The sequence below is a fragment of the Syngnathus typhle genome, linkage group LG13 (assembly GCF_033458585.1).
Source record: "Syngnathus typhle isolate RoL2023-S1 ecotype Sweden linkage group LG13, RoL_Styp_1.0, whole genome shotgun sequence".
Lineage (NCBI taxonomy): Eukaryota > Metazoa > Chordata > Actinopteri > Syngnathiformes > Syngnathidae > Syngnathus > Syngnathus typhle.
Window position 1 is genome coordinate 12595906 of NC_083750.1, and position 211810 is coordinate 12807715.

A 211810-nucleotide genomic window follows, 5' to 3' on the forward strand; every position below is an offset into this window, starting at 1 on the left:
CTATGGAAGCCAGCATGTCGATTGACGATTTCCCAAGGAAAGAAAGAACCATTCAGTGAAACAGCACTTTTATGCACGTTTTCTCCAAGCTTAACAGCTAACTTTATTGCATGAAGGGATGCGCCCTCCGTTATGCAACAACGGGGAGATGATATGACAATATGTATATGTGTTTGTGTCCCTCAAAATAAAGAGCAAGTAGTCAAATACGCATTCTTGACACGTACAAAAAATGCATCAAGTTATTAGGTACACTTGAAACTGGTGGTGTACCTAAACGAGTGTCCGTGTGACGTCACAGATCAACCAGCCAATCAGGAGGTGAGGGCGGGTGTGGCACTTTTCACCTAAAAATGGCGGTGTACCTAATGGAGTGTCCAAGTGACGTCACAAATCAAACAGCCAATCAGAAATAGGAAAATATCATGGTCAAAGGTCACAGGGCCGCGTTCCAACATGTTTTCCAAGATTCCCTCGTTAAGCGCACCTGCGTGAAAACTTTTAGCCACTTTCACGTTCTGCAGGAGCTAAAAGTTTTCACGCAGGTGCGCTTAACGAGGGTCACTTGGAAAACATGTTGGAACGCGGCCCCGAGGACTAGAGCTTGACACCTGTGACCTTTGACCATATTTCCCTAATAAAGTGGCCTGTTATTAGGTACACTTGAAAATGGCGGTGTACCTAATGGAGTGTCCGTGTGATTCCCTCGTTAAGCGCACCTGCGGGAAAAGTTTTAGCCACTTTCACGTTCTGCAGGAGCTAAAAGTTTTCACGCAGGTGCGCTTAACGAGGGTCACTTGGAAAACATGTTGGAACGCGGCCCTGAGGACTAGAGCTTGACACCTGTGACCTTTGACCATGATATTTCCCTAATAAAGTGGCCTGTTATTAGGTCCACTTGAAATTGGCGGTGTACCTAATGGAGTGTCTGTGTGACGTCACAGATCCAACAGCCAATCAGAAAGTGGGGGTGAGGGCGGGTGTGGCACTTTTCACTTTCAGTTAAGCTTTGGCCATGATTTTTCCCTAATAAAGTGGCCTGTTATTAGGTACACTTGAAACTGGTGGTGTACCTAATGGAGTGTCTGTGTGACGTCACAGATCCAACAGCCAATCAGAAAGTGGGGGTGAGGGCGGGTGTGGCACTTTTCACTTTCAGTTAAGCTTTGGCCATGATTTTTCCCTAATGAACTGGCCTGTGATTAGGTACACCTAAAAATGGCGGTGTACCTAATGGAGTGTCCAAGTGACGTCACAAACCAAACAGCCAATCAGAAATAGGAAAATATCATGGTCAAAGGTCACAGGGCCGCGTTCCAACATGTTTTCCAAGATCCCCTCGTTAAGCGCACCTGCGTGAAAAGTTTTAGCCACTTTCACGTTCTGCAGGAGCTAAAAGTTTTCACGCAGGTGCGCTTAACGAGGGTCACTTGGAAAACATGTTGGAACGCGGCCCTGAGGACTAGAGCTTGACACCTGTGACCTTTGACCATGATATTTCCCTAATAAAGTGGCCTGTTATTAGGTACACTTGAAAATGGCGGTGTACCTAATGGAGTGCCCGTGTGATTCCCTCGTTAAGCGCACCTGCGGGAAAACTTTTAGCTCCTGCAGAACGTGAAAGAGGCTAAAAGTTTTCACGCAGGTGCGCTTAACGAGGGTCACTTGGGAAACATGTTGGAACGCGGCCCCGAGGACTAGAGCTTGACACCTGTGACCTTTGACCATGATATTTCCCTAATAAAGTGGCCTGTTATTAGGTACACTTGAAAATGGTGGTGTACCTAATGGAGTGTCTGTGTGATTCCCTCGTTAAGCGCACCTGCGGGAAAAGTTTTAGCCCCTGCAGAACGTGAAAGTGGCTAAAAGTTTTCACGCAGGTGCGCTTAACGAGGGTCACTTGGGAAACATATTGGAACGCGGCCCCTCAAGGACTGGAGGTCGACACCTGTGACCTTTGACCATGATATTTTCCTATTTCTGATTGGCTGTTTGATTTGTGACGTCATTTGGACACTCCATTAGGTACACCGCCATTTTTAGGTGTACTTAATCACAGGCCAGTTCATTAGGGAAAAATCATGGCCAAAGCTTAACTGAAAGTGAAAAGTGCCACACCCGCCCTCACCCCCACCTTCTGATTGGCTGGTTGATCTGTGACGTCACACAGACACTCCATTAGGTACACCATCATTTTCAAGTGGACCTAATAACAGGCCACTTTATTAGGGAAAAATCATGGCCAAAGCTTAACTGAAAGTGAAAAGTGCCACACCCGCCCTCACCCCCACCTTCTGATTGGCTGGTTGATCTGTGACGTCACACAGACACTCCATTAGGTATACCGCCACCTTCAGGTTCGTTCGCGAAGATTCATGAGTGATTGACAGACAGCCAGCGTTGCCGCTATGCCAGCCGACACACGGAATGCAGACAATGAAAGGTATGTATTTAATGAATTTACACTCTTCAAACTCATACAAGAGAAAATGTGTTACAATAGTTTATAAACCTCATCTACACATTGAATATAATTTAAAAGAGGAGAAAGTTTTTTACAACAGTTTAAAAACCTCTACACGTTAAAAAGACATCTGTGTCAATTTTGACACATCAAATAATTTATTTGTTCAGTAAGAAAACCAACACCAGTGAACTATACATTCAATTATTAAAATGTCAGTGACAAATTTAGTATGCTAAAACAATATAGTGTAACTATCCCAAAAAGATGAAAACAAATTGTGTTCACAACATTGGCTAAAGCACCGGGGCCTTCTTGCTCTGGTTTTAGAGCCCAAAATCTCAGTTTGGCTCCTCAAACCACTGGCTAGAATATGAGGAGCAAAAGACCAAGACCGTGCTTTAAACCTGGACCTATGTATGTCAAAAATCCAAATTTGATCACAAAGGTTGACGACTTGCTCCAGTCTAGCATTGGACTTTGTCCTTGAAAAAAAGATGAGCAAAACATCAAGGTCTGGCTCTAAATTCAGTCAGGACTTCATGACCACAAATACCTAGAGTAGATCTACAGTAGATACAACAGACCTAAATGACCTGGACAAGAGCTTCAGACGTTTGCTGTAATATACAGAATTATTTTCCACTGACTCCAAAAGGGAGGTGGACTCGGACTACTACTGAAACACCAAAGTCTTGCCTAGGGCTATGCTTTAAGGTCATGTGAGAGATTCTGCAAAAGAAGAGCGACCGATCTAAATATCTAAAGAGCCATCATCGGCCAGGACACTGGGATGCCGAGAACCTCGATGACTGTGTTTCTGCTCTCTGTCACTTGCTCTCCTCTTGTGATCACTTGCTCTCCTCTCGTGGTCAGTAGTCCCTGTCTTGTCACTTGCTCTTCTGTGACTCTCTGAGCTACTAGCTCCATGCTCTTCGTGGCCTGTCTGGAACTTCTTGCGGGCGCTCTCTATTCGGCTCATTTGGTTTTTGTCTTCCTCCGCCCTCCTCTGGCTGGCAGACGTCCTCTCGTCCATCCGGCTGGATTCTTGACTCCGGTGCGAGCCCCTTCGTTCATTGCTTCTACCGTGAGTGTCCCATCCATCACGACTTGCTGTGGTTTCTGTCCTCAAATCCTTTGCTTGAATGCCATCAGTCATTTTGCTTTGTCCACTGCTTCCTCTCTCCACTCTTCCTTCTGGATTCCCACTGTGACTTTGCTGATGTTGTGGCTTCCTTTTGGAGCACTCCATTTTGCCCAGCGATTCTTTCCCCTCATCTTCTCCGCCCTTGGTGTCCGTTCTTCCCGGCACGTCTTTCTCCTCAACTCGGTGGCTTCTCTCCCGTTGTTCTGTCTTTTTGCTGTCCTTCATTTTGGGCTTCTCCTCTAGTTTTTCTTTCTCCTGCTTCTCCTTCCAAGCTGCCATTCTGTTCTCTGTCTCCTTGTCGACTTTGTCCTTTTTTGTCATTTCTTCCTTGCTCTTCTTAGAATCCCCTTCCTTTGCTGTGATTTTGCCCTCTTCAATCTTTTTGTCCAGTTTTTCCTCCATGAGGTCCAGCTCTTGCTCCAGTTCTGCCAGCTTCTTTGGATCCGACTCCAAGTCGTCGTCGTCGTCGTCGTCCTCCACCTCCTCCTCCACCTCCTGGATCTCCTCGTACTCCTCCACTTCGATGCCGTCCATGGTCTTCTGCAGCTGCGTCTTGACCTTGTTGAGCTCCAGGAGACCGTCCTGTAGCTCCTTGCACACGTCCCTGATCTTGGATGCGAACTTGGTCTTGGCCCCTTTGCGCAGCTCATGGGAGTCCTTGGCGAGGAAGAAGACGTCAAGGGCCAGGAAGAGTGCCGACATGACCCCTGTGGTGACGCTAATGGCTTGGGCAGCCTTGGCCGCTCCGGCCCCTGCACCCAGCACCTGAACAGTGCTAATGAGCTTGTCGGTGTTTATCATGAGGGCCTTGCCAGCCCGGCCGCCTTCCTTCACCACATGTTTGATGTTGTGGTTCAAGGCCTTCTTAGCGGTGCTCTGCGTGTACTTCTCAAAGTCCCACTCCTGCAGAGTATCGATGCCCTCCTGCACAAATTCCATGCACTCGCGAATGTCTTTAATCTGCGCCTGGTAGTCCTGGATCATCTTCTCCACCTTCTTGCGGTCCATGTTGGAGTGGACCGCGTCTGTGATGTTGGCCGTGGCCGAGGTGATGCTGCCCGCCGTGGCCACGCCGATGCCCACCGCCGTGACGATGATGGAGGCGCCAAAGGTGAACGGCGCCAGGATGAGCCCCGTGATGGTGGTCAGGCTGCCGGCCACGCTGGCCACGCCTCCGCCGACGGCGGCCGATATGGTCTTTTTGTGGAAGTAGTCGGCGGCGTCGGCCAGTGCCAGCAGCTCAAGGATGCAGTGTTGCAAGGATGCCCCCCGCTGATTGAAAAGGCGCACAAAGAGTCGAGCTGCCATGTAGACACGGTCGGCCGCCTCCTCCATTGCCCTGCACGCACGCACGCACGGACCGACGTAAAGGAATGTTTCAATCATTAGGTACGCCGACATTACAAAGCGTGTGCATACATTTCCTCCTCATCTTCTTGGAAATTGTTCCACTCGGCCCAACCTGTAGAGACAGGAAGTCAAGACCAACCACGTGAGACTGGGAAAAGCTTTCAGATCAAACGTGTCAGTCGTTGCACTTGCCTTCAACATTTTTCCACCAGTCCATCAGGCCGTCATTCTCCTGCAAGAAAAAAAGCAACAACGTGACACTCAACTTTGACCTCATGTGATGAGGTTAAAAGGTTGAATTCAACTCATGAGAACAATCACATTCAAATAAAGCTTATCAATGTCTAAGGTTGAATTCAACTCATGAGAATAATCACATTCAAATAAAGCTTATAAATGAAAACATGCAATTCAACCGACACACCTCCTCAGAGTCCAGAGGGTTTCCTTCGGTTGGGTACGCTGCCATTTCCACTGGCTGGACCTCCACTGTGCTCTGCTGAAAGATTTACGTACACTATGCTTATTAGCTGCACACAGCCTACCAAGCTTACCAAAGATCTCGCTCGGTTCATAGCATTAAGGAGGAGGAAAGAAGCAACTAACCTGTGCTGGGACCATCTCCTCCATCTCCATGCTCTCCTCAATGATGGGTATCTTTTCCTGGGCCGCAAGAAGAAAAGTCAAAAGTCCATCAGTTTGGGCTGTATGGCCCCCTGGCAAATGCATCATCCCACAATTCATTTTGGAGACTTCTTGGTGGCATTGCTATGACATTTGGTGTTACCTGCGATGATGTGTTGCGTTTTGTCATCCTGGGAAGAGTCGTCTTGACTCTGAAAGATACAACCTGGAGGATGGACCAGAGTGACATGACGCTCAAGTGAGAGAAGACATTTTGTGCTTTGCTATTTGGCAAAACAAAAGGCTCACTCGTCGTTTCTTCTTGATGGTCCTCCTTCGTCTCAGTCCGCCACCCGAGGGTGGCGCCGAGTCCTCCTTGTTGTCTTCGTTGTCCTGCTAGCATTACCAGCATATTAGTGCTAGTTAACCCCATGGGACTTTGAAAAGAGCCTAACCTGTTTGTCAGCAGTTTTGGGCGTTCTCTTGAAGATGCCGGCAAAGCCTCCTTTTTTCTCCTGCTCGACATAAACACACAGTCGTCGTATCTAATGTACACAAGTGCCAATCATCCCTCAAGGCATACAGTGTATTGAATACTCACCTTAGCAGTTGCGGTGCCTGATAGTTCGTCTCCTGACAAGTCATCCATCTATTTAAAAAAAACATCACATTTATTTATTTATTATTTCATTTGTATTGAGTTTGTTACAAGTTTCATTTATTAGTGGCCTGGAGGGAGGGACCGATTTTTGTTCTGTCATCTCACCTTGGCACTTTCATCCAGATTGTCATCACTAAGAGGATCCTGGAAGCAGAAGAGGATTTTGGTCATTTTCTGGTAAATAAACCAACATCATCTGACAACGTTACCTTGATAGCGATGGAGCGTGGCGCCGGTTTGGGTGACTTTCTGAACATTCCTGCCAAAACTCCCGTCTTTTCCTGTAAAGCAAATATTGGGTCAGGTAGGAAAAAACACACAGAGTCTGACATCCGTCAACCTTTGGTCCCGTTTCTTCTGTCAAGTTTTCATTGCTGTCGGATAAGAGCTTCTTCTTGTCATCACCGTTTGACTCCTGCGTAGCAAAAATAATAGCCACAACATATAAAAATAACAACAGCAAAAATAATCATCATCTGGAGTGTCACCTCGTCAGCTGCTTTTGGAGCTTTCTTGAACATACCACTGAAAATACTTTTTTCCTGAAATAAAAAAAGACAAAAAATACTTATTTTGAATCCAAATCTTATAACAACAATGGAAATATAAATACAGAAATAGCCTGTGTGTTAAAATTCTTTAAAAGAAAAGAAATCTACATACAATTAAATAATCATTAAACACTTGAAAAAATGATGGCAAATTCAATAGTTTAACTTAATGTGATTTGATGTCATTTCAAATGTTAAAATAAAAACCAAGAGGCGAAGGTTAAAAGAAGGACATTCACTTTTAAATGAATACAACCCTAATTAAAAAAAAAAAAAGTAGTTGCAAAAAATGATGTCCAGTAATAAACACAATCAACATCAATCTTGAAAAACTTTCCAATAAGTAAATGAAACAAAAATGAAGGGTCAAAAACGTACAAATACGTTTGTACAGTAAAACATAACTGTTGTGTGTCAATAAAATGAAGATATTACCTTGACAGTGGTGCTTTCTGCTAAATTGTCATTACTTGATGACTTCTCCTTGTCCTGGAATCAAAAGTGCGTGTTCGTAAGAGGAAAAAAAAAACCTAGACCCTTTGTTGAGTGTCCTTATGGTTGTGAGTGTTGGTAACCTCATCCAGCAGGTTGTCGTTGCTATAGGATCTTTTGAAGATGCCCGCCAGGCCTCCTCCTTTTTTCCCCTAAAGGCATGTTTTGTTTTTTGTTTTTGGGTCAAACAACGAGAGATCAAAAATAACAAGTAGACTTTTTGAAACCTTGCGGATATTCTCGCTCAAGTTCTCAGTGCTTCCGGATGGCGTCACTTCACTCTTGACCTCCGCTTCCTGAGATAGTTCAGATCGTATTTTTGATCAAAGGCTTACAAACAAGAATTGTTGAGATGGAGGGGGGGGGGGGAGGCACCTTATCGCCCTCTGCAGGCTTCTGAGGCTTCCTGAACATGTTGCTGAAAAGGTTTTTATCCTGAAAGAACATGAATAAACACAATCAAATATTTATACACAACAAAAAAAATTAGACTAAATCCAACAAACTGACATTTAAATTAAGCACAACGTACATACCTGTACAATATATACAACAAAAATGAGTTGAGGTTAAAATGAGTCAAATAAACAAAATCAAATTAAAAACATACATGCACAGTAGAGTAAAACAAAAAAGTGCATTCTTCATACACAACAACTATTGCAGTAATCTTCTTGAATGATTAAAATTTGTCAAATAAATAATTTTAAATGACAATAAAGATGAAATAGATTTTTCTTTTTAAATCATTCAAATGAGCAACAATTCATCATGCACATACAAAAAGTAGGCTTTCAAAGTAGGGTTAGGGTTTTCACGCATAGAGGCACAAGGCCATCAATTGTTCAAAGTAAAATATTTGGTTTCTTACCTTGGCAACGCTCTTCTCGGCCGCATTGTCCCCACCCACTGCCGTTGTGGTCGCCTGTCCCTTGTCCTCCTTTTCATTGTCCTCCTCACCGTCCTGAAAGCAGGACATGAAATTGACTCAAGTATGAAAATCGAATTTGTTAAAAAAAAAAAAAAAACACTCACCGGTGAGGCGTCTCTCTCTCTCCTTTGGGGGTCTTTTTTTGGAAGACGCCAAAGAGCCCTCGATCTTTGTCCTGACCCTGCGACCCGCCCCCAAAAAAACACACCGTCTTGACAATAGCCGCAAACACACACACACACACACGATATGGAAATGTTCCATTGCGTACTGGTTTGCCCTCAGCTAAATCGTCGTCGCTGGCTGTCAACTTTTTATCCACGCTCTCACCCTGCAAGTGACAAGAACAGAGCCTGGTTCAGTGACACAGAAACGCAATAAAAAGTTCAATAACACTTCTTGAATTGAGTACAGTCAATCATAATAATAGCTCAAATTGTTCAACCAGAATAACGTCTTCATTCGAGTCTTCATGATCATCGAAGCAATTTTTCACTATGAGGAGTTCAAATTAAAGGATGAAAACATTGCATCCAAAATGTCATTGAATTGTTTACCTGGTCAGGCTGAGCCGCTTTGGTAGCCTTCTTAAAAAATCCACCAAATCGTCCTGCTTTTTCCTGAAAGACATTTGTCAGCATCACCTATACATGAAACAACCTTAATATTATATTAATAAAATAGAAGTAACACAAGAGAGAATTTGTATTATGTTATAAACAGGGGGGGATCACCTTATTGTCTGACAGACTGTCTGTGCTGCCCGACAGATCATCGCGGGGCTCTTTGGAATCCTATGAGCAAAAATACAATTGACTCAATTGGAATGAACCCTGAGCAACCAAACTAATGTCATTAGTACAGGATCCGTGGACTGGAGATCTTTCAAGAGAATATTTTGAAGTGGCTGACCTGCTTGGGTGCCACCTCTTTGGGGGTCTTTCGGAGGATTGCGCTGAAAAATCCTCCTTTTTCCTGCCACGCAATTTTACACACTTGTTGGTGACATCTTCAATGATGGTGACGCTCTTGCAAGAGCACCTTACCTCGGAGGCCTTCTGGGACAGATCGTCGCTGCTGTCTGACAGGTCGTCACGGGGACCAGGCTGCTCCTCCTGAACGGAAAAGAAAAGGCATTGACAGCACTTCACATTTTCCACATTTTGTTACGTTACAGTCGTTAGTCCTTTGGTGTTTATGCCAGTCGCCGGCTTGAATCACAAAGAACTCGCTCGTTAGCTAGCGTCACTCGTACGTCAAGACACCACGGTATTCGGAAGAAGTTTGACCTCATCCATCTGAGTCTCTTCTGGAGGTTTCTTCTTGAACACCCCGTTGAAAATTCCAGCGTAAGATTGTTTCTCGTCTTCTTCACTCTCCTCTGAATCGCCGTCCATTTTGCCCACCTACGTAGCTCACCCAAAAAATAGAAAGGAAATGGAAGGGATGACGATGATCAATACAACAATACTGAGAAACGCAGCAAAAGACGATCGACAGGAGTTACCGTCACCAAAGGAGCTTTCCGGAACATTCCAGCAAATCGCCCCCCAAAGTCCTGAAAAAGAAAATGGATCATATTTTATTTAACACACTTTTTTAAATAATGAAATTATAATTAAATACTTTTTATAAAAATATGAATTGAATACAAAATAATTTAATGAAAAATATATGTATTATTATTACAAGAATGCATTGTAAGTAATAACAGACAAAATAAAAGATACAAAAAAAAAAAAATCGATAAACATACATAAATTCAGTGAATCATGTTATCCCGGTAAAAATAGGAAAACTTTATGAAAGAAAATAGAAAGAATAGGTCTTGTCTTACAATGATGACAAGCAGATTTTATCATCCTCATCCTCATGTCTTACTTGTTTGGATTCGGCACTTTTGTCCTGTTTGACTTTGTCACTGGCCATCCGTTCTTTTTCCTGAGACGCTTCCTCCTTGTTGGAATCGAGAAGTGCCTCGCCGCCGCCACTGCCACCGCTGCCGCCGCCACTGCCGCCGCCGCCGCCGCCAACCTTCAAGGAAGACAAATGTCAACATTTGCGCACATTATGATTATGATGAAAACCATCATCGCCCGGGCTGCATCTCCTACTTTGGGTGTGGACTTGAGGTGCTTCATCATGCCCTTCAGGACGCCCTGCCGAGCCAAGATTCACATGCTGTCATGTTTCACACGCTCAAGTACATATTTTATTATTTACAATAAGAGTGAAGGTAATTCTGAAAACTAGATAGTACCTACACGCACGCACACAAGGACGGACAGTGCTAAATACCGGTTTGGCGGATGCGCCGTGTTTTTCCGGAGTGTCGTCACCTCTGTCCTGGTCGTCAGTCAAATGACTCTGAAGCAAACACAACGGTGTGAGTCACAAAAACTGGTTTTGTCGTTGTGTGTTGAAGACGTGAGCACGCTCCTATAAACCCGTTTAGCCAGAGAACCCATCCAACCTTGTCCATCCTTTGTCTCCGCTTCTTACACAATCTTACACGTAGTGTTAGTATAGCAAGTGTTGTGAGATGTTGATTTGACAAATCCTCAAATGAATTTCAGTTGCCCATCCCCGATAAAAGGTGAACCTGTGAGCGCTATTAGTACGTATTAGAAGCATTGTTAGCATTAGCACCCACATTGCTTACAATGAATGACGCTTTTTTGTCTTTCAGGCTTTTTCGCAACTTGGTTGTCTGCATTTGAGGAAAATGAATGATGTTTAAAATCAATCAATCGATCAAAATGTAATCTAACCAGGGAGTGACAAACCTTTTTGATGTCAGAGGCCGCATCTGATTGCACGCTTTTGACAGAAATCTGAAGAAAGAAGCGGATCAAGTATTCATGTTGCCCGCCAACAGCGAGATGGCGTCACGAGAGGCCTACTTGCTTGTCGTCACTGTTGCCTTGACTGTGTCTTGTTGTCTGGTTCCTCTCCTGAGTGGTGCAAAAAAAAACAACAACCTAAATTCATATTTTAAATTCACTTTTGGTTTATTTTGACAGTACTGCACTTCACCTGCTTTGCTTGTCTAGGTAGGGGCACAGGAGTTTCTGTTTTGTTCTCCTTCGTCTCCCTTTGTGTCACGTTTCTCTGGCCCTGAAAATCACGTCCAAATCATGAAACGACTTGTCACTGAAACGATCATGTTTTTTGTGTTTTCAATCTCCAAAGTAATACCTAATGGTTTGAAATATATTATATGAATTTCTAAAATGACACAGTGTAAATAACTTTAAAAAATATTGACTTTTTTATTGATGACAAAAAAAGTTCTTTTTAATCAATTTCCCAGAGAATAAACATATATAAATTCCTTCTAAGATTTAAACAAAATAACAATCACCTTACCTCAAAAATGACACAGTGTAAATAACTTTAAAAAATATTGACCTTTTTATTGAAGATGACAAAAAAAGTTCTTTTTAATCAATTTCCCAGAGAATAAACATATATAAATTCCTTCTAAGATTTAAACAAAATAACAATCACCTTACCTCACCATCCACGGCTAATCTTTTCGAATGATACTGCGTTTGGCTCAGTTCCTGCACACACACAAAAAAATATAAAAAACGATTGAATCACAGTCCAGTCATGCACAATCTGCATTTTCTCACTTGTTACAAGAACCAGGTGCCCCCTTTGAAAAAGAAAGAAAAGACTCAATGCACATTTTGAAACATATTTGACAGAAAAAAATATTAATTTGTACACACGCTGTGCTTTGGTCGCGGAGGCACCACAGGGATGGGCTTGTCCGACTTCTCTGCATCCTTTGGAGGCTGTAAACAAAAAGTCGGGTTTTTTACACCTCAGCAAACAATCGGTTACTGGGCAGGCGGGCGGATGAAGTACCTCGGGAGGCCAGGGAGGCAGTTTGCTCTGTGAAGGCAACAAAGAATATTGTATTATTAGAAATATTACTCAGGAGTGCGATTTTTTCTTTTTAATACGGTTATTATTTCTTAATGTTTCTATGTATCTCACGGGCTTGGTTTTCTTTTTTGCTTCAGGCTTCATCACGCACGGCTCCATCTGAGTTCCATAAAGTGACAAAAGACAGAAGATTCATCACCATGGTACCAAGACAGCTTCCACGTGTGTGAAATGATTATTGATGAGCACATTTGGACTTTTTCATTTGAAATGACCTCAATTATAAATGTAGGCCATAGTGTTAAGGCCAGTCAAGAATGCACGCTACTGAGAAAAAGGTACAGTACTAATCCGTCAAACGGAAAGAATTGGAATTGTTTAAAAAGTTTGCTCATTAACCACTAGGAGGCAGTAAAACACAGTTACACTACCCACCAACACAGAGGAAGAGTATCACATCTAGGCTACAATAACGTTTGTTTTTCGAGACAACAAATGCAACAAAAACGAGACGTTGCTATTTATTTTGTTATCCCTTAGCCTACATTGTAATCATTCCAAATGTACGTTTCAGACTTTGGAGACACCCGGAAGTGCTTTTAATGACAATTTAATTGTGAAAATACACACTTCCTGTCTAGTTGACTATGAAAACACACATTTCCCTAATTATCACCTGCTGAAAGTGAGGCTCCTACAAGAGAGGAAAAAGAAAAGGGACATGTTTCATGATTGAAATGAAAGATAGACACACCGCTCACATTGGAAGACAGCAGCTGGACAAACAAAATCACAAACTATCATTTCCAAGCAGCTGATATGTTATTTGTGTGCAGTTCATGTCGTTACTTTGTCTCACCTCGTTGCTGCTGTTCCTCCCTCCGTCCGTCGATGGCACCTACATAGGGGCAAGTGAATGCCTCCGAAGTTTCCCAAAGTGTTCACCACACCCCGCCCGCAACGCATCTCCAGCTGCGGAGGCGTTCACGAGCTCCGAAATTTCGAACTTCACCACAGCCATCCGCGTCGTGAGACAATCATAGATTCTTTTTGTGGGTTGATTTCCCAAAATGTGAGGAGTAGTGAAGAATAAATAAATGACCAATAACACATTTTAATGAAACATTTCACAATTATCAAAACAAATTGGTTTTATGATTTTGGACATAGAAAACTAAATATTTGATTCCAGTGCTCCTCAAACTTTTTACACCAAGTATGACTGTAAAGAAATGTCATGTGTGTTTAATGGTACGTCTTTTCAAATAAAATAAAAAAAATTATAATAATAGATCTAAAAAGATCTTAGCATTTGTTGTCCAACATTACATGAATTAAATGTATTTCATATACATTTACAATTAATTGTATCCGTTTTGTTTTGTTTCTCCAACTGGGCAAAACAGATTTGTTTTCCTTTACATGTCTTAATGCTCCTCTCAATGTTTGACTTTCTAAATCTAATCTTTTGTGCATGTTCCTGCTTGTTAGCGTCTCTCATGCCTCCCCAAAGATCTTGTATTGCATTAAGATGCCACTGTTCATGTGTGCTACACTCAAGTTCTTTATACACTCCATTCATAACAATCCTACCAATCATCCATCCACTCCCAAAAGGGTCAAGGGTGAGCTGCGATATCATCTCAGCTCACTTGGGCAAAGAGGCAAGATACACCTTGTACTTGCCAATCACAGGGGACAAAAACATTCTCGATCAGACCACATGACAAAGTGGAAGAAAAGCACAAGCAGCGGAGATCATGAAAAGCCCACGCAGGAAGGCCTGAGCCCGTATTCAAACTTGGACGAGGTCATTGTGCCGACAAGAACAATAGTCATATAATGATATAACTGCCAGTGATGACAATTAGCAACCTAAAGCACACACGCCCCACCTCGCCTTGCTTTGTTTACATCCATGCAGATGAAGCAAGGCATGCACAACTGCAATCCACATCATATGTCAGTCAGCATGATCAAAGTCACCATTTTACCTGCCGACCATGTCTCGAAACCTTTTGTTTTGTTTCCTTTGTGCGTGACTCACCTGGGAGGAGATGGAGGAGAAGGAGGGAGGGGCAAGGCCTAACTCACCTGTGTTTGGGTCCCAGCAGGTTTGACTCAGCAGTTTCAACCTCACATCTGACACACACAAAAAAGAAAAAGGGTTGGCAATCTTGGCTAAATCAAAGAAGGGTTAACAAATTTTTATGCTTAAACACCAGCTCAGTGGCCTTGTGGTATGAGTGTCCGCCCTGAGGTCGTGGGTTCGATCCCCGTCCGAGTCATAACAAAAGAAATTATCATTACAGATCCTTTGTGTGTTTAGGGTTATTTTCATCCTTTTAACCACTGTTGTTTTAATGTTTAATGTTTCTTTATGACCCCAACAAAAATGAATAAGATTATAGTCAATTTAATTTGATTACATTGATTAAAAAAATACATCCATAATCATATTTGTCTAATAAAAACTAATATAATTTGTGTTATTAATAAATGCACATTTATGTGTTGACTTAAAAAACACTCAACTGATTTTTTCTTTTGATGAGTTCATGTTTTTTTTTTTTTTTAAAGATAAATGTTATATTGCCCATACCTCAGATATCCTTTTAACCTGTTTGCCGTATGCATAGCATACAAAACAATCAGGCCTTCATGGGAATCTTTTTTTTTTTTTTTTATTGCACAGATTACCGACCGGTACAGCCACTTTTCCTTCTATCACCTCCTACACAAAACATACATTGCACATCCTACATCCACCCACAATAAATACAAAAGTTAAATAAAAAAAAAAAAAAAAGCATGAATTTATCCAGTGAACAGGTTAGCGTTAAAAGCATTCGCATTGTTGCAAGAGGCACTCTGGTGTCCAAATATGACAACATTGTTGCAAAACTATATATTAAAACATTTTTATATATTTCATTCCGAGACGGTTGACTAACGTTAGCTAGCTAGTATCGTGGAATTTAGTACAATAAAAGGCACAAGAGTTAAAAAAAAATGACTAAAACATGTTTTGTTCATTGGAAAATCCTCCCGCTGCATGAGGAGTAAAATCCAGAGGCATCAATTCCCTAAAGTGATTTGTTCAACAATTTTGAAGTCTGCTTTTGCTAGCCAAAAAACAAATTTCACCTCAAAAATATCAGAATGCTCATCAATCTGGTTTGTATTTCAGACTAGATTTTGGTTATCATTTTTGCACTTGGCATCGTTTTTCCAATGTCACACGTACTCCCTGTTGTCGAGGTCTTTCTTGATGGCTTTCTTAATGCGGTCGATCTCGTCTTCTTCCGAGCTGTCGTCGTCGTAAGCCCCTTTCGTCTTCTCAGCCGAAGCGTCGTCCTCTCGCTGGTTTTGGTCCTGGGGCGCGGTGGTGCACTGCAGCTCCTCTCGGATGCTGTTGAGCTCCACCAGGCCTTCGTGCAACTGCGTAGCCACCTCGCGTATTTTGCCGGCAAACTCAGACTTGGCCCCCTTCTTGAGCTCCTTGGAGTCCTTGGCCACAAAGTAGATGTCCATCCCCACAAAGAGACCCGTGAGGACACCGGTGGCCATGCTGGCAATCTGAACAGCGCGGGCCGCTGTGCTGCCCGCCACGTTGGCGATCTGCACCACACGCATGATCTCGTTGGCGTTAACAAGGATGGCTTTGCCCGCCATGGCGCCGTCCTCGTAGAAGCTGCTGCTGAGCACGGGGAATTCGCGGTTGTAGGCGTTGTTCTTCATCTTGATGAGGTCGAAGCGCCGCAGGTTCTCGATTCCCTGCTTGATGAACTTGAGGCACTTGTTGAGGTCCGCCATCTTCTCTTGGTAGTCCTGCACAATCTTCTCGACTTTCCTGCGGTCCATGGAGTTGTTGACCTGGTTGGAGATGCTGGCGCCGGCCGAAGTGAGGCCGCCCGCCGTGGCCACGCCCAGCCCCACGGCCGTCACGATCAGAGAGGTGCCGAAGGTGACGGGCGCCAGGGCCAGGCCGGCGATGGTGGCCACGCCGCCGATGGCGCTGGTGGAGCCGCCGGTAATCTGGGCAATCTTGGTGTTCTTGTTGAATTTATCCAGGCCGTCGGCCATGTCGTTCAGGTTGATGACGTGCTGCCACAGGCTCTCGGCGCGATCCGAGAACAGCTTGTTGAACACCCGGATGCCCTTCTGAACCTTCTCCGCCGTCACCGCAAACGCCCTGACCGTAGTAGTTGCAAGTTTACACAGAGCAATAGGAAAAGAAATATCTATGAAGAGACTTGGAATGTCTATCCCCGACACTTACTTAGCTTCTTCTTTATCGGTCATGTCGTCCTCCTGAGGCGTGTCCTCCCAAGCTGAGGAAGATGATCATATTTGAACAACAGCGTCCTTTTCAATGCTGTCGTGCAGGCACAATTTTTGACCAACTTACACTCCACATTGTTCCACCACTCCATAAGACCATCCATGTCCTGGAAGATGAACCCAGAAAAAAAGGTTGTCTTGATTATGGCCAGTTCACGCGATCTTGTCATGGAAATGCAAACGGACCTACCTGTCTGTCTTCAGGCGGCGATGGATCAATGCGCAATTCCTCCAGCCGTTCAAACAAACCTCTGTTTCCACCCTCGTTCTGGAACACAAGCAATGCCAAGTAGTTTTTTTTTCTTCCATGATTGTAACATTCATTACTTCAACAATTAGAAAGTGGAAATTTCCCTGCATTTGGTGACAAAAGGACTCCTAAAAAAACCCTGACAATATAGGTATCAAATAAAAACAAAATAAAGACTATGCGTACGAATGAATAAGTCCTCAAACATAAAAATGAAAACTACATTGAGTTCCATTAAAACAAAAACGAATGACATCACAATAAAATAAACTTCAATGAGCACAAAATCAAGGCATCAATTCGATTCAAACAAATAAATCAAACTGAATTTGATAAAAATGTGAAATTGATGAAAGAAAAAAAAGTTAAAGTAAACAGAAATGCAATTAGACAAAATAAAAGTGAATAAATAAAAAAATATATATCCAAATATGTATTGTATATATATAATAAATACATTCCATTTTAACCAAATAAAAAGTGTCAAATGTGTCAAAGCAGTTCCAACCAAACTGAATGTGTTTTACAGTAAAAGAACAATATTTGATCATAGCAGAAGCGCGTCATAGAAGAAGTGGCGTCTCGGTAAAGGGAAGCGGACAAACAAGTCAGGACACATTGTGGCAGCCTCATCTCCCCTTACATGCCTTCATGCAGCGCCTTTTGTCTTGGAATGCAAGGGAGGAGCAAAAAGTGGGGAAAAAAACAAAACAAAGAACAGATGTTGGGAGGGTGTCAGGTGACCTAAACGGCTCTTTCTCGTAACAAAGATGACAGACAACGTGACATGGTGTGGGAAGAAAGCCCTAACAGCGTGAAAAGAATTGCGTGTCCAAAGAAAATTGTGTGGAACAAAAAAAAAACCCTCATTGAAACCAAATTGAAATAAAATGTGTACCTCAGCCTCTTCTTCGCGTCTCTGTGTCATTTTGTTCTGCAACACACGAAAACCAATCTTGTCATTATACGGTCAAAATAAATCTCCAGTCAAACACACGGGCGATAATAAACACTGGAGCTAATAAAAGCGGGACAATTACCTTGACTCGAGGCATGAAGGGATTGTGGCGTTTCGGTTTCTTCACTTTGACCTGAAAAGCAAAAACAAGTGAAACAAGGCAAATGATTCATCATGAGAGTCAGCTACCCCAAAAAAACCTCTTCTGGTTTGTTGGTGCCGTCCTCTTCCTTTGGATTCTCTTTGGACTTTTCTTCTGCTTCTCCCGCTGCTTGGTCTTTCAGCACTTCATCGTAGCTTGGAGGCTGTTGTCACGTGAGAAGTGTCAAAGGTTGCCAACACATTGGTAACATTCACGTACCTTGGCGGCAGCACGTGGAGTGAACGGGTTGTAGCGCTTTGGTTTCTTCTTGGCCTGGGAAAGCCACAGTGAGATACCCTCAAAAACCATCTGCTCATAACATTAACACCTCACCTCCTCCGGGGTCACCTCATTCCCCTGGCCGCCGCCGCCGTCTTCTCCTTTCAGAAACTCCTCATCTGATTGGCTCTGCGGGATAATGACCTCGTTAATAGGCATCTACGTATTCAAGTCGCCTTCAAGCTCCATGATGAGAACCTGATTCTGGTTTTCCACTGTGTTGGTTGCTTTGCTCCTGAGCTCCTGATAGACAAAGAAGAAGCAGGTCAAGCATTGTGTGTTTTAAACAAAACAAAAAAAACGAGCATTTTCATTTTTACTGTACTTCATTACAGAAAATGTTTTCTGAATTTGAGGAATTTTTGAACACCGTGCTAAATGACCTTCAGGTCAATTTCAAAATCCTTCACAAACATAGAGGCTTTTCCTACCTCCACGGAAGGCTTGCGTGGAGGAACTTTGGGAGCTTCCTTATCTGCCCTCCCCTGGGACGCCATGACCTTGTCGTCCTGCGGTAGGCAAAGTACAAGCTATTTGTTGCCCCAAAGCCCAAAGCATAAAAACTTGGCGGTAAGCAAGCCACAGAAAATTCAGTAAGTACCTTAGCGTCTTCAAATGCTTTGGCCTGGGCTTTGACAGGAACCTGTGTCTTCTCCTGTCAATGTGTGACAAAGTCAAGGCGGCCGTGTCGGCAAGAGTGACAAATGGAAACAAACCTCTCGGGGAGGTCCGTGCGGAAGTGGCGGCGTTTCACTTCTCTGCTTTCTCTCCCTGTCGACGGCGCTATTTTGGAGCTAGCCAGGGTGAAACACAGGAAGGATTTAAAGAGAGAGGACGTGCGTGTGTTGTCACTGATCACGCGTAATAATGCCAGTACTTTTTGTTTCCCCTCCACTTGCTGGTCAGTTTCTTCGAGCGTCTCTTCCACGTCTTTCTGTGCAAAGAAGGAAAGTCAAGTATAAGATCAACTTTTGTAGTGAAAACTTGATTGAAAAGTCATAGCGTTTTTAAAGAGTCCTCAAATTGACCTAGAACATAATCGACCTTGTTTCAAAAGTAGACAGAAAGCCAGAGCTGGCCTAGAAACTCAGTAGTCAGTGTTGTGTTAAAGACCAAAACATCTCCAAATGGTCTTAAAACAGTCACCGTTGCGAGAAACCACAGCCCCGCGCCCAGCACCGTCCGTCACCATCAAGCTCGGCAAAAACAAACGACAAGTTACTTTATTGGCAGACTTGAATGGATTCAGTTTCGACACGGCTCCCATCATGGCGTTCTGAGGGAGGCGACGACATGTTAAGATGGATGTCGCGGACGACTATCAACGGCAGGAACATTTCAATACCTGTTTGTGGCCGGCGACGGGTGTGTCATCGTCACTGGAGTCACTTTCCTTGTCCTTTTCAGATCGGAACGGATTCAGTTTGTTCATGGCACCGGCCAGCTTACTCTGATCAAAGACAAACGAATGTTTAAAACAAACATGAATGAGAAGGTTCAGGCAACGAAATCCACAAACACGGAGAACCTGTTTATGGTTAGTCTGGTTCTCGCTGGTGTCTGACGTCTCCTCAGTAACATCAGCATCGGAGTTGTCCTTCTCCTAAACAAACGCAGATTTTCACATGAGTTGAGCTTTTCATTGAAAACGCCGCAAATGGACAAACGCACCGTTTTGTCATAGTTGAAGGCGTTCTTCATCATGGCGCTGAAGCCGTTCTGAAGGCACACACATCAAAGTCGAAGTGTTCACCAAAAATGTTCACCAATTGATTGATTACCTGCTTGACTTTGGGCTTCTCCATCAGGTGTTCTTTGGAACCTAGCGACTTTTCCTTCCACGTCTTCTCGGCGAGACTGTCGCTGCTGGAGGACAGCTTGCCGGGTGCTGTCAAGTCCTCCTAAAACACAAGAGCGGAGGATCACGGCTCATGTGAAGTTCGCAAGCTGGGCCGGGATTGGTCAGTACCTAAGCGATTTTAAAATTGCCTTTTAACACAGTCATGCTAAAACAAATGGAAAGAAAGTTGAAGTTCAACAATATAAGTTAAAAGATGTTCCACCTGAGACTGTGTTCTGGTTGCAGAAGTGTGTTTGGGCTTTTTGAACATGCCGCTAAAGAGTCCTCCTTTCTCCTGCAAAAACAACAGGAAATGAATGCTGGGGTTGTTGTCACGGCAACGCAAAGCCTTGAGGTTGAGCGCCGCTGACCTTAGTCCCACCCTCAAAGAGGTTTTCACTGCTGGCCGACAGCTCGCTGGATTGAGACAAATCATCCTGGACCAGTCCATAAATTGCAAAGTCAAATGATACACTCACCTAAAACGCTTTAAAAAAAAAAATGGCTCAACTGCTGCTCACCTGAGACTTTTCTTTGACCAGTTTTGGTGATTTTTTAAACATGCCGCTAAACATTCCAGCTGACTCCTGAGAAACAGCACGTTAGCTATTGATATGAACATGAGAGGAAAGTAACGCTCACCTTGGAATTGTTGTTGTTGACCACCAGATTATTGCCGCTTTCAGACCGCTCGTTGTTTTCAGACAAATCATCCTGGAAAAGAAGCAGATGGTTGTAGGACGATGACGTCATAGGAGAGGGCTGTGGGAATCACCTGAGATTGTGTTCTTTTTTTAAACATCCCGCTGAACATTCCGCTGCTCTCCTACGGGGAAGGGGGAAAAAAACACATTGTGCTCAAAAAGTCAAATAATACTGTATTTATATATATTTTAGAATTGATTACAGTGTTGACTTCAAAGTCATAGACGGTCCTGAAATTGAAAACATTTTGATGGTGACAACAAATACTCACGCACCTTGGTGTTATCATTCACATTGTTCTGTTTGGCGGACAGGTCAATGTCGAGAAGATCCTAAAAGAACAAAACGTAATTTGACTTGACTTGACTTGCACGTATAGGCGTCGTCTTAGTATGTTGCGTCACCTGTGAGGGTCTGCGTGCATGTCCCCGTTTCGGAGTTTTTTTCAGCATCGCGCCAGATTGGTCCTGCGGAAGACGAGCGGCGTTAGTATCAGAGGCTCACTGGTGTGCGTTAACTGTATAAGTGCGCTCGCTCACCTTGCCCTGCTTGCTTTTATCGAAGATGCCATTGCTGGCTGAATGCTCGGGATTGTGTTGCGAGACCCCTGCCTAAACAAAATACGACACAAAAATGTCTAGGCAAAATTCTAAAACACATTCAGCACTGGACAAAAAGTCAGTCTACAGTCTTACAACAATAATCAAACAATTTCTATATCGTGGAAAGGTGACATTCAATTCTTCACCTTGGCGTTGTCGTTCACATCGTTATTGCTGGCGGACAGGTCGATGTCAAGAAGATCCTAAGCAAACAAAAGATATTTTTCAACTCTTTCCATCCATGCGCAAGTGCCATCTTTGTATCGTGTACCTGCGAGGGCCTGCGTGCGTGTCCTCGTTTGGGAGTTTTTTTCAGTATTCCGCTCATCATGCCAGACTTGTCCTGCGTAGGACAAATGAGTTTAGCATCAGAGGCTAACGATATAGTTTGAGCTAACGATACAAATGTGGGCTCACCTTGGATGGCTTGCTGTCATCTAAGCTGCCGTTGCTGGCAGAAAGCTCCGGAATGTGCTGTGAGAGAGCCACCAAAGCAATATGAAACAGCGCAAACAAAGCAATATGAAGCTTGTCTCACTTAGTCTCGAGGTTTACTTGAAGTTCAGAAAGTAGCAAGTAGGTGGAAGATCTACAACAAACCTCTTGTGGCTCTTTGGACAATTTCGGCTGCTTCTTGAACATGCCCTTAAAAATGCCGCCTTTGTCCTGGAATCATGATTTTAAAAAAAGCCAATTATTTGGGTGTCTTCATTAGCACTGCATACTAATGCAACAATAGAAATCAGGATGTGACCTTGTTGTCGTTCAGACTGTCGTTACTCTTTGACAGTTCGCTGCTGACTGACAGGTTGTCCTGTGTTGTAAACATTCAAATGGTAAGCTTGCAAGGTTGCTTACTACTGGCATTATTGTCATGCGGCACCTGCGCTTCAGACGATTTGGACGATCTCTTGAACATGCCGCCGAACAATGCTGCTTTTTGCTGAAACTCAAGACGACCAAAATGCTGATTGGTTGCAGATGCCCGTTCAAAAGTTGGCAAAGAAAGTGTCATTGTTAATCAGCATGAGGAGTATATTGTGTATGTGTGTATCTTTTTTTTTCAAATGTTTGCAGACTCCACACCCTTGGTAAAAAGAGATTAAGTGCTGCTGTTTTGGTTAACAGCACACAAATGACATAGCAGTTAATTTGAAGGTCCACACGTGACCAATAGCAGCTACAAATGCCATTGTACTTATTGCCCATTTTATTTTTCTTTGGGGGGGGGTTGTCATTTATATATTTTAAATGGACATAATAACCAAATCACTATCTCAGTATGTATATATATATATATATATATATATATAGTGATACCATGAGTAATGTACGGAATGTAAATGTTTCACAAAATGCCTATTTAAAAAAATCAAAAAAAATCATGACAGCACATTTTGAAGATATCCGTGCCCTCAACACAATCTAGAAAATAAAAGTTTGACAACGAAGGAAGCAGATTGTTGTCAATGTTCTACTATGGTCAACATGATCATTGTCATAAAACATAAACTGTTGCCAACTTTTGTACTCACTGTGACGTCTCCTTCATCGCACTCCAAGTCCAGATCAAGGTCGCCGTATCGATTCTGTTCAAACACGTTCAACATATCAAACGATTTGACAACAACATAAATGTGTGTATATATAGCAAAGGTGATCTCTCTCTCTCTGTCGCTCACCATTTTGGGTCTGTATTAGCTTCGGTCTCTCTCCGGAGCAAACTCGTGAAGATTCTCCGCGTCCTTTCCCCCGGTTCTTTCCGTGAAGGACTTTTCCGGGCTTTCGACCTGAACAGTTCCGCCCACCCCTGCTCATTTGGCATTGCCTCTTTCACCCAGTTCCTTGTGACGACTTTCATGCAAAAACAATGTTCCAGAACCCCGACGGACCAGTTCCACGAGTCTTGTGGATGAGGAGGGCGTGGCCTGACTCACCTGGCAACAGGATAACTGCGGTGCGTTGCATTCGCTGCTACTCGGAAATCTCACCTTCAAAATACGTTCAAACGTGACTGTACAGGATTGACAAATGCTTTTTATTATTTTAAATTCACTGTGGATCACATTGGTTTTACAACTTGGTTTTACAAGTTGTCTTGCAAAAAATGATTTTCGACAGTATTGTAATCATGAAAGTCTAATATTGCAGCATATCAAATATTATTTCTTTGACATAATTCGTATTAAAGGACCAACAAGAGCAATTTGAAAGCCTTTATTGTTCCATCCAACCACACATATTCGACCCATCTTATACTCTTTATCTGATGTAAAGAAAAGATACTTGTTTATTTATATTTTCAAACAAGAAACGCAAATGTAGCTCACACAAAAGCTGATACAAGTTGTATTTAAGTATGCGATGCAAGTAAACCAAAGGCACATGTGAGCATGCCAGCATAAAGCTCCCTTCATAACTAAAATGGAGAAAAACGGATATATTGCACACATTGCTAGTCTTTGGAAATACGATTAGGTTTTTGTAAGTGTCTGTTTCTATTCTCTCCGGGAAAGGACGTAACCCTTGGAAATACGATTAGGTTTTTGTAAGTTACCGCCTGTTTCTATTCTCTCCAGGAAAATAAGTAAACCTTTCCCAGTGTGTCACCGCACACCATCTCCGAGGGATTTTCTGGGTTCACCTCCAGCAAGACTACGGGACTGCCGCACACAAACATTCCAACCTGGATAAGAGCGGGCGAAAGACAGAATGATCAATGAACATGATAGGAAAAGAGGGAGAGACAGTCAATGGCAGTGACTGACTTGTTTCTTGGTGCTTCTTTCCCATAGCTTCACGGTGTGGTCCAAGGAGGCTGAGATGATGAGGCTGTGGGTGAGCCTTAGCACACTGATCCTGTCATGGTGGGCCTGAGGGGGGCACACCATTCAATTCAACAAAGGGGCTTTTCACAATAGTTGCATTCCTCCAACAGCAGACAAATGAGTCAGCGCTAGAGGTTCAACGATCCAATGGCAACTCAAAGTCAATCAAATTAAGCCTTACGGGCTTCTTGCTGCTCCACGTGGAGATTTGTGGAGGCGTGTTGAACCACATGTTCCCCGCCACATCCCCACACACCACAAATTCTGAAAACGCACACGCACGTTAGACAACAGACACGTGAGAAGCAGCAGCAGCAGCAGCAGCAGCAGCAGCTTTGTGTCGGCGATAGCACCTTTGTCAATGCTAACGGCCGTTATCAAGTCACTCTTCTCTTCATTAGACGTTATCAAGTCACTCGTCTCTTCATTAGACTTGTCGGTTTCCAGGATCATGGAACTGAAAGATGAACTAATTTGGTTCTGCGGGCCCATAGCAAACTGAAAGAAAAGACAACATGTCAACACTGACTATAGGGTCAATAATAAAGAATACCTTGCCTATTTTAGAGCCAACGCATAGCTCATTGCTTTCACTTCATTCTAACATATAATATATTATTGCTAATGCTAAGCTTAGATAGTATAATCTATTGCCATACACAGTATACATAGCAATTGATACAAACATGTTACAATCACAATGGGAAACTCACAATGAAGCCAACGTGGACCTTTGCGTCAGACTCGCCCACTAGCCAGATGCTTTTCTCGTCGTTTCGGATGAGTCCCAAAACGCTGACTTGGTGGCTCCAGCTGTGTGAATCCACAAACGCACAAAGCAAGCGTCAGAATTGTTCAGGTCAAATTTGACCCCTTTTGTCATTTGATAGCAATAAAAATAATGTTTTCATATTTTAAAAATGCCATTCTTTTTGTACACATTCCACCAAGTTTATATTCAGTGAGGCTGTTCGGAATGAATGAAGAAATAAAACGGCAAAAGAATGACACACTAAACATAACGGAGGTCATGCAGAAGCTTTGACACAGCTATGACGACATCTGCATCTGCAAAAATATACCCTCCTCTTTGAACCATTTATTTCATCATCAATTTATCTTGGGTAGGCTAATAATATATGTTCAAAATATTTGTGATCCCTAACTTAATATAGACAATGAGTATATTTTTGGCTTGAGTCAAAACTGACCTGGAACACCAAGGTAGTGGGAAAAAAACAACAACATCTAATCGACCTGACCCAAAATAGAGGACAACGCTGATTACCTTTGGACCAACATTGACCAGAGCATCTCGCTGTCGTTGCTGCAGGCGACGTCAAAAATCGATCCGCTTTTGGACACGGCAATGAGAATGGAACAGTACGCCAGGTGTGCCACTTGATCCGTCACCTGGTACGATGTCACCTTGACTATGCTGGAACACACCAAAGGTGCATTTCGCCTTTAAATACGCAGTTAAACACAAAACTCCACCATCTTACTCAACATAGTCTTTTTTTTTTTCCTTTTGACCTTGCGGTGCTTTTGTCCTGATTCCACGCTAGCTTCCACACATCCACGCAAGAGCCCACGTAGCCAACGGCAAAGCGGCACTTGGGCATGGCGCAGATGGCTACAACCTTGCCGTCTGAAGCCTGAAAACAAAAGCAAGACGCTACGAGCGTGCCGACGCGCGCTCAACGTGCACTCACCTGCATGCGTCCAACCGCTCGGCCGCACCGCCACACCTCCAGCAGGCCCGAGTCGTAGCCGACGAGCAGCACGCGGCCGTCCGTGTCGGAAAAGCACAAAGCGGTGACGGCACGTCGGAGGCCGGGGGCCCGCTCTGTTGAGCGTAAAGACCACCGAGCGGTCAGCAAAGGTTGAATTGACAAAACTGATTCAATTGAAAATACTTTCCAAGTGAAGTGCTATTTATGTCAAATTATGGTTTTTGTTTTATAGAAATACAGGATTGAATGAAGTAAGATTAAAGATGGTAGACTAAAGACAAGTCATAAAAAAAAAAAATATCAGTGTGAATGAATCCAACTTTACCCGTTTCCCACTTCCAGCTTCTTAGGGAGCGATCTTCGGAAACGGTGAGGACTTGTGGGACGCTCCCCTCCTGAGCGACACTGCGAATGGCGCCGCTGTGACCCTGGAAGGTGCTAAAGTGTTCCACCTGTGCACCGACACATAGGAGGAACCCCGTTGCGTGCGTCAATTGTCTTCCACATTATGATGCAAATAAAAATAAATAAAATTCATTCTGGATTTTTATTTATTGTCATTATGTTATTATTCTTGATAGCACATTGTATGCAAAAACTTCAATGATTATCTATATGGATACAAAATCAAATCCAAAACCTGTAAGGGCTTCCACAGCCGGATGATTCCATCTTGGGCGCCAGTAAGAACCGTGAAGTCCTCGGATTTCTTTATGTTGTCTAGAAATAAAGAATGCAAGGATACATTGAAAAAAATATATAGATGAAAAGGACGCTCACTTGAGGCTTACAGGAATCGGGGACGATGGCGCAAGCACGGATCGGTCCTTTGTGGGCGGAGATGTGGCAAATGTTCACACTGGTCTCCCACTCCCACACGTGCAGGTTGCCATCGGTGGATCCGGCCACCACGTATGGCCCCTGTAGGCGCACGTGCGGCCAATAAGACGCCCGCCGGGACATTTACTGCCTGCCAGGCCGGACGACTCTCACCAGGCAGCAGACAGACGTGAGAGGACTCGCCCAGGTGATCTCTCGCAGGCTTTGACCCGCCTCTAAATCCCATAAGCAAAGTCTGCCGTCATTCGATGAGCTTATCTGCCAATTACAAAAACACAAAGACAACCAGGAAACAGTGCACAAGATTAAAGCGCTTGAAAAGAAATTCGTCGGGGTGATGAAGCAGAATAAAAGCATATTGATAAAGCATTCATCAATAGTCAAATCGTGAATTTTGTGATATTTAAGTATTGAAAAAAAAAAAAAAAAAGAACCCCAAAAAGTCTAACAAATCAAATTTAATACAGGATATGTCCATATATCTAAAAAATATTCGAATTCAATTTTAATATTGATTTTTTTGTGCAAAAGTCTGCATACAATTCACCACCATTATGACAAATTGAGAGAAAAAAGCAAGCAAGCAAGCAAGCAAGCGCTGGCGATGGCTCACCACACAGTCTGGAGTCCAAACACAGCCTGTGATCCAGTCTCTGTGGAAAGCTGGAAGCACTTTGGAAAGACCAGGAGGAGTCAAGGTCATGTTCCACACCCTGAGAGCCTACAAAACACAATATACTTGTATACTTTTCAGTAAATGACAGTATAAACATTTGAACTGGAGACACTTGTTCTTACTTTGTCTTTTGCACCAGAGAGCAGTTGTTCACCATCGGGGCTGAAGGCCAGAGAGGTGACGCAAGCGCTGTGGCCCTTGAGCAGGCCAGCAGGAGGCTGCGAATTGTAATCGCTCAGCTTGCTCAGCAGCCATAGGAATATAGTGCAGTCATCTGTTCCAACAGACAAACGCAGAATACGTAGGGCACCGATTAATCATTTGCGTCGACTTTTGGAATTTACGGCAAGTCTAGCAAGGTAAATAGTCAAAGAAGGGTAGCTTTGGCTTATTTATGGGCCTACACGTGAAGACATGTCAAATGCACTTTGTCCCGTCTTATCATTTGTCACCTAAAGCGGTGGCCAGATAAATGGCGTTGTGCGCCATGGTATGGATGATGCCAAACTGCGTGCCAAACATGTCCGTCATCTCCAGGCCCGTCAGCTCTCCGTCCGCCCCGAGTTTTCGCCGCCACAGCCGCACGCGCTTGTCGTGCCCCGAGGACAACAGTAGTGGCGATGCGTCGGTGGCGTCCGTGCGTACCCACAGCAGGGATGGGACACTCAGGTGGAAAAGGCCAGACTCCCAAATCATCTCACCTGCCAAAAGAAGGGTAAAAGCACATCCAATTCCAAACTCTACACTGAGCATGTCTCGTATTGCCACCTGAGCTGAGGCAGAAGAGCTTGAAGCCGTCGTCACTATAACCCACGGCCACATGGTCCCCGTTGACGGCCGCGCACAGCACGGCGGCCTCGACGCACTTGCTTTTTTTGTGAGGGGGCTCTTGCTCACTCTATAGGAAGCATGGAAGAAAGAAAGGAAGCTGGAAATTGCCAAAGTAGCTTTTCATGAGTGGTTGATGGGACGAGCTCAAAAAATAAAAAAAGGAAATTTTTGCTATAATCACGGTCATTAGTTTTAGAAGCATGAAAGTCTCTAACCCCAAAAAAGCAAAAAATCAGCCGAGCAAAGTCGGGTCACTTGTAAGAAGATGCGCCGCTGCGTAAAAGACATTTACCCCTTTTCTCCTTAAAGTGCCGATTGAGCGTCCGAGTCCACCTGACCACAACTGGAGCTGTTAAGCAAACTGAAAATCATCTTATTGTCTTTACAAGGGCAAACCATTGACACGTTCCGATGTAGCCACCATGTGGTCGGAGCCGGCGCTCAGCAGCAAGCGGCCTCGGTCAAGGAAGGCCAGGGAATCGGTGGCACCGACGTGCGCCTGGAAGCATCCCACGCAGGTGGAGGTGTCCACAGACCAGACACGCACTTGGCCAGACACAGAGCCCGAGCACAGCGTGGTCGGCGACGACGGCGAGAAGGAGAGGCTACGCACGGAGCAATTGTGGCCGCACAGCAACTGTGCGGAGAATAGAACATCAGAAAGACACGGTGATGTGACAAAGCCAGTGGGAGTGAGCGCGCGAACATGGGCTTCTTCAGAATTCGCGGCCAACTGACACGATGGGAACGGAAACTCACCACTCGGAGGTTAGACTGGAGCCACTTCCACACCACAACTTTCCCGTTCCAGCAGCCGGCAGCCAGCAGGCGATCCTCGGGGTCGAAGGTAGCGCAGTTTAGAGGGCTGTCGCTGGGCAGAACTGCCGCAATGTCACCTTCGCTCAAAGACCAAACCTGACAAACAAAGCTCTTTCATCGGCGAGAGTTTAGGGACGGATTATGAAGAAATGAACGGGAGCTAGCTAACTTTAATGGTGTAATCCAGCGATACGGTGGCCAAATGCTTCCTGTCACTCGTGATGTCGCTGGCTGTTATCACATTCGTGTGACCCTTAATAAGAGAGGTTCTGCAAAGAAAATTCAAATTCACCCGTGGTGGCACGTGTTCAGGATGGGCTAGAGGAGAGCCAGCCCACTCACCGACAACCATTGGCGCTATCCCAGATCTCGATTTGCCCATCAAAGGAGGTTGTGGCAATGCGGCCATCTTTAAGGAAGAGGCAGCTGGAAATGCCGTCACAGCTGCTTACCAGCGACTTGACTTGCTGTCACGGCCAGCCAGAAAACATTTCCACTTGGCAATAAGACTTGGAAATCATCATTGAGATTTAGCAATTTGACAAAACCAGCTTCACTATTAGTAGCATAAACCAACTGTCCCTCCATCTATCTATCTGGATCACAGCATTGATACCTAACGATGGACTCGCATATACCAACGTATGGAAACAAGACCTTCCTCGTGGAGTACCTGTCCTGTGTTTGCATTGATGAAATGCAAAGTTCCCTGCCCAGTCCCGACCACCATTTCTCCATCACAGTCTACTGCCAAGCACGTAGGCTCAGATGTGAAGGTAGACACCAGCTGACTGCAGCAGAAATGACACACGGCACATTTTGTAGGCCGCTTGAGTCATATTTAGATGATGGAGGGGGGGGGGGGTCCTTTCTGAGGTCACTTTCTTTTGATGGAATATCAGAGAGCACCGACACACAAGACTTTTGAAGAAGAATCACATGCACAAAAAGAAACATCCACATGAAAGTTGCGGAACAGATTGAGATGACCGGCGCCGTACCTGCTCTCTTCAAAGGTTTGATGGTCATTGTTGAGCCACTCAAGCACCCTTACCCTCTCGCTACCCATCAGGCCTCGGGCCCAGGCGTGAGCGCGGGTTTCAGGTGGTTCGTTGAGGGCCTGTTGAACAAAAAGCGCCGGCCAGCCAGAGAGCGTGGCGCCGTGGCGCCGCAGGAAATCTCGGCAGTCGTCCACGGCGGCCCGCTGGTTGACGTTCGATGGGGACGACTTCTTATCTGTGAGGAACGTAGGCGCTTTTAGAGGCTGACAAGGGGTTGTTGGAAATGGATCTATCATGAGGAAATTGTTGACCCACCGTGCTCATTGTAGGTGTCCAGCAGATGGTGCAGCAGTTTGCCGCGCACATTAGCGTACAGGAAGTTATAGCTGGAAAGCAACGAACGCAGAACCTCCAGCTCATCACTTTGTATCTACAGAGCAAAAAAAAAAAAAAAAAGATCTAGTGCACAAGTAATCACTTAAACTATGTCTGTTTGTTCAGAGGATGACGAACCAGACTAGCACTCAGCTGCTGGACAGCGTCCACCTCCCCGTGAAGAAAAGTATCAGCACCCTGCGCGTCGGCCAGCACCCACAGGTGACCTGCACCGGGACCCCGACAGAAAAAAAAAAAATGGTGACGCTTTTTCATGAAAAAATGTTTTGAGTCTTTTGTGTTTGTTACCCGCTAACACAAGGTGAGCTCTTCTTCGGTGGTCTTCTGAGGGCAGAAGGACGTCTTCAAAGGCCCGCCTTACGTCCGGATTGGACAGAGCCAGCACGTCATCGGCGTCGTGAAGCTGAGATGGACTGACCAGACTGCAAAACACCATCTACCCCACTTAGATCGACTTTGGCCAAATGGAGGACTTTTCAATAGCCATTTTGAGTGACTATATCTGACCCTTTGTATGAAGAAAGGTGCACTTTCTTTCTAAGGCCACTGTGATCAACCTATGGCATAATCACCTTCGCAAGCTATGCACGATGCGGGTAAAGGTCACCATGGGGATGCGTCCTTTGGGGCTCCTGCACAGCGCCAGCACTTGCTGCCATGTGACCTGTCCTTTCAGCGAGCACAGGTGGTTGCAAGCGCATAGTAGGGAGTAGACGTCGTGCTCCCTCAGGCCTGGACAGGAAAAGAAGATAGTTAGCTAATGTAGCAACAGCAACAACAAAAAATGAAGCAGCTCAATATTTGGAGTCTGTGTGAGCTAAAGACAAAATGCTATCTAGCTTCAAAAACTCTAAAATTGCATGGATCACTGCAGAGTTGACATAGAAGTGTTTGTTCTACCAGCGGTGCTGACGGTGAGGGCCCCCAGAGCCCAGCAGAGTCCCGGCATGCCTCTGTGTTCCGAGCAGAGTCTCTTCAAGCGGTACTGGACCAGCAGATTGACGGACTGAGGCAAAGCCTGCAGGCTCTCGTTCAGCTAATACACAAAGACGCCATTTGAAGGTTTTCGATTTCTAATTCCTTTTTGGGATATGACGCTTTAGTTGAAAACAGAATACAGTTGCATTATTACGAGAATAAAGTGTTGGCAATTTCCAAAGATAAATAGTGCATTTCTTGAGAAAGTGAAAGCTATGGAACCTTGTCAAAGGAAGCAAAGTTCCTCAGGTCTTCACAGGCCATGTGCAGGTAGAGAGGACACTCTGCACTTTTCTTCAGGATGAGCGTCTGCAGCTGGAGCAAACACACAAGAACGTCACGGAGAAAGAATCGAAAAAAATGAGGTCGTTGATGAGAGACAGCAACCTGATTGTTGAAAGCGGCGTCGCTGAGTTTCTTCCCAAACACTTCCAGTTCTTTCTGAACGATTTCCTTTCGCTCTGTCACGGTTAGCAGCGGCAGGGTGAAGAGCAGCGTGGACTTCTTTTTGGATAAGGCGTGCAACAACTGCGAGGTGGTCGCAACACTCGTCACCAAACAAACACCCTGGGAACAGGAACGTGACGATTGCGTTTTGTCATTTGGAATCAAATCAGTATCGGGGAAAAAAATGAAAAGCCTTCTTTCTACCTGCTGGGAAAAAGCCAGCCATTATAATATGGGACTAAAGAGAATGAAAGACCTGTGCTAGGTGCTGCGGTATCCAATCGGAGCGCAGCTGATCCCAGTCGTCACACACAAGATCCACGCCGTCCACCAGCAGCACCAGAGGCTTGCTCCTCTTCATGGCTTTCAAAGTGGCGTGAAAGTCTGACAGCAAATCCCTTTCAAGGATTACAATATCCATACATTTACAAAAGACACACGCATTACTGTAAAATGATTTGAACCCACTCGTAAGAGAGAGGGAGAGGCAATTCCTCCTCTTTAAGCCGCCTCAAGCAGCAGACCAGATATCTCAGGAGTTTCTCCACGCCGCGAGACGATTGGCTGGCAGCTGTTGAGTATGAGATGACATCACAGGCCAGGTTTTTCTTGGACTTAGCTCCGCTTCTGAGAGCCTCGGCTAGAGCCGCCTGTGTTCAAGATAAAACAAATTTGAAAAAAAGGATCAATAAGGAAAAAAGCCAGATGACACAAAAGTTCTGATGGTTTTTTTTCCAAGAAACAAGTTACCATGAAGACTGTCTTGCCCTGCCCTGGTGCTCCCTCCACTACCACGGCACCTCCATTGGCCTGCACCTGCTCCACCATTTCCACAGCGGCAGACAGCAGCTTGGCCCGGCTGACAAACTGCCTCCGCAGCGCCTCCTGGTGAACCTCCTGCTCTAACATTTCGGCCGATGTGTCGGCCTCGTCTTCTTCGTCCTCCTGAGGGGGGGAAAAAAAAGAAAAAGGAACGAGACGCTCGTTTCGGTAGCTGTAGCGAGACGCTGCCGTCAAACTGCTCACGTTAATAAACTGCTTGACGACAGTCTCCCAGAGGTCCTCCAGCACCGCTTTGGCAAAGACCTCCAGGTTCTTCAAGTAGGGTTTGCCTTCCACGACACCACCCCACTCACACGGGTAACTGGAACCAAAGGAGAAGTGCAATCATTTCTTGTCATTGGCCAGCAACATTGACTGAAGCATTCCATTGAAATTTAATGGGACAACTCACTTGTCGTTGACCTTCAGCTTGTGGGTGTGGATCCATTGCTTCAGACGCTCCATTTTGAACTCGGTGTCCTTTGATTCAGCGGCAAAGTGGGACCTCCATGCCACGGGCACTGTTCTGGACAACAACAAAAAACACACGGATCAGCTAGCTGTCTGGATAGCTAGAGACTAGATATTTTCTCAACATCAGATTTTGATGGAGGGGGGGAAAGAAAAAAAAAAAACAATTAAATACTTGATGACGTCAGGATTTCTAAAGTAGCACAACATCCTCTGCTTTGCTCCATCGCCATAGAGTGCCTGAAAGTGACGGATCTCCATGTCCGTAACTGACAGGCCTTCGGGCTCCGATTTGAGCTAAGACACAAAAACAAACATTTTATCATCAGGAAAGATACATGGCAACATTTTCAAGGAATCAGCAGCATGGCTTTTCAATGCTGTCTAATGTTCAAAGGTTTTGCAGTCTAATATGCTCACCCATTACAGTCATTGGATTTTTCCTGCTAAAGTGTAAATTACAGGAAGACACCTACTCTTACCCATTTGTACTGCGGCAGATCCGGTAATTCAAGTGCGTCCGGAACCGCGCCGTACCTCTGGCCCAGGATGGCCACCATCATCTGACTGCGAGCCACCTCCGCCAGGCACAGTGCGGCCGCCCTGCCAGACTCCTCCTCCGTCACGCCCCAGCGCAGCTCCACTTCTTGCAGGTGGAGGCAGTACGGCGCAGCGCGCCGGCGGAGCTCCGGGAAGACACTGCGCACCAGGACGTCACGCTCGGCTTGCATGTCGCGGAAAGTGGACGATATGAAGACGCGCACACCACGCCACCTGAGGACAGACCGGCGAGTTTTTTTATACAAAGCAATTCTCCAATCTTAAACTGAGAAAAATATCACTAAATGAGTATGTTTTAGAGATGAACTTGCTCATGCTTTTACCTTAACTTGGGAGTGGTGGGAATGGAGAGCAGGCTACTGGTAATCTCAGGATCTTTGGCTCCTGCTGGTGGTGGTACGTTGTACACTTTGTCCAAATGCTCCACGTGCTCCAGCAGCCTGGATGAGCCTCGCTCAGCCACAAACCTGGTTTCAAAATGTACAGATACATAAATGTATGTATTTTTTTGCTCGCTGCAAAACGTCCAATTCTATTCATTTTTTTGTCTCAAACTTTATTTTCCATTTCATATTGGTTTTCTTCATTTCTATTATTCTGTATCTGATAGTTTTTCATTTTTTGCTGATGTAACAGATTGAATTTTTGATTTATTTTTACCTCAGAATTTGTTCGCTGAAGCCTGGCAGAAAGATATGGTTCCTGTCAAAGGTTGTGAAGCGGGATACGCTATTTCCAAAGAAAACAACATTGACTTCAATTCAGGAAGCGAGTAGAAATTGCGGTAAGGTGATAACGCCTTACGTATCCGACATGACCAGTTCAAAGTAAAGGCATTTGTTATTGGTTTCCTTCCTGTAGGTCTTGATGGCCCACTCCAGCTCATAGTTAGTGTAATCTTCAGTCAGCATGATGATGTTGTCCAACTGAGGGAATTAGAATCAGTTGAAATCAGCTTTTTGGAAAAGTAGGTCAACAGGTACAAAAGTACCTCGGGTATTTCGATTGCTTTTCTATCATTAAAACTAGGGCTAATCAGAAATGTTGTAATGTTATGTCAATAAAGTTGCACGTTTTGGTTTAAAACATCCAAATATCACCAGAATTAAATGTCCCAACTTTTGACAAATTTGAACATTTCAGATTTTTCGGACAATGCAACAAACCTTGTGTTTCTGGAGAACCTGGTGGAAGTAAATACTTAGCGGAGCATCCACTTGCATCTTTTCCATCGCCTGTAAAAGGACAACGGAAAGGTCTGTCGGTCCACGTCATTGCATTGACGTGCCCATCTTTGCTGTCACTGTACCTTGAGTTGCTTGGTCAGGCTCAACACGTTCTCCAAAACCACATCAGACTCCAGCTGCGCCTCTTTGCAAATATGATTATTCAGCAAAAAGATGCGGGCGTCCTCACAGCTGTTGGCGAGCATCAGCGAAAGCAGAAGGGTAACCTCGGGTGCCTGTGAAAAAAATACCAAGCATGACGATCGAGATCGACTGACTTCAAATATTTCGAGTTTTTCTCCCCAAATAAAACTTCTTGTGCAGCATTTTTATTGAAAAACAAAATTAAAATATTTCAAGAACTATGAATTTTCTCAATCCAAATGGCATATCTTACAGAAGGACAGAGCTTATCCTCATTGCTCTTTTTCTTTTTCCTTTCATCCTCCTCCTCCTCCTCGTCATTGGACTCGGGTGGAATACAGAAGTCCAGATTTTTGCACCAGCCCTGTCTGTTGCTCCCGGTGGTGTACACCAAGATGACCGTGCGTCCCGGCAGGGGCGGGATGTTGTAGCGGCATGAGAGTTGCACTGCCTTCTCCAGGGCTTGCCGGTAACGTTCCAGCAGGCCGACTCTCTGCTTTCTCACACTGACCGACAGATCAATAAATACCTAGTGACTTCATATTCTTTCAATTTGCATTTCTTCACTTGTCGTCGTCATACTTGGCCTTCAAGAAGTGATCCTTCTTCATGCGATAAACGCGGTAGACAAAAGGCACGCCGAGCGCCACCCGTAGCCGCTTCCTGCTGGCCGTTTGCCAGTCCAGGCGGCCGAAGCGTTTACTCTTGGGAATCCTCTTGAGGATGTTCTTCAGGATCTCGCTGTTGGAGGATGTTTGCGGCATCGCTGTGGAGGTGTGGGGGGGGGCTTATCAGGGAGGTGATTTATATGGTCATTCTAAATACTGACGATACGGAACAAGCTGGCAGTATTGATCCCGACAGCATTTAGGAGTTCGGAAGTTCCCAGAAAAAAAAAAGTATGATGACTCACAAAGATTGCAAAGCTCCATGATGACTTTGTAGGCAGACAGGAAGCGGAAGGGAAACTGTCGACTCTGAACCACTGCTTTCTGTGAATCAATCACAACATTTTGCTCGGAGGATCGACGTTTTGCGCTAAGACGATGAAGGAAAGCGTCTCACTTTATTGACGAGCCGTCTGAGGATCTTCTCGTGATGAGTCATGCTGATACCCTGCTTGATCATGTTTCTCAGGTTCCTCAGCATGGCCATGAAGGGCAGTGAATTATTGTCTGGAGGGAAAATGAGTCCATGTTAAGGAAGGGGAGAGTGCAGCTTTTCAACACAAAAGATTATTCAAATGAAAGGAAGATTGTTGCATGCTTATCTATTTATTCATCTGGACAAATTGGATCACATCTTAAAAAGCTATACCAATGAGTTTCTCCCAGGTAGCGGCCTTGTTGCCCTCCTGACTAAGTAGCCGCTCCCATGTCTCTGCATTCTTGAGCTTCATCCTTTGACCTGCTCGGTCTCTGTCCCAGTGACCCTTCAGACCGCTGCGGTTAAACGCCTTCTGGTCTGCAGGATACCTGCAAAGAAAGAGAAGATGACGACCTCGGTGACAGTTTGCATCATTGGTCAGCGATCTTACTTTCGGCCCAAGATGGCCATGACGTGCTCGGCCGGTTCTTTGATGTGAAACTTCTGGATCATCTTCTTCATGTTGAACTCATTTTGCTTTTTGTCCACAGCCGTTTTGACGTCCATATTCAGCTACGCACGCAAACAAGTCAGCATGAATCATCCTTCGAATGGATCAACTCAATTACATTCATTTCTTTGAACTTACATATTTCTGCAGAATTGTCGTATCGGATCGGAGCCAGCTGGCCCACTTTGTCAGATCTTTGTCGCTTGGCTTCTGCAGAACAGTCAGTTCGGTTGTACAAATGAAGACATTGACAATGGAATTATCAAATGAAGAAAGAAAATAAATATTGACACTACATCCACATGGGCAAAGAGTCGTTTGATGATGAGACAATTATTTGAGAGAAGGTCGAAGCATTGCTAATGTCATGAGAAGCAAATATTCTACCTTGCTCTTGTTGCGGTTGTGCTTACAGCGATGCTTGCGTGTGTTGTATTTGGCCAGCTGGTACTCACTGAACTCCTTAAACTTGTCAGCCATGGCCTTCTTCAAGCACATGGGCAGCGAGCGACTGAAGCACTGCAAGCAAGTTAAAAGGGCAGAACGGGATTGACGCCTGCTCCGTTACAACACAACGGCGGCGGCGGTGGACTTACCGTGCTGTAGATGCGCACCACCTCCAGCCAGTCGGACGGCAGCTGGACGCTGGCGCAGAAGTAGCGGCGCACGTGACACTTGGTGGCCGGGAGATTGGCGGCGAGGGCCAGCAGGAAGTTGGCAGTGATGCGGATGTTCAACTCTTGTCTTGTGTACAGCGCCACCTACATGAATGGAGGGAGGGAGGGTTGGAAAGAGGGAGGGGAGCACTCAAACATAGTGTACGCATGAATAACACAAAAAACAATCGGTCCCAAGTGTGTTAAGAATGGATTCATCCCAATAATTGAGTCTGAAATTATTCGACACCATCAATTGTAGCCTTGTGGTAAATAAGAAATTGTTTGCTCTTTTCCATAGCATCCCCAAAGGCAGACTTTCTTCATTGGTGACGTGATGCTTTTTGGATCATTTGATCTTTTTTTCCCTGTTGTTCGTGTACCTTCAGAACAAACTGGGGGTCGAATTCAGAAATCTTCTTCACCAGGTTGGTAATTTTGGTCCACACACTTTCCTCAAAGTCCCAGTCCTCCTGACCCGGGTTGGTGCTCTTTTGGACCAGGGAGCAGCACACGGCATTCAGTAGGAAATACTAAGTGGACACAGCAGGGTGAAAAACAACATTATTAACCAAGCCGAGCCCAAATTGGTGAGACAGAACGAGCAACCTATTTGGGATTTCCTCCTTACTTTTTTATCCTTGAGCTCCTCGTCAATCTGCTGCTGGTCACGGACTACCTCGGCAAATTCCTCCCGTCTCTTGACCACCATTTCCACCTTCTCCCGGTGCTCCGGGATGCACACTTCCATAGCTTTAGATACAACCGTTTCCTCCTCACTTTGCTCTTCCTCCTCAGACGGCATTTCGTCATCTTCATCGGAATACAGCTGAAACAGAAGTTAAGAACACGTGAATTCAAATTTACCCGAAAAGGTTATAACCCATTTAAGGTTAATCCTGAAATGTGTCCTGAGAGACAAAATGATCACTGACCACGCTTGTTTCTTCAAAAGAGAAAGGCTGCGCTTCTGATATTTCCTCTCCTCCTTCATCAACCTTCTTCGGCTCTCTGTCCCGTGGGAGGAAAGATGGCGGCTGGGAAAAGCCAGAGAGGAGAGCACCGTCGACTAAAGAGGTAGCAAGGAGAGGGTTGCTGGTGGAAGGAGTGAAAGAGGTGAGACGGGAAGAACTCAGAAGAGTGTTTTGGGTGCTGAGAAGCGGCGAAGCGATGGAGGACGAGGCGGAGAAGAGGAGGCTGGAGGAGGTGGAGGTCAGGCCGGAGGGCTGGAGCGAAAAGCTCGCCAATGATGAGGATGTCTGAGTCAGGAGTTTATTCTCCAGAGAGGGCGGGACGTAATTGGAGGTCAAGCTCCTTCCGCTTGTGGAGGAGGCCATGTTTATTTGCAAATCCAGCCCCCTCATGCCTGAATGGAAAGAAGTAAAGCAAGTTGACACAACATGACAGATGAGATGAATGGTTTCGCATTGCTCACTTGAACAATGTCAACAAAAGGGGCGTGTCGATCGGTGACATAGCCATAAAGTGCGAACAAAGTCCACAAAAGCCTGGCTTGAACAAGATCCATGATGCAAAGATTTTAGATACACACCTGAAAACGTCGTATTAGTGGCAGACAATCATATTATGGACGCCTAAATGGACGACTTTAATCACCGACACACCACACCACTCCCTAGCGCTGATGTCGTGTATGTGTGTCGGCTTTCCAGTGGGCAGCCGCTTCATGTAAACAAACTCAAGTGCAAAAAAAGACCGAAATATTTCCATTTAAGACGCACCTGTATAGTTTGAACGCTTCTACGGCTCTGCTGTGTCATTCGTTCACGAAGCTCGTTCAATGAGGTCAAACAAACTTGTCTATAGTTTCCTGAAATGCCCTCGGATGCGACCCAGCCGCTTCTCTCGAGAGTGCTGATTGGTTGACATCGGCCAGCTGTTTCTTTCGAATGCGCCGATTGGCAGGTCTTGACATGACCGCGCGCGGATTGGTTGACGACGTGATGTTATTTATTAATTAATTAATTTTTTTACTGTAAGCCTGCTCCATCACGCCCCCAGTTCTGAAAATCACTCAAAATGCTGTTAAAACTAAAACGATCATTTAAAATGTGAGAGCCCAAATAACTGTACAAGACGAGGCAATGGCCATACGAGCTGGGTGTTTGTTGGTAAAAAGGAGTTGATCGCGGCGTCGCCGTAACTGTACACTGTTCAAAGCAGGAAACGAGAGCGTTCTATTTCCGCTGCAGCAACGAGAACCAGTACGTCATAAAAGAGAGGAAAATGTGGAGTGGAAGGACAAACTGAGGCCAAGGGAAGAAAGCGCGTCCGTCCAGCTAAGTCGCCGACTCACTACGTTGATCGCCAGCCAGCCGCTGGCGGTGTCGTTTCCAGACGAGAGTGCGTCGTAGCCGAAAGGGACGAGTCGAGGTCGTTGTTAGCGTGTTGTAAAGCGTTCGACTGCTCGGCTAGCCAGGCTCCATTAGCCCGCCCGCCGCCCGCTAGCGATGGGCACGAGAGCGAGTCGCCTCCAGGAAGACCCGGTGCCTTCCACTCTGGGGAAGGACGGCACCACCAAGCGGGATTCGTACCGGCGGCCCCGCTGTGCCAGGCCTACCAGCCTCATGGTGGACTTCTCGGGCAGCTTTGATGACACCGAAGTCAACCGGAGCCGCTCGGAGGAAGGCAGCGACTCCGACCTGGGCCAGCATGGCGCGAGCGCCGACGGCAGCCCTGCCGACCATCACGGAATCCCGGCTAGCATGAGCCAGGCGTCCCCGGCGGATGACAACCGCAGCGAAGGCAAGACGGAGGAGGACGGCACCACAAGCCCACAGGCTCCCGCCAACGTGGAGCACCAGCCCGGGGACGAAACAGGCCACACGCCCCACCGCACTTTCTCCGAGCGGCTGCCCGGAAATCGACACGCCGGGGGCCGCAGCGTCGGAGCCAGGTCTGCCCGCGTTCGAGGCACCCACCAGCGGCCGGTGTCTGAGGCTTGGATCGGCCTCTACCGCGTCAGCAACCGCCATGGCAGTAAGTCGAGACGTCGTGAGCCATTCACCATTCCCATGTCATGTTCAGCTCCATCAACGTGACGTCACTGTTGCATTTGTTTTTAAGACAAGTCGACTCGATCTTTACGCCTTAATATCTATTGCAAGTCTTAAAAAGTGACAGGGTTGCCCTTTCAAACATGTTTTATTTCATATCCAAGCTCACCGGACATACAGGGGGGGGCATTTGTTTTCTTTTAGGCGACGTTCAAAGGCGTCAATCAGTGATCCCTTCAATGGCGCTCGGCAAAATCAACAACGCACAAACTCTAGCAACTCAATCACCATGGCGGTGATTATAAATCCACAGAACACCGCCAAATGAGCTTGACATCATCAGTCAACCAACTGAGAGTCAGTGTAGACTCTCACATATTGATTTGATGTAGGAGTGCGTGTTAAATCAAGTGAATCATGAATCTGTATTTGTCACTCGACGGTGCTGACATTGCTCCCAAGAGGAAGCTTGTAATGGTTTCAAACCACCACATTTCCCAGGTTGCTGCTCATTGATAGTTCAGAGGGGAAATAACAAAACAGTCCAAAGTTTCAACAGCTCATGAATTATCAAGCAGATTAACCATAAATCGTACAGGGGGGCAGAGTAGAGCTTGACACAGGCATGACATCTGCTTCCTCACCAAAAAAGAACTGAGCATGACAAAATGATTACATTTGAAAAGGCAAGCCGCTTTCAATTAGGTTTGTCAAGCAAGTAATAAAACTTATGCAGAATGTCCATCGGCATGTGGAACCAAAAGCGATTGGAAGAACTTGACATTCTTGTGCAGATCTCTTTTCTCATGGTTCTATGATGAGGCCAGTCATCTGGGCCTGTATTGTGTCAACTGAGCCGCTGACGCAAGACTTGATGGAATGACATGCAAGACCCACCACTTTCCCGTCCTGTCACAAGGCCGCCGCGTTGACAGTTGGAAGTGCGCAGGGAGGGAGGCCTGCCTGGCACTTGAAAAGGAAAGGCCTAGTTTCACTTTCAACAGAGCCATGTGGCAAAACACCACGGTGTAGGTTTCGGCTTTTCCCATGCGGGCCCTCCAGCCAATTGAGCTGGCAAATGAATGGGGTCAGGAAATAAGTCAGTGCTGGCTTTGGAGAAAGTAGGCCGGCCGAGAAGGAAGGAACGCACGCATGCACGCACGCTTTGGACCATCTGCGTTGTCCACGGATGCTCAGAAGAATGGAACATTCTATTTGACAGTCTTTAATCCCAGCTCGCTGACATTGCGTCCATGGATGGGAAAAAAACGATGCGCTTTGTTACTGTGCAGTCAGATGTTTGGAAGACGTCAGTGTCTAGAGGGACATCTGAAATAGTTGCCTGACACCCAGAACAGGGTGGAGAAGTGTCGGTTGTTAGCGTCACACCCCTGTCCTGCCTTTCTCACATTCCCACTGCAAACAGGCAACGTCTCGCCTCCTTTACATTTCAAAACGCTTTTCGAGCCAACAATTTTGACTTCCAAATCCATTGGTGTGTGTGTGTGTGTGTGTGTGCAGATATCCGCTGTCCTTTCTGCTCCAAGCCGTTCCCGGGCGGTCGCATCGAGGATCACCTATTGAGCTGCCTCACGTCCCCGCCGCTTCCCTACAACGGTAAGAAGTCTGCGTGTGTTATCGAAAGCCATTTTGCCAAACGGAAATCGTTGGTGACAAGAAGTGTGTGGTGTGTGTGTGTGTGCGCCTCCAGCGGACGTGCTGAGCAAAGACAGCGGCGAGTGCTCCATCTGTCTGGAGGATCTGGTGCAAGGCGAGACCATTGCCAGGCTGGCGTGTCTCTGCGTCTACCACAAGAGGTAACCAAGAAGCTGACAGACATTGCCCACTTTGATGGTACTGCTAGTTTCTAACCATTGGACAAAGCTACAACATGAAAGGCTTCTTCAACGTGATTCCAATCTGAACATTGGGATTTGTTTTTTTACGGCCAGTTTGCACGTTCGTTCGAGTCGCCACCAATTGGCGCACAGGCCGAATATCTTAACGTGTGACCTTTTTGTCATACATTAAAAAGAACACGGAAGAGTTAGTTTCTAAATGTTGTTTTGTTTTCCCCCCCTCCCCTTTTCTGAAAGCACATAGTGCTTTTTCGACCTTATCTGTGTGGCCTTTAAGACTTTTACGCAGATTGTGAAAGCATACTTTTTATCGGATCTTTGTGAGGTTTTAGCTTCCCTGTTATTGGAGCACAGGAAATGTTCATGCGGTTAGGCAATGCACATGTGCACATCATGCATGGTTACATCACATCAGTGCTTGCGAGCGGGCGGAGGCAGCTGTGAGGTTTCACGTCTTGTAAGTTCCTACTTTGACAAAGCATATGTTAAGAGGTGTGGCTCTTTTTTTTTTTTTTTTTTGCTTCTTCCTCTGAAATGCAAATACAACGCAGCAGGCAGGCGGCTGTCATTTGGAACCAACGTCAGTCTCATTTACCTTGACTGTGTCATATACGCCAACTCGCAATCTTTCACTCGTTGAGTAATCCACTCATGATCCAAATCATGAGAACTCACTGATATTCTCATTCTATGACTTAGTGTCAATTTCCAGTAACCCACTCGCTCTTTCACCTCCACTTTGTCACCTGATCTTAAATCCACTCATCTAGAAAGGCCCTTTCACTTTGATTTGCGTCTATGAATATGTTAAACTGGGATGACACAATACTTTTACTATAGTCTGATCTGACTATTTGTTCACAGCAGACCACCATTTAGTGTGGTCAATGTTCTGCAAACGAGTGCTTCCAATGAAGCCCGATTGAAATGTGAGAATCGTATGAGTAACCCAGTCCTATGCGCCCGCAGCTGCATCGACGCTTGGGCTAAGGTGAAGCCCTGCTGCCCAGAGCATCCATCAGATTGACTCCCAGGTCACAGGACTTCCCCCGCGATGACTCAGGTAGGCCCGATGATTCGAAACGTGCCGGCGGGAAGTCGACGAGTGTCCACATTGGATTTGTCATTTAGTATTTCACTTCATTGAGACGTTTTGTAATGCTTCGTGTTAACGAAAAAAAGTTTCCTGACTTTGCACCTTCATCCTTACTTGTTTGCTCCTCACAGGAGACCTCCATGTCCACATTCTCTCCTTATGAAAAGTGAAACATACTCACCAAGAAGCTCCGGGCGGCGCGGACCTCTTCCTGTTCCTCTTGTAGGTCCGGACCATTTCGCAACAAACTGTAAACAAAACAAAAAAACATGGCTGCTTTTGGATTTAACCCCTCGCTCGCCAGGTTGGCATCAGATGATGTCATCTCTGGCCGGGATGAGGAATTTCGGTCACCACCTGTGTATTATTTTTTAGTAAAAGTGTTGCCCGCCAGCTCGTGGGGTGGGGGCGGTCGTTACCTGGTGTTTAGTGTTAACGTTACAAGGGCGGTGCTTGCTTGCTTGCTTGCTTGCTTGCTTGGTTGGTTGGTTTGTGCTGGGTTTAGCTTAGCGCTGGGGTTTGCACCTATTTGAGCACTTTTGGTCCTTTGAGGATTTCTTTCCCCCTTTGTGTCTCGCTTTCTTGATTCCGTTGCTTTCGAGCGCTTGGATGGACCGCAAACGTGAGGGGCTGAGTGTCTAATGTGAATTTCCCAGACTTCCATCGTGTTAAATGTGGCAACGGTACTGCTTTTTGATTCTGAAAAGATCCCCCCCCCATGTTTTCTGGAGTCGTCAGGCTTTTTATCACCGTTTCAACGGCGGATGCATCGATCGGCCTTAAAGGCGCTAGCTACCTTTTTATAACGGCAAGTACGTATTATCCAGTATGATATCATCATGACCATGATTATAGCTTAATGTATGACTTTCTTTTCAAGCCTCCTTATGTTTGCTGCCTTTGCCCGCTCAGGGTTTATTTGGGGAACGGAAATGAAAAAATGATGGCTTCAGAAGGTTTTTTTATGATCATCCCCTCTGGTATGGAAAGCCGTTGGAGCATTTATTCCGTATCTTTCATCCAACTTGCAGTCCTGGTACCAGTACACTCGACTGCTAGTGCCTCATTTGATCAAGGATGCTCTTTCCCCTCACTAGTAAGACGCACTCATAACATATTGACACTGCTAGTACAACTTACTAGTGCACAATACGGCGTCAACAAATCTGAGTTGTATTAGTGAGGGTGAAGAGCATTTGGATCATCAGGATATGGACGAAATGCCCAAAAGGGCTTTTCATACTCGGGTCCCAGCTGAGGTGCTACAACTCGTCCTGCCACTAGGGGACAGCCCTGTGCATGTTTCCAATGAGAAGAATGCCAAATTGTTGCGTGTGCGCGCGCGTGTTGGGAGGCTCTTTCGACGTTACATTTGTTGTGGTGATAATTTATGATGTGTACTCTTGAGGTGTTTGCGTGTATGTTTTCGAAAAGTGGGCGGGCATTTTCCCAAGCCCACTCCATTAATTCCCTCTCAAACCGTGTGGTGCAATACCTCAAATTTATACCAATGCTAATTATAAAACCTTACTCTATGCGTAGAGGGAGGGAGAAGGGGACAAAAGATGGGATTTTGTAGAAATAGACCCCCACCCAGATCTACTCACCTACGCCTGTCAGACACCAGAGCTTGCATCACAGCATATATGGACAATCTTTAAACACACAAGTACGCATACGCGACACACACACACACACACACACACACAGCAGAGGCATCATATTATTTATTGAAATGTAAATATGTAACGCAGTCAAAAAAACGAAAAAAAAACGGCTGGTCTTTGTCTGTTGGATATACTGTTTCTAAAGCTCCAATCTTTTGTATGTCTCAGAAATGGTTTTTATATGTATTTTTTACAATAAATGTGTGAAGAGGAGTGTTTGTCTCTTGCATTTACATTTCACCTTCCCTTTTGTGATGCACGATCATAGACTTACCCTTCCTTTACTGTCACATGAAAAGGAGATGTCGTCATAAAAGCAAGGTGAAGCTGATTTACAGCAGAAGAGAGAAGTGAAGCTGTGTGAAAAGCAAACAAATGAGCAGAGACCTAATGACAAGACGATGAGTGGGACAGACGTGACCTAGCATTCCCTGTTCTTATCGCTCTCATTCCAAAACACATCCAACATGTCATAAATGCTTCATTTCAAATGAATAAAGTATTTTGAGGTGCTCCACGATAGCTCTAACTTTGCTCAAACAACAAATGAATGACATCCAATGACTTTAGCACACTACTATAAATGGCCGGTCTAAAAGTTGAGAAAAAAAAACATCACTTTTTCTGAACTTGCTGTCACGGTGATAAGATTGATTTGTGAGCAAATTGTCTTTGGCGCAGTGTTCCCAGCTCATCAATTCAAATTAAGGCGTGTTGAGGGAGGCTTTAAATTGGGAGCCAAGTGCCTTTTTTCTTCAGCTCCATCAGCTCTTCGGCAGGTGAGCGAGCGTCAAGGTGTGTTGTAAAATCTTCAATGTTTGCTCGCTACCTTGGGCTCCTACAGGCATGACTGTGTCCTATACGCTTGAGGTGGCCAATGTGAGATTTGGCGGATTCTCCAAGCTCTTGTTCAGGTGGAAGGGCAGCATCTACAAACTGCTCTACAAGGAGTTTCTCCTCTTCTGCGGAGTCTACCTATTTTTCAGTGTGCTCTACAGGTGGGTAACGTGACAAGAGAAACGTATGATGATATATATTGGCAGTATTGAGGTACATACAGCGAGTGATACTATATTGCTGATTGTAATGTGTTCCAATGGATCGTTATTGATCCGCGACTGTTTTGAACACGTAGATTAATGCTCACACCCAAGCAGCAGGATGTGTTTGAGCGTATCGCCCTTTACTGTGACCAGTTCACCAACACCAACTTTATCCCGGTTCTCTTTGTGCTCGGTAGGTATTGGATCGTGTATGTTCAAAATGGATCAGGTGTCAGGTATAGGCGCAGAGGGTGTTCAATGTCTCTACCTTTGGCACGGACAGGCTTCTACGTGACGTTGGCGTTCAATCGTTGGTGGGGTCAATACAGCAGCTTCCCGCTGCCCGACAACCTGATGATGGTGGTCTCCGGGAACGTCCACGGAGCGGACGAGAGGGGCCGCATGTTGCGGCGCACTCTCATGCGATACGCCAACCTGGCGTCAGTACTGATCCTGCGCTCCGTCAGCACCAGAGTGCGCAAGCGCTTCCCCACGCTGGAGCACGTGGTGGAGGCCGGTAGGTAACATCCATCCATCGATCAACTCGGATAGATCTGGAAGAAAAAAACATAAACAAAACATTTGTTTCCAGGCTTTATGACATCACACGAGCTGAAGATTTTGGAGTCGCTGCATTCGGACTTCAACAAGTATTGGATGCCGCTCACCTGGTTCGCCAATCTAGCATCCAGAGCCAGAGAGGAGACCCGCGTGAGGGACGACATTGCCTTGAGACTCCTCATGGATGTGACTAACTTTGCCTTCACATCATTGACCAACTTTGGGAACATTGCTATACAATTTGACTGTCCTTCCAGGAGCTGAATAACTACAGGGCCAAATGCAGTCTTTTGTTCCATTATGACTGGATCAGCATCCCTCTGGTCTACACTCAGGTACCGGAGTCAGCCACACCTCCTCCTCCTTCCATCGCCTTCTATTTGCTCAACTGTGTCATGAACACAGGTGGTGACGTTGGCCGTTTACTCCTTCTTCGCTTTGTGCGTCGTCGGCCGTCAGTTCCTGAGCCCGCAAAAAGGCTACAAGGACCACCAGCTGGACCTTTACGTGCCAGTCTTCACGCTGCTGCAGTTCTTCTTCTATGCCGGATGGCTCAAAGTGGGAGAGCTGATCATCAACCCGTTTGGAGAGGACGACGACGACTTTGAGACCAACCAGCTGATTGACAGAAACATTCAGGTGCTCGCTCGTTTTTTTTGTTTTACACCTTACAGCACTGACATTGTGATCGTTCTCAAGGTGTCAATGCTGGCTGTGGATGACATGTACCAGAACCTTGCACCCCTGGAGAAAGACAAGCACTGGGCCCAACAACATTTTTCCATCCCTTACACGGTGTCCACTGCAGCAGATGGCCTCAGAGCAGCTTTTAAAGGCTCCACCTTTGACATGAGGTCTGTCATCCTCATAGCGTCAGTCAAGTCTCACATTCTCTCGGCTGTCCCAATCCGTAGCTATTACAATCTTGGCCAAATCATGTCATTTATAAACATTTGCAGGATGAGCTTGGAGGATCTCGAGCTGGAGCGACCTACTGACGCGTTCCCTCTGCAAGGCTCCTCACTGGACAATCACAAAGACGGCCTCCTGAAGGGCTGCAGCCTTCCGTCGCTACTCAATGTGCCAGCACGTCAGTTTATGGAGGACGTCAACGGGGAGGAGATCCCGCTTGCGGAAGAACTGATGGAAGTTGAAACTAACTAGGACATGATCTGCGTGACAGGCTCCCTCTAAAAAGGCTCAACATGGCGTCCACTTTGTTGTTCATATTTGATTCATTGTGCCAGCATGGTCGGTCGGTCACCTTTTGCCTCTTAAATTGAATCCAATTGGCACCAGTTTGGAGTGAGACGCAATTGACAGGTTAATATAAAGTAACTGCCGACAGGGGGCGCCGTGGTGGGTCAGCTGCTATTTGCAGTAATGAAAGCAGAGTTGATCCAAACACATTTAATTGAATAACATTCAACAGATGACGTCATAGTCACACCATATTTCCACACGTTTCGATTGGAATACTCTCGCCTCCTAATAAAACTGTCCAAATGATGAATCTTTGTCACCTCTGGGGGAGGGAAGGAGAGACGGAGGGAGGGAGGGAGAGTCTTCGCTCATCATCATGAGTCCAAATCACTACAAAGGAGAAGCAAATATTTAAGGAAAGTCAAGCGCAGCTGACATTTGCATTTAAGGAGAACGGGAGCAATGTTCCAGGACTTTAGTCAGGTTCTATAAACTGGATTGTACAGAAACCTGTGCCAGTCCTGATATTTTCTTCCCCAATAATAAAGTCACAGCAGAGAGGGTTATCCCTGGCATGGCAAAGCACATTTGGGGATTTACATGTCCAATTTAAAAGAAAGAACAGACCTGAAAGGGAGCCAGCGGCCATTATCAGCAGCTCAAACCACTGGAAAGAAAAACCTAAGTAAATGTAGGCAGTGAAGCCTGGCTGCAATTCACATTCAAAGACATTGTTAGCAATGTTCCAGGGATTCAGTCAGGTTGTGGTAAACTGGATTTTACAGAAACCTGTGCCTGAATCCTTGTGGTTTTTCTCCCAATACAAAGATTCCACAACAGAGCTGGTGCTCTCTGGCATGGCAGTATACGATTGGGCATTTTTTAGGAAAAGGAAGGAGAAAAAAAAAAAAGCAGATCACACCTGCCATCACGCTGGACACATGGCCTTTCCTGCCCACAGCCAGTAAACGGCTGGATGAAGCACTGGAAACAAAAGAGGAGAGATAGCGTTACATATAAAGTACTATGTCCACATACGATAGATCACTTGCGACTGGAAATGGATGTGCTCAGGGTTTTTAAGCTTCACCACAGTTTGGTCTGTATAATGTGTCAAAAGACATCACGGCACACATGAAAAGTAGACTTTAGTGGCTCACACCTCATGACAGATCATGTACATCTTACCTTTCGTTACCGTGGAGAGTCATTGCTATCACCACGCGGCCATCAGCTGCAAAAGATTGTTGGGAGGAGAGACTCATTCAAAAACCAAACTACTTGCACTTTGTGTTTCACAGTGAGCACATGTATAGCCCAGCACTAGGCCCGTTCAGGTGAGAGTCCAGGACGGGCCACTCTCGTCGGGCTACGCTCTGCAGCCGTTCAGCAACGACAGGTTCTAGAACAGAACCTGCAGAGCCGATGACATATGCGGAGACTTGCTCTTCCAGCACTGTAACACTGAGCCAGACATGTCGCCTGGGCAGCTGACTTAGTGCTGGTGGATAGGATACAATATCATTCATTCATTGCGGATTTCAACTATGTCAGTTACCTTATTCTAAAGACAAAGTAGCCTTTTTCATCCCTGGGGCAAACGGTAGCATTTGTCATCTTGTTTCGCCATCTTTTCCCTTGGGAAGCCTTCATCTCTGGGGGGGAAGAAGAAGAAAAAAAAAAGTTAACTTTCAAAGCAGCTCACGCTAAATACTGCTACTACTAGACTGGCTCGGGCCGCAACATGGTGGAAGGATCCTGATGTTTCAAACATTGAAGATTAGCCGTAGATAACTTTTTCATGATGTGCTTTTGCGGTGAGTATTTGCACACTTTTTTTTAAATTAGCTTAAGCCGTGCATTGTTCGAATCGCTTGCGTGCATCGTGGCGACCTCGTGCAAGGATTTCCGTCAAAAATCAACAGTTTCACGATGTAAACTTTATATGAACCAAATCAAAACTTTTCATCGACTAAAGGTTTCACAAAAGCAGTGTAGTATTAACAAGTTCAGCTGCAGGGACTCACGTGCAATGTAGCACTGGTTGAAGGAAGAGGAGAGAGCGGAAGTGACGTACTGTGTAATATACTGTCTGTCGCTGTGCATTGTGGGAAAAGTGGGACGGCTTTAAAAAATGCCCAATGACAAGTCGTCCTTCAACGCGCACGCGCAGACTGGCCGAGTCAAATGCATTGCTGGAGAAGTTTACATTAGCCAGAAAACTCATTTAGGATATGTAACTATGTAACTATTCCACAAATTCCATAAAGCAACCTTTATTAGAACAAGAAACAGACAGCATCAACACACGCTGATATCATTTGAAGCCAAAACAAGGACATGATTTGGTTTTATTCCAGGATAGCATTTGTACATGAGATTTTCATCCTTTGCCTCCCATTTTGTTGCTGTGTGCCATTTGTTTGAAGGCTTCCGACTGAATTCTATTTAGCAAGGCCATCAAGTGACATCAAGGCATATTCAATTGAAAGAAAAAATGAGTTACATTGTATTTCTTTTACACATAAAAAAAATCCTTCAGGTTTATTTCTTGGCTCTTGCCAGGTGTTCACGGGCAATAATGAGTCTCTGGATCTGAGCGGTGCCTTCGTAGATCTAAAAAAAAAAGAAAGAAAAACTAAAGTGGCTCATGTTCTCTCTCTCATTTGAATAAATGGACGCAAGCAAGAACAAAATATCTGCGAAAGTACTTCAATCCCAAAAAGTACTTGCAAAACATCACCCACCTGGTAGATCTTGGCATCGCGCATCAGCTTCTCCACAGGGTACTCGCTGTTGAAGCCGTTTCCGCCAAACACCTGCACGGCGTCCGAGGCCACCTGGTTGGCAATGTCGCCGGCGAAGGCCTTGGCGATGGAGGCGTAATAGGTGTTGCGGCGGCCGCGATCCACCTCCCAGGCGGAGCGCTGGTACGCCATGCGCGCCAGCTCCACCTTCATGGCCATCTCGGCCAACAGGAAGGAGATGGCCTGGTGCTGGCAAAAAAGATCCCATTCTACTGCTGCTGCCAATGCAATTCATAGACATTTGACCCTTGGGAACCAACCTCAGCAATGACTTTGCCAAACGTTTTCCTCTCCAAAGCGTAGGCGGTGGCTTCGTCCAGTGCCCTCTGAGCCAGGCCGGTGGCTCCGGCTGCCACCTGTGCAACACGTCCCATCTAATCCACGTTCAAATAAGGTAACGCGGGCGTCACGTGACTCACGGGTGGCCGAGTCTTGTCAAAGGCGCCCATGGCGATCTTGAAGCCTGCGCCCTCGCCTATCAGGACGTTCTCCTTTGGAATCCTCACGTCCTCAAAAGTGATGCCTCGTGTGTCGGAACACCTCTGGCCCATGTTCATTTCCTGCCATCCTCAGGAAGACAATTCAATTTGCTCGGGAACGTCTTATGCCGTCGGTGGTTGTCTTAAAGTTGAATCGGTGATTACACCAGCTCAAATGTTTCGAGAGAAAGCGGATGTGTGCTAGCTTACTTTGGACTGCGAATGGTAAATCTCACCTTCCTTCCAATTTGTATTCCGGCCGTGTCTGCATCCAGAATGAAGCCAGTGAAAGCCTTGTTTGTGGGGCATTTGGGATCAGCGTCAGTGCGGGCCAGCAGGAAGTACCTGGGAACACGAGAAGAAATGAAAGCCCATCCACAGAAAAGAAAATGGACGGACGGACGGACGGCCGTGTCATCGCCAATACCAGTTGGCCTTGCCGCCGTTTGTGATCCACATCTTCTGGCCGTTGACCACGTACTCGTCGCCAGTCTTCACCGCCCGCGTCTTGACGCCCGCCACGTCTGAGCCCGCCCCCGGCTCAGTGACACAGTAGGCCTGTGGGGGGGGGGGGGGGCATCAGGTGAGCAATATGTCTTCATTCCTGGGGCTCCAGGATGACATGAAAATGTACTTACACACATAAGAGGCTCCTCAGTCATCCTGCCCAGATATTTCTTCTTCTGTGCCTCATTACCAGCAATAATAACAGGCATTTGCTGTTGGGCGCAAATATGCTTAATCGTCCACTTTACAATTCAAAGGACACATTTGAATGCGAAAGTGTTTGCCAGGCAGGCAAGCTCGGAGCTCTTACTCCGAGAGAATTTGCCTCGATGGCAGTTTGGACTCCCGTGCAACCGTAGGCCAGCTCTTCCGTGATGAGGCAGTTGTCGAAGATGGACAAGCCCATCCCACCTTAGGTTTGAATTTGGCATAGTTCAAAGTTAAATAAAAATGGACATGCTGTAAATGTGTCACACAAACTGACCATACTGCTCTGCTATGTGACCATTCATCAAACCCAGCTCCCATGCTTTCTTGATGATAGGTACTGGGTACTGCAGACACAAAATCCAATCAAGTCAAATTATAATGCGTTCTACACACCGCCTCATCGTGGAAGAGACTCACCTCCCCGGTTTTGTCGTAGTGCGCCGCGTGCGGAAGGATTTCCTCGCGCGCAAACTTGCGAGCAAGCTGTTGGAACTCCCGCTGTTGATCCGTTAACTCTGCGAAACAGAGAAGAAATTCGACCGATGGACGCCATGCATACACGTGTATATATTGTGTTGTGCCGCAGATTTGTCAGGCATGATTGGGGGGAAATCTTTTTGAGTCATGGAAATAAATAAAAGCAAAAACACAAATGGATGCAAACACATTGGGGTCTAAAAAGACTCCGTTGAAAATGTAAACTATTGATTACTGCTTATCTATGTCCAAGCAATTTTACAAGAGTCAACAATGTGAACAATGCAATGGAAAAGAGTAAGAAGGTCGACAAAAAGTCTGAAAAGTGAAGGTGCCGAGACCACCCACCAAACGAGAAGCCGGTAGCCGCTGCAGCGTTCTCGCCGGAGATTTTGGATTCGGCGGCGGCGGTGGCAGCACTGGAGCTCTGGAGCCGAGCAACACCGCAGCGCAGTCCTCCTCTGAGTACCTGGGAGTAAAGGTGGATAGTGCCACTTCAGTCCCATAATAGCTAGGAATGCCATGAAAGCCTTTTGACATGGTTATTAATAGCATTTAAGGCGCACCGGAACATGAAATGCAGTTGAAACAAGCTAACGTATGTTAACGTACTTGGCTATCGAGCGCGTCTGTGTCTTGACGCGTCACACAAGAGAGACAACAAGCACAAGGTACCCAAAAGTACCCCAAGGCACAATGTCCATTATATACAAGTAGACATTGGCTGGAAAAAGAAAGACTCACCTTATTCAAGAGCATCGTTGCTACTTCGACTTACACAACGCCACAACACTCGACAACGACAGACCGAGCGACCGCTCGTCCAATCACAGCGGCGTGTTAAGTCAGGTGACCCACGGTGATCCTAAGCGTGAACTTTCCCCTAGTCGTCATAGTGGGTTACCTAATCTTGTCCACCCTTCAAACGTCTTTTCGAACAAGACTTGAGCGGCCGACCGGGGTGTGGGGGATCACAATCGGCCACATTTGTGGGAAACAAATGTCAGGTTAGTCATGTCAAATTGGACTAACCCACGTACTTGCATAGGACTACAAATCCTTCTCAAGATGCCCCATCATTTTAATTGCACCCAATAGCGGCATTTTGGTATTTGTAGTAGTGTCAAATGCCCTCAAAGTTGTCTTGTTTTAAAGGTTGAAGATCAGATGGGGATCCAAATGAATGCAATTGGGGCACCCTTGGTTCTGTGCTCTGGATTCAGGCAGTGGGTGGGCATGCTTGCTATACTCTATGGCTTTTTAGCAAAACAATCTCAGAATAAGTAAAAGACAAGTGAAAACATTTGGTCGTCTTTGCATTCTTGAGAAAGTTCATATATTGCACAATTTCACGTATCATGGCGACATTTCGGAAGCCCTTGTGTTTAATCTTGGTACATGATTTTGCACAGACTTGAAATCTTCGCATTACATCCAGAGTAAAAGCCAGGACAAAAGTAACATTTGTTATTTTTCATTTATTGGCATATGAAACATTTATTTGCCTTTCTTGGCCTTGATCTTCCTTAAGTAGAACTCAAGTTCTTTGCCCTCTAGGATGTATCCGTCCGCTCGGCCACACTGGCCCGGTCTGGAGGCGATGCAGGCTGCAAATGAACATTTACAAGACTGAGGACTTCACATTGAACTTCTCATAGCAAAAGCCAGCATCTGTAAGCACGCTTTGAAAATTTCTTATGCGACAGAGCCCCGACGGACTCACCAAGTAGTTTTCCCTGAAGGAACTGATCCTCCAAGAGCGAGCTGATCTTGGCCATTTTTTTACGCTCGTCGTACTTCTTCTGGTTCTTCTTGGACCGCTTCTTAGTCAGGACCTCTTCCTCCTCAGGAGTCTACACAACAAGGAATAGCGTCACTTAAGCTGTGAAGCCTCATCAGGTTGAGACGACAGTATTGCCTTTCTTTCTCAGAGTCTTCATTAGCATCACTTTCATTCAGTAGCAGAACTGGACAGTTATCTTCATGGAAAGACAAGAGACTTATCAGGTCATCATATTGGGTCACTCACCAGCTTGGCTCCCTTCTTGCGTCCCAGAGGGGTGGCGTAGTGACCCTCATACCACTGCCTGTAGGGAAGACTGTCGACCAGCACGATGCAGTTCTTCACCAAGGTCTTGGTTCGGACCAGCTCGTTGTTAGAGGCATTGTAGACCACGTCGATGATCCTGGTCTTGCGTGTGCAGCCTAAGTAAGAGAAAACCATGAATTTCTTCCCCTCACCTAATTTATGACTAACAGTCGTCGGTGGTCAGGTTCTCAGGGTCCTAACTATCAGCACTTGCATTCAGTAGCAGAACTGGATCGATATCATCATCACTGAACATCTTGGGAAGATTCAGAACCACCTAATATTGGAAACTTACACTCTGAGCCCCACGAGAAGTTTCCGACGTCCAGTCTCAGGGCGCGATACTTCTTGTTGCCACCACGGACCCTCACGGTGTGGATACGGCGAGCGCCAATCTAAAAAGAGAACAAAAAAAACCTTCTACGATCTGCAACAACCTGACAACGGTTCTCATTTATTTGATGATGTGTCAGTGTAACTATGACAAGGCCTAGCACGGGTAGGTCCCAAGCTTCACACCAAAACAGTGCAAATAAGACCTACCTAAGGTCCAGTTTTCATCACTCACATGACACGAAGGGATCAAAAACAACATGTGGCCATTTACCTTTGTGTTTGCGGGAGGCCGTCCAAGCTCATACTTTCTCTTCTTGTGGTAGGGCTTGCGTTTGCCACCGGTTTTACGGCGTTTATGCCAGTTGTCCCTTGAGATACCTGAAGAAATATTTGGTTTTTAATGCTGCGGAAGTCGTACGAGCACATGCATGCAAGGCAATATCAGACTATGCTTGAGCAATCAGTTCTCCAAGGTAGGTTGTCCACATTGTGTATTTTGGATTCCGCATTAAATGCTTCATCACGTCACTCAAGCATAGTCTCACTACCTGAACAAACAGCAAAGTTATTAGGCTCCAAGAAAAGGCTGCCACTCACAACGGCGCCATCAAAGCAAACTAATAAGTACGACAAGACAGTCAAAAGGAAATACGAACTGCAGGCCTGCTGGTGAAATGGCTCAAATCAATCAACGGCAGTATACAGCAGAATGCAAAAATGACGCCGAGTAGCTAATTAACTCAGACATTTTGCAAACGTAATTTCGATTTATTTGTTTGTCTTGGCATGAAGGAATTAACAATAAAGCTGACTGACAATTGAAAGAAGCACGTTGTACCTTAATGCAACCTGACGAGTGGCAATGCAGACATAGCGCAGTTAGCCTGGTTATATTTCCCGACTTCCTACCACTTTCGACGCGACAACAAAACCTCAGACGTCATGAACACATTATTACAAAATACCTTAAGTTGTCCCCAAAACCAATCCCGCGTGATATGCCGTAATTTCGGAAAGTAAAGTTCGAGACACGGCTAGCTGGGAGCCATCTTGGAGCATTTCACACGTCCACGGAAAACGACCTCCTTAAAACATTGTAACCGGCCCGCACATAATGAAGTTAAAACGTATGGACTACATTTACGTTTAACCTTAATATATTTGTAAGCAAGTTCAAAATTCCTCGGATAAAACAAGAGATGGACAAGGATTCGCCTTCCGACCCAAGGATGAAAGCACGTACCCATCTCAGGCGCCGGCTAGAAAGAGGAATCGCAAGGCATTATGGGACGCCTTCAAGCCATGTCGTCTCGCGACATTTTACGTCAAGCGAGATTTGACGCCACACCATTTTTTTCCATGCTTTGATATTATTTGGATAGAATAAAATATAATGCATGCTATGTTGAATTTACTGGAAGTGTATTGATGAAATGTCGGCAAACATAATTCTTTCATTCACAGAATTTCTCTAACTACAAATTGACGTCATAACAAAATCCAAACAACCTTTTGAAATGACATTGAACAGCAAACTTTAATCAGAGGTGGCTTTGTGTCCCCAAACGTATTTTCTACAATGATACATCTAAAAAAAAAAAAATCCACCTGCTGCTAAACGTAACCCTTCATTCATAAACAATCATCATATCATCTTGAGATAGTCACACAATAATGCACAGGCAGGGTCACGAGATAAATTCAAGTTTTCACTTATACTTCTTTATTATTATTTCCCTCTATTATTTACAGCTGTGATAACTTGGGGCAGTTATTCCATTCCAAAAGTGATGCGTGTGCAGCGGAACTCATCGGGGAGCGGGTCACTCTTCCCAAGGGCTCACATCCGTGTCGATGGCCACGCAGTTGTAGGCGGCGTAGCGCAGCTTCTCTTCACAGACTTTGGCACTGCCATGACAAAAATCCACATATGTTCATATAAAGAAATAAAAACCAACGCAGTCAAAATACAGACAGCTGACCGCCTGCCTGCCTACCTCGGGTAGTTGGGTAAATACAGTGTGCTGGAGCACGTGGAAGACTGCGGAAGCGCGTCGCTCTCAGAGCTAGAGCAGGAAGTCAAAGCAGTTGAAAGGATAAAACGCCTGCTTGCAAGTCCGCTAAAGTTATTATTATACTTGCCAAAATACTTGCTTGTTAGAAAAGACATAGATGGGGGCAGGAAGACGACTTCGACCCGTCACAAACCTCAGAAATCTGCTACGGTCCTCTGAAAAGATGAACAAACCAAAAAAAAAAAAATCATCAGGTTACATGCGTTGAGGATGTACAGAGTAAAGACCCACCATTGGTGAAGTTAGTGAGCGCCTCCCACAAATACTGCACACAAGTGTCATTTTGTTCCAGGTCCTCATAGCAAGCTGGCAAACAAATAAGAATCAAATTTGACACACCTGCATTTGCTTTTATTCTGCAAGCGTTCTGTTTGGAATAAAAAAGGTCATTTGAGCAAAAGCGCCAGGATTATCTGTGGAGTCAACTGACTGAGTCTTTTGAGGGCTTCCACGCTGATTTCCGGGTCCCCGCAAACCTTCTTCTCCACTTCCTGCCAGGTTAGCAGATCCAGAACAGCCTGCGGAACCACCTTCAGCAGTCCGGCCTGCAACGCCATGATCTGCGATGGGCGGAAAGAGACCGATGACACCACAAGGGGAGAGCGTCGGGACAAAGGCTTCAAAACAGACCTGCTGCTTGCTTTCCTCCAGCCGAGCCTTCTGCACTAGGCGGATGAAGTCGCGGCGGTCCTCGTAGCGGACGGCCACGTTACCCCCGCCCGGGACCAGCTCCACCATCTGGCCATCGCTCAGCAACGTGGTGTAGACCAGCTCCTCGCCAAAACGGAATTCAAAGGTCTCCCGGTCCATGTTGTCCATGGCGTCCAGCAGGTTGACCTGACAATGCAGCCAGTATGTGGGACTTGTTTTTCCATGTGCCATTTTGAGTGAAGTTTTTAATGCAATCTGGACTAGGAACCTTTTCAAATGTTTTTACATTGAGTAGAATTTTGCATTTTACAGGATATCCTAATTGCTCATTTCAATGATTATATATTTATTTATTTACAAGCTTTTGGGTGAAGTTGATATTTGTGGAAATTGGTCAATCTAAGATGGAAAAAAAAAATCCACTAATATCCTCACCAGCACAGAGTCTACAGCGTGGAAGTCTTTGCTCCAGCTAACTGCCTCCCCGGTCAGCTGCTTCCACACCAGGCCCGGCAGAGCCAGAACCTTTTGGGTGGAGAGAGAACAACAACAACAGAAATGAAGTAAAGCTGCCAATGAGACAAAACAAAAATGAAAAAGACAAGAATCACTGACGAGAAAATCTTTCCCTCTAAGAGCTGCGCCCATAAGCTGCCCGATCCACTCGTACTTGTGGAATTCTTTGCAAGATGGGTTTGGGACGTAGTAGTCTCTGGCCTCCAAGGCACCCTGAAGAGAAACACAAGCCACAAATCAATGGAAAACCAAACATTTATTTAGGGGCCAATGTACCTGGTTCGAGGTTCGCGTGAAGAAGGGCAGCGGCATGGGACATTCGGCCGAGCTGGGACACAGCTCCTCGGACATGTCGGCCAAGCTGTCCCGGAAGCCCCCGCCCTGGTCGATGATGCCCTCTGCGATGAACTTGCATTCCCACCACTGGTCGTAACGAGCGGGCCACCTGTAATCCAAAGTCTTCTCCATTTTGTCCGACGGCTTCAGGCCTTCGTACACCTGCAGGGTTACAACATTTTGTTAGCGAACGAAAGAAGAACGAAATAAATCAGTACTTTTGGCCACCATCAAAATCAAGCCGACCTGACTGAACACAGCGTTCTTGCAGCTGGGGTCCAACGAGGGGTTGTCCCGATGCTCCATGGCTAGCCGCCTGTTGATGTAGAGGCACGGCAGGAAGTTGGGCTTGCTGGTCTCAGAGTCCTTCAGGCACTGCGTGACCAGGGCCGAGCGGCGTTTGGACTGCAGCAGAAACTGCTTGATGCTCTGGAAGGTGACGTGGAGAAGAAATCTCAGTTTGTAGCTTTGAGTCAGAAACTTGGAAGGTCGATTTCAGCCAACTCACTTTGATGTGGTTGAAAGTGCCCACGCTGTAGTCCCAGGCGGGCACAAAGTGCGGGAGAACGCTGTCTAGTAAAGAAGTGAACCTGTGAGAAGAAACATCAATGGGTTAGGAGAACAATTTGGCCCATTTCACTGGCTCGACTAGAACCATTTGCTACCTCTGGATGATCAGTGCTCGGCGGTAAAGGACATCGGCCGCCGTCCCCTGCAGACGAGGGTAGCGCACCAAGTAGGAGGACTGGAAGATGTCTGCGTTCAGTCCCAGGTCTCGCTCGCACGACAACTTGATCTTCAAGCCTCGGATGCGCACGTCGATACCCTCATCTTTCCCACATAAAGGGCCACATGTACACGAGAAGCAATTTAAAAAAAGAACTCATTCCAACTAATACCTACCCTAATTAGTAACTCACCTCGACATTCCTCAATTCGGACCTCGATGACCGGCAGGTGAGACGACATGTCTTCCAGCACGCAAATCTCCCCGATCAGATTGCTGTCGACAAAATGAGGAAGCGCTTGTCTAATATCGGATGCCAAGTTTGAAGCGCTGCGATTCCAAGAGGCTCACTCGTCAATGGTGACGTCACTCAGCTTCTTCAGCGCCTCTCCCTCGCCTCCGTACACAGTCACCCTCTTTGGCATGTAGTTGTCGTCCGTGGAGTCCACCGTCAAAATCAGCTTACTATGGCACAATGGGGGGGGGAACATTTTGCATTTGGATCACAAGGCAGGTTTCGTTGGTGGCGCCGGCTTCTCACTTGACAACAGTTCCCCTTTTCATGTGAAGTCGTATCCAGTGCTGTCCCTGCATTCCGTCGCTCTCCCAGTAGGTTTTGTTGTCGCCGTCTGTTAAGCTATTCACGCCCCCGCTAGGATCCTCCTGGTAGTGATGACAACAGCATCATTTGCGTGCGACTTCAGATCAGTGCGCCGCATCGAAAGCAGCGATTCTCAAAGTAGAAGTTCGGATCACTTCGAAATGTCGAAATTTTTCAAATCAAATCCGAGTAGTACTTGCGCCTCACCGAACACGACGAAACGTCAATATTGGTCACACACTGCTTCAGGCTGCCCAGGTTCTCATCCTCTTTGCCAATGTGGTCATAGAAGTAGTGCACCAGGTCTTCGTCGCATTCGTACGTCCAGGTCGGCGGTGCATACCTGACAGTTGGTGAGGAGACATTTTATTTGACTAGCTTATTAGCTCGTGAGTGATTTCAGAACACTTGTGCAGCATTCTAATGCTACATGATTATTAGCCCGAACCCACCTCAGCTTCTTGACCGCGGCGGCGTCCGGCTCAGCTATCTTGGGTTTGTTTCCGAGAAACACGGCATTCTCCACGTCCACCACGTGCTCCCACCTGTTGCACGCTTTGTGGTCATAGCCCAAGAGCTGCTGCTGTCTGCTCAACGTTTCGGGCGACTCCACCGGAACTAGCCTGTCGCCGCCCTCGGTGTGTTTGCACACCAGGATCCAACCCTCTTCCAGCTCTTGCCCGGGACGGTGTTCCTCCAGCTGCTCCTGTGGATGCACACACATACAGGTGGACTTTAAGAGGTTGCGGTTCCTTCCTTCCTTGTAATTGATAATCCCTCTCTTCATTGACATGTACAACACTTGCAAAAGTCTCGAAAGCCCCTCGTGTCTCCACAAGGGGGTGATTTTTTTTTTCCCATGAAAACCCTTTTGTTAGACAATTGAATGATGAGCCTGGACACAAAGCTTCTTCTTACCTTATTTATCTTGACCCAGAGACCCTGGGTATTACAGTATTCCTCGCCCGTGGTCCGGATACACGTCCCTTTCTTTAGCTCAATGGTGTACTTGCATAGTTTCTTGTTGATCGGACTCTGGTGCGGACCGTCAAAGACCGGTATCATCGTCGTGCCAGAACCCCCTGTGGAAGCCTCAGAGGCAGCGGCGCAGGAGCCGGAGGATGAATCTTTGCAGATTTTGTAGCACACCTCTTTTGGCACATAACACAGGCTGTCGGGAAGCGGCTCACTCTTCTGGAAACACTCAATGCAGCGGTTCAGAAAACGAATCCGGCCGAGCAGCAGGTGCGGACTGTCCCCCAGAGACATGATGATGGTTGAGATGGATGGGAGCGGCAGTCAGATGTCATGACCACACGCTGTGACCCCCACCTGGCAAATGAAACAAAAAGGAAATTTCTGAGCGTCATAAACCACAAAAGCGGCAGTCACGCGCAGGGTGCTGCTCTTAAATTGTTCCAGTGAGTCTAAAGGTGAATCCGGTGAGCACATCGTAGCAATAAAACGAGCAATTCATCGAGGAAGCTAACGCAGCAAGCTAGCACTGCGCTGTAAAACGAGCAACCCACAAAACTCCAAAATCATAACAACGGAACATTGAGCATATAAAAATGACTCGTTGCCAAATATACTTTTCTATGGGACTCAGTATTCTTCTACATACCGCCAGCGCTTTATGTTGAGTCGGTGTTGAGTGGAGACGTGACGGTACGCTACGGAAGCGCTTTAAATACTTTTGACCCGCTCGACTTCCCGTACCTAAAGTTGCAGGCGATCTTGTTATTTTTCTGTCGTTATTTATGTCAAAAAAATCTAAACAGAAATAACAAAATATATATACATAGTTCCCAAGCAGTGCAATGCGCTAAGATATAAGGTGGATAAAGCGACATTAACATAATAAAGATAAATACTGGCACGTTATTACACTTGCACTTCGCCTTCCGAGCTGTTGGTGGCAGCAAAACGCCTCCTGCCTCCCCATCACGGTTGTTGACATCAATCGAAGAAGATAAGGCCGCTGTCGCTTGATCATGAGTCAAATTTCGGCATGGTAAACAGCATTTATCCGTCCGCGTTGTCAAGTTTTAATCGTAACACGTAGCGTGAATGCACTAGTATTGCTCCGCCGAGTACAATTGAGTCCTCGACGTGAGATTGAGACGCCAAAAGTGTTAGCATTTGGGCTAGCGTGCAGCGATAGCGCATTTCCTTTTAACATGCAGTTTTATAATGCATTATAACGCGAACTTACATTCCAATTTTACAATGAAAACCACGAGCTAGTGTTATGCTTAAGAAGTACTGTTCTTTTTTGCTGTGTGTTGTCAGGGTACTCAAATAAAAGACGTCTTCATTAGCCCTGACGCTCCCCACACGCTCCTGCTGGACAAACATGCAGACTACATCGTTGCTTATGGCTCCAAAAAGGATGACTATGTGAGTGTTAAACGCTTTTGTCGTCATAATGTGTGTCACAAGCGCTATATGATCAACATTTTCAATGGGTTTTTAAGATAGGCTTGAAAGAAATAGTACCAAATACTGTGCGCATGTGCAGGAGTACACACTGTCCGAATACCTGCGCATGAGCGGCATCTACTGGGGTCTGACGGTCATGGACCTGATGCATCAGCTGCCACGCATGAACCGCCAGGAGATCATAGACTTCATCAAGGAGTGTCAGCACCAGTGCGGTGGCGTCGGCGCCAGCATCGGCCACGACCCACACCTGCTCTACACGCTCAGCGCCGTGCAGGTGATGGCGCACGTACGAGCTCTCTGCTTTCCACCGTCCCTTCAGTCCTCAATGTTTTTGTCGTCGTCGTCCTCTGTAGATTCTGTGCTTGTACGACAGCGTGGACTCACTGGACGTGGACAAAATTGTGGAGTATGTCCAAGGGCTGCAGCAGGACGACGGATCATTTGCTGGAGATAAGTGGGGTAAGGAAGGGACCCAAATAGAAACAATATTGGCATGCTCACGAAGAAGCTTTTTCACCCGATCTCTTCCATTTCTCAGGTGAAATTGACACAAGATTCTCCTTCTGCGCAGTGGCCACCCTTTCATTGCTGGTGTGTGTTTTCGTTCCAAGCTTCTCTAGCCAGCGCAAGTCCTCATCCGCCGTCTCTTTCCCCTCACCGCAGGGAAAGATGGATGCCATCAACGTGGAGAAGGCGGTGGAGTTTGTCTTGTCCTGTATGAACTTTGACGGTGGTTTCGGATGCAGGCCCGGGTCCGAGTCGCATGCCGGTCAGGTAATGGACAATCTCTTTACTGCCGCCCTGGAACTATCAACTATCTCCAAACATTCCGAAATGGCGTTTTTGTCAGATTTACTGCTGCACGGGCTTCCTCTCGCTGACGGGCCAGCTGCATCAGCTCAACGCCGACCTATTGGGCTGGTGGCTCTGCGAGAGGCAGCTGCCGTCAGGCGGCCTCAATGGGCGTCCTGAGAAGGTTCTAATTTTGTCTCATCAGCTTTGTCACCATCAACTTGAAAATAATCCAAGAGTTAGAATGAAATCAAATAATCAACGTTTAACTGATCAAATCAATCGATGGTGAAACTTTTCTCACTTTGTTTTAGCTTCCGGACGTCTGCTACTCCTGGTGGGTTCTGGCGTCTCTCCGGATCATCGGCAAGATCCACTGGATCGACAAGGACAAGCTGCGCACTTTCATCCTGGCCTGTCAGGACGAGGAGACGGGAGGCTTCGCCGACCGGCCGGGAGATATGGTGAGTGGAAAGGTCCCGGTCGACCTAATGCGTCATCATTGCCAACTCTTTCTTCTGCTTAGGTGGACCCTTTCCACACTCTGTTTGGTATCGCCGGGCTCTCCCTGCTGGGGGACGAGAAGATCAAGGCGGTCAATCCTGTGCTGTGCATGCCCGAGGACGTCCTGCAGAAGCTCGGCCTGAAGCCGGAGCTCCTCAGCTAACCCTCGTGTGCTAGTGTCTTACACTGGCACGCACGCACAAGTTGTCATCACTGAACATTCCTGTATGCAAAACTTCTAGTAATGTTCAACTCCTAAATAACACAGGGACTCTCGCTCCCATCAATGTAGACAAACATCTTTCTTAAAACGGCTCACTACAGTATGCAGATTAAATGGTTACTTTAATGTTTATCATCTGTCCAAAGGTCATTTAGTGTGAATATGTAACTTATTTGGTTGCTTCGAGCAATAAATGTTTCAATCCGCACAGTGTGTTGCTTGTATTCTGGCATGCACCACCAGATGGCACTGTTACCATTCCAGACATTGTAAAAGACCGCTAATACGTTATTATAATAAAGCAGCCAGTCTGTACTCAAACTTCAAGTCGCAAGTTTTGATTGCATCCGAGTACAAAACATTAAAGTGGCCAGCAAGGTGGCTGAGGGCTTCACATTTTGCTTTTAAATTAGTGGTGAAGTTGACGATTAATGTAAATCTCAAATTAGGATATGAAGTCAACATTACGATGAGAATTTCAGGCAATGACTAAAATTCAGGACATAGTTAGCGTTTCAATCCATCTTTAGTATTTCAAGACAGTGGCTTTCAAAATGATCATCTCAGGCCAAGATTAGGGTTCAAATTTAGGGTTTCATATTCCTGTTAGGGTTCTGAATGTGATCCCAACCCTCACAGACAGGAAGCGGACGCCACCAACCACGTGATTTGCGCTCAGACAAGAGGCGAACAGGAGGATGAGTGGGCGGGTCTTTTTACGCGTGTGGACCAATCAGATCGCAAAGAACTTCTCGCAGCAGCAGCAGCTCCACTAGGGAGGAGGGATGGAAGAAAAAAAGGGCCGCAGAGGAGACGAATAACGGTACCGACCCTCGAGCTGGTTCCGAGCCTTTTTTTTCCTCCTGCACCGAATGTCGCGGGGGACCTTTCATGGCGTCGCGGCGCTGCTGACAAGCGTTCGAAAAGCATCGTGGAAATAAAGATGGCCTGGATTTGGAAGGTGAGCGAGCGATTGAATGGAGGGAGACGGACGGGCAAAAGGGTGGGGGCGGGGATGAGGAGGGAGGGGGGTCGTTGTTTGTGTCTTATTTTTTGCATCGGTAGCAACGCGTGATGAAGTTGTGCATGCCGATGAAGGCGATACACAATGCGGGCAACGGCTGTCCTCATTTTGCGGGGGTCCGCTCGGCGCGACCCCCCTTTTTTGGGGTTGGTCTATTCAATATAGCGTGAAAGTGGGCCTGTTGTCCTGCTGTCTGTCTGTCTGTCAAACATGCGCATGCAGGTGTTTCTGCGTATTATGTGGTGTGCGTGCGTGACATCATCAGCAGCAGCAGCAGCATGAAAAAGTGGTTATCACTTTAATCATAGGCAAATGGCAGCAACATGAAAATGTTTAGAGCTAAATTGACGAATATGAACGTTTACGCTTCTATTTTGGGTTCTGTGGTATCAGAGGCGCGCGTTATGTCCTACTGAAGAATATGACGTGTTTTGGTTTGTCCCTCAAAGGCCAATGTAGTGAGCCATAGCAGTGCATTGTGGGACTTGGAGTATCTGGAGTGAAACGAAGTCATAAACAGGGACCTTGTTAGATATTGTCTTGTGAGCTCAGATAGTGTTTTAATCCAAAAAGTGGCATGTGGTTTTTGTTTCGGTTATAGTGACTCTACGATATGACCTTTGTTTAGTGTTTTCTTCCTGATATCCAAAAGATGTAAAGTTTGCCATTTTGCTTCGAAACAGACATTTTAGGGTCATTTGGGCCTTTTTCAGTGAGGACCGCCTCATCTCGAAGACTTGATCCTCGCCAGATGGCCGACGTGGTGTCATGCCAGAGTGTGGGAAATCTAATTTGCATTGGTGACACGTAGGCGAAGCCTCGGTCGGTCGGTCGGCCCTGACCAATCAACAGGCGACCTTGTGTGAAAAGCTCTGTGCAGACCACTTGAATGACAAAGCGATCCATTGCGAGGCCAAACGTCCGAGTCGGCAAAGCCCGGCCTGATCCCGTCACATCCAGAGTGGGATCGACACCTCCTCGGCTCCAAAGCGCTGTAATCCTCCTTGTACTTTCTCCCTGGCTTCTTCTGGCTTACTTTGAGCGGCAGTGAGCTCTCGGCGCCCTTGAAGCCAGCCAGCAGAAAATCTCGTTATCTGCTTTAGTGTGGTCGCAACTGTTTGCACTACGTGAACATGTTCAACTTAAGCTACTTGAGTGAATTGAATTAACTGCTTCCCTCATCAAAACAAGTACTGCCGTGAATTTGGGCTCTTCTCATGGGACTTGCCACAATGAGCGGAAAACATTAGCGTAATAGACAAGCCCAAAAAACTGTTGTCGTCTCTGGCTTTTTTTTTTTTTTATACACTTGTACGTTGTTGTTGTTGTGAATATTATGATGAACATGTGTGCGTGAGTGTTTTCTAAAGTAAAAGGGGGGGGGGGGGGGGATATAAGTGCTTTATTTTCTGGGGGATTATGTTGCATTAGATGTGAGGTATGCATTAGCCTAATGGCTTCTCTCCCAACAAGGTCACGGGGACACCTCCAGAGCTGGTCACCTTTGTTTTTCAGGGCACATTAAGCTCCCCTTAGCGTCGCTAGCGGATTAGTGCTGGTTTGACCTGAATTGAAGGATTTTTGCGCTTATGTCATCAAATATGCACATTTTGAAAATCTATCCTACAGTGTGAGGCAATTGCGCCCTCTGCTGGGGTTGGAGAGAAGTGCAATTATCCGTTGTCTTTTCATTTGGGTGGGTGGGGGTCTTTTTGGATGGTTTCCAAAGCCTGTTCCGGATCAAGTAAAGCAGCCCTAGAACCGAACCAAGCCTAATCCAAAAATGAGTTTGTGATATTAAAATACAGCGGACAGGAAATGGCCTACAAACAGCCTTCTCTGTGCGCCACCTGAGACCTAAAAGTGCAAAACAGCCTTGAGATAAATATTTCAAAAATATATTTGAATTCCCAACGCAATTAGCTGCTCCCAATGAAGCGCTTGTTTACGGAGCTGGAGAGGGGCTCGCCCACGCAAGCGCCTGTTTGGAAGCCCCTTTCAACCAATCATGTGCCAGTAAACAAGCTGATTCTCACCCTTCCAACCAGGCTGACTGCTAAATGTGGGGAAATAAACACACTTTTGTCGCCCACAGAGAAAGTCGGTGATCGCCACGGGACTGGTGGCGGCCGTGTCGCTCTTCCTGGTGGCCGTCCACCTGGCCGAGAAGCCCTACTTCCCGTGGCAGCCCGCATTAGGCGAGGCATTGGGCAGCCACTGGGCGCCATCCAAGCCACCGTACCAGGCTTTCAAACCTCATCCAGGATACGTCAGCATCCCCAAACAGGAAGTGAGTGCTTTTTCTTTCAACATTAGTCTTATGCTGCCTTCAAATATCAAAGTCACGGCCGTTGAAAATCCCCAGATTGGGGACAAAATCATTTTTAACACTCAAACAACCTTATTTGGGCGTATCGGGTACTCGCAACCGCTGCCAATACCAAATCTTTGAAGAAAGTGCCTTTCGTCTGAATTCATGAAGTCGGAAAATGTCTTGTTTGATGTTTGCTTGTCGCTTTTGTACCACGCTGTGTGATGCCATTCTGCTGCCTTCAAAAAGCTCGCTGCGGGATACTCTCCACGCAATTGATGGAAATTGAAATATCAAAGAGCCTTAATTCCCACACATTACAAAGCAAAGCAAGGCGAGGAGAAGAGAGGAGGAGGCACAGGGGAAAACCGCTGAGGCGCATTATTGTGGAGCTTTGGAAAGCTCTCGCTCTGAACTTCCTTCCTTCCTTCCTTTCTTCCTTTCTTCCTTTCTTCCTCCCTCCCTCCCTTCCTCCCTCCCTCCCTCCCTTCCTCCCTTCCTTCCTTCCTTCCTTCCTTCCTTCCTTCCTTCCTTCCTTCCTTCCTTCCTTCCTTCCTTCCTTCCTTCCTTCCTTCCTTCCCTCCCTCCCTCCCTCCCCGCCTGTCCAGGCGATCCGTGGGGGTGAACGTTTGCCTCCCTCCGCGCCACTTTAACAGGCGCTGGCTCGCTCATATTTCAGCCGGATGGTAATCTCCTAGCATCGGTAGCGCGCGGTGTCACCAGAGGGGTTCTAAACTTGTCACCCGCGCATGTTTAATGCATGCCATCATTTGTTTTTCCACCCATTGTTGCCAGTGTGAAATATCATCGTCCCGCCTATTTGTTTGCAACCGTAAATGTGATCAGTGGAAGGAATCCGCTTTAGCGGACTTTGCTCATGCATCTAAAGACAAGCACCGAGAGCCTGCCTTTCAAGGAGAACGACTCAGCCGAGGCGTCCGCCGGGGACAATTGCGCTAATGTAATAATCATGGCCTGTTAATGAACGCTGCCGCCGCCGCCGCCGCCTTGTGCATTTTAATCAACGGCGATGTGAAGGCTATTGAGCGAAATGAACGCTGCATTTTCCCAAATGTCCACGCTACGCTTTTGTGCAGAATGTGGCAGGATTGTGAGGATTACAAAAGCAGCTCGCAGTGGGATGCTAACGTTGGATTTATTCACAACAGAGGTTGTAAATAAAATGCTTGTGCTCAAGGGCCACCTTTGACTTTTGGAATGGACAAATGGGTCAGGTTCTGACTTTCAAATCTCCAGCTGAAATCACCCTCAAGCTAAATGAACAAGTTACAAATCGTTGAACTTGATCGAAACAAATAACTCAAAGAACAAATACATACTATTTAGGAAGAACAGGCGAAACAATATCAAAACATTTGCTAATCCGTGATGGTTAAGCAATGAACTTTTTTCGGCGACCATAAAGCGGAACGTTCCCCGGCTTCAGGGCTCCTCTCCTCGTAGGCGTGGGAAAGTGTAGCTAGCCGATTCGTAGCTGTTCTACAGCCACTTAACGACGGCTGTGACCACGCTCGCGCACCTCTGCGTCGTAAACTCCCGGTGCCCATCTAATTAACGTAGTCGCTGACGGGGCACCGCTCTTCAAACCTTTACGAGTTATGATGGCATCCATATATTTGATGAAGGCCAAAAACATCCCTACGATTATGTCATTGCCCTCGTAATCAAGGTGGAGCGTCGGTTGGATGACGTCAAAGTGTTTTTGTCCACTAAAGGCCAATCTGGTCCCGTTTCCCACGGCAGCCCTTGAAGCTCAAGTGCGAGCTGTGCAGCGTGGTGTCCAGCTCGGGCCAGATGCTGGGCCAGGCGGCCGGGGGGCTCATCGAGCGCTCGCCGTGCATCTGGCGAATGAACAACGCGCCCACGCGGGGCTTTGAGCGCGACGTGGGCCGGCGCACCACGCTGCGGGTGGTGTCGCACACCAGCGTGCCGCTGCTGCTGCAGAGGCCGCAGCACTTCTTTGGGCAAAACAACCAGACGCTCTACGTGGTGTGGGGCCCGCTGCGCAACATGCGCACCGACGGCAAGGGAGTGGTGTACAACATGTTGCGCAAGGCGGCCGACAACTACCCGCAGGCGCGCATCTACGCCACCACCGATGACAGGATGAATTATTGCGACATGGTCTTCAAGAAGGAGACGGGCAAGGACAGGTGAGTCCAAAATCATTCAGCGGGGTGGGGAGGGCTTTTCAATCATGCAATTAGGAAGTCGATTGGGCACAGCAAAAGGATAGAACAACAACTAAAAGGTCTCTATTAACAACAAAAACCACTGCTACAAAGCACATGCTGGTTGAGGAGACTTCCTGTTCTGTTCTCCATCAAGCAAAACGGGCCATAATCCGCAAGCGGCGCACACGTGGTCTATCGGCGCCACCCGCCGAGCGGAGCCGCTTCCTGTCGGATGCTATCGGTCCATGGCGCCGGCAGATAAGCCACCTCACCTAAATCACGCCCGAGTATTCATGAGATGCTAAGAGCGCATTGACGCCATGTTAGACTGCGTTTGTTACAACACAATCATTAAGATACTGTTTGATTGGATTGTGCAGGGGCCAGCACGGTGCTTCCGCAATTAAATAAAACCAACCCAATGAATTCTTTCATTATTATCGAGGCACAATTAATGATATGCAATAATTGCGCTTACACCAACCACTAGGTGACAGTATCGCTCTCCATATTCTGCGTTTGTCTATTGGCGCTTTCAAACAGGGGGTGTCGTTTAACGGTTGTCATTTTTCACGCTTTTCCGAAGAATACTAAATTGTAGCGGCAATAAGAAGCGGGCCGATCCGAGCGGAAAAAAAGCAATGGGGTGAAGAACATTGAACATGTCCTCAGTTTTAAGACGTCCACACAATTACGAGACGTCGTCGCTTCTGAAAAAGAACAAACACCATCTCTGAGTGCAACACAGCTCAGCTGTGAAACAAATTCTCCTTTTCATTTCAAAGGCCAATGTTTCCGTGCGACTGAGTGCCAACGTAGGCCGCTCGCGGCCGATTATCGAGCCTGATTACGCAGGCGTGACATCGGCGTTAATAAAGCGGGATTGAAAGGATATCAGCCGGCCGGCCAGCCAGCCAGCCATCCATCCAGCGTGCGGCATCTGCCCTTTGCTAACGAGCTCCATTTTGAAACTTTTGGAGTGTCGTCGGTTTGCCGTTCAGTTACACCACATCCAGACATTCACAGTATAACAACCGTGGGAATATTCCGTTCCGCTTTGTCAGTGTGACAGGAAAGTGAGGCTGCTGACAGCTTGCGTCGGAGGCGACATTTTGAGCGTGTGGGCCGCTGCGTTACATTGTGTACCCTCCAGGGTGTTATGTTTCCCAGTACGCAACTCAATACTTGATATTTTCCACAAATATTTGTTTTCATCTTTCAGAGATTTGAACTTCAAGATGTAGGTCGCAGCAAGGTCAAACACAGCAAATGACCTTGTATGATTACGTAACGTTCATGAAGAAAGAATGTGTTACCAATCTCCACAAAACACAATGCGCCATACTTTACATTTTTGTCAAATACCATGACCGTATTTAGGGACCGACTAATAGGGATTATTATTATTTTTTTTTAGGCCGATGCTGATCGAGATAGTCGGCTAAAATTCAGATAGCCGATAAATTTGCCAAGTATTCACAAGTTCTTCAAACGCCTTGCGGCGTCATAAGTAGCTCGTTAGTGGCCTTTGTCAAGAAAGCAATAAAAACGAGCGGCGGCGGCGGCGGCGTTCACTCAGTCTACAATGGTTTCTTATTGCCCTCCGGTCGGAATGAAGAAACGCTTGAGCGAGCTGACGTGGCAGCATTGCTCATTCGCGTCATTAAAAATGAAAAGCGGCGCTGTGTCGTGATAAAAAACAAACAAATGTTGCTAGCCTGCAGCAGCTCTTCTTCGAATTTGCCCGTGCTCGTTTGTGTTAACAGGATCCAGTCGGGGTCGTACCTCAGCACAGGCTGGTTCACGCTCATCCTCGCCATGGACATGTGCAAAGAGATCCACGTCTACGGCATGATCAACGACACCTACTGCAAGTAAGACTCCTCCGCCTGCCTGCGTGACAAAATAGATCCATTACATTGGAGCAATGAGGAGCATCTTTAAGAGACGAGATGCATGCATGAGGAAAGTTCTTTGTCCGTTCCGCAGGAGCGAAGGCTACCGCAAAGTCCCTTACCACTACTACGAGGCCGGCAGCCGGGACGAGTGCGCCGAGTACTTGTTGCACGAGAGTGCCCCGTACGGAGGGCACCGCTTTGTCACAGAGAAAAGTGTGTTCGCCAAGTGGGCCAAAAAGCACGCCATCAAGTTCTTCAATCCACCCTGGCAGCTGTCGTGACGCTCCCAAAGGCTTCTTCTGCACTTCATTGGCTTTTTGCTCCTTTGCCGGACGCTTCCTGTCATTGACGTCATGCGGTGGTCCGGCCGAGACTTTTTTTCAAGGAAACAAACTGTTAGTTGGTGACAGAAAGATGGCGCGGTAAGCCGTGGCAAGTCGTGGTCATGGTAAGGCGGCTGCAGAATTGATGGCGCCCGCCGTCCTATTGGGCCACAGGTAAAGGCAGCGAGCGACATAGGCACTCCAAACCCTCACAAAGCATTGGAGGGTGAGCACTTTTTTTTAGTTTGCAGTGCAAGTTGTGCAGCCATTGTTTTAACAACAGGAAAAAAAAAAAACGGAAGAAAGTCCATTTTGTGGATGTCACAGAAGGCACAGTTCAGAATCCACACTTGTGAAGGTTGAGGCAAAAAGACGTTGCCACTCCAAACCTTCCTCAGCCTTTGAGTGCAGTATTTTGCAAAAAGACGTTGCCACTCCAAACCTTCCGCAGCCTTTGAGTGCAGTATTTTGCTTTTGTTTTTTTGCAGTGCAAATCATGCAGTAGTCCAGCAAATACGATGAACTTTTTAACAAGGACAAAAGCGAAGGAAGAAACAGTTAGCAGCTCTTGCAGAGCGCAAATTGAAGCGAATCCCCATGGCGGAACCGACATGCTCTGTCTGGTCAAAATGGAGTGTTTGCGCTGACTCACAAAGCCTTCCAAGCACTTCTTCTGGAGTCAAACTGTCTGGTGCATGGTTAGTTTGCCTCTTTTCACAAAAATCAAAACTGAAGGCAGAAACAGCCCCTTGAACGGTTAGCTGAGTCAAGGCAGGATTGGGTGGGAGTGGAATGTCTGCAATGACTAAGCCGCGGCCCAAGGCAAATGCGTCGCTGTTTCCTGTACGAATTCTCACAGCGCACGCCTTTCGTTTTATTTATTTATTTTCAGTGCAGGTTAGCTTCGCTACATGTGTTTACTCATCATTGATTCCATGCTGATGGACTTTGATGCGATCCCACTCCTTTATCACGTCGCCCACCTTCTTGTCTTGCCAGTGCTCCCAGCCGGCCGGCAGGTTGTGCTCAGGGCAAAGATTCACGAGGCTTAAATATCCTTCGGGCTTGTCGTCAATCGACTTTATCGTAGCACGCTGATTGATAGTGATGCTTTTATTTCTATATCCTGTTTTGAAAAAGTAGCCATCCCTCATTGGCAGGGTGCATTATTTGCATCAACGCCTTCCTTCCTCAAATGAAAACAAACGCTTAGTTCACCACTGAGTCCACTGTTGCTAACCAAAACAGCAGTCTGATGTGGAAAATGGCCACATATTGCAGGATTGAATGTCATCTTGGAATATGGGGAGACGCCAATTTGCAGTACGATTTGATGATGTGATGTCTTTTTGTCTTGAAACGGCACTTTCACTATATAAATATAAATGATATAAATTGGAATATACCAGCACCGCCTTTCCCAGTCTGAAGTAGAGTCAATAACCAGTCTGAAGTTGAGTCAATAACCTGGCCACTGATTGTTGAAATCTGCCCATCTAGCTTGCCTCTGTTACAGCTGACCCAGATCTCCTTTTCACCCTTCCTTCACACATGTTCTCGGCAAGTAGCGTGTTTCGGTCTCAAAAGGTACAAATGAAACGTTTACCTTTGACACTTGCTTTGGAGCAGAGATCTGGTCAAAGGCTTGATGTTTGTCGGCGTTTCTCTTTGAAGCGGCTATTGCTGTTGTAGCAAAACGGGCAGGGGGCACTGCCCCGGCCGGGTCGGGTCACTGTGAATGGCAACAAGCATTTATTTACACTCCCCCCTTTTTTTTCCTTTCCAATTCTAGCGTGGGAGGAATGGGATGATGTCGTCATGCATGTTTACCTCAAAGGTTGGGGGGGGGGACAGACACACACTGTGATTGTGCAGTCATCTGGCAGCTGTCAGAACCGTTTACATGTGACTGACTTCATTTTAGGAGATGTCGCTGCTACCGTTTTGAGGTTGCTGTTGTTTGCGCCTGGTTGGCTTCACCTGCAACAATCATGAAATATTCTGCCTTTACCATGATACCAATCATTAAAGAGCCCTTTCTGATTTGGTGGATTTTGCACTGCATCAAACAGAAATTTTGCATTATTTTGAGGGTAGAACACAAACGTTTTGGTTTTAATGTGATCCCTTTTTTTCGTTTCGGGTCAAGTGTCCTTGTAACGCGTGTGTGTGTGTGTGCGTTTGAATGTAACACGTTTCATTTTTACCGGTGCTAGATTAGCATGAAAATGCAACATTGTTTTTCATTCATCCGAAAAAAAGCTTCAATTGTGTCATCTGCTTTGTAACTGTTAGTGGCATATCGTAAAGGTTCTTTTCCTAATTGCAGAATGTATTTTGTTGCCATTAAAAGAACCTACAAGCACTCGACTGTGGCGAGAGCGTGTTGATTTGCTCGCAAGGCGTGCCGTGCCATATTGCTGCCGTGCTTTCCCATTCTGGAGAATGGGGGAAACCTGGGAGCTTTTACACTTGACATTTGGTGAAGGCCTTTTTCTACTTTAGGCAAAATTGATGTGGACCTGCGGGAGCTTATTGATGGCTTCCTTAATTGTGCGAGACGGCCTGAGCATTTATTCCAGGGGCCGTCTCGCTCTGTCAACAGTTTTGTTTAGCAGGACAAACGGAAGCAGCTCTTGAGATGGGGATCATTCAAAAGAGTGGCCACAGATATAGAAGATACACGGTAGGGGAAAAAAATAAAAATAAATTGCTCCTTTCACAACCAAATGAAGATGAAAAAAAGCATTTTTTCGACCTTGTGTTTCTTTCAACATAGCCCTGAGAATGCTATGAATGACAAAATAAAGGCTGTCCTTGCAAAACAGCAGAGTAAGTCATGTTAAAAAAATTCGGAAGTAGCATCCTCATTCTTTTTGCCCTCCCTTTCGTCTACTTGAGGCAAGCACAATTCCAGCGGAATATAATCCATTTACCAAGCAGGCCAGTCAATGGCTTCTCTTGTGACGCTTGCTTTTCATTGGATGCGAACTGCAATCTGCTTCTGATAAACCTATTTCCTGGCTGACAGCGGCAGCTAAGGGCTCACATTTTGCTGCTATAAATCACACCTGCAGTTAGCCATGACAACGGCGTCCCGGGCGGAAGCCAGCGAGCCAGCGCGGCTCGTTTCTTTGGCCTCCTGAAAGAAAAAAGAAAAAGGCGACCGACCGCTGTGACCGTTCCCGCTTCCTTCATTCAATTAAAGACAACAGCCCTGGAGAAAAAGGCCTGTAGCGAGCCAGCAACAAATGATAAGAAGCAAATCAAAGACTCACCCTGCGCTGTCGTGTCATCTGCAATTGTTGATGAGGGGGGAAAGAAAAAGTGTTTTCTAATGGACACTTCCTCCAAACAGCCTGGCAGCCTTCGATTGTTCTTATGCAAAGGACACCACGCCACGCCACGCCAATGTGAGTCATAAGCAAAAAGAAAAACATGGATGGCAGCAGGTACACAGGAGGAAGATGCAACAGCGACGGACAGACGCAAGGACGGATGGATGGGGGAAGCTTCAAGATATTGGCTCCCCTTTTTTTCCTTCATCAACTGTGAAGAAAAACAAGAGGACATGAACTTAAAATGTTTTAAGACTTTTTAAAGGTCACATGAATCAAATTGAAAAGATGGCCTTGATTAAATGGAACCAACATTCTTATATTTCCAAGACATTTTTACAATCATTTAGTGTGATGGGTGCGCACCTCAGCAGGCTGCTCACGTTCTCTCTTGTCTGGCTTGAAAAATGTAAATTTGAAACCCAGCGAGAAACATTTATCTTGGCTTGAAGGCCCAAATTGAAATGTTGCGCATTACAGCCTTTGTCTGGAAATGTGCCATTGACACAGGCCTATTCTTGAAATCCTCCAAACTCTATTTTAGAAGACTTACTCTGGCTTGAAACGAGTTCCGTCTCCCATCCAGCCTCGCTATTTAGTCCACCCGAGCAGAAGTGGGGCATCGTCGCCATTTGTCGTGGCGCCCGGGGGTAATCACCGGGGTGAATTGGACGTACGCTCTAATTATGGAAAGGACACACACAGGCTCGCCCGCCTGCACACACACACACAAAGTTCTTGTCAAGGTCTTTCTTGCAGCTGTGAAAAGTCCAATGAATTAGCAGTCAAGCGTACAACGGATGACTGTGCATACATTGCCTATATGCGGCTTACGCAATTTCGAAAGCCACCTATGGCTTCAAGCCTTATTTGAACCAGAACCAGAAAAATGTACTAAACAAATCAACCCAAAAGGATTTCTCTTATTGCCGGAATGCTCAAGAGTATTATTTACTGTACTGTGTGTTTGTTTTGCATACTGATGCAAGTGGTGTCACACAAAAAAATAAAAATAAATAAAAATTCGCAGTAGGTGGCCATCACCCTGCCTTCCCTCCCCTCCCTCCTTCCCTCCCTTTTGGCAGCTTTGGCCTCGTTGCAGTACTCTGCTTGAAGGCCTTTGAACCTTGTTTGGAGAAAAATGATGAAATGTCCATTAATATTGATGCTAAACTCCAAACACACGGTGAATCATTTGCAGGGTGCTCATGTAAAAGCTTTGACCCAGCGACTATTTGCTGTAACATCTCAGGCATTTTTTTTTTTTTGTATGAACATTTTGAATTTACTGAGGCTGGTACCAGTGTGATGTATTGTGTAAACACTGACAGTTAATCAGTACGGAAGTGACAATCACTACAAGCCGAACAAATAAGCATTGGGGGTAGCAGTGGGACAGTCAATATTTTATTTCTTTTTTAAACTAACTTTGGTACGGATATAGAGACCCCGGTTTAAAAAGTGTCAGCGTACCTGAGATATGGTTCCTGTATCTACTTGGTATCGGATCTAAAATATACTTTAAAGTCAATCAGACAATAGATATGTAGACTGTACTGTATATATACATTTAGAAATATTGAAAAGTATCGGTATCTGCAACACGGTCCCTGTATTTAATTTGGGTTAAATTTCGAACAGATCTTACTGTACCGCACACCACTTCTGTAAGACCCTGAATTTGTTTATTTTTTTTAGTTTGTATGAAACTAGTTATAATCCAGCACAGCGCAAGATGAGTTTTATTGATCTCCGCAGGGGAGGAAATGGAAGCATCCCAGCAGCAGACACGCGGCATCAATAAGACATAAACGCTACTTGCATTAGGAATCAATGGCAAGAGAGTTTCATCATAATGTCAAAATGCACGCAAAGTTAGCCAACAGGGTGCTGGCGTTCTCCCACACGAGATCTCCATCCGCCATTAAAGCAAGCCTTCCTTATCTTTGTGCTGCAGGTGCTCTTTGGCTAATGTACTGCACCTTCTATAGCTGCGGTGCTCGGAAATAATCAAGTTCTTCCTTACTGTGCTAAATGTACAATGTTGGTCATTTTTCCTGTCTTAAACTTTAGGGGCGAAAAGGGAACACATTGTTTTGATAGCATGCCTGGTGATTAACACAAAGTTCCGGCAAATTGTATCTATTTTTTTCCCGTTGATGTTTTTCTACATGGATATAAAAAGAAAAACCCTGCATCAGCTAGTGCGCAACTGCAAATAAGCAGGGGTCGAATGGAGTTTGAAGTTGTAACAGCAGCAACAATGACGGACATAGGTATGTTAGTTGTGCCACTCAATTGTGTTTCTACAGTACTGAAGGTGCTATAGGCCCAGTATATGTTGAAAAGGACTTGAAAAAATGTCATTCTTGTACTTGGCTTCTTGTTCAGCAATGTTGTTGAATGGTGTGGCTTTTCTACATGCATTCCAAATATTGAGAGCACATTTTTGCTGATTAGGCCCTCCACTAGCACCGATGGAAGAACGTGCCCGCCGGCCATGCCTGGCGTAATGTGTCGTCAAAACGTGGGCAGGCTTTAGGACCCTGCAGAGGTCCGCTTGAGCACATCTGTCGCCCGGGCTCTTTGGAGGGAGGCAGCCCGAGCCAACCGGAGCGGAGCGCTCCCACCCCCAGACGGGTCTGGGCAGAGCTGGATCCCGGACGCGTGCGGAGGGAGGATGAGCGGCGCCGCTTGCGGGCGCACGGAGCCCGCTTGACAGTATCCCGAGAGCGCCGCAAGATGAAGACACCGCTGGTAAAGGTGGTTTTGTTTTGCATGCTCTTTTCTTTTTTCTCGCAAATGCTTTTGAAAGGCATGTCGTGGACGCTTCGATGGAAGATCTCAGTTGTGTTGAGCAAAGTGCGCTCCGAAAAGCACCACGAGCTGGCTGCGTGTGCTCACTGACTGTCGGATCAAAAGATTAGGTTGAAACAATGCAGCTAACAGATGTGCTCTGCAACTAAGCTGTGACAAAGTGTTGTTTTGGCTTGCTCATTTGACCTTTGACAAGAGGCTGCATTGAATGGGTGCCCAAAACAAGATAAAGACGTTTGAAACTATCGACACTATCCACTGCTGTTTGGTTTCAGGCAAGCAAAAGTCTCCACATTCCTATCTTCAGATACGCTCCTGAACACATCGATAGCCTCTTCGATACACATTTCCAGGATGAAAGGATATTCTTTTTCACATGCTGCTGTTTTGGTTAGCAATGGAATTCAAATGGCAGACTGTATGAACTCAGACAATTACACCTACTAGCCCAGAGAAAAATAAATAAATAGGTGACTATTTGAAGTAAGTGTTTACTTCAAGACGCACCCAACTGATATGGGCATGGACTTTATCGAAGAGCGGGAAACTTACAGAACAGTGAATAAATACGATATCAACTCGGTGGCTTTGCTAAAAAGTTTTTGGGTATGTTTAGATTTTGACATTCCAATCTTTTTATCATTTGGTCGATAAAACATGTACAACAACTTATAGGTATGAGAAATTGATTTGGTCATCAAACCCCTTTTTGCTTTTGGTCATCAACTCGATGATATCATTTTGTCTATTTTTTCTCTTTTTCCTAGCGCCATGCCGCTGCCGTGCTTCTCGTGCTGCTGCTGTGCGCCAGCCTCTTCCTGGTCTACAACGGCAGCTTCCACAGCATCGTCCGGGATGCCAATGACACGCGAACGCCCGAGCGGCCGTTACGGCCCACCGGCGTCTCTTTGGGCCCGGCCCGGCCTCACCGGCCGGCCCTCCAGGGCTACAGCAGCATCGTGGACCACAAGGTAAATACCCTCTGAGGCACTGCAAACCATCCATCCATCCGTCCGTCCATCCATCCATCTCGGCATGGCTCTTAAGAGAGTCATTTATCACAATTGTGCACCCGCCCGTCATTAACGATTACAAGTGAGGCTACAATTACATCCCGTACGCTCTAATTGAAAGCCGACACCACTCATGCTGCCATTTTGACTCTACCCAGAAGCAAAAAGAAAAAAAAACAAAAATCAATATGAGCTGATAAATGATAGTGACACGCGCTATCCAGAGAGGCTGAAGGGCAATGTTTGAAAGCCACGTCAATGCAAGCAGGGAGTGATTTTGGGGTGAAAAACCGCTCGTGTTATTTGTGTCCAACTAGTTACGATCTACCGAAAAACCCGAGCGCTGTTTATAGAGTGGTAAGAAAAAAAGAATAGGAATGGCGAAACACCTGCCTGCAACCTATTTTCCATATATATTGTATTTATGCATCTTGCGTAAATCATTCGTCACAAGCGCTTTTTTCTCTTCTAATGCAACAAATGTGATTGAGGTCAGAAGGAGGTATAATTTATTCGGCGCCGGCTGTGCCGCAGCGCTCGGCTCTGATAAGGCAAAGAAAATTAAAGTTGGGAATGAGGAAGGAGGAAAAAATAACCCGGTAAAAGCAGTGAGGGGCGGGAAAGGCATGGGACAAGATGATCCGCGTGAATGAAAAAGAGCGGACGAGCTCTGAAGATAGATCGTTAAATCTCACAGGAAGTACTTTTCTGCCTGTCTTGACAATCCTCCAATGATATGGTGCAATCATGCAGAGGTGAGACAGCCAGGGTGGATGCTGTTTTGAGTGCTGTTATCTGACATAATTGGCACCCTGGAAGGAACTGTGTGAATGGAAGGGTGCGCACACACACACACACCCGCACACACACACACCCTTGCCGCCGCTCGGGTGCCAGCTGCACGAGATGTTTAATATTTCACAAAGCCGTTGGTTCTCCCGTCTTTTCGAGGACAGCGAGCGCCGCGCCATCAGCCAGCTGGAGAAAGAGCCGCTCCCCAATTACTTTCGGCAAGGGCTGTCCGTCTGCCGTTTACAAAACATCAAACTCAAAGCGACAGACCGTCTTTAGCGCAGACAACTCCTTAAAGGGGAAAAAATGCTTGGCTTGCGGCGGATCTGCTTGGAATTTGAAGGTGCCGGGCGTCAGGGCCTACGGGAAGCAATTACGGAAAAAGATGGCCGGAGCGTCTCGATAAGCGCTCCCTGGACGGGAGTAATCTCACACCCTGTGGTTAAGGAATCACGGGCAAAGTCATCGATTTCTTTTGTACCCAAACACTAGGGAGTGAGGAGAATGCTAATTCCAGGCCTCCTGTGTGGTCATCGCCCAAGTCAGGGCAGAAAAGTGAAGTCGGCCATTTCGCTTTGCTTTCAGACTCAGACCGACATTTAACATCTCACGAGACAACCCACAAAGAAGGTCGGCAAAGTCTGCCATTTTAGTTTGCAGCAGCCGTTTGAGGCGCATTTGTACTCCTTCTCCAAGATGAACTGATCCTCCAGACATCAAACTTGGCCAACTCCAACTTGGCTAACTTCCTCCAAGGTCAGAGCTTGACAAGAAGCCTTGTGTGTGATGAAGCACATCCGTGCTGAAGAGCCATACCGCTGAGATTCCAAAGCGGGTGAGGATTAAGCGGGTCAGTGAAGAGTTCACCATTGTCAGTCGACACAATTGGCTTTTTGTGGACAGAGGCACTACAAGTAGATCAGTCAGTCAGTCAGTCTCTCTCTCTCTCTCCCCGCAAAGTCATGTGACTGAGAATCCCATTTTCAAATGATCGATAGATAGCAGTGGGATTGATAGCCACTAATAAATAGTCAAACGCTGCCAAATCCAAAAGCGCAAGCTGTCTTTCCAGGCAACATACGTACAGTAGTGTCCTCCATTTGTTTTTTAGTCTTTATCGCATCACGTTGATCTGCAAGGACAAAACAGTTAGCCCAAATGAGAACAGCTGGCAGGCAGTTTTATTTATTTTTTGGGCCGGTCGGGCTAGGATGTTTTTTTTTTTTCCCATGAAATGAACATAATGGATTGTTTGGCAGACTCCAATAAGAAAAGAGAAGAAAATAAATGAAATGCCTTTAAAAGCTGGAAGAGCACTTTCACTGTACAATGTTGCCAGCAGGGACACAAGTTGTCGCCTCCAGCAAGCGTTTCATTAATAATGCGGCAAAACATTTATGCGCTGTGACGCCATTAAAACAGTCAGCGGAAATGATAAGAAGTGAGACGATCCATCGAATTGTCCCCATCATGAAAAACGTTTGGGAGTTGGAAGCCAATACTTCATAGCTGATAGATGACAGCGGAGAGACGCTCGCTCGCTGGGTGACGCTAGTTGATTGATGATAGTTGATCAGCCAATTTGACTCTTTGTTCTGCCTCCGCAATTGACCTCACATCTACTCCCACTCCCAAAAGACACTGTACTCGTTCGTGTGCTTGCTCATGGCCATCTCCGAGCCATTCCAATGTGTTGCCGGCGAGGGCTGTAGTCATTGTGGCTGGAGATGACAAATCCTACTGAGTGACGTCCGGAGGGGGGCCGTTAGCAATTTTCGCTCTGCGCCAACCACGACAACGCGCGCATCGATAACAGTAGCGCAACTAACGCCGGAAGCAGCAGACGGGCGTTACCTAGCGTCGATTTGCATGTCGACGCTCAACTAAGAATACATCCAAACAAGCAGACATACTGTGCTTTTAAAAAATCCAAACCAACCAACCTGTCAAGTGAAAAGAAATGTCTTGTAAAATTGACACGCGAAAGCAGGATTCATTCAATGCTGCCAGATTTGAAGGCGCGCACGAGGAAACCGGCGTTCCTCTCGGCTGAAGGACACATAGCAGGCTTAGTCGACTACTGCCTCGCTTTCTTTGCTGTTGTGAAGGTCCAAAGTTAACGGCTTATTAAACACGGCAGCGCGCGGAATTGAGCCCGGGCCTCACGCTAGCCACCGTGCATTCTTCCAAATAGGACTGCAAATGACCAAATACATCAGAACAATCGCTGCCACAGTTTGATATCTTTGCATACGAGGTAGATAGCAAAGTAAGGGACCACCCGAATCCCCTGAGCTTCCTTCGTCCTACTTTTTCAAGGACTTCTTTTTAGACAGGCGCTACATTTTCTTCCCTTGAGGAGGGCCGAAAAATGGGTAGCAAGTCCTTTCTTCAAAGCTCTTGCATTTCATTCCCCTGCCTGGCTCTGTCTGTCTGTCTGTCTGTCTGTCACGCAAGCCCACTTCCTTGTCACGATCCATCTGTTCCCTAACAACAACCGCCCTCCCCCAAAAAAACAGGTGTGAAAGCAGAGAAAGATCTTTTGACCGTGTCTTTTGTATTCCGAGCAACTACCTCTGCATCGCCTGTGTGTGGTAGAAGCTGTCTCTTCTCCCAGCTGCATGGAGGTTACGCTGTGCACCGGAGCCCGGCGGCCTGAAAGGGAGCCAATTATAGCCAAGGTTGGGAGAGAAAAAAAAAAAAACACAGCATGTTGCAACGTCGTGCAACTCCATTGTCTGCCCACTTTGGCTGCGCCAGAATCCAAACGCAATACAATAATTGAAACTCGCGGGCCAGGGGGGGGGGGCAAGCGTCAGCTGCGAGACAAGGAGGAAGTTCTACTAGTTCCAAATATTAAGAAATGACAAACATGCTAGTGAGGTCTGCTGGGGAGAAGAAGGGAAAAGAATCACTTCTCCGTAAGATCCAGGACATTTCAAACGGTCGTTGCAGGAGGAAAGGTCTCCTTCATATTTTACAGGATTGCAGCCATGCGCATAATCTTGCTTAGCTACTTAGCATCGGGCAGGTGCTTCAAGTATTCGAGCTTTTAGAGAGAGTTTTTAGCTTCAGGCAGCCAGAATGGAACACAGAAGGCCTCATTTATTTATTAGCCAAAGTCACGGCATATCTCTGGACTTGGTGACCAAAAATGTCATTTTTGAATCAAGTGAGCCCTTCAAATGAGCTGCCTCCGTTCCGTCCGTCCGTCCGTCCGTCCGTCCCTGCCTCCGCCAACCAAGGCACGTTTGATGGCGGTCTTGAGAGGCTGACGTTTGAGTCGACCGTAATTGGTGCTGCTGCCGCCGCCGCAGCTTCCGCGCTCTCTCTCCGTGCTGCCTTTAGCTCACACTTAGCGCTTTGTACGGAGGACCTCTTCTAACTTAATCGGACACTTTGGCTTACGCTTGAGAATGGAAACCACAACAATTGCAACATGACCATTTTCTAGGGCCTTCTTTCGGCACCACTGCTGAAAAGTTGGACCATTTTGCTGAGTTATTCCGGCTCACTTTGGAAAGAGACAGAATAGCCTTTCGGAAGCGCCGGATGACGATGCCCTGCGGCACGGCACGGCACGGCACGGCACGACTGCCACATAGTAGCATTGGCTAATTCTTCAGCCGCCGCCCGGCAGGCCGGCCTTGGCTCTGTCCCTCAAAGCCGCCGCCCCTCCCCGTCTTGCTCCTCGCCGCCCCGTCAAATAATCAATACCAACACTGCAATGCTATTTCTCAGCTCTGAGGGGGCACGGCATCCATCAGGCGTAATGGCCCGCTCGCGGTCCTCCAGGGACCATTCTGGACGTCGGGAAAGGAGCAATTACCGGCTGTGTTACGCGTGAGCGCCTGCGGCCCTGTGAGCGCCGAGCCGATTGGAAAACAACCTGACCATCGTGTGTGCCACATTCCCGGCCGGGCCTTTTCCCCCGCTGTTTAATTACACGCTCGCTCGATACTATATATTAGACGCCTAGCGCACAAGCCACTGAGCGCACAGCCTGCGTGTGGCGCACCCACGTGAACAACTGCCGCTATCCATGAACGAAAGCTACTGCCAAAAGAAATCCACGCCCCTCCAAACCATTTGGAATAACCTATGAAGTTGGTGGCAAAGCGCTACTTTTGTCTACATCAAGCTCCAAGACTCAACTTTTTGCAAGTGAAGCTGCTAAAATCACTTCAACATACTTCCTTTGCACTGAGCTGGGTCCAAAGAAGGATTTTTTTTAGTGATTTCCATTTTTTCACAGAGGAGCCCCGTCCAACTGCTGCTCGGCACCCGCAGCAGTTTTTTAGAACTCCCATTTATTTATGCAATTCCCTCCAATTACGATACAACACATTCCAATCAAATTACAATACGATCATATGATTCACTCCAATTATGACAGCATAAGGTTCGTGACAATATTTACGATCTATGCTTCTCTGATGCGATACAATTCACCGCAGTTCACTGCATTTTCTCGATATTTGCCTGTCAAATAGTCGGGAATATTTTCTACCTCCAGATTGTGTCGCGAGGCAAAAGCGCCACAGCTGCTCTGTGCAATCAAATGAAATCCTTTTGCAAAACAACCGTTTCATTGGCCGCCATGTCTATTTTCATGCCTCTCTCCAATGAAAATAAAATAGCCGGAAAACAATCGTAACGACGTCCGCCTAATCAACGAGACAGTGAAGGTTGTTGTGCTGGCGGCGCCGGCAAAGTACAAAACGCTCAATTTCAAGCACATCAATGATTCATGAGAGCTGAAAATGTGAATCACTGCTGATTTATTAGCACGGCCCAATCTAGGAAGAACAATAGGTCACATGACTTTAGGTGTCTAGGAAGAAATCAAATAACTGTACATTTTAGAATGTTCTGACGTCACAAAGACTTCCTCTGTTCAGCCCATACACATTAAGGTGACCCTGGATTTGCCGCTCGGAATGACTTCACATGACTCCCCCTGGAATAAGTCCTAAGAGTCCAGGATTTACGACAAGCCATTTGGAATAAATCCGATAAATCTAGTTGTCAGGACGCTCCCTCCGCCTGGAATAAGTCAAATGACTCCAGGTGAGATGGAGAGCCTTGTTTCTCGCTCATAACCTCCCCGAAGAGAGCGATCGCTGGCCAGCGAGCCGCTGCTTCTAGTGACAGAGGAGGTCTGCCAGCCAGGCATTTAGGGGCCCCCGGGTACAAAATACAACTTGCTAGCTACCGGGTGGGAGGGGGCTGGCCGAAATAGAATTTCCTTGATTGGGTGGACCGAGCGAGGGTGCAATAAACAGCAAAAAGTTGTTGATGCAACTCTACCCTTTGCCTATTTCGCATCAGCCGCTGAAGATGCACTGCCGGACGTGCGCCCTGGTCACCAGCTCGGGCCACCTGATCGGCGGCGGGCGCGGTGACGAGATCGACCGGGCCGAGTGCGTGCTCCGCATGAACGACGCGCCGGCGGCGGGGGAGTACGCGTCGGACGTGGGGCGCCGCACGTCCCTGCGCGTCATCGCCCACTCCAGCATGCAACGCGTGCTGAGGGGTCGCAACCATCTGCTTAATGCCAGCCAGGACGCCGTTTTCATCTTCTGGGGACCCAGTAGCTACATGCGGCGAGACGGCAAGGGCCTGGTGTACAACAACTTGCGGCTCATGAGCCAGGTGCTTCCTGCGCTCAAAGTCTACATCATCTCCTGGCAGAAGATGTTGCAGTTTGACGAGCTCTTCAAGAGAGAAACGGGCAAGGACAGGTAAGAGCTTTCTTTCTTTTCAATCATTTCCGTTGGCATTAGCTGACATTCCATCTGGCTGTGTCGAGTTCCATTGAAGGTGGAACTTTGACACTTTTACTCAGTGCCCTTGTTGTTGGAATGCACCCATTCAAGGAGACAGAAGAGCTTGCAGGAAGGACGAGGTTTCTATGACTTCAAAACAAGCCCAGGGTTAACAGTGAATAAAAGGCAACTCAATTGGTTTCAGCCTCCGTCCGTGCCTTAGCTTTTGTTCCACGCGTCAGAAGAGATTGAACGCCACTTGGGTTAAGATAGACGGCGGCGGCGGCAAAGAAATTGCCTCATGGGGGTGTACAGCTCAGGAATTGATCCCACTCCGGCCAAACGTTCTGCTCTTCTCATTTCCCCTTTTACCGCCGCGGCGACATCAGGAATTAACGATTGTGAAGAGTGGGGGTGTTTAACTTGTTGGTCGCCATGCAGTGTTGTTGCTCTTAAGAATAGCCTTAACGGGCAACCTGTTGCGCAATCAACCACCCTGTATCTATGTATTTATTATGACTATTATTCCTGCTGTTCCAGTCAAGGTCGTTAACATAACGTGTGAAGGCTGGAGCTACATCGAAGCCATTTTAATAACAGCCGCCGCAGAGGAGCCAACAGATGAGGTCCTTTTAAAGAAAAACTCATTTCATTTCTTGTTGCCCAGTAACTAATCAAGCAAGGGATGGGCAACCAAAACCACGCTCATTCCTCAAATCACTTGTCCCCCTTCAAATCAGCCATTAAATGGATTTGTTCAAGGCGTCGGTCGGTACATCGGAATTATGATATTTTGTGTAAATGGATTGATATTTAACCTATTCATACTATACTGTCAAATAAAATAATACAGCGTAAAAATGGTCCTAGCCCTAGTTAGTAAGTGAGATAGTTGCCAAATTGCACACTTGAGTATTATTGCAAAAAGGTGGCATCACGATAGCTCTTATCGTTTTATTGCACATCGACATAGTTTGTGCCACTCGTAGTTCAAATGGATCAATCATTAGCAATTCTTTGCCTTTTTTAAAAAAATTTTTTAAAATGTATTCATTAACGTTTCGATTTCTCGCTCAATCGGGACCCGTTAATCATTTTTAGGCTGATTTATTTACCAATAAGAATGTGCGCGGAAAGCGAGTTTCAATTTCAAACACGTGCAGAAAAGAATCAACACAATCAAAAAACTTGTTCAATTCCAGCGCTAAAGTAGCAAGTAAACACAATCGGGTCGAGGGGTAAACATTTGTGTTGGTCCACTCGCGGCTCGGGAACGTTTGCTTCTGGGTTATTCATCGACACGCCCGTAAACACCACAACGATGAGGGCGGGCGGGCGGGCGGTCGGTCGGGTCGCCTCCAAAAGATGAAAGACGGGCAAAAAAAACACATTAATGCGTCGGCACTGCAAGGCTCAGACACCGGCTGACAGCATTCCGCTTGCAAACGCGTATGATCATTTAGTCGGTCGCCGATGAACTTAACGAGGTAGGTGTTTTCGTAAAACATCAAAGAGGTGTTTTTGGTACACTTCAGACGTCCTCGCTAAATATTAGGCTTTCTCCAAGTTTGCTGATGATCAGATTTTTTGGAGGAGGCATACACAAAGCTATTTGGCCCTAACCGAAATCGAGAATGATTCAATAATATGCTATCAATTGAGTCGTTTTATTTCCCTCTCCAATGCGGTTGGGCTGTGTATGAATGCTAAACCCCGAAAACAATCCAAAGCAAATCTGACATCTTATGATCAAGCAGCATCCTTGAAGGTCTGAAGGACTTTTTGCATTTGAAGAGATCTTTTTTTTTTCTCCCCTCGCGCAAAAGAGCGGCGGTGCAAAACGATCTCTCTCGTCATCCGTCGGCGGACAACACGCCGACTTCCTGATGAGGGCTTCCACGATTTGACGGGCTTCATTTGCATCGCTCGATATGGGACGCCTATTTTAACGACGCCGCCGAGGAGCGTGAACGATCGAGCCCCGGATTGAGACGAGTCTTCACTTAATCACGCGGCAAAAAAAAAAAAAAAAGTCAAACTGAATGTCACCCGCTCGCTCCTTCTCTCACAGGAGGATATCCAAGTCGTGGCTGAGCACCGGCTGGTTCACGATGACCATCGCCCTGGAGCTCTGCGATCGGATCAACGTGTACGGCATGGTCTCGCCCGACTTCTGCAGGTGCGAGAGAGATGCATGGCATGCAGAATATGCACGCATAACATCTGTGTTCCTATCATTCATATTTCAACATCTGAGCTATTAGCGCCCGTGCCAACTCGGGGACACTGAAAGGTTAAATAAGCAAGTACGGCAATTGTAAGTGTCCGAATTTGCACTCCAGACATGGCTGAATGTATTTGGACAGCAGGGATCCGGAGCAGCCTTCGGTGCCCTACCACTACTACGAGCCGCGGGGCCCCGACGAGTGCGCCATGTACATATCGCACGAGCGCGGCCGACGGGGCAGTCACCACCGCTTCATCACGGAGAAGCGGGTCTTTGCCGACTGGGCGCGGACGTTCGACATCCGCTTCTACCAGCCCGACTGGAGCCCTCCGCCGGCTAACGGCACCGTGGACGGACGGGGGAGTCGCCAAGGAACGCCAAACGGGAGCGGACGGCAAGAGCCGACCCGCCGCCCAGGGAAGGAACGCGAGCTGACTTTGACGCCAGACGACTTGATCCTGATTGACGCTTGTTGAGGAAAATATTTCAAGGCTTCACAAGCCCACGGGTTCTTAATCTTCTTTCTCTTTTCACCGTGACGGTGAAGTTATACGAGGAGCGAACCGCGTCGTCCGATGCTCACTCGGGAGCAATGTCAATCATATGGTGCGCGCTTGTTTGTTGGCACAATTGAAAGGGACTTCAATATAAAGTGAAACGTTGATTTGGTTTTGGAGGAAGTCAAACTGAATGAGCTTTCTTTTGCCGTGTCCACATTGGCAATTGCTGTTTACTTGCCAGACGTGTCGCCCATTTTTCCACATTGACCAAACGGACGCAATTTGATCACGGTTGACAAAGCGGACATTTCCTTCGATCCAAAGTCAATTTGAGGCTGAATTTCATTCAAATGACAAGAGGAGAAGCCGCTAGCACCGTGGCAGCAATTGTGAAGGCAAGAGGGAGGAAGGAGCCCAACTGCAAAAGCTGCAAAGGTTTTCTACTGTACTTAATTGGATGCCATCAAATGGTAGCTAAGGACTACGTTTGTCGAAATAAAGCGCAACTCATTTCAGCAACTTTTTTTTTTTTTTTTAGTTTGCTCTTTTTTAGACATTCAATGGCTTCTTTTTGAAAACTTGTCTGCTATTTCTTTTTACGGCGGGCGGTCTTGGTACTTGAGGCGCCTACGAATGAGCGCTGTCTCCAGCTAATAGTGTGATTGATGCTGCTACAAGTCACACAAACACCGCCGTGTCACGTCAGACAAGACTCAAAAGACTCGAGGACCGTGAAGATGAAGCGGCGGGCGGCCGTTTTTTTGCTTGGGCGAGGACGTGACACGGCAATGGCCCGGCCAAGTGCGCTTTTATAATGCCGCATATAGAACTGGCCTGATGCTTTGTTGCACTTTCTTCTGACTCCAAGAATCAGGTGTCAGCCGGGGGAGAAACGGTTTTCGAGTGATACATGCTCGTGTCGAGTCCCCATTGATTTGGGTCACGTCTGTGTGATTCATGAAAGGAGTCGCGCTCTCAGATGTAGCAAGAGGAGTACTTTATACTCGTGTAAAAATAAAAGCTCCATTTTGCTCAAAAGGACGACGTGAATAGCAGCGAGTGGATCTCATAGGTTTTTGCCAATTAACGTTTTTTGACTGTGAATGGGTTGGTTTTTTTTTTTTTTTTGGTCAATGTTCGCTTTATTCATATCAGGACTATTCAATTCAATGTCACCGAAATGAATGACAAGGGGGGACAACGGCAAGTACCGTTTTGGTTACCATGACGATAGGAGTGGAGAAACATTAAGGTCACAATCCGGAAAAATTGCAAATCGTTTGCTCAGAAGAAAAAAAAAAGAAGATTTAGGACTTGATTTACAAAATAGCCACAACCTTGTTAGTTCACGCATAAGGCAAGCACTTAAGCGCTACACTGTACGTGTGTTGTAACGATCTCCAATTCAGTATAGCCCGTAGCTACATTCTTCATATCCGCAATTGTCATTTCAGGTATGAATCTTGTCAAATCTACAATTCAAATCTTCAATTTCGGTTCGACATCTTTAAGACGGTGCCTCGGTATCCTCCAACAAAGTGTTGTGGCATGTGACCTTTCAACCTTATGATGCGTGTTCAATTCATGGAAATAGTCAAAATGGGAGTGCAGGACTTACTTACCTCCAAGAAGCAGAGGTGCTGTTGACAGTGTCAATGAGTTTGCCATTTTAAAAAAAAAAGCAGACACTCTTGACTACAGCCAGGCTATGTATGGCACAAGTCCTTCAGCGGCATTAGTCTGCCAAATACAAAACGAGCATGAAACAGGAGTTCAGAACATTCACAGATTGATTCATCAAATAGATTGCGGTATTGCTTGTTACTGGAAAGAGAAAAATAAAACAAATCAACAAATTATTCCTGGAGGGAAAAAGCCGAAAGGAAAAGAAGATTTTAAGTCTCTATGAATAAATTCAGTAAGACGTTTAAGATGACAGACTGTTCATAGAACCACTAAATCCATTTTTAAGATGGATATCATTTCAAGCAATTCATGCTTCAAGTGAGTTTTTTTTTCCCACTTCATTTTTCCACCCAACTTTTTTTGAAAAGTCATCAGTAAAAGTCATTATTGGCATAAGGAAAAAAAAAAAAATCGGTTCTACAAGGAGGGAGATGTTTGCTCAAGTTGACCTTGTCTGCCAAAATCTAATCACCATTCCTGAGCGTTTCTCCCACTGGCAAAAACAGAAGAAAAATCAACAAGGTATTAAATTCGGTGGTGCGTTAGATAAACCGTAATTTGACAGGACTTGGTGTTGACGTCTTCACAACAAGCTTATTGGTGCAACTGTCAAAATGAAATGGTATTTACTTTGATGAGTTGGCGGATTGGCTTTTGGGCAATCGATCAAGAGTCAAACAAGGACAAGTTTCTTTTTCAAATCTGCTTTATTATTAGGAATGAAGATCCTTCACAAATACAAAAGAGCAGACAAAAATCAGTAGTCAAGTCTTTAGTGCCAAAAAGACATCATAATGTTGCTGTCCAATGAAAAGCTCGTATTTCCAAGTCTGCTCACTTTTTTTCCCATTGATTGCAAACAAGTAGCTTCAGAAGTGACTTTTTAGTATTCATAACAAAGTGCAACCACCAGATGCATCTCGAAATTTAAGCATAGCCCAAATCTGTCAGCATATATGCTTATGGCAAATTTGACTTGTTTGTGAAAATCATTTTTATCACTGGATTTTCCTTGGACAGCAATAATAAACATCAGACTATCAAAATCTTTCCAAGCATAAAGACAGGCTCGGTCTCTCATTCCAAGTCAATTGAAGTCATGATGAAGCAAGCCAGAATGGCAATAATCTAGAATACATTTGGAAATAATTGACAGTACAAAGCAAATGTTCCCTGAAATGTTTCAGCTTCATTCACACAGTCAAATCTGTCATTCTTTCAATGGAGCCGGCTGACGAGGTGTGTCGGAAAAGACAGAAGCAAATTTGGAGCATCCACCGAGGCTTCTCAAAGAGCTGCTCTTCACCGTCCGCCGCAGGTTTGAAATCTTTTGGGACACACCTCGTGGCTCGCTTTACAGTCGGTCGACCGGGCAGCCCAAAAGTGGCAGAAGTTCAAACCGTTTCAGAGACAGCCAAAAACCGTACAGCGTCTTATCACCTTCGAGGGAGGGAGGGAGGGAGGGAGGGATGGAGGCAAGCAGCAGTAAGAGGAGCTTCGCCAAGTCATTAGGAAAGCTCAATATTGTCGCCTACCAGCAGTTGGAGACAAATTTGTTCTTTTAATTCAGCCATTCATCCATAATCAGGGCGCCGGCCGGCATCTTGCCAAAATGAGGCAGTAAAACATGTTGAGCTCAACCAAAAAGGGCAAGGAAGGAAGGAAGCCGTGGGAATTGGATGGCAGGAAATAATAAAGAGACAGAAAAGGAAGGCAGCCGTGCGCACGCTATTAATAATGCATAAGAAGAAAGGCACCCGGGCGGCTGATGCGGCAGCTGTCTGCTTTCAGAGAGGGCAGGCGGCCAGGCCGGGCCGGGTCGGGTCGGGTCGGGTCGGCCCGGCCCTTCAAACAACAATCAGTCCTCCCGGCAATCAGGCTGTGATGTAGTGTCAAGCCAGGAATGAAAGGGGGAAAGAGAAATGAAAAGAAAGCCCATTAGATCACAAAGGATCCATTCGGGCTGGCTGGCTGGCTGGCTTATCAGTCACTTATTGGCGGACTGCCGTCGGTCAGAGAGCTGACGGATGTTTCGACGGGGAGGGCAATTTGGTCAAAGTCGCTATTATGTCGGATTGTTATCCACGATAGGACGGGTGTAACGCGCGCCGACAGCGGAGACCTCACGTCGTCGACCCTCAGCAGCGCCAGTCGCCGCCGATCAGACGGGTTCCGTCTCATTCTTTTTCCCCCTCTCTGGCTGGACACAAAAATATGCTGAGCAGAACATCCGCTCAAAGCCATTCAATTCTTATTCAAGGACTGGCTGGAATGGCGCTAGAGAGTCCGAGTCACATCATTCCCATTTTCTCCAGATTTCACTGCCACGCTTCCCAGACCATTCAAAAAGTCAAAGCAAACACCCAGTTGAAATAGTCAAGTCAAGTCAAGTTTATTTGTATAGCCCTAAATCACAAGCAGTCTCAAAGGGCTTCACATAGACAGAAATTGACAATTATTCTCAAAGCATCCCCTGATCTTAAGCTCCCAAAAGGGCAAGGAAAAACTTAAAAACCCCTAGCAGGGGGAAAATGAGAAACCTTGAGAAGGGACCACAGATGGAAGGATCCCCCTTTCAGGATCACCAGGTTGAAATGGATGCAGAGAGGGCACAAATGATACAACATGAAAATCAATTAAATAAAAAGTGGATGTCCATGTCACAGCAGAGGGCTGCCGAAAGGAGCCCTCAATTGTCCTGGCAGTGCTCTTCGAGGAGGTTGAGCTGCAGTTCCCCTATCCTGAATTGGCCACGAGAATCCAGATAGCCGCTGTCAGCATGGGTACCACCTAACCACCTCCCCGGCCGGGGAGGGGGGAGGGAGGGGGTGGAGAGGGAGAGAAAACAAACTCCAGCCGAATCGGCCACTACAGGTTAGTTAAAGGCCATGTCATAGAAATGTGTCTTTAAACGTGTCTTAAATGTTTCTACTGAGGTAGCAGTCCTAATATCCATTGGTAGGGCATTCCAAAGCTCTGGAGCCCGAATAGAAAATGCTCTAGAGCCTGCAGACATTTTCTTAGCCCTCGGTGTCGCTAAAAGGGTAGCGTTTTGCGAACGAAGGTTACGAGACGGAACATAAGGAACAACTAGGTCGACGAGATATGAAGGCGCTAAGCCATGCAGCGATTTATAGGTTAATAGAAGAACCTTGAAGTCACATCTTAAATGGACCGGAAGCCAATGTAAGTTGGCTAGTATTGGGGTAATGTGATCAAATTTTCTTGTCCGAGAGAGCAGCCTTGCAGCGGCATTTTGTACTAACTGTAGACTTTTGATGCGGGACTTAGGAAGACCCGAAAATAGTACATTACAGTAGTCCAGGCGCGACGTGACGAACGCATGTATAATAGTTTCCGCATCACCGGTCGAAAGGATCGGACGAATCTTTGCAATATTACGAAGGTGAAAAAACGCAATTCTGGTTATATTCTTAATGTGCTTTTGAAAGGAGAGAGTTTGGTCAAATATTACCCCGAGATTAGTTACAGTATCGCTTTGAGTGATAGTACGGTTATCTATAGTTATAGCGGTTTCCTTGAATAAGTGTTGATAACGAGCTGGACCAATTATCAACATCTCAGTTTTATCTGGGTTAAGACGAAGGAAGTTGAGAGACATCCATTGCTTGATCTCCGCAAGGCACTTCTCAAGATTACAACAATCCCGCGGATCTGTCATCGATAACGGCATATATAATTGGGTGTCATCCGCATAGCATTGAAAACTAATATTATATTTACGTATTATGTCCCCAAGCGGAATCATATAAATATTAAAAAGAATTGGTCCGAGAACCGATCCCTGTGGGACACCACATGTAACATTATAGAGCTCCGAGGACGCAAATAGAAAAAAAAGGAAAACAGACAAATGTCACAGTGTCAAAACAAAGCGGCGACCGTGGCCTCGCCGTCGCGTTGCCGTACATCCCATTGAATACGGCTTGAGAAAAACAGAAGCTCTTGGTCTCAGAAGATGTGTTTGAGGTGCTTCATGCCGTACGTCTTGAAAAACACAAGCAGGATGAGGGTCCAGAGGCCAAGGATGAAGCCATCGGGGGGGTGCCAGTCTTTCTGTTTGGGCTTCTACAGTTGGTGATGGGAGGTGATAAGGGGGATGGATGGAAGAGCGGGTCGAGAAGAAGGAAGGGGGGGGGGGAATGCAGTTTAGTAGCGTAATAGTGAGCATATGTCCCCTCGTTGGGCCTACCGCTGATTGCGCCGTCATTCACAATGGCCGGACGGCCGGCCTCCCTCGCATCATGTTTGTTCCGTTCAGTAGCGGCCCATCATCATTTTGTGTACCATTATACTTTTAAATTTCCTCTCCGTATTAAAGCGCGCATGGCGAGGCGCACCATTTATATGCTAATGCGACAGCAATATTCCGCACCCCTATGAGTTAACCTCTAGAAATGGTGATGGGGAGAAATGGGAAAAAAAACATACATACACAGCGAGCAAGCACTTAAGGAGATTTTTGTTCTTACTCTCCACAGAAGCTGACATTATGGATCCCCCCCGCCCCCCCATCCACAGACTTGACAGGACAAGCTCTCGGCACGGTGTCCGTTTGGCTCCATGAGGGAGAGACAAGGGGAAGCTTTGCTGAGCTGCGAACATTGACACTGCAAATGGAGATAAAGCCAAGCTGACAGACAGGAGACCAACACGCTGAGGGAGGGACAGGACGACGCAAGGTAACGTGGAAGCTAAAGGAGTCACAATATATACACACAAAGAAATGTGCGCATTTTTTTTGTGATGACTACCAACGTTTAGCTATTTTACTGCTTTGGTTTCAGTGTGAAGGACAGATTAGGAGATGGGTCTACTTTCAAGTCTTTGACTAACAGAGCAAAAGTGTCCATCTTCCCTGAAGGAGACTGCTGATTAGATCGCAGTGATCGTGACACATTCGCTCAGCAAGACATTACGATCTGCTTCGGAAGCTTTTGGGGGGGGAAATTGCTCATATCCATCATTGGCAACATGACAAAAGAAAGGAAATGGTTCCGTTCCAGACATTAAGGAAAAAAAATGGTCATTTTGGGCTGCAACACAACGCCTGATCTTCACAGCAACGATGCTGGCAAATGACCACGGTCATCAGTAAATCTCACCAACGTTGGACAGCAAATATCGTACATTTAATTGCTCAATTGATCAAAGCCAAATCGATGGCGCTTCACTCCCTGCACGGAATGGAAATGACTTCAGGTTTGTAAGGCTGCGTGAACAACCAGATTAGAGCACGGCTGAGCGGCGGCTTGGCACTTTTAAGGTGAAGAAGGAGAGAAAAGAAAAAAAAACGACTTTGCATTGCAGACCCACTGTGGTAGCTTAACATGTCAAGCTGAAAGGAAAAGAAGATGTAGGAGCTACTGTATGATTTAAAGACGGAATTAAATCAAGTGTTCTTCAAAGTTGGAAGCCTAAATCATGAGGGGCCAATCAGCCGTATGCTAAGACCTTGGATGGCTTTAAGGAAGTCCAAATGAACGTCTATGGATGTGAATGATCAAATAATATTGGGCGTACACCACAACTTGGCTTTCGAAATAGATTTCCTTGGCCCATCGCTACGATAAGAATAGTCTAGCGTCGGATGACTTGCTATGTACTGACACGTCAGGTCTTCGCTAATGACGGAGAGCGTGTGATCGTCAGGAGAAGCTGAAGTGGAGGAAATGAGCATATATGGGAGACGGCGGCGCGCCACTGACCCAAAGTCGCATCAGCGGCGCTGCTAGCAAGAAGGCGAGGAACATATGGAGTCAGACGAGCGAAATGAGCAAGTCGTTAGCACCCGCTGAAAAGGACAAGACACTCTGGACTTCCGGGCTTTTGCAGACTGCTGACTTCTGTCAATTAATCAATCGGGCTTGCGCTTAGCACGTTGCTGCCGCTCTGCTCCTTTCTCAGGCTTTTGTGATGGGCGCTGCTGCTGTCATTGCTTATTCACTTCACTGTTTCTCTTTCGGGCTTTTGGGATGCACGCCAGTGTCATTCTTCTCTCCGCTGGCTGTCACTTCTTTGTCAGACTAATGTACATATTACATGATCTTTGATTTAATGGGGCATGAATAAAAGAAGGACAAGCACGTGGAAGAGAGGGAGGGAGGGAGGGAGGGAGGCTGCCTGCTTGGCTGCCTGGCTGCCTGCTTTGGTGACCTTCACTGATTGAAGCGTTCACTGAAGCATCTTATTACGCCGGCCGCCTCTGTGTTGCATATTCAATTGGCCGGTATAAATCAATTAATAGCAAAGCCATCAGATTGATTGGGGACAATTAACATGAGATGCTGACAGTGGTGGGAAACACGAGCGCTGCCAAGGTCGAAAACGGCTGCAAATGAGGTGGCAAAGGACTACGTCCACTTTGGAAGGAGTCTCAGCGTTTGCGACCGACGAAGGCGGCAAGGAATTCATTTCCACCGTGCGCACTCGACACCCTCAATTCTTTGGAGGCGGATTGTCAAGCCGGCGGAAGCGTAAATAACACTTTGGTAGCGGGCCAAATAATGAAAGAAAGCACAAAACGCAAGAGAGGAAGGAGTGAGTGATTTCTTTCCAGCAATGGTCGAATGGACCGAATGGGATGGGAAGAGAAGAGCGGAGTGACAGTGACAGGACATTAATCAATCGACTTTACACACACACACATTTTTTTTTCTTTTACAAAGCACACCCACGCATATTGGTTCGCTGTCAGCCATTCTGATGACTTCCCTATTTACAAGTTGGCGCATGCTCTGCCGGGCGCCGAGAAGACAATCAATGATCGCATTTGCGTTTGTCGCCACAGGCGCCAGACCCTCTTGGGCATATTGGAGACATGGAGTCAGTGCCAAGCTGGCTGACATCGCTCGAGTGCGTCTGAAGTACAAAGATGCGTCGTCGGGGGATTCTGGCCGCACGGCGACAAATCTGAAGGAGGCGGGCAAGGGGGGAGCTGTCAATAAGCTACGGGGGAGCCTGACCCTTAGTGCAGCTGGCCGGCCGGCAGGCCCAATATGAGGACCTACAACTGTAAATAGGAGTGCCAGAATATAATCAAGACTCTGTGGCAGGCAGGGGACCCCTGGGGTGATGCATTCTATAATACAGGCATGGGAAATAAATCAGAGGGAGGGAGGGAGGTAGGGAGTGTAAAATACTAAACTGGCGCTGACCAAAAGTGTCCAACAAGATGTACTATTTTCACACACACACGATTGGGAAATGAAACAAAGTATATTACTGAAAGACAGATGTGAAATTGAAGGGTGGGGCTTGGCGAATGGAGAAACGTACACAAGGCTCTGGGAGTGACGTGAAGAATCTATTGATTCTATTAATCAGACCTCACGACTGTTTTGCCTAGCAACCAACTTCAAACAGGTTTGTCAGGTCTGCTGGGAATTAAAATGAGGCGTCAACAGCTATGGTTCTTAACCGGAATTTCATTGGACCCGAGTGGTTCGGCGGGCGGGCCAGTCTCGGGGGCCAATTGCACAAAGAAAGCCCTTCAGCTCAGGTGAAACAACCAATCTGTGAGCAATACTTTGAAGATGAAGAAAAGGAACAGACTTGGTTGAGGAAGAAACCAGACCAGAGTAGAATTGCCAACGGGATTTACAGTAAATATTCATTGAATTCTGTCTCTTGAGTGAAATGTTTAGTCCTTTGAACCGTGCTTCTACGTACAAATGATGCATGTGCATTTGCCTCTGGAATGCATAGAAAAACACTTTGGCTACTTGAATGCAAAGCATGGCAAAAAAAAAAGAAGAAGCTATAACTGGTAAGAAAACACTTTGTCGCGCAAATGTTTCACAGTTGCCACCGTAGCCATGGAAATAGCACAAAGCCATTTGCCAAGGGTTGTTCTGCACAACTTTCTATGCAACCTCCAAATGAAGCGTGGACGCACTTGAAGGTGAGCTGGAGGTAAGAATGTGTGCGTCTGTCTGTGTGCGTGTCTTACCTGATGAATGATCTCGGACACTGGCAGCTGATCCACGTACGACTGCCACTCCTTTTGCTGCTCTCCGCTTTCAGAACTAAAGGAGGAAAAAAAAGCTTTTTGGGTTCGATTTTTTCGACTGGTAAGCGGCCACCCATTGGTTTGAAACGGTAGACAATTTCCTGACTTTGGAGGTGCTACCAAAAATAACTGAACCAGGACAACTGGAAATAAGACAATCATCAGACAGTAATATCCTGCCTTCGCAGGGTTCCGTGAAAAAGGCAGAAGCAGGAAATCTCTTCGACTCTTCTGTTATAGCGCCAAAGCAGTATTTCTGCGACAGACAATTTGCGCCACAATGGAAAGACTATTGTGAAAGCTAAGGTGAGATCTTTGGTTGTTTTCTTGCAGTTGCCCTTCAAAGGTAATTGCGATCAATTCCTTACAACAATACCAATTAAGTCTTGAAAAAGCAGGTTGATTGGATACTATTGGTTGACAACTTGAATGTGTAGATTTAAAAAAAAAAAAAAAATCAAGACACTATACGAGCTCAAACAATGGAAAGGGCGTCAGATAAGACAATCAATGGGGCGGCAATCAAGGCTGCATTTCATCCGCACGCAGCACTAATTAGGTCAAGTGCAACTCAACCACGAGTGCGAGCTTGTCTGCAATATTGGAGCGCTTCTAGACATTGTTTGATCTTTTCAATTGCAAATTGAGCAAGACTCGAGTCAAAGGATGACAGAGGAAAATCCAAGGTTCTCCCAGACAAAACCAAAAAGCACTTCTCCGAGCAAAAAGTGCTCTTAATAGACAAAAAGGTTGAGGAGGGCAGGGCGGGGCGTTGCGCTTGAGCCCAACGGATGGGTGGATGGATGGATGGGTGGATGGGTGGATGGATGGATGGATGGATGGATGGATGGATGGATGGATGGATGGATGGCTCCATCCACACAAGCACAGCACGGACGTCTCCCTCGGTGCCGCTAGCCGTGTCATTTTTGCTCTGTCCACTATATTCAAATGCGGTAGTCTCTTTGTGCGTACCGTGAAAAACAAGGAGGTCAAAGAGAAGTAAATGGCCGCGAGGCCAGTAGACTATGAGGCAATTCGATCGAGAGCACTTTATTGCGTATCTCTCTCAAACGGGCGGAACCTCGCTGTCTGCGCCTGCCATCTTCGGGTCAAACTAATTCTCCGCTGAGAAACTTTGGCCGACTGGGTCACAAATCAAATAAATTGATCACTTGGAAAATGAACTCGGCAAAAACCTCGTCGGGCCACCTTTCGGTCAACAGGAGATGACTAACGGCGCAAAATGTCATTACATTGTTAGGCCGAAGAAGAAGGGGCTGAACGCTCCATTAATACATCTTCTCAATCAAGTGCAATTCACTTCATGGAAGAGCAGCTTGTTGCGAGGCAAAATGGCCGCTTGGAGAGAGCTTCGATGAGAGAGGAGTGAAAGAAAGCCAGTGGCCAAAAGTGGCCCTTCATGCAGCGCAAGGTTTAATAACAGCCTGCTGACTCCACTCGTTGCCCTCTCCAGCCGACAAAAAAATCCAATCCAAAACATTTCATTGACCCGTCTGAATGGAATTGACCGTTTTGGATCAAGTCATTCCAGATCAAATTCAAAACATGTGAAATACCCTTTCATTGGTCCACCATCCATCGACCCTTCTGGTTTAAATTAGAGATGCTCAAAATATGGTGCGCAAGTTTAACAACATTTGACGTAGCATTTCATTTTGGTTGGGATCTAAAAATGATTCCCAAACTATGAATACATTACATTTCATCCCTGTCGGGCGAAACTTTGCAAGTCCAAATGTGGTCAATTTGATATTTTTTCCACAAATTGATATTATTGCAGCATTGTGCAGCAAAATGGCGCTTTTTTTTTTTTTTGTATCTTTTAGCGATATGAGGACCGCAGTGATATAGTTTCATTGAACTAACACTCCAATCGCAAATGATGGTGCACCACAAAAAAGATGCGTGTGATAAATTATCCAGCTGCACGTATCATTTAATTGGCTTGGACTGACTCGCCCACTGGTTGGAATCACATGGAGCTCTGGTGCTCCCTTCAGGGGGTGCGCCAGACAAATCCCGTGTTTAACTTTGCATTCCCTTTAATTGGCCAGACTGACTTTTCAACCCATCAGTTTAACTCAGAGATTCATAAAGTGAGGGGTGCCCTCGAGGGGGTTGCGGGAGATAAAATACCATTTAATTAGCCAGGATTGACGACCAACACACACACAGACGCAATCACGCAGGCTCACCACTACTGATTAAGATCAGGTAATCCCAAAATGTGGTGCACAAATTAAAATCAAAACATTCATGTTGAAAAGCGCTTCATTAGCCAGGTTGTGTGCGCCTTGGATACGCCATCTCTATGGCAACACATGGAGCTCCCCATTTTCATTATCTGGTTTCCCCAGGTATTGAAAGAGTTGACCTATTTAAGCATGTTTTTCTTGTCCCCAACATAAAAATAAATCTCTATTTCCCACGGGAAGGTGGCATCATTAGCCGAGTGTGCGGCGTTGCCAACATGACTTTCATTATCACTTCAATATGTAGATGAGTTTCTCAGCAGTGATACGTCTAAAAATACTCCAACAACTAACTCAAGAGTTTAAAATAAAGGTGCACCGCCGGATGAGTGCTGGGGCGCAATCATAAGCAGCCACTCAACTAATTAGCGTCCAACGTTTGTGTTTTTAATTAAAAGACTGCAGAAGTCATTTAGTGATTAAATTAATGTGTCGTAAGACTTTGCATGAAAAGCAAATGTCTGCCTCTTCACGTGCTATCCTTTTTTTTTTTTTTGGTGTGTTGATTTCAGAACACTTTGATTCACTCTCACCTTGATGATTTTATTTGGTGTCTTAAGAGGGCTGAACTGCCAATAAAACTTGGTTCTCCACAATAAGAATTGCAACAGCGTGTAGCAGAGTGTTTCTGGTCTGCATTATTGATCTGCCAGCTACTAAGCAATAGTAAAGGAGCCTTGGGAATCAAAACAGCCAAAGACTATAAAAGAGGACAAGCAAGCGCTTCTAATGACTAATTAGCCACACTAAACATTATGACTGCAAGCTTTTAGTGCTCTATTGAGTCCAACATTTGTGTGGCTGAGAGAAGTTTGTAATTTTGTGACGGCCAAAAAGCGCATTTGTGTCAAGTCTAATATTGACAATAAATTCCAATGTGTCAGCAAAGGACCGATTGTCGATAGATTGATGTGATGAGATGTGTAACCGGAGGAGTTACTGCATGGCTACTTCTGAGTTCAACGGTTACGACGCCTTCTAAGTATTTTCTGGCATTCCGCTGCCACCCGCAGGTCAGTCTTGGTACTGCGATTGACATGTGGCTTGGCCTTGAAGTAATAAGGGCTAGATTGCAGAGTCTCTCCGAGCATCGAGTGGCTTCACCCTGCAATTGTGCAACTTTCTACTTTGTGGAAAGCTAGAAAGTCAGCGTTAGAGAGAGTTAGAGTCAGTGAATGCAGAGCTGTGTTCTTCTCATGAACTGAGGGCACCTCTGACTGTCAGAATTTGGAGAGTATGCTCTGCATTGCAACCCGGACAAAACAACCAGTGAATGAAAGCCATCCAATTCAATTTGCCTTACTGCCCTTCCATTAAAAGCCAATGATAACAGCCTCTCATTAAAGTTGAAACCCAGTTTGCACTCTTTTTAATTAAAAATCAAATGGCATCGAATGATAGTATCTATTCTTTGAAGTGTATATTGATTCACAAGCACTTCATTCATTTTAAATCAATCTCGAAAACTAAATAATAACACCTTTGCTGAGGATAAGGATGGCCAGATGTGCTAGATAACAGTAGCCGAGGTACTTTGGTGCTGCTGTTTTAATTAGCAACAGAGTTCAGATGGTGAGCCGTGTGCGTATACTGAATGTGCGGGAAAAGGAAGGATCCATTTTCCAGAGGGATTTGTCATAGAGACTAGAAAGTGTGCTTGGCTTACTTGTCTTCCACCAAAATGATGGGCTGGGTCAAGTTGATGGTTTCCCTGGAGAGCTCCACCTTGCGGACGTTACCAAAGAAATCGGTGATGAGGGCGCTTCCTGGGTCTCGCAGGAACAGGTCTGTACGGTAGCCCGTAGTGGACACGCACTGGCTCTTGGGGCATATTTTGAACTGCGGGAAAACCAAAACAAGTTGGACACACTCTCCAGCACAAGTTATTCAGTACTCCGTCATCCTGTTATTCAGCTGTCAGCCACAACCCCCGAATGCATTGCCGCACGTCCGAAAAATCCGTCGCATCCATCTCAAAAAAGGCACCGGGACAAAAGTAATTAAAGGTGACAAATGGAAGTTGGGGATTATTTCTTCAGGCCATTTGATATTTGCTGGAATTGAGGGAGGGTGAAATGCGGGCGCTGCCTAGTGTGCCAAGCTAGCGCCACGAGTCAGCACAGCGTGGAGCCAATATTCGAAGCATAATGTCAAAAGGTCCACATGCATATTCGGTTCCATGTCCAGCTAGTCAAATCAGATTTGAACATGATAAAACATTAAGGCAACCCGTGTCACTCTTTGAAGAATGTCAATAGAATGAAACGAGTTTGTGCGTCACGACTGCTGCTCTTTCACTTGGCCACCAGGGGGCAGTATAATTACCACTAGTGTAAGTGATGGAGTGGCAGAAGGGAAATGAGCTCACCAGATCATTCATATTAGCTTTGCTGGTAGGGTGGATGTCTTCAAGGAACTCCAGCAGGTAGAAAGTGTAACGATCGGCCAGATGGACTCCGATGGACAAATCGGGTTGGTGCTGCGTCATGGGACAAATTGGCCACCGGTCAATCTTCCTTTGTACTTTCACAATACAGAGGTTAATAATGAGAACGTTTATTAATAGGCTCCTCGTGGGAAACCCACCGACAAGGAGTCCTCTCCAACTTGACTGCTGGCCAGAGCAATGATGTTCGGCGAGTAGAACTTCTCGTACATGGAGGCTCCCTGACAAGTATCGATGATGAAAAGCAGTTCGTTGTACCTGGCGACACACACGTCAAAAGAGAAGGTTTCATGCTCACACCCTTCAAAGCATCTTTCATTGGACCGTTGCTAAGGCAACTAAGTCTGCCACCTTATTTCCCCTCTCCCTTCACAAATAACTTTTTTTTTTTTCTCAAGAGTGGATGCAGCGGTAACCCCATGCGTCATCCAGACAAATGAACGGCTCCCTCAAGTGAGTCGATGTTTCCTTCCTTTCCGCATTAAGGAAGAAAACAACCATGAGAGGAATGCTCCTCAGTTCACTGCCGTCCGTCATTGATCTCACACACGGGACCGTTGAGTTGACTACTGAGCCCCTTTGAACAGCAGCACACTAACAAACGCTGCTCTAATGTACGCTGCATCTCTCCCTGCCATTATGTTGTGTTGAAGGAAGGATGAAGTTAGCAGTTCAGCCTAGCTTGTCCTTGGGAGCATTTCAATAGTCTGCGTGGTGAACATGCGCATTCCAGATAATACTACGTTAAGTCGTGACAATTAGGGTTCCATTATGACAACATTGCACGACATACAATATTGTATCAACAGATACTGATGTTTCATTTCTTGTGTTAAGCCAAAATGCTCTATTGACACGTCATCATTTACCTCCTTTTTTGCCACATCTGCTCAAAGGCATCCCCCAAATCCACATTGGTGATCTCTTCAAAGTCTTGGAACTTCAGGAAGCCATTGCCACCATGTCCTTTAGAAAACACACAATTACTAAACTCAACCAAAGAGTCACACTGCAGACATTCCTTTTTCTCCGTTTTTAAATGACTGCGTAATGACCCGTCAGATAAATGAGAATGTTGCTTCGGTCATCAGACAGGAGACGCTTGGAGCGCGGCGTGCTGGGCGGAAGCCTCCCTGTCAGAACCCGCAGAAAATTCTCCACAGTCACCTGGAAAATGGACCCAGCCAGAAAAGTAAAGGCGATGACGGGGCGGGAAAGGTGGCTTGAACTCGGTTTTCGCCAGACATACCTCATAACCTCGGTAGTCCACCTCCACGTCGTCGCCGTACACGTTCAGCTCCAAGCTCTTGTGGCTGAACACGGTAGCCGGCTTCGGGTTTCTGTGGTTGCAAGCCATGTCGTCTGCCAGCATCAGTACGATGTGACTGAGAGAACAAGCAAAAGGTCAAATCGACTAGAAAAGGCCATTTCGATTGTGCTCAAGCGTCGACAGACGAATCGGAGAGAATTGGAAAATGTAGTGTCGATAATAGTAATAATAATTCATTCAATTTGCATAGCGCTTTTCAAAAACCCAAAGACGCTTAAATCTACGCTTTGATCCAATCATTGCAAAAAAGCAATACGGTTGATGAGGACTTGGTGACCTGAAAATGACGTCATAGAGATGGCAAACCTTGACATGGGAACTATGCCATTTCACAATAAACTCAAGACACGCACCTATCAGGGATGCCGAGACGCTTCACGCTTCGGTACACAGACAGGGTGTTGGCCACATGACGGTAGTTGAACCAGAATCTGGACGTACACGCCTGTTAAAAGCACACGTGTATTAAGATGGCTCAGGAAATTGTCCACAACAAAGTCATCTGCGTGAAACTGACCAGAACTGCCCAATTATTGGTATGACCGCTGCTGAAGAACTGACCGGCGGACTCCTGGTTAAAAAAGAAAATGTAGAAAGACACAAGTTTGAAAATGCTGTCAGTTTCAAAGAAAGGATAAGAGGATGACAGCACGGCAAGCTAACAGGGACGCCATCTAACCGGCTAACCGCCCAAAAGAAGAAAGGGGTCAATGAATCAGGATTTAGCACAGAGCGGTGATGCTTACCGCGACATTTATGCCGTTCGTGGAAGAAAAGGTGCTCAATAAGAGAGCGAGAGTGACAAGTTTCATCATGTAGTAGTGGAGTGGAGTGAAGTGAAACTACGAAACCAGCAAGGCAAAGTGCTAGACACTCGGCGCGGTCCCGCGAGTACTTCCGGTTGAAAAGTGTCAAAATAAAAGCTTAGAACACGGTGCCTTAGCAAGTCACAAGATGATGTTGTGAAAACTCATTCTACAAGAAGCCATTTAACATCACACGCATTCAGTCGATATTGCAGAACGTGAGAATGCAAATCACTTTGTAAGAGTACTTGATATTACATTTAGTTTGTTTTCCCATTTGGAAAAAAAGTCACGTGCAATATTTGTACACTGAATATAGTGGTGAGAGTCAGGCTCGCATTTGCATCAGCAAGGAAGATGAGGGAGGAGGCGGAGAGAAAGGATGGAGACAGGGGCAGGAGAGAGCGAGGAGGAGGAGGAGGAGGAGGATGTCGTGTCGCTGTGGTTTTGCCTGCAGGAATCCGGGAGGAGAGCGAGCGACCGCCCGCACGCACGCACGCACGCACGCACGCACACGGCCGGCCACGATGAGCGCTGAGCTTGAGGCGCTGTGACTTTTCGAGAGTCGCCGAGGAGCAAGAAAAGAAAACTCAAGAAAAAACGAGACCATCGGAAGGCAAACAAGTTGCAGAATCTCGGAGGAGATGAACACCAACGATGCCAAAGAGTATCTGGCACGGCGGGAGATACCTCAACTATTTGAGGTGAGCCATACATGGAGATGACGTTCCCGTTTCTCAGTAATATCTTGCATTTCCAAAAATGGACCAAGACGAGAGATTATTTAGGGAATGCTTCAAGCGGAAGGCGCCGCCGTCTAGACGTCTTCCTGCATCCTTCCATATCATTGTTTTAAGTGACAATCCCAGTAAGTGGAAGATATATGTTGGACACAATGTTCCTCTTAAAAAAGTATGCATCCTGCTCTCATTCAATGTTCATCGTTTGACTTGATTATTTCATGACAAATTAATGAATGTACGGATGGATTCATTTGTTAATTGAACGTAATGTTCTATAGGAATACCCCTATTTTCACTGCTTGTAAAACTGATCAAGTCTTAGAAAATTCAAAGCTCTTGCTTTTTCTTTGTAAAAAAAATATATCCTGGAACCATTATGACTTTTTATGTCATTTTCTTTCCACAGGTGTAGTGCTTTCTTTTCAGTGTTCCTCCTTCATTCTTTGTTTCCTTATGCTACTGTATATCCACGATCATGAGAATGAAATCCATTCATCCTCCTGGATGCTCTTAACGAGGCCTCGCTTATGAGCAATGGTCTACTGCAAGCCAGCGATCACGGGCATTTACTGCCAACTGTTATTGAAGCGCGCCACAAAATCAATGAGTTGGAGGAAGTTGATCACACCTGCAGAGCCTGACTCTCCATATTTACCTTTAGAGCCTGCTGACGGGTCTGATGTACTACCGTCCCGATGACCCAGTGGATTACCTGGAGGGCTGCCTGAAAAAGGTCCGGGAGTTGGGCGGCCCAGAAAAGGTGCGGTGGGACACGTTCGTGGGCCAGGAGAAGAAGCCGCTGCCCCCCCTCAACGGTGGCCAGTCGCGCCGCTCGCTCCTCAGAAACGGTGAGGGAACCGGGCCGTCGTGAAATCTTTGGACTAAAATGACAAAGGAATATGGTTGAACTCGATGAGTCATTCTCAAAGTGGAGTTACTATGACATGACTATTACCACTAGTGGTATGAGGGCCCCCTCTAGTGGTATGCGAAAGAAAATTCCAATTCAGTTGTATTTCACTTTTTGCATCTTTACGAAGAAGTGGCACGGTCTCCCAACATTCACTTAATGAATCACGACACAAAATAAGATTAATTATCTAGAAAAACTGAAATGATCAACCCAATATTATGAGTATTAAGTGAAAAGAATGAAGACATTTGAAGCACCCCGAGTGATCATATGAATAAGAACAAAAACCATATCAGTGTGAATGCCATTCCCAGACAAAAGAAAGAAAACATTTCCAAGCCCATATTTCCTTCTCCAAATGAAGAGAGCATGATCTGTGGTGTTGATGCTATTTGCTGTGCGGAGTCCAAGATTTGCTGAGATTAGAGAGCAAAAGCCACTTTTATTGACTTCCAGTCTGGACCCATCTGTGCTGTGATATAATCCCCCACAGGCTGTAAATCTCAACAGGCACTCAGTCATGACGCTGGCGTGAGTCCTCCAAGGGCCAATGCAACCGTATATGATGAGCATTTGGTGCTGGATTTCATTTTGGTGGACGATACGTAAACTGGTTTCATTATTAACATCAAAAAATGGCACCCCCTGTTCATTAGTCTGCTTTTTCTAGCTATTGCTACAATGCAAAACAGTCAAAAGACATGGTGACGCTAATCCTGTTTGTTTTTATGACACACACACGACCTGGAAGAAGGCAAATGTGTGTTTCTGGCAGGTTTGTGTGACTACTGTGCTTGGAATTAATGAGCAATAATAACTAGAAGATGCATGGGATCTTTGCTCTTTTAATTTGCTCATCACCATAAAACTGTCATCACAGATGTGCTCATTAGGCCAGTCATGTGTTTTTTGTGGGTGAGCTTGACACCAGAGGCCACAGTATATGAAGCGTGATGGACAGCTGAGTCGTGCATGAAGAAGATCTTTCCCCACACAAACTCATGCTAAGTAAGGTGTGTGTGTGTGTGTGTGTGTGTGTGTGTGTGTGTGTGTGTGTGCGTGCGTGGCAGCGATGCCCGACAGTCCCAATTTCCCCTACAGACGTTACGAGCGCCTTCCTCCCATCAGCCAGTTCTCCATCGAGAGCGACTCGGACCTGTCGGAGACGGCCGAGCTCATCGAGGAGTACGAAGTGTTTGATCCGTCCAGACCACGGCCCAAAGTTATCCTGGTCATCGGTAGGTAAACAAGAACCGCGCTCAGCTGATTTTCTATCGGTGATTTTCATTTCCACGTGGTGAAGTAACCATAACGTAGTCAAGTCAAAGCAGGAAACATTACGATGAGGAAAAAGTGGCATCTAATATCCATAATAATGACAACCCAATTCTTGTTTGTCAGCATGGGGAAAGCTGATGTTCAACGAACGTTTGTTTACTTTGCGTAGAAGCTAAAAATAGCTTCTTGCGGCATGCATCGGCCCACTTTGCTAAGGGGCGGTGCCGTAGGCTTTAAGGCGAGTTCAACATCATGGTTCCTATCGTGACCTGTTTCCCACCTTGTCATAGAGCAGCCACACCACATTAACAATAAATTAACTGGAATAGCTGGATGACGTTTGAGGCGTCCTCATCGTTTTGAACTTCCTCCTGGCGTCAAAATGAAGCGAGCGAGCGAGGGAGAAAGAAGACGCTTTTGAAAAATGTGAAACTTCACACCTATACCTGCTTAACCAGCCCCCAAACACACACACACACACAGTCGGCGAATTAGCGGCGGCCTCGTACCCGCGACAGGCTTCACATAATGCCATAATGTCTCACTGCAATACAGCCAGCCAGGCAGGCAGGCAGGCAGGCAGGCAGGCAGCCACCCACGCGCACAATGTTTTCACACTTTCTTTCTCTCTGTCTCTGTTGCTCTCTCCCCACTACCTTGTTATCTTCACTTTCATGTTCAATTCAAAGCCTGGTATCGCATGAATAACGCAAAAGAAAAGCTCTAATGCAAGTTTGGGCTGATGACACATTTTCTTTCCACCACCCTAGGAGGTCCCGGAAGCGGCAAGGGAACACAGTGCCTGAAGATCGCCGAGCGTTACGGCTTTCAGTACGTGTCGGTGGGGGAGCTGCTGCGCAAGAAGATGATCCACAACGCCACTAGCAACAGGAAGTGGAGCCTGATCGCTAAGATCATCACCAACGGCGAGCTGGCGCCGCAGGTAGTCCCAGAAAGACACAGGAACAACATCCATTAGCGGCGTTTGACTCACTAAGCCGGACGCATCTCATTAGCGGCGAGAAAACAAGTCAGACTGGCCACTTGGTTTTGAATGTCGGCGTTGGCACTCTGAGTGAGTTGCAAATCAAACACTATTCAGCTTGCCTTCCCTAGACTTTTGCACAGTCGACTTTTTAGGATGACCCCGAGGTCTAGCGATTTGAAATGATCTCGCTCGCTCTCTCGCTTGCTTTGGGGAGGCAGCTGCTGCTGTCCACACAGATGAAGCGGTGATGCGGCAAAGTGCCAAGCCAAAAAACACTCGGCGCTACCGCCCACGTCGCGACCGGCGGCGCCGAGCGCTCTCGCAAAATCCGCCTCCCTTCTTTCCCATCCTCTCCGCCCGGCCGTTCGCCAGATGGCTCGGCGTGAAGCAGTCAAACAAACAGCAAAGTGGGTCATGCTGGCAGCTTATTCCATGCCATCAAGTCGTTCGTGGCTATCGGACATTGCTTTTGCTAGTAAACGCATGAAGATTTGATCCATTTGGCAATCGTTCTTTTCTCCATCAAGACACAAGCATCAAACGTCAATGGATCCGACCAAATTATCAGTACATTATTGATCCACGCGCATCACCAAATGACCCTGGGTTCGAATATGGAGGATGGTCAAAATAGCAATCTTGTGATTTACGGCTTGAACTCACGCGTGCGACAGTATCGATAAACAAGCATCAAATATGAACCGGAAACGGATGACTCATTTCAAACTGCTTTCCTCTCACAGTAAAGTACTGGTCCACAAACGTCAAATATTCATCTGTTTTTAGCCCCAATATTCATTTTTTTTCTTCCAATTCTCCAAACCCCCCCCCATCAAAATGTCGATTTAATATTTTTCTCTTACATGACACGATGCACAGTGACATACTGTTTGCACGGCTTGCAAATGGGGTCAAGTTATTTGGTCCAATGTGATTGGCATCCAAAAGGTTAGGTGCATGCTATGGAGTCTGGTGAAGCACTTGAAAGGCTTGGAAAGCGTCCATGGATTCTTGATGAGAAAGCGCCCGAGCCTGCCTTGCTCCTGTGTTATTTTTAGAGCAGCGAAGCGCTCGTGTATCTGCTTTTGTTGACCTCCTCCTTCCTGCAGTCAGGAAGAAGTAAGTGACGCTAAAGGATGCTGGCACTCAGTGGCCTCGAGTGAGCTCCACCGACCGACCCATCATGTTGCACCACTCGAATACAGCGTGGGATAGAGAAAGAAAGAAAGAAAGAAAGAAATTGGCCGGCAGTATGCCGCTGTCATCGTTTCTCTTGAGTCCAGGATCGTCACGATTAATATTTGATGCGCTTTCAACTCAGCCAGAAAAGGTTAACTAAAGAAGACTTGACTCATTCGAATCACATGATTCGACCCAGCCAGTTGAAGCCAAAGACATGTCTTCCTGTTTTCTTCTCTTATGGCCTTTATTCCTCCTTTGGAATCATTATATCGCCCAAGAAAAAGCAAAACAAACATACATGCTATATTTGGATGATGACAAGGTGCATGATGGCTATTCAAACTATTCATTTGAACTGTCGAGGGATGCATCCCATCCCGGCCGGCGCTGACAAGGTCTGGCTGGCTAATGGTGGACGGGTCAAACAATAGCGCAGCATCTGTGTTTTGCAGGAGACCACTATCACCGAGATCAAGCAGAAGATCATGAAAATCCCAGACGCCACCGGCATCGTCATCGATGGCTTCCCGAGAGACGTCGGGCAGGCCTTGTCTTTTGAGGACCAAGTGAGTGTCAAACGCTTGGAATATCGTGGGATACCATATGTTTTTTTTCCTCAGGGTACACAATCTATTGGCAATAGACGCTCATATATATGGCGGCCATGCCGACAGCTCAGAAGGAGCACATCTATGGTTGTTGTTTAATTGACAAATACAAGATGCAAGCCTCAATTACCCAGCAGGTCAACTTACAGGCTAAGCTAACATCAAAGCTAACATTAACGACAACATTTCTTTGAGCTGCTGATCCAGAAGTGTGTGCTCGGGCATCTGAACAATTACAGCCATTGAGAAGCGGAGCTTTGTTGCATTTGAAGGCTCTTACCGTTTAGCGGCGGCACCTCAATGACATGTCAGCCACTGGCAGGCCAGCTCTATTTCAGTGTGACATTGACACCTTTCATCATTTAGATTCATACGGCATCCGTCATAATGACCAAACATGAGCGTAGTAAATTGCGTGCTTAGGTAGTTCGTTGCGGTTGTGATTGGCTGACGACCAGACCAGACCAGACGCTCGTCCGAAATCAAGCCCAATTGCCTCACGAGCCACCACCACGAGGACCAGAAGGGAAACAAAAGGAAGGGATGGCGCGAGCAGATCATTCAGGTCTGCAATCAGTTCTCAGATTGCCTTTTCTTTTTTGGACTCTCCCAGCTGAAATAAACAGTTGCTAGGAGACGTCTTTGTGACTCCGACGTTCATTCTCGACATTTACCCCAGCGTGCCGCTCCGTCGCCCCATCCAATCAGCTCCCCCCTTACATCCAATACCCTTCCGTTGTTTCTTCCCTATCGATGCCAGCGACGTATAGTGACAAGCGGCACAATCAAAACTGCCAATCCTTTGTGTAATGTAACGTAATCAACCTGTTGCCGTTCATAGAAACAGAGTGCGGTAACACCGCAGCTCTGCTTACCTCTTTGGCTTTGACACGATGGCGCTTCCATTTACGTAGTTTGACCGACCGCCTGCTGTCAGGTCACGGGTGGCCAAAGTCACTGTTGGGAGAGTATTAGGTAGAAATCAGAAACGGGCAGATGACCAGACATTTAGGTGGTTGTTGAATTTCCTCACTTGATAGGCGCCGAGACGCTCCTGGAACTCGACTCCTTTGGTGCAAGCGTCGTGCAAATTGGCGTCTGGAAACAAAAGCGAGATTTCTATTTTGGATGGAATATTAATCGAGCGCAAACGGCAAGATTGTCATCGACGTTGCCTCTCTGCTGGCAGATCTGCTCTCCCGACGTGGTGGTGTTCCTGGCGTGCACCACCCACCGCTTGAAGGAGCGCCTGCAGCGGCGGGCCGAGCAACAGGGTCGCCCCGACGACAACCCAAAAGCCATCGACCGGCGTTTGACCAACTTTAAGCAAAACACCATCCCCTTGGTCAAGTACTTCCAGGAGCGGGGCCTCATCGTCACGGTAACGCACGCCATACGGAAGGGGACACACGAGATTCGATCCGTTAGGACTAGGCTAGGCTTAGGTGAAGGCAATCCAAAGAATTTGTACAGTCTTGGTGGCTTTTGGCTGCAACTGATCAGTGGGAAAAGATGATTGGAGAAATGTCTTGAGTTATCAGCGTTGTCACGAAACAATTTCATTCATTTTCTGTATCTATAATCTATTAAAGACATCCTTTTGCAAGATATCATATGTCATATTTGTTTGAAATGATTGTATTGTGTAACATTAGCTTGGGGTTCTTGGAAGTGTCCTCATGAATAGTGCCAAGTGCACACACGCTAACGACTAATGGGCAGATCATTAGTAGGGTCCTTGTTAATTGCATCCTTAAACAGGCCAGCTTCGGCGTGACTGTCGGCCACCTCGCTTCTTATCCAATTGCCGATTTAACAATAAGGGGACCAGCCCTTTTTTCTATTTGTACGTATACATACATTGGGTCCATCCTCTGCCAAGAGTGAAAATACACAACCGAGTACATTTAGAATATGCATTTTGGAAATTCTTCCATTATTGTCACACGAAATTTCTCCACCCATGATTTGGGAGCTCGCTGACGTGAAAAGGTCATAGTTGCTCCGTGGAACATTTTGACTAACCAAACTTCTCTCCTCTCAGCTGGACGCGGCTCGTGATGAAGAGGAGGTGTTCTGTGACATCAGCGCAACTTTAGATAACAAGCTCTTCCCGTCAGAGGACGCCGCCGCCGCAGGTAGTCTCACATGCTATTTTCAGCTCAACAACTCCATGCAGCACGCTGGCCTGGGGCTTAGTAACGTTTGCCTCGTTGTCCAAACGTCTCAGCTCCGGTGTTCCAGTGTGCATTTCTGGCCACTACGTTTGAGTGAGTTGGGTCCATCCAGGGAGAGGAGCTGCTTTCGTGACAGGCTAACAGACTGAGAAAATCTTTCGTCCCTCCTTCCCCCATAGCACGCGGCGTTTTGACTCCATTCCGCCAGGGAGGGAAACGCTAGAAGATCACATCAAGTGTCAACTTGCGCGCTCATCAGCATACAGGCTCCCTATTCTGGACCTGCGCTAAAATGATGGCTTTTATGTTTTGACGTGTGGAGACGATGGGTTTCATACGTTTCCCATCTTTACTAGTCATTCAGCACGTGTCATCGGAAGAGTGAATTGGCCTTGAAGTCTCTTCCTACTATATTCTTTCTTGTTACATCTGTAGTGAGTTTATCAGGAACCAAAGATGAGATAAGAGTAAAAAAATAAAAAGAAAACATATCTCCCTCCCACTCCCTGGTTACGGCACTTGTTGTCACGGCAACCGGCATTGCAGCGCTAGCTAAGCTTTGTGAGCAGCGCACAATCATTTAGGTCAGACGGCGGCTACGTGCCGTTGCTTGCGTGAGGCATTCTCATTGATGTATGCCGCATTTCGCAGTTCTGTCCGTCCTTTTGTCGACAAGGTCGTGCAAGGACAACGAGTTGTGTTTTGTCTCAAAAATCGGAACGTCATTTCAATCGAAATTGCAGCGGAGCCCATCTCGTCAGATGACAGAAGCTATCCATTTTTTTCGACCTGTTATCGCATTATGCAAATTCTTCCAGTTGCAAATATCCAACCATATGACTATAATTGCCCCAAAGTGACATTTAAAGCTCATTTCCAGTTCTTTCAAATGGCATGGTCACTTGGTAGCAATTCCAATATACTGCCGGAGAATGATTTGCTTTCAGATGATCCCCAATCAGTCTTTGCATAAGCAGAAAACCAGCTCCAATTATTTTCACTTACTTGTGGAATGGCAGCTGGGTGCCGATGACGACGAATAAGATGAGGGGGATGGCGATGTGTCATCCGAGCGGCGGGCGGGGGGGGGGACGGCTTGAATGTGGTGACGTCGCCATGGGAAATGTCAGCAGGTCCTTGCAGACGGAGGACGAGAAGTTGTCAAGGCATCCCAATTGAATCAAGTCATACATAGTTGTATGTTTTGTCACCCGCAGTTCCAAGTGAGCTGGATCTCAGTATGCTGCCTGAATGCAACATGGGCCACTTTGCTGGAAAGACTGATGAGGTGAGCAGCAAAGTCCATTTGGATGACCATTTGGCACCTTACATAATATCAATGAACATGAATATCAAAGACAATGTAGTCTTGGGTGAACGATGCACCAATAAAGGGAGTGAAGACTTTTTCGAAATGCTAATTGAACCTTACGTGCCAGATTCGGTCTCATTTGCACAGTAGCTTTCCAGTGTGCAGTCAGAAGCAGCGTAAACAACTTGGAGCATCTGTTAAATAAACAATGAATCAACATCAGGAGGACGGGGGGAGGTGCAGAAAATTAGCACAGCAATGTTTTTGCGCTCACTTTTCACACATTTGCTCACTGTTTTTTCTTCATTGGTAGTAGGAGGTGAGATGAAACACGGAGGCGATGTTTATCTTGCAGGCGCTTGTCTAAGAGCCAGAAGAAAAGCAAAACAGAAATCAGAGAATCACTTATTTCAAAATTGTAAAGCTCCAAATGTTCTTCAAGCAAACAACAAAAAGTAAATGTACTTAAGTCCGAAAACAAACTGCTTAAATCATTTTAAAAATTCTCTTCTTCACACGAAATAGATTTAAATATGATTGTGATTATACTGCAAAAAAAACACACAATCATTTTATTCCTCTCTATTCTGACAAGTCAATTTTGTGTGTGCATATATTTAGGATGAAGAGGAAGAAGAGCTCGGATATGCCAAAGAAAGCGAAGAAAGTAAGTATTCACCTCTGTCACCACCTTCAATCACTCAACGTTGATGTTTGTCTAACACGACACTTTGAAGAGTTTTCATTTGATAACTGTAAACAGAACAGTCAATGAAATAATGAATGTACGTACGCTTTGCTAAATTTGGTCTACCGTAATTTTCGGACTATAAGTCGCGTTTTTTTTCATAGTTTGGGTGGGGGGGGGGCGACTTATACTCAGGAGCAACTTATATACATAAGTTTTTTTTCACTTTTTTGGGCATTTTATGGCTGGTGCGACGTATACTCCGGTGCGACTTATAGTCCGAAAATTACGGTAATTATCCTAGTGCGTATTTTGTAAAGCCAAGGATCATCTTTTCATTAACATCTAACACAAGTGACAAAATGTGCATGGTTTTGAAAACATCTAAAACACTTTGGATGGATCTCGTGCACATCATTTTGGAAACATGACACGACACCCCTTGAGCAGATACCTGAGTGTGCGTGCGCATGTGTGTCCATGCTAAAGTGAACCTTGCTCTCATTTTCTCTGACAGGTTTTTGCACACTGCCAAAAAAGCCTAAGGTCATCTTTTTGATGGGTACGCGCACACACAAATGCACACACACACACACACACGCGCGCGCGCGACATGGACCAGCAAAGCTCATTAGTCGGACCTGAATTCCAACCCAAAATGAGAGTCAAGGCTGTTTGTATTAGTCCTCATACATTTTAGCCTCCACATTTAATCAAATTTAATTCTATTAGAATTCAAACTAAATACTTGATATGAAAATGAAATCGAAATGGTAACTAAATTATAGTTGTCATATGTTAAAAATCTAAAATATTTCTTATAAGAAAATATGGAATTTTAATTTTAAAAGTGTAATAAAACTAAACATTATCATAACTAGACATTAATTCAAAAGAAATTTGAATTTAAAAATCTTAAATGGATCCCAAAGGAACCAAAAGAAAAGTGAACTTTGAGATAAATACATAAACATCCTCATAGTAATGTTGCATTAAAACAATAGTGAATCTTCAAAAAGATACATACAAACTAGACAAAAGAAGTATTTGACTATCACATCCAAATGTTTTTTGTTCAGCTGAGTGGGCCAAGTTGCAGTTTGGAAGTCAAAAACAAACTAACAGGAAGAATGCAAGAAGGTTTAAGCTGTGACTTTGCTCCTCTCTGCCAGCACCGTTGTCGTTATGGCAACCCATCAAATCCACACGGAATCGGGGAAAGAAAGAGAAAAAAAAAAAAAGAAAAATCTGCCTGTGGATGGCTTATTGGACGGTGTAGAAACCGTGTAGCCATAATGACAATGTTTATCTACCACTACTACAACTCACATCATCATCATTATTATCGCCATGGTGATAATGATCATACGATAACTGCATCCTGACACGCAGACGTGCAAAGGAAATGATTTGCCATACACACACACACACACACACACACACAATACATTCGATGCACCTGCACAATCTAATGACCTCGTTATTTCATAATCAGTTTTGAGCTGGATTGTGCTTTTAAGTCTACTTTTAATTATGTACAGCACAGTCAGGAAATGCACGATAATTGCTCATTCATGACTAACAAACTAAATGCATTTCATTTTGGATTGTTGATTTCACACTAAAATTATAATACAATATTTATTAATGAACTGCTCAAAGAAGACATCAAATCCACCTATTGCTGAACCTAACCCATAATTCATCAATATGAATGACTATACCTCATTACATAATATCTATCGAAATATATTTATTGCTACTATATTTGGGCCTGTAGGCGCTGCGGGCTCAGGCAAGCGCGCACAATGCGAGCGCATGGAGGACAAACTGGGCCTGCGTCGCGTGGCAATGGCCGACCTGCTTTGCAGCGAAATGCAGACTCCAGGCGACAGGGGGCGCCACCTACGGGACGTCCTGCAGAGAGGAGAGCCCCTGCCGGAGGTCAGTGACCGCAACCCTAGCTAGCCATTGTTACCGGTTTCCCTGCCGGACACCAAAGCGGGAGGACGCTGGTCTACCGCGACAGTTTGCACCGAAAAGCTGATTCATAAAACAGAGTCAAATGATTTGGGACGCATTGAAGGCACAGGTGCTAAATGCATCTATAGGTCAACTCATTCTAAGAAGCATGGCGGTTGTGAACTTTTATGTGTCAAATGACAGCAGTAAGCTCTTTTTGATCCACTTTTGACTGAACACACACACACACACACACACACACACGTACATGCACAAACACACTGTCTCACGTTCAAAGGTGTCGAATGGTGCCTGTGCAAGGCAAGTGACTTTTGAAGTCAAATGTCACAGAGAAGCCAACATGACAGCCCGAGGCGTTTCATCACCTCCACAGTATTTACCAGATTGAAAAAAAAATGTCAAAGATTGGTTAGTCAATGTAAAATGAGCAGGTCGTTCGATTTTGTTTGAAGCTGAATCATAGCAGTGGCGAGAAATGACGCCACCGGCGACCATCTTGCGTGGCCACATGCGCACGTGCAAATTGAAGCGAGAAAAATGCCATCAAAACATTTGTCTTGCGTATATCTCTGACGCCGACCGAGTACTACTCCCAGATTCATTTGCACGGCGTTGTCGGAACCACCGAGGGCCCGTGGCGACAGGCTGTTAACTTCTTCTCCAGCCTGGTATTTGGTGTCTACCTCTCAAACCAGAACGTGATTGCTTGACATACTCATATAGGACATTACCATGGATGTGCTGTGCGAGGCCGTCGGAGCAGCAGCGGCGGCGGCAACTCGACGTCAGACAAGGGGCGTGGTGCTATGCGGCTTCCCCGTAGACCTGAGACAGGCTCAAGCGTACGAGGCCAAGGTGGTTCCGCATCAGCCGTCTTCTTCTATGGTTTGAGGACAAAGGGGAAGTTAACAAATGTATGTGTCAGATGGGCGAGCCCACCGCAGTGCTCCTGCTCAGCTGCTCCACCCAAACTCTCACCAGTCGTCTGCAGAGACGCCGGAGTTCCACTTCGGCCACGGTGTCGCCGACGCTCAAAGACGGTGCCCCGTGCTGGAGGAAGGACAGCTTCTGGGCCGACGCCGAGCCGGTGGTGGAACACTACGAAGAAAAAAAGCTGCTGCACACGGTCAGTGCATCGTGGAAAGTGCAAACATCTCATTTTTTTCTTTTTTATGACCACATATTTTTTACTCCAAGACACCTAATGCACGAATGTTTGAGCACATTTGTAACTTTTGATTTTGCAGATTGATGCCGAGAAGTCACCTGACCAAGTGTTCGCTCAAATCTGCCAGGTGATGGAGTCCTTTCCCGCTATTTGATTTAACGGATGCACAGACGCACATACCTGGTCGTTCTCCCGGTTTGATTGTACAGATGAACAAAGTCCGCTGCACAACACAAATACTGATTCCGTCACGCACAGCCCATCCTTATGTTTTGTATGGTAAACAAAAAGCATGCGTTCACTGTCAAATATAGAGGATCATTTGTGGACAAAAAATAATAATAATAATAAACATTTGTACGTCACTAATTGCTTTTCGCGTTCCTTCTGGTCTCACCTGCAAACCAATGGTGCGCTCACTGGTTCTCCATTCGGTATTTCAGTGCTAAATAATATTTACTAAATATCAATGCTTATCTAAATAAACATCCATTATTGAGTATTCAGTCATTAAATAAATATTAGCCTGATAGAAAGAACTTGAATGACATCACTACCTTATTTCGGTCCCTCAACGCCGAACATTGTCTCACTCACTTTGTTTGACATTCAGCTCTGTGCTTAGAAGTCATTGTTGTCCACAGAGTGGCCAGCTTCAATCAAATGAAAACGCTTTGCCGTTTTATTCCGCCTTTGTGGAATTTTCGAAGCATTTTCAATCTGGAAAAAAACAACAACTTTTCCCTGAACATTTCTCATTCTCGTTAATGCACCCAAAAACCTGGCCGGGCAATTACACCTGGCTGGTAATTAGAGACCGATGACGTCATATTCTTGCGACTGGAGACCAAAATGGCAACTCGGTTAGCGAGTAAATGCTAATGTTTTTTTTTTTTTTTAGAAAAATACTTGGTGGATCAACGTTTGAAAAACACAGAGCCAAGTTTAGATTAGGCAATAAGTTTTGTCTTATTGGGTTGACTTCCGCTTTAATATCGCAGTCTGCTACTTCCGTTTCAATAAAGTTGTGTATTTGACGAATTGGTCTTTTTGCTATGTGACAGTGCCCTCTGCTGGTCAAAAGCGCTCTGCCCAAACGTCATCTCATGTCAAATTAAAACTTCTTCTGAAATAGTTTCTTGTGTGCGATGCTGTTTTTGTCCATTTAAAGCGCAATGACACATTAAAGAAATGACATAAAGTACAAACGAGAACTGGACAAAATTCAGAGTTTTCCCTAGCCAAATTAAATACATTTAAAGGCAATTGCATTGTTTGAATTTCATAAAACGGATTCAACTCGTGTTCATTCATTCATTGAATTGTGCCAAAACAAGTTTCAATTCAATTAACTATGTTTAGAAAGACAGATTATTCTGATAAGTAACATTTAGTACTATTTAAGAGGTTCAACAAGTGGCTGGACTCATCTGTCAATAAGAAACATGGACAGCAAAAGTATTTTCACAAACTTTTTATTTCCACGCGTCTCCTCTAGCATTTTTTGTACATTATTTTATTATTTTCTTAACATAAGAACAGACTTGTTATACACAGATATTTAAGCAGGAGGGGACGGAGGGAGGGAGGGAAGGAGGGAAGGAGGCTTTCCGGGGGGATAGGTGAGAATGGTGTCTAGTCAGCACAAACAAGACCTATGGGCGTGCGTGCGTGCGTGGGCGAGTGAGTGAGTGTGTGTATAAAAACGTGGAGGCACGGAGCACCACCTCAAAATTTTTTTTTCTTTTTTTTTTTTAAATAGCTTAATAAAAATACAATCTTTTTCCATGAGCTTCAACCGAAAGATGACGGACTAAACAATATTTTTTCGTTTTGTATTATTTTCAATGGCACACACACACACACACAACATCTAGCGCCAACTACTGGTCATCATAAACGCTTCACGTGATCCATAGCGGCAAACACTGACGGGTGAGTGTGGTGTGGGAGGGGGGTAAAATAAAAAAACAAAAACCGCTGTGTTGGCATTTGAAATGTGGAAGCGCGACAAAGCGCCACTCTTGACGCGCGGGAATGTGGCCTTCACTTTTTTTTGTTTTGTCTTTTTCTTTAAAATATCCATCGCTGAGGCCCGCCCGGCGGCGACTTGGCCGGCCGGCCACTCGGCGGCAGCGGCGCCGCTCCGCTCCCCCTCCTACGAAGCTGGCGTTCCGGCACGGCTTGAGCGATGGAGCCATGCGCGCTGGAGAGAAAGAAAGAGAACGTGTGCGTGCGGTGGAGCTACTGCCGCTCGTCTGTCATCTGTTGGCCGGGAAGTAGTTGGGATCCAGGTAGTTGTAGCTGGTGCTCTGTGGCAGGCGGTAGTCACGGTCCAGTAAAGTGTCGGGCTGGTACACGGGGTCCAAGTGGTGATTGGGCTTGTGGGTCTCGGTCTTGAACAAGCTGCACCGGGGAACGGAAAAAGGGAGGGCTCAACTCGACTAGTGCTCTGTGAAATACTAAAAGTGACTGTGAGGAGTTCACTTCATGAAGCGCGCATGTCTCGCCACTGACCAGTCTGAGCAGTTGGCGCAGAAATCCACGGTGCTGTCCGGGGGACAATCTTGACAGTGCCAGCGCACACCCTGGATGGGTTCCACGCCGCACACGTCGCACTACACACGCACAGAATGCGGGTGACATACTTTTGAAAGCGCAATGCCGATGGTTGGAAGGCGCGTCACCTTGTATCCCAAGTGTCGCACGCCGGCCTTGTCCTCGCAGAGCTCCTGAACCTTTTGTTTCTTCAGACGCTTCAGCTCCAGCAGCTCTTTGTACTCTGGCAGATGACGCAGGTCCACGGGGATGCCATCGTCGTCCTGGCGACACACCCAAACAAACGATGAAGCGACCACGGTGATCCGGCGCCGCCCGCAGTGTCTACGTATGAAGTCATTGAATCCGATCCGATGAAGAAGAAGAAGAAGAAAGCGCGCAAACCGACCGAGTCGTCGTCGTCTGCGGGGTCGTGCATGGCGCCGTAGAACGCCGCCCGCTCGTCGTCGTCGTCATCGTCATCCATGAAGACGGGAGGCTCGTAGGAGGTGAGGAAGGTGGAGGGCCGGGAGAGGTGTTTGTTGAGGTGGTGCTGCCTCTTGCTGGTCGCCTGGCCAACAAACAACGACAAGCATGCGCTATTTTCCGTGTGTGTGTGTGTGGGGGGGGGGGGGGGGGGGTTGAGGGGGTAGTCTTTCTTTCTTTTTTTAAAGACTAGATGGTGCCAAGGCGTTAGCGTACCTTCTTAGTGTACATGTACAGGTTGGGGGTCCTTCCGGGCACGGGGATTCCAGCTTTTGTCAGTTTAATGAAGTACTTCTGCACCCTGCTAGCAACCTGCAACCATGTCACAGGGAATCAGATCCAACAAATATTCATTGATTCAAATCCATTGGAAGGAATCAATGACTCAAATTTGCAGTCAACTCATTTGACCTGTTTGGCCGTCCGGTTGCCCAACCCGTCTGCGATCTTCTGCCACCTTTTGGACTCCACCTCCTCGGGAGGAAACTTGATAAGCAGCTCTTCCAGTTTCTTCTAACGGGTCCAAAGCCAACACGGAGGACGTGCGACGGTGAGCGACAAGTCTGCCGCACGACTGTGTTCATACGTGTGCTTTTTATTACCTGCTCGTCCGCCGTCCACAGCTGGTTAAAGGTGTCGGGCTTGCTGGAGTGACAAAGCCTACCCCGGATCATCTGTAGACGCAGAGCAACAGCATGTTAAATGGCAGACCCATATAAGAAGGACAGGACTCTTAGGGGATGATGCATTCAGCTGCTTAATTCGGACCTGTGTCTGCCTGCCATTCTCTGGGGCGTCACTAGTGGGGAGTGACGAGTACAAGGTGGAGGCTTCACAGTCTTTCTTGGGCTCGACGGGACTTTTGGGTCGGGCGGGCAAACCTAGGAAGGAAGGAAGGAAGGGGTAAAACCATTTAGAGCATGTGAAAAGGTGTCCATTTTCGACCACTGCCACACCTTTGTCAAAGATGAGCTTGAGCCGCCTGGTTTTCCGTTTCTTGTCGCAGAACTCCCTCTGGAAATCCCCAAGGCCAGAGGTGTACTGCTCCCACGCCAGGTCCGGGAGCTGAACCACACGCTGGGGACACGGCAGTCCCAGAGTCACCTGAAGAAAGCCGCCGAAATGCAACAAGTAGGGCTGGGTGACGTTGAACGAAAATAAACCAGACGTCTTTTCAGATCCCCTCTTGGGTTTGGGAAAAATGACATGAATACGACATTATTCAAAACAAGTTTTCTTTTTTGATCCACGCCTTCGGAGATTTGATGTTACCAAACAAGCTTTGCAAGCGAGTTTTTCGGCGTGATGATTCATTTGCATCTGCCAGACGACACAAAGAGACACATATTGTTTTCAAAGGCTTGACTGCTCCCTCCATGTCTGTTGTCAAAGAATAAAAAGGTGAATACCGAATTGGGACTTTTGTTCAGAAGTAACTTAGCAACAGTGACTGCATTTTGGGAAGTGCACTTCAGTCAGAAGAGGCTTTGAATAACCCACTGCCACTTTGGGAATATTCCAAGCAATAAACACCGATGCAGTAAGTACGCCGGGCCAAAATGGCCAAATTGCTCTCAATCAAACTCCGACCCGTTGATTTGGCTTACCCTCTTCTGCAGCCGCTCCACAAAGGTGATGGGGTCAGCCAGGGCCTCTCTTCGGTGCCGCGCCAACGTCTCCAAGTCCAGGATGGCCTGCGTGCGCTGGGCCTCGAGAACGGCGATGGTCTGCAACAACCTCTGGTAACTGAAAGAACATCATGTGAATGACTCCATTCCAGCTAATGCGTCTCTAGCTAGTAGCAGAACGCTGGCACCGGCTGGCGGCATCAGAGTTTGGCATTTTGCGGGGGTGAGAGAAAGGCGACGCGAGCGGGACTGACTCAAAGGCACGCGTCCGTCTCCGTTAACACGACGTGGCGGGCTCCTCAAACATTCAATATTCAGATAGACGTCCATTTTGGAAGCACAAAAATGGAGGAGATCGGACTACAAAAATGGTACTATAACCCGGGGATCCTCAAACCGTGGGACCAAATAAGAATATCTTGTTAATTCTCACTGTTTCACGAGCAAACAGGGTAGTTACTGGAATGGTGACTTTCCCAGCGCAATTGGACAAAATGAAAACAAGCTCGCACTCCAACCCCAAGTGACACATATGGATGGAGAGTTCCAGTCTCAAAAGGCAGAGTCACGCTTCCTTTAAATGACTCCCAGCTTGTATCGATTGTGGGCTCCATTGAATCTCGTCGCAGAAACTCGATCCGGTTACTTTGCCGCCTGCGCTGAATGTGAAACGAGAGAGAGAGGTTGACGCGGTTGTGTTTTAAAGTCGGCTAGCGTGACCTCCGTAATGTAAACCGAAAGTGAACTTGTTTTTTTAAAATCAACATTCTGCAGGTGCGATGCTTAGTGGGGAGCACTGCTTTTGCCTATTCAATGTGTGAGCCTGAAACCTATTTACACATATTGTCACAAAGCAGACTGCATTGGACGCTAGAGGGTTTCAGGGTATTACGCCGCATTATTTCAATTTTTACCAGCTACAAATCCCATTCAAATCAAGAGCATGGCAGGATTATTTGACAGAGCAGACGAGAAAAAAGGCAACAGTGGAAAGATTAGGCTGAGCGACACGAGCGGGGCGGCAAAGCCAAAGGGAAGGCCAAAGTCCCTTGCACGTACGTACTCTTTGTTATGTTTCAGAGCCAGGTGGTCGGATTCAAAGTAATACACGTCTGGCTCCTCCTCTTCCTCTTCTTCTTCCTCTGCGGCGTGACTGCACACCGCTTCCTTGCCCACGTCTCCGGGCACCACAGGGGCGCCGTCGTCGCGGCCCGTCTCGTCTCCGGGCTCCGCGCGGCCCGTCTCGTGGTGGTCAGGGCGACACAAAGAGTCCGAAGGAGCGAGAAAGTCCTCGTCCATCCCCTCCGACGCCTCCCCGTCCTCCTTCGGGGCGGCGGCGTCTCGAGGTGGAGAGCAGGCCTTGGCCTTGCGGGGCGAAGTCCGCAGGGTGTACCTGTGTTCGTAGAGCTCGGCAAAAGACAGGGCCGTGCGCCCGGGCTCGGCGGGCGGGCTCGTCGCCAGCGGGGGGGTTGTTTCTCCTGAGTTACTGTTGTAGGTGGCGGGGGAAGGCGAAGCGGCGGCGGTGTCCTGCACCGGCGTATGCGGGCGACCATTTCCGTCGCCCTCGCTGTCCATCACCTGCTCCTCGCCGGCCAAACAAAGGGGGTCACCCACCACGTCCACCTCTACGTCCTCCACTTCCTGCTCCCCGGCTACCACCAGCTCAGGCAGCGGATCCTCCGGAGGGGCCGGGGAGAACCAAGCGGGCGGCTCCGCTGAGGCGGCGACCTCCGTGCGCGCCGGACTAGAGTTCGTACAAGGCACCGTGGGGCGGGGAGACGGGGGCGCCTCGGCCCGGCCGCCGTTGAGCAGCGGCGGGTAGCCGACGGCGGAGACCGGGCTCGAAGACTCTTCGGCGAGGTTCTCCGCTGTGTTGTCCCCGAGCCCGTTTGAGGCCTTATGAGCATTGGGGGACTCGGGCGCCCCTTCATGCGCCACCCGGCCATCTTTGGCCAGCTCCCCTTTCTCTTCCTTGAGGACAGGTGAGTCGGGAGCTAAGTCGGAGTTCCGGGCGGGAACGTCTACGCGAGCGTTCCCCTCGCAAGGTTCAGGAAGAGAGACGGGACACTCGGGGCTCCCGGCGTCCTCCTGGCGTTCCCGAGATTCCCCGACTCGGGAACACCGCTTGGCCCTTTTGATTAAAGGAGGAGCATCCGGCACCCCGTTCCCTTGATCGCAATGTTCCGACTTTTGGGGGCTGACGTCGTTTTCCAGACACGAGCCACTCCGTTTGCGAGGACCGGCCAAAAAGTCCTGCTCGCCCGCCGGAGAACTATTACAGTCCTTTAACCGTCCCTCCAACGAGATGTGCCGCTCTGAGTCCTGGACCGACGGGTTGTCAGTGTCCTCTTTCGCATCCTGCTTGGTCTTCTCCTTCTTAGGGTCCGGCTTGGACAGCGGCTTGATGTCCTGTTTGGCCAGCTGCCTGGAGTCCTGGCGGGACTCCTGCCTCTTCTTGGGCGAGCGAGCCCTGGGCAGCGGAGCCACGGCCGACTCTTCCGGCTGGGCGATGCTGCGGTTCCTGAGCGTGCGCCCACAAAAGTTCTCGTCCAATCCATTGAGCCCCACCGATGACCTTGTGACGCGCGAGGAACGGGACGCGGCCATACTACGGCGGCTGCCTACAATCTCCTCATCCTGGTGCGGCGGAACGTGGGCACCTGCAAAGACACACACTACTGTGAATGTAAAATCTGGAGGGTTAGCAATCTATTTGCCTGACTCGACTGCTATGCCGCTAATGACTGCAGCGTGTAATTGGCTGGCCGCTATCGCGCATCTGATGATAGGAATGAAGCAACTCGCAATGGCTGTGTGAAGGAAAGATTTATTTTCGCCCACTTACCCGGCCGGAATGAATACATTCAAGCGAGATGTTAAACGCGTTCAGACAATAAATGAGGTCTGGTGCAGCATTAAAATAAAAGAAATAAGTTGGCGCACAGGGCTGACTGCCTTCAACCAAACATGACGTAAGAAGAGAGTGCCAGGTTAATCCCGCTAATGAATCTAAAAAGCGCCATAAAAAATAAAAGGTGTCGGTCCGGCATTCGAAAGTCACATTGAGTCGTTACAGTGCGGGTCGTAAAAGGAGTTGAAAAGGAGCACATCAATTAGCACCGCGGAGACAGACATGACCATGAAGAGGACACATTCGAGCAGAGAAGACAAAAGCTCGGTGCCATTACTTTTGTACCGCGTTAAATGAACGCCGGCGCTTTGGGATAGCTGGAGATTTTCTTTTATTTTGGAAAGTTTGCATTTCCTCTTTGCGCATCCCTGATAAGACATGCTGTTGACGCCAGTGCTCGTTCGTGGAGAGCATTTTGATTTGGATCTTTCTGCAAGCAGTTTTGTGCATTTGGGCAACTCGCAGCGTCAATCACGGTTTAACGTGCACACATCACTTGCACTCTGCTGATGCCGGTCGGCCAGTCGGCCGGCTGCTGAGACGGCTAACTTGACGCGTCCATGCGTAAAACAGGAAGGAGGCGAAAGGAGCCGACGCTCTACATTCACTTCAACGCAACAAATTAACGAGGCACGCTCGTTAGCTCTTCTCGGGGAGGAAAAGCGATCAGCTCGGTCGAATAAACGCTAACATATCGTTGCAGCCTAGCTCGTAGCAGCAGAGGTAATTAGCTAACAAACGCTGCCTTCCTTCGGTATGTACTCTCCATCCACACTGGAAATAAAGAGCAACATTCTGAGAATCAATTGCTCCCAATGGGAAAACAGTAGGAACCTGTTTCAGGGTCAAATTGACAGCCTTAGAAAACCTTCACAGGATTTCCAAGCATGATAAGGTCAAGCGGGAGGATGCCTTCATTCAGGACTTCCTTTTTAGTTTGAAGTCAGCCTCTTTCACAGAGATCCGGCAACGTTGCATTTACCCAGCCGTGCAGTTTGCACAGAACGCAGCCAAGGGGATGGATACATGGTCGCAGCAGTAGCTCATTAGATTCCTTGAATATTTCAATCGAGTTTTGCTTGATTTCAAAACTAAGGTCTGTATAGACAAATCCCAGATGCTGAACTGAGCTCTATTTTTGCTGGTTGCTTTGCTCAACCTTTTCACTATCGTTCATAAACATTGACAAAGTGGAAACACGATGTTAGTGCCTCATAAACTAACTTTTTGGGGGGAGCTCATTGATTACGTTAGGAATTTGGCACGATTTAAGAGGCTGTATACTGACTGATCATGTCAAACCGCTTTAAAAACATGCATGCCCGGCTTGAAAGTGAAATGCTCGTGTTAGCATTGACAATTTCGTCCAAAAGTCATCAAAGCATGTCATATAAGACAGTGTTAAAGGCAGACAATGTGCACAATTATGCATGAGCACACCTGCCAAACAAGCCAAGAGCGCTGGCTAAAGAAAAACAAGCTAGCAATTTTCGGAGACGTTTGTCCTAAATTTAAAGCCTAGTATGCTTGTTACTTTTGACTCTACTTTCGTCTCCACACTTCCATTGGGGCCTAGCGTCAACGTGACATCCACGGGGTGGCGTGGCGTGCATCCCGAGTACAGGGGCTCGGATCCCCGCGTCCTTGCTTGGCATGTGCAGCAGGAACCGGTTGCTACTCAACCGAGACTGAGGTGTGACCCAAAACTGGAATACAATCCGTTGAGTTAAATAAATAAATAAAAAATCTTAAATATAATACACACAAGTATAGCTTCATATCAAGAGCGCAGCCGGGGGCGGTGGGCGAGCGAGCGAGCTAAATGTTAGCAGTAACTTGACTGCAAAACACCGCTTGGTTAGCGCTTCAATGGGACAAACTCCTCGTTCGAGCCGCGTCTAAATACGGCACGGTGGCGAGCCGTAAACGGCCGAAATGAGTAAAGAGGCTACCTAAGGAGAGTCCGGTGTGGCGGGGCTTCCACGTGAATCCATTCGACTCGAGAAGCGTCTCTGCTAGGCTAGGCGAGTTGATAAAACCGGTAGGGAGAATCGTGGCAGTCTGCCTGTAGCTAAGCGTTAGCCACACTAGCTTAGCCGATTGTTCCGCTCCCAACTTTGCCGTTTAATTTGCAAACGGCGGCGGTCGTTCACAAACAGTCCGGCCGTTTGTGTTGTCCCCCCTCCAGACAATAGAAACGCTCCGTAGTCTGGTTCAACATTTGCGGAGCCTTCAAAAGAATGTAGCACGTACCTCACTTCCGTACGGTGACTGCACGCTCGCTCGCAGCCATGTTTTTTACAGTGCAGCCGAGCGCTCCGGCTCCGGCTCGAGCTCGGGCTCGGGTGTGCGAGTACACTGAGGCGAGGGCGACATTCGCTTGCCGCACTCGGCAACATGTTTGGCTTCTGGTGGCCTTGAAATGCTTTCTAAACTACAGCAAATGTGGATCACAAGCATTATGATGACTTCGTAGGAAAAAGCCTTCATGTTGTGACTGCTTGCTTGCTTTTGGTTGGACTCATCAAGAGTTGCTTTGGAGCAACTTTTTATGAACAAAAGACTTTTGGGATCTTCTACCAATGTGCATTTGAAGCATTGCTTTCCTTTTGAGAGGTTTCTACTTCCCATTGTACTTTCCCTAGCTATGATTCTCAGCTAGAGCCTTGCATGCAATTGAATCTCACTCAGTCAGTGTGTGCTGTTTTTATTTTGGCAGATTTCTACTTCCTGTTCCCGATCCCATCATAGGACTCCATTCTGACCAACCTTTTGTAAACAAAGCTCATTCATCAACACTTGATTCTTTTTTCATCACCAGTGATGTCTCATTTGAAACACCAAGTGCCATTACTGATTGGTATGAATAAAGCACTATGATTTTGATCCGTGTCTGGAGTTGCGCTCGGCTTGTTTTGAAGGTCTCCCTTCGCCAACACACGTTTCAAATGATCATTGTGGCCTGAAGAAGCCTGATCATTTCAATCAATCGTGTTGGAGGAGGGAGACGTGTTGGACAGCGGCCCTCGGTTGAGCTACTCCTTTTTCATCAAGAGGAATGTGGGCAAGATTCATTTATGTTGTGGATTAATCAAGATGAGCACACATTCATCAGGATTTCATCCATGTTTTGTTTTTTCTTTTATTGTGCGAGGCATCAAAAAAGAAAATCCGAATTGGTCTTACTGACTAACGGTCCATCGGTTAACACATACGGCATCCGATATGCAAAACAATGTCCTCGATTAATGCTGCCGATTACTACTTACTATACTGCGGTGTTGTGTCTAGCTAGGATAGCTCGTGCACAGTTAGGAGTTGTGAGATTTCAATGTTAAAAGCATGCATTCGTATTTCACGATGTATATACAAAAGAAAACAACTAACATTCTTGTCCGTGATAAATAAGCAAGTGCTGAATCTTAACCGACATACACCATTATTACATTCAAACATCCGCATGCCCCTTTGTGCGTCAAAACAGCGATTCTCAACCGGTGGAAGCAAAAGGCTACGTAAACGACACGGTTGTCGTTTGGTGCTGCTGTTTTGGTTAGCGACAGTTGTGGTGAGCTCAATTGGCAAGAGATTTTGGATAGATTCTTGGGCTCTCAGGTACGAATGTCTACTCAGTAATTTGCCCAAATCTAAAGACAAGAGGGCGACACGGAATACAGCTTTTTTTTTTGTGACTATTTTGATCCCCATGAAAAGGGGTGCTTTTCTTTTTTTTTTAAATTGAGCCTGCCCAAGCCAGTTTTCCCGCAAGCAGAATTCGCAAGGACACATTCCCGGAATCGGACAGGGGACTCTGCCAATTGGGCTTGTTACCAGGGCAAGTACTTGCCAAAACCTCACTTGTGAATTCATTCAAATCCGAAGCAGGTATCCAAAACAGATGGGCGCAGCTCTTCTGTCTACCTCATGAGAGTGGGGCAAAGTGAGGCATGGAATGCTATCGAATGATGACAATTTCAAGAGAAAAGAAGCCACCAGGCCAGTTGAGAAGCGCTGCTCTGTACCACAAAACACTCGACAATGAATTCCTGAGACTCGTCTGTCCCTTCATAACCTTAAGATGTCCGTCGGTGGAAGTGCTATAGTACAAGTGTCATGAACACTTGCTACATGTGCTCATTTGGTCAAAATAAAATGGCATTCCGTGTCATTTTTTTTTTTTTTTTTGTGGTTGTTATCTAGCCGCACACATTTAAAATAGTGACACGAGACAACTGCAGTGCTAATAGAAACATATACACATTTGTACAATACGACAAAGTTTGGATTCCCTTTTCGGAGCAGACTGTCGCATAAGCAGATAATGTTGGCGTCTTTTTTTTTTTTTTTTTTGCCTGAATGTGTTTCCAATCCAAGTGCAAAAAAAAAAAAAGGCCTTGTTGATTTTATCTTGTTTGCTCATTCTCTGTCTGCTTTTTTTTTTTTTTTTTTTTTTTTTTTTAAAGCGAGCGCGTCTCCACCTCGATCTTTTCCTCTGACTGGTGCGAGGCGTCTGCTTCCTGGTGGCCGGCAACCACACTGGGCCGCACGGTCACCAGCGGTCCGCCGCCGTAGATGGCGTGCAGGAAGTTCCACGTCTCCTCGGAGATCTGGCCCGAGTCGGCGCCTGCCGAGACACGGAGAAGCAATGTTAATGAGTTGCAAATTCTTGTGCTCGAGGGCCATGTCGGATTTTTAAAATGAACACATAGGCCTGGTCATGTAAAACTCATTGAAATGGCTTTAAAAGTGTCACTTGTATCAGAAAGTTCAAATGTGACTTGAAACATTGCCTGATCAGTTAACAAAGGTGTTATGCTGATCAATATTTCCTAAAGGCTAAAACAAAACGAAAAAAGAGTAAGTCAACCACTTTTGTAGAAGTTCCACCATATTGTCACAAGTGAAGAGACATTACATTGAGAAAACATTCCACATGACTTTTTGTACCTGGTTTGAGAGTTAAATGGCCAGTCTTGTTCACTGCTATCTTGGAATTCTCAATGGGTCCTGGTGGATCTGGAAAAAGAGAAAGACCTCAATGAGTGTCAAAGGTTGTTGTCGTGCACGGGAAGCTAAGAACAAGCCGTTTCACGCTTCTGTGTCATTTTTGACACGTCTTCTTTTTGTGGCTGACACATCCAGCGACTGATTGGGACAACTTTGCATCTTCTTTGCGATGACTCATTTGTGTCACACTCCAACATCCACTTACTGTTGTCTTTCCCTTTGACAAAACCCTCCCACTCGCGGAACCACTGCATGCTGATGCAGTATATGACCACCGGAGACTCCTCATCCTGGAAGGCCTTGTTCAGCTGCGGAGAGAGCAAACGTGGAGGTAGGAGTGAGCGAGCGAGCGAGCAGTGGGAAGGAAGAAGAGGCGGTGGCGGGGGATTTCACGCAGAATAAATCAAGTGACCGAGTGAAACTACATCCATCAGCTTCTTTGCCGTCATGACATGACATTCTGAACACACTTCTGTGAAATGAAGCAGGTTGCGTTCTTGATGCCAAGGCAGCTGCAGCCATCCGTCGGGTTGCATTAATAATGAGGCTTTCATCGGCTTTACACCTCTCGTCCCCCTCTTGGGTGATGAAGACAAAACGGAGGCTCCAAATCAACCCCCATACAATGTTAATGGCGCCGACATCATAAAATGAGCCATTCCATTGACAAGGCGGTGGACGGGGAGACAACTTACTCGGACAAACATGTCCAGCTCTGACTTGCGCCGCTTCTCCAGCTTCTCCACCTCAATCTGACACGTGTTGCAGACGTACAGGTGATTGACGGCGGGTCCTCCCCCGTACCTTCGTAGACAACCATAGCCATTAAGTTGCCGGGGGAACGACGAGAGCGGCCGAGACCAGTCGGCGTACCTGCCGTACAGGTGGTCCCACACCTTCTGTGGGACCATTACAGCCAGCTCTTCAATGTAGGCCGCTTTGTTGGGCGGAACACCTGACACGGTGGGAAAGAGACACTCAGGGAAAACAGATCTTGTCGCACAAAATGTCGAATTATAAATGTGTCACGGTACCCCCGTGCGAGCAGAGGAAATCGTCATTGGAAATGGGCCCCGGCTCAGCGAAGGTCTTGAACTTGTTGAGCCATTGGCGGGAAATGTAGAACTGCAGTAGGCTGGGCTCCATCATGTTGAGCAAGCTCGACACCCGATTTCGCTCCTTCACGGCGTCCTCGTTGCTCTTCCTTTGGGGAGCGAGTAGACACAATGTGCTGTTTGTTATCCAGTGCCAGAGTGACATTCAACTACCGGAAGTTTGAAATCTTCTCATAAGACACTTCTCTAACATCTGTGCCTTTATGTCTGACAGTTATGGACAGGTTTGAACCAGATTGGGGGGCCCACTGACTTGGAGATAGATAGATGTCGGTTGCAATGTTATGCATGCAAGGTTTAGTTAGTGTGTTGGCTTACTTGTAGAAGAGCACATAAGCCTCAGCGTTCTGAACGCAAGACTCTGACACCTCAGTCACGCTTTGGTCATCAAACTCATACCAGAGATTGTTGATGTCGTTCCTGCAGTATGCAATGTAGTGGCCACCTGCAGAAGGAAGGGAAGAGGTGGTGAGACCATCACAAGCACGTTTCCAGCAGCGCCCGCCCGCCCGCCCGCCCACTCACTGCTGGCGGTGCCGTGGTGGCAGATGACTGACAGCAGGTCGTAGTTGGCAGTCTGCGTGGAGCTGTCCTTGGCTAAGAAGGGCTGCAAGTCCAGACCCTCCAAAGGAAAGGAGACGTGGGTTCCGATTTTGGTGGAGAACATCAGCTCATGCCTGAAGCGTTTCAGGTGGATACACAGAATCTAGAAGAAAAGACATTCATTTCAATCAAGAGCCTGAGCTTCAAGGCTGAGCTTCTTTGTGATGTCAAGAGGGGGATACCTCTGGCAAACTTTGCATTTTGCAAAACTTGACTCCATTTCGTAACCTTGAGGGGGGATGACAAACATCAATAAAAACCCTTCCAACGTTCATGGAAAAAAAAAAACTTAAAGGAACTTACTTCTTGCATTTTTCGCAGCTGTACATGTTGTCGCCTAGAAAATCACACCACAAATCAAAGACATACCCAATGAGGTCAATCCCGGAAATGATTATCCCCATGCCGAAAATAATCAGCAGCAGCAGCAGCAGCAGCAGCAGCAGCAGCAGCAGCAGCAGCAGCTCGCTTACCTTTCAGCTCATCCCTGGCAAAGAAAGCGGCGAGGCAATCTTGTAGCGTGACCACCGGACCCCAGAACCAGCTGGAAATAGGAGCCCACAAGTTGGATGACACCTGCTCCAGTGTAAATAGCAAATGTGGACGCACCTCTTGATGTATTCCATGACAAATGCAATCCAGCCCTGCGGCGCGTACGCTTCCCCGCAAGAGCCGGCGGCTTTCACCAAGGATGTCTGGTGGGTAGCAGAGTGCAGTTTGGCCAGGTCTTCTTTCCCCGGGATGGGTAAGGAGATGTCCTGGAAGTTCTCCAGCGTGACCGACACCTGATGGTAAGTGAGTGAGTGGTCAATGAGCCTGTGCGCCCATGTAAGTGGAGATGATAACACTGACCCGATCGCAGGTGAGGCACTGCACCGAGCTCACAATAGTCCCGTCAAACACGTCCGAGATGACGCTGCGGTACCTCCTTTGGCACTTGGTCTTGGCCGGGGAGAACGTGCTCATCGCTGCGGACAGGCGGCGAGAGGACACACGCCATAAGAATGAGTGAGCTCCGTCCACAAATGTCCGTTGAAGGAAAAATGAAACAAGCAGAATACTAACAACCAATGAAGAATGACAACTGCTGTCCAGTAGCAGCCAGTCAAAGTGATATTTGTTGCGAGGAAACTTATCATTTACCTTTCTTATGTGCATTGTTGAGACTGGGCCACACAGAGGAAGTTTTGGGCGGGCTGCTGGACATTTTGTGGCCCTCCATAGGGACTGGACTTTGTGGTCTTGTGAGGTTGGACATTTGGATGTCTGGAAAAGACTCTGAAGGAGGAGGAGAGCGAGAGAGGGAGAGAGAGAGGGATGCCAAATGTTAAGCTGCCAGTGCTTTTTGCCCAATGCTGTGTTTTCTAACCACAAGCTGAAGGGCAGGTGTGTGATATCATGACATCAATTTGGATTTTCTCCTTACCCGATGTCCTGCTTTGCGTCTTAATGTGTCCCTGACTGCTGATAATGGGCGTGGTCTCAGTGGTGGTGTCCACCTCTTTGTCCATGTCCGCCACTGCGTTCTCCCCGCTGCGGTAGATGTCGTTAATCATGTTCTTCTCCTTCTGCCACTCCCTGTTGGCCTGAAGGTCGTCCTGCTCGGGAATCAGCATCTCCGCCTCGTTGTCGACGACGACAGCGGGCGCGCCCGCGTGCGCTGCTTCGCCGTCGGCCCGATCGCTGCACCCGCACGACTCGCAGGACTGAAAGTCGCTGTCCGACTGGTTGTGGTTATCTTCCCTGGACGGGCCGCCTTCCACCGTGCCGCCGCCGCCGCCAGACGGCTCGTACGGCTCGGGCAGCATCTCCTTCAGCTCTTCGTGCAGCTGGTCCATCAGGCAGCGCAGAAACTCCTGTGAGTCCTGCGGGACGGAACAGTTTGAAAATCACAACGTATTACTGGGTGATGCATTAAGCCACGAGGAATGTTCCATGACGTCACAACCCAATGTTGACATCAAGGCCACTCCGTTCTCACGCCTATGAAGAAGAAAGAAACATCACACACACCTGTTGAGAGTATCCTCGGAACATTGGGTTGATGGATTTGATTCCCTGGAACAGATTAGTCGGCACCACGTAGGATGGTCTGCAATGACGCCACAGACATGAAGTTTGGGCACCGGGTATTTGTTTTCAACAAGAGGAACAAGTTGCCTACCTGTTCTTATGCCACAGGTCAGACACAAGTTTCTGGTAGCTCTTGCAGAGCGCCGGCTTCTTGTCCGTTCTCACCAAACCGCCACACTCCAAGAAGAACTGTGTCAACGGCGGGCTGTGACAAAAGGACACTTGGTCACGGTCGGACGGACGGACTCTAAGAGAAATACACTGCTCCTCCCCAAAAAATAAATACCGTTATTAAAGGAAAGCACAGAGCATTCCCACTCGCTTGAGGAAAGTGATTTCGTTCACAAATTCACGCCCAGCTTTTCCATGAGCACAAATGCGGCAGAGGAGCTTTGCTGTTTGCTACAAAACTTTGTTGTTATTTTAGTGGCCAATCGTAAAGGGTGGGCCCAATAAACAAATACGAGCCCGCAGGGTGTGACAAATTGGGCTTCTTTTATAACGGCAACATTCTTGCGTGCAGGGAAAGCAAAATCAAGTGGCATTGTCACGTCAAAGATGGCACACCAGTTGGACAGGGCTTGAAGAGCGGCATTCATGTAGCACGAGTTGCCGATGTTCTTCAGTCCGGTCAAGCCTGGGAAGGGAAACGGGAGTGCAGTTAAGCAAACGATCAGAAACACAAGTGGCTGGCCCTAAGTCACTGTCAAGGAATTGATTAAAAAAAAATGATTTCATATCTCAATATTGGCTTTTGCAGACAGAGCAAAAGTGGCTCATGTCTCTTGTCTCAACACAGCGGGGCTTACTTACCACGAGCACGCATGTCATCTTCTTCCTCCGTCTCCATGTCCAGATCTTCGCAAACACTGTTGGGCGTCACGCGGAGAGAGGTGGGGCTCGCAGGAGAAGAGGCTTTATTGTTACCCTTCAGTGAGTTACACGCAAACCAAAATCAATGGTTAGTTATCTGGACAAGAGGGAAAAACATTGTTACGTAAGAGAGAAATGATAAGATAAAGAAAGTCGTGCGAATCGAAATGATAAGAGGACAGCAGGGGTGGCGGGCGCCATGTACCTGCTGGGAGGAGGCCAGAGGCTTGCTGTTAGACTGCGGGGGCTGAGGGACTAGTTTACGCTCCAAGAAGACCTCCTTGCCACAGGCATAACACCACACTCGCAGGGTGGTCAGGTTGACCGTCAGGTTGTGGCTGCTCTCCTGCATTGCAGCCACAAGCACATCAAAAGTTTGATTTATCTGAGACACACCCAAAAAGTGTTGGAGTAAGCCATTTTGGAAGTAGCTGACAACGATAAGAGTCATTTGTATTTTGGAGACGAGAGTGACTTGAGGGGGGGGACATTCGTTTGTATTTTGGCGACGAGTGTGAGTCGGGGGGGGGGGGGGGGTCACCCGCCCGTGTGCATTATTGATGGACGCTGCATTAGCGGTCGGTCACACAGCAGCAGGGAAAGAGGCCCAGACAACAAAGAAAGAGTCCGTCCGTCTAAATGATTCACTATGGCAGACATGTTTAAGCGCTTTGATATGTGGCGTTCTTGGGCCATGTAAGGGGCACCTTTTCAGTCTCACCTGCGAGTGTCCGGTGCTGTGATCCACGTGGGACTCTCCGCAGCCAACGTATGCACAGCCATTCTAGTAACACAGAAATACAACCCATGTCTTTTTCCTTCCTACATTTGACGGGCTTTTCGCTCTCACTCTTTTGTCTTACCTCCAAACAAGCCCACAAATTTGGTCCCCCAACTTTACAGTCTTGACATTGGCCCTGGAGATACGGCATGCATATTAGCATCGATGTTGTGTTCAGACCAGAACACATCAGGTATTGTCATAATAGAAAAAAGAAACAAACGGACGGACTCACATGAGATTTGTGAATGAGCTCCTCCTTGGTGATCTCCCCCACACAGTCCAGGTGGGGGCAGTCGCAGCTGGGGGCCGGTGACATTGCTCACCCAACAGCTGTTAAATGGGGAGGGGGCAGAAAGTCACTTCCTCTTTCACAAGAATACAATCGTTTGGAATATCATCTACATCTCGATGACGGAGCAGTTTTAATGCAACGTACGTTTGACTTCTTGAGCATTTTGGTGAACATGAACACTTTAGTGTTACATTGTCACTAGAGTCTGCTCAAATCCTAATGGGTTTCCAAAGGCACGTTCAGTCGCAAGACTGTTTGACCGATTCAGAAGCAACGTTTTCTCATTAAAGGAGTGTTTCTCATACAGCATGTCTGGTATGTTTGTTGGTATCCCCATTGATTTCATCTGAAGATTATTCAAAGTGTGCAAAATCGGTACATAAGGGGCTGAGATGGCAAACTAGGGCGGGGCACTCATAATTGATCAATACAACCAATAGTGCAGACAACAATCCACAAGCACCACTTGATTATTGCCTTTATTTAGCAAGGCGTTGCGTCGTCGATGGTGCGTGTGTGTGTATGTGTGTGTGTGTGTGTGTGTGTGTGTGTGTGTGTGTGTGTGTGTGTGTGTGTGTGTGTGTGTGTGTGTGTGTGTGTGTGTGTACGTCCACATTCGGGTCTACTGTACGTTACAATTTGACAGATGCTGTAAAAAGATACACGTTAACTGCAGCCCGTTGGCGCACGTTGACATAAAAAAAGGTTGGCTTTGCATGTTTTCTGTATAAATAGGCAATAGAATATTACATGTAGATACATGTACGTAATGTTGGCCTATGGAGATGAGCTGTCAGAAGCAGGCGAGGCTTCTTTTTTTTTGACAGCGCAGTTAGCACTTAGCATTAGCATCAATCTGACACATTTCAGGATGTAATTTGAAGAATAAATGGCAACACACACACGAACACGATGGTGTAAAAATATAAAGTGCGTGAATTTAATTTACGCCAGTGAAACGAGATGATGCTTAGCTCTCCGTTAGCATGAAGCTAACGTTAGCCTGATAGCGTTGCGGAACGAAGCGAAAGCCGACAATCCCCCCACGGGGAATCCAAAACTAAAACCACGCCCGGCGGCGATTTATGTCGGCGCTTACCTTTACGATCAACGTCAGCGGTGCTACCAACGTCGTTATATTCCACGTAAGTCTAAACGTTCGCGTTGGATGTGCTGTTACCGTTTTCGTTTGGAACGTTTAAACGCCCCGTTCTGGGTGGTTGCTAACGTTACAGGCAGTCTTGACCATCAAAGAACACGGAGTGGGTACAAGAGAGAAATCGTCTTTCGTTTCCGCTTTCCACTCGAGGCGTGCGCGCTCTCGCGACACCCGATACAGATTTTCACGGGGGTGGCTAACTCCTTTGGCACAACCCACTGACTCCGTTGTGCTTCCAGTTCCAGCATCATCACCGCTCATCATCACTTCGCTTCTCTTCCGGACCGCTTTGTCACTGGATTGTTTTTACTTGGACGTCAGGTGGTTGGTTATTCCGTTACAGGTTAGTTCCCCCATCGTACATGTCTAGTCGTCTTGCAAACAACTGGGTGCGGTTGTTTTTTTCCGATGCATCCATCTCTCGGGCCCTCTCGGATTAGCATGCTAACGTAGATAGCTAGCTGCTTGGCCAGCCTGTCAGGAAGATTTTTAAAGAGATCAAACCATGTTAAAACATGGACCAAGTGATTAAAATCTCACTCGATTTTTAGATGGCTCGTAAATAACTCTTATTATCTACAGTTGTTATGACAGCGGGAGGGGCGTTGTTGAGCATCTTGGGTGGGTGACAATAATGACGTCATAGATGGCCAAAAGTTGGCTCACATGTTAATAAAGCAATGGCGGGGTAATGACACTGTTATTAGAATGTCGATTTGTTCACGGGCTTCCTGTGTGCTTCAAAACAACGCCCAATATGAGCACATATAAAGAGAACATTGTAATAAGCAGCTGTCCTCATATTAGCAATGTGACGGGCCCCGGGCACAGGCATGACATGAATACTCTTTTTCTTGACTAACATGTTGGCCAAAGCGTATCCCCATGTTCACCTGTCTGTACTGTGTAGCATCTCTTTTCGTAACTTTTATAACTGATGAGCGGCCGCTGGCGTGTCCCCGCAGGCACGCAGGCAGTATGTCCGACAAGAGTGAGCTGAAGGCCGAGCTTGAGAGGAAGAAACAGCGCATCGCCCAGATTCGAGAGGAGAAGAAAAGAAAAGAAGAAGAGAAGAAGAAGAAGGATGTCAGTCACGTGACAATCACCACGGTTAAAATGCGGCAATTCTTTTTGGAGCTTGTCCTTCTCCTCTGCAGGGAGACTCAAAGCGTGCGGTGGATTCCGCCGCGGGTGCCGAAGACTCGGACCTGGAGAAGAAGAGGAAGGAGGCCGAGGCTTTGTTGCAGAGTGTTGGCATTACCCCTGACATACAACATGGTACGTACACAAATGCACATGTGCGGATGCTGCGCCAGCATGCTCATCTTTCTTTTTATGTGCAGACGTACATTGTCGTCATTTATCAATTGTGTACTGTTGATGTCGAAGAACCCTGTTTAAGTCAAAGTACTACTGTATGTATTAGCCAAGATCCGCTCTGACGGACTGCTCGCTTACGCTGAAGCTTTAACAAACCAATTTCTTTTTTCTCCAGTTGGGATAAGTTGTGTTCACCCTTTGTCACTATTGTATGATCTGAGCATTTTGTGCACGACACCTAAGCCTGTCTATGGTGTATGTTCATTCTCTCTTCTCTCCCCCATCTGCCCGTGTGTGCGTCCTTGTCTCGGCCCCCTCGCTGCATGCTTCACTCATCCACTCTCGCCACTTGCTGCTCCTCCTCACCCCCCGCCCCCCCTCACCCCCATCACTCTCCCATTCACTGGTCAAACAGCCACAGCTCAGCCCCTGAGGGTAGTAACAGAGGATACCTGTCTGTTTCACTACCTAGTCCCCGCCCCCATGTCTCCCTCCAACAAATCAGTGGCCAGCGACGCGGGAAGCCAGGATTCTGGGGACGGAAACGCAGGACCAAGGTGTGTGTGCGTGTGTGTGTGTGTGTTTGGGAGAAAGCGGGATAGACCAGACACTTGATTAGGTACACCTCCTGCACAATCCAGCATTTTCTTATATTCCGATTGCTGTTGTGTGGTAGGAGGAATTAAGCAGGTTAAACTGCAGACATTTGATGCAGCAGCGCCCCCTGCTGGCTTTGCTGCAATTCAAGTCGACACGATGCTTATTTGGGAATTTCCGCGACATCATTGAATTCATATTGGAGGAGCAGTCTTGTATAGCGATTGTATATGACCATGGTTGAACTCTTTGCCTTTTTACCAGCACGCAATTAACACGCACTTCTTCTCTCCCTTTCTTCTATGTACTGTCTCCTCCATCTTCTCCATCTCACCCTTGAACCGTCTCTTTGTGCGGTTGGTCGGTGGCACCGCTGTCCCCGTGTGCTCTTTCTCCTTCCCTCCTGTCTCTCTCTCTCTCTCTCTCTCTCTCGCTGTCTGTCTGTCGGTCTGCCTCTCGCTAACTCCGCCTGGTGGTTTGGCCCCTTAAGGACTTTGCATTGGGACCCCGACCCCTCTACTCTGCAACTCCACGCCGACTCTGAGCTGATGGGGTACTGCTGCTCCTCTCACCTCCTGTAGCTAGCAGCTTTGAATGAGCTTCCCTAGTTTCAACTCAGCGTCCAAATATGTTTGAGTGTTAGTAATATGTCCGTTAGCCCTCCTCCTCCTCCTCATCATCACATCTCCCGCCGTCTCAAGTTCTCCACGACACTGCCCGTCTTGCTCACGTGTTGACATGCGCTGTGTTGTTCTATCCAGGCGTGGGGCCGTGAGGCTCGGCATGTCCAAAGTGATTCAAGTGGACATTGTCCCCAAAGAGATGGTGTCCTACTCAAAAGAGACCCAGACTCCCAGTGAAGCTCACACAGAACAAAAAGCAGGTAAAGAAACATCCTTTCAGACTAATCCTACTAACGCACAGCAAAGCACCAAGCCCAAGCGTGAACTGTGGTGCTTCACACTATTCTAATTTGGATGCGTGTATTTTGTTTGCCCTACAGATGAGGATGAGGATGAGGAGATAAGTGCGGCCCCACCAGTAGAGGTTGCTCAAGAGGAGAAAGAAGACCAGGGAGACCAACATGAGGAAGGTTTGGAACGTCACACCACCAGACAAAACCCAAGTGTCGACGTTTGCCCGATCCAAACAAACTCAAACGACGACTGGGTAAAAAGTATGAACAACAAAAGCATGTCCTCGGTGTGCGTAGACATTCCCAAAGAGCTGACGGGAGAAGAGAAGCTGCAGGTCCTGCATTCTCAGGACTTCCTGGCCTTTTTCGAACGCGGCAGCCGCATTGTGGAGCGAGCGCTGTGCGAGCAGGTGGACGTCTGCTTTGACTACAGCGGCCGAGATCTGGAGGACAAGGAGGGGTGAGGCCCGTCCGCTCAAGGGAGAGAGAGAGAGAGAGAGAAAAAAAATGCAGATGAGATGCAGGACCCTCAACATCTTGTTTAGGGACCTGCAGGCGGGCGCCAAGCTGGTTCTGAACCGACAGTTTGCAGACGAACGCTGGAGCAAAAACAGAGTGGTCACCTGTCTCGACTGGTCTCCTCAGGTGGGTTTGTAATACAGGCCTATAGACTTGGAATTGGATTCATGAGGTGACTGCACTGTACCAGTACCCGGAGCTGCTGGTGGCCTCCTACAACAACAACGAGGACTCTCCTCATGAGCCTGACGGAGTAGCCCTGGTCTGGAACCTGAAATACAAGAAGAGCACCCCGGAGTACATCTTCCACTGTCAGGTAAGAGGGACTCGACATTCGGACCGTACCCTATTCTGACGAGTTGCCGTTCTTCAGTCGGAGGTGATGTCGGCTGGCTTTGCAAAGTTTCACCCCAACCTGGTTGTGGGCGGCACCTACTCGGGACAGATTGTCTTATGGGACAACCGCAGCAACAAGCGAACCCCCGTCCAGAGAACGCCGCTGTCGGCCACCGCGCACACGGTAATGCTCCGCCCCCACCCTCACGCACACTTGGTCGTTTCTTCATCGACTGGTTGCGTGCGTCGCAGCATCCCGTCTACTGCGTGAACGTGGTGGGAACGCAGAACGCCAACAACTTGATCAGCATCTCCACAGACGGCAAGATGTGCTCGTGGAGCCTGGACATGTTGTCCCAGCCGCAGGTACCGGCCGGCCGGCCGGCATCGCCCGTTCTTGCGGAGGTCCGCTCGCTGAGGGTCTTTTGCCGTTTGTCTGCGACAGGACAGTTTGGAGCTGGTGTTCAAGCAGAGCAAGGCGGTGGCCGTCACCTCCATGGCCTTCCCGCTGGGTGATGTGAACAACTTTGTGGTGGGCAGCGAGGACGGATCCGTCTATACTGCCTGTCGCCACGGGAGGTGAGTCGTCCGTCACTAACGGTAGCGGGCCGAGGTAGCTAATGCACAGGTTGTGTGCGTCGACAGTAAGGCGGGCATCACCGAGGTGTTTGAGGGCCACCACGGTCCAGTGACGGGATTGAGTTGCCATACAGCGGCGGGACCCGTGGACTTCTCTCATCTCTTCATCTCCTCTTCCTTCGACTGGACCGTCAAACTCTGGAGCACCAAGGTGGCGCCCAGAAGATAGCAAGAGTAGCCGCAGTCTGGCTAATCGGTTTGCTCCCTCCGCGCAGAGCACCCGGCCGCTCTACTCCTTTGAGGATAGTTGTGACTACGTGTACGACGCCGTGTGGTCTCCGACGCACCCTGCGCTCTTCGCTTGCGTGGACCTTGCCGGACGTCTGGACTTGTGGAACCTCAACAACGACACGGAGGTACGTACTAAGGTGGAAGCGTTGACGGCGTTCTGTCGGAAGTGCTCTTGTCACTCGTTGTTGTCCAGGTCCCCACCGCCAGCGTGTACGTGGAAGGGGCTCCGGCGCTGAACCGCGTGCGATGGGCTCACTCGGGAAAAGAGATCGCTACGGGAGACTCGGAAGGACAAGTGCGGGTGTACGACGTGGGCGAGGTGAGATGGCTGAAAATGGCCGGATTGGACTTCTTATTGGGCTGACGCAATCGTCCTCCAAATACTATTGTGGGCTTTGGAAGCACAGCCCCAACCAATTGGTCCACTTTGATCTTTCGCCAGCAAATCTGCGTGCCCAAGGCCGACGAGTGGACGCGCTTCGTCAGGACCCTGGCCGACATTAACGAGAACAGAGACGAAGCCGAGGAGCTCGCCAACGTTTGAAGAGGCAACCCTTTTTCTTTTCTTTTCCTTCCACTTCCTGAAATCACACGAGTTGGCGTCCTGCTTCCGGCCAGCCTGGAGAAACGTGCGGTGTTAGATTGGAATAGAACCATTTGGATGTTTGTTTGTGGATCCCCCACTGACTGCTCAGTCAATATGGCCTCAATCAATATGCAACTATTTGTACTTGCACCTTTCTACGTACTAATGTTGCATTTTTCTAACATTGTTTGATTTGATATTTCCACAACACACCTTTTTGTGTCCAGGTCAGCACAAATTGGAGACATTATTTCACTGTGTCCTGTGCAAGGGAGTGTTACACAGACATATTTAATACTATTTATTCGGGTGCTTGCACGCATATAGTACTTTAAAAGGCTGCTTTGCACTTCAAAGTCTATGCGCCGCACGCACTTAGCACTACAAGCTTTTTTTTAACTTGAAACTATTATTTCATTTCTCATGCATTGCTTAAGAGCAGTCATTTTTAGTATCAAAATGAATTTGGATGATGAAGGTGTAGTTCAAAGGTCATTGTTCTAGCTACTTTACCATCCAACTCCTCATGTTCATGTTACAAACTAGCTGGTGTTTCTCAATGTCTTGGACAATAGTTTGAGAAGAACTTAACTTGTTGCTAATTAAAAAGCAGATGTGGCTACCATGGCTCATTCTTTCCAAGTGTTCACAATGACATGAAAAAAGTCAAATCGTATTCATAAAATACGACCTAATAGTCTTTCTTCAGTTGATGATGGTCTTCAGGAGCAGACTCCTCAACAGGACACATCCATCTTTGGAATATCGGACGAAGCGTATTCAGCGGAAGTGTTTTGCATTCTCCAAATGTTTGTGGTTGCGTCCTTAACAATGACAAAGCAAGCGAGCACATGTTGCTGTGGCTAAAAGAGCGCCACTTCTCCGAATAAAACCACATGGATGATTTATTTCAATGACATGACTGAATTCAAAGCATATGGTCTGATAATAAGTCAAAGGTCTGTACAGCCACCCATCGGTAAGCCTGCCTCTTGCCACGATATTACAATGAAGCACTCCATGCACCAAGGTCGCCTCGTAACAGCAGTTTTATACTTTTGCTATCTATGTACACTTCTACATGATGCATACTGCACGTGACGCCGGCCGTCCATCCGTCCGTCCGTCCGAAACATATCACTTTTACAATATGTACAGAATTCATCCTCATTTTGAAACTGGACATGAGATTTACAACATTTCATGTTGGCTCGAATTTGGGAACTTCAATTTTGGAGGGGGAAAAACCCAAATAACTTACGAGTGCCTTCGAAGTTCCAAATTTGCCGCAACCCTACACACAACAAACACACCGTTACCAAGCTAATCCTTTTCTATGGCCGGCCCTATTCGCAAAAAGTAACCGACGAAAACAAACAAAACAAGAGAAATCAAAGCTACTCATGATAATGCGTAAGGCTGTTTTGATTTCACCAATCAACAGCCGCTGAAGAAAGAGCAAAGTGCTGAAGTCTGCACAGTGAGCAGGTTGCGACGCCACCGTTGGCTAGGTCGGGCGGGCGGGCGTGGGACAACGCCACACTGTGGTCCTTCTTGAATCCATGACGGCCACCACATCTATGCTGCGCACAAACGGAGGCAGCCTTTAGTCGACGCTCTCGTAAAGATGGACGCCATACAAACGCTCACACCTACCTACCCTACGGGGGGGACTGAGCGCGTGCGGCGGGCTCCGGGGGGTGGATGGACACCACGCCAGAGGACTTGAACTTGGGCAGGTGGAGGCCAAATTTGTTCTCCACTCCAGCGAAGGTGGCGGCGGCCAGGCGGTAGCCTCCCACGTGATCGGCGTTGATGGGGGGGAGCTCCGAGATGCGAGACTTGGGCGTGGGCTCGGAGCCTGACGGCCGACTGCAAAAAAGTTAAAATTACAAGCAATTCCGTGCACGTCTGTGGCCATTGCCTGAGGATTAAGAAGTACTAAGAACTTACTGTCCTCCAAAGTCAACATAGAACCACCTCTGCAAGAGTTCATAGGTCACCAAAGTCACACCAAATTGGGGAGAGGACCGGCACATACGAGCTGGGAGAAAGAGAGAGCGACACCACGGTGGGTCCACATTGAAAATAAGCTCCCCCCTCCCTCCCTCATTGGCTCACTCGGACTAACCTCCCGCTCCCTTCCAGAGAGCTCGGAAGCCCTCCTCCTGCATGATCTTCCGGAAGCAATCGGTGACTCCGGAGTAGGTGGTCTGACCCGCCCGGGCGGCCACTTGCAGGCGAGTCTTGATGACGTCGGCCGGCGTCACCAGCGAGGCTGCGGGGATGCCTGCAAAATGGAGCGGGAAGAGACGACTGCAGAGATTGCCTGAACACGCCGCTTCGCCTTCCCAAGATTTCCGTGTGCCTCTTTAGCCACGCTCGCTTGCACGCTCGCTCGCTCGCTCGCTGCATACGACACCGTGCAGCCTCCGCATTCATTACCTGCAATGGCTCCGGCCGTGAGAAGCTGCAAGGGTCCGAGCCTTCCTTGTTCGTCAGCCATGGAAGACTTGAGGTGGGCGTAGGCGGGGAAATAGATGGCAGAGAAGGGGATGTCCCTCAGGAAACAGGCCTTGGCTCCCTACAAACACACATGCAGCAGCAAAGATGGATTGCAGAATGTACCTACCTACCTACCGGCGGTGGCGGCGCACATTTTACCTTGTAGAGGCCAAAGAAGCCCAAGTCTCGCACCACGTTGAGCGCGCTAACTCGAGGCCCGGTGGTGATCTCCCCCGCCACCTGCAAACGGATCTTGACTATCTCCAGAGGGTTGGTAAAGATCACCTGGGAGCCTCCGGCCTTGGTGAAGGAGGAGAACAAAAACTCTTAGTTAGTTTGTGTCATCTCACATTTTCCACAATGTCACTCACGCAGCCGCCGGCCAAGATTTCGGCCAGGAAAGCGATGGAATTGTCTTTGTCCGTGAACTTGTCTCGTACAAAGTCATTCACCTAGGTGGCGCCGATAAAAATAAAGTTAGCGAAGAAGACGCCTCGGAAGTGATACCAAATGCCCATGCCGTGTTAGTATCTCGTGACATGGGACTCACGGTGAGCTTGATGGCCTTCTCCGGCGCCACGCCGATGAGCTGAGGAACCAGACCTGCGGGCCACCATCAGACGTTTGTAGCCGTTTGGCACGCCAACTGCTATTTGAAGCCTTTACCTCGGTAGAAGCCAAAGAAGCCTTCGTAGCGAAGCACCTTCTTGGCGCAGTCAAAGCTGTTTTTGTACATCAGCTCCCCGACAAAAGAGCCCGTGGACCTCTGGTTCTGCATTCGGGTCTTCACCAAGTCGATGGGGTACACGGCCGTGGCGCCCGTGGCTGCGCAAACAAACACCAGCTCGGGCCAAAGGCTTCCTCGGCCGCGCGCGGCGAGAAGAACTCACCTCCGGCGATGGAGCCCAACGTGAACCTGTAAGCAGATTCGGCAACTTGGAGCCACACGGGTCTCGAACCGTCCCCTTGAGCTTGAGTCTGCGGGAATGGCAACATAAGAACGACGACACACTTTGACATTGAGTACTGCTTTTGACTGGAAGGACATGCCTTGAACACAACAGCAGTTACCTGCTTTTGGGTTTCAGCCAGGTTATATGGAAGACTTCCTTCCTCCAGGGGGGCTATTCTCTCAATGTCGGCAAGATTCAGGCGCCTGAAGCACAAGAGCACATCATCACAGCTGAGAATGGGGGAGGGGGGGGGGGGGCGGTTCCGTTTGTCATGCACGACTCACAAAGACATTGAAGCAGCAAGAGCGCATTTAGTGGAGGGGGCAGGGGAGGGGGGAGAAAAAAAAAAAAAAAAAAAGAAAAAAAAAAGGTTGACGGCCTCTAGTCGCCGTGCCCAGAGATGAACCAATGTTGACTGACTCAGTTTGAACTGATAAAAGAAGTGTCGAAGTGAGCGCGGTTGTTAGTTTTACGGCGGCAATACGAGTGTTTACCCTGACGGAGAGTGCAGGCCTGATAACTGGTACAAGATGTCAATTTCCATTGGTGTGATTTGACCAAACTTGTTGGCAGCATGAACAAACTCCTCTGCAGGGCAAGGGGGAGGGGAGGAAGGAAGGAAGGATGAGACAAGATAGCAAATAAGAAAGGTTTGCAAAGAAACAAAGGTGTACCTTTGGTGACCAGCGTGTCACTCCAGGAACCGGCTAGCGTGCTGTAAATTTTGCGGATCAGCTCCATGTTGTTGAGGAGGGAGTTGAAGGCGTTGAAGTAAGAGAAGCTGACCAGGTGAGAGGTGCCGCCTCCTGCTGCCTGGATGGATGGATGGATGGATAGATAGACGGAGCGAGAAAGCCACAGCAAACATGGGAGTCATGGTGTGAGACTACAGCCGCCAGCTGTGGCCCAAAACAGCTCCGGCATGTCTATCATCTTTGTGTAAAGTACTGTACTGCACATCCATCCGTCTGTCCGCTATTCAATCAACAGTCGAAAAGTAAACGGAGATCACAGCGACGCTAACCCACCGAGACAAGGTTCTCCTCCACAAAGGGCGTGAGCATGTGGTGCCTGATGGTGGCCATAATGTCACTGAAGTCCAAGGCGGAGATGACGCCATTCTTCCCTTTGTCCTTCTGGGCAAAGGCCTGCCGGGCATGTTCCAACTGCAGCTCCTAGCAGACAAAGTTCCAAGAAGATGTTGTGTCCCATCCATCCATCCATCCATCCATCCATCCATCCATCATCATCATCATCACCGTGTGACAAAAAGATGCCGCTTACCTGCAGGAACTGGGTGAACTCCAGGTAGTTGAGGCGTTTCTTACGGTCATGGCCAAAGTGCAAATGGACAAACTCACACTCCCAGTTGAAGGGAATGTGGTGGTGCACCGTGGTCTGGCTGAAAATGTCCCGCACGTTCTCTGTGGAATGGGAACAAATGCATCAAGTAATGAGGAGCCAATTGTGTTTTGGGGGGAAACAGTCAGTTTATCCACGTGGAGCGAGCCGGAAAGAGGAATAATCGGCAGCGGACTGCTTATGAACGCAGAATGTTGGTCAAGTGGGCTGGGGTGTGTGTTTGTGGTGATTTCAGGTGGCTAGGAAAGTCAGAGAGAATGAATGGCACGCACCAAAGGAAATGTCTCCAGTTCCAGTCTTGTCAAAGAGCTGGAAGGCAACTATGAAGAGAGCGTCGGGCGCGCACAGCACCGACTCGAAAGCAAGGAACTCCTGGAAGGAGATGAGCCTGTCCAAGTCGGCACACAACAAATACACAACAAATTGATCACGCGGGAATGGGGACTAGCACAGGAAGAACACGTTCAATCAAGAAAGTCAAAAATATCACGTACTCAACAATCAACTTGGAAGTCGGCAATCCATGTATTGGATTTTTCAAGAAGGGGACATTTTTAGGCACAATGAAGTTGTATTTCATTTTGAAGTCCATTTGCTTATGAAAAATTGCTTTTTACAATTTTAGGCAATTTCTCTATAAATAACACAAGTGTGTGTGTGTCCTGTCTGCGCATACGACCGCATTGATAACAAGCCGTTGATCTTATCTTTATGAGCTAACGGTAGCAAGTGTGTGTGTGTGGTTTTTTTTTCTCAATCAATTAGCGCCGCTTCATGTTTTGCGGATCGGCGGCACACACCCGTCCTTGGTGGTGTCGGCCACAGCGGCCAGCAGTTGCACGGTTTTGGGGTTGTGGTGGATCTGTGTTTGCAGGCCCAGGTACTTCTGGACAAAGTCTCCTGAGGTCATGAACCTCTCACCATCTTTGTCCGCTTGGCTGGCATACTGAGGACGCAAAAAAAAAAAAAGAAATGCGAGTCACAGCCGCGTCAATTTGCGTGAGCGTCGCGTGCGGTCCGTTCCGACATAATCACGTTCATCTGTGGCTTGCGGTTAGACTAGCGTACATTTGTGGGAAAGGAAAAGAAGGAATGTGACAGGACGATTCTGTCACTCATTAAAGACCTTGCTAGTGAACAAAAATAAAAGATTGCCATCATTTAAATGATGATTACAATCACGTGTCACACCTGCTCCCAGAACGAGCGGTTCTTGGCGTGTTCAAGGTCATGTCGCTGTCCCGGATCGAACAAACCTATTCAGAGGTTGTCGTATTTCTCTTGCACGCTCGACAACTTTGCGAGCGAGCGAGCGCGTCAATCTTTTCGGCTTGAGTTTGTGTGTTATTTGACCCTGTGTGCGTTTGTCACGCAACGCTCACATGGTCCAGTCACGCACCGGCCGTGGCAGAAAGCAACGTGAAGGTTAAGCGCTTGCTTGAATAATAACCCAAGGCACGCACGCGTAGGATTTGAAATACTAAACGCGAGCGGCGGTGCGGCCCGGCGGGTCAAAACCATATGTAAGCACTTCCTTGTTTGTGCTCTTTGCTGACAACAACACTTTGGTAAGCCTCACGCGGAAGGACGGCAACAACAGTGCCAAACAACCTGACGCACACGTTTGAAGACTTCACCAGTCAAGTAGTCGATTGAAATTTGAATGGCAGCGTATTTCCTTTCCGTTTTCTTGTTATGGCCCTTTAGTCGTAGCTAACAGTGGAGTAATTGAAACCCTGTGACACAACGCCCTCAGTTCCGTTTACAAAGCAAAATCAGACTCGGCTCACTCTTTCAACCCGTGCGCAGTTCCAAAAAGAAAAATGTCTCCATTTATTTACTCTTTGGTTTTCTTCCGCTGTAGGAATTGTACCTTTGGCCACTCAACAGAAGAGCACTTCATTGTTCTGCCTGTCACTAGACATCGATAAACACATTTTCAATTGCTAACTCATCCTTTCCTAACATATGAAGGTACATACGGGTGAAGTCCAAATAACGTGTGAACAAGGAATGCATGTTAAATGTGTAACGCTCACCTTCTGGAAGATGGCTTTGAGCTCACTTGGATCCCCACGTTTGGTTGATTGCACCTACAAAGGAAAAAGGAAACAATTCAGACAAAAATACGCTCATGTGAGGATGTTAGGGAATTTGACACTGTTTACGCATTCCTCCCCCTCTCTCCGTTTTTTTTTTTTTGGGGTGCAAATTATAGTGTACGTTGATTTGGAAGTCCAGCCCAAAACGGACGTGTGCATTTTTGCCTGGCATGAAGCTATGATGCTACCGGGCTGGTGGTTGGTAACGGGTCGAACCTCGAACCAGCCCCGGTCGGCTAACAGAGCTAGCGCGAAGGAGACGCGACACCGTTACAATGACGGGAGGAAAGAAAAGTTCAAGTTCGATTGCTACTGGCTAAAAAGAAAAGGCCGTTCCGCTTGGCATTTTTGTCAGGAAGAAAGCATAACTGACAGCTGGTTAGCATTACGGAGCTATCCTCCCTCCAGCCTGTTGGGAAGGAAGTGTCATCAAGGCCAGCAGCCGCCAACCGGCCGGCCGGCCGCCGGGCGTCAGCTAGCCCGGGGATGCTACAAGGCAGCTCCGAGCACGACGCCCGCTCGTCCGGCGCACACTCGCCTCGACTGTTCCTACACACGAAAACGAGCAAAACACCAAGAGAAATGACACAAGTAGGGGTAGGAAATTGCAAAGAGAACGATGCCCAAGTCACCTTGACCGCCATGCTGGTTTGACGTCACGTACAGTGAGCCAGAGAGAGAGAGAGCCAGAGAGAGAGAGAGAGCCAGAGAGAGAGAGAGAGAGAGATTGAAGTTGAATTGATTTGAACATAGAAACGCTGATATGTAACGTGGAGTTGCTCTCATTGTTGCAAATTTAGTATTGCAAAATAATTCGATTTTTGTCTTTACTGACTTTTCTCGACCTCTTCCACTTACCACAAGTCTTTTTTCCTTATTGTATTGCAATAAATAGACGCAGGTTGCACTGCCAAAAAAAGAAGAAGAAAAAAGCACACTGAACACAAAGTAAGAATCGCTCTAACCTTGGTATTTTTAGTGTTTGTATGGTTTCCACCCTAGTTTCTACTCGCGGGATTACAGTCGGCCCAATCCCAGCCATCAGGAATCACTTAAGGTAAAAACTTTCATTTCCAGTGTCAGTAGATAAGGGAGTTTTCTTTGGCAAACTCATCTAGAAGTTAATTCTATCAATATGCGAACCTGAAAACATGGCCAGATTGATGTCTCTGTGTTCTGTTTTAACATCTAATAGACTGCGTGTATTCATGTCATTTGTGTTGCTTCTTGCAGGATGTCTTGGTTTGTGTAAAACGGTACATTTGATTGTATCCAAATAAAATGCCACTCATATTTAGGATAGGTGTGTTTGTTTCTGTTTGAGTTAAGAACCCATAAAAAGCCAAGTGCGAGGAAGGTAGAAGCAAAGACAATCAATGAATAATCTTTATTGCTAAAAGTTCACTTGACCAGGAAGTACAAAAGAATTTTACAAACCGTGAAACATTTCACAAAAACGAATGATGCAAAACAATTTTATAAAACAAAATTTCCTGCACATATTTAATGGAGAATGATACCTTATGACATCGTTCCTTTTTTCTTTCTTTTTTACACTTTAGGAAAAAAAAGATGCGAAATCGTGACTTTTTTTAGATTTGAATTTCTCATTTAAAAGAATGCGCGAGCTCCGCATTGTCATATCGTCGCTAATTCGCTACTCCACGTCACATGACTAGCGTATCACGTGATCAGTCATGGCGTCCTACTGCTCTGCAACAAGATCTGGTAGGTGACACGCTTAAGTCATCCGAGTGAAAAGGCGGGTGGGAAACCATTTTACGTGAACCACACGACTTTAGCATGTCTGCTAGCTGTACGGAATTATCGCCGGGTTAGGGTAAAACAAGTCCATTCATTCAACAAGCAGAATGGAAACATGTCATATACGTAATCCATATTGACAGCTTGCAGAATGGTTGGACTGATCAAGACTTGTAGCTTGTATCAATAACACATCAGTATGCAATAACACGAGACATAGTAGTATTACACAAATTATTATCAGCTAATAACCTAGGCACACGTTTGTATGCACATGTACGATCATTCTAGTCATGAATCAAAAATTGACTTTGGCTCCTTGCAGGACTGGCCAGCGTCCTGCGACGAGTGTGCGCTTTTGACCCGTGCAGGTCCTCCTCGGCGCTGCGACTGTGTCACCCGCATCGGCGCTTTTTCTGGAGGAAGTGGATGAAATCCCACTCGCACAATGTCGTTCGGCCAGCTACTGTCAGGCCTGCTTATGCCGTACCAAAGGTAGACATGTTTGTAGCATTCGCCCACAGCCATAAGCAATACCAATCGGCCACTATCTGAAATTTGAACGCATCTTTTCATTCCACACTTGTTCATATGACTTTGTGACCCACTCTTTTCTTCTCCTCTAAAAAGCACATCGAACGGCCGGATTATGTCGCAAATGGACTCGTCCCGGAATGGCCCGACTATATTGAACTAAAAAACGCAGAGCAAATCCAAGGCCTGGCCAGAGCGTGTCGCCTCGCTCGACATGTGCTGCTGCTTGCCGGACAAAGTCTGAAAGTAAGCGTACGCGCGCACTTCTGGCTAGCAGATTTGAAATCACGACTTTTCGTTACTTTTCGTTTCAGGTGGGTATGACAACAGATGAAGTCGACTTCGTGGTACATCAGGAGATCGTCCGGCACGACGCGTACCCCTCCCCTCTCAGATACGGAGGCTTCCCAAAATCCGTTTGTACTTCAGTCAACAACGTGGTGTGTCACGGCATACCTGACAGGTAAATGATGACCTTCATTACGGACAACGAAAAAGAACTTTCATGAATACGCCCACCCGCAGTCGGCCACTTCAAGACGGCGACATTATCAACATCGACGTGACTGTAAGCGAGCCGCAAAAGATACGTCTCGCCACGATCGGTCTGAGCGACGCTCATCCCCTTTGTTTCCCCGCTAGGTGTATTTGGAGGGTTACCACGGCGATACGTCGGAAACCTTCTTGGTGGGCGAGGTGGATGAGGTCGGGCGGCGATTGGTGGAAACGGCCAAGCTTTGCAGAGACCGCGCCATCGCCGCCTGTAAACCGGGAGCGCGGCTTTGCGTTATCGGAAACACCATCAGGTACGCGGGCGGCGAGGTGTTTGCTTAACCAAGCTATGATTTGAAATCAGATGTTTGTACCGTGTTGCAGCGAAATAGCTCAGGCGAACGGATTCCAAGTGTGTCCTTATTTCATTGGACACGGAATCGGCTCCTACTTTCATTGCTACCCTGAAATCTGGCACCACGGTGAGTTCCTGAGAGACCGACCTTGTTGCGTTTGGCTTCCTCACGGCGCCCCCTGTCTTTATTTCCAGCCAACGACAATGACGCGACCATGGACGAAGGGATGACTTTCACAATCGGTGAGCTAAATGTCCATTTGACGGGCCAATCCGGGGGGGGGCTGACGGCGTCCGTTTCCTTCGACAGAGCCCATTCTGATGGAGGGGTGCGCGGAATTTCACATTCTCAAGGACAAGTGGACGGCTGTGTCTGCGGACGATAAAAGGTGGGAGTCGCTTTTGCCCGTCCGTCTCTTTCTCTCCGTGTCATCAAAATGTGAACTATGTGTTGCGCATGCTTTCTTCCCAGATCGGCTCAGTTTGAACACACGGTGGTTATCACGTATGACGGAGTGGAAATTCTCACCCAATTGCCAGAAGAGGCCCACAATTGAGATTTTAGGGCGGAACTGTTTACTTGGACCTACACACGCAAGGAAGTGCTATGTCAAGAAAGATGAAGTGTCAAATAAAAAAGGACTTAAATTGTGTTTTTACTAAAAGAACAGTCTTTGTTCATTTATTTGACTCTTACGTTGTCTGTAACGTGGACAAACTTGTCACTGAAATGACATTTGTCCAACGTGATATTGTCGCCGTTACACAATAAACATTCGACGTGAACGTACGTGTGTGTGTGTGTGTGTGTGTGTGTGTTTTCCCCTTGTAAAATATGTCCAAAATTCAAGCATGCACCATGAAGTGTCACGCTAATGTCTTTTGTACGCTGCCACATGATCGCTCTCCCTCACCAAGGAGGTTCCTTACAATCGGCACCCAGCCGCCACCATTCCCACACGAACCGCCGCCGCTGCCGCCGATCACCTTTTTATTCCTGCGACCATGTCTGCTAAAAGCAAGTTTGCTGCTCTTGTCCTCATTTGGGGTTTGTGTATTTTGACACATGGCGCCCCCACCGAGCCGACGCACGCCTTCTGCAAGGTCATCTGGTAAGATCTCTTGACCGTTCATTCCATTTGTAATGAATTTTCGAGTAGGTATTTAGCTCCATATGAATACAAAGATAATTGTAATCCTAATCCCGGATGACGAGGATGAATACATCGGATTTAATCCCTCCAGGCTGCTCGGTGTGCCGTGTGTTCAGGTCAACCTTGCCATTGTGACTCAAATCAAAGCCATGGGCTCATACAAGGTAAGAAATGAAGGATTATTTCACGCAGGAGCGCAATAAAGCCTGTGTTTTGAATTCAGCTAGGCCCAGTGACGCCGTTGCTAATCCGGGCAAACCACACCTCAGCATTTGGTCAGGTGGAGAGCGTTAATTTCACCGTATCGTCCGCCGCCATGAGCCTGGGATGCCGCGTGGATGTGAGTCGCGTGACCGTCTTTCTGTTGCATTGTTCTTAACATCAAATTGGCTCCGTAGCATTCAATTGTACTTTACACACTGGGTTAGAAACACTCGACAGCAGGGGTCTCAAAGTCCAGTCCTCGGGGGGGGGGGGGGGGGGGGGCCGCATACCTACATGTTCTCCAAGTTTCCCTCGTTAAACACTGGAGGACTGGAGTTTGAGACCCCTGCTCTACAGGCACATTCCGATTCCCACAAGAGGGAGCCTGCGTGCCACGAGTGCTCCTCAAGAACTCACTTGGATTGGGACTTTGTTTCAGGGAGCGTCAACCTCCGCCATTTGGTCCAGCATGTTCGATAACGGCACCAACTACTGCAATCTCCGCAACGTGATACAAGGTGTTCTTCTCTCACCTTCATTTGGAGCCCTCCATGCAATGCATTTTTTCCAATTGGTACCGTTTTCTGTGCTGCAGGAAGCGGCCTCGCCAAGGCTCCGGGCTTCACAGAGTACACCAACGAGTGGCTCTGCCTGGGTTACGGAGTCACAGCCTGCAAAAGCGAATGAGTGGGAAAATGTTTGTGTTGCATTTGCCAATAATAAAAATAAAAATGATGAAGCCTCCTAATCTTTTGCTTATGACCTATAATCACATGCAGAACCATTGATTGTCATGTGAGATCTTGCCAATGGAAAGAAAAGTTGTGCCTCGGCGAAATACAGGTTGGGAAAGAGTGCCTTGGAGGCCTTCACAAAAGTTTGGCAAAAATGAAACATTTACAGAAGCAAATGTTGAAATCCACAGTGTGAGTGATCAATACGATTTGGTCTCCACTAGTGTTTAGGAACTAGCATAACAGAGAGCTAACAGCTTTTCCAATTATGACCAAGAAGCCTCTTGCCGTTTTGGTACTTTGCTGGACGTAACTGTAAAACTGTAACATAGACAACATCATGATCCATGACAATCATGTTATTTAAAGTTTGAAACAAGATAGACTTGGACCATTCACCGACATTAGCTGCAAAGCCTAAAAAAACGGGATCCTTTCTTACCGTTAGCATCACGTTCATTCATCACATGGGCGTCGCCGTCGGAAGGCTCGAGCTAATTAGCGCTTCGATACGATGCACTACGGAACATCGGAGGGTCAAAACATACACAACTCAAAATCAACACTTCCTCCACAAGAGGACAGTACAATTCCATTCATGCCTTCTGTTGTCTGTCCTATTATAAAACTTGACTCCATATGTATGTATGTAAAGTCTTGTGTCACAATAGCGTCAAATCAACAAGTTGAGCAAGTGGTGGGCAACTTGCGACGTGTGGCCGGCCGGCCGGCCCACCTGCAGAAGGGAAATGCACACAAGTGCCACGTGATTCCATCTGGCCCCATCCCTTTAAGTTCTGCACAAGACATACTGATGATCAATATCGGGATGCCGATTCTCCGTCCCAAATGCACTTTAAGGCATGATCATTGACATCACGCAAGTCACATGTGGAGGCCATTTCGGATTATATGGAGCTATTCTTTTCATGTGCTCTTTGTTTATTGTTGTGGTGACCTCAAGTGAGCTCATCATCGCATGGGGTCAGCTGGGCTGGGCTGGGCTCATTTTCTTCCGGAAGGATTTAATGCGCCGCTACGGAAGGATTTGATGCGCCGCTAGTCTGTTGGGTCAACAAAGAGTCAAAAGTCGACAAAGGACATCAAATCTGACCTCCACTATGCTAGTTTTAAGCGTATGGAGAATGTTTGCGAAATTGGCCATTCAAACTCAGGAAATTCATGTTGGCAAAGATGATAAAAGTTATGTGAGTTAATACAGTTGTAAAATAGGAATAATGAAATTGACAGTAAATCACTCGTATGGTATTGTGTAATGAGAATGTGCAATGCAAGAACAATTGATTGCTGCGTGACAAGAGGATTTCCAAAACGTAAATCAATCTGCTTTGCGCTCTACAACTAAAAAGAATAGAACAAAGAGCAAAAATCCCCCATCATGCGGTTTAATGAGTGACATGTTAATCCTGCTCCAAGTTGAAAAAATAATAAATAAATAACATTAGCTTTGCACCTCTTCTCACTCATTGGATGCTAAACCTAGCAATAGATACTAGATAAACTATGAAAGAGTCAAACATACAAAGTTTGATTTTTTCGGCAGTTTTTAAAATATGTCTTTTTTTTCATGTGATTAAATTGGTTTTGCAGTATGGAGCACACTGCAAAAAAACTATTGTGCCCTGAATCCAGCCACAAAGTGATTCTAATCATATATCATCATCATGATCAAACGTCACAAATGCACAAATTTGTGATGCAGGCAAGTAAAGCTTTATTCATTCAAATCCAGATTCCAAGAAAAACATTCTCAATCTATTCAATTTACGCAGCAGCAAATCATCCCATGTTGTGCTTTTCTTTATTTGCAAGTTGCAAGTCCATAGCCCAGGCAAGCCCATTCGTTGGTCATCTCCAAGAAGCCTGGACCGCTGTCCAATTTGCTCGCTGCATGAGAATGACAAAAAAAAGGTTAGCATTAGCCTTAGCCCGGATCGTGAACGAGAGCAGCTGACCTGAGAGCAGATCGTAGAGGTTGCAGTAATTGAGGCCGTTGTCCAGAAGGCTGGTGAAGCCCAAAGAGGTGGACTGGCCCTGGAACAAACAGACAAAAAAAAAAACAACATTATTTAACAACATTTCTCCTTTAGACACTATTTCAGATTATGTCGACTCACGGTCACGCGGCAGCCGGCCGTCAGCACAGTGGGGCTGAAGGTGAACGTGATGTTCTCCACTGTAAGGCCGTCCACCGACGTGTGGTTGGCGCTGAGGTCCAGAGGAGTGCCCCCCACCAGCTGGAAGAGAGAGAGAGCATTTTCATAGGGCAGCGGCTCAAATGGGTTGATTGAATTTGTTGACACACTAAAACAACATGCACACTTGCTCCATTTTTGCTCGTCTTATTTATTATTTATTCATCACTCATATTTATTCATTGTGTGTGTTGTTTACTCGTATGTATAGTGTGTACTATGTCTTGTCACCGTGGGATAGTGGGAAGGTCATTTCGATTTCTTTGTGTCTTGGCATGTGAAGAAGAAATGGACAGAAATCAAGCAGACTTTGACTTTGACTTACCATGTAGTGACACTTGGGACAGCCAAACATTGGGTTGAAGGCTTCAATCTGCTGCATCAATTTGGTGCTGACCTCCGCACAAGTTGAAGGGATGAGCCTAATAGAACAGAGATGACATCCAATTTTGGAATGAGCGCAATGGAGTTATGCTTTTGATTCTATTTCGACTCTTGTTCATTTAGTGTTAAAAAGGGGAGTAAGAATTCCAAATGAAATCTTAGCTTCGGCAACAGGTGGATGTTTTTTCAGCTGAAAATTGCAGCGCATGGTAACTCCATATTCAGCAAGAGATCAAACTTAAAAAAGAAAAGATCTGCATCTAAAATACATTTGGGTGCCATCACTGACTAAAATTGGCATCAAAGACTTCATAGTGTTCTTGATTGCTTATCAAAAGTCACTTACCAGAGCGTTCTGCAGTAGGCATGGTAGATGGGCCCAGGAATGGGCACGGCGGACACAAACAGGACCAGCCCGGCCAGGAGAAACAGAGTCTTCATGGTGGCTGCTGTTGGAGTTTCTTGTGGGACAGACCTTAGCCGTTTGCACTCTTATACGTCCGGGGGGACATCCGTCCTGGGTCACGCGCTCGGCAGCCTTACAATCGATTGAGCGTGGACTAGTGCCGATGACGCATGCACTCAAGGTGGCGTGCGGGCTGGGGGGGGGGCGAACAAAAGAGCACGCGTGTACGCCTCGCCTGGCCTGGCTGCCTGCCTGCCTGCCTGCCTGTGCTTGTGCTACCAAACCTGAGAGCAAGATATATCATTTCAAACCTGACCAATTCAATTCAATTTTGAAAAAGGAAGTAAAAATTCTGAGAACAACTGAGATCATGCGGTTGCACCTATTGGCAGCAAAACACTGGTATTCTTCCAGATGATTTGACATCTCAAGGCTGCATATGGTTCCCTGGCCAGCACTGGAACCCGCCCACAGCCTCATGGGCAGTGAAAGCTCCGCAATGCAACCACTGGACCATCGGGGAGTGGTTGCAAGGTGCAAACAGCCCTATTTGATTACGAGTGAACCATGTGATCTATCGCAGCCAATCAGCAAATACAAATCAAGGTTTTTTCATCCTATTTCATGTAAGGATAAACAATTAAATCATATGATTAATAGTAATATTAAAATAATAAAATAATACAACAAAGCATGTTTGTTAGTCAGAATCATGATTTTTATTATGAATTGAACCTTTCCATGTTCCCATATATCTGATGAATTCATCATTTCCATTCAATGTTACTGTATATTCTTCAGCATGCAGGAGAAGGGAGTAAAGGTGCTAAAGCAGCAGTAAAGAGGTTCTCATGCACATGTCAGCAAATGTCAAATGTAGGATAGACACAGGACAGGACTATTTGAATGCTTCGAAGTTTATTGTTGATTTGGTTTTCTCTCTTTCCTTTCTTTCTTTCAGGGTCTGCAGGTGGCAAGGCTGTAGCCCAGGCAAGCCCACTCGTTGGTCATCTCCATGAAACCTGCTTCGCTGGCTATTCCGCTCGCTGAAGAAAAAAGGAAAAGGGCATTAGCCTGAGCATTTTCAAAGTGCATGTATGCGGGGGGCCAACCTGAGAGCAGATCGTAGAGGTTGCAGTAATTGAGGCCGTTGTCCAGAAGGCTGGTGAATCCCAAAGAGGTGGACCGGCCCTGGGTCCGAACCCCCAAAACAGTCATTGTCAAACCACTTCCTATTTGACTGCATCCTTATTTTCTACCGATAGTTTGGTGTAGGCTAAAGTCACATCTGTACTCTCCATCAAATGTATCACTCATCTACTTCCTTTATGCCGATTTCTATCTCAGGGTTAGCTTTCAGAAAAGAACAATTTGAATTTGGACATAAGTAGTCCTTTGACGCCAAATGCTATCGCAGAGCCCCTCGCTGACACTTACGGACACGCGGCATCCTCCCGTTATCACGGTGGGGCTGAAGGTGAAGGTGACGTTCTCAACTGCCAGAGCGTCAGCGGAAGAGTGGTTGGCGCTGATGCCCAAAGGGGTGGCGGCTACCAGCTGCAGCAACAAGTTGATGGCAAAATGGGTCTGCTGTCATTTTTTCCCCCCAAGTACAAAAGGTTACCATGTAGTGACACTTGTCGCAAGCAAACATGGGGTTGTAGGCTTGAATCTGCTGCACCAATTTGCTGCTGACTGTCGCGCAGGGTGAAGAAAAGAACCTAAGGAAGCACAGAGAACACGCTTAAGCACATCCCGTGGCTTTCTTTCCCGTTTTTCTTTTACCAGAGAGTTCTGCAGAAGGCGTGGTAGAAGGGCGCGGGAGCAGGCATCGCGGCCCCAAGGACAACAAGTCCGGCGAGTACCATCAGAATCTTCATGGCGGCGGCGGCGGCGGCGGCGGCGACGGCACCAGGTGGAGACAATTGTCCGCACTGGCCGCCGCTTCCTTATAAAGCTCTCTGACGCAGGTCACGCGCTCGGCTCAGTGACACTCGGACAATCCGTTAGTTACATGGGTGTCCTGAATCAATCACCCTGAAAGCTTGAGATCGGAGGAGTGCACCAATGGCAGGACACGCTGCACTTTTGTTACATTTTGGGAAAATAGATCAAAGTCTGGCGGCGTCGCAAATTCCTGTGCAAAATAATTCCAATTTCTCATCATTCTGATATGTTTACCAGAAACAAATAGCTAAATCTATTTCTGTAAATGGTAACGAGCTAGATCACATGGCACTCATGCCTTGGCTAATGATGATTGTCATCTGTTTGAATTGAAATGGACACGCCAAGACATGTGCACACAAAAGAGGCAGCTGTTATTGAACTAGTCCTATGTTAGAACCAGCGGGTCACAATGGACATATCAGCAACAAGTAGAAACTGGTATTAGCTGGATTGTCACTGGCGCATCAGCTGATTGACTCCCACATATGCATTGAGGTCACTACGCTAGGCAACGTTTTCCAACTGGGCGTTTGCGCCGTTGTGGGATGGAACGCTTTGTGTCAATGCTCAGGTGTGGAACACTGATGAGGGGGCAAACTCACCAATTTGTTATGCACTGGTTTTTATTTATAACACACAGCATGTCTTTACCCATGGAATAGTAGATGGATTCCAAAAAAAATCTTTCAAGCAGACAGCACCTTCCACTTTATGTACATATGGTGTGGAGATATAGTTTTAGTTCTGTAACACGAGGCCTCGGACGTGTCAGGAGTTTAGAAAAAAAAAAATTCAAACTTCCTTGCATCAGCTACTTGTCGTCTTAGCCCTAATGCTTAGCAGCACAAAGTTGGATGAAAGAAAGGCAGAGCAAAAAAAGTGGCAGAACTGCCCCTGATGGCTCTCTCTCTCTCTCTCTCTCTCTAAAAACACATGAATGCAATGAGAAGTCTAGGTGATGAAAATAACAGCTTCAGATATGCATTTGTCTAACACCGATACAGACGGTACTTGATCGAGTCCCGCCTGGCCAGCCACAAATGCACAGTTCACGCACACGTCCACTTGAATCAGGTGGGCCTTCTTCAAAACAAACAAACAAACAAACAAACAAACAAACAAACAAACAAACAAACAAACAAACAAACAAACAAGCAAGCAAACAAACAAACAAACAAACAAACAAACAAACAAACAAACAAACAAAGACACCTTGTAGAACAATTAAGCAACCCAGCTTCAACCTCTTTCGCAATTAAAACGACCATGCCAAAGCTCCAGCCGAGCCGATTGACATGGCCTGCCTGGAAAAAAGAGAGGCTGAGAAGCACAAATTTAAAAAAAAAAGAAAAGAAAAGTTGCATTGGACTGTCCGGTCTGCCTTTACGATACATATTTGTCAAAAGCTGCTCAAATCATCTAAAATTTTATCTCATTATATTTTGGTTGGTTGTTAGTATATAAATATTTTCTTTTCCACGTGTAACGTCACAGAATATGTGAAGTATTTGTATTTCTATAAATCGACTCAGTAGTTCAACAAGATTTGCTCCTTTCTATTCTTAGTCATGATATTTTTTGTTTTTAATCGCAGTTATTTTGTTCTTTGTAAAACAACTTGATATTTTTTAGCAACAGCGACACACTCGACTCAATGAAAATTTTCCTGATGGGAAATAGTCCAAAAGAACCTTCCCGTGGATGCTTTTGTCCTCTTCTGCCTCGGTCCCCGTTCCCATGAGCTAGGTCAAAAGAAAAAGCCATGTGACGCGGAGTAGCAAAGCCGTTCAAAAAGAACGGAATGCACTTGGTGACGGAACAAAAGGGTTCGGATCTTTGTAAAAGGTTAGCACGGGGCTCGGGATGAGGTGCGGAACGGACTTCTCCGACGCCGCGACACACGGAGATGCTTTCGGGTTCTCCTCAAAAACAAATGTAGCAATTAACGTCGATTGCGTTCAAATCGGGAGGTGGAGCAGACAGAAAAGTCAAGATCAAGATGGATGAAAATGGCTCCATTTTTCTGCAAACCCAATCATCACAATTAGATCAGATTCATCAGAGTCAGGAAAAGAATCACTTGGATTCGGCTTCCACTTTAAACGCGGTCGCAAATGGCCGACTTCTCCTGCGTTGTATTTTGACCACTCTTTATTGCTGTCTGCTACCTCCACAAACGATGAGAACGAATCAGAATATGTCACCGAAAAGGGAAGAGAAAAAATAGAGCCAACATCCTCTTTGGAAGAATCGGTCCACACAATCAGTGTGTGTCAGTCCGTCATACAATGTCAATATCAAAAAACCAGAAAAAGAATAACCCGCAGCCACCGACCGCTCAGGGTGATGTCATTGAGAAGAAAAGTCAAGTCGAAGCTTCGATGGAATTGCTTGGTGCTCGGGAGGTTTCTTCAAGCAAGTGTGCAGACGAAGGGAAAGATGAAGAAGAAGAAAAAAAAAAAGGAAAAAAAAAAGTCCACTTACATACAGGAGCTCGAGTCACACTCGCTCTGTTGAGTTTGTTCGAGAAAAGAGTCCAAGTGGGTAAATACACAGGAGATATGGCTCCCTCACTGCCCTCCTTTTCACTTCACTTCAGTTCTGCCGGCCATGGATGGCAAGAGGCCATGGCGATTTTCAATGGACTTTTTTTATCCCAGCCAACCTTTGGGCCTTCCTCACACCCACTCCTGCATGGAGCGCTTGCAGTACAGTATGTGGCGCTGCGTGCTCTTCCTGCGGAACTGGAACACGGTGTAGAGCAGGACCATCATGCATAGCGCCAGGACGCAGGGGATGGCGATGGCCACCGCCTTCTCCGTGCCGCCCACGCTGTCCAATTTGATGACCACGTCGGCGTCGCCGCCACCGCCGCCGCCGCCGCCGCTGTCGTAGTGGCGCTCCTCCACCGCCGGCGGGTTCCAGTCCCAGTCGGGGTCCGGGGGCAGGCCGTCGCAGCCCATGAAGTCGCGCAGGATGGAGCGCGGGTAGCCGGGCTCCACGCGGAGCAGCTGGTTGTTGAACTTCCAGTACTCCTTCCCCTTGTAAAAGTAGGTGAAGCCTGGACAGATGGACATAGAGCGCATTTGAAAAGTTCTGCCACCTGCTGACGGGCCACCCACGTGGCGCCGCCCCCCTGCTCAAACGTGCACTGGACAATCACGCACTGATGCTGCACTCTCTTCCTTGTGTTCAGTGTACACAAGCAAAGCGGCTTTTTCCATTCAAGCGTATCCACACGGGATTTCAGGCGGCAGTACCGTTGATTTTGTCCACGAAAGCCCCCTGCGGAGAGTCGGGGATGCCCTTCCAGATGGTGATGGGCTTGGGATAACCTGGATCCATGGTCCTCATGTCTTCATTGTACCGCCAGTATCTGGAAAAGGGCACAAAAGATATGCTGGAGGGAGGGAGGCAGCCCAAATATGCTGGGACAAGGCCAACTAATTGACTTTGGGGTCATTTCCCAGGATTTGGTTTTCCTCTACGTTTGCGTGACGCACACCTGTCTCCTTTGAAGAAGTAAGTCTTGGCCACGTCCTCCCACCACACGGCCGTCTCGATGCTCTGCGTGGGCATGCCGCTGCCAAACAGCGAGATGTCCTGAGGGTAGGACGGCTGCAGAGTCGTGTCCTTGAACACCCAGAAGCGGTTACCTGAGGACCGTGACAGATAGATAGATAGATAGATAGATAGATAGATAGATAGATAGATAGATAGATAGATAGATAGATAGATAGATAGATAGATAGATAGATAGATAGATAGATAGATAGATAGATAGATAGATAGATAGATAGATAGATAGATAGATAGATAGATAGATAGATAGATAGATAGATAGATAGATAGATAGATAGATAGATAGATAGATAGATAGATAGATAGATAGATAGATAGATAGATAGATAGATAGATAGATAGATAGATAGATAGATAGATAGATAGATAGATAGATAGATAGATAGATAGATAGATAGATAGATAGATAGATAGATAGATAGATAGATAGATAGATAGATAGATAGATAGATAGATTTTAGATTTTTGTAGTACTGGACATTTCCAGCAGATGGTGCTATTTTGTGTGATTTCTTCTTCTTCTTCCTATTATTGTGACGACATCAATAACAGAAAATGTGCACTTGATTACCTTTGAAAAATACAAATTTTCCTTCGCTGTTTTCATAGACGGCGTCAATTTTGGCAGGCAAGCCTTTCCAGAAGTAGTTGATCTGCATGGGGTATCCAGGGACCACCGAGTTGTCTCGTACCCTCCAAAACCACTGGTCCTGTGGGTCACAAATGAGGAAAACCATGGTCAGCAGCAGGAGCAGCAGCAGCAGCAGCAGCAGGAGCAGCAGCAGCAGCAGCAGCAGCAGCAGCAGCAGCATCTACCTTGAAGACAAAAAGTTCCTGCCGCAAGATGGCCAGCGTGTTGAAGCCGCCGTCGCAGATGCTGGGCTTGGAGTTGGGGTTGGCTGGCTTGGCGCCCTGCGGAGGGCGGTGGGGCCTGGCGTGGCGGTCGTGCTTGCGGGGGTCCGAGGGAAGGTGGAAGCGAGGAGGGGGCGCCGTGGGCGGAGGCCTGGTCGGCTGTGGGGCTCTGTCGGGTGGACCTGGAAAACAAAATGGCAAGAGGTCAGCTGCTTTGGTCTGGGAAAAGAAAAAGGAGCGCTGACCAAAGCTTTTGATCATTACCGTAGATTTTCTGGATGCCCTGCAGGTCGTCGTGAGGTAGTTTAAAGTTCTCCGTGTCCATGTACTGGTAGAAAGGAGCCATGATGGCGGTGGGATCATTGGAGTGTTCCAGGCCCAGGGCGTGGCCCAGCTCGTGAACGGCCACCAAAAAGAGATCGTTCCCTAGAGTCAGGACATAATGGTGGATCAATTCGAAAAGAAAAAGAGCCTTTCCATACTTCTGATCATTCCCATCATCTTTCACGCCCGTGGAAGCTTTCAGAAGGTCCTACGTTAGGGTTCCCTTCAAGCAGCAGGCTCTCTTTCTGCTCTCTGTATGCTATCAAAAGCATCCTTCACGGAAAGCCAGCCTGGAGCCGACTGGTGTCGGCCGGGATGAACGACAACGTGTTTGCGGCTTGCGTCGTGTCATAGTTTCACCACAACAACACCAATGTGCGCTTTGAAGGTGCAAAAACGACAAGAGACGGTGCAAGCGAATTGGGTCAGTGTGTTCCTTCTGTCGCTGCCAATGATAACTTATGATAATGAATGCGTCACACGCACACAACAGCGCAACGCAAACGTGTGAGCGCGCTGGATGAAATGTACTTTGGAAGCGCCTGATGTTATCCCAACCAGCGAATGCGTCCGTTGTGCCTCGTAGCAGGACTCCATTTGGATTGTTTTGACGGAGCGCTTCAATTCTACTGACTGTGTGGCTCCTTCCTCGGGGAGTGTTGCCCTTTCATCCATGATCTCCACTCCTGCTAGTTTCCACCGAGCCAGTAGCTAAAAGGTGACAAATCCCCCGACCGACTACGTATGCAACACCACCAGACTCTTGCACCAAAGTCCCACAAGGACTCCCGAGCGAGCGGCCGGGGCCACCATTAGCGCACATGTTAACATGCATCATTTACAACCACACCGCTGTGAAAGGCCATTAAAAGCCAGTGTGAAGAGGGCTTTTCTCCAAGGAGAAGCACGGCCAGGGAACGAGGATGGAACATGCCTCAGAAGCTTCCATTGTCCATATTGGGAGGTGGCAACTTTTACAAAGCTTCCATTGCAAAAATCCTACAAGTGCAGACAAAGAACAATCACATCAGACATTCCATCTTGGTTCGATTGGATTTAGGAAGCCATAGGGCCCGGCTGAACGCATCGCTATTGATCGAGACAGGAATGCGAGAGAGCCTTTGTTACAAAATGCGGTGGGTGACTAATGTCCGCCTCGGGCTACATTATTCAATCCAACATTTGGAGTCGGCTTAATGCCGCGTGCGCTCGGCTGAGGCCAACGCACCGACGGACGAAGGTTGCCAACTCTGAGATGGTGCATTTTCCGCACACAAATGGCTGGCTGCAGATGGGCTGTCCCATGATGAGAAACCTTTCTGCAAAGCCTTTTCTTTTCTTTTCTTTTCTTTTCTTTTCTTTTCTTTTCTTTTCCTTTCCTTTCCTTTCCTTTCCTTTCCTTTCCTTTCCTTTCCTTTCCTTTCCTTTCCTTTAAGACGCTGTCACACTGTCTTTGTGGTTCCGAGACGCCCGGCCGGCCGCCCGCCCGCCCACCTGGTTCTGCTGTTTTTCTTTTCTTCTCTTTTTTCTTCCCCTGTTGACGTCAATGTCAGCATCCCACACTCAGCGTTTCTTTCTTTTTCTTCAATAATTGTCTTCCCGCTGCTGTTTTTGTACGACACGCGACAGAACACAAAGCGCCTGGGCAGACCCCGTACCAGGAAAACCACAATCGTCACCTGTACTGTTTTCATTTGTTCCAATTTCCACGTTCATGTCCGTCGAAATATCATCGAGATTTTGAGTTGGATAAAACGATAATGTGCCAAAGCGTGCGTTTATTTCCGACACTGTAAGCACACCGTGAAGGCACCACGTTGCTTGCAAGCGTGCAAATGCACAGCTTGTCTGTCCACTTACCGTCATGGTTGGGGTTCCCCAGGGTCCAAGGTTCATCCGAGTCAAAGTGGGTGTCGCCGCCTATGCCAGGACCAGGAAAGTAGGCGTGGGCCAGGAAGCCGCCCTCCCCGTCGAAGGGTGAGCTGTCGCCGTGGAAACCCGAGGCGAAGATGATGGTGATGTCCACGTCGCGCCGGCCCGTCTCCAAGGCGCTGTAAGGAACGGCCTCGAAGCGCAGCGGCGTCACGCCCTGCCACACGTCGAAGGCCCGGCGGATTGCGTCGTGGGTTTCGCGGGCGCCCACCTTGGGTGTGACATTTTTGATGCTGAGGAAAACATGGAAAATCAGTCTTGAATGAATTGTGCTGCAATGATCACCATTTTTTTTCTTTTTTTGCCGGCGACCTGAACCGAACTGTCCGAGTTGACGGAAAGCAAATCCGCTCCCAATTCGTCCGTCGTAGCTCCAGAGGTCAGTGTCAGGGAGACTTTTACTTAGCCAGCGAGAAAAGCAGTTGATACAACTACTTCACGGCTGCTGGCAGCGTTCACTGCACTTTTACACAGCGCTCTTTATCAGTGGCTGGCAGGCAGAGAGGAATTGGGGGAGAATCTTCTCTCTCTCTTGCCTCCCACCTTCATGAATAACACACAGCGATGATTGACATTCTATTTGGAGAGTGTGCTCATCAATTCAAATTAAGGCAGGGAAGGATTTGAATACATTGACGGCGTTATCGGCGACAACGGCTCAAACATGTCCATTTCTGACGCCCTCCTCAGAAGCCAGGAAAAAAAAAAGAAGAAAAAAAGGTGGCCGGAGCCTAATCAGGGGGGGTAAGATAAGAGGGGGAATGTTTTCTGCTGAAATGAGGGATTCTGCAGTCAGGAACTCCAGTGGCAATGCATGAAAAGGCAAAAAGAGAGCTGCTAGCGATTTTGCGTGCTCTAAATAGAACATAATGGTTCCGCACACACTCCTCACAGAGCTGGCAAAACGCACACTCCGTCCGGTACTGTACAGAACACACATATTTGGAGCTTTATGTACATATGTTATACGAAAGCAGATAGTATATCATTTCAAATGTAGTGAATAAGGGCAAAAAATATTCAAGTCAAGTCAGGACACTTGAAAAATCCATTCAAGTACAGGTGCTTTGTGACTTCTCACCACTGGCTGGCACACACACACACACACACACACACACACACACACACACACACACACACACACACACACACACACACACAAGGACACGTATGTGTTAAATCCCACCTTACTGCCATTGCGCCGAGGACTATATTTTCCCATACAATGACGTTTGGGAGCAGTCGCCATGGCAACACTGAGCATGTGATCACGGTGCCAATGGAAAAAAAAGAAAGTCATCGCTGGCACACATGACTGCTCCTCCTCTTTCACGGTTAAGTGCGGCTAAGTGAATGGTCTCCAAGGCAACTGCTTCCTTTCCAAGCTGGCCTGGTCTCACCTGTAGGTGATGTGCGTACGCTGCCACTTCTGTCCTGTCAGCGCGTATCTGCGCCTCCTTGACCCGGAGCTGCTTTTCAGCGTGTCTGGAACGCCGCAGCGGGGCTTCTGCATCCAACTGGAAACAGAGCAAAAGGAGAAGAGAAGAGCATTTGAAGGAACCATTCGTACCACACATTGGCTACGATACGCACAATAAGAATTGCCGTGCGGCGACGATGCTGTCGCTATTGTTTTTTGACAAATACAAATACCATTTTTCCAGCAGAATATTGATATCCTATATACAGTGACAATCGAGAAATTGTGTGAAAACGATAAAGATCTACAGTGGTGATAAGCTCCTTTGGAGTGCCATGATATTTAATACTAATCCAAATGTCGTACCTCCAAAGACAATATTGTGATATGACATCAACACATTTCATGTCAAAGGTGATTTATTTGAGTCCCAAGTTACTCTTTTCTTCACGGCGCCAACCCTATTGTGCAAGTGTCCATCTTGAACAAGTTTGTGCTCACGCTTATGAGTGACACACACAGAAGGAAGGCAATCAAGTCGTCTCACCTCAGCGTGATATCGCTGCATCATCATGCAAAATAAGAAGAAGGACACGTGTTAACAGCTGGCCATGTGAGGACAACATGTCTTCTTTCTGTTCCTCACGTGCACACATGACAATGCAGACTACTCACTCCTTGGTTCTCTCATCCAGCGTCCCGGTGACATTGAGGCCGTAGGCGCGCTGCATGGCGGCGATGGCCGAGTGCATGGTTTGGGCCGAGCGCAGGACGGACATTTTGGCTTCTGTCCGAGGAAGGTAGCCGTACCTCTGTAGCCATCCCTGAAAAGAGGCAAACCTTTGATGCTTTTCCACGCGATGCGCCAAAGTCACTCGCTAGGATTCTTGTTGTTTTCACATATCAAACTTGCTACGCTATCACTCAATAGGAGTCGATTGCGTTTTGAATTTTCAAAGAGCAACCACTTGATCCGATCAAAGTGTTTGCTTTTTGAATATTGGAACTAGTTGAAGCTGGAGCGTAGCTAGCTAAAAGGACGGATGGATAGGTGCATCCGTGGAACGTCCGACGTAAGAGAGCAGAAAGACACATCGAAGACATCGGTAATCAATGAAAAACATCAGACACTTTGGTGCCACAACAACACAATACATGCACCGTATTGACGTCCCGGGTGTACGCTCCATCATTTGTCCATCTGTCCATCCGTTCACACTGCAAGCAGCATCTTCGCGCGGGGGCGGCCAATCACAAATGTCCCCCCTACGCTGCCTATAATCTGTCCGTCCGTCCCTGTTTTCCGACCGACCGACTTGTTTATGATCCCTTTCCTGTCTCTCTCTCTCTCTCGCCGTTGTGTGTGTATGTGTTTTTTTTCGTCTCCCTCATGTATGGCGGGGAGGCATAAAATTGGTTTGTGGGTAGTTGGGATCCAGGAGGAGCTTCTAGATCTGATGAAACCATGAAAGAAAAAAAAGGAAAATGAATTATTATGCCATTGGCATGTGCGGGAATGGCTAATCCGCTCCATCAGCGTGATGCTTAGGCCTATTTTCATCATCAATGAATGCATTGCAGGCAGGCAGGCAGGCAGGCCCCAACAAAGCATGCATCTGTATCTGGGTTACATGCACACTCCCAGGCGCGGGCGCGGGCGCGTAAATGAGCCTTGAGTAGCCATATTTGGACAATAGGGCTGGATTCGTTTTTAGGCCGGGGGTGCTTAGCGGAGAATGCACGCTCGGTCAGGGATGAAGCCAAACAGCAGGGAAGGGCCGTGGATCTAATGCATGATCTCTTTCTGTGCATCCTACCTCGACGCTGAAGTGCTGCTGCTCCTCTCCGGACACTGCACACGCAATCCAAAGCAAGAGATGCAAGCAGAAGCCGGCCGCCTGAACGCAATCCGATGCTTTCCTTGCACTGGAGGCGACTAAGGTCATAATGACCCGCTTGAATGCCGAGTCTTTTTGTTGTTGTTGTTGTCCTGCTTTTCAGGGAGAAGCCTGCCTCCCGCGTTTCGCTTTGGCGTCTTTTTGCGTCAAGCTAAAGGCATGGATGCATCGCGAGCAGCGTCCGCAAGGTGCGACGAGAACAAAGTGGCCGATGTCAAGCACGGATGAGGCGGCGTGTTCCATCCTCTGCCCTCGCCATCCTCGGATTTACATCCCATGCAGGCAGCAGCAGCAGCAGCAGTAGCAGCAGCAGCATCACTGAGGCTGCGGGCAGGCAGTCTGCGCAAGATTGGCCGCCTCCTCCTCCTCCTCCTCCTCCTCCAATTCCACCTCCTTCTCCTGCTCCTGCTCCCGGCGCCGCTCACGCTTTCGCTTTGATTTCAAGCATGACACAAAGTGCACGGCGTCTGTAAAGAAAAATGCTTTTCAATGTAGGCTTGTGTTCAACGTAGATGAAGAAACTGAAAGGGAGGGGTGCAAGTCCCCTTTAAAAGCAACAAATCATAACACCAATGCAATTGTTAATCCAATTGAATTTTGTATTTAATCACAAATGATCAGAAAACCACACTACTATTTTTACTCATTGTTGCTCGCTATAGGAAACAGCAGCAACGTCCATCAACGCATCCGCGCATGTGACGTCACACGTCTGCTCCGCCTCTCGTTGCCAGGCAGAATTTTAGAGTAGACGCAGGTAAGCCTTTGGATGAAAACAAATGGTGGACTCATGACATAAACAAAGAAAAAAAGCATTCTACAATGTTTTGGGTTTTTTTTTTTTTAAGATAAAAAGGCGGCAAAAGTCAAATGATGAGAAAGACGTATTGAAAATCGGATGGCTGGCGACAAGAATAACCGTTATTCCTTCAAACCGTTTGCAAATGTGTGACAAACGTCTCTGGAAGCTTCGGCAACTTGTGATGCCAGAACATCCTCCGTTTTGTGCTGCTTGCAGATGCTTCACTCAGCAGCATTCACACCATCGAGGCAGCCTGCAAGTGAGAAAGTGGCCACACGGTGGCAGTGTTTGCTGGAGCATTTTGCCTGCAAGCCAGCCATTCTCTCTCTGCTCAAGCAATTGGGAACCCCGAAATCAAGCCACTGCAACCTGATCCCAACTGTCCTAGAACAGAGCAAAAGGAAGCAACTGGTCAAGATGTCAGGATGCCTTCACGCTCTGTTTGACACTCCGACGTTTGATCGTCGTTACTGCATGGTCGTGGTTATTGTACATTTCGACAGGGCGGGCGGGCGGGCGACACGTAGGCCTTTTACTGGAAGACTCTGGCACTCGTCTCGGGAACTGGAAGCTTCAAGTGCCCGACTGATGCTCGTTAGTGGTTAACTTGGGCAGCTTGACATTTTGAGGTTACTTTTCTCTTGTTCAGACACGACATTCAAAGGATGCAAAAAAGTCACAAACAATTACAACAAAAACATTTGGGAAAGTATCAATTGAAAATCAAACCATTTAAAACATAAAGGGGGAGGGGGGGGGATTCAGACCATTCCAACCAGTGTTTTGTGGGTGTGTTGTCAGCATTACAACCCCAAAAATGACAACATAATAGAACGTGACTTACGACCGAAAGCCATATTACTCAAGAGTTACAGTGGGCATTTTCAAACAGGATGTGACAGATTGAACAGAGTGAAATTGTGTCAACGCGGCCGGCTCACTCATTCATAACCTTAGGGGTGTTGCTGTGTGTGGCGGACGGGTCGCCATGACAATGTCATGTTCTGGCAAGCCCACAGCAACAAGGTGGTTGAAAATGTAGCACATCAGGGTGTGAGTATATGTTTTATTGGCGTTAAGAGTCAACAAAGAGTGTGTGCGTGTGTGCGTGTGTGTGTCCTACTCGTGTACAGCATGTGTACACAGAATTAAAACCCATCACTGCTTTTCAAATATTTGCCTCGAGCAGGAGCTGGAGAGTCATTTCCTTCAGATGGTGAAATACAAGGTAGTCTTCTCGAATTAAACCTAATGAATTGCTACTTGACAGTTTGTTCATTGTAGCTCCAGGCTGGTTTTAACAACAATAAAGTATGGACATTGTATGTGTGCGCGCGCACGCGCGCGTACCTGCGGCTCGCGTGTCCCTGCCTCTTGTGACGTCACCCCAAGTCGTCCTCCTCCGGCGCTCCAACTCCTTGCAGAGCGTTTCAGAGGAGGAGCTGTCAAAGTTGTCGGGGAGTCCTCGACTAGCAGAGAAAAGAAGAAAGAAAGAAAAGTAGAAGGTGTGTAGTGAACACACACGGTGGAGCTACTTCTATCGCTCTGATCGGAGCATGGCATGGCACCTTCTCGGTAGCGGCGTCCGGACCATGGCTCGCCGACTTCTGGGGTGGCTCACCGTCACTTCGCTGCTCTGCTCGTCGCTTGTGGCCGAAAAGAAAGGTATGTCAGTGGGCAAGACGAAGGAAGGAAGGGAAGGGAAGGCAAGGGACTGCCAATGGTTCTGGTTCTGGCACTGGCTGGGGAATCTCAAAAGTCCACGTTTGTGGCGCTGGCTGGGGAAAAGTTTCTCACAGTCTGGCTGCTGCCGCTGAGACGGCGGCCGAGGTTGAGGCTCGGTTCCGGTAAATAAGCGTCACTCTTGGCGGCCAACGGTTGGCACATCTGGCCCAAGTAGTTTTGGGTTTTTGCAACACTATATTATTCAATTGCGTCTTGTTCTGCTTGGATTCTCTTTGGAATGACTTTGGCCGTTTGGCCCGATCGCAATGCAAATGCGTGAGAAATGCAGGAATGCAACGCACTCACGCTGTCACGTACAATAAATGCAACGTAACTGACAGACACACGAATTCTAATAGGTCTAATGCAGACCCAAAAGTTTGAATAAAAGATGATTATTTTCGATGAATCGCTCGTTGCTATTTTTATAAAAATACGACCTTGTCTTTGAACTGTGCCTAATGATGACTTTTTAACATTTGCCTGGCGTCAATCTGTGTTTTTCAAAACTGGTGATGAGGCACTAACCACAAGTTAGTCGGCATGGAAATACCAATTAATTGAGTGGAAATGTGTTGTTTCTTTCTAAACCGCAAGTCCATCAAAAAAGTTTGGTCAACTACTCATCCGCATAGGCTAACATACCAGGAAAATTTGATGATCATCTGTGGGAGCAATTACAATTTGTAATATGTTATTAAACTTGGAAATGAAATATTAGCTAGCTCAGCAGAGGTTGAATAGAATTGCGCAATTTCATTTCAATTGTCATCTTGCTTGCTTCTTGTTGTTGCCAGGCAGAGTTCATAGGGCGCAATCATACCTGCCCTTTAGGCAATTGAAAAAAAGCCCTCAGTAACTATAGTCTGAAGCAACGCAAGCAATTTGCACCACATCCTTAGCCGCAAGTTGCCGTTTGTCTGTCTCGGCGTGTTGTGCTCGCGACGAGAAAACAAAAGTTGAGCCAAATGTCACTTTGGGACCCTTGCTTATCATTCCCTATGTAGCTTGTCACTGCATAAAATGACTCTTGAGTGTGATACAGGGGGGAAAAAAAAATCACTTCTGAGAAACATTACACTCATGACTTGGAATAATATCAGGTCATTTTTTTTTTTTTCTCCCCAAATTGTGATTTATCTTCATTGCGTGACTCAGAGGCCTCGCAAGGCCAGATGTCAGGAGAGAAAGTGACCGGGAGTGTTACCGTACTTCCGAATGATAAGTTCCTATTAGTATGAATCACCCAGCCAGTGCTTGTTCTTCCCTCTTTGCGTGCTGCACAAGTCCAACATGGGCTCCTAAATATATCTGCGCCTCTAAACAAAACGAACAAGCAGAACGTCTCATTTCCATTTGAAAAGAGATGCTACGTAGTTCCTGCTTGCGCTCGTTTTTTTTCCCCAGCACTGAAGCAGATGTTTAAATGTGCTTCGTCAAGGTTTTCCCTCAAGGCGTTATTGCAACAAGATGTCAGACTGAAACAGCTAAATTCTTCTTTCAAGCACACTTAGTTTGCTTGCATGACTTTGGTGCGGAAAAACTCTTCTTGTGGTTAGCCAAAGATCGGTGCGGTACACCTGGAGATCCTGAACCCCCTCAACCTCTTTTTATGAACGCCGCCGGCCCATTTATGCGGCCTGCCGTCATTTGCGGTAAGCCTGCCGGTGACCCGCGGCGATATTTCCCCAGATGACATGTCACCACTGTAAAAATTCTTCTTTTTATGGTCTCTCCAACGCGCGAGGTGAACCTGCTGAGTTTCTGGCCCAGCGGTCGGCGGGATAATCTGTCATAGATGAAACTAATCTGAAGGCCGTGTCGGTGGCTAAATCCTTAATCCCTAAAAGCGAGACTCCCCCAATCATTTTTAGCATCAAGATCTTTTTATTGAGATGGTTATCATTGTTATTTTTTTTTTTTTTTGCAAATACAAGTGCTGGAGTGCCAGTAATTTACTCAGTTGCAGATGGAAGGAGGGCATGGCAGTTTGGAATAATTGACTTCGGTGCCCCCCCAATAAATGATCCTCATCACTCACAAATCTCTCCATGATAAAAACAAGCCTTTGCTTATCATTAAAACAATGGCTCTGGGAAAAGAGGGATTTCGGCACTGAACTGGAGGTTGCGTAATGGGAGAAGCTGCCGTCTGCGTTATTCCTGATGAACTTGCCAGACGCTGAAAATACGGCTTTGTGCTTTGGGCCAGTCGGATGATCATTTCTCACCGCCACCCCCTCTCGTCTTCAAAAACACACTTGTGTTGAGGTGTGTCACAATAGCGCCTCTGTCCTTAGCCGCTTTTTGTGCCCTATCTGAAACCTGCAGCCATGCATGCCATCAAAAGGATTGTGAAGAAGTGAAACTTTTCTTCTTTCTTATTCAAATGTATTGGTGTTAAAAATGGCCGTGTGAAAGCGGGATTTCAGGCAAACGGCTAGAGCATGGTAAAACGGGGTGAGATGAGGAACTTATTTTGAAATTTCAGAGGGGGCATTGCCCCAAGTGCTTCGTTGACTGAAATTGACCAATTCCATCTGCACTTTCTCGATGACCTCTTTTGTCATAGTGATGGGAAAAGCGAGCCTCCTATTTTTGGCAACTGTCTGTTTTTTGCTTGATCAATCAGGCCACTCGGAGCTATTTTAGGCACGGGCCACTGTTTGCAGAAATCCAGTTAGTAGATAGCAACGTGCCATTTGCATAGATAAAGCACTTCCTTCCACTCCGTTCCAGTCGAACATAGTGGTGCAGTGCAAACACATCACCCAAAAACACAGACACTCTTTAGTTTGTGTATACAATGGAAGAAGTCTTGGTTACTCATTGAACAGATTGCTGTCTTATGTTTAGAAACAAATTTTATGGCCTTTCCATGAGTGGGGGGAAAACAAATCTGGTTATCTTCCTAACTCATCAGGTGTAGTGTGGCACTTTGAGAAAACCAAAAGAGAATAGGGCCTCTACTGTTTACTTCTTATAATCTATCTTCAGCATCAAATGACCAGCTTGACCTTGAGTTTCCCCTTGATGCTTCAAGCTGAGACAAGAAATGGAAGTCTGAAGGTGTTGGAGTCCGCAATGGCTATTTAGGCTCCACTGTTTGTGTCAGCGCTTCCCTTTTGGGCCAATGTGCGCTCGTATTTCTTGACATGGAAGAGGAATCTCCTGTCGCGAGGGGAACAATGGCTCAGCGAGCATCTCCAAAGATTTTTGTTCAAGCTGGAGCTGAACTATCTCACTTCTTCTTGTGTGGCCCACCGGCTTGTAAACAGAAGGCAAAAGTGTCCTCCCAAAGTCCCTCACCCTGAGACGGAGACAAAAGCTTGATTCAAGACTTTGTTGCCTTTTTGACAAAGACTTATCTGTCTTGTGCGTGACCTTAACGTAGCATGTAGACATGACTTTACAACCCTGTGTCAACAACGACATCTCACTCGAGTCAACGGCTGCCAAAGGCCTTGTTGTACTTCTTTTTTTTTTTTTTACAGCTTCATCCAAGTCATGCATGAAAAGCTCTGAATAGTCGCTTGGGTCATTTTGGGCAGAAAAGTCCCTTTGAAAAGGGTTTGAAACTATTCTTTCCATGGGAAGACAAACAAGTCGGTGGTGGAGCAGGATCTTGGATTGTCTGCGTTTGACCGCGTTTGTAGACAGGAATGAGGTGCCACTTACAGAAAGACTCAGCCAGGTGCTGAAAGCCAGCCGTGTTAATACGATAGCATCGTGCTGTGCCTTTTGGCTGCGCCGCATCCCTAAATGCGTTTCTTCCGAGTTCACGTTTGATGTCTGCGAATGCCGTTCTCGCTCAGCAGCTTCGTAATCCTTCCTTCCGGGAGGTTCTGTCTGCTAGGAGACCCTCGGGGACCGAGCTCATTGTCACATCCAGCGGGAAACAAAGTTGATGCCAAAGTGCGGGATGTGGTCAGTGATCTGTGGTGGTTAGCTGATGCCAAAAACAGTTAGCCGCCGCAGCCAGCGAGACAACGTCATTGGGAACGTCATTTCGATTTCTTTGTGTGTCTTGGCATGTGAAGAGATTGACACTAAAGCAGACTTTGACAAGAACCCCCTGTGTTCTGGTAAAGAAAGGCTTTGAAAAACCCGCCTTAAGATTTGTCTTGATATCAAAATAGTAGAATGCCTTCAGCCGTGAATGACGACGCCCGGCGGTATCACTTGACTGGGCGTTGCGGGGGAAGAAAACTACATGTCATCTCGTCTCTCGCTGTGGTTCTGGAACATTCCGAGCTCCCCATCACCTCCTGGGCGTTTCGTCATTGTCGGCGTTGCAAAATGCCATTCCCATCGCCGCTATTTACCGACAAGCTGATGGAAAATGCCACTTTGTGTTTGTAGAGATTCCTAAAGTCTCACAGTGGAGTCTCAAATGTATTCATTGCGCTCCAATTTCACTTCCTGGTGGCGTAAGCTCTCCCTTGCCAAATGTTTTCATGATTAAATCCAAAGACCTACAGGCGGAAAAGAATTTGTTCCGTAAAAATAGGTTGCGCTAACTCGTTTGACTTACAGCGGCTTGATGTCGCCTTTAACGTGCACAACAAACCGCTTTTCCTTTTGTGGTTAGGGAGAGATTGTTCCCTGTGGTCCAAATACCCTGGAGTGCATCACTGGAGCAGTGCCAAGCAGGAAGGATTAGGCCTCTTGACCTCGAGGATATCCACTACACATCAAGTCATTAGCTAGGTGTTTTATAAAAAAAAAAAAAATCATAGTAATCTGGGGTCCAGACACAAAATCAAAATTGGGTCAATAGACCTGGAAACAAGCCACTCCATTAGTTACTAATTTATCTCAAGGGATCATTTCTGGATCATTTGGCAGATGCTAACTGTGTGTTCGTTTCATGGGTTCTTGCTTGGCCCTAATGCCCACCACTCAGGTTTTTTTATTTATTTATTTTTTTACCAAGGGCCGCAAGTAAACAGAGCGCCGCAGCAAAATGAAGACTGAGCTATGGTACTAAACGGCAGTTGCAGGGTAAGCTAGTGTTAGCCGTAGCCTGTGCGGCTAGCAGAGTTTTAAGACATCTAGCGCACGAGGTACTTGGAAAAGTATCTGGTAGTCTCTGCTCAAATTTAAAAAAAGGCTCATGAATTTCTGTTGAAGAATATTATTGATTGGCCTGATACATAGCAGTGAATATACCATTAAAAAGAGTCTTGTCAATGTTCTTCATCTTTGATTGATTGTACACTTTTTTGTGTTGAATAACATCATGGATAAGGGCCAACTAAACATCTTGTCTGCTACCTGGGCTGACTAACTGACTGATAAAGCCAAATCAAAAGCCCCTGTGTGCGTGAGGGGGCGGCCTTGGAACACCAGCGCTCGCTCCTCAGTCATTTCAAACAAGCTCCCTCCCTCCCTCCCTCCCTCCCGTCTTGTTTTGGTGGGCTTCGTCAAGCGTGATGTGTGCTTTTGTTTTGGCGAGACAGGGAGGGATGATAACACGGCTGAGGCATGCCTTGCTTGCAAGGTTTTGGCCAACCAAAACAGAATGGACTATGGAATGCGATCAAGTGCTTATGGATTTTTATGCTTTCACAGTCATAACGGAAAACCATGACTATATTACCCCAACAAATGATTGTTAGTCCACGCTAAGACTCCCCAGCTGGTTCAAAATTGAAACTTGATCCTATTTCACGTGCTGTAATAGTTTGACTTTTATGTGCATCTGGTCCAAATTGATGCTGGCCAGTAACTCGAGAAGAAGAGATCCCATTTCTTGTTACAGCACAAACAATATCTACTTTAATCGCCTTACTTTTCTGTGTTTCAGCACTAATGATTAGAAGGGCTTGACTTTTCCCACAGTCATGGCTGATTGGCAATCCGCCGTTGCACGATGGAAAATACTTAGCGGAGGCCCCTGAGTCTTGGCAGTGGCATGCTGCTGCTGCTGCTGCTGCTGCTGCTGCTGCTGCTGCATTACAAACATATCAGCTTGATGTGTCACCAGGAGGCCGGCTGGTTGGCAGGCCGGCCGGCCGGCCGACCGGCCTGCTAAAAACTTCTTTGCTTGCTTTTGCAAACCAAATTGGTCACACTTTTGGTGAGAACAAAAAAAATCCAAATTAAAAGCTACGAGTTGCTCGTCTCTTCTGAGCCAGCAAGCGTCGGATCATCTGTGGATTTAACGGCTCGGCCCGGCCTGAGCCAGCCCACTGATGGTTAACGCAGAGTTTGACATGGTGACTAAGGGCTAAGTAAAGCTCCCTCCCTCTCTCTTTCTCTCTCTCTCTTTCTCTCCGACCTTCCCGGGGGCTTTTTAGGGCATCTTCCTTTTATGGGGTCTCTTGTGACGACGATGAGTCGACGAAGCCACGGCAGAAATGAGCCCGTCAGCGCTGGCTCTAAAAATAAGCAAGCTCTTCCCTCAGCCTGATGATGGCTTTTTGGTTGAGCTGGGGTGAGCGAGGAGTTATCTGTCCCTCCTGTTGTGTTGATGTTCTCCGACCTGGGCCTCAGACCAGGAATGCTTGAAGCAAACCAAGCGGGGATTCCCAAATCACAGCTGCCGGAATTGTCCCGTTTTTGCCTGCGGTTGTTTTTCCTTCTCTGTCACAGTGTGAGAGTTGTATTTATTTTTTTTGGTGTGTGTCGAGGAGTGAGTTAGCAGGAGCGTGCTGACCGCCCACTCCCTCTCCCGGCCTTCCTCTCTTGCTTCCTGTGGGAATGAAGAGGAGTATGGCTTTAACAGGCAAAGGTGGGGGGGGGTTTGGTGCCGACTGCATTATTGGAATTCTCAATTGGGAAGCGGGCCGTGTGGGTTTTGAATAAGACAGGATGGAGATTGTTTGTGGGGCCTCCGTGCCGGACTTAATGGACTTGTGGGGGACTGATGATATAGCACGCTGATGAATTGAGCTGAGCCGAGCCGAGCCGGAGTCCAGCTGTGTATACCAAATAGCAATAAATGAACTTGGGGCCGGTTGGCTCACAACAAGGTGGATTTGTCCCCCACTGCCATTGAAGCAGAGAATCCATAGTTACATATTGTGTGCTGATCATTCACCGCTGCCGTTTAAACGATAACCTACAAACGAGCATCCGGTGAGTCAGTAACAGTGGAATTCATCATCGAGTCGTCTTGGGATTTGAATTGTTTCTGTCTTTCCCTCATTGAATGCTCCTGTAGCTAGTATGTGTCTTTGATTGCAATTGAAGTGCTTTCTTTTCTGTGTGTCTCAAAACAAGACCTGTCCCAGGGCAGGCAGGGTCAGCCGGCTAACAAAGAGTTAAAAGAAGGTTGCAAAAGCAAGAGGTTGGTTTTGCAGCATGACCTTGCTAACTGCGCGACGTATTCAATCGCAATAAACAATGGAAGGATGCTTTTCTACTTTTGAGACCTTACCTCCCTCCCTCCCATCACTTCCTGTCCTCATAATGTTAGATTCCGTCCATCCTCCTCTTCCCCCGGAGACGAGAATCGGCTACCATCTGGTCCAGCATCACAGGGTAGCCAGCCGCCTGGAGCGGATCCAGTGCAAAGAGTAACTTCCTGACATGTCAGAGGAGGCTTCTTTGGTTTCTTTTTTTTTTTTCCTTTCTTCTTTCAAATCGTCCGGTCCTTTATTGCAGCCCTCCCACCTTTTTCTTTGACGTTTGCTGTCAGTGCCCGAGGCATGTCCCTCATAAAGGAAAAATGTATTTCCTCTTTTAAAAGCAACCCGATACTGATCCCTTTCAAATCAGGCTCATAAAAAAAAAGACAACGTCGAACACCAGTGAACTGCATATCGCATATTTCCTCATGGGAGTTGCCGTTGATTTGCTCAACTCGTATCGAGTGGCAGTTGCTGAGGGAGGGAGGCGATAGTACATATATTTGTAAATGTTTTCTAGAAATAATGCTACTTACAGCAAAATGGATCAACTTTAAATCTACAGGTGTGTTTTGGTAAAGACCCCAACACGTGGTGGTCGACAGAACAAGGACAAAAGAAAAACGAGATTGTCATGAATTGATCGACTCCAAACCTGTAGGGGGCAGTAATGTGCAGTACACCTTTTTTAACAGCTGCCCCAAGTTGTTGGCGACAGATTGATATTGCTTGAGATATCCCAGATTTTCATTTCTATAGGACTGAAGGAGGTCCAGGTTACGTAATGACGTAATCCTGTTGACTAGGAAATCAACAAGAATGACACTTAGCATCCTCCTTTGATGATGTATACGTTTTCACATAATTGGATGAGCAGCCTCTGGATGCGGCCTAATTCAATTGCAGCTAGCGGACGAGAGGAAGCGGCTCGCTCGCTCGTAAAAGGCGCCGTCATTAAAGTATGTCCAAAAGAAACCATGTGTGGACTTTTATTGTTTTGTTGGACAACACGCGCTTTTCGATGAGGTGTAATTGAGCGCTAAGAAAACTTGTATTTCTGTCCCACTCGGGCCACCTTATCACTTCGATAAGCGACGGTGTTGGCGTCAAGTCTTCCACTTATCACTTTGGCATGCTGTCTGTCCTTTTGGCTTACAGATGAAGATTAGATAAATCAGCACCACTTGCATCATAACAACAACTTGCATGCTCCCCTTTTTTGGTAACGTTGGGAAAGCAGCTTGCCGCTTGCCGCTTGCCACTTGAGGGACACGTTTCTCAAACGGCATTTTGTTCGGAAACGCATGCACGCAGCACACCATCAGAATCATCTCAGTGTCGCACACACGCACGCACGCATGCACACAACGCCACTCCCTGCTGGAGTTGCTATTACCTGCGAAGGCAGCCATGCAGCAGGAGGTGACGCAATGGCTACAACACAAGCCCCGCCCGGCCGCCCGGCCGCCCGGCCGCCCGGCCGCCCGTGTGCTGTGCCACAGGTAGTTTGGAGTACAATGGAAAAGGCCAAAGTGTGTGTTGCTTTTTTTCTACTCGTTGGGAAAACTCCATTGTAGAAATAAAAATACAATCATTACAGTAAAAAGAAAAACAAGAAGAAATGCATTAAAATGCCATTCAATCATTTCAAAGAGTAAATCAAATCCAGCCTTTACAGAGATAATAAAAAGGCCTCAGCTATTGCTTCCATTTGGGAGAAATGCAACTTGCAGCCTTGCGGCCATTGATGTGTTGATTCAGCCTGACCTTGTTTTGTGCTCGGCAGCGGCCTAATAAGGAAGTGACTTTATGATCTCGGGCTATCAGGCCATTTACCACCTGCAGGGCCCGTTATGAAATCTGAGCAGAAGCTGTTCTGCGGCTGTGCTTGTTTCTGGTTGCAACACCCCCGCTTCTTGCCATGTTTGTTGACGTCACTCTCCTTGCCCCACCTTTTGTTGGGAATCGGAATAAAGTTAAGTCACGGGGGGGAAAAAGCAGCTGTGCCGTGTCGACACGCCGTTTGCTTGGGGCGCTTTGGATGGAGGAATAATTACGGCGCTAATTGTATCTCACGTGGCCGGCCCCTTTAACGAATGTAACGCTCCCTCGCGTGCCCTCGGTGGGGCGAGGACCCTCGGGGAGCAGCTCACGAGAAAGGAGAACGAGGAGGACGGCAGGCAGATGTTTACGTCCTAATTGCTGCTCATTCAGTACTTTGCATCATCTCAAACGGAGTGCTGATCTAAAGGGCCACCTTTTTTTTTAAATTCATGCTGCAGGTATCGGATATGTTTAAAATCAATCGACTTTTATACCGACGATCAAGTCGGTTATTGGAGTCATTGAAAAATGGATCCGCCATCGTCAACATCATTTTGTTCATTTGTTTGTAGGCTCCCTTTTCTCATTATAGTTGGGTGGGTGCTTTAAAAGTTTGACTGAGAACTTTATTATCAGTTTCTTGAGAATATTAAAAATATTAGGTCATATTAGGCCTTTTCTTGTAACATTGGAGCTTCAATCTTGTCGTGTTCTTCGTTTCTGATAGATGGACTAGTCTACTGAATGCTATGCATAAGAAGTGTGGAGCTTTTGGTCAGGTGTGTTTGGCAGTCAAGTGCTAACCTGTTGTGGAATGCAACCCGGGAGACTTTACAGTACAGCCGGCCACTTTCCGTTACACATCTGGAAGAGTCTTTGCAAAGCCATAAAGCGCTACTTTAAAGGAGCCAGCAAACAAAAGAAAAGAAAACAATTCCATCATCAGTTCATAAACGTATGGCAGTGCCGCCCGCCGCCAGGGCTTTGCACAGCACGGGCCACTCCTGCTGAGTGCCGGCCGGTCAGAACCCGTCGGACTGGCTCAGCCCACAATGGAAGACTCGTTAAAAAAAAACGACTTTTTGTTGACTCAGCGCTTATCGCCAATCAAACACCCAAATGCTCTAAAGTCCACAAAGCTGCGTTTGCTTCTCTTGGTGTTCAAAGAGGACATTTGCATTCTTCTTTTTTTCTTCATTTGTCAAATTTGAACTTCTCCCGGCAGTGTGTCAAGGCATCAACAACCGCTTGAACTTGCTGGGCTCCAAAGAGGACCACTACCTGAACATGGTCAAGACCTACAGCAACTGCACGGTGGTCCTGGAGAACCTGGAGGTCACCTACATGGAAGAAGAGCGCGACTTGTCCTTCCTCAGGGTAAAAGTGATAGTACGGTATGAGATGATTCTCAAATGGTCCAATCGTTGCACATTTGCTACTTGACAGACGATAGAGGAAGTGGGCGGCTACGTGCTGATCGCCCTCAACAGGGCCTCCAGGATCCCGCTGGACAACCTGCGCATCATTCGCGGTCACTCGCTGTACGAGGGAGGCTTCGCCCTCACCGTGCTGGCCAATTATGACAAAGCCTTGGGGCGGGGCACCAGCCAGCTCCTTCTCACCAGCCTCACAGGTCTGCGCCCACGTCTCGTCCCCTCAGTCAAGTGCGCGTTCTTCATGCGCTTTGTCTATTGCAGAAATTATCAAAGGAGGTGTGAAGTTTAGCAAAAACCAGCTGTGCAACGTGGAGACCATCCAGTGGTACGACATCGTTAACGAGGAGAGTCAAGCCAAAATGGAGCTGCCGCTCGTGGCTAGCAACAACCCGCTTTGTGAGTGATGCGTACTATTAGGCATCAATTAAGACAGCACTAAAAGCTTGTATTTTATTTATTTTTTTCTTGTCACAGGTAAAAAATGTCACCAAAGCTGTTTCAACGGTTCTTGCTGGGCACCTGGACCCCAAAACTGTCAAACTTGTAAGGTCATTTCTGTCATTGATGGAGCCAATAGGTCCCATTGCCATTTGCCCCCAACTTGGACGAATATTGTGCGTTTGTCTTCCCTTTGCGCAGTAACCAAGCTGAACTGCGCGCAGCAGTGCTCCAAGAGGTGCCGAGGACCTTCTCCCAGCGACTGCTGCAATGAACACTGCGCCGCCGGATGCACGGGACCGCGCCCCACCGACTGTCTGGTGAGGCTCATTCTTTGAAAACTCATGTGTAGTATTTAAAGCGGCCGGAGGAATGCGCTGCTTTCATCGGGCCTCCCTCCGCTATGTTTGCGCTGCAGGCCTGCCGGGACTTCCAGGACGACGGGGTGTGCAAGGACTCCTGCCCGGGCCTCATGCGCTACGACCCCAACCAGCACCAGCTGGTGCCCAACCCGCTGGGGAAGTACAACTTTGGCGCCACCTGTGTTAAGAGCTGCCCACGTAAGGCTCCTGAGACTTACTCACTGTTTACCTTTTGGGCTTAGACCTTAGCCGCTTCTCAGTTGAATGATAAACCATGGAGACCAGGAAAGAAAATGATTCTTTCCATGCTAGTTAATGTCACATCTGTTCTTTTTCACTTTAACTTGTTTGACTCACTTCAACCCATCGAGTCAACATCGTGCAACTGTCCAAAAAAATAGGACCTTTGCTCTCGAATCGTTGATGCCATTTCTTTCATTGACTTACTACACGCTGCCACGCCAAATAATAGACTGCAATAAACTTGCTAGGCTTTGATTTTGAAGTTGGCCCGCGTACTAGCGTGACAGCTAGCATAAGTGTCGAGTAAGGGGAGTTATTTTTCCCCCCACCTAAAGTGAAGTAGCCTAAATGTCCTCAGCCTGCCGATACCCGATATGTTACCGTCCCAAAAGCAAAAGCGCTCGTGTGTTCCTCAATCATGGCAGATAACTACGTGGTGACGGACCACGGCGCGTGCGTGCGGACGTGCAGCGGCAACACTTATGAGGTGGAGGACGGCGGCGTCAGGAAGTGTGCCAAATGTGATGGACTGTGCCCCAAAGGTGAGCCCACCCCACCTGGCGTCCCAACGGGCGAGGGGCTACTCATTCACAGCACCATCATGTCAATCATTAGATCCTGTCCAGTAATTGCATGGTTTTTTTTTCTTCTATATTTATTTTTATCTGGCTCACGACATTGCCAGTATGCAACGGGCTGGGCACGGGCCACCTGACGCACACGCTTTCCGTCAACGCCACCAATATCGACTCGTTTAGAAACTGCACCAAAATCAACGGCCACATCGCTTTCATTCGCACCTCCATTCACGGGTAAGTCGGGACGTGGAAGGCCTCCCAGCGCACGACAGCGGCGCCGACGTCAATCTGCCCGCTCTTTATTGACAGGGACGCGTACACCAAGACGCCAAAGATGGACCCCGCCCAGTTGGACGTCTTCAAGACGGTTAAAGAAATAACTGGTGAGTTTTTCCTCATCCAAATCCTGCCCTTTGTGTCGGCGCTTGACGAGACCGCTGGCGTTCCAGGATACTTGTGGATTCAAACGTGGCCCGCCAGCATGGACGCCCTCAGTCCCTTTGAGAACCTGGAAATCATTCGAGGACGAACCAAGCGGTAAAGCTGATGTCAAAATGTCCTCATGGCGTTTCAAAAGCCGATTTCAAATGAAAGGCTCAAAATGCGGTTAGGGGAAGCCGCAGCCTGGTTGTGACCCAGCTGGACATCAGCTACCTGGGCCTGCGCTCCCTCAAAGAGATCAGCGACGGCGACGTGGTCATCATCAAGAACCGCAACCTCTGCTACACCCACGGCGGCCACTGGAAAGCGCTCTTCAAGTCCGCCGGCCAGGCCGCCAACGTGGGCGAAAACGCTGACTCTGGCAAATGCGGTAAATCCTAAGTGGAAGAATTTGCCCCAAATGTGCTGTTGATGATGTCTGGATGTTTTGCTTTTTGGTTGTTTCCAGCTCAGAGAAACCACACGTGCGACGGCAAGTGCACCAGCCGCGGATGCTGGGGTCCCGGCCCTGACATGTGCTTTGCGTGTCGGGATCGCAGTCGCCACGGCAGCTGCGTGGATTCCTGCAACATCCTGGAAGGGTAAGGGCGGACGGTCGAGAACAAAGCGGCGGGCCGGCTGAAACAAGACAAACATTGGCACATGGCTTTCTTGGTTTGTCAAACATGACTTTGGATTTGCAGGGAGCCACGGGAGGCCGTGGTGAAGAAAACCTGCGTGGCCTGTCACCCCGAGTGCCATCATATGAACGGGACGAGCACTTGCACTGCGCCGGTATAACATTTCATTCCAAACGGCATTTACAAAAAAAAAAAAAAAACATGACATCTGTGTCGAGGGCAGCCCGATGATTAAATCGAAAGCGTGAGTGTGTTGGAATAAGGGGCGGAGCCTTCCGCTTGGCTCCTTTCCTTCTCGTCTACGCTGGCGTTGAGGCTCGTGCCGCTGTTGAGAAACAGACGACGGATTACCCAAAGTCTTACTGCACCCAATTGCAACAACAACAAAAAAAAAGTCTGCGATGTTGATCTTCTTGGAACACGTGCTTACAGCTTTCTTGTCACCTTTTGATTGTTAGCAATGCTCAGGCTTTCATCCAAAGTAAAAAAAGTGCTTTTGTATGTGGCTTATTCTTGGTCGAAGCATTAGGAATGAAAAAATAAAGAGCAAAAATATTGATATATATGTAAATAATACCATAAAGACATTTTTCAAATCCAAATTCTACTAATTTCAATGGTGTCTTGCAGGGTTCCTCCAACTGCACCAAGTGCGCCAACTTCAAGGACGGACTCTTCTGCGTGTCCCGCTGCCCTCAAGGCGTGCCCGGCGAGGACGACTCGCTGGTGTGGAAATACGCAGATGACACCAAAGTGTGCCGGCTGTGTCACCCCAACTGCACCCAAGGGTAACACCATAGACGAACGACATACATCCTTTTTTTTTGTTTTGCTTTGCTAACTTCAATTTTTAATCATTATCATTACGTGGAAAATGACCACATCCTTTTTTTCTTCTATTTAAGTATATACGTAGCTAGACTTTGACTTGAATCACCACTTTTCCAAATGATTTGGCTCCACTGCTGTTTAATAAGATGCGCCTTCATGTGAAGTGAGCAAATGTGGTTCCGAGTCATCCTCTTCTGGCTTTGAGGATGAAAACGGATGAGGGTGGAAATGACAACTTTAGCAGCATGTGCTCTTGACCAAAAATATAGTGCCTTGTACTATTTTGGCTCTGGATCATCATGCTCAGTTATTTTAAGAAAAGCTTTTTCTTTCATTTGAAGGCACATCTATCTGCCTGGCAACAGGCTCAGCTATGTTTAAGATAAGCAAGCGCTTGAGAAGATGGCCTCGATGTTTAATACATGTTGGATTTTTCTTTCCAGGTGCGTGGGGCCCGGTCGTGAAGGCTGCCAAGGTAAAACGTAAGTAAATTTACAAACTTGATTTGTGTGTTTTGATCTTCCGCATACAACGCGAGCACAGGAAACGTCGTTGACCTCATTATGGCTTTGGCCGCTCCTCCTCTTTAGCACTTCGGGTCTGTCCATGATTGCGGCGGGGGTGGTGGGCGGACTTCTGGCCGTCCTGTTGACGGGCCTGTTGGTCGTCGTGTTGCTGCGCCGACGCCACATCAAGAGGAAGAGGACCATGCGGCGCCTACTCCAGGAGAAAGAGGTCAACACCTGACGGGAGAGAGAGAGAGACGCTAGTGTTTTTTTTCTGGAGGTAACATCTGAGCGCTGTCGTTCCAGTTGGTCGAACCGCTGACCCCAAGCGGCGAGGCGCCCAACCAAGCCCTGCTGCGCATCCTGAAGGAACCTGAATTCAGGAAAATCAAAATTTTGGGATCAGGGGCTTTTGGTACAGTCTACAAGGTAATCATTCTTTTTTTTTTTACGGCAGGGTTAGCAAGAACTTCTCCTCTGACTTTGCGTCACATCTGCTGTCAATTTTTCAATTAAAAGACACATTTTTAACTGGCGCCGTCACACGTTGGCTTCCTGTGTGCACAGTTGGAGGCTTAGGATAAGATTAAATCAGTGACGCGATTCCTTTTCTGATTGGGCAGCAGCATTTTATTGCTCGTGGGGTGGATTTCTTCTTGGACTTAGTATATGACCTCTGGAAGGAGGAAACGCTTTTCTGACTTAGTCATAAATCTTCAGCTTGCTCATTAAGGTCAGTCGAAATGCGATTTGGATTGTGTGCTGGCGCAGGGCCTTTGGGTGCCAGAGGGAGAAGACGTGAAGATCCCGGTGGCCATCAAGGTTTTGAGAGAGGCCACGTCGCCCAAAGCCAACAAAGAGATCTTAGATGTAAGTCGACTCTCATTTTAAAAAACGTCAGCCGCTTGTTTTGAGTGTAAACGGAGAAAGTGTCTCACTGGAGGGAAGCCATGATCAATCCACACATGTGGGCGTTGGTGTGATTCAAGGCCTTCTGGAAAATGAATGCAAAACTCCACGAGTCGTTCAAACGTTCCCGGAGGAAAGCCAATGAATTGATTCCAGACTCTGGCAGGGTCTGGCACTTTTTGTTTGAAGTGCCATTCCCCTCCTCCCGACAAACGACTCCTTTTGCCGCCCCCCCAGGAGGCCTACGTGATGGCCAGCGTGGAGCACCCGCACGTGTGTCGCCTGCTGGGCATCTGCCTGACGTCCACCGTGCAGCTGGTCACCCAGCTGATGCCCTTTGGCTGCCTGCTGGACTACGTGAAGGAGAACAAGGATAATATCGGCTCAGGGTACCTGCTCAACTGGTGCGTGCAGATCGCTAAGGTGAGAAGCCAGCCGGACTCCATCGAGCGCTGGCTGGCTGGGCCGCTTTTTGACCCGAAACGGTGACTCCAGGGGATGAACTACTTGGAGGAGCGCCATTTGGTCCACCGGGACTTGGCGGCCAGGAACGTCCTGGTCAAGACCCCCCAGCACGTCAAGATCACCGACTTTGGCTTGGCCAAGCTGCTCAACGCCGACGAGAAAGAGTACCACGCGGACGGAGGCAAGGTTGGTGCTCAAATGCCATTGGAGGTTTCCTTTCATTCTTTTGACACCTCAACCAAGTTCGTCTTGCACTCTGCTTTGGTTTTCAGCTTAAGCCTTGCGTAAGGAATAGAAATAGTTTCCGGAAAAAACAGATAAGAGACGATTGTAATTATAGACGGACAAGTCGTGAAGACTCGAATGGGAAATAGATCCTCAGGCTTGGATTCAATATCGTACGTGCACGAGTGTCATCTGTAAATGTCGTGAAGGAGTTTACATTTCAAAATGAAAGCCTGTTGCTAAAGGTGAGCTTCAATTCTGTTTTCTTTGCAGGTGCCCATTAAATGGATGGCTCTTGAGTCAATACTGAACAGGACGTACACACACCAGAGCGACGTTTGGAGTTACGGTCAGTTCTTGGAATATTAGCTTGGGATCTTGTCAGCGTTTAACAACACAACATGAGATGGGAGGATAGCTTGCTTTTTTTTTTTCTTCCTTTTTTACACACACACACAAACACACACACACGCATCAGCTCTCCCAGCTGGCCAATCTGGCATCAACCCACACAAGTACTTCTTCCAGTTTGCTTCCACTGGTGTACAAACTGCAGAGTCATGGAAACACAACAAAACGCTGCTTCTTTTTTTTTTTCTTTCTTCCTTTCACATCTGCTTTTCTAGCTCCTCATACCTTTCTGTCCAAGCCATCAGCAAGCCCCTTTCATCTCCCCAGATAGCTCCTGCTAACTCCCACATCCCATTTGTCAACATTTGGACACCGCGGGGCATTTTTGCTCACATCCTGTCACTCGCATTTCCACGCTGGTATGGCACGCGAGGAGCCAAGTGACTTCTCCTTTTTCTTCCCAGGCGTGACCGTGTGGGAGCTGATGACATTCGGCACCAAGCCGTACGACGGCATTCCGGCCAGCGACATCGCCGGCGTGCTGGAGAAAGGCGAGCGTTTGCCTCAGCCTCCCATCTGCACCATTGACGTCTATATGATCATGGTCAAATGTAAGTGGCTACATTTCGTACTTTGAAATGTGCTCATTGTGTTTTGGGATAGATTGCTCCACGGAAAAGCCACGCCCAAAAAAAGTCTCATTTCTCAAATCATCTTTCCCCATCGAACTGAATGAATGCTTTTTAAGAAGGAATTGACTCCAGAATATTTTGCTTTTCAAAACAACAACGCATATCCTTTCTATTGTCACGTGTGCAGGTTGGATGATCGACGCAGATAGTCGACCGCGTTTCCGAGAACTCATAGCGGAGTTCACAAAAATGGCTCGGGATCCTCCCCGCTATCTGGTCATCCAGGTACGGCCATCGATGTTGTTCCCAATGCCCTTTGCGAGGCTAACTCCGCTAACGGCATTCCAGGGGGACGAGGGTTTGCACCTGCACAATCCTCCCGACGACAGGTTCTTCCGCACCCTGGTGAGCGGCGAGCACGCCGAGGATGCCGTCGACGCCGACGAGTACCTGCTCCCGCAGCGCGGCTTCTTCGCCAGCCCGAGCACATCTCAGACGCCGCTGCTGCACTCCACCGTGAGCGTTCGCCCTGTCCGGCTCCGATCCTAACCCTAACGCTGCTCAACACAAACAACTAGGCCTCATTCTTCTCCCACGTTTCCTCCCCGGTGGAGCTCTTCTTTCTCAGCTTCACTGTTGGCCATGTGTCAGTCTGGCTCTTCTACCTGTGATTACCTTTGCAGAGACTCTGTTTTTGTCATATCATAGCAAAGAGCGGGGGCGGAGCGGGGAGTGCTGCTAGTCGGCAAAATGTTCTCCAGACGCTCGCTCGCTCGGTCAGGCCGTGTTTTAATTTGCTCTCCTTGTTAAAAGTAATTGCTTTCCTCGCCACGACGATGACAGAGGCGACGCAGCTCGTCACGGCGGCTTGGGCCGAGTCGGCCGGATGCTTCTCACGCTGCCCGTGACAGCGTCGCGGTTCCTCTCGGAGCCAAAACAAGACTCTGTAATGATTCCAATGGAAAATGTGACATTGAGCGACCCTTTTGCTTTCCCGACAGAGCCTGAACAGCAGCAATGGGATGTGCAATGGCAGAAATGGATTAGTGGTAAGAAGAGAAACAAAAAAGTCACCATAGCCGTTCATGAAGAAAAAAAAAAGCCCGTTTTTGTATGCTTCCAGAATGGGATGCCCAGCCGGGATGGAAGTATAGTTCTTCGTTATATTCCCGATCCCACGGATAAAATGTTAGATGACGACGCCTTCCAGCCTTCTCCAGGTGAGCCAGCGCTCGCTAGAAAAGTCAAAGTCGACTTTGACTTTGAAGCACCCACCCCATGTCACTCAGGTGTGCTCTGTTGGCCAATAAACAGTGCCACCCTGTGGTCAGAGAGCACATTGCACAACATCTTATTGTCAACATGTTACATATGAGATCAATTGGAAGACAGAACTTCTGGCAGGCTGTAACGTTCAGCCGTCGACTCCATTCAAATATACAATTCCCGCTGAAGGTGCTGTTTTGTGCCAATGCTTTCCGACAGACTACATGAACCAGAACACGGCCTCGGACATGACGAATCCCGTGTACCAGCACCCCGCCCTCCCGCGCACCATCCTTCCCACCATCTCCTCGGACGACGACTCCGAGTACCTCAACTGCTTCCAGAACGGAGCCGAGTACCTCAACGAGCTCCCGCCCCACCCCGACGGCACGCTCCACGCCGTCCACAAGTACAAGCCGCAGAACAGCATCGACAACCCCGACTACCAGCACAGCTTCACGCCCACCTTCAAAGCCCGCATGAACGGACACCTGCCGGCAGCGGGGAATGCGGAGTACCTGGGCCCAAACTGATGGCGAAGCCGTGCTTTTTCCCAACGGTACCGCCGCCAATGATCTCGGACCTCTTCAAAACTCTTCCCGAGAGGTCACGCGAGCCCGGGTGGAAAGTGAAAATGGAAATTGGCGACAATGAGGAAGCAAACTCGTCCGCAGCTGGGAACTGAAATGAGCAGCTCAAGCCCAAAAAAATTGGGTTCACATCCCGCAACCACTCAAGACTTTACACGGGGGCGGAGCTAACTCACCTTTCTTTGGGCTTGCCATCCTGGATGGATGCTCAGATTGTATGACTCATCCACTTTAGGGGAAAGCTGGTGAAATGCAAAAGGATGCAACGATAACAGTGAAAGGTGGAGTTGACAACCTGCAAAGATAAGTTCAGAACCTGCAACATTGCTTGAAGCCCTTTCCGCTGCACCACTTGCCACAAATGACGAAATTGAAAACAATATCTGACTTGACCCAAAAACAAAGCCACTTCCCAACACGTTCCTCTTTCCCCTTTTGTGGAGAGAAAATTCCAGGTCAGTTAAGGCCTTGCATGTTTGTGTGGATGTGTGTGGATGTGGTGGTGGTGGTGGTGGGGGGGGGGGGGGGACCATTTCAATAAGCATGGTATTTCCCAAGGTTGCAGCTCTTGCCAGGCTTGTGGACACTGGAGCTCCCCAGTCGTTTCCCTCCTCCCTGTGCGAGTATTAACTATGAAATTCCCAGTTTTAAAGGAACGCACTAAATGTAGCAACCTGTTCAGCCTACTTTTGCAGATGTGACACAGGTACATGTTCCGGTATAGCCGCGTATCCATGATGCTGTGATAAATAGATATACACCAGATGAATATAGTCCGCTGTAATATATATATAAGCGCTGCACGTATGCAAATACTCACCACACTTGTGATCATTGAAATGTATGTACAGTATATGAATCATGAATAAATCTTTTTTTTTTCTATGGAAATAAACACCACATTGTGGTTTTTTTTTTGTTTTTTTTACTTGAAACCGAATTCTCGATTATCTCGGAAAAGATGCGATTCGCTCATCTTATCAGTCACGAGAGCAGCACCTGAAGTCTCACAACTAACTGGAGATAAGATCGGCATGCATTTTAATAATATATCTGTTTTCGGTTGGTGACGTTCTTTCTATTGTTAATAAAAACGAGACATTGGGAAGAAACATTTTCACGATTACTCATAATTCTCATTTACTGTAAAAATAAATGAACTATTCATTCATTTCGTCACACAACAGTAAACATGAAAATCATCTTTGAGCGTGATGTCATTATGGATTTATTGTTAAATAGCTCCAGCGCATGAAATGGTCAACCTAACTGTTTCACCCCCAAAAATGTTGAATTGATGAATTTTCTTATCGATGAGCTCGATAGGACGTAGTTCACAATAATGCCACTTGGCGGCAGCACCGACATCCCCCAAGCCCTGAACAAACAAGCGACAGGAAGAAGAAGAGCCCACAACAAAATATGCGAAAGTTTCGCTGCGCAGCCAGCTAGCCAGCCAGCCAGCCAGCCAGCCAGCCAGCCAGCCAGCCAGCCAGCCAGCCAGCCAGCCAGCCAGCCAGCCAGCCAGCCAGCCAGCCAGCCAGCCAGCCAGCCAGCCAGCCAGCAACTGTTGTCAGCGAGCGCGTCCTGGCAGTCTAACCCTCCACACCATGGGCTTCATACCGGACAGAGGCGGCTTCTGTCTTCTCCTGCTCTTGCTTATATTTCTCTCGGAGGCTCATTTTCGATGGGTAAGTCGCATTTGGATGTGCTGAAAACATCACTCAGCTTTCAAAGCCCAAACGTTAACGTGTATTTAAATACACTCAAGTTGGGTCAGGGGATTTACTAGCATGACGGCTCAAGTTAGCTCATGCTAACTGACGTTGACGTTTGTCACTTAACCAAGTGGCTCTATCCTCCAAATGTATCTTTTGTTCACATTCTCGTAAATTGATGAAGCCTGTAGAAGGTTTTGGGGTTCTACACTGTGAAACTCATATATATATATATATATATATATATGTATATATAATGAGTATATATTATATATATTACATATATTTATATATATTATATATATTTATATATATTATATATATTTATATATATTTATATATATTTATATATATATTTATATATATATTTATATATATATAGATAACCAAGACTTGTATCTCGCCAGTTGTGGGCGGTAGGTCCCGGGCGGCGCTGACTGGATGAGCAGGACGTGCCAGTCCTGACGGCATGATGGATGGCTGCACGCCTCAGTCAGGACTGGCACGAACCAGAGCCATTTCAATGCTCAGAGCAGAAATGGGCCTCCTTCATGTTTCACGGTTGTGCTACTGTATAGTGTTTGTTTTAAAGCTCCACTTTGGTCTCGTCTGTCCAAAGGACACTCTGCCAGACGCTCTGTGGCTTGTCAATATGCTCTTTTGTCCGTTCCGGTCTTGTCAGTTTCTATTGATTTCAGTTAACACGCACGCACGCACCAAAACAAAGCTGTGATTCAATCAAACCCGGATAAACTTCATTCTTTCACTGACGTGCTCTGTTCTTCTCCCTTTTGCAGGTTTTCTTTCAGTCTCCTACTTGGCTATGATCCCACTATTACCTTTTATCCTGATTAATCAACAACAGTATGACCCTAATCCCAAACAAACTTATCATTTTTGGTATGCAGCAACTGTTTTGTTGCAGGCGTGACATTTCTACGCCACCCTTGTACAAGTAGGCCATTCTGATTGGGAGAAAAAAAATGACTTCCTCCAAGTCGGGCTGTGATGCTGAATAGGCAATAAGAGTGAGAAAGAAATGGCTCTTATCCCACTTGAGTCATATTCATCACATGACCTACCCAGTGTAAATCCAGTTTATGACATCAATATTCCCATTTGTCGTCGTCGCTACAAACATCAGGTCTCGCTCGAGTCGGTGTTTTCTCCGCAACGTAACTTGCAAACCGAAATACCAAAGCGGAAAAGGAAACGTTTGCAGAAGTGAAAAAGCACTGTTTGCATGGCACCGCTCTCAAGGCTCTCAAATCTGTGTCGTGTCTTTGACGTAGTCATGTCTGATTGTGCATTTTGCAAATGGAGAACACCCTGTGTGTTGCGTTTGCCTCGCAGGCATCGGCCCAACACTGCGTGTGGTACGGCGAGTGCGGGGAGTCCGAAACAGTCAGCGGAAAGAAATATAATTGCAACTACACGGGAGCCGCCAAACCTCTGGACCCCCAAGGCTATGACCTCCTCACGGTACGGTGTCACGATTCTACGGGAGGCCGCGCGCGACCAATTTGAATGATTTCACTTCTCAGTGTCCTATTTTGACCATACAGGAGCTGTGTCCCGGGTACGACTACGGCGACCGCCAACTCTGCTGCGATGTGGACCAGTTGCGTACTCTCAAAGCCAGTCTCCAGCTGCCCCTGCAGTTCCTGTCCCGGTATGAACGCGGGCTAACGTGACGTGACGCCATCGCTGCTGACGGTAGAACACGGTTCTGCAGGTGCCCCTCGTGTTTCTTCAACTTGATGAACCTCTTCTGCGAGCTGACGTGCAGCCCGCACCAGAGTGGATTCATGAATGCCACCGAGTTCAAAACGAGCAATTCCAGCGCCTCCAGCGTGGTGGAGGTTCAGTACTACATCGGGCGGACCTTCTCCAACGGTGCCTTTGCGAACCAGCTCAAATTTGTGGCGAGCGAGATTCCAGTTGTAATGATGTCTGGCGGGCGCCGCTTGCTTTCCAGCCATGTACAACGCCTGCCGAGACGTACAAGCGCCGTCCAGCAACGTGAAGGCCTTGTCGCTGCTCTGCGGCAAAGACGCCAAGGACTGCAATGCCACCAACTGGATCCAGTTCATGTTTGACATCAACAATGGCCAGGCTCCCTTTCCGATCGTGCCCATATTCTCGGGTAAATATGACTTAGCTGGAAAAAAAAAAATTATATAAATATACGAGATGCTATTGGGATGTAAAGGAGCATGTTTGTTCAGATGTGCCAGTGTCCGGCTACACGCCCATGAACAACAAGACGTACGGCTGCTCCCAAGGCCTGGAGGATGGTTCGGGTCCTTGCTCCTGCCAGGATTGCACCAAGGCGTGCGGGCCCAAACCCGTCCCGCCGACGCCCCCGCCCCCCTGGACCATCATCGGTTTGGACGCCATGACCGCCATCATGTGGATCGCGTACACCGCCTTCCTGTTTGTGTTTATCGGCACTGTGGTCGCGGCGTGGTGTTACAGGTAAAAAAAATAAAATAATAATAATATTGAAGTAGACCTGAGGATTCCGTTCTAACTTGTTGATGTGTGTTAGGAAAAGGACAATCCCGTCAGAGTACAAACCCATATTGGACAGCCATAACCCGTTGTCGCTCAACAGCGATAATCCCGACGCAGGTATTTCAAGCGGCCCTTCAAGTGTAAGGACCGGAGCAAAGTAACCGGCCGGCCATTTGTGTCCGCCGCAGTCAACGCATCTTGCTGCGAGACGCTGGGCGAGCGTTTTGAGAGCGCGCTGCGGACCGCCTTCAGCTGGTGGGGCTCGTTCTGCGTGCGCCGCCCGGGCCTGGTGGTCTCGGCCAGCCTGCTCCTGGTGACGGCCTCTTCGGCCGGCCTGATCTACATGCGCATCACCACCGACCCCGTGGAGCTGTGGTCGTCGCCCGGCAGCCGGGCGCGCCAGGAGAAGGACTACTTTGACGGCCACTTTGGGCCTTTCTACCGGACGGCTCAGCTCATCATCACCACCCCGCTCAACAAGACCTTCGTCTACGAGCCGTACTTCGGGGGCTCCGACGTCCCCTTTGGAGCCATCTTGGATAAGGACATCCTCCATCAGGTGAGTTTGAAAGTCACAATATTTGTGCTGGCCTGCTGCTCATGCTTTTTTTTTTTTTTTCTGTTCCAGGTGCTGGATCTGCAGCTTGCCATTGAAGCACTGGTGGCCCCGTACCAGGAGCAAAAGGTCACGCTGAAGGACATCTGCCTGTCCCCGCTGGCCCCTTACAACGACAACTGCACTATCTTGAGTGTGCTCAACTACTTCCAGAATAGCCACAATGTACTGGATCACAAAATAGGCGACGAGTTCTTCACCTACGCCGACTTTCACAGCCACTTTCTCTACTGCGTCAGGTTCACTTGCCCACTTGTTTTCTTTTCCTCCCCATGCGTTGGCGCGGCGCTGAGAAGTCAACAACCTGTTTTTGTGTTACAGCGCACCAGCGTCCCTCAATGACACCACTCTCCTCCACGATCCTTGTCTGGGCACATTTGGAGGTCCCATCTTCCCTTGGCTGGCACTGGGTGGCTTCGACTGTAAGCTCACTTGCGGAACGAAACGGGTTCGCGTGCGTTGGCGGTGTGTCTCATTTGATTTGTGTTTGGGTTTCTCCCACACCAGCCACCAACTACAACAACGCGAGCGCTCTCGTCATCACCTTCCCCATCAACAACTACCTCGACGACACGGACAGGCTGGGCAAAGCTCTGGCGTGGGAAAAAGAGTACGATGTTTTGTTGCCATCTGAATGATCTCAAAATGGGGTTGGGAGCACAGACTAACATGAGCTAATGCTGTTAGCTTCTGATGCGATGCATCCGCATCCATTGATGGATCTCACAGGTGTTTGTGTTCCCCAGATTCATCCGCTTCATGAAGGAATTCCACAACCCCAACCTGACGGTGGCCTTCAACGCCGAGAGGAGCGTCGAGGACGAAATCAACCGGGAGAGCAACAGCGACATCGGCACCGTCGTCTTCAGCTACGTCATCATGTTTGTCTACATCTCGCTGGCGCTGGGACACATCAACAGCTGCAGGAGACTCCTGGTAACACCAGTTTGAGGGGGGGGGGGGTCCCCCCATTTGCTTCATTGACCTTTTGACATGCACAAGTGCAGGTGGATTCCAAGATTTCCCTGGCCATAGCGGGCATCGTCATCGTCCTGAGTTCAGTGGCGTCCTCGCTGGGCATCTTCAGCTACGCCGGCATCCCCCTCACCCTCATCGTCATTGAGGTCATCCCCTTCCTGGTGCTGGCCGTGGGCGTGGACAACATTTTCATCATGGTGCAAACGTACCAGGTTAATGGCACGCGCCGGACTGGGTCACGCGCTCCCTTTGGAACGTGCTTTAATTCGTCTCTCCGGTCCTTTCTTTCGGTGTCAGCGAGACGAGCGGATGCCGCAGGAGGAACTTCACCAACAGATAGGTCGCATCCTCGGCGACGTCGCACCCAGCATCTTCCTGTCCTCCTTTTCCGAGACGGTGGCCTTCTTTCTGGGTATAGGCCTTTTAATATATGAATCGGATGGCGACTCATTCCATGCTGACCATGGTCTTGTTTTGCAGGAGCGCTGTCCAGCATGCCGGCAGTCAGGACCTTCTCCCTCTTTGCCGGCCTGGCCGTTTTGATTGACTTCCTGTTGCAGATCAGCTGCTTTGTGAGCCTTCTGGGCTTGGATGTGAAGAGGCAGGAGGTGAGAGGGAATGTTGCCAGCAGCACATGATGATAGCTGACTAAACGGCGCTGTCACCAAAGGCCAATCGTCTGGACATCATCTGCTGCGCAAAGCTGCCCGAAGGTCAGGAAACAAAGACGGACAGCGTCCTCTTTGGCTTTTTCAAGAAGTTCTACGCTCCGTTCATCCTCAAAGAGTGGGTGCGGCCCATCATTGTAAGTGTGTCAGCGGCAAGTGCCTCTTTTGGCCTCTGTTTTGCTAGCGCTTGGATCCAAACGCCGGTTGTCATGTGATCTGGCTTCAGGTGGCTGTCTTTGTGGGAGCGTTGTCCTTTAGTATTGCTGTGGTCAACAAAGTTGAGATCGGACTGGATCAGCAGCTCTCCATGCCCGACGTAAGTCACCGTGCATCTCGTGGTGCCATTTATTCATTTTTTTAAATCACACTGAAAATAAAGTCTTGGAATCATGTATAATAATAACAAAAATGACATTATGTTAGTTGAAGAAAAAAAAAGTCTGTCATGTTACTATTTTATAACATATCCTTCTGCTCCAACAGGATTCCTATGTGTTGCAGTACTTCAAGAACCTGAGTGAATATCTCCACACGGGAGCTCCGGTCTACTTTGTGGTGGAGGACGGCCTGAACTACAGCAGCCTGGAGGGCCAGAACGCCGTGTGCGGCGGCGTGGGCTGCAACAACGACTCGCTGGTGCAGCAGGTCTACTCTGCGTCGCTCATCAGCAACTAGTACGTTTCACACCTTGGAATGGAGGGAGAAGTTTGAGAAAGCTTGGGGACAGCACCGTTTCTCTCCAATGTTTAGCTCGACCATCGCCTTCACGCCTTCCTCCTGGCTGGACGACTACTTTGACTGGGTCAAGCCGCAGTCCAGCTGCTGCCGTTACTACAATGCCACAGGCGCCTTCTGTAACGCTTCAGGTAAATCTCGACTCGGCTGACGTTTTGCCCACGTTATCTTTGCTCACAACCAACGAGCAAACACAAATGTGCAGTGCTCTCTCTCACACAAGAGCAGCGGCGGGGGGGGATTGGGGGCTTTCAACCAATCACATCATGTACAATGTGTGTTTTTTTCTCCCCCAGTGGTGGACCCATCATGCGTGCACTGTCGACCTTTGACACAAAGCGGGAAGCAGAGGCCCGTGGGTGCCGACTTCATGCACTTTCTCCCCATGTTTCTGTCGGATAATCCCAACGTCAAGTGTGGAAAAGGGTAATTCCATCTGCCGCCTTTCTTGTGTGCGGGCGGCTTTGCGTCTTCAACGTATTTGTATCTCTTTTTCGCCTTTGTTTTCGTAGCGGCCATGCAGCTTACGCCACAGCGGTGGACGTTTATGCCAACAACAGCCAAGTGGGAGCCAGCTACTTCATGAGCTTTCACACCATCCTGAAGGAGTCTTCGGACTACATTGACGCTTTGAGAATGGCCCGCATCTTAGCGGACAACATCAGTCAGACCATGGACCACAAGGTCTTTGCCTACAGGTGGGTCCTGTCTTGGTGGCATACACTGCTTCTCTTAGCGGGAGAAATGTGCGCAATACTCTCTGTCCTTGCTCAAAGAGTGCAAGGTAGCAGGAGTTCATTTGAAAACGATTTCTACTGACTAGCACCTGCTCCGTCCGTCCGTCCGCCCGCAGCGTCTTCTACGTCTTCTACGAGCAGTACCTGACCATCGCCTACGACACGGCCTTCAACCTGAGCGTGTCGCTGGGCGCCATCTTCCTGGTCACCACAGTGCTGCTGGGCTTTGAGCTGTGGTCGGCCGTGCTGGTGTGCGTCACCATCGCCATGATCCTGGTCAACATGTTTGGCGTCATGTGGCTGTGGAACATCAGCCTCAACGCCGTCTCGCTCGTCAACCTGGTCATGGTGAGGAGGCGAGGCGAGTGTGGCCGGACCGTGCGAAGACTCCGCTTGTACTTCCTTTTGCAGGCCTGTGGGATTTCGGTGGAGTTCTGCAGTCATCTGGTTCGGGCTTTCACCGTCAGTATGAAGACGAGCAGAGTGGAACGGGCTGAGGAGGCGCTGGCTCACATGGGCAGCTCGGTGAGTAAAAATGCTGAATGGAAATGTGCCGGTAAAGGGCCCTTTCCCTCCCACATTTCCTACTGGTGACCAACGACAAAGGCATCATGCGACCTGCTCCAGTTTGTTTTTAAGCACACTGAGAATTCCTTGTCTCAGGTGTTCAGCGGGATCACACTGACAAAGTTCGGCGGCATCCTCATCCTGGCGCTGTCCAAGTCGCAGATTTTCCAAGTCTTCTACTTCCGCATGTACTTGGCCATCGTGCTGCTGGGCGCCGCGCACGGCCTCATCTTTCTGCCCGTGCTGCTCAGCTACATCGGTCAGTCCACCACAGATGATGAGGAAAATGCCTCTGTGTACTGAGCCGGCCGGTCTCACTCTTTCAGGTCCCTCAGCCAACAAGGCAAAGGTGTTTGCGGCCAACAGGCGCTTGGTCGGAACCGAAAGGGAGCGGCTCCTCAACTACTAAGACGGCCGGCGGACAAACGGGCTGGACCACAATGAGCGGGAGGATTGCGACTGCCATGTGCTTTCTTTTTTTTTTTGCTTTGGTTTGGTTTGGTTTTTCCCCCTTCTCGTGGTCTCCTGGCCTTACTGACGACGCCCGCCCGCCCGCCCGCCCGCCTGCCCATCACAGCCACCGCTATTGTCTTTTTACCCGGATTGGACTGTGACTTGACATATGTGGTCAGGCTACCAATGACTGAAGCTCCGGAGAGCTGTCAGTTGTGGGACATTGTAGGTGATTTGGCAAATCTTTAAAGGGGAATACTGGTCAGTTTTTGTTTTTTTAATGACATAAATAGTACATATAAATAAACAACAAACATTTTTAAACAACTGTGTAAATATCAGAGCTCAAGCTAACATGTTCCAAGTCTCCACGGTTACCAAGTGATGATGCTAACATGTTCCAAGTCTCCACGGTTACCAAGTAATGATGCAATAACGGTAGTAATGACTCAGGTTTGACTCTCTCCTCGTTGTGGAGACTGTTGAGATACTAAAGCCCTCCCTCCCTCCCTCCCTCCCTCCGAGCTTTGTCAAGAAAAACACATTTTTGCTAAACAGGCTTAGGGCTTAGGCACATGTGTAAATCACTCATTTATAGAATCATCCTTTCACATACACGACAATAAGTTATTCAGTTCAAATAATACCTCAGTATTCATTGGAATACTGGAATCATGTCTTGCTCTTTCTTGAACAGTACAGTACCACTTTTTTCAATTGTTGTCATAATCATGTCTTTGGAGTGAAACTGAAGCTGCGTGAAAGTTACTCAACCATTCCTTTGCGAGTCTACTTTTTAGAGACCATTTTAATACATTACTACAGAATTATCGATAGAGAATAACATTTAAGGCTGTCTGTGACTCCTAATCTTTCTTTCAAGCGGTGTTTCTCGGGGAGCGGTCATGCGTGGCTGTTTCGGAGGTCCGCAGATTCATTTGAAAGAAATATTCTCTTGTCGCTTTGGCTAAAAGCTGAAAGAATCTGAAATGCCTGCATGAACAAAGAAAGTCTACTTTTAGATAATAAACACTTGTTATCCCTAATAATTGTAATATGACAATAAAGTTTTTGAAATTCACTTGTTAAAGCGACTTTTGTTGAAATTTGACTTCAGTATGGTGTTTAGGGCTGCACCTTATGGTTCACAGAGGACTCCAAAAATCAAATGTATTGCTAAGGTTGAAATTAAGCTCAAATTCTAAAGTCATAGAATGAGCTGGTCTCTTTGCTGCAATGATTAAATCTGACCACATGGGGGTGCAATGAGTACATCTCACCACATGGAGGAGCTGCAGTGCACAGAAACCTGACTTGATTGCGCACGCACATACAGTACAAACTGAATTTAGTACCTTGTACAGTACGTGAGTTTAAAAAAAATCTCTATAAATGTCCACCTTTTATTTATTTTCTCACATTTTAACCAACCAATCTAACCTGCCTCTTCAGTTGTGAGATGCATGCAGACTATCATTTATTGATGCACCTCTCTCCAATCTATCAAGAAATAAGTGAGAGGGGCGTTTAATGTCCAACTTTGCGGCGGGCGGTCGGGGTCAGGTCCAATGTGGTTCGGTTCGACGTGCAGATTTGCTCTCTCCAAGCCATATAACGGTGGCCAAAAGTTCCCAGCGCCTCCTGGTGGCGCCGGTGTGATGTTCCATGAGCTTGCCAACCGCCGGGAAAAAACAAAAAAGAAGAAGAAAAAGAAGCACAGGTGCGCTGATGCAGAGTAAATGTTTGATGATGCCATTGTCATCGGTGCCTGCAGGCATTAGTTGATTTGATTTATGACTGCAGCTAAGTTTTTTTTTTTAACTCATAATAAATACTTTGATTTTACAAGCTTGTGCACACACACATGCACAACTCACAATTACATGTTGCATAAATGAAGCAAATGGACCTTGGAAATAAAGTGGCACGGAGATTGAAGTCATCGAAAAGTGAGTCAAACAAATCTTTTATGTCTGTTGGAGCGCCTTGGCATATTGCACTTCATTTAAATTTGATGGTCTTCACTGTTGGAAAGGAAATTATGCTCAAAATCATTTGTGGCCAGATATATGTATATATATCTTTTTTCTAAAGATTACATTTTCTCTTGTTCTGGTAATACCCTACAGGGTCTTTTTCATGTCTACAACATTAGGCATTTGTGTCATTGTTCTATCTATATGGTGGGCACAAATTGTTTGGAGCTCCTTGGCGGATGTATTCATCCATGTTTAGGATGACAAGTTATTGAAAGCTTTTTATTTGGTCGCAAACGGTTGCCATGGCGATGTGCAAAGAAAGATTTGGCCGGTTTTTGAGGTGAATTCAAGAGTTCTTGTACCATGTGCAAGTACCTCTCACATGCAAGTACTTGAACGTGCAAGTACTCCAAAGTGGCCAGAGTTGCGAGGGCCCTTCATAGCTGCTACCTACTTCATTTGCATTCATTTGTCTTGTGCCAGCTATATGATCTCATTTTTCCTTGGGACGAAACAATATTCACCGTTAGATGTCACTCGTGTGCTACAAATGCTTTAACACCGACAGCGCATTTCCAATTGGGGTGCTGTTGCTTCCTCTAGGATCTCTCTGCATCCTTCCTTGCATCCTTCCTTGCATCCTTCCTTGCATCCTTCCTTGCTTCCTTGCTTGCTTCCTTGCTTCCTTGCTTGCTTCCTTGCTTGCTTGCTTCCTTCCTTCTTTGCTTGCTTGCTTCCTTGCTTGCTTCCTTGCTTGCTTCCTTGCTTGCTTCCTTGCTTGCTTCCTTCCTTGCTTCCTTGCTTCCTTGCTTCCCCTTTTGCCATTTGTCCTACTATCTGCTGAGCCTCGCTCGCTTCCTATACGTGACAAATTGGTCTAGGAGCTTCTGTTCCAAATCTGTTTTTTGTTGGGAAATAATCATCCAAAGTCCAAAGTGAACCCTTAGCCACCTCCACGAACGTGACCTATAATCTGAACAACACAATGTAATGTCTTATTGTTATGGTTGTTCATTAAAAACTTCAAACGTTTTCACGAGGTCAAATAAGAGGAAATGTGGTTGCACAAGTGTGCACACAGTTTTTTTTTTGGTTGACATTGGTTGCTCATTTGAATAATTCCTTCGACCTTGCCTAAGGCTACAGTATCTGTTCCAGTGTTGTTGTATCATTATATCACAGCAAAAAGTGTCCTTTTTGAAAAGGCTTGCGTGGCCCATCAGGAGAATAATGAGATGGTTTGTCCAAGGGAATTGAAAGCACCAGGAGACCGTTTGCGCTTTGCTTTCTGCATTTGCTGAAGGCAACGACTTAAATGTCATAAGCCAAGCAGATAGCAATCCACCTGGACCAAATGACATTTGCTCGCTTCCCATTTTGTTGTTTACTGAAATGCTGGCAGTCTCTGCATCTGTTCCGCCTTACAGCTTCTGCAATCTTTGCATAATATTCGCGCACTGACTTACTGTTGCCTTTTAAATCAAACTGTGTACACGACTTGTGATGTCGGAAACACAACAGCATGTTAATAGACTGTAATGCATGATAAAACATTGCGAAAGAAGAGAATCAGCACTTGACGATGAAAAGGACTTGTAAAAAAAACAACAAATAAAAACGTGAAATCACAATTGCGAGCAGGTTCAGGAAAGTATCACTTTTTTCGTTGGCAAATATTTTTTATCTTTTACTGTATATAATAGAGACAACTATTGCCAAATTCGTCGTCCACTCTCCTAGCAGCAGGATCAGGCCAATCAATTGAGTAGCAACGTTAAATCATCCTTCACAAAGTCTTTCATGATTTAGATTCCATTTCATTGTGTTGTGCCGCTTTTGTATTTGTTATGTTGCTGTGGCTGTTTGATTAAATACAGATTCTAGAGTGCTATTTTCCTTTTTCAAAAAAGAACAAAACAATGGTTTTGGCTGGAACCATCACAAGGCTGTAATTCATCAATATTTCACTTTTGGTAACATTTGGTAGCGAGTGACCCGCTGACCAAGCCACCTTTCCAAAAAATCCTTCCTGGCTTCACATCCAACACTGTGAGAGTCATTTCAGGAAGCAGGAGGGGGCAAAGGATGAGCAAAAAATCCAAATGATCATTTTGTTCTCCCCACATGTTGTCATCCTCTTTGCCTGGAGCTTGGCATTGCTCATGTTTGGAACTCTCTCTCTGATTCTTTTTATAAGGCTCTCGTGATAAATCCTAAATACGTGTAAATAAATGTTAATATCACTCCAGGCAAAGTGTGTGTGTGTGTGTGTGTGAGAGATTTTTTGATTGTGATTCCCCCCCCCCCTGGAAATCAACCCATTTTGGCATCATCCTTTAATGTGAGCTTATTAAGTAGACTTGTGGCAATGTAAAGAAATCAATTTTGAGGATTAAGCGCTTGTTATCGGTGTTGGCAGGCAAAATGATCACCAAGCAAATCAGCACGCCTTCACTTGTGTTTATATGCTGCTCATGGGAAGTGGCCGCTGAACATGAAGCTTGATGTGCTCCTCTATCAAATCAAGGGAGGTGCTATTTACCTGCCACGCATAAATACTCGCAGCCGTCGTGATGAGGCAAAAGAAAGCGTGGTAGGTAGTTGCTGACTTTAGCGCCAGCTCAGCGCTTCTCATGTTCTTTCCTCCCCCCCCTTTGACTTGCCCAGCAGCCATGCAAGTGTTTGGCGCATTGTTGTCGGTGTAAACTTGACACTGACAGTGGAATCGGACGGACGGCGGACGGGATGACTGAATGAGTGTGTCTTTTCTAGCCTATAGATTGCAGCTGTGATGTATCGCATGCAGCCACAATGAATCTCCTCCCAGTTGCACTATTTCTTCCTCCACCCGGCCGGCTCCTTCCTCCAGCTAAATAGAAAAACAAAGGGTGACGTCAGCAGTCAAAGAAATTGCCCTGCCCTGTTTTTCCGCTTGCACACATTCAATTGAGAGTATTGAACACATTGGAAATTCTCTTTCAACTGGGACTTCACTTGGAGAGCTTTTTAATACTCTGAAGATTGGTTTGAATGGGAACAAAGAAATTGTTGACGCCTGTTATTTGCATTGCATTTCTCTGGCAGCCTATCACTTTCTCAAAGGAGACTTCCAAGTGAGCTGGAGTCATCACTTTGGAGCAAAGGGCAAGCTTTACATTTTGGCCTGTTGTGGGGAAAGATGCTTTCAGAGACAATTAGTTGACGAGGACATGGAGGGAAATGTTATTGGCATCATCATTCATTCATTCTTTCTTTCTGAGACAGATGGAAATACGAACCTATGAGTCTAGCCCAACTCTTTGAACGTCTTGGAATCGTCATTTAATATCACGCATGATGGACGGATGGATGGCCAGATTGTATCCAAACAGGACAAACATGTCCATTTGCCATACGTATTTGATGTCTTCTTTCAAGCTCCCAGAAGCCACACGGTGAGAAATGTGTGTTCATTGTTGTAGCGATTCAATATTCCTTCAAAGCAGAGGTGGATGGAAGGAAGGGAGGAAGAAAGTGGTCGGGGAACAGCTGTTTGAATGTTCTTCCTGTGATTGTCAGCAAATGGGCACAAAAGGAGGGTGGCTACTGCTTTGGACAACCTTCAAATGGCATTTCCACACGCACTAATTACCCCATGTGCATTTGAAGCCTTTCTTTGCAACCACATGAGCTGAAAAAGGAAAACCTCTTTCTTCAACTCTGCATCCGGACGACGGCGGCGGCGGGGGGAGGCAATCATTCGCCAATATGCTCCGAGGTTATTTCTCCTCATAAATGATTTGAAATATGTCAGATTGGGAGAGTTGGCTAAGTGCACAATTACTCGCCCCTGCGGTTGAAAATTCATTATTCTGCAAATTGCCGACACCTAGCAGCTGGTCCTAATTAGCCTTGGCAAACAGCCCCCCGCACCCCCCCCCCCCCCCCCCCATTCCCAAAAGAAGGACGCTAAAACACGCACGCACGCACACACGCATGCTGAGGAGCAGTCGTCGAAACAAATGAAATTGTCTAACTGCAAGCGGGAGTACTGCTGCGTGAAGCTTGTCTTTTTCTTTTTTACCATTAGTGACACTCACTAGTCCACACCAGTGGTTCTAAAATTGGAACCCTCCTGGCTTGCACCAAATGTAATGTGGGTGTCATAATCATAATCATTGTATGCCTAATACTAACACGCAAGAGATCAAACTGATTAAGTTGCGATGCTACGAAAAGCAGCAACAAGAAAAAAAGGAGGAAATGAATATGTTGCCATTTCTTTCCTTCCAGCGGCTTGCACAAATGCAACTTACTGCTGCATCACTGCAATTTTAATTCTAGAAGCCGAGGAGGGAAGCATAATGTTCTCCTTAAGAGAAGAAATCACCTTCTTGGTCCACTATCTTTTCTAATCTTCCTCTCCAGTTGCTTATTCTTGGCTGCTCCACATGGTCCATTTTCTCCGACATATTTGGCATTTGATACAAAATGGATGATTGTGTATTGGTGGAAGAAGCTGTTTTGGCCCATCTTCACTTTTTTTTCTCTTCACATAGCGGGTAGTTTGAATTAGTGAGCTCGCGCCACGATGAGTGTTTGCCACCCACCCACCTACGGCAAGCAGAAATCCAATTCATCTTGTATGCTTGCCTGCAGGCTTGCAGGCTTGCACCTACCTTCCCACTATCAGCATATTCATCACATTTGCCTTGAAAATATTTGTATCCACGACAAGGATGATTGGTTTCCTTGCGGCAAATGTTTTCAAGTCTTCCCATCTAATTACTGTGCTCTATCAAGAGACATCAGCACATGAAATCACATGCTAATCGTGTTGCTGCTGCTGCTTGCTCTGTAGTGTACGTCTGTCTCCGTGTTGTCGCTCTTTGTGTGTTTGTTTGAGAGGACGTGCAATTGTGCCATTTGCTGGCTGTGCGTCAGAGAGAAGCAGACTTACTTTGCATTTGCATGCGAGATTGAAAAGCGCCCGACCTCCCGGAGTGCGATGATGACTCCGAGGAGCTAATTGCCTGAAATATATTCCAAAAAGTCACTTTTGCCTGCTCGGGAAAGAAACACCAATCTGTGCTGTCACCTGCACAAAGAGGCGGTCATTCCAACTAACCGAGTGGAACTGATTGATTGTCACCTGCAAATAAAGATGATCACTCCGACTCTTTGGGAAGCTATTTCTTTCTTGTTGATATCAAATAAATGGTGTTCTTTTTATGCTCTGGCTCTCCCGGTAGGAGCAAATGTATCTTATCAACACTAAAAGAGGCTAAAAGCCCAGATGAGAATGATAAAGAGAGTGCTGCACCATCTACTGCTATCGAGCTCCTCTTGCTCTTCTGAAACGCTTGGGTGCGGTGTGTTTGTTTTGTTCTGGCCGGATCTACCCTTCAGGTAGTCTCTCCATAAATCCAGATGTACTATGGCATGTGTCCAATAGTTGGCCTGAGGGATGAATTGCTGCTAACCAAGGACAAAGCTGTGAGATGGATGATGACAAGCTATTCAGCAAAGGTCACATACGTAGCTGCCTTTTTTGTTTTGTTTTGCCCAAGATGGTTCATTTGGACACGATGGTGTGAAGCCTCCTTTTTCTCTTCTCCATTTTCTTCTTGGTTGGATTCCTTCTCTTGAATCCTCCTCGCAATCACGTGGCCTTTCATTCCTACCTTGACCCGGCCGGCTGAGCCACGGTGGGAGGAATGAGCGCCCATTTGCCTACTGTCTTTTTCTTGTTATTCTGTTGAGCTCGGGTGGTGGGGGGTGTCAGCAGGGCACGCCGCTCACAGCACACACCTGGCATGTCTGCAAATGGAGAAGGTATTGATTAGCACACACACTACTGGGAAGGAATTGGCCTCAGTTGAGCTTAAAGGCTCACTGCCATATGCTGCTGCTGCTGCTGCTGCATTAAGGGCAACGTCATGATTATTCATGGGAGGAACTCTCAATATATATTATTTTTACATTTGTCATTCCTGATTCTTCTTCTAGTTCATTCGAAAGCTTCTTTAATAAGCACAACTTGGTGAACATGATAAAATAGATGATTTTATTATTTTTGTGCTATGTACATTTGATTTGATTATTCATTATTATTATTTTAAATTTGCAGCCAAGTACAGACGGGCTTGTCGTCGCCCCCCGTTTAATTAACGCTGACACAAGGACGAGACAAAGCACACCCACTATCATGCTGCCGTGTGAGGAATTTGAGAGCGTGCAGCTAATCCACGTGATTGGTATCGGAATCCGTACTCGAAACAGCGCAAGTTGACAGTGGCTCGGAGCGGAATCAAGCGCCTGAGTACAAGCCAGTATTCTTTTCACAATATGAAAAACTGTCAATGTTTTCTTGTTGCTACCAAATCTCCTAAAGTTGAGGGAAATAAATGAAACATTGCAAGTCCAAAAGACATGGCTGAGCTTCGACTCTTTCAATGATATCAGCAGCTTCTCTCATTGCTCTCATGATTTTCAGCTTTGAGGTCACACAGCAATCATTTCATCCTTTTTCCACGACAGAATCTAGCGTGGCCTCAGACTCCAGCTGCCGATTGGGAAGAGGTGACATCTTTTCAATTTCTGGTCCATTTCACACACTATCATCCTTACCTTTTTCCTTTGCTGTGTTGGGACACTTTCTCCTTCGGTGTTGTTGAACCTGAAATATTATTGTGAGTCCATTGGTATATTGCTGGGTTTGAAAATGTGCCAACACAACAAAAAACAAGTTCAATTGCAACTCCAGGCAAGAATGAAGATGGCTTCTGCCGTCAACATTTGTTGATTTGAAGAAAGACACAGTGGAAGCGAGCGCTGAGAGGAAGCGTGCTCAGCGCTCACAGCTTCACTCGCTCTTGAAAGAAAGCGCAAACAAACAGAGCCATCATTTTCCACCTTTCCTTCTTTTCGGTCTGTAACTGAAAAGATTCACATCTCAAATCGTCCTTTCCTATTGAAATGAATGGAAATGCCGTCAATCTGTTCCCCGCCTCTAAAGATTCTCTTTTTGATAAGCACAATAGAACTCAATCCTATCTTAATTTGTTCTATAATTAATCCGAGTGTAAAATGGTCTAATAAAAACAACGGGGCAGTAGTGTCTCCTGTCTAACCTTAGGAAGTATTGCTGGAATGAATCATTACAATTTCACTTGCCTGTTGAGCAATTTGGTCTTATTTTTCCCCAAATACCAATTGATGATCATTTCTACATTTATAAAAGGGCAGCAAGATTCGCAGGATGTACTCTTTTCCCCCAAGCCTGCTAGTTCATTGTGTGATTTGCCACCCAGCCTCCGTTTGATTGATTGATTTTTGTAACTTTGCCTCCAGTTTGAGTCAATTCCTCGCTTTACTTGTTGTGACAGAATTGCAGCGTGAAGGGAAAAGCTGTATTGATTGGAGAGCGGGGAGGCTTTATCCCCTGTCAGCATCCGTGATCCTTTGGAGACCCGCGTGCACACGCACACGCACTTGCACCCTCTTGTCATGTGAGGGGCAGCACTAAAAATGTTTTTGCCCTTGTGTGCACATTATGAGCAAGCCAGGGCTTCATCTACTCCTTTTGCCAGGCGTCAAAGCACTATTGTTTGGCTGCAATGGAATGATCTTAGCATCTGCATTATTATTCAGTGGCTGTCTTGATGTATGTGACCTTTTTCCCCTTTTCTTCAATAGGCATTTTGCAGCAGAAAAGCAAAAGGCAAGATAGGCAAGTCTTTGATAAGAACCCCCCCCCCCCCCCCATTCCAGGCCTTATTAGGTTGTGCATCACATGTTGGTAAATAAAAAGATTGTTGCCCGCCCGCAAACACAACGGGCTTGACAAAAGCCAATTGGGAGCAGTTAAGGGCACAGCCATAAGAGACTGTTGTGATTGAAATGATTTCTAAGGCATCCAATTTTCATGAAAGGCTCCACTTCACCGTAATGGGCAACACGGCGACGAATGCTCGCACTTGATTGAAAATGCATTCGTTTCCTCGTGACTGGTTGTTGAGGAGAGGTGAGCAAAATGCAAATTGCGCAATGAGCTTGAGAATGATGTGTATCGCTTGAAAAAAAAAAAAAAACGTCAAGGGAGCTATTTCTACCTCCCCCTCCTCCCACCATTTCGCTCGGAAACACTTCCCAGGTGTCGGTGGGTGATGTGCTTGTGGCAAAATAAGAAATCAAACCTAGAATTGATTTGAATCTATATTTTTCAATTCACTACATTGATAGATAAATGGACAAACACTTCTTCCTTCATGAGATGCGAGAGCGTCGGTCGGATATGTGACTGTTGTACTTTGTGAGTGAGGAAGCAAATCATTTGCGTATACGTCAGTAATGATCTGGAGCTGCCGCCGGTGAGCGCAAGCATCAGGTTTCCTCTTTAAATGTGTCGAATGGCGCCCGCTGCATCTCTTGTCTATTTGGGCCAGTTCCTCAGCGCTCGCTCGCTCGGCCCACACGCGAGTGTGTCTTTATTATCTATCTGTTGAGGAGCGTGCCTCGCCTCACCTCACTGAGGCTTAAGCAACAGCTCGCTGCTTTCTTTTGGATGATGGGGATGATTAGGAGGGTTTTAAAATGGCACTGGCCTTTAGATGTTCTCCAAAGACGAAATCAAATCATCTTGAAATTTTGCTTCAGTCCAATTTGATTCTGAATGAAATCTCTTTATACTTTCAAATGACACTTCAATGTGTTCTTTTGCACTTTGTGTGATCATGGCATGTCATGAAAGGTCCATTTTGGGTCCTGATGGGACATCTCGAGAGTATCATTGGAGATAATTGTCACACTTCTTTTCTATATATTTAATTCTACTTTTCAACAGCTGCTATCTATCTATCTTATATTAGTGGCTTGATTAGAATAACACAATATATCGGTTTTTTTTTTTATTTGATTTTAAATAACTTTATTTATTTATTTATTCTCCTGGATCCAGGCGCAATTTTGGACAGTGAGCAGCATGGAGAGAAGACCGCCGCCACTAGAGGCTGCACTCTCGGTGCTGCACGTTGATGAAGAGAGATGGAGAAAGTACCTGAGAATTCAATGGGGAAAATAAGATGGTGAGCCAGCATCCATCACTCGGCCTCAGCGGGAGGGAGTGACAGAGTGAAGAGGTAAATGGAAGTGAGCGTCTGACAGCCTGAGCGAGAGATGGAGAGAGAGAGAGAGAGAGAGAGAAAGGGGGGGGGGGGCGTTTCAGCTTCCCGGCAAGACGGCAAGTGGAGCAGCTCGCTGGCTCGTCTCATCCTCACATTCTCCACTGCAGCTGAGCAGCTGAGCGGATGAGAGCACATCTGAGCCCAGCGCAAGCAACCGGGACCACCATCAGCACCACAAACCAGCGGCGGCTGACGCCTACACGCAGCGAGCTCCGTGGAAAACGGCGAGTGACCCGGGACTTGCGTGAATCCACAGCGAGGACGGACGGCGGCGGCGGCGGCGGGTTGGAATCGCGAGTCGCATCGGAGCAGGTGAGTGAACTTGTGTGAAGTTGCGTCAGTTTATTTGTGTCAAGCAGGTGAGGAGAAATGAAAGCTTTCTGGATGCTGTGATTGTTTACCTTGCTTGATTGCCGTCTTTTTTCATGGAAAAGCCGTCATTATGTAAAATGACTATTTTCATATGTTTGGGCTTTGATTGATTGCAGTTCTTCTGAGGATTTGCTCGGCAGTCTCCATTGAATGCTCTCAGGGCTTATCGGGGTGTCAGTTTACAATTTCCCATTGTTTCATCTTCCTGCCATTCAGGGGGCTTTGAGGTATTATGTCGGCATTATGTTCATTGCGGTGGCGCGGAAAGGAAGGCGCGTCGGATTTCGTTGCTGGAAGGTGTTTCTAATCATTTGACCGTGTCATGTCAACTTGTCCACTCGCCAAAATAGTCCAATAGAGGGCAAGCTCAGTACAGATCAGGCAGGATCACAATATCCATCAAAACGAAGCCTATTCATAATGGATCATTTATTATTCATACAAGTGGACAAAGCGGTCCAAAATCATGAACAAGGTTGTTCAAAGAAAACGGATTTATTCCAACTCCGATATGGCGAAAAAAAAAAGCAATACAGTGCAATGACGCAATTCTTCGGTGTGAAGCCAAGGCCAAAATGACGAGGAAATCTTTATAGCAGAACACATGATGCAAACTCCACTTGACTTATTACCTGAGCAAAGTGCTCCTTCCCTCCTTCAGCA

The 211810-nt window shown here is 47.0% G+C and overlaps 20 protein-coding genes, 3 long non-coding RNA genes, 2 other non-coding genes and 1 pseudogene across 56 annotated transcripts; 12 read left to right on the forward strand and 14 right to left on the reverse strand.

Annotated features, from left to right (window-relative positions):
* Window positions 1-2437: 2437 nt before the first annotated feature.
* Window positions 2438-14250, reverse strand: LOC133165846 (uncharacterized). The gene is made up of 36 exons (XM_061295739.1): window positions 12977-14250; window positions 12229-12283; window positions 12097-12123; window positions 11958-12023; window positions 11736-11786; window positions 11257-11337; window positions 11124-11174; window positions 11007-11054; window positions 10874-10930; window positions 10519-10587; window positions 10335-10379; window positions 10102-10254; window positions 9728-9778; window positions 9510-9626; window positions 9267-9335; window positions 9133-9195; window positions 8942-9014; window positions 8325-8401; window positions 8161-8253; window positions 7665-7724; window positions 7517-7585; window positions 7373-7441; window positions 7233-7286; window positions 6735-6788; window positions 6587-6661; window positions 6456-6527; window positions 6352-6390; window positions 6187-6234; window positions 6041-6100; window positions 5895-5978; window positions 5749-5811; window positions 5568-5624; window positions 5386-5460; window positions 5154-5193; window positions 5031-5073; window positions 2438-4950 (listed from the first exon to the last, which is right to left on the reverse strand). The coding sequence occupies exons 1-36, from the start codon at window positions 13081-13083 to the stop codon at window positions 3219-3221; spliced, it is 4047 nt and encodes a 1348-aa protein (XP_061151723.1). The 5' UTR covers window positions 13084-14250; the 3' UTR covers window positions 2438-3218.
* Window positions 14251-14738: 488 nt separating this feature from the next.
* Window positions 14739-23146, reverse strand: LOC133166196 (dentin sialophosphoprotein-like). Of its 9 annotated transcripts, none has more exons than XM_061296244.1 (35): window positions 22920-23145; window positions 22773-22826; window positions 22121-22180; window positions 21992-22051; window positions 21836-21903; window positions 21655-21724; window positions 21509-21580; window positions 21384-21440; window positions 21175-21246; window positions 21040-21102; window positions 20911-20967; window positions 20706-20756; window positions 20573-20644; window positions 20452-20517; window positions 20302-20367; window positions 20154-20225; window positions 19872-19991; window positions 19762-19809; window positions 19619-19693; window positions 19436-19540; window positions 19313-19366; window positions 18968-19024; window positions 18807-18884; window positions 18692-18745; window positions 18522-18599; window positions 18289-18333; window positions 18145-18219; window positions 18031-18084; window positions 17870-17974; window positions 17752-17802; window positions 17610-17645; window positions 16652-16729; window positions 16529-16568; window positions 16400-16451; window positions 14739-16312 (listed from the first exon to the last, which is right to left on the reverse strand). In XM_061296244.1, the coding sequence occupies exons 1-35, from the start codon at window positions 22920-22922 to the stop codon at window positions 15355-15357; spliced, it is 3126 nt and encodes a 1041-aa protein (XP_061152228.1). In that variant the 5' UTR covers window positions 22923-23145; the 3' UTR covers window positions 14739-15354. The 9 variants fall into 9 exon arrangements, with proteins under 9 accessions (XP_061152228.1, XP_061152227.1, XP_061152226.1 ...); XM_061296243.1 differs by having other exon boundaries at window positions 22121-22186; XM_061296242.1 differs by having other exon boundaries at window positions 21655-21711; window positions 21838-21903; window positions 22121-22204.
* A 293-nt stretch (window positions 23147-23439) lies between these two features.
* On the reverse strand, window positions 23440-39156 carry tep1 (telomerase-associated protein 1). Of its 2 annotated transcripts, none has more exons than XM_061296237.1 (55): window positions 39009-39156; window positions 38202-38632; window positions 37898-38095; window positions 37650-37799; window positions 37207-37371; window positions 36998-37129; window positions 36749-36820; window positions 36551-36672; window positions 36331-36488; window positions 36079-36188; window positions 35927-36005; window positions 35596-35779; window positions 35267-35519; window positions 34953-35105; window positions 34810-34878; window positions 34448-34569; window positions 34304-34372; window positions 33967-34110; window positions 33565-33856; window positions 33258-33379; window positions 33024-33137; window positions 32816-32933; window positions 32540-32734; window positions 32258-32439; window positions 32046-32187; window positions 31730-31909; window positions 31565-31657; window positions 31265-31400; window positions 30937-31096; window positions 30653-30786; window positions 30482-30570; window positions 30284-30398; window positions 29969-30203; window positions 29641-29758; window positions 29310-29434; window positions 29137-29236; window positions 28908-29063; window positions 28570-28785; window positions 28441-28497; window positions 28086-28215; window positions 27770-28018; window positions 27440-27591; window positions 27255-27362; window positions 26795-26899; window positions 26593-26722; window positions 26442-26521; window positions 26127-26253; window positions 25781-25914; window positions 25602-25723; window positions 25354-25503; window positions 24779-24878; window positions 24419-24563; window positions 24247-24329; window positions 24006-24110; window positions 23440-23923 (listed from the first exon to the last, which is right to left on the reverse strand). In XM_061296237.1, the coding sequence occupies exons 2-55, from the start codon at window positions 38628-38630 to the stop codon at window positions 23804-23806; spliced, it is 7728 nt and encodes a 2575-aa protein (XP_061152221.1). In that variant the 5' UTR covers window positions 38631-38632; window positions 39009-39156; the 3' UTR covers window positions 23440-23803. The 2 variants fall into 2 exon arrangements, with proteins under 2 accessions (XP_061152221.1, XP_061152222.1); XM_061296238.1 differs by lacking the exon at window positions 39009-39156 and adding an exon at window positions 38819-38980.
* Window positions 34505-35554, forward strand: LOC133166217 (uncharacterized). Its single transcript, XR_009717721.1, has 2 exons — window positions 34505-34610; window positions 34787-35554. It is a non-coding gene; the product is annotated as an uncharacterized LOC133166217 (long non-coding RNA).
* Window positions 39157-39320: 164 nt separating the features above from the next.
* zgc:66427 (uncharacterized protein LOC406256 homolog) lies at window positions 39321-45118 on the forward strand. The gene is made up of 5 exons (XM_061296263.1): window positions 39321-40266; window positions 41805-41900; window positions 41995-42100; window positions 43112-43205; window positions 43370-45118. Exons 1-4 carry the CDS (start codon window positions 39738-39740, stop codon window positions 43167-43169), a joined length of 789 nt encoding a protein of 262 aa, XP_061152247.1. The 5' UTR covers window positions 39321-39737; the 3' UTR covers window positions 43170-43205; window positions 43370-45118.
* A 633-nt stretch (window positions 45119-45751) lies between these two features.
* best4 (bestrophin 4) lies at window positions 45752-47827 on the forward strand. The gene is made up of 7 exons (XM_061296267.1): window positions 45752-45903; window positions 46041-46141; window positions 46232-46465; window positions 46541-46695; window positions 46767-46844; window positions 46915-47363; window positions 47469-47827. Exons 1-7 carry the CDS (start codon window positions 45752-45754, stop codon window positions 47671-47673), a joined length of 1374 nt encoding a protein of 457 aa, XP_061152251.1. The 3' UTR covers window positions 47674-47827.
* A 77-nt stretch (window positions 47828-47904) lies between these two features.
* On the reverse strand, window positions 47905-53061 carry acadm (acyl-CoA dehydrogenase medium chain). Its single transcript, XM_061296255.1, has 17 exons — window positions 52937-53061; window positions 52541-52661; window positions 52133-52230; window positions 51990-52059; window positions 51816-51916; window positions 51637-51717; window positions 51426-51556; window positions 51235-51343; window positions 50939-51079; window positions 50780-50875; window positions 50460-50708; window positions 49740-50328; window positions 49271-49367; window positions 48901-48946; window positions 48635-48696; window positions 48340-48379; window positions 47905-48102 (listed from the first exon to the last, which is right to left on the reverse strand). The coding sequence occupies exons 1-12, from the start codon at window positions 52949-52951 to the stop codon at window positions 50257-50259; spliced, it is 1284 nt and encodes a 427-aa protein (XP_061152239.1). The 5' UTR covers window positions 52952-53061; the 3' UTR covers window positions 47905-48102; window positions 48340-48379; window positions 48635-48696; window positions 48901-48946; window positions 49271-49367; window positions 49740-50256.
* LOC133166216 (uncharacterized) lies at window positions 53010-53495 on the forward strand. The gene is made up of 2 exons (XR_009717720.1): window positions 53010-53199; window positions 53348-53495. It is a non-coding gene; the product is annotated as an uncharacterized LOC133166216 (long non-coding RNA).
* A 155-nt stretch (window positions 53496-53650) lies between these two features.
* On the reverse strand, window positions 53651-55934 carry rps8a (ribosomal protein S8a). Its single transcript, XM_061296265.1, has 6 exons — window positions 55861-55934; window positions 54889-54995; window positions 54577-54676; window positions 54222-54397; window positions 53916-54045; window positions 53651-53799 (listed from the first exon to the last, which is right to left on the reverse strand). Exons 1-6 carry the CDS (start codon window positions 55862-55864, stop codon window positions 53690-53692), a joined length of 627 nt encoding a protein of 208 aa, XP_061152249.1. The 5' UTR covers window positions 55865-55934; the 3' UTR covers window positions 53651-53689.
* On the reverse strand, window positions 54116-54182 carry LOC133166303 (small nucleolar RNA SNORD38). The gene has a single exon (XR_009717773.1). It is a non-coding gene; the product is annotated as a small nucleolar RNA SNORD38 (small nucleolar RNA).
* On the reverse strand, window positions 54745-54852 carry LOC133166304 (small nucleolar RNA SNORD46). Its single transcript, XR_009717774.1, has one exon. It is a non-coding gene; the product is annotated as a small nucleolar RNA SNORD46 (small nucleolar RNA).
* A 383-nt stretch (window positions 55935-56317) lies between the features above and the next one.
* On the reverse strand, window positions 56318-61296 carry hectd3 (HECT domain containing 3). Of its 4 annotated transcripts, none has more exons than XM_061296253.1 (19): window positions 61148-61296; window positions 60442-60855; window positions 59976-60229; window positions 59731-59866; window positions 59464-59585; window positions 59274-59387; window positions 59116-59198; window positions 58861-59026; window positions 58704-58785; window positions 58442-58624; window positions 58136-58357; window positions 57959-58072; window positions 57779-57868; window positions 57323-57529; window positions 57123-57252; window positions 56924-56998; window positions 56760-56847; window positions 56615-56683; window positions 56318-56525 (listed from the first exon to the last, which is right to left on the reverse strand). In XM_061296253.1, exons 2-19 carry the CDS (start codon window positions 60790-60792, stop codon window positions 56441-56443), a joined length of 2571 nt encoding a protein of 856 aa, XP_061152237.1. In that variant the 5' UTR covers window positions 60793-60855; window positions 61148-61296; the 3' UTR covers window positions 56318-56440. The 4 variants fall into 4 exon arrangements, with proteins under 4 accessions (XP_061152237.1, XP_061152235.1, XP_061152236.1 ...); XM_061296251.1 differs by having other exon boundaries at window positions 58861-59032; window positions 59113-59198; XM_061296252.1 differs by having other exon boundaries at window positions 56772-56847; window positions 58861-59044; window positions 59113-59198.
* A 137-nt stretch (window positions 61297-61433) lies between these two features.
* Window positions 61434-63695, forward strand: rabggtb (Rab geranylgeranyltransferase subunit beta). The gene is made up of 9 exons (XM_061296262.1): window positions 61434-61537; window positions 61816-61923; window positions 62045-62242; window positions 62322-62427; window positions 62507-62559; window positions 62632-62742; window positions 62819-62944; window positions 63075-63224; window positions 63287-63695. Exons 1-9 carry the CDS (start codon window positions 61535-61537, stop codon window positions 63425-63427), a joined length of 996 nt encoding a protein of 331 aa, XP_061152246.1. The 5' UTR covers window positions 61434-61534; the 3' UTR covers window positions 63428-63695.
* pigk (phosphatidylinositol glycan anchor biosynthesis, class K) lies at window positions 62628-104370 on the reverse strand. 2 transcript variants are annotated; one of them, XM_061296257.1, is made up of 18 exons: window positions 104210-104370; window positions 103981-104034; window positions 103817-103908; window positions 103383-103518; window positions 103189-103300; window positions 103003-103099; window positions 102274-102391; window positions 102056-102166; window positions 101354-101526; window positions 97352-97427; window positions 89316-89433; window positions 75130-75291; window positions 74517-74787; window positions 74310-74380; window positions 73069-73218; window positions 72845-72970; window positions 70803-70910; window positions 62628-63331 (listed from the first exon to the last, which is right to left on the reverse strand). In XM_061296257.1, the coding sequence occupies exons 1-11, from the start codon at window positions 104276-104278 to the stop codon at window positions 89389-89391; spliced, it is 1083 nt and encodes a 360-aa protein (XP_061152241.1). In that variant the 5' UTR covers window positions 104279-104370; the 3' UTR covers window positions 62628-63331; window positions 70803-70910; window positions 72845-72970; window positions 73069-73218; window positions 74310-74380; window positions 74517-74787; window positions 75130-75291; window positions 89316-89388. The 2 variants fall into 2 exon arrangements, with proteins under 2 accessions (XP_061152241.1, XP_061152240.1); XM_061296256.1 differs by lacking the exons at window positions 62628-63331; window positions 70803-70910; window positions 72845-72970; ... (3 more) ...; window positions 75130-75291; window positions 89316-89433 and adding exons at window positions 90068-91754; window positions 93233-93468 and having other exon boundaries at window positions 104210-104369.
* Window positions 64282-70895, forward strand: st6galnac3 (ST6 (alpha-N-acetyl-neuraminyl-2,3-beta-galactosyl-1,3)-N-acetylgalactosaminide alpha-2,6-sialyltransferase 3). Its single transcript, XM_061296264.1, has 4 exons — window positions 64282-64448; window positions 66607-66801; window positions 68587-68996; window positions 70784-70895. Exons 1-4 carry the CDS (start codon window positions 64431-64433, stop codon window positions 70893-70895), a joined length of 735 nt encoding a protein of 244 aa, XP_061152248.1. The 5' UTR covers window positions 64282-64430.
* On the forward strand, window positions 77160-88213 carry st6galnac5a (ST6 (alpha-N-acetyl-neuraminyl-2,3-beta-galactosyl-1,3)-N-acetylgalactosaminide alpha-2,6-sialyltransferase 5a). 4 transcript variants are annotated; one of them, XM_061296259.1, is made up of 5 exons: window positions 77160-77339; window positions 78161-78364; window positions 84530-84942; window positions 87038-87145; window positions 87336-88213. In XM_061296259.1, the coding sequence occupies exons 1-5, from the start codon at window positions 77319-77321 to the stop codon at window positions 87667-87669; spliced, it is 1080 nt and encodes a 359-aa protein (XP_061152243.1). In that variant the 5' UTR covers window positions 77160-77318; the 3' UTR covers window positions 87670-88213. The 4 variants fall into 4 exon arrangements, with proteins under 4 accessions (XP_061152243.1, XP_061152244.1, XP_061152242.1 ...); XM_061296260.1 differs by having other exon boundaries at window positions 77160-77333; window positions 87333-88213; XM_061296258.1 differs by having other exon boundaries at window positions 77176-77339; window positions 87333-88213.
* Window positions 104371-104839: 469 nt separating the features above from the next.
* On the forward strand, window positions 104840-117678 carry ak5 (adenylate kinase 5). The gene is made up of 14 exons (XM_061296254.1): window positions 104840-104973; window positions 105674-105860; window positions 106996-107163; window positions 107974-108146; window positions 109826-109939; window positions 111171-111362; window positions 112026-112119; window positions 113376-113446; window positions 114092-114137; window positions 114676-114720; window positions 115939-116102; window positions 116865-116996; window positions 117067-117267; window positions 117389-117678. Exons 1-14 carry the CDS (start codon window positions 104914-104916, stop codon window positions 117461-117463), a joined length of 1722 nt encoding a protein of 573 aa, XP_061152238.1. The 5' UTR covers window positions 104840-104913; the 3' UTR covers window positions 117464-117678.
* LOC133166213 (uncharacterized) lies at window positions 113163-118309 on the reverse strand. Of its 2 annotated transcripts, none has more exons than XR_009717719.1 (8): window positions 117867-118309; window positions 117120-117239; window positions 116873-117021; window positions 114150-114223; window positions 113745-113833; window positions 113591-113664; window positions 113370-113483; window positions 113163-113294 (listed from the first exon to the last, which is right to left on the reverse strand). It is a non-coding gene; the product is annotated as an uncharacterized LOC133166213 (long non-coding RNA). The 2 variants fall into 2 exon arrangements; XR_009717718.1 differs by having other exon boundaries at window positions 117120-117532.
* Window positions 118310-119016: 707 nt separating this feature from the next.
* zzz3 (zinc finger, ZZ-type containing 3) lies at window positions 119017-124568 on the reverse strand. Of its 2 annotated transcripts, XM_061296112.1 has the most exons (12): window positions 123025-124568; window positions 121941-122079; window positions 121606-121653; window positions 121290-121518; window positions 121102-121214; window positions 120936-121007; window positions 120745-120846; window positions 120550-120645; window positions 120257-120418; window positions 119997-120131; window positions 119827-119927; window positions 119017-119715 (listed from the first exon to the last, which is right to left on the reverse strand). In XM_061296112.1, the coding sequence occupies exons 1-12, from the start codon at window positions 124566-124568 to the stop codon at window positions 119571-119573; spliced, it is 2886 nt and encodes a 961-aa protein (XP_061152096.1). In that variant the 3' UTR covers window positions 119017-119570. The 2 variants fall into 2 exon arrangements, with proteins under 2 accessions (XP_061152096.1, XP_061152097.1); XM_061296113.1 differs by lacking the exon at window positions 121606-121653 and having other exon boundaries at window positions 121290-121437.
* usp33 (ubiquitin specific peptidase 33) lies at window positions 124393-136927 on the reverse strand. 2 transcript variants are annotated; one of them, XM_061296115.1, is made up of 25 exons: window positions 136719-136927; window positions 135560-135657; window positions 135407-135460; window positions 135265-135327; window positions 134749-134889; window positions 134484-134598; window positions 134238-134307; window positions 133762-133875; window positions 133611-133689; window positions 133024-133462; window positions 132741-132875; window positions 132450-132565; window positions 132207-132382; window positions 132071-132141; window positions 131901-131934; window positions 131780-131825; window positions 131520-131700; window positions 131313-131439; window positions 130914-131083; window positions 130753-130834; window positions 130575-130683; window positions 130085-130187; window positions 129820-129888; window positions 129351-129496; window positions 124393-124621 (listed from the first exon to the last, which is right to left on the reverse strand). In XM_061296115.1, the coding sequence occupies exons 2-25, from the start codon at window positions 135641-135643 to the stop codon at window positions 124583-124585; spliced, it is 2763 nt and encodes a 920-aa protein (XP_061152099.1). In that variant the 5' UTR covers window positions 135644-135657; window positions 136719-136927; the 3' UTR covers window positions 124393-124582. The 2 variants fall into 2 exon arrangements, with proteins under 2 accessions (XP_061152099.1, XP_061152098.1); XM_061296114.1 differs by lacking the exon at window positions 124393-124621 and having other exon boundaries at window positions 127984-129496; window positions 132450-132610.
* A 26-nt stretch (window positions 136928-136953) lies between these two features.
* On the forward strand, window positions 136954-142544 carry LOC133166111 (dynein, cytoplasmic 1, intermediate chain 2a-like). 5 transcript variants are annotated; one of them, XM_061296122.1, is made up of 17 exons: window positions 136954-137121; window positions 137744-137864; window positions 137936-138056; window positions 138514-138655; window positions 139186-139248; window positions 139457-139578; window positions 139699-139788; window positions 139909-140071; window positions 140157-140256; window positions 140321-140446; window positions 140504-140650; window positions 140719-140832; window positions 140912-141045; window positions 141112-141256; window positions 141321-141461; window positions 141530-141655; window positions 141779-142544. In XM_061296122.1, the coding sequence occupies exons 2-17, from the start codon at window positions 137757-137759 to the stop codon at window positions 141878-141880; spliced, it is 1944 nt and encodes a 647-aa protein (XP_061152106.1). In that variant the 5' UTR covers window positions 136954-137121; window positions 137744-137756; the 3' UTR covers window positions 141881-142544. The 5 variants fall into 5 exon arrangements, with proteins under 5 accessions (XP_061152106.1, XP_061152108.1, XP_061152109.1 ...); XM_061296124.1 differs by having other exon boundaries at window positions 136955-137121; window positions 138571-138655; XM_061296123.1 differs by having other exon boundaries at window positions 136956-137099.
* A 232-nt stretch (window positions 142545-142776) lies between these two features.
* Window positions 142777-149574, reverse strand: LOC133166109 (electrogenic aspartate/glutamate antiporter SLC25A12, mitochondrial-like). Of its 6 annotated transcripts, none has more exons than XM_061296118.1 (19): window positions 149477-149574; window positions 148782-148835; window positions 147543-147688; window positions 147015-147130; window positions 146665-146804; window positions 146409-146555; window positions 146055-146193; window positions 145875-145968; window positions 145499-145583; window positions 145318-145405; window positions 145094-145252; window positions 144978-145030; window positions 144799-144879; window positions 144587-144727; window positions 144368-144506; window positions 144054-144212; window positions 143876-143966; window positions 143583-143794; window positions 142777-143500 (listed from the first exon to the last, which is right to left on the reverse strand). In XM_061296118.1, the coding sequence occupies exons 1-18, from the start codon at window positions 149486-149488 to the stop codon at window positions 143584-143586; spliced, it is 2055 nt and encodes a 684-aa protein (XP_061152102.1). In that variant the 5' UTR covers window positions 149489-149574; the 3' UTR covers window positions 142777-143500; window position 143583. The 6 variants fall into 6 exon arrangements, with proteins under 6 accessions (XP_061152102.1, XP_061152101.1, XP_061152103.1 ...); XM_061296117.1 differs by having other exon boundaries at window positions 142777-143505; XM_061296119.1 differs by having other exon boundaries at window positions 143579-143794.
* A 21-nt stretch (window positions 149575-149595) lies between these two features.
* On the forward strand, window positions 149596-152779 carry metap1d (methionyl aminopeptidase type 1D (mitochondrial)). Of its 2 annotated transcripts, none has more exons than XM_061296128.1 (10): window positions 149596-149901; window positions 150934-151103; window positions 151239-151388; window positions 151457-151605; window positions 151668-151710; window positions 151785-151948; window positions 152019-152116; window positions 152185-152232; window positions 152300-152378; window positions 152462-152779. In XM_061296128.1, exons 2-10 carry the CDS (start codon window positions 151038-151040, stop codon window positions 152544-152546), a joined length of 882 nt encoding a protein of 293 aa, XP_061152112.1. In that variant the 5' UTR covers window positions 149596-149901; window positions 150934-151037; the 3' UTR covers window positions 152547-152779. The 2 variants fall into 2 exon arrangements, with proteins under 2 accessions (XP_061152112.1, XP_061152111.1); XM_061296127.1 differs by lacking the exon at window positions 149596-149901 and adding an exon at window positions 150480-150572.
* A 6869-nt stretch (window positions 152780-159648) lies between these two features.
* Window positions 159649-169311, reverse strand: LOC133166187 (matrix metalloproteinase-16-like; annotated as a pseudogene).
* A 2065-nt stretch (window positions 169312-171376) lies between these two features.
* Window positions 171377-191543, forward strand: egfra (epidermal growth factor receptor a (erythroblastic leukemia viral (v-erb-b) oncogene homolog, avian)). 3 transcript variants are annotated; one of them, XM_061294841.1, is made up of 28 exons: window positions 171377-171512; window positions 181976-182127; window positions 182197-182383; window positions 182448-182582; window positions 182661-182729; window positions 182826-182944; window positions 183043-183184; window positions 183655-183771; window positions 183915-184041; window positions 184117-184190; window positions 184257-184344; window positions 184419-184618; window positions 184697-184829; window positions 184932-185022; window positions 185499-185656; window positions 186143-186181; window positions 186290-186434; window positions 186512-186634; window positions 186977-187075; window positions 187352-187537; window positions 187610-187765; window positions 188078-188153; window positions 188620-188766; window positions 188975-189072; window positions 189136-189303; window positions 189789-189836; window positions 189911-190007; window positions 190273-191543. In XM_061294841.1, exons 1-28 carry the CDS (start codon window positions 171404-171406, stop codon window positions 190584-190586), a joined length of 3597 nt encoding a protein of 1198 aa, XP_061150825.1. In that variant the 5' UTR covers window positions 171377-171403; the 3' UTR covers window positions 190587-191543. The 3 variants fall into 3 exon arrangements, with proteins under 3 accessions (XP_061150825.1, XP_061150824.1, XP_061150826.1); XM_061294842.1 differs by lacking the exon at window positions 171377-171512 and adding an exon at window positions 180930-181208; XM_061294840.1 differs by having other exon boundaries at window positions 182661-182944; window positions 184117-184344.
* Window positions 191544-192105: 562 nt separating this feature from the next.
* On the forward strand, window positions 192106-200713 carry npc1 (Niemann-Pick disease, type C1). The gene is made up of 25 exons (XM_061294839.1): window positions 192106-192334; window positions 193715-193843; window positions 193927-194033; window positions 194097-194257; window positions 194340-194507; window positions 194590-194839; window positions 194913-194995; window positions 195067-195437; window positions 195507-195733; window positions 195816-195916; window positions 196002-196104; window positions 196241-196430; window positions 196502-196684; window positions 196770-196884; window positions 196953-197080; window positions 197143-197277; window positions 197367-197456; window positions 197624-197814; window positions 197891-198006; window positions 198172-198301; window positions 198388-198573; window positions 198729-198960; window positions 199024-199137; window positions 199276-199438; window positions 199506-200713. The coding sequence occupies exons 1-25, from the start codon at window positions 192254-192256 to the stop codon at window positions 199586-199588; spliced, it is 3837 nt and encodes a 1278-aa protein (XP_061150823.1). The 5' UTR covers window positions 192106-192253; the 3' UTR covers window positions 199589-200713.
* Window positions 200714-211810: the final 11097 nt, after the last annotated feature.

Coding starts and splice junctions, on each gene's coding strand:
- LOC133165846 (XM_061295739.1), bottom strand. CDS start 13,083: ATGCGTTGCGGGCGGGGTGTGGTGAACACTTTGGGAAACTTCGGAGGC. Junction 11,055..11,123: donor GCAACAGTGACGACAAGCAA/GTAGGCCTCTCG, acceptor TTCTTTCTTCAG/ATTTCTGTCAAAAGCGTGCA. Junction 9,336..9,509: donor AAGAGACTCAGATGGATGAG/GTCAAACTTCTT, acceptor TTTTCCGTTCAG/GAGGAGCAGCCTGGTCCCCG.
- LOC133166196 (XM_061296241.1), bottom strand. Junction 21,904..21,991: donor ACAGTCTGAACGACAACAAG/GTCACATCCTGA, acceptor TCATGATTCCAG/GACAAAGGCGGCATTTTTAA. Junction 19,810..19,871: donor AGAAGCCCAAAGTCAAGCAG/GTAATCAATCAA, acceptor GTGTGCCTTCAG/AACGGCTTCAGCGCCATGAT.
- tep1 (XM_061296237.1), bottom strand. CDS start 38,630: ATGAGGGGGCTGGATTTGCAAATAAACATGGCCTCCTCCACAAGCGGA. Junction 33,138..33,257: donor AGAAATCCTGACGTCATCAA/GTATTTAATTGT, acceptor GTTGTTGTCCAG/AACAGTGCCCGTGGCATGGA. Junction 28,019..28,085: donor GCTCTTCTGCCTCAGCTCAG/GTGGCAATACGA, acceptor TTCTTTTGGCAG/GTGAGATGATTTGGGAGTCT.
- zgc:66427 (XM_061296263.1), top strand. CDS start 39,738: ATGGGCACGAGAGCGAGTCGCCTCCAGGAAGACCCGGTGCCTTCCACT. Junction 40,267..41,804: donor CGTCAGCAACCGCCATGGCA/GTAAGTCGAGAC, acceptor GTGTGTGTGCAG/ATATCCGCTGTCCTTTCTGC. Junction 41,901..41,994: donor CCCGCCGCTTCCCTACAACG/GTAAGAAGTCTG, acceptor GTGCGCCTCCAG/CGGACGTGCTGAGCAAAGAC.
- best4 (XM_061296267.1), top strand. CDS start 45,752: ATGACTGTGTCCTATACGCTTGAGGTGGCCAATGTGAGATTTGGCGGA. Junction 46,466..46,540: donor GGAGCACGTGGTGGAGGCCG/GTAGGTAACATC, acceptor ATTTGTTTCCAG/GCTTTATGACATCACACGAG. Junction 46,696..46,766: donor CCTTGAGACTCCTCATGGAT/GTGACTAACTTT, acceptor CTGTCCTTCCAG/GAGCTGAATAACTACAGGGC.
- acadm (XM_061296255.1), bottom strand. Junction 52,231..52,540: donor GGCTACCGGCTTCTCGTTTG/GTGGGTGGTCTC, acceptor TCTGTTTCGCAG/AGTTAACGGATCAACAGCGG. Junction 50,329..50,459: donor GCGATGCCAAGATCTACCAG/GTGGGTGATGTT, acceptor TTTTTTTTTTAG/ATCTACGAAGGCACCGCTCA.
- rps8a (XM_061296265.1), bottom strand. Junction 54,677..54,888: donor GGCCTCCCGCAAACACAAAG/GTAAATGGCCAC, acceptor TTCTCTTTTTAG/ATTGGCGCTCGCCGTATCCA. Junction 54,398..54,576: donor CTTCTCGTGGGGCTCAGAGT/GTAAGTTTCCAA, acceptor TCTCTTACTTAG/GCTGCACACGCAAGACCAGG.
- hectd3 (XM_061296250.1), bottom strand. CDS start 60,792: ATGTCTCTGGGGGACAGTCCGCACCTGCTGCTCGGCCGGATTCGTTTT. Junction 60,230..60,441: donor TCTGGGTCAAGATAAATAAG/GTAAGAAGAAGC, acceptor GTGCATCCACAG/GAGCAGCTGGAGGAACACCG. Junction 56,848..56,923: donor GCTCACTAACTTCACCAATG/GTGGGTCTTTAC, acceptor TCATCTTTTCAG/AGGACCGTAGCAGATTTCTG.
- rabggtb (XM_061296262.1), top strand. Junction 62,243..62,321: donor ACACGCTCAGCGCCGTGCAG/GTGATGGCGCAC, acceptor CGTCCTCTGTAG/ATTCTGTGCTTGTACGACAG. Junction 63,225..63,286: donor CCGACCGGCCGGGAGATATG/GTGAGTGGAAAG, acceptor TCTTCTGCTTAG/GTGGACCCTTTCCACACTCT.
- st6galnac3 (XM_061296264.1), top strand. Junction 66,802..68,586: donor TCAGCATCCCCAAACAGGAA/GTGAGTGCTTTT, acceptor TTCCCACGGCAG/CCCTTGAAGCTCAAGTGCGA. Junction 68,997..70,783: donor AAGGAGACGGGCAAGGACAG/GTGAGTCCAAAA, acceptor TTGTGTTAACAG/GATCCAGTCGGGGTCGTACC.
- st6galnac5a (XM_061296258.1), top strand. CDS start 77,319: ATGAAGACACCGCTGGTAAAG. Junction 77,340..78,160: donor TGAAGACACCGCTGGTAAAG/GTGGTTTTGTTT, acceptor TCTTTTTCCTAG/CGCCATGCCGCTGCCGTGCT. Junction 78,365..84,529: donor GCAGCATCGTGGACCACAAG/GTAAATACCCTC, acceptor ATTTCGCATCAG/CCGCTGAAGATGCACTGCCG.
- pigk (XM_061296256.1), bottom strand. CDS start 104,278: ATGATGAAACTTGTCACTCTCGCTCTCTTATTGAGCACCTTTTCTTCC. Junction 102,167..102,273: donor TTGGAGAGGACTCCTTGTCG/GTGGGTTTCCCA, acceptor CCCATGACGCAG/CACCAACCCGATTTGTCCAT. Junction 93,469..97,351: donor TGTCCGAGATCATTCATCAG/GTAAGACACGCA, acceptor CACCAACTGTAG/AAGCCCAAACAGAAAGACTG.
- ak5 (XM_061296254.1), top strand. CDS start 104,914: ATGAACACCAACGATGCCAAAGAGTATCTGGCACGGCGGGAGATACCT. Junction 113,447..114,091: donor TTGCTGGAAAGACTGATGAG/GTGAGCAGCAAA, acceptor GCATATATTTAG/GATGAAGAGGAAGAAGAGCT. Junction 116,103..116,864: donor GAGGAGAGCCCCTGCCGGAG/GTCAGTGACCGC, acceptor ATACTCATATAG/GACATTACCATGGATGTGCT.
- zzz3 (XM_061296112.1), bottom strand. CDS start 124,568: ATGGCCGCGTCCCGTTCCTCGCGCGTCACAAGGTCATCGGTGGGGCTC. Junction 122,080..123,024: donor GCTCTGAAACATAACAAAGA/GTACGTACGTGC, acceptor ATGTTCTTTCAG/TTACCAGAGGTTGTTGCAGA. Junction 121,008..121,101: donor AGAATGGCAGGCAGACACAG/GTCCGAATTAAG, acceptor CTGCGTCTACAG/ATGATCCGGGGTAGGCTTTG.
- usp33 (XM_061296114.1), bottom strand. CDS start 135,643: ATGTCACCGGCCCCCAGCTGCGACTGCCCCCACCTGGACTGTGTGGGG. Junction 132,142..132,206: donor GTCATGGAATACATCAAGAG/GTGCGTCCACAT, acceptor TCCTATTTCCAG/CTGGTTCTGGGGTCCGGTGG. Junction 131,826..131,900: donor AGCTGCGAAAAATGCAAGAA/GTAAGTTCCTTT, acceptor TCCCCCCTCAAG/GTTACGAAATGGAGTCAAGT.
- LOC133166111 (XM_061296122.1), top strand. CDS start 137,757: ATGTCCGACAAGAGTGAGCTGAAGGCCGAGCTTGAGAGGAAGAAACAG. Junction 139,249..139,456: donor GCCGACTCTGAGCTGATGGG/GTACTGCTGCTC, acceptor TGTTCTATCCAG/GCGTGGGGCCGTGAGGCTCG. Junction 140,257..140,320: donor GTCTCGACTGGTCTCCTCAG/GTGGGTTTGTAA, acceptor GCACTGTACCAG/TACCCGGAGCTGCTGGTGGC.
- LOC133166109 (XM_061296118.1), bottom strand. Junction 145,969..146,054: donor TGACACGCTGGTCACCAAAG/GTACACCTTTGT, acceptor CTTGCCCTGCAG/AGGAGTTTGTTCATGCTGCC. Junction 145,031..145,093: donor CTTCTTTGGCTTCTACCGAG/GTAAAGGCTTCA, acceptor GGTGGCCCGCAG/GTCTGGTTCCTCAGCTCATC.
- metap1d (XM_061296127.1), top strand. CDS start 150,542: ATGGCGTCCTACTGCTCTGCAACAAGATCTG. Junction 151,104..151,238: donor CTGCTTATGCCGTACCAAAG/GTAGACATGTTT, acceptor TCCTCTAAAAAG/CACATCGAACGGCCGGATTA. Junction 151,606..151,667: donor TGTCACGGCATACCTGACAG/GTAAATGATGAC, acceptor GCCCACCCGCAG/TCGGCCACTTCAAGACGGCG.
- egfra (XM_061294840.1), top strand. CDS start 171,404: ATGGCATGGCACCTTCTCGGTAGCGGCGTCCGGACCATGGCTCGCCGA. Junction 186,182..186,289: donor GAAGGCTGCCAAGGTAAAAC/GTAAGTAAATTT, acceptor CCTCCTCTTTAG/CACTTCGGGTCTGTCCATGA. Junction 189,073..189,135: donor CCCGCTATCTGGTCATCCAG/GTACGGCCATCG, acceptor ACGGCATTCCAG/GGGGACGAGGGTTTGCACCT.
- npc1 (XM_061294839.1), top strand. CDS start 192,254: ATGGGCTTCATACCGGACAGAGGCGGCTTCTGTCTTCTCCTGCTCTTG. Junction 192,335..193,714: donor CGGAGGCTCATTTTCGATGG/GTAAGTCGCATT, acceptor TTTGCCTCGCAG/GCATCGGCCCAACACTGCGT. Junction 193,844..193,926: donor AAGGCTATGACCTCCTCACG/GTACGGTGTCAC, acceptor TTGACCATACAG/GAGCTGTGTCCCGGGTACGA.